Source organism: Lynx rufus, unplaced genomic scaffold (genome assembly GCF_022079265.1).
Source record: "Lynx rufus isolate CCGP_SWC_20201006 ecotype Redwood Valley unplaced genomic scaffold, mLynRuf1.p SCAF_15, whole genome shotgun sequence".
Taxonomy (NCBI): domain Eukaryota; kingdom Metazoa; phylum Chordata; class Mammalia; order Carnivora; family Felidae; genus Lynx; species Lynx rufus.
In genome coordinates, this window is record NW_025814829.1 from 15,759,888 (window position 1) to 16,037,002 (window position 277,115).

Genomic DNA, 277,115 nt, shown 5'->3' on the forward strand with positions numbered 1-277,115 from the left:
ATATTTTTTCATGTAGAAATTTAATGTAGTTATGGGGCGCCTGGGTGGCGCAGTCGGTTAAGCGTCCGACTTCAGCCAGGTCACGATCTCACGGTCCGTGAGTTCGAGCCCCGCGTCGGGCTCTGGGCTGATGGCTCAGAGCCTGGAGCCTGTTTCCGATTCTGTGTCTCTCTCTCTCTCTGCCCCTCCCCCGTTCATGCTCTGTCTCTGTCCCAAAAATAAAATAAACGTTGAAAAAAAAAAAAATTTAAAAAAAAAAAAAAGAAATTTAATGTAGTTAAGCATACTGTTTGAATAAAATTATAATGTGACACGTTTTCCTAAACCCTGAAAGTGTCAAATTATATTGGAAATTGGTAGAAAAATAAACTGAAGGAGTTAAATTGCAACATCCTATTACTACAATTAAGGCATTTATTTTCAATGATTATGAATTTTGTAAATACAATGGAAATACACAAAAGCTGTTTCTGAGCCTAAAGAGATTAAGAGATTTTTCCCTTTTCTTCTATTTAATTTAGCACCACCATGTATCATATTAACTTTATGAACACAATTGATACTTAATTTTAAAATATATTTAGATTTCTGTACTTTTAGAAGTTCAGTAAGAAAACTGAACAAAACAAATGGTAAGTTAACTACATTTCTGCTGGTTTCACTTAATGAACACTTGGATGGTTGAGGTAGTAAATGAGGTAAAACCTTGCTATTTTATGTATTATTACCACATAAAATTGATGAATATTGAAACTTATGTTTAAAATACTTATTAGGCTTTATTTGCAATGTAAGCTTTAGAATCTATATACAGCCAAATTAAGTTTAAAATATTATACAATGAATAGTAATCAAAAATGTTTCTGTTGCTCTATTATTTTAAATATGGACTATACGTAATGTGTCTTGGTATGACTAAACAAAGCTTTTGTAATGCATTTGAGTTACATTTTCTAACTTTATTGCCAGCTTCTGATAATGAAGAAATTCCCCAAAGGGATTGAAATCCTCTTTTTAAAAAAAATTGGTTGGGGGAAGGGTGTTATAATCTAGTTCGAAACTGTCCATTTGCTTTATATAAAGGCTTTGATTTCCATAAATGACCACTTACTATTTAAATTACACAGAATAATGCCTGCATAGAATAACATTTAAGTATGTAAGAGCCTTAAAGTGAAAAAAATGAATCTTCTGACTGCCTTAAAATATGACTAGCTCTCCAACAGGCATATTAGTTACTTTCCATAGGGTCTGTTCATTAAGTAATGCCTTAATAGTGTTAGTGTTTCTGAAGTACAGGAACTCTGAGGGTCTTTAGAGCTTTCATTGCATAATGAATGGAAATTTAACGGTTGAGTTTCATAACCTGATTGTACATTAGTAGTTTAAGCACCTATTAATAGGATAATCTGGGTACACTGATAAGTTCTACATACATGACTGTTAACATCACTAATATTTTGTGGTAGTTTAAGGGTTTTTTATTGTTTGGTATAACAAACTATCCAAGAAGCTGGACTTTATGTAACATAATCTCCAAGGACCAAGCTGCATATTTAAACACCATGAGTGAAAAATACAGGTGTACAGTTTCAAAAATGATTAATTTTTTGAGGGAATTTTTGAAAACAAAAGGCAAATACTGTTTCAAGCCTATAAGCAAATTCATTCAAAGAAGTGAATACAGTTGTAAAACATTGCAATTGTTGCAATAAAGAGTATCCGGGCCAGTGATTTGTTTAATTACATTCACATTTTTACATTCACTTTGCCTTTCAAAGCAGGAATATTTTATAAAATTGAAAGAAAACTTTAAATTGTCAAGCTGGTGCTTAAGGATACAAAGTTTGATTTATACAAGTTTCATTTCAAAGGAAGGGACCCTGGAAAGGGGGGTGGGAGGGTTCTTAGCTCTGTTGATAAACTTACTGATGCTTTGTTGAGTCTTCCAAGTTTTCACTGTAAATGATATACCTAACAATGTAATTTTGCTGTTTTTCTGATAGAAAATGGATGAAATACTAAAGAATTAAATTTATTTCATGATAAAAGTTTTCACCAATACTGTGAAATTTTGACTTTCTCTCCTTTTCTAGCCTTGCAAAATGCCATACTGAATACATCATTTTAGACATGGGGTACAGACACACACTGCGGGAACGGTTTCTAGTCAACTGTATTGTAGAAATTGATAGACACACCAAATAAACTCTATGCACATCAAATAATTGTCTTTATTTCTTCAACGAACTAAGAATTTTAAGGTTATATAATATGTCTTATAAAAGCTAAGGCACTTAGTAATGTTATAATACTTGAATAAGATGAAATTAAAGTTTGATAATTAACACTGGCTTTATAATGCCTCTCATTGTATATAATTATATTTAAAATACATGTGGTTGAGGATTCTTTTGTAGATCTCTGGATTTAACCAAAATGCACATTCTAAAGGAGTTTTAAAATAGTTTTCTTTTGTGAAAAAATTACTCAGAGTTACCTTTGGGAAAAGTGATGTTAACACCAAAAATCAATTATGCCAGCAAAAAGTTTGTTTTAGTGCCAATGCAGACATTTATTTTTTCTCTGAATTCTCATAACACTTCTGCTAAGATCTGAGCTGTAGGTTATGCAAAGAGTAAGTTACATCAGAATGCACCTATGAAGAATTTGGACATTTTTGTTGACTTTATAGTTCTCTATTTCAAGATGACTGTCATTATATGAAGAAAGATCACAAGTTATACATGTCTTCACAGATGAGAAAACTAGACTTAAGAAGTAATTAACAATATTAAACCTTATCAAGAAGACGTGACTTTAAAAATATTGTTCAAATGCTAATTTTTATATTAGTAAACAATCCAGATATATTAAGACAAAATACCCCTTTTTTTCTTAACAGCTTTCCAGCTTCCCTGGTAGCTATGTTGTTGATTCAAGTATAAATTGATCAGTGATAAAATGAGAAACAAATGGCCCATGTTTTTAATATTGGTAGGCTACAGCAAACAGTGTATTTTTCATATTGTAACATGAAAAATTAAATAGACGGGTGCCTGGGTGGCTCAGTCAGTTAAACGTCTGATTTCAACTCAGGTCATGATCTCACGGTTTACAGGTTCAAGCCCTGTGTCGGGTTCTGTGCTGACAGCTAAGAGCCTGGAGCCTGCTTCAGATTCTGTCTCCATCTCTCTCTGCCCCTCCCCCACTCGTGCTCTGTCTCTCTCTCTCTCTCTCTCTCTCTCAAAAATAAACACTTAAAAAAATTCTTAAATAATAATGTTCTCTGAAAAGAGAAGGTATAATCACTGTTAACTGCTAGTTAACAGTTAACTAGCCCATTTCAGTTAAAACTAAAAGTCTTGGAGGGGGGTGGAGGGAGGGGGGGGAGCGGAGCCTGGGTGGCTCAGTTGGTTAAACGTCCTGCTCTTGGTTTTGGCTCAGGTTGTGATCTTGCAGTTTCAAAGGTTTGAGCCCCTCGTCAGGCTCCACACTGACACTTAAGAGCCTGCTTGGGATTCTCTGTCCCCATGCTCTCTGCCCCTCACTCACTCATGCTGTCTCTGTCTCCCTTGAAAAAAATAAACTAGAAAAAAAACTAAAAGTCTTGGTCAAACAGGATTGGCACGTCAGGGCAGCTGCTCAGTCCCCAAGGCTGCCCCTCAAACCCCCACTTCAGATACCAATCTGCCTGACATTGGTTGTCATCTGTTATTCTGACTGACCAGCTATAGATGGGGGTTCCAAGAACCCAGTCCCTGGGACAACTGATTTGCTAGAAAGTTCACAACTCAGAGAAACATTTTACTTACTAGATTACTGGTGTGGCTTTTTGTTTATTTGGGAGAGAGCGTGCTAGCAGGGAAGTGGTAGAGAGAGGGGGAGAGAGAATCCCAAGCAGGCTCTGCACTGGCAGCACAGAGCCCAACTCGGGGTTCAATCTCATGAACAGTGAGATCATGACCTGAGCTGAAACCAAGAGTTGGACATTTAACTAACTGAGCCAGCCAGGTGCCCCATTTACTGGTCTATTTTAAAAGGACATAGCAAGGGGGGCGCCTGGGTGGCTCAGTCAGTTGAGCGTCCGATTTTGGCTCACGTCACGATCTCACAGTTCATGAGTCGAAGCCTCACTACAGGCTCTCTGCTGTCAACATGGAGCCCACTTCAGATCCTCTGTCCCCTTTTGTGCACCTCTCCCACTCACTCTTCTCAAAAATAAACATTTAAAAAATAATAATAAGTAAAAGCACACAGCAAGAACAGCCAGGTGAAAGAGATACAGTGCAAGGTACTGGGAAAGGGTGGGAGCTTCTGTCCTCTTTCTGGGCACGTTACTCTCCCTGAATGTCCGCGTGCTCACCAACCTGGAAGTTCTGCAAACCCTGTCCTTTGAGTTTTTTATAGAGGCTTCATCGCATAGTCATGACTGGTTAAATCACTGGCCAATGAGGGCAATCAACGTCCAGTCCCTCTCCCTCTCCTACAGTGTAGGCAAGTACACTGTAATCACAGGGTTGGTTCTCCTGGCAACCAGACCCCATCCTTACGGGCGTTCCCAAAAGTCTTCTCATTAACATAACACCTTTATGGCTCTCAGCACAGCAAATTCCAAGGGTTTTAGGGGCTGTATGCCAGGAATGGGATTAAGACCAAATACATATTTCCTATTATAAATTACAATAACACACAGGTAACAAGTATATTTTCTCTACTCTCTAACAAAAATACAACATAGCAAATGTAAAATTTCTCATGACGTAACGCAGAATAAAGGACTAAAGGACATTCCATTCTCTGTTCCATTCCAGCGTTGTAATTTACCATATGAGAATGAAATAGTCCAAATTCTTGTTTTATCAAGGTCTCCTAATGGCAATTTAATAAGTCCATGGAGGAAGCATCATTGATGACTTATAGCCAAAAAAGCTATCAGCTGTCTTCTGCAGAACTATCCCAGATTCCTTGGTCCAGCTAGACCAGAAAGCAAAAGCACTCTTCTCTTACAGTGCATTGTCCTCCCACCTTTGAGAAGTTTTCTCTTCCCAACATCTGGCAATCTGCCCTGGTGACTCTGTGGGATCAGCCAGGAAAATGCTTCCTAGGAAGTGCACTTAAAAAATTCTTGTTGAGGGGCGCCTGAGTGCCTCAGTCAGTTAAGCATCCGACTTCAGCTCAGGTCATGATCTCATGGTTCTTGAGTTTGAGACCCGTGTCAGGCACTGTGCTGACAGCTCAGAGCCTGAAACCTGCTTCAGATTCTGTGTCTCCCACTCTCTTTGCCCCTCTCCTGCTCGTGCTCTCTTTCAAAAATAAATAAACTTTTAAAAAAAAATTTTTTAACTCTTGTTGATAAGCTTGAAACAGGGATGTGATTAATAAAGTATCCAAAATATTTTTAATTATTCTAAAATAAGACTTCCAAAAGATATATCTTATTAGTAAGATATAGTTTGAATCAGTCACAGAATCGAAGACTATCTACATCAAAAATTACTAGAGGGACAGTCTAACCTCCTACCCAATACTTTGATCTCTTATGGAACATTTCCAACACCCTTTCGACACAGTTTGGAAAGCAGAACTTTCCACCTTACAATAAATCTCAAGTACATTTCTGAACTATTTCAAAAGTTCATTTTCATAAAATGCTGAAATCTTCCTCCTTATAATTTCTTCCCCTTAGATACAGTTCTGTTCCCTGGAACAACTAAGTCATTAAAGGAGTAATTTGGTTTCTCTGAAATAAACCTCATTCCATCTGACAAATTTAATATATTTCTCTTACCCTAGAAGTACAAAGTGTGAAGGTTTGTCTCAATATAGTACAAGGATATCCCTACTGAGCTGACAACCATAACTGGGAGAACCTTACATTTTACACTTGATCTTAGCCAAAAGGCCGAGAAGCGATAAGAACCTTACATTTTAAAGAGAAAAATTACAAAGCAGTCCTCACCACTGAAAGCCATAAAAGGTAAGGAATTAACTCCTTCTGAATACTACACAGAATAAAGAATCCCAAATGCTTAGCTTCTAGCTCTTGGTTGTAAAATTCATATATAAATTCCTAAAGGCTTTTTTTTTTTTAAGTAGGCTCCACATCTGGAGTGGAGCCTAACACGGGGCTTGAACCCATGACCCTGACATAAAGACCTGAGCTGACATCAAGAGTCAGACACTTAACCAACTGAGCCACCCAGGTGCCCCCATATTTAAATTCCTAATAAAATACATTCTCTCCTCATCTTTTGATACAACTCCCTTTAGTTTTAAATATCATCCCCTTTGCTCAAGAATTGGCAAGTAGGAAGAAGAGATTTCCACAGCAATTTATTGCTCATTAGTTTTAGAACTTTCCCATAAAGATAATTTACATTTTTAAAACATCCTCAAACATTTAAAAGGCATTATCAGGCATGATCATTTTAAATCACTAACATTTTACTAGCAACATTATGAGCACCTACATCACTGAAATTCTTTCCTCTTACTTTTTTTTAAATAACACTGATGAACTAGTGGAAGCAGTTTCCCTTCTTTGTGAAGCCTATGAGTGTCAGTTGCACCTCCAATAAAAGTTCCATTGACAAATATTCTTGGTACCTGTTGGATAAACAAAAGATTAGGTCATCACTCTCTTGTTAGAAGTATAAGACCATTTCACATAATAATAGACCCTCACACTCTGGGTAGTTTTATACGCCAGATGTCAGACTACCCTCTTTCACAAAGTATGTACTTAAATCTTCACAACCCTTGAGGTAGGTACTATTTTTAGCCTTATTTTGGAGGGAAATGAGGCACAGGAACTTGTCCAAAGTCACAATGATAGTAAATGACAGAGCTAAGATTTAAATCTAGGGCAATCTGACACTTAAGCCCCTCCTTCTAATTGCTATGGCATATAAAAGGTAAAATAATAGTCTATAGTTATTGTTTATACGTTTAGGTGGTTCTTTCGTAGGTGGTTCTTTGTTTACTAAAAGGGAAGATATGCTATTAAACATCTTCCATACAAACAGAAATAAAAATGGAAATGGCGACATTGTATATTTTCCTGACAATGCATTTCACTGAAAAAAATGCATATTACTGGACAAATTTCAGGAATCTAAAAACATGAAGAACTAAAGCACTCCTATTAGCACAGTACCTGAAGACTGACCCCTGGTCTGTACTGTTCAAGTAAAGGGAGGAAGGATTTCATCTTAGGAGCTCCAGGAGGACCTTAAGGATTCACAAACACTGATGACAACACTATCACCCCACTCTTCCAGTCAAAACACACACACTCTCACACACACACACACACACACACACACCACGCCAAGAATAAAAATAAAATGAATGAACTCTGCTGTATCCAGTCTCTGAATCTTGTTCCCAGATCTGCCATTTCTTTATCAACACAAAATTCTTAGAGGATGAGTGAACACCTGGCCCACTTTTCCTCACACGACAGTCCAGGCTCTAGGTGACCCAAGTCACCACCTATCTGGGGGAAAAGCACCACCAAAGATATACTCACGGTTCTTTCACCGGTCATTTTGTAGAGAGCATCTTGAAATTGACTTCCATGTTCAAGCATGTCCAATTCCACCACTTTATAGTTAACATTCACGTCATGGAAAAGTTTTTTCGCCATCGTACAGTAAGAACAAGATGTTTTTGAGAAAATCACCACACAATTATCAGAAATTGTTTCCTGAAGTCAAACAAACAACAAAATAATTATTTTAATTCTAGGCATTAACTCCTGGAAAGAAATCATGATGATAGTGGAAAGGGTATGGATTCTGGAGTCTCATGACACAGTGCTCAAACTAAGCCCCATCATCTATTTTCTTATCTCTATATTGAGAATATTATTCATTTCCAAGGGATGTTTTTAGGTCAAAAGGATGTAACAGATGGAAAGCTGGCATGGAGTGATAACCACAGCACATTCATATCCAGCAAACATGTCTGTGTGCCAGACACAATTCTTAACACCTAACCTTTACTAGCTCATTTAAGCCTCATTATAATCCTGAGATAAGGTCCAGTTATTATCTCTACTTTACGGATGGGGAAAGTGAGACACAGAGGAAACTAAGTGACTTACTCATAGTCCTCATCTAATAAGAGTTGGAAAGCTGGGATTTGAATCCAGGGAAGTATAATTCTACAGTCCAGGCACTTAAACTCTGTTACCTTGCCTCTTAAATACTCAGTAGGTATTCAGAAGTTAACTCCTTACCGTCTTTAACTTTTAATGGTGAGGACTGACACATGATTTCTCTTTAAAATGTAAGGCTTTGGGGCACCTGGGTGGCTCAGTCAGTTAAGCAGCTGACTCTTGATCTTGGCTCAGGTCATGATCTCACAGTTTATGACTTCAAGCCCAGCATCAGGCTCTGCACTGTTGGTGCTTGGGATTCTGTCTCTCCTTCCTTCTCTGTCCCTCCTCTGCTTGTGTTCTCTCTCAAAATAAGTAAATAAGCTTAAAAAACAAACAAACAAAAAAAACAGCCTACCCCTCAACTTCCACTACTTCCTGTGTATCTTTATAGTAAAAAACAAAAACAAAAAGACAAAACAAAAAAAAAATCTTATTACAGTATTGATAAGGCCTTCTTACACTGTTGTTCCTGGAAAACCCACTACCAGAAATGCTGATTCAACGGGTTTCATGCAGAAGTCAGAAACTACTTTTAAAAGGGGCGCCTGGGTGGTTCTTGATTTCGGCTCAAGTCATGATCTCAAGGTTCGTGAGTTCACGCTCCACATCATTCTCTGCACTGACCATGCGGAGTCTGCTTGGGATTCTCTCCCCTGCTTGTGCATGTGTGCTCTCTCTTGCTCACTCTCTCTCAAAATAAATAAACAAACTTTAGAAAATAAATTTTAAAAAAAGAAACTATTAAAAAAAAAAATGTCCCAGATGATTCTAAGATCAGCCTGGTCTGGAAACAACTCTCCAGGCCTTTATCACAAAGACCATGAGACTTTGCTATGCATTTGTGTCACCTGTGAAATTTGTTTTCTTTTTTGTCTCTAAATATTTGAATGCCCAGGTCCTTCAAGAGATTCTGAACAGACAGGTCTAGCACCCAAGCATCTGTCTAACTTGTTCTTATGTGGGTCATAAGCAACACCTTCCAGATGAAAGCCAAAAATCAAAGGGTAGAGTACCCAGGCAAAGTAATTCTAAAGGTACATCCATCCTTTGGTGTCAGAAGGATTTTAAGGCACAGTCTAGCTCTCTGCAAATGGGTCTACTTTTTTGCTTTCTCTTCTGCTTATTCATAATATTTAGTATAGAAGTCTGTCTCGGGGAAAGCCAGTCACACTGGAAATGTATTAATGAATCTATGTTATAGGTGAGAAAATTGAGGCTGACAAGTTAACAATACTAGGATTTTACCCAACCTGTCCCAACACCAAACCCTGTGTGCTCTTTCCTCCACCATGCTGCCTGAGGTTATAGGCACACTGAAACCATCATTTAGAGAGAGCTGAGCATCCCGGGTGCTGACACGCAGTAAAAACAGTGAAGAGATTCCAAAGTGAGTTGAAACTCAAGATGACGGTGACAGTTCCTCGAGTGATCCTTCTCACCTTCTCTCAAGCTCAACCTTGCTAAGTTTTCATGATTTTGTATTCTTTTCAAAGAGGCAATTCCCTCACAATAGGTTTCCAACATTGCTGTTACATTCATCAGCTGTTTTTTAGCCAAATAAATTAAAGGCAGAAATGTTTATATGTGGTGGTGGTTGGTGGTGAAGAACAGAGAAAGATAAACATGAGTATGTGTTGTAGACTACAAGGGAAGAAAAACATACACACAAGAGAAGTTTTCTGAGGCAAAATTAACTGGGGCTTGCAGTGAAAGAGAGGAAAATAGTACACAGCAGCACACAGTGTTCCTGAGGGGATCATTTATAGAGTAACTACAGCGTACAAAGTTCTGTGTTAGGGAAGAAAGCTGTTAAACAGCTTCCCAGGCCAAAATCAAACACGATCCCTAGCTAAAAACAGCTTGACTGCTATCAAAAGTAGACCTGAGTTAGGTCTGATGGAAAGGAGGAGCTAACTTCACAGATCCAACTTAGAGGGAGTAAAGGCTCTATTAATAATAAATCTCGTAAATTGTGACTACCAAAATGATCTAGAACTTTCCTGCCACATGGATTATTTTGAGAGCAGATTTTAAAATATATACTTAGTAATTCATTTGCTGAACTATGTCAGTTCAGATACTGAAAAAGCACATTAAATGTATAAGACATAATTCTTTTTCCACATAGGAAAGTTTTTTCCTACATCTCCCACATCACTCACTTGAATCTGATTCACAGGAGCAGTTGCTGACTTCCCCAAAGATGATGATGTGCTGTTCCCCATCCTAAAAAGAATTTTAAAAGGCAATGTAGCTTTAAACATTAAAGATAACATATCATTAAAGACAATATATCAGACAAGATCCATTTGAATAAAACCTGATATGCAGATATAGATCCAAATCTATGAAACAGAAAAAATAATTTTACTTATTATTAGTACAAAATATCAGTTTACAAAGTATTTGTTTACTAAAACCAAAAGGGACTGTGTGCTTCTCTAACTAGCCTCCTAATGTCCTTAATTATTTGGGTAAGTCGCATTTACTGTGTTTAAAGCCTGGTGCACTCTTATTTCCGACACCAAATTTCAAATAGACTGTCCTAAAGACTGATCTTATGACCTGACCATTAGTTTAAAAATACAGTTCCCATTTTCTTATTAAAACATGCTAAATCTCCATGCACACCCTGTGAAACATTCTACAAAGATTCAAAGATTTTAAGGAAACTAAGGTATCTCAACCACAACATCCATAGCTACAAGTTTCCCAACCCGTAAAATGGGAATAATAGTCACTCCTGCATCAAAGGGTTTTATGAAGATTAAATGAATTGATAAAAAGTAGAACAATGCCTTGATCACAGTAAATGTTCAATAATGTTTAACATTACTAATATTATTCCCTAATTACAGGGATCCTCTAGATATTTATTATCCAAAACCTAGCTGCTGGGAGCTTGTAAAAGGGGCATTCATTGTAACAGGAATATAGTCACTAAAAATTGACTAGTTTTGTATCACCAAATCTCTATGCCTATGCCTAAAACCTTTACCCATCCACCTATCTTTCATCATCAGCCAGGCCTTACTGCATTGTCCAAACCATATCCAGCATCCGGATGCAAACTAATTAGAGTAAAATTACAAATCTTACAAAAGAATCATAAAATAATCCAGGTTTCAAAAGAGAATTACTCAAATTATATAAAGATTAAGAGAGTAAGATAAAGAATTGAAGCTTCAAATATTTCAAAAAATATTTTCCTTACCATTATGTTGCAAAACTCAAGTTTTGATAGAAAAAAAGTCTCCCTCTAAACATTTCATTCATTCACTGTGAGTGTTAAAATTTAAATGTTGGGGGCATCTAGCTGGCTCAGTCGGTAGAGCATGTGATTCTTGATCTTGGGGTTGTGAGTTTCAGCCCCACATCAAGGCATAGAACTTACTTTATTTTTTTTTTTTTTTTTTTAATTTTTTTTTTTTTTTCAACGTTTATTTATTTTTTTGGGACAGAGAGAGACAGAGCATGAACGGGGGAGAGGCAGAGAGAGAGGGAGACACAGAATCGGAAACAGGCTCCAGGCTCTGAGCCGTCAGCCCAGAGCCCGACGCGGGGCTCGAACTCACGGACCGCGAGATCGTGACCTGGCTGAAGTCGGACGCTTAACCGACTGCGCCACCCAGGCGCCCCAAAACTTACTTTAAAAAAAAATAGATTTTTATATGTTATCCTTGGAGGATGAGTAACTGATCTATATAGCCATGCCTATGCACTTAGAATAAGGATGCTATAGCAAACATCACCTTCAGTAATTACAAAAAGTTAGAGGCAGAGACCACTCCAAGGGAACATTATAACATTAGAACTCCCCAATGTTTACAATCTATTATTCCTTGCTTCCCAATGGTTGGCAAGGAAATATTTAAAACAAAAAGGGCCTGTGCACTTATCTCAGGAAAGGGTTAGGAGTAGCAAACTAGGGAGACTGCAGCCAACTTAGGAAGACAGCAGAGGGTGCAAATCAAGAAAAAAGCAGGCTGAGTTCCTGGAGCCTAAACCAGGGGGGAAAAGGGGGGCAGGGGCAGTAAGTAGCACTGACCTGGACCTAAGAAGGTGCTTTAATGTAATAAATCAGCAACCTGTCTGGTTTATCAACTAAGAAAACAAGTTCCATTCATCTCCAGTCCCACATCTAATTGTCATCCCCAAAACATCTATTACAATATTTACTATTGAAGCAGTTTCAACAGAACCTTCACAGGAATGTTTCCTTGGGGAGTGAGAGGAGTTAGGAGATGCATCTGAAATATCACCCTCTACCCACCCAAATAAAAGAATAAGTTTCTGGAAAGCAACTTTCTCCTCCAATTCTGGTTAAGCTTGGCAAAAGTTATTACCCAATAAAGAAAAGGACATCAACTGAGAAGCGCACAAGCAACTTTTCACTTCAGTACTCATGTACCCACTCGCCAGAACACATTTATGGAGCACCTACTAGATACTAAGTAGGCAAAATGCTAAATGCTCCAGGAATACATATCATTGGAAAAAAACACCCAAGGACCTGTCAGTCAAATAATTAATACCACGTGATTAGTGATTAGCACCTTCCCAAGTGGGTCACCAACTTAGCCAATAAAGTTAATCAAAAGTTCCTGGAGTCTTGGGGCGCCCGGGTGGCTCTGTCAGTTAAGCGTAGGACTCTTGATTTTGGCTCAAGTCATGATCTCAGAGTTCATGGGATGGAGACCCACCTGGGACTCTGTATTGACCACATGGAGCCTGCTTGGGATTCATTCTCTCTCTCTCCCTCTCTCTCTCTCTCAAAATAAATAAACATTAAAAATAAGAAGTCTGGGGCGCCTGGGTGGCTCAGTTGAGCGTCCGACTTCAGCTCGGGTCATGATCTCACAGTCTGTGAGTTTGAGCCCCGCGTGGGGCTCTGTGCTGACAGCTCAGAGCCCGGAGCCTGTGTCTCCCTCTCTCTCTGACCCTCCCCTGTTCATGCTCTGTCTCTCTCTGTCTCAAAAATAAATAAACGTCAAAAAAAATTAAAAAAAAAAAATAAGTTTGTGGAGTCTTGCAGAACTGGTCGGAGTTACCACACCAAGTAAGCAGAAAGAGACTCCAAGACAGAAGGATGGATGCATGGTGGCAGGCACAGATATGCCAGCTGGCAGAACCACCTTGGAGCAGCGGCGGGGGCCTGTGGGTGACACAGCATCAGCCCAGGCAGTGGATCCTCCACAGCACTGGGGAAGTACAAGGAAAGCAATCCTCGGTCTAGCCAGAGGCGACATCAGCCTAAGTCACAATCCCCATCCTCAAACACTTGGCCATTTAGCAAGGAAGCGGCTCCTTCACTTCCTGCAGCAGCCTTGCCAGGTTTAGTTAGCAAATAAAAATGCAGAACGCTCGATTATATTAGAACTTCATATAAAGAGCAAGTGACTGTTTAGTCCAAGTATGATTCGTGCAACGTTTGGGATACACTAAGACTAAACAAATATTCTCTGTTTATCTGAAATCCCAATTTATTATGCGGGGAGGGCGGGGGGGGGGGGGGGGAGGGCAAGTGACCACGACTCGGGTATTTCCATCCTAAGAGTCACAGGAGCCGTCAGTCTACACAACCGCTTAGGGCACCATTCTCCCCCCACCCTTCCTGAGCTCCCGCCACTTTCGAGGGCCCCCCTCCCCGGCGCCAGGGGAAGAGGCCCCCGCGCCCACCGCTTGGTCCAGACCCCCGCGAGGCCTCCGCGCCACGCCGACCCCGTACCCGGAGGCCGCAGCTCCGGCCGCCCGGCCGAGCTGGCGCGCGGAGCCGCTCCCGCGCCGGATCAGCCGCGTCCCCGGCAGCGCCGCGCGCCACCAGGACATGATCGGAGCGCCGGCCCGCGGCGAGCGGAGAGCGCGTCGACCGCGGCCGCGGAGAGCCCGCCTCCGCCGGCGGGTCCTACCTCCGCACGCCCGGCCCCTGCTCCGCCGGGCCCGCCTCGCCCCGCCCCGCCGGGCTGCCCGCGCCGCCGCCGGTCTCATCGGCGGGGCCGCGCGCGTGCTCCCAAGCCCCGCGGCCCCAGAGCGCAGAGTCCGGGTCAGCGCGGCCCACGCGTAGTTAAACAGCCGTGCAGGCCCACCGACGCCTCCCCTGCTGGCCTCGAGGGTTCGGCCCTGCCCCACACCTGTTTCTTTAGGGGGTTAGGGACGCTCATAGAGACTCACTGGCCGGTGGAAACAGCGCGTCGGGACTGTAGCCACCATCGTGACGAAACGGAGAAGAAAAAAAGACTGTCTGAAAGAGAATCGAAGTGCTTGGGATGTTTACATAAAGATGGTAGCGTCATCGCAACTTCCGGTCGGACAGGTGTGCCTCTCTCCGTGAAGTGAGGGCCTAACTATGTCCTCTTAAAATTAGGCTACTGATCAGGAACCCACATGAATCGTGTGACTGGGAGGTTTACATCCAGAATTGAAAGAAAAAAGGAACCGAACGCAGAACGTTCATTCCAAAGAAAACAAGAATTGTGTTTATAAAAAAAGTGAAAGAACATAAAACTTGAAATAGTTCGGAGGTGTTTTGCCGTGGCTTTGAAAATAGGGAAGTGCTGTTAATGACAACATTGTGCCGCTCGTGGTAATAATAGCCCTTTATGCGTCGCTATGTAAGTTGAAGGGGTCAGGCCTTTATATTTATTTACTGAGGACATTGAGATCTATTTGTTAAGGGCAAAGGGCAAATACGGTATTTTTAAAAATCGAAGCAATAATTGGAACAACGCAGACCTTTTTGGATCCTTCATATTCAACTAGCTAAGTGTCAAATTTGTGTTACCAAGTTACAAGATTAGAACGTCTGTTTCTGACGTTTTTTTTCCTATTTTCAAATGAGTTGTTTCATTACCTCATAAAAGGATGAAAGTTAGTTGCAAAAACAAATACCGCAAAAGCTGTGAAGTCATTCTTCATAAACCCAAAATTAACTTTAAAATTTAGGATATGGTATCTATAGTGTTGTGGGTTTTGATTTATTTTGAATCAAAGAAAGCTATTTAGGAAATTTACTTTTTTATTTTCGTTTTGAAGTAGAATTTTACCTTATTGTTTCAAATTGTTTTACAAAATAAAGGTCATTATGAAGTGAAACAATCATGTCACCATTCAATTTTAATATAGTACAGCCTATGGTAAGCACAGAATTCACTGGACAGGTTTTTTAACGGGAATCCTCAAATGAAAGTACTTCAGACAAAAGTATTATGGCTGAATTAAGTGTAATCATAATCTTCCAACTTCATTATGCTTCATTGCTTAGTTACAGAAGTGATGATTTTGGTCCTAATTGTGATGTCTATGATAGTACCTTAACAAGTATGCCTGCTGCCTGTTCACTGAAATGTATGGCGTGAACATAATGGGGGATGGCCAGTATAGGTAGATCAAGAATACATGGGTAAAGGGGCACCTGAGTGGCTCAGTCAGTTAAGCATCCAAATTCGGCTCAGGTCATGATCTCCCCATTGGTGAGTTTTAGCCTGGAGTTGGGCTCTGTGCTGACAACGCAGAGCCTGGAGCCTGCTTGGGATTCTGTGTCTCCCTCTCTCTCCCTGCCCCTCCCCCACTGGTGCTCTGTCTCTCAAAAATAAATAAAAACATTTACAAAAATTTTTAAGAATATATGGGTAAATGCAGCCTTACAAGTTCTATACTTTTTTTCATGACTCAATATGATATCAATTAAAATAATTGACATACCTTTAGGTATTCTTTCAAACTTTTTTTTTTTGAGAGAGAGAGTGGGGGAGAAGGATAGAGAGGGGGAGAGAGAGGGAGAGAAAGAGAAACAGAGAGGGAGAAAGAATCTTAAGCAGGCTCCATACTCAGCACGGAGCCTGACATAGGGCTCCATCCCACAACCCTGGGATCATGACCTGAGCCAAAATCTAAGAGTTGGCATCTTTGACAAAGCAGGAAAGAACATCCAATGGAAAAAAGACAGCCTCTTTAACAAATGGTGCTGGGAGAACTGGACAGCAACATGCAGAAGGTTGAAACTAGACCACTTTCTCACACCATTTACAAAAATAAACTCAAAATGGATAAAGGACCTAAATGTGAGACAGGAAACCATCAGAACCTTAGAGGAGAAAGCAGGAAAAGACCTCTCTGACCTCAGCCGTAGCAATCTCTTACTCGACACATCCCCAAAGGCAAGGGAATTAAAAGCAAAAGTGAATTACTGGGACCTTATGAAGATAAAAAGCTTCTGCACAGCAAAGGAAACAACCAACAAAACTAAAAGGCAACCAACGGAATGGGAAAAGATATTTGCAAATGACATATCGGACAAAGGGCTAGTATCTAAAATCTATAAAGAGCTTACCAAACTCCACACCCGAAAAACAAATAACCCAGTGAAGAAATGGGCAGAAAACATGACTAGACACTTCTCTAAAGAAGACATCCAGATGGCCAACAGGCACATGAAAAGATGTTCAACGTCGCTCCTTATCAGGGAAATACAAATCAAAACCACACTCAGGTATCACCTCACGCCAGTCAGAGTGGCCAAAATGAACAAATCAGGAGACTATAGATGCTGGAGAGGATGTGGAGAAACAGGAACCCTCTTGCACTGTTGGTGGGAATGCAAATTGGTGCAGCCGCTCTGGAAAGCAGTGTGGAGGTTCCTCAGAAAATTAAAAATAGACCTACCCTATGACCCAGCAATAGCACTGCTAGGAATCTACCCAAGGGATACAGGAGTACTGATGCATAGGGGCACTTGTACCCCAATGTTCATAGCAGCACTGTCAACAATAGCCAAATTATGGAAAGAGCCTAAATGTCCATCAACTGATGAATGGATAAAGAAATTGTGGTTTATATACACAATGGAATACTACGTGGCAATGAGAAAAAATGAAATATGGCCTTTTGTAGCAACGTGGATGGAACTGGAGAGTGTGATGCTAAGTGAAATAAGCCATACAGAGAAAGACAGATACCATATGGTTTCATTCTTATGTGGATCCTGAGAAACTTAACAGGAACCCATGAGGGAGGGGAAGGAAAAAAAAAAAAAAAAAAAGGACGTTAGAGTGGGAGAGAGCCAAAGCATAAGAGACTGTTAAAAACTGAGAACAAACTGAGGGTTGATGGGGGGTGGGAGGGAGGGGCGGGTGGGTGATGGGTATTGAGGAGGGCACCTTTTGGGATGAGCACTGGGTGTTGTATGGAAACCAATTTGTCAATAAACTTCATATAAAAAAAAAAAAAATCTAAGAGTTGGGACGCTCAACTGACTGAGTCACCCAGGCACCCCAAACTTGTTTTTTGTTGCTTAAATTGTCAAGTAAATCTCATACCTTTTCTTTTTGACTTCAAAACAAGTCTATCCCTTGCCTAAGGTTGAAAGCTACTGTTGAAAAACAAAATTCAGCTGCACAGATTTGAAGATTTAACTGGCTTTATTCAACAATTCATAAATTGGGCAACATCTCATCTGGCAAATAGAAAGGAACTCTAAGATACCGTACAAATGGAAGGCTTTAAAAGGCACAAAGGAGGTGGGACAAGGAAGTCATAAACCTCTCTCTGGGGAAGGGGGTCTTTCAGCCAGATTACCTCACTAGTGCTAACCAGGAAATTCCTGATTGACCTACCACGATTATATTCCTGGGAAAGGCTGAAACTGCAATTAGGTTAGATAGTAAGTCTCCGTTTGGTGATGTGGACTTAGCACCAGTGACTCCATTGGGACATGTTATTTCTTTTTTAACACTAAGATCAGTAAATTATGAGATCTTCTACATGAGAGGGCCCCTATGGGAGGTCCTCTATACTGGGTCCAGCCTGTGAGTCTTAGCCATGTGGAAAACTTCAAAAATTCTTCTTGCAAAGAAACTTTTTAAAGAAAAAAAAAAAAACATGATTATGAACCCACAAAGATCAGCTATTGTATTTGTATCCTAAGGCTGCTGTAACAAATTACCACAAATATGAAAGAACAAAAGTATATTTTCTTACAGTTCTGGAAACCAGAAATCCAAAGTCGGACAGCACCATGTTTATTCTAGAGGCTACTGTAAAGGAGAGTTCATTTCCTTTATCTTCTACCTTCTAGTACCTCCAGGTGTTCCTTGGCTTCTTTGACTTGCAGCCACAATACCTCAGTCTTTTTTTTAATATTTTTTTTTGGGGGGGGGGGTTGGACAGAGGGAGAAAGGGGGACAGAAGATCCACAGCAGGCTCTGTGCTGACAGCAGAGAGCCTGATGGCAGGGCTTGAACTCAAGATCTGTGAGATCATGACCCAAGCCAAAGTTGGACACTTAACCAACTGAGCCACTCAGGAACCCCATATATCACTTCAGTCTTTGCCCATATCTTCACGTTGCCTTCTCATCTGTCTATGATAATGACACTTGTGATTAGATTTAGGCCATCCCTGAATAATCCAGGATAATCTCATCTCAAGGTCCTTAACTAAATTGTACCTGCAAAGAGTTAGTTTTCCAAATAAGGTAACATTCACAAGTTCCAGGGATTTGACCTGGATATATAGGATCATTTTTTTAGCGTACCACAATGACAATACTCAAACAGCCTGGATAAAGCCTGGTATTTCATTATTGTCTTATGTAATTTGTTAAACTTCTGTGAATTTTATGTTATACTCATTTTCTGTTTTGGTTTTACTGCATTCATTCATCCTTTACTATGTCAGTCACTGGTCTAGGTAACAGGATACAGACAAGGTCCCTGCCCATAAGAGATAAAATTCTATCTTTTCTCCAATTTTTTGAACATGGTATAAAACTCATGATTTATAAAGGTGTGTCATGTTTTTACTTTGGTATCACTGTTAGATATCCCCATTTGCACAGGTCAAAACAAATTTCTGTATGCCCATGCATTGTTTTAGACTAAACAACGTCTCCCCCTTATGTTTTTCCCCAAATATATTACAGCTGTATTTAAAATCACGTTAGTTTAGGGGCGCCTGGGTGGCGTAGTCGGTTAAGCGTCCGACTTCAGCCAGGTCACGATCTCGCGGTCCGGGAGTTCGAGCCCCGCGTCAGGCTCTGGGCTCATGGCTCAGAGCCTGGAGCCTGTTTCCGATTCTGTGTCTCCCTCTCTCTCTGCCCCTCCCCTGTTCATGCTCTGTCTCTCTCTGTCCCAAAAATAAATAAACGTTGAAAAAAAAATTTTTTTTAAATAAAAAAAAAATCACGTTAGTTTAAAACCATTACTGAAATTTGTTATAACCTTTTTTAGCATTATAGAGTTTCTCATTCTACGAGTACAAAAATTACAGCATATTATTATTTCACAAGAAGGCTTAAGAAGGACCATTTGTTTTTCCAAACCACAACTGATTTTCCAATGCTCTCATATCAACTGGGTATTCTACAATTCAGTTCAACTCTGACAAGAACTACCTGGAGTTAGTATAGACCCCACAGGTTAAGGGCTCAGTCCTACAAGACTGCCTCTACTTCAGACAACAGCCTGCACTTCTGCCCTGCCAACTACAAAATTTGGTGTTATCATGACCTTCCCTCAAGTTCAAAAATTTGCTAGAAAAACTCATTAAACTCAGGAAAATACTGTACTTACAATTACAGCTTTATTATGAAGGATACAACTCAGGAACAGGCAAATGAAAGAGATGCATGGGGTAGGTTGGGACAAGGTTAGGCCAGACCTTCCATACTCTCTTCAGGTGCACCACCATCCCAGAAAATCAATGTTCACCAACTCAGAAGCTCCCCCAAAAACTTGTCATTCAGGAATTTTCATGAAAGTGTCATTGCTAGGCATGATTGATCAACGGCATGATTTGCCATTGGTGGTAAAGTCAATACCAGCCCCCTCCCTTCCCCTGAGGAGTGGAGGGTAGTGGATGGGGGGGGGGGGAATTGGAAAGTTCCTTGAGTACAGCCAGCCCCCCCTCAAACGAAGGGCCCACCAACAACCACTTAATTACCATAAACTCAGGTATAAGGGAAAGAGCCTTGTTATGAATAACAAAAGACACTTCAGTCCCTCCAGAAATTCCAAGGGTTTTATGGGAGCCAAGGACCAAACTCAGGGCAAAAACCAATCATAGGGGTGCCTGGCTGGCTCATTTGGTGGAGGATACAACTCAGGATCTCAAGGTTGTGAATTCAAGCCCCACATTGGGTGTAGAGATTACTTAAAAAATAAAAACCTTGGGGCGCCTGGGTGGCGCAGTCGGTTAAGCGTCCGACTTCAGCCAGGTCACGATCTCGCGGTCCGTGAGTTCGAGCCCTGCGTCAGGCTCTGGGCTGATGGCTCAGAGCCTGGAGCCTGTTTCCGATTCTGTGTCTCCCTCTCTCTCTGCCCCTCCCCCGTTCATGCTCTGTCTCTCTCTGTCCCCCAAAAAATAAATAAACGTTGGGAAAAAAAATGTTTAAAAAAAAATAAATAAAAACCTTAAAAATATTTTGAAAACCCAAATATATATATTTTTATTATACCACAAAGATCTATCTTGGTTTTTTATAGAAACCCAGGGATAAAAAGCCATAATAAATGGAGGTGTCAGATGTTATTTGAAGTTCTTATATTCAGAAAGCATGTAGTTCAGATTCCTAATTCAAGAATGAAATGAATAATAATAATAAAAAATACCTTTGTTTGATAGAATATCCACCAGAAGAGTAAGAATGGAAATGATTATTTAAGGATTTACTCAGAATTTTTAAGTGTCAAATTGAAAGATATTTAAATTCTTTGAGCCAAAGGAACAGGGGAAGGAAAACCAGATAGTGAGTCATTATATGGAGTTATATGGAAGAATTAGGAACAGGACATTCCTGAACCAAGTATGCCTCGGATGCATTTATGAAGGCAATGAAAGATATATCACGGATTAGGGGGATTTCTGTTAAAGAATGTGGTAACTTCACTACTTCAATTCATTGAAGAATTAGCATCCAGTATGCTATAACAAAAATATTTATCTAAAAAGCTTTTTGTTTTTTGCCAAGCACTATTTCCTTCCCTCTGTATCATTTCTATGTCCATAAAATATGTGTTTTTAAGTCTCTGGGTCAATAGACTTGGAATGATAAGACCAGAAAATATGTTTTCTTTTGAAGTGTGAGCAAATTACTTCTTTAAAGATCTCTATAAGCCTTGCACTAGACAAATTTATAACTAACTCAGAGTGCCATCTGGTGTTGAACAAATAGCATTATGTGATAGATGTTTCCTAACCTTTGCATTATGAAGTTTTGTCTTTCCTATCTCTATGGAGAAGTCAATGTCCCTTTGCCCAGTCTTATTTTCTTTTTGTCAGAAGGAGGCTAACCGTGTGTTTTTATTCTTACTTTTCTTATAAATTCAAAGAGAGAGAATGAGTGGGGGAACTATGTTTTCAACTTTACTGATGAATATAATCATATTTGAGACTAAAAATTTACTTAATAGTATGGAAAGGTTTTTTTTTTAATTTTTTTACAGATTTATTTTTGAGAGACAGAGAGACAGAGCATGAGCTGCGGAGGGGCAGAGACAGAGTGAGAGAGAGAGAGAGAGAGAGACCATCTGAAGCAGGCTCCAGGCTCTGAGTTGTCAGCACAGAGCCTGATGCAGGTCGAACTCACAGACAGGATCGTGGGATCATGACCTGAGCTGAAGTCTGCTGCCCAACGGGCTGAGCCACCTAGGTGCCCCAATAGTATAGAAAGTTTTATCCATTGGTGCAGATGAATAAAAGATGTGTCTTGCAAAATTTATGAGAGGCACATGGTAAGGAAATAAATTCATGTTCATAATATAGTAACATTATTTGGTTCAGACTAAAGACTAAGAAATTTCACTGATGTGTCAAAAAAAAAAAAGCTATAGTAGTAGCTGTGTTCCACAGAATGTCTAACTCTTTATGATCTAATGATCGATACAAAAGTGTGAGGGAACAATGCAATAGGAGTGCATCTAATCCAAATCTCTTAAACTTAATTCAATTCCCCTTTAATCTTAGAGGTCTTTCCTCATCAATCTATCTAAAATAGTACCTTTACTCTGCTTTGTTTTTCTCCAGGACAATTTATCACCAACTGACTTTGTACATAGGTATATATGTATGAATTGTCTTCTTCTCTGTGAGAACGAAGCACCAAAGGGCAGAAAATTTGTTTTGTTCACTAGCAGATCCTACAAAAATTTCCTTAAGAAACTAGACTTTTGGGGGCCCCTGGCTGGCTTGGTCAGAAGAGCATGCAACTCTTGATCTTGGGATCATGAGTTTGAGCCCCACGACAGGTATAGAGATTACTAAAAAATAAATAAACTTAAAAAAAAGTGTAGAGTTTTCACTATAGTTGCAGAAATAAACAAATATTTGTACGTTTTAAAATTAATAAATGTGGGGAACCTGGGTGGCTCAGTTGGTTAGGCTTCCGACTCTTGATTTCAGCTCAGATCATGAGAGATTTGAGATTGAGATTTGAGATTTGAGATTTGAGATTGAGATTTTGAGATTTGAGATCATGAGAGATTTGTGAGATTGAGCCCTGCTGTGGACTCTGCTCTGACAGTGCGGACAGAGCCCGCTTAGGACTCCCTCTCTCTGTCCCTCCCCTGCACATGATCTCTCTCTCTCAAAATAAATAGATACATTAAAAAAAAAAAAAAAGGTAGGCTGATAATTTACAGGGAAAAAGGAAACCTATGATGATCTTGTTACTCATACTGAATTTTAACTTAAAATTAAATGGTTTCTACAATATAAATATGTAGAAAAAGTAAATATGGTAGAAAAAATAAATATGGGAGAGGAGAGGGCAATGCAATAGGAGTATATATTTTTTAATGTTTATTTATTATTGAGACACAGTGTGAGCAGGGAAGGGGCAAAGAGAGAGGGAGACACAGAATCTGAAGCAGGCTCCAGGCTCTGAGCTGTCAGCAGAGTCTGACGCGGGGCTTGAACTCACGAACTGTGAGGTCATGACCTGAGCTGAAGTCTGACGCTCAACCGACTGAGCAACTCAGGCGCCCCTACAATAAGGAGATATTTAATCAAACTCCTTTTAATCCATTCTAGCTCCTTTTTATTTCTTTCTTTCTTTCTTTCCTTTTTTTTTTTTTTTTTTTTTTGAGAGAGAGAGCAGTGGAGGGGCACAGGAGGGAGAGAGAGAATCTTTTTTTTTTTTTTTAATGTTTATTTATATTTGAAAGAGAGAGGGGGGGAGGGGCAGTGAGAGAGGGAGACACAGAATCCGAAGCAGGCTCCAGGCTCTGAGCTGTCAGCACAGACCCCGACAGGGCTCAAACTCACCAACTGAGAGGTCATGACCTGAGCCGAAAGTTGGGCACTCAACTGACTGAACCACCCAGGTGCTCCAGGAGAGAGAGAGAATCTTAAGCAGGCTCCTCGCCCAGCCCAATCTCGGGGGCTCAGTTTCATGACCAAGATCAAAACCTGAGCTGAAATCAAGAGTTAGATGCTTAACCGACTGAGCCACCCAGGCACCACTATGCTTTTTTTGTACATGAAGCAGCTTGTCATAATATTATATGAAATTGCTAACACATCCTTTTTTCCCTATAGCACTTACTGCTTTATTTTCCTTCAGAACATTTATCACCTGACATTGTACGTCTGTTTGTCTTCATTATTTGTGTTCCCTCAAAGAATGTAAGCTCCATGAATGCAGGGCCTTGACTATTTGCCTCACACCAGGTTCCCAGATTTTAGAACTGGATGTAGGATGCTGTAGATGCTCAAAATATAAGTGATAAATGCGTGAATTATTTCACTACATTTGAGCACAGAATATCTTAATTTAGCAGTCATTGAAACAAGTTCATAGCAGTCTTTTGAAAATAATTTTTATTACAATATCTCATATGGTGTAATTATCTCATAATTAATCCAATATTTCTATTCTGTTTCTAATTTGCAAGTTGTAGAAAAGAAGGTATTTGACTCTAGCATTTTAAAAAAGAAAGTATTTTTATCATTTGCTCTTCCAAACTGGAACCTCTAGCAATTCCTATTTCAGAAAGTGCAAAATGTTTTAAAGCCATTCATAGCTGGCTGATCTCCTTTCAAATTGCAAAAAAATAATATTAAGAGTACACACTTGCAATATATATATATCAAATTATTGCATTGTACACTTAAAACAAATGTTATAGCAATGTTATATGTCAATTATGTCTCAGACATAGCAACCTATGAAGCAGGTACGTTCTTTTTTTTTTTTAATTTTTTTAATGTTTATTTATTTTTGAGAGAGAGAGACAGAGTGCAAGCAGGGGAGGGGCAGAGAGAGCGGGAGACACAGAATCCGAAGCAGGCTCCAGGCTCTGAGATGTCATCACAGAGCCCAATGCAGGGCTCAAACCTACAAACCGCGAGATCATGACTTGAGCTGCAGTCGGACGCTTAACCAACTGAGCCACCCAGGCGCCCCTGAAGCAGGTACATTCTTACTTCCGTTTTATCTATAAAGAATCCAGAGCACGAAAGGTTGAGTAACTTGCCTAAAGTTACTCAGTTAATAGATGGGGTTTTTAACCCAAATAGTCTGACTCCAGAGCCCAGGCTCTCAATAACCATACTATATTGCCTCCTGCCATGAAATATTTTTATCTCTAATTAGTGGTGAAAATGGAAAGGCAATAAATAAATAAATAAATAAATAAATAGCAATAAAAGGCAAATAACACAAACAAGTCTACATTTACTAATGATAGAATTGGGATTTGACATGAGTCTAATTCCAATGTCACCAACTTTTCACTGTGCTAGGAGGGCAAAACACAGAACAGAGACCTGTTAAACTGCTTGCTGTAAAGTGTATCTAATAGAGCATCTAAGATGGGCAGTCAGAACAATAGTAATGAGAGAAGTCAGTACAGCCTTCTCCCTATGGACAGATAAAGAGCAAAACTGTTTTTGACATTCAAGATCTGGATTGGCACTAATAGCTAGACCATTATGTTCTTCTGTTAACTGTAAATATTTTGACAGAGTGTCAACTTCAGATGCATCTGACTGTGATGAATGAAGACAAAACAAGGCCAATCAGTAGTCGCATTTGAACACATACCCCGGATGACCACCGTGATTGACTGCTGCTCCTTTGCCAGTTACAGCTTTAACTCCACTTCATTCTTCCCATCTTCTAGATAAGGCAAACTACAGACCTGCCAGCCAAATCTAGGCCTTGACTGTTCCTGTATGGACTTTGAGCTAAGAATGGTTTTAACGTTTTTAAAAGTTTTTTTTTTTTTCTAAACGAAAACAAAGACAAATATGTGAGAGAGACCATATGTAGTCTGCAAGGCCTAAAATATTTTCCATCTGGCCATTTACAGAAAGTTTGTCAGTCTCTGTTGTAGAGAAAATTAAGATACCCAGTCATAAAATTACCTTTGCTTCCTGACAGGATCCAATACAAAGTAAAGCTCCACGTCCTTGAATGCTCTCCAAAATTACCTAACACAAACCCAAAATCCCATAATAAGTCTTGTCTAACACCATGTTACAGAGATACTGCACAGATACCAATGATGTATGGTCTTCCTTATAACAAACAGTCAATAAGCCCAACTTTGACTAATAAATGTGTCAAGAACAATAGTTAGCAAGCCCAGAGTTGGCCAAATCCCATCTATAGCCTGTTTTTGTACGACCTAAAAGGTAAGATTGGTTTTTATAAGTAAAAAAGTCGTTTTAAAACAAACAAATGAAGAATATGTGACAGAGACCATCTGTGGCCCACAAACACTAAGGTATTTACTATTCAGCCCTTTACAGAAAATTTGCTCAGTCCTGGTCAAGAACTGTGAAAGGTCTGAGATTTTATTGTATTTGCAAACTGACAAGTTTATCTGTAACAATTTCATGGATGATGACCAAATACATGAGATTTCTGGATCAGAGATGAAGGGCTTTATGAAAGCAGTAGCCGAAGTATCAGCATATTTACACTGGTTTCCTGAGCCCCAATTCCCAAAGGGAGATGTGGAGGGCTACACGACACAGCATAATCAGTGGGGTGCTTTATAGGAGAAGAACCCAAGGCTAAGGGTGCAGCACTGTCTGAGCAAGCAGCAACATAATAGCATGATGCAATTGAACCAGTTCCCCTCACCTGGGGAGCGAGCAGTCCAGCAGTCATCATGTTGCAGTTACTTTGTTGCCTTTGTGACTTTCTACAACAACTGTTCAGGGTCAAGAGATGGATAGATAAACCTTATAGTCTGACAGCCTTAGTGAAACCACTCAGGGAAGCTCAGGGCACTCAGGGAAGCTCAGGGCCGGCCCATAGCGGACTGCCTCTTCCCACAGTGTGCTCTTGGTGGTCTCTGTTTGAAGGTCATGACAAAAGTGAAGTTTCCACTAAGATTCAGCAGAGACCTTCACTGCCACAGACTGAAACGCTTGATTTTCTAGTTTGGACATCTGAAGTCTCTTGTGTCTCCTACTGGTTAAGGCCATCATGCCTTGAGTGGGTGGCTAAATTTATGCTTAACTGAGCTCTGACATTTTTGTTGAAGTCCTTCACATTGGGTTTTCTTGCCTTGTCTTTTGTTTCATTTTGTTTCTTAGGAATAAAGTCTCCTGGGATCCTTCTGTTATCTGACAGATTAGAATTGTTCCTTAGTGAAGCTGTTCTCTAGCCTTCTAGCATTTTCTCCTGTGGTCTGTCTGCCTGACTAATAGCGGTCTATCAGAGAACAAGTCTATAGGAAGAGGACAGGCAAAGATCTGTCTGCCCTTGAGCTGGCCCCAGGGGCACAGAAGTTCAGGATTTTAAGTCAACTTTGCCTTGAGTCACGTTTTAAAAATTATATAAAACCTTCCTCCATAGCCTTGTCTTTGTGCCCCTGGTTTGTTAAATTTCATCTGCTTGGAAGCAGGAGGTTTGTCCAACCTGTGCTTGGTGACAGTCTTCGGCCAACTTTCAAAGATATGAGGTTGCACAAGTACCATCTTTAGGGAACATTGCAGTTCTTTTTCTTTTTCTTTTTTACATTTATTTTTGAGAGAGAGAGAGAGAGAGAGAGAGAGCAAGCAGGGGAGGGGCAGAGAGAAAGAGGGAGACACAGAATCCAAAGCAGGCTCCAAGCTCTGAGCTGTCATACAGAGCCCCACATGGGCCTTGAACGCGTGAACTGCGAGATCATGACCTGAGCCAAAGAAAGACACTCAACCAGGCACCCCTGGAACTCTGCAGTTGCTATAGGGTCTTCTCAAGTGAAAATTGCCACTTCCATGCCACAAACCTGCTTCCTTAATGTTTTCACACTATAACATTAACTTGTATGTTTCTCTCTTTAACTGGTACAATTATACCAGGAAAAAAATTGGGATTATACTAGCCACTTCAGCTACTTTTGACAAGAACAAGATTGTTCATTTAGGAGGTACTGTGGAACAAAAAAGGGAAGAAACCCTGATGAAGAAATTGTCTTGTTTGTGTACGAGAAAGATAATTTTTTATTTAAGGTAAGAAATACCCCTTCCTTTGTATCCATACTATGAAAATTAATAAAGGCTGGCTTTTTAAATTGTAGGGCTAAATAAAACTGTCAAGGGCACAAGTTATCCTTTAAGTCAACTGTAATAAAATTCTTTTGCGTGTGTGCATGTTAAAATGAGTATTTTTTTTTTTTTAGTTTATTTATTTGTGCACACACACATGCGTGAGTGGGAGAGGGGCAGAGACAGAGGCAGACAGAGAATCCCAAGCAGGCTCCACACTGTTAACACACAGACCAATGCGGGGCTCAAACTCATGAACCGTGAAATCATGACCTGAGCAAAAACCAAGAGTTGGAAGTTTAACCGATTGATCTACCCAGGCACCTCAAATTAGTATTTCTATATAAAATTCTCTCTTCTCTCTTTGCATAGAAAATATAAATTAGTCTTTTACAGTGGTGACTTCATATGTGACAAGCTGACTCCTTGTCATTGTGTTCTGTATTTCTAGGAAAATTTAAAGATTAACTGATGGTTCAAACAGACAAAAACATTTAGTTTTTATGTGCTCATTCTAGAAATATCAAGTCCAGAAAATGTAAAAGATCTAAAAGAAAAACAAGTTGTCAAATTCTTAGTGTTTACTTTGTGAACCCTGAAAATCGTATTTACTGAATAGCCCTTATTATAGTTACAAGACAAAATGACAAAGCTTTGATTAGTTCCAAAATAAAAGAAGAGCTTTTGGTATGATTCAGAGTTTTTATATTTTAATTTACCATATAAATATAGTGTCAATGCAATATTTTGTTTGAATAGAACTAAGGTTAAATTTTCATGATATAAACTTCCTAACTTTCCTATGTTGGTTTTATAAGTTAAATGAATTGTCATTGTTTCTATAATATGACTAAAATTTTGTATGTATATCTGTATACATACATATAAATATATATAAATGAAATGTATGTGATCATACTCAACTAAATGAAATGATGATAACAGATATCTTTGCAAGGGTTACTTTTAAGGAAATTCTCACAATGCTACAAATAATAAGGCTTTAATATGTTAGCTAAGATTTTTAATTCCAGATCCCTAACTAATTTTAAGACTTTAAACAAATGGTTAACTATGAAGTAATCTTTTGATGCCTGGACAATTTCTTAGTAAAATGTAGATTTAAAAAATTGGTTACTGGGACACCTGGGTGGCTCAGTCAGTTGAGCATCTGTCTCTTGATTTAGGCTCAGATCATGATCCCAGGATAGTGGGATGGAACCCTGTGTTAGGCTCCATGCTGTGCATGCAGCCCGCTTAAGATTCTCTCTCTCTCTCTCTCTCTCTCTCTCTCTCTCTCTCTCTCTCTCTGGTGCTGGGGTGGCTCAGTTGATTAAACATCTGACTCTTGATTTCAGCTCAGGTCATGATCCCAGAACCCTGGGATCGAGACCCACATCCGGCTCCATACTGAGCATGGAGCCTCCTTGAGATTCTCTCTACCTCTCCCCGCTTTCCCCTTCTCCTCTCCCTCATTCGTGCTCTCTTTCTCTCAAAAATTTAAAACAAGATTGTCTCCTTCTGCCCCTCCCATGAACTCTCTCTCTTTCTCTTTCTCAAATAAACTTTTAAAAATCGGTTACTAAACATAATTTTATTTTATTCTTCTTAGAATGTCAATACTTTAAAAAAATACACAAATGTCTCTGGGTGACATTATATATGTATCTGTGTGCTTATCTTTACTACCTTAAAATTGTTAAAATGATATAAAATGCACATTCATGCAGAAGAAAATAGCTAAGCAACTGTTCATAGTTTTTTGTCCTCTGATATTCCCTTTTGTTTGGAGAAAAGGAAGATGATTACTTTCCTGAAACTAATGTGGCATTTTGTATCAACTGTATTCAAATTTAAAAAGTTTTTTGGGGGGCACCTGGGTGGCTCAGTTGGTTAGGTGTCTGACTTTGGCTCAGGTCATGATCTCATTGTCTGTGGGTTCAAGCCTCGCGTTGGGCTCTGTGCTGACAGCTCAGAGCCTGGAGCCTGCTTTGGATTCTGTGTCTCCTTCTGTCTCTGCTTCTGCACCTCTCTCTCTCTCTCTCTCATTTTCTCTCTCAAAAATAAATAAACATTAAAAAATTGTTTAAACCTTTTTTTTAAATTTATATGATCATATAAAGGTTTTTAAAATGTCATAAATCCTCATGCATTTTCCTAGTGCCATTGTTTTCTTTCTCAGGTTACTATGGACTTAATTTAGAACTACAAAATTATTAAAAGACTAGTTTTAAAAATTAAAAAAAAGAAGATAGTTACTTTGCGTTTATTATTTTATTAATGTTTATTATTTTTTTTTTTTAAGAGAGGGAGAGATAGGGAGAGAGCGTGAGTTGGGGAGGAGCAGAGACAGAGGGAGACACAGAATCCGAAGCAGGCTCCAGGCTCTGAGCTGTCAGCACAGAGCCCGACGCGGGGCTCAAACTCACAAACCAGGAGATCATGACCCGAGCCGAAGTCGGAGGCTTAACTGACTGAGCCACCCAGGTGCCCCAGGTAAGTATGATAATTAATATGTACACCTAATGTACATTAGGTGACAATAATTACACAGAAATACAAGAATGTATGGTAGACAATGCATATGATTACTGTTTATCGAGAGGTAGTACTGCTTATCAAGATGTTAAATTTAATATGACATATACTTTGTTTCATTTAATATACATATATTAAGGCTATTGTTAGAAACTTCAAATATGTTATTTATATATTTATATATTCATTTGTGCCTAAATACACATGTATGTAAAGGTATACTTCTAAATCTCATATTGCCAAAGTTATGTGAATAATGTAGAAAAATAGTAAGGCTAGAATATGGGTGTTTTTTTTCTGTAAAATGATTCAGTTATTCAGTGCCCAAATTAGTAGAGGTTCCTTTCTGTCATCAAAATAATTGTTAATTCTTAGTGCTTTAGCACATATTCTTAAACCATTTTGAAAAGACTTCCCCCCCTTTTTTTAAAATACAGTTTTATTTACTAAATGATCTCTACACCCAATGTGGGGCTTGAACTCATGACCCAGAGATCAAGAGTTGCATGCTCTTCCAACTGAGCCAGACAGGCACCCCAAAAAGACTCCTCTTTAATTTTGAAACATTCTGTTTCTAATACCATTGTTGTCTATTGCTATGTTTTTACAATATTGCCCATAAATATTTCTTGTCTTTATTATTATTATTATTTTTATTTTAGAGAGAGAGAGTGTGTGTGTGCACAAGCGGGGAGAGGGGCAGAGGGAAAGAGAATCTTTTTTTTTTTATTTTTTTTTAACGTTTTTATTTATTTTTGAGACAGAGAGAGACAGAGCATGAATGGGGGAGGGTCAGAGGGAGGGAGACACAGAATCCGAAACAGGCTCCAGGCTCTGAGCTGTCAGCACAGAGCCCGACGCGGGGCTCGAACTCACGGACCGCGAGATCGTGACTTGAGCTGAAGTCGGCCGCTTAACCGACTGAGCCACCCAGGCGCCCCAAGAGAATCTTTTTTTAATTAAAACAATTTTTAATGTTAATTTGTTTTGAGAGAGAGAGAGAGAGCGAGAATGAGCGGGATAGGGGCAAAGAGAGGAAGAAAGAGAGAATCCCAAGCAGGCTCCATGCTGTCAGCACAGAGCCTGATGCAGGCCTTGATATCACAAACCATGGAATAATGATCTGAGCTGAAATCAAGAGTTGGATACTCAACTGACTGAGCTACCCAGGTACCCCTGTTGTCTTTAGACACTTAGAAAATTCTTGTTTACTTTAATAACTATTCTTAATTTTTCTTTTTCTCAATTTAGGCCCCAGATTCAGAATAATGCCAAAACTCTCATTAGGTCTCCCAAAATGGCCATTAGGAAACAAAAATAATTGCTCCTTTACCCTAAACCTGAAAGGACAAGAAACATAATTAGGTATTCTAGAATTCTTCAAGTTTGAAAAGATTATTATGAGAAATTGTTGTTTACAAAAGTTAGGGAAAACTGAGAACAAAAAATGAGATTCATCTTCTTAGGCTAATTATATGTAAACAAAATGTGTTAATAAAAGTATTTTTGTATGATTGTATACTTTCAAAGTTAAAAGAAGCCTATCAAAATATTTTGTTTCCAGGATCTTAGATTAAAAAAATCTTTTTTTTTCTTTTTGTTCATGAAAAGTCTGAAACAGCACTAGGGGTGCTGAGTCTTTGTAAATTTATTACTTATTTCAGACTTCCTTTAGATCCAGTAGCCAAAGTACACTCATCTTGTCTGAGAGCTGTAAGAAATGGTGGTAAAACATGGGAAAACTTCAATTAATTGTTCTAGGGTCTCCACTAAACCTATTGTTCTGTAAGTCACATAGCCTTTTCCACCCACACTTCTCAGGTAGTTGCCTAACCTCCTATAAAACACCCTTGTGTCCCTCACATACCACTATCACAACTAATCCAGTTGCGGATTACTTTACAAAAGGTAAGAGTATATATGTATGTGTGTTAATGTAAGTATATATATGTATAAATGTATATATTATGTGTGTGTGAGTGTTTTCTATATTTCAATAATGATAAGCTTAAATACTATGCGGTCTTCATCATAATAAAATCCTAATCTTCAAGTATTAATGTATATGTGTGTGTGTGTGTGTGTGTGTGTGTGTGTGTGTGTGTATGAAGTGTGATAAGACATAAATTATCCCATGACCTTGGAATGCTTTGAAAACAAAGAGAATCCCTAACTTCTACAGTAACCTGTTAAAATGGACAAGTTAAACACATTTAGATGCTTTATTTACTATTACCTAAGGAAAATGTAATTTAAAAGGTGAATTTTAACCAGAATGCCCCGTGATATCAAACAAAATAGCAGAGATAAACTAACAACAATATGGAACCAACATTAGTGGAGTAATTGTAAAGGGATTACTGAGAATGTTTCTAATGTGCATTTTATGAATCAAGGACATAATCCATGCAAGACTGTAAACATAGGAAATGGACGGAAGCCAAAGCCTTGAGGCTCCTTTGAACATTGCAAAATGGATTTTACACAAACTCTTCTAGTAATAAGCTATGAATATGTTCAGGTTATTTGTCAACTCTTAGGATTGGGCAGACGTTTTTCCTTGCTGGGAAAGTATAGCTCCATATCTCTATCTTCCACAAACTTTAGGAAAATGAAAAAGAATTAATGGAATCCTAAAATTAAAATTAGCAAAGCTCTCAGAAAATTTTGAATTTTGATGGCCTTAATTTTGCTGTTGGTCTCAGTGTCAATAAGATTTACCCTCTCTGAAACCCATGGATTATCTCCTCATGAATTAACAATTTACCCCCGTCCCTTGCATTTGAAATGTTTACTTTTTAAAAAATGTTTATTTTTTTATTTTGAGAGAGAGAGAGCATGAGAGGGGAGGGGTAGAGATAGAGAGGGAGAGAGAGAATCCCAAGCAGGCTCCACACTACTAGCACAGAGCCTGACACGGGGCTCAAACTCATGAACCATGAGATCATGCCCTGAGCAGAAATCAAGAGTCAGACGCTTAACTGAGCCACCCAAGCACCCCATTTCCCTTTCCTTTCCTCTCCTCTCCTCTCCTCTCCTCTCCTCTCCTCTCCTCTCCTCTCCTCTCCTCTTCTCCCCTCTCCTCTCCTTTCCTTTCCTTTTACTGTTTAATTATTTGAGTGAGTGAGCAAGCTGGGGAGGAGCAGAGAGAGAGGGAATTAGAGAATCCCAAGCAGGCCTTGAGCTTTCAGCGCAGAGATCATAACGAGGCAAAATCAAGAGTTGACGCTTAACCAACTGAGTCACCCAGGCGCCCTTGAAACATTTACTCCTAATCCTAGATTCTATTTATTACAGACTAATATGAATAAATACTACAAGTGATTTGTGATCCCTCCAGAATTATCACTAGAAAGTTCAAGCTGCATTTTCAAAATACGTACTTTAACAAACCCTTCCTAATTTAAAACCTGGATATTTAGTCATCTGGTAAAGGTATCAGAATACAACCATTCTTGGACATTGATGGAAAGGATCTTATCAGGTATTGTTAACAATGGACATAGCAGCAAAACTCTAAGGTAATGAGCTCTCATCCATGGTTTTCAACTAAAAAGATGTACCACTTTATCCCAATTGCTAGACATTTATTCTCAGGAGAATTCAAACTGAGAATTGTTAGGAATTTTTCAGATGCTGATGACTGGAGAAGTGGGAAGCTTTCACCCAAGACAAAGAAACAAGACTGATTTTCTAATTTTTTTTCTAGTTAATTTTCTAAGTTTTCGGATCTAGTACTAATCTTTTCTTCTACGATACAAAATTTTTAAATGTTTATTTATTTTTGAGAGAGACAAAGTGTGAGCAGGGGAGGGGCAGAGAGAGAGGGAGACAAAGAATCTGAAGCAGGCTCCAGGCTCTGAGCTGTCAGCACAGTGCCCGACTTGGAGCTCAACACACAAGCTGTGAGATCATGGCCTGAGCCAAAGTCGGATGCTTAACTGACTGAACCCCCCAGGTGCCCCTAATCTTGTCTTTTATTGATTGTATTTTGGCACGAACATTACTGAACCAATATTACTGGGGTAATGACACAGGGTTTAAATAAAAACAAAATGATCCATGCATTTCTTTAACTGTTATAAGCAACAAATTACTAATGCCATATCTCATTACAGAGTTTAAGAATCACTATCTTCAGAACCACAATTTTTCCTAAAAGAAAGACTGTCTGGTCATTGCTATAGATTGAATGTTTGTGGTCACCCACCCCATCCCCCTTCATATGTTGAAATCCTAAACCCAAGGTGATGGTGTTAGGATGAGGCCTCTGGAAGGGGATTAGGACATTATAAAAAAGACTCCAGAAAGCTCCTTTTTTCTTTCCACCATGTGAGTATGCAATGTGAAGTCAGAGGTCTATGAACCAGAAAGCAGGCTTTTACCAGACAATGAATCTTCTGGCATCTTGACCTTGGATTTCCTAGCCTCTAGAACCATGAGAATGAATTTCTGTTGTTTATAAGCCACCCAGCCTACGGTATTCTCTTATAGCAGTCTGAATGGACTCATACAGTCATTATTTGTGTATGAAATAAAATTAAGAGTCATTTGAGTAGACTATTATTGGCTCTTCTACCCATTAAATACTGAGTTTGTTGAACTCATCTATCCATTTATTAACATTTTCTAAGAGCCAATAATGTGCTAGACACTAGGATATGATGATACAGGTCTATTGCCCTTTAGTTTTGCAGGATGAGGCAAGCAAGGAAACTAATGTGGGCTCTCAAGTAATACTGGGTGCTCTCATACAAGTATGAATAGACACTATGGGAGATTAGAGAGTAGTAACTGCTTCATTGTGTCTGTTTTTGTGGTGAGATTCAGGAATCTACCACAGGGATGGAACATTTGCAGAATAGACAAAATTTCTCAAATTCATTTGGAAACTCGCTATAGATAGTATAGGAAATAAACCATACACTTCTATATCTCTCTGTAGTGCACATAATAAAAATGGATCCCTTTCAAAGCAGATCAAAGTATTTGGTTATGTCAGTCAAGAAATAGCCTCCCTCCCTCCCCTTTCCACTATAGTAAAAGGGATAAAAAAAATTATGGCCCCCCCGGAATATGTTCAGTTTAAGGTATACAGGCCACAGTATATTGAACTTATTTCATTGTTTCCAGCACAGCAAGGACACCCTTTAGACTTCTGAGTGCCAATAAAAAATCAAGTAATCCGAAAGTGTTCTGACAGCTTGGAGTTTGTGTTCTCCTTTTCATTAGCATCTTTGAATAGAGCTATTTAAGGGTACCGCTTTGGGCCTGGCAGGAAGAAGGGGCCAGGATGGAAAAAGTCATCATCCAAGGAACTGAAGTGGAAGATCAACATTTATGATATTTTGTTGATTTGCTAGATGCTTTCTTTCATCTTATTCTCAAAATAAGTTCTTTTTTCCACTAGCCAATTAATGCTGTAAGAAGGTATGTATCTTGTCCAAGGTCAAGCAACACGTAACAAATACAGGTACCCGGGATTGGTCTCCTCCGGACTAGGTCTTTACCACTACGTGAATACACTAAAAACAAAAAACAACCCCCAAATCGTACCCCGCCTCCAAAACCTCACCCTTCTAAAGGGGCTTAATCGGGTCACTAAGACCTACAGGCCATTTAATGGGTCCCCTTTAGTTGGGAAGGTAATCTTAGCGTTCTGGAAACCTTTTGCCAAGCTCCACTCTCGCCCAAGGAACGGCCCGAGAGCCCTTGGCCGCAGTCAAGGTGGGTGGGCGGTCACCCAGTGCGTAGTCTGGGGACAGAATTCCCGGGCTTCCTTGCAGGTGCGCGCGCACCTGTCGCTAGTCGCGTGCGCGCTGCGAGGGACGACGGATGAGGTACGTGTCCGCGCGCGTGCGCCCGGCAGTATTCCCCGTACGTGCTCCGTACGTGGGCGCGGTGTCCCTGCGCTCCGAGTTTCGGGCCGGGATTCGGCCCGGTGCCGAGTGGGAGTCTGGGAGGGGCGTGTTCCTGGTCGGTCGTGGCTCCCCCTGGCGGCGGCCTGGCTGGAGGCGCGCAGTCAGGCGTTCTCCGCGGGCAGCCGGCGGCGGGGCCTTGCCTTATAGCGCGGGGTCCTCGGCGGCCTGGGTGTCTACTGCCCCTGCTGCTGTCGTAGGCGAGGACGGCTGCTAGTGCGGCTGCTGTTGGTTCGCGGCGGCGGCGGCGGCGGCGGAGGAGGAGGAGGAAGAGGGCGAGGCGACAGGGGAAGAAGGAGGCAGGCGCGGCGGCGGCGGCTTCGCCCGGGGCCGGCGGCGGCGGCGGCGGCGGCGAGGGGGGGGAAGATGGCGGACGTGCTCAGCGTCCTGCGACAGTACAACATCCAGAAGAAGGAGATTGTGGTGAAGGGAGACGAGGTGATCTTCGGGGAGTTCTCCTGGCCCAAGAATGTGAAAACCAACTATGTAGTTTGGGGGTAAGTCTGGCATGGCTGTGGCCTGGGGTTGGCCGGGCAGAGTTGGGCGCCCCCAGGCGACCTCTTTCCTAACCCCTCCCCCCGATTCCCTTTGGGGATGGAGAAAAAACGGGTCTCTGGGTAAAAGTTTTTCTCAAGAAAAGAAGTTACACTTTTAGGTGAGGAGGAAATAGGAGGAGGTGCATCTCCGTTTCTTTAAGTCTTTGGGACGCCAAAGGGAAAGGTACCACAGGAGTTTCTGACTTTCCTAGTTCGTTTTTACCGACGTATGTAGGTGCAGAAAGGGGCGTACCGTCCGGTCCTAGAGACGTCTTTTTGTGTTTAGTTTTTTCTTTCTCTTCGAGGCTACCATGTGTTGTCACTATCCCACCTGCCCCTTGCAGCTCCTGGTCTGTTTCTTTTTCCTTTCGTAATTCCCTGAGGTAGAGAGAAGGGAGCTAACTCTGTGAGATTAGAACGGGAAAAAGATTTGGTCACTTTGGAAGAGTCCTCAAAACCCGTGTTAGAGGTGAAGGCAGGAATTTCTTCAGGGAGAAAGTTATTGGTAAAATGGAGTGAGCTTTACAGATCTAAGTAAGATATTGATGATGGTGTGTGCTTGTAGGAAATGGGTTTTAACAAGAAATATTTGGGAACGTTGATCTGCGCGGGGCTTTTTGAATTGAAGGCATTAAGGAAAATATCTAGAGATAGGTCTGATAATGGTTTGGGGCCTTTTTAAAGGTGATATCTCTCTCTTTGGTATTTCATCTGGATGATTAGAACCTTGGGCTAGAACTTCCATACTCATTTTGCTTGATTGAGTGGAAGCACTGGGTTTTGTGAAGAGTTGATGAAAAGCTGGGGAAAATTTAGTTTGTTGGTTTCTAGCTTTTTGGCCCTGAGGACTTATGATTTGATCAGCTTTATGAAATGTTCATGCAATGACATCATTCTGAGTTTCTTGCGTTTTGTCCTGTCAAAAAAAATTTGCACAGAATTACATTTGATTGGAATTTTAACGGATTTATTTTTTTTCTTTAAAAAATGGTTTAGAAGTACTCAGGATGTAGGGTGGTTCAATTTGAGAAATAGAAAATTCTTAGCACCTTGGTTCCTGACTCAGGGGAGGTTAACTTAATCAGAGTAGGTGAAATAAAACATAACTTGGTAAGAATTGCATTCTGGCTCTTGAGAGTAATCACTTGTAGCTTGGGGTAGTAGGAAGGGTTTCATAGAAATATGTTTGGCGTGTAGACAGGCTACAAATTTTCTTGAACAAGTGAACGAACAGATGAGTAAGCCTTAAAGAGTGAGTTACGAACTTTGAGGGTGACATGATGGGTTAGGTCTTAAAGGACAGGGAACTGTATGCTTAAAGCCATGAGAGCTGGAAAGGGAATATTTTGATAGCATTTCAGTGAAGCTAGTAGTGAAAAAGGGGTGCTTAGAATAATTTCAAACTTTAACAATAGTGAATTACACCACTAAACATTTTTGTTTTGTTATTCATTTCTTTATGCACATGTACATATGTCCAACTTCGGAACTTTAAGCAATACTTATCCTTATTGCATGTAGTACGTTCTATTACTTTGCTTTTCTGTATTGTTAAAAAAAAACCCTGATTACCTGGATATTACGTGTTATTGTACAGTAACTGGTAGTGATGTATGGTTTGAAATAATGTCCGTTCATAGGAAAAGTGGAAATGAAGGCTAGAGAAATGTAGATGAGGGTTGACTATATTGTACTGTATTCAGATGAGGTCAAATAATATGCTGACGTTTTTTAGATGGGAATGTAGTAGGAAGAGTGAGATTGGACACAAATATTGTTGAGGCAATAGTATTATGCAGTTTTGTTAAAGAGCTTGCACCTCTAGACTGCATTGGGGTGCCTGGGTGGCCCAGTCGGTAAGGCGTCCGGCTCTTGAGTTGGTTCTGGTCATGATTTCACGGTTCGTGAGTCTGGGCCGCATATTGGGCTATGTACTGACAGCACAGAGTCTGTTTGGGATTCTCTCTCCCTCTCTCCCTCTCTCCCTCTCTCCCTGCCCCCGCTTGTGTTCTCCCTCCCCGTCTTTCTCTCTCAAATAAACATTAAAAAAAAATAAACCTTTATACAGCATTGCTTTACCACAAGTAGAATTATGATTTTTGTTGCATCATTGGTTTAATTTAAGGGATGTCATAAGAATTATACCTCTGAAATTTATTATTGTGTTTGCTGTAAGAATGTTAAGGATGTTCTTTAGCAGTATCTTATTTAGGAGACAAAGAATAAATTTCTAGTAAGTTTAGAGTTGTGCTTCTTCTAATCAGTTTTTCTCTTGTGGATTCTCTCCACTCTGTAACTGACTAGGTTTCTCTCTTTATTGGCAAAGAGCAGAATGAAGTTTGGGCCAAATTCTAAAAAGTGTGTAGTACCTTAGAATATGAATATGGTGTGCTTTCTTTTTTTTTCATTTTCTACCTTTGTGTTCTTTTACTTTAATGACAGTTCCGCTTACTAGATTTCATACTTTATGTGTATTTTTGTTAACCATGTTAAATCCATTCTTGAGTAGCAAAGTGAATATAGATAAATTCATACATACAAATCTAAGGAGTTGAATTAAAATTGAGTAAAAATCTTAATTATTTCAGGACTGGAAAGGAAGGCCAGCCCAGAGAGTACTACACATTGGATTCTATCTTGTTTCTACTTAATAATGTGCACCTTTCTCATCCTGTTTATGTCCGACGTGCCGCCGTAAGTAAAATTCATTTTAAAACTTAATTTTTTTTTTTTTTTTTTGGTTAATAGGTATTATTTGGCATGGATCACTTCCCTCATGGGTTTCAAATCAAAAAAATAAAAGGTTCATCTGTATGAAAGCCCACTAGAAGTTCAAAATTAGATCTTTGCATGTTTTTAGATATGTGACTTTCGTGTAAAATGTGGGCGCTGTTTACAAGAACAGAAGTTTTAAAGATATTTATAGGAATATTAAAAAAATATATATATAAGCCTGTAGAAGGACCCTGATATTCAGAACTCTGATCTCAAGAATACTTTTTTGGGGTGTGCCTGGGTGGCTCAGTTGGTTAAGCGTCTGATTCTTGATTTTGGCTCAGGTCATGATACCACAGTTTGTGAGTTTGAGTTTGTAAGCTGTGCTGACAGCTTAGAGCCTGTTTGGGATTCTCTCTTTCTCTGCCCCTCCCCCATTCATTCTCCTCTCTCTCAAAATAAATAAACTTAAAAAAAACTTTTTTTGGGTTTCAGAATCAAGATTAACAGACAACTTTATTATTATTATTAGAGGGAGAGAGTGTGTGTGTGTGTGTGTTCACATGAGCAGGGGAAGAGCAGAGAGAGAGAGAGAGAGAGCGAGTGAAGAGAATGAGAATCCCAAGTAGGCTTCACGCTGATGGGGGGCTCAATCTCACAACCATGAGTCACGACCTGAGCCAAAATCAAGTGCCAGAGACCTAACCAAACCCAAGTGCCCCTAACAGACCACTTTAAAATTAATTTTTAATCTGTTTAATCTGTTTAATCTTGAACTTTATTGATAAATTCATTTGTTTCCAGTTTTTCTTGCCTTCAGCATCTCAGTATTTGAACTCTGCTTTTCTGAATGGGAAATATTCAGCGTTTAATACATATAGAAAAAAATACGTAGGGTGAAACTACGTATTGAGATTTGGGAAATAGTGGGATAAAAATAACCATCTTTATGAAGTTATGTTACTTCATCTTAAATCTTTAAAATCTGAATTAGGCAGTAGTTAGAATGTATTGTTGGCTATATCCATTCATTTTGTGGTAATAAAGATGATCCAGATGCTTGGTTTATATATAGAGATTATGTTCTTGGCAAATAGTTATAACTATAACTGATGGCTGTAATTGTTACTGTGGACCTTGGGACCCTTGCTCACATAAGATTTAAGTCTTTTGTTTTTCTTAAATACTTGGCAGATTGAAAGGGCAGAATTCTACAGTTCTAGGGTTCTACAAATTTTTTTTCCTCCACTGTGCTACTTGCTCTTTCTTGTGAGCAGACCATGTCTGATGCAAGTTTTCTGGACCCATAGCTCCTATTTTAGTGTGAGTAGACTTATATCTTTTTCAGTTGGCTGTATTATGTCCATAATTCATTATTAACCAAATAATGAAGTATGTTATCAGACTTAGAAACAGTAACTTAACAAAATTAATTCAAATCTTTTAGCTATTTATGATACTTCATGTAGACTAGTTTTTAAAAACAAGCACACAAAAACCTGTGGGCTCTTAAATGTTTATACTCCTAGCAGAAATTAAAATTTAGCCTACCCTTTAAAAAAAAGGTTAATTTTAAATGATTAAATATAGTTAAACTCTATCATCAGGGAGTGTGTGCAGAATGTTTGAAATGAAATGTAATTAGTACACAATATAAGATAAATAGCCGAAGTTACTAAGGATTCTGGTTATTTATCATTGTGTATATAAAGTGACAAAGGGATTTTAATTATATAATCTCGCAGCCACCAGGCTTTCTTAGTTTTTTTTGTTTTTTTTTTAATTTTTTTTTTTTTAATGTTTATTGTTGAGAGAGCATGAACGGGAGGGACAGAAAGAGAGGGAGTTACAGAATCTGAAGCAGGCTCCAGGCTCTGAGCCGTCAGCACAGAGCTCAATGTGGGGCTTGAACCCACGAACCATGAGATCATGACCTGAGCTGAAGCCAGATGCTTAACTGACTGAGCCACTCAGGTGCCCCTTAGTTGTTTGTTTACATTATAAAAATGATATTGAAAATTGTGGTAATTACAGGATTCATTGAATTCATGGCCTCAAGATGACCTGGTGACTAAAGTATACAGCTCTATTTGTCAGTACACCTCTTTACAATGACTAACGTAGGAGATTTAAGGAAAATTATCCATTTTACCAAAATAGGTACATTTTCCAGATTTAATTTTTTAGTCTTTTCCCCTTCCTTACAGAATTTGTGTGCATTCAAAGATAAAAAAGAAATATGTAGCATGGAAAGTAAGCAACTGACATTAATGTTTTGCTGTATAATGTCCTAAATTTTTTCCCACGCTTAAACAGTATACCTGTTGTTTTGAAAATTTAGTTTTTATGGCTAAGTTAGTGTATTTCAGAATTCAAGTAGAATATTTTGAGAAGTCTGTTTTGTGTTTGAGAAAAGAAAGCACTTTGGAAACATTGCATGTAATGATCAAGCAATGGGACTAAAAAGATAATTACCTCAAATATGCATGCAAAGTATCATGAATAAAATAAAAAAATACTTAAAGTAAGCCAAGGGAACAAAAAAGACTGGAATTGATATTTTGAAGAGGGATTGGTCATTGTTTCTAATGATTATCTTTTAGGTATCTTAATTGAATTTCAAGAATGAAGTTATTAAAAATTAATATCCTTAAAATTTTTGAAGACTTGGGTTAGATTTTTTTAGCCTAGTAGTTCTTTAAAGGTAAGATTCTGAATAAATATTACCAAGATCTGTTGGAATAAAATTCAGATATTACACAATGTTTGTTTTTATTATATTTCTTGTAATTGTTGTTGATTTGATAACTAATTAAAAATTTTGATTTCAGACTGAAAATATTCCTGTGGTTAGAAGACCTGACCGAAAAGATCTGCTTGGATATCTCAATGGTGAAGCATGTGAGTAATTTTTAAATTGCTCTCACTCTTAAATAGCCATTGTTTCTTTCTTTCTCCTGTGAAATAAGAAGCAATGGGAAGAGAATTTGTATTTCCACTAAAAAATTAACCTTCCAGCGGCTATGTGCATATGCTCTCCTTTTTTTTTTTCTGTTATGGTGAATACACTACCTTCATTCCTAAGACCGGTCACCATTTCTCTGTCTGTAGATTCCATTTCCTTTCACACTCTCAAAGACTCTGCTTTTGTAAATTATTGCTTCTGCCTTGCGTCATCATCTTCCTCTTTTCCTCTGCATCATTCCCTTTAAAGTGCATACAGCAAGATCTCATTTAAAAATGGTTTTTTGACCCCCCCCATTCCTACTATCTACTGTACTGTTTGTTTTTTCCTTTTTATTGCAAAATTCTTTGTAACAGTTGTGTGATATCACTGCTTCCCTCTTGAATCCATTCCGGTTTGGCTTTCCTGTTCATGTCCCACTTATATCACTGTTGTGTGGTTAACACTGACTTAAGGGTTACTCATTACTTTGGTCTCTCTTATCTGTATCTTGCTTGATCTCTCAACAGCATTAGATACTGTTGACTGCTTCCTTTTGGAAACCCTTTCTTAGCTTGGCATTTGGGGCACCTGATTCTTTTGGTTCTCTTTCTATTCATTGTCCATCTCTCATTTTCTTTTGCTTACTTCCTTATATTCATCCTATTTCTAAGCTTTAAATTATAAATCCACTCCACATCTTTCCTTGGATATTTAATAGGTATCTGAAATTCAATGTATCTGAAATAGAATGCCAATTTCCTCTTTTCCTTCTCCCCTCAAACAAAATAGGTCTGGTCTCCCACTGTTCCCATCTCGGTAAATGGCATACCATTCATGTAGTTGCTGAGGCCAGAAACCCTGGGGAAATCTTTGATTACTTTTTTCTCACATCTCATTTTGTGAGCAGGTCCTTTTCTTTAAAAGGATGAGTTTCTTAACCATTCTACTCCCACTATGTTCCATCCTTCCCCTTTAGAGTTGTATAGCCTTTTCACAGTACCCTACTCTGTATTTTCTAGTATAGTCTTTTCCTTCCCACTAGAGTGACCTGTTTTGAAAAACACATATAAGCTTGATTCACTTACCTGCTCAAGTCCATCCTGTGGCTTCCCGTCACATGTAGGATAAAGCTCATACTCCTTATCCTGACCTATGTGATTTTGCTTCTGCCTAAATATCTGTGGCCTCATCTTCTTCCAACTTTCATTTGCTCACAGCGGTCCAGTCTTATTGATTCTTTTAACTATCCTGACTTTTCAAGCCTTTGTACTTGCTATTTTTTGTGTTCAGTTCTGTTTCTCTACATTGTCACATGTCTTACTTTTTACCACCTCAATCTGTGCTTTAATAATCTGTCAGAAAGAATTTATCACTAAAAAAGGAAATAATGTTGTTTTTCCACATACATCCATCTGTGTATAGTATCTTCCTAATTTATATTTTGTCAAATCCTTTACATTGACTTGAAATTATATATTGGTTTACTTATATATTATTTGTCTGCCCCACTAGAGGGTAAACTCTAAGGGGGCAGGTAGTTAAATACACAGTATTTAGAACAGTGGTTAATAGTAGGTGCTTACCTGTATGAGTGAGTAATCATTAATTTGCTGTCTTAAAGAATATGAATAAAACTATAAGTTGGTACAATTAATAGAATATAAATTGGTGAGTATGAATAAATTGATATAATCATATGATAGTATGAATAAATCAATATGAGACTGTTTGGTCGTAACCTTTCTTGGAGTGTTTACTACCTTTAAGTCGTTAATAGCTGTCTTGTTACATATTGAGTTCCATGACTTTAACAGTAATACTGATTTGCATGGAGTCTTTTGCATAATGGAAAGACCATGCTCAAGAGTATTATCTTTCTGTACTGTCCTCAGAACATTCAGCAAGTACTTATTGAGTGGTTATTCTTAAAGTAGTGCAATTACTGGGTCATAGAGTGGTTCTATTTTTAACTTTTTGAGGAACTTCCACACTTTTCCAGAGTGGTTGCACCAGTTTGCATTCCCACCGATAGTGCAAGAGGGTTCCCCTTTCTCTGTGTCTTCTCCAATACCTGCTGTTTCCTGAGTTGTTAATTTTTGCCATTCTGACAGGTGTGAAATGGTATCTCACTGTGGTTTTCATTTGTATTTCCCTGATGATAAGTGATGTTGAGCATTTTTTCATGTGTCTGTTTCCCATTTGTATGTCTTCTTTGGAGAAAAGTCTGTTCATGTCTTCTGCCCATTTCTTAACTGGATTATTTATTTTTTGGGTGTTGAGTTTTATAAGTTCTTTATAGATTTTGGATACTAGCACTTCATCCAATATTTCATTTGCAAATGTCTTCTCCCATTCTGTAGGCTGCCTTTTAGTTTTGTTGATTGTTTCCTTCGCTGTGCAGAAGTTTTTTATCTTGATGAAATCCCAATAGTTCACGTTTGGTTTTGTTGCCCTAGCCTCCAGAGACGTGTCTAGTAAGAAGTTGCTATGGCCAAGGTCAAAGAAATTGCTGCCTGTGTTCTCTAGCATTTTGGTGGTTTCCTGTCTCATGTTTAGGTCTTTCATCCATTTTGAGTTTATTTTTCTGTATGGTGTAAGAAAGTGGTCCAGTTTCATCATGGTCCAGTTTTCCCAACACCATTTGTTGGAGACTTTTTTCCATTGAATATTCTTTCCTGCTTTGTTGAAGATTAGTTGACCATAGAGTTGTGGGTCCATTTCTGGGGTCTCTATTCTGTTCATTGATCTATGTGTGTGTTTTTGTGCTGGTACCGTACTGTCTTGATGAATACAGCTTTGTAATACAGCTGAAGTCTGGAATTGTGATGCCTCCCACTTTGCTTTTTTTTTTTTTTTCTTCAACATTAGTTTGGCTATTTGGGATATTTTCTGGTTCCATATAAATTTTAGGATTGTTTGTTCTAGCTCAGTGAAAAATTCTGGTGGTATTTTGATAGGGATTGTATTGAATTTGTAGATTGCTTTGGGTGGTGTAGACATTATAACAGTGTCTGTTTTTCAATCCATGAGCATGCGATATTTTTCATTTCTTTGTGTTTTCTTCAGTTTCTTTCATAATAAGTGTTCTATATTTTTCAGAGTACCGATCTTTTCCTTCTTTGGTTAGGTTTATTCCTAGATATTTTACGGGTTTTGGTGCAATTGTAAATGGGATCGATTCCTTGATTTCTCTTTCTTATGATTCATTATTGATATATAGAAATGCAACAGATAGCTGTACATTGATTTTATATCCTGTGACTTTGCTGAATTCATCTATCAGTTCTAGCAAATTTTTGATGGAGTCTGAGTCTTTCGGGTTTTCCATATAGAGTATCCTGTCTTCTGTGAACTGTGAAAGTTTGACTTTTTCCTTGCTGGTTTGGGTGCCTTTATTTCTTTTTGTTGTCTGATTGCTGAGGCTAGGACTTCTAGTACTGTACTGAACAACAGTTGTAGGAGTGGACATCCCTGTCATGTTTCTGACCTTAGGGGAAAAGCTCTCAGTTTTTCCCCATTGAGAATGATATTAACTGTGGTTCTTTTTTGTATATGGCCTTTATAATATTGAGGTGTGTTCCTTCTATCCCTACTTTCTTGAGGGTTTTTATCAAGAAAGGATGCTGTATTTTGTCAAATGCTTTTTCTACATCTGTTGAGAGGATCATGTTGTTCTTATTGTTTCTTTTATTAATGTGGTGTATCATGTTGAGTTATTGGTGGATATTGAACCAGCCCTGCAGCCCAGTAATAAATCCCACTTGATTACGGTGAATAATTGTTTTAATGTACTGTTGGATTTGATTTGGTGGTATCTTGTTGAGAATGTTCGCATCCATGTTCATCAGGAATAGTGGTCTGTCATTCTTTTAGTGAGGTCTTTGGTTTTGGAATCAAGATGATGGTGGTCTCATAGAATGAGTTTGGAGATTTTCCTTCCATTTCAATTTTTTGAAAGAATAGGTACTAACTCTTCTTTAAATGTTTGGTAGAATTCCCCTGGGAAGCCATCCTGTCTTGGACTGTTTGTTGAGAGATTTTTTTTACTGATTCAGTTTCTTTGCTGGTTATGGGTCTGTTCAGATTTTTTTTTTTTAATTAAAAAAAATTTGTATTTATTATTGAGAGAGTGCCAGCGGGGGGAGGGACCAAGGGGGGGGGGGCAGAAGATCTGAAGTGGACTCTGTGCTTAGAGCAGAGAGCCCCAAACTAGGGCTTGAACTCACGACCCGTGAGATCATGACCTGAGCTGAAGTCGGACACGCAACCAAATGAGCCACCCAGGCACCTTGTTTGTTCAAATTTTCTATTTCTTTTTCAGTTTTGGTAGTTTATATGTTTCTAAGAATTTATCCATTTCTTCCAGATTGCCCTATTTGTTGGCATGTAATTGTTCATAATATTCTCTTATAATTGTATTTCTGCAGTTGTGATTGTGATGTTTCCTTTGTTTCTTGATTTCATTTATTTGAGGCCTCTCCTTTTTTGTTAAGTTTGGCTAGGAGTTTTCAATTTTATTAATTCTTTGAAAGAACCGGTTCCTCATTATATCGATAATGCTATGTAGCTTTAAAAAGAAAGAATGCTCCACATATCAGTATGCTAGAGCTCTTTTGTTAGGATAGAAAAAAAAAAGGTTCAGGACAGTGTATATAGTATGCTATCTTTTATGTGAAAAAGGGGAAAGGGACATGTAGGTGGCTCAGTCAGTTAAGCATCTAACTCATGGTTTTGGCTAAGATCATGATCTCACAGTTTTGGGGATTTTGTCTCTCCTTTCTCTCTTGTGCTCCTCCCCACCCCCCATAAACATTAAAAAAATTTAAAAGTGGGGGGGAATAAAGGTATAAGTTTGTATTTCTTGTATCTACAGAAAGAACCTCTAGAAAGATACACTCAAGACTTAAATAGTCATGTAGGGTGGTGGGAACTAGGTGGATGGGACTAGTTTCATTATTTTCAACCTTTCCCAATTTAAATGACTTAATTTAAAAAGTAATTGCGGGGCGCCTGGGTGGCTTAGTTGGTTAAGTGTCTGACTTTGGTTCAGGTCATGATCTCACAGTTCGTGAGTTTAAGCCCCATGTCGGGTTCTGTGTTGACAGCTTGAAGCCTGGAGCCTGCTTTGGATTTCGTGTCTCCCTCTCTGTCTGCCACTTCTCTGCTCACACTTTGTCTCTCTTCTCTCAAAAATAAATAAACGTTAATAAAAAATTTTAATAAAAAAAATAAAAAGTAATTGCAGTGTTTTTTCTACCAATTGTGAATAACTAAAATTTGCATTTTTGAAGTGAATGCTAACTTAAAAAAAAACCTTTTCCTATGGATATGTATTTATGTATTTATGTTTAGATACATTTTATGTGCATGTGTGGTAACGGAGTATACGTTCTTTGAAGTGACCAGTTAATTTCAGTCATCGCAGTAGTTTGTAAGCTAAATTGTTAAAAATAATTTGTCCTTTAAAGACTTTTAAATATAAATTAGTCTTTTATAATAAACTGTTTTACAAAGCTGCTTTAAAACTTTTCCCCCCTCAGGAAATTATACATATAAAGTAAGAAATTACAAATATTGAGCATTTTACTTGTAATAATGTCTAGTATATGTGTTCAAATATTGAGCTTCTCACCTAAATCTTTTTAAATCTTCAGCAACATCAGCAAGCATAGACAGAAGTGCCCCTCTAGAAATAGGTCTTCAGCGATCTACCCAAGGTATGTTTTGCTGTGTATTTATAATGAACTTTTAAAAACTTAGTCCAAAACCATATATTTACTTTTCTTTTTTTTCTTAAAGTCAAAAGAGCTGCAGACGAAGTTTTAGCAGAAGCAAAGAAACCACGAATTGAGGTAATGGAATTTTATTTTAAATATGAATCGTAGTGTTACAAAATTGAGATTGTATATGAATACAAATTCTTTTTCATAGTAGTCCTAGGAGTTTTTTTCTGGAAAAATTGTCGTAGTATTATGAGTGTTTGATTAATAGCAGTTGAGGTATAATTTAAGATCTTTTACAGGGGCGCCTGGGTGGCTCAGTCGGTTGAACGTCCAGCTTCAGCTCAGGTCATGATCTCACAGCTTGTGAGTTCGAGCCCCGTGTCAGGCTCTGTGCTGACAGCTCAGAGCCTGGAGCCTGCTTCGGGTTCTGTGCCTCCCCCTCTCTCTGCCCCAACCCACTCGCATTCTGTCTCTCTCAAAAATAAACAAACATTTAAAAAAAAAAAGATCTTTTATGTACAAACTGTGTGGTGGACATAGCACTTTATTTTTCTTTGCCTCTTCGATGAAAATGTTGGGCTTCATCAGGAGTTGGGAAATTTCTTCTGTAAAAGTCCAGATAGTAAATATTTTAGGCTTTTTGGGCCATTTAGTTTCTGTTCAGCTATTCCACCCTGCTATCATAGTGTGAAAGCAGGCATAAGCAATACGTAAATGAACTGACAGGACTGTATTTCAGTAAAATTTTATAAAACAGATGGTGAACCTACCTTTGGGTTGTAGTTTGCCTATCTGTGGAATAACATGGTATGAGAATTTGCTGTACTCTTTTTTTTTTTTTTTAATGTTTATTTTTGAGAGGGAGAGAGAACAAGCGTGAGCGGGGGAAGGCGGAGAGAGGGAGACACGGAATCTGAGGCCGGCTCCAGGCTCTGAGCTGTCATCAGAGAGCCGGATGCAGGGCTCGAGCTCATGAACCATGAGATCATGACCTGAGTTAAAGTCAGATGCTTAGCAGTGGAATACTAATATTGGTAAATAAGGATAGTTCACATGAAATAGAAGCTGTATGAGAAATGCAGTTAACTTTAGAAAGAAGCATAAGACAGTTAAGCCTTGGAAATTTTAATTATATGAGTATAAGACTCTTTATTTAAAATTTTTAACAAGTCTCAGATCAGTTACATATAAAACCCAGTGCAAATGGAAGATTAGGTACTAGAGATACACTTAAAATCTGAGAAATAAGTACCAATGAACAGTATAGGAAATAACACTTGTAGTCATCATTAATTTAACGTTACTAGAAACCATAACTCTTCTTTTTACACTTGTATAAAAATCAAACAGTTGTACCTTTGGCCTACTACATAAACAGCAGAACATCCACAATTAAGGATAAAAAGGTAACTGTTAAAGGGACAGAGTTGTCGACGTGTAATCTTTATATATTCATTGACAAAATTTGATGCTGAAACAGTGTAATTTTAATTAATTTTAAAACAACGTAATTTTCATTAAGCAAACTCTGAGACATGGACATGGTATTTTAGTTAAGGATAGTAATGATAGTTACCTCATTGTTGCTACTCTGTTCTGGGTGACGTTTTATACACTTTATATTAGCTTGTGTAATCCTAAGCCACAACCTTCTGAAGTTGGCAGTCTTGTGCATGCCATCAATGAGCAAACACCTCAGACGGAACAAGTTACTTGCTGAGGTTCACAGAACCAGGAATAGAGCCTAGACGGTCTGGCTCCTAGCCATTCCACTATATATACTGATTACAAATTTTTCAGCAGTAAAATGAGTTTCCACCTGTTCTGTCTGTATGAAGGAAGATTGGGACCCACTGTGAACAAAATGAGTGAATTTAAAGATACTAATTACTTGGAAAACCCGAAATTTACAGTTTTAATTATTTGGAAAACAATTGAACGTGTCAGAAATGCTGATTTGCCTGGATACCATTAACTTGAAAATCAACAAGAAATAGCATAATAAAATCCTTTCCAGAGTATTTATAGAGTTAAAAGAGTTACATAAACAGTTATGTTACATTAACAGTTTTTAGTTCACCGTGTGTATGTTGGGAACCTGCAAGGCACTAGGCTCAGAGAGAGAAACCTTGAGGGCAAAGATTCTGAACTTATTAAAGTCTAGGCTGCAGTTGTCTTTAAAATCAGTAGTTTCCTAAGGAACTTGAGTTCCTTGTGCTGTACCTTCATTACAGATGTCTAAAATTTAATGCAGTTTGCTAAAATACTTTGTGTTCATGTCAGCAGTATGTCTGTTTTAAATGATAGGTTAATAATAGAGCATGAATCGGAGCAGAGCATCTTTTTAGATCTCTTGAGTATACTGATGGCGTTTTATACAATATCATATTTTGTTAGCCATAAACACTGACTCATTTCCTCAGTTGTCTCATTTGTTGAATGTGGGCATTGAACTAGATCAAGTTTTGTTGTTTTTTTTTAATGTTTTTATTTTTGAGAGCAAGTGAGCTTGAGTGGGGGAGGGGCAGCGAGAGGGGGAGACACAGAATCTGAAGCAGGCTCCAGACTCTGAGCTGTCAGCACAGAGCCAGATGCAGGGCTCGAACTCATGAACCGTGAGATCATGACCTGAGCCAAAGTTGGACGCTTAACCGACTGAGCCGTGCAAGTGCCCCAATCAAGTTTTGGTTTTAAATGAACATATTTCAGAGTAAATTTTACCTGAAATTCTAACATGCAGGTTAGAAAAAAGCTGAGCTACCAAGATTGAATTCAGAGCAGTGTCCCATGGGTCACTTTGTAGGAAAAGCCTAATGTTCCGAGGAACATGCTTTGAAAACCATTAAAGTTACGCTTCCTGTCATCAGAAATGCTGATGGATTTACGACCTGGGGCAACAGATGCAAAAAACTAGCTCCAAAATGAAATTTTTGACTGTGGTGAGGGCTTTTCATAAAATTTACTAATCAACTTTTCTGAAGAGAAGGAATTTATTTGTGGTGTATTTTTATGAATAAAAGTAGCTGTGTTACATTATGGGAAGAAAAAAGCTGCTGTGGAACACCTGGGTGTCTCAGTCGGTTAAGCATCTGACTCTTTAAATTTAAAGTTTATTTTTGAGAGAGAACACAACCAGGGAAGGGATAGATAGAGGGGGCAAGGCAGAATCCCCAGCAGGCCCCACATCAGCAGCACACAAAGGAGCCTGACTCGGGGCTCAAACTCCTGAGCCAAAATCAAGAGTCTGCTGCTTAAGTGACTGGGGCACCCAGGCACCCTTTAAGCGTCTGACTCTTAATTTTGACTCAGGTCGTGATCTCAATCTTGGTGAGATTGAGCCCTACCCTGCGTTGGGCTCCATCTGACAGGCTGACAGTGTGGAGCCTGTTTGGGATTCTCTCTCATCTCTCTCTCCGCCCCTCTCCCCACTTGCCCTCTCTGTGTGTCTCTTTCCTTCAAAATAAGTAAATAAACATTAAAAAAAGTTGCTGAAGTTCTTTGGTAAGCTTTTAATCAGTTCTACAGTTTAATCAGTGATCAGTTTAATCAGTCATCTAATATTTACTTATTTATCATTATTTTTTCATTAATTTTAGTTGAGAGAGGGAGAGAGAGAACTTGCAAACAGGGAAGAGGGGCAGTGGGAGAGAGACTGGGAATCTTAAGTAGGCCTTCACACTCAGCACAGAGCCTGGTGCAGGGCTTGATCCCACCACCTTGGGATCATGACCTGTTGAGCCAAAATCAGTAGGTTGCTTGACCAACTGAGCCACCCAGGCGCCCCCCAACTTGTATTTATGTAACTAAAAGTAATCTTAAAGTTGAGTTGATTTAAGGCCAGTGATGCCTAGAAAGTTATAGGCAGGAACTTATGTAAAGAAAAGTTACATGTAGTTTTTTTTGTTGTTGTTCTAAAAGTTAAATAAAGGGCCACCTGGGTTCCTCAGTCAGTTGAACATCCAACTTCAGCTCAGGTCATGATCTCACAGAGAGTTCGAGCCCCACATCGGGTTCACTGCTGTCAGCCTGTCAACACAGAGCCTGCTTCATATCCTCTGTCCCCCTCGCTCTCTGCCCCTCCCCCACTTGCACGCACTATCTCTCAAAATAAATAAAAGTTAAATAAAAATTTAGAATATTCACTAACCAGCGATTATTTTCAGGATGAAGAGTGTGTGCGTCTTGATAAAGAAAGATTGGCTGCTCGTTTGGAGGGTCACAAAGAAGGGATTGTACAGACTGAGCAGATCAGGTAAGATTTTCTTTAGTAGAAAGTGTTGTATAAGTGTATATGGAAAAAGAGATATTAATATGCCATCTACGTTAATTTTACCTTTTGCATTTATTACGTGCTTCTGTGCCCTAAGTTTAAAAGATGATGTGTGAGCCTATTTTATGGTAGGGGAGATTGAAAGCTAATGATGCTTTCTGGAAAGCCTTGTTCTTGGTACTATTACCACATTGATCTTTCCTGTTTAAAATTACTCCATAACCAAGCCACTCATTTATTTTGTGATCTCTTGTTGATTTATAGCAGAGGTCAACAAACTTTTTTGTACAGTGACACGTATTAAATACTTTCGGCTTTGAAGGTTGTGTGGGGTTTTTTTTGCAGCTATTTAATGCTTGTGGTAGGGAAAGCAGTCTGTGATTGCTCTAATTCATAAGAGAATTAGCATGGCTAGATTTGGCTTGTGGTATTATTTTGTTTATCTCTGAATTTTACTATAATTAGAATCCCTTCATAATTTTTCCTTGGCACAATATAGTGCTTTGGGAAATTGTATCCAAACTAAAAAATTCAATGCGGATATTTAAAAGCTTTATTAAAGATGATTAACATAGCAGGAAGCTGCACATATTTAAAGCATATTTGTTGATAAGCTTTCACATATGTATACATCTGTGAAACCATCATCATAATCCAGAACATGAATGTAACATCACTACTATAAATTTTTTCTGTACCTTTATGATTCCACACTTCTACCTGTCCCTACATCCTTCCCTCTCCAGGAAACCAATGATCTGTTGATTAATTTTTTTCTGGAGTTAAGTATAAATGGAGTTATGTAGTATATACTTCTTTGGTGGTCTGGCCTCTTATTTAGTATAATTATTTTGAGATTCATCCATGTTGCTGAATGTGTCAATAGTTCATTCTTTATTATTGGTGAGTAGTTTATTCTTTTCCATTGTATAGGTGTAACAATGTTTTCCTAGGCAACTGTTCATGGACATTTTACTTGTTGCTGTTTTTTGGTTATTACAGCTAAAGCTGTGATCATTTGTATACAAGTTTTTTATGGACATAAGTTTTCATTTTTACTGAGTAAATACCTAGAGGAGGAATGATTGAATCATGTAGTGTTTTGTTTTAGATTTACCTTTTTAAGACATCACCAGACTTTTCAAAGTGATTATACCATTTCACATTTCTACCATGAATATATGAGTCCTACTTTCTTCACAGCCTTGCCAACACTTGGTGTGATCAGTGTTTTTAATTTTAGCCATGCTAAAAGGTATGAGATGATATCTCATTATGATTTTGTCTTGCACTTACCTCATGATTAATGAAATTACGAGCATCTTTTTGTGTGCTTAATTTGCCATCTTATGTTTAGTGAAGGTTCAAATTTTTGTCCTTTTTTTTTTATTGGATTGGATTGTTTTCTTATTATTGGGTTTTGTAAGTTTGTTGTATGTTCTGGATAGAAGTCCTTTTTCAGACATTGGCTTTGCAGGTATTTTTCCCAGTCTGTGACTTATCTTTACATTCTCTAGCTGCCTTTTGAAAAGCAGCTTGTTTTAATTTTTGTGATGTCTCATTTATCAGTGCATTCTTTTGTAAATTATCTTTTGGTGTTGTAATTAAGGAATCTTTGCTTGAACAAAGTCACCTAAGACTGTCTTGTATTTTCTTGTAGAAATTTTTTTAATTTTAGGGTTTACATTTATGTATTTATTATTATTATTACTTTATTTTTTAAAATTATTTTTGAGAGAGAGCACGACAAATGGGGGCGGGGCAGAGAGAGAGAGGGAGACACAGGATCTGAAGCAGTCTCCAGGCTCTGATCTGTCAGCACAGAGCCTGATGCAGGGCCTGAACTCCCAAAACGCGAGATCATGACCTGAGCTGAAGTCAGACACTTGACTGAGCTACCTAGGCACCTCTAGGTTTTACATTTAAGTCTGTGATCTACTTTTAGTTAAAATTTTTGCATGGGGTGCACAGTATGGCTCAAAATTCATTCATTTTTTATGATGTAGGTATTGAAGTTCAGTTTTGTGCCGGTTGTGCCCAATAGTTTCAGTGTTACTGGTGTCCAATTAATTCTTTGCACTTGTGTAAAAAATCAGTTGTGTCTGGATCCATTCTATACTGTTCATCTGTTTGTCTTTTTGCCAGTGCCAAACTGTTTCATTAGTTTTAAAATCAGATAGTGTTAGCTTTCCAACTTTGTTTTTCTGTTTCAAGGATGTTTTTGCTCTTTTAGGTTCTTTGCATTTCCGCCTCAGTTTTGGAATTAACGTGTCAGTTCCTACAAAAAGCTTACTGGGATTTGATTGGGATTGCATTAAATCTATAGACCAGTTTGAGAATTGCTATCTTAAAAATTTGAGTCTTCTGACTTATGAATAAGATGTACTTATTTTCCCTTCTAGTAATGGAGAGGTATTTAGATCTTTAATTTCTTTTAATGTTTCATGGTTTTCAGTGTATAGGTCTTATACATCTTTTTGTTGTATTTCATACTTTTTGGTGCTATTGTAAGTGATATTTTAAAAATATATCAATTCTTGATTTACTGCTAGTATAGAAATACAGTTGATTTTTGGGTATGGATCTTGTATCCTGCAGTCATGTTAAACTCATTGATAAGTTCTTGTAACTTTTTTGTAGCTATCATTAATTTTTCTACATAGATAATTATGTTGTCTACATATAAAATACATTTTTTTCTTTTTTCTCTTTTTCTTTCTAAACTGGATGCCTTATATTTCTTGTCTTATTGCACTGGCTAGACTCACTAATTGCTTATTAATCTGATGTTGAAGAAGCAGTGAGATTAGACATTCTTACCTCATTCCTCATCTTAGGGGAAAGCAGTCTTTCACCATTAAGCATGTTAGCTTAGGTTTTTTTGTTAGATAGCCTTCAGCAGGTTGAGGAAGTATCTTTTTGTTCCTAGTTTGCTGATAGTGTATCAGAAAGGAATGTTAGCTATTGTCACATGCTTTTTCTGATTCTACTGAATTGATCATGTAGTTTTTCTTTTTTGTTAATATGGTAAATTAATGTTTTGATGTTTGCATTTTCATGGATTAATTCTACTTCATTTTTTAAAAAAATTTTTTTTAAGTTTATATATTTTGAGAGAGGGAACAAGTGGAGGAGGGGCAGAGAGAAGGAGAGACAGAATCACAAGCAGGCACTGCGCCATCAGCATAGAGCCCAGTTTGGGGCTTGAACTCACGAACTGAGATCATTACCTGAGCTGAGATCTAGAGTCACTTAACCGGCTGTGCCACCCAGGCACCCCTTTACTTCATTATTTTATTGTCTTGCTGCATAACAAATTAACCTGAAACTTAGTGGCTTAAACAGCACATGTTTATTTATTTTTAAAGTTTATTTTGAGAGTGAGCAAGGGTGGGACACAGAGAGAGGGAGGGAGAGAGAGAATCCCAAGCAGGCCCTGCGCTGTCAGCGTGGAGCCTGATGTGGGACTCTGACCCACAAACCATGAGATCATGACCTGAGCTGAAAACAAGAGTCACATGCTTAACTGACTGAGCTACCCAAGTGCCCCAGAAAGTATGTTGATTGTCTTACAGTTTTCTGTGGGTCAGGAGTCTTGGAGTGACTCTGCTTTAGGGCCTCTCACAGTGTTTCAATTAAGGTGTGGACCAGGATTGTGTTCTCATGTGTAGGCTTGATAGGAGAAGGATCTACTTCCAAGCACACTCATGTGCTTGTTGGCATAATTTAGTTCCTTACTGGTTGTTAGACTAATACTTCAGTTCCTCAGATGTTATCTAGAGGACTCTCTTCGTTCTTTGCCACATTTGGTCTCTCCATAGAATATTTCACGGTATTATATTTTGCTTCATCAGAGTGAGCAAGTAAGAGCGGAAGAGAGCTGTCAAGCAAGATAGAAGTTTTTTATAGCCAAATCTTCAGAGTGACACCCTGTCACTTGTACAGCATTTTAATTTTTAGAAGCAAGGTTTAGCCCACACATACACATAGGAAGAGGATTACACGAGTGTGAATGCCAAGAGGTGGATGTTGTTAATAATCATTCCACTAGTTGCTTACCATGATCATGATGTATTTTTGTTATATGTCATTGAACTATACTTTAAAAATTTATATAGAAATTTTGTACCTATGTTCATGAGGTCTGTAGTTTTCTTAGGATGTCTTGGTCTTGTTTCTTATCAAGATAATTCCTATCAAGATAATCCAGCTCAGAATGAGTTGGAAAGTATTTCCGTTTCTTCAATTTTCTGGAAAACTTTGTTTAGAATTAGTATTATTTCTTCCTGCATTTGGAAAAATTTATTAGTAAAATTGTACTATAGTTTTCTTTATTTTTATGTATTTCACATAAAATTTTCAACTACATCTTCAGTTTAATAGTTATATGTTTATTCTGGTCCTCTCTTTTCTCTTTCTGTCCTTTGAATGTTTCTTTGAAAGAGTTTGTCCGTTTCATCTATACTGTTCAATTTATTGTCGTAATGTTGTTCATAATTTCCTTTTATGGTGTCTAGGATCTATAATGATGTCCCCACTTTCATTCTTTGATATTAGCAATTGTGTGTTTTCTGTTTCTTTATTGTCCAACCAAAATTGATCAATTTTATTGATCTTTTCAAAGAATCAGATTGGGATTTTCCTCTTTAGTTTTTTTTTTTTTCCTCTTTGTTTTTGATTCTTCAATTTCTGTTCTGATCTTTATGATTTACTTTGCTTACTCTGGGTTTAATGTGCTCTATTTTTTATAGTTTCTTAGAGGAAAATCAATAACTTCAGCTTCCACTGTAAGTACTGCCTTCATGGCATCTCATATTTTGGTATGTTGTGTTTTCATTTTCATTCAGTTCAAAATTTCTAATTTCCCTTGTGATTTCTTCTTTGACTCATGGATTGTTTGCAAATGAGGTGTTTAGTTTCCAAATATTTGGGGTTTTCTAGAGATCTTTGTTACTTATTTCCAGTCTGTTACAAAGTATGGTTATATTTAGATGACTTTGAATCCTTTGATAAGTATTAAAACTTGTTTTTGGGCCCCAAATATGGTCTTTTCTGTAGGCACTTGAAAAGAATGTTTATTTTGCTGTTATTTTGCAGTGTCTTGCAATGGGCAGGAAGGTCAACTTTGTTGATAGTGTTAATCAAGTCTTCTATATCCTTATTTTCTGTCTTACTTGTATTATCAAGATAGAATTATTGAACTCTCTGGCTGTGGACTTGTCTATTTTTCCTTGCATTTCTATCAGATTTTGTTCTCTGACTACTTTGAAGCTCTGTTATTAGGTGTAAATGTTTAGCATTCTGTTCTCTTGATGAACGAATCTTCTTATTGTTATAAAATGACCTTTATCCCTAGCAATATTTTTTGTTGAAAAAATTTACTTTCTCTTATAATTCACCTAGACGCTCCTCCAGCTTTTTTTTGGCTTATGATACCTCTTTATTCTTTTACTTTCTGAAACAAATTGTGGTAAAAAAACACATAAAATTTATCATTGTAACTTATTTTTTTATTTTTATTATTTTAAAAATTTTAAGTTTATTTATTTTGAGAGAGAGAGCAAGCAGGATAAAGGCAGAGAGAGAGAGGGGAGAGAGAGAACCTCTGTGCTCACAGTGCAGAGCCCAAGGTAGGTAGGGCTTCAACTCATGAATAGTGAGATCATGACCTGAGCTAAAATCAGGAGTTGGACACTTATCTGACTCAGCCACCCAGGCACCCGTATCATTGCAACTGTTTTAAAGTGTGCAGTTCATAGTCTTGAGTACTTTCATATTGTTGTGCAACCATGTCCAGAACTCTCATCCTGAAAACTGGAATCCTTTTACTTTTAACCTGTCTATAGTTTAAGTGCCTTGTTTGTGTGTTTAGATCTTTTATACTTAGTGTGATTATTGATATGGTTAATTTTAGTTCATTTTGCTTATTTTTTATTGGTCTCTTCTTTGTCCTGTTTTTGGCATAAATGAATATTTGTTATAATTCTGTTTTTTCTTATATCTGTTGACTTACTAGTTACGTTTTGTTATTAGTGTTTGCTTTTGGACTTTTTCTATGTGTGGTTTATAGCATCACAGTCTACCTGCAAGTGTTAGGCTACTTCATATATCATATGGGTACCTTAAAATACTTAGACGTATGCATGTTCTTGTTTAAAGAGTTCTTTTTTTAAAGAGATTTAAGTAAGAAAAAAATATTATGTATTTATAGATACCATTTCCATTGTTCTTCATTTTTTTGTGCAGATCCTCTTAACCTGTTTTTTTCTATTCTTGAAAGACTCCTTTTCACATTTCTTCTTATGTAGACCTGCTGGTGATTAATTCTTTCAACCTTTTTTAAAATAAGTTTATATGTTTTTGAGAGAGTGTGCATGTGCACAAGTGGGGGAGGGGCAGAGAGAGAGGGCACAGAGGATCTGAAGAGGATTTGTGTGTCAGCACAGAGCCCCAGGCAGGGGCTTGAACTCACAGATCGTGAGATCATGACCTGAGCTGAAGTTGGACACTTAACCGAGCCACCCAGGTGCCCCTCAACTTTTTTATTGCTAAAAAAGTTTTTATTTTGCCTTTTTTTTTTTTTAAGGATTTTGACTGGATATAAAATTCTTAAGTTATATCCTCTTAAGGACAAATCTTTGACTATGATGAGTTACATCCTCAGTCATAAGCCCAAAATGCGTTTAATACACCTTACCTACCAAACGTCATTGCTTAACCTAGGCTACTTTAAATATGCTTAGAGCACTTTCATTAGCCTGCAGTTGGGCAAAGTCATCTAATATAAAGCCTATTTTATAATAAAGTGTCGAATATTTCATGTAATTTATTGAATACTGTACTGAAAGTATAAAACAGAATAGATGGATGGGTACAGAATGATTTTAAGTATCAGTTATTTATCATGGTGATCGCACGGCTGACTGAGAGCTGTGGCTTGCTGCCATTGCACGTATCATGAGAGAGCGTCATACCACTAGCCTGCGAAAAAGTGATAATTTGGATCACGGTTTCTACTGAATGCATATCTCTTTTGCATCACATAAAGTTGAAAAATTGTAAGTCAGGACCATTTCTACTTTAAAGATGTACCACTGTCTCCTTGATTACATTGTTGTTGATGAGAAGTCTATCATCAGTGTTTTTTAAATTTTTAAATTTTTTTTTTTTTAAATTTTTTTTTCAACGTTTATTTATTTTTGGGACAGAGAGAGACAGAGCATGAACGGGGGAGGGGCAGAGAGAGCTGGAGACACAGAATCGGAAACAGGCTCCAGGCTCCGAGCCATCAGCCCAGAGCCTGACGCGGGGCTTGAACTCACGGACCGCGAGATCGTGACCTGGCTGAAGTCGGACGCTTAACCGACTGCGCCACCCAGGCGCCCCTAAATTTTTAAATTTTTTAATGAAATGTGTCTTTTTTTCCTCTGGCTACTTTAAAAGTTTTCTCTGTTACGGGTTTTGAGCTGTTTAATTGTCCCATAACTTGGTGTTTTCTTAATAGTTTTTGTGCTTGAGGCCCATTGAGCTTTTTCAGGGAATGTTTTGTTCATAATTTTTATTGAATTGAGAACATTTCTGTTTTTTCACATATTTGGGTTCTTTTTTTCTATTCACTTGGATAGTTTAATAACTTTCTTCTGTGATTATATTTGTGATATATTTGTATCCATCGTATTTTTTTTAATCTCTATAAGTTGGTTAAATATATACTCCATGTCTCTTTTTAATTTGTTGAATGTGTAGAATCGAGTTACAATAATTATTTTAATGTCTTTGCTAATCCTGCATCTGTGTCAATTTATAATTGTTTTTGAATTTTCCTAAATTTTCTTTAGTTTTGTTTTGGGATATAGTAAAATCACTTGGAAATAGTTTGTTCCTTTTGTGTCTGGTTTTAAGATTTGTTATGTGAGCAGCTTTCACTTAAGATAATTATTCCCCACCCATTGCCTGTACAAGATCATTCAGAGTACCTACTGCCCCAGGGGTGTGAGGTTTTCATTCTGCTTGTGGGAACAGGAACTAACCTTTACCCTCTGTGAGCTCTGGGCATTGTTCCCTTTAATCCTTTTGGCTGGTTTCTATACCCAATTTTTATTTCCTCATATTCCTGTGCTAATCAGTATTCTGGAATATTATATACTTCAGTGTAGCTCTTTCTTCTCCAGTACTTAGGCCTCTGAATTCCAGCCACTTTGGTTTTGTTGGACTCTCAGCTCCATTTCTCAGCTCAGGTAATCCACTTAGTTTTGCCTGGATTATCCTCCCTGTGCCATTTCTGGAAACTTTCAAGGGTGTAAACTGCAGCATTCATAGGGCTCACTTATTCTGGTTTTCATTTGTCATAGATCATGGTCTCTTACTGCTTGATACCAGGTATTTAGTAAGTTACTCTTTAATGTATTTTTGATTGGTTGTTTCGAAGCAGGAGGGTTAATCAAGTCTTTGCTCCTTGATTTTAGGTGGAAGTAAAACTCCAGTGATTGAAAGTTCAATTCACTTTAATTATAATTTAGGAAAGTATTTGCATTTGATTCCAGATATACTGGTATGCTTTAGATCATAAGGAAAAATTGCATAGCATTATATAAAATGAGTCAAATACTAGATGCATGTTGAGCATCTGCTATAAAGTACCTTCATATTTTATATAAACTAACTAGTGTACTATATAATACTACCATATTTAAAACTGCAGGAATTCCTGTCCTTTTTCCAGATGTTGTTTAAATGTATTTCAAGACTGTCATCTTGTGATTAGAATAATAATTTTGTCAACTGTTAAGGTACCCAAACCCTTTTTAACTCTTTTTCTCATTTTACATTGTAAAAAAAGACACTGAACTTATCATCTTAATGAAATTTATACTTTGTGTTAAGTCTTTTTCTTATGGTCTCCAAACATAGCCCCTGTTTGCTGTTTTGCCTGTTACTTGAAAATCAAGTAAAGGAAGGAAAAAGAAAACTGCAAAATACGGTTTAATCTTTCAGATAGTATAAGGAGTATATGTTTATGTGGCATATAAAAACCTCCATCACCTGTAAAATGGGTATGTTATACATTATGACATGTAAGTTTGAAACCTTGAAATGAATTTCAGGGAAAAGCTAAGCTTTGAATTCTTTACAGAATGAAATTTTCTCTCACCACCCCCCCCCCACCCCCGCCCCAGCATGGTGGCATGTGTTTGTGTATGTGTGTATAGTTTCTGTGGATGGAGAGGCATTGGCAAATAAAAGTCTGAGAAAATGTTAAGCACCTATATTAATGGGTTCTACCGTTTCTGGGGGGAAGAGCTAAACACATGAGAAGATTTCTTCTGCATTGATCCTTCTAAGAAATTACTGATTTACTCATTGAGTAATATTTCTACATGGACTTTTTATAGATCTTAACGTGATTATTAAGTACCAAGTATGTAAGTTTTAGATAAGATCTTAATTATTGCCACTTAAGGCATTTTTACCAGGAACTTATAAGTGTAACAAAATATATTTATGACGTGTTCAAAAGATCCTGCTGTAAAATTTTAAAAGAAAAAATTGCTTTCAGGTCTTTGTCTGAAGCTATGTCAGTGGAAAAAATTGCTGCAATCAAAGCCAAAATTATGGCTAAGAAAAGATCTACTATCAAGACTGATTTAGATGATGATATAACTGCCCTCAAACAGAGGAGTTTTGTGGACGCTGAGGTGGATGTGACACGAGATATTGTCAGCAGAGAGAGAGTATGGAGGACACGAACAACTATCTTACAGAGCACAGGAAAGGTAATTAAAGTATTTCACTCATTCATTAGAGTGAGTGTGTGTGTATCTAATCTGTGATTGGTTATACAATTGGCTAAAATTTGCTATTAGGAGCAATTTTCAAGTTTTATCTTTGAAAGGTCAGTAATAATACAGGTTTCTAAGTGGCCATATTTACTATTCCATCGTAGTATATAAGAAAGTGATGAAATGTCTGAATCACAGTGCAAGTTGTTGATTTACTCCTCTATTGTAAATCCAAAGAATAGCCCAGTTTTCTTGTTGATCAGGTTTTTGGTTTACTCTAATGAACAGGGAATATTGATGGCCAGCTGTGTGGTCATTAAAATAATTATTGTTTTTCCCCACAAAGTAGAAACTTATGAGAATCAGCAGTCATTTATTTGTGTATTTTATACATATTTTGTTGTGTGGTGTAGCGATATTTTTCTTTATTAATGGTTTTAGGTGGTTTTATTTTGGTTTTTTGGTTCTAGGATTGTGGGATTCCCCCCGCCCCCCTTCTCCTTTCCTCTTTGTCTCCTTCCATCTCATTTCATGATTACACATAATACATTAAAAAAATCCTCGTACATATACCTTTATGCATTTATTTGTATACAGCAAAAGGATTAATTCCTAGAAGCAAATTTCTGGTTAACAGAGATGTATACTTTAAATTTTGAAAGATAAAAATTTGAGCGGCGCCTGGGTGGCTCAGTCGGTTGAGTGTCCGACTTCAGCTCAGGTCATGATCTCGCGGTCCGTGAGTTCGAGCCCCGCGTCAGGCTCTGTGCTGACCGCTCAGAGCCTGGAGCCTGCTTCGGATTCTGTCTCCCTCTCTCTCTGCCCCTCCCCCACTCATGCTCTGTCTCTCCCTCTCTGTCAAAAATAAATAAACATTAAAAAAAAAAAGGAAAGATAAAAATTTGAAAGATACTGGATATTTGGTATCTTTTTTTTTTAATGTTTTTTTATTTTTGAGAGAGAGAGAGAGGGAGAGCAAGAGCGAGAGAGCATGAGACTCACACACACACACACACACACACACACACACACACACACACACACGCATGCACGCACGCATCAACACATGAGTGGGGGAGGTGCGGAGAGAGGGAGACAGGATCCAAAGTGGGCTCTGCGCTGACAGCAGAGAGCATGATGCAGGGCTCAAGCTCATGGACTGCGAGATCATGACCTAAGCTGAAACCAAGAGTCCTAGTCACTTAATTGACTGAGCCACCCAGGCGGCCCTGGATGTTTGGTATCTTAATGGATCTCCATAAAGAGTGCATTGGTTCTGTTTGATTTACATATTTCCATCTGTCTTTCTCTCCCTCACCTCCCAATTTGCTCTTAAATATTAGTTCTCCACTGATGTGCAGTTGTTAATGGTGATTTAGTAAGGGAGTTTGCAGGAGTGTGTGAGATTGCCAATGCAAGCAAACTTTAACATTGCTTTAGGTGGATTGGTTTTATTTGCAGATTTTGGATTCTGGCCTTATAAGTTTACTGTGCCTTGTTACTATGAATCAGATTACTTGAAAAGAGTATATGAAGGAAGGAATTTTTGTCCTTTTGTATTTTGACATGTTTTACAAAGTACTTGGGGTCAAGATTAGGAATCATTTTCCAGAGCTTAGAATTATATAGAGAAATCTGAGAATATAAATAAACTTCAGTTTTGTATTTGTAAAGTGATCTGCCGATACTAATTTTCATTGCCTAATGTGATTAAAATTTGAATATCACAACCTCCTAATGTTCTACCAATGTTCATTATAGTAGCCAAAATTTTTGAATCTCCTAGCAAAGGAATAAAACTTAGGTGCTATGCTCCATCTTACTTTTAGAATTGAATTTTCAAGAAACTGAGATGAACAATTTTCTTTGAGCTCTAGGTGGCAGGGTTTTCCCATCATTTCAAAACTTAGTGTTCTAATTTCATTTAGTGTTATTGCCACCAGAGTATAATTTAAGAAATAATGGTTTACGAATTGTTTGGTAGCTAAGTTTGTTTCTATGAGTGTTAACATTTTTAGAAACCAGAAACAATGTTTTGACTAATAGTCTTTCTGTATCCCATTTTTATCTTCTAAACACTAAAAAATCTTTTAGGTACTCTGTCTGAAAGGCCCTGTGATTTGATTTGATTTGATTTGATTTTACTTCATTTTATTCTGTTATTTTTTGATGTTTATTTGGAGAGGGAGAGAGAGTGTGAGCAGGGGAGAGGCAGAGAGAGAGGAAGAGAAAGAGTGCAAGCAGGGGAGAGGCAGAGAGGGAGAGAGAGAATCCCAAGCAGGCTCTGCACTGTTAGTGCCGAACCCAACGCAGGGCTTGAACTCACAAACCATAAGATCATGACCCGAGCTGAAATCAAGAGTCAGACGCTTAACCAGCTGAGCCACCCAGATACCCCCAGGCCCTATGATTTTAGATAGACCTTCATTATTCCAGGGATTAGTGCCTTCTTACTTTCTGAGTTTGTGGAATAAAATGTTCTAGGTACCATGAGAAAAATAAGTATGTTACTTTATAGTTATATCATTATTGCAAGCACCCCAAATAAAGCAACCTGATTTTATAATGCCATTAAAAACATAACTTCTAAACTTAAAAATTAGTAGTGTTCCTTGTTGAAAAATTGATTGGAAGAGATCATTAAAAGGAAGATAATAATCACTTATAATTCTGCTACACAAAAATAACTGATAATATGGATTCTTCTGGAATAAGTGTTCCTCACACAATACTTGATTATTTTTAAAGTAATGAGATTTGATTTTCAAGTATTTTCAGTGATTTTCATAGTAGGATTAAGAATTTATTTGCGGGGCGCCTGGGTGGCGCAGTCGGTTGAGCCTCCGACTTCAGCCAGGTCACGATCTCGCGGTCCGTGGGTTCGGGCCCCGCGTCGGGCTCTGGGCTGATGGCTCGGAGCCTGGAGCCTGTTTCCGATTCTGTGTCTCCCTCTCTCTCTGCCCCTCCCCCGTTCATGCTCTCTCTCTGTCCCAAAAATAAATTAAAAACGTTGAAAGAAAAAAAAAAAAAAAAAGAATTTATTTGCATTTGTCCCTGTGTTGGCCTTTGTACTGCTGGTAAAAAGCAGTGGTTGGTTAAGTGCTGGCATCTTTGCATGAGTCAAGTTTTTACAGATCTTTTAGGGGCGCCTATGTGGCTCAGTTGAGCAGCTGACTCTTGATGTCGGCTCAGGTCATGATCCCAGGATTGTGGGATCGAGCCCTGCGTTGGGCTCCAGGTTGAGCATGGCATCTGTTTAAGATTCTTTCTTTCTCTTCCTCTGCCTCTCTCCTCTGCTCGTGTTTGGTGTCTTTCTCCCTCTTAAAAAAAAAAGAAAAAAAATCTTGGAAAAGTGTGCATTGACTCCTAACAAACAGTATTTCAAAACTTTCCACATCTCATATAAATTGTAGCAACATCTCATATAAATTAGTACTGGAGTTTATCATATCTAGAAGAAGAGATAGTAGTTGATTTCTTTAAGAATTAAGAAGCCTCTTTTGATAACATATCTATCATTTTTACTTCAGTGTTAACTTTTTTCCTGGCTACATATTTCAAGAGAGGCAGAATATGAATATATTTATAGCCAATTAAACAGTTTAAGTAAAATAAAAATAATAAGCTGTGTTTATAGTATTTGGTTTTTGGATCAGTTTTTTAGTAGTAGTAGTAGTTTGATTTTTATTTATGTATATACTAAAAAACACTTCAGAATGATGTAGTAGGGAAGAACTGATAGGAAGAAAACAGTCTGAAGTTATTTATTAAATAAACTTACTCTCTTTGACTATTTAATTTTAAGTGGGCTAATTAAAATCCATTTATATTTTAGAATTTTTCCAAGAATATTTTTGCAATTCTTCAGTCTGTAAAAGCCAGAGAAGAAGGACGTGCTCCTGAACAGCGACCAGCTCCAAATGCGGCACCTGTGGTAAGAATGTTTTCTTGCTTATATATTAGTTAATTAATTAATTAATTTTGATGAAAATGACTCTTGTTTTTCAGTATTGTAATTTTGATTTAAAAAAAATTTTTTTAATTTATTTTTGAGAGACAATGTGAGCAAGGGAGGGGCAGAGAGGGAGAGGGAGAGGGAGAGGGAGAGGGAGAGAGAGAGAGAGAGAGAGAGAGAGAGAGAGAGAGAGAGAGAAAATCCCATGGGCTCCACACTATCAGCACAGAGCCTGATGCGGGGCTTGAACCCATGGAACTGTGAGATCACGATCTGAGGCGAAACCAAGAGTTAGACTCTTAACTGATTGGACCACCCAGGTGCCCCTCAGTATTGTAATTTGAAAACAAAGTTTTTAAATCAGTAACTTTTAATTCTTTCGCTGCTTTAACAGTCCTGAAGGATTTGAAAATCTTCCCCACTGTTAAAACTTACACAATGAGATCTTACCACTTACACAATGAGATTCACCACACACAAGTTAAAATGGCTTTTATCAAAAAGACAGAAAGTGTGGGCAAGGATGTGGAGCAAAAGGAACCTTTATGCATCCTTGGTGGGAATGTAATTGATGTCACCACTAGGGAAAACAGCATGGAAGTTCCTCAAAAAATTAAAAATAGAACTACTGTATGAACTAGCAGTCCTACTTCCAGCTATTTATTGAAGAAAATGAAAACAGTAACTTGAAAAGATATATGCATTCTCATGTTCATTGAAGCATTACTTACAATAGCCAAGATATGCAAACAACCTGAGTGTTGATTGATGGATGAATGGATAAAGAAATTGTGGTATATACAAACAATGGAATATTTTTCAGCCATAAAATAGATTGTAATCTTGACTTTTGTGACAGCATAGATAGACCTTGAGGGTATTATGCTTAAGTGAGGTAAGTTAGAGACACATAGCTTATTCTCTCTTTTATATGTGGAATCTTAATACCAAAACCAGCTTCTAGATACAGAGGACAAATTAGTGGTTGCTAGAGGTGGGGGTGGGTGGGAGTGTGAGAAATAGATAAAGGGGGTCAAAAGATAAACCAACAACAATAATTAAAAAAACCCCAAGCAACCAAAACAAAAAAAAGTTACTTCAGCAATAATTCTTAACTAGAGACATACTTGGGTTAGAATCTGAAAGTGGTAAATCTGTTGTATAAAGTAATGTACCTACCTGGGGCGCCTGGGTGGCTTGGTCGTTTAAGCGTTCGACTTGGGCTCAGGTCATGATCTCACGGTCCGTGAGTTCGAGCCCCGCGTCGGGCTCTGTGCTGGCAGCTCAGAGCCTGGAGCCTGTTTCCGATTCTGTGTCTCCCTCTCTCTCTGCCCCTCCCCTGTTCCTGCTCTGTCTCTCTCTGTCTCAAAAATAAATAAACGTTAAAAAAAAAATAAAGTAATGTACCTATTCATTTTTGCTTGGGAGAGTCATTACCATTGTTAGAGATATAAACCCTATGGACAGTCCACCCTGGGAGCTTTTTCTGAATCATTCATATCTGTGACTTCTTGGTGAATGTATTGTGTTTCTCTTGATCACAGATCATTTGGTTCTTTCATTGTACCTTAGTTTTAGCCACTTGGGGGGTTGACTGCCTCATTGAGTTGCCACTTAGGACTTTTCCAAAGTAAATTTCATGTATGACCTATAGCCTATATTTAAACCCAGATATACCCTCCAGTTTTGTTGAAACTCCTTCGAGCTAGTCATATGATTCAACAAAAGATAAAAAATACAAATAAGATTGTTTTTATTTTATATAGTTTTCAGAAGCATATTAAAATTTGAAAGAGCACTAATACAGTCTGCAAGATCTAGTAGTTTTGCTTGTTCATGAAATCATTGGTATTTAATTTTTTAGAGGTAGGGGACTTTTGTTGGTATTTAGGTTACTTTGAGTTGACTTTCCAGCAAGTACTTAAGTGCCTACTGTTTGTCAGACAGTGTGCTAACAAAAATAGAAGAGATAGCTGCCGTCTTGGAGCTTAAAGTCTAGTAGGACATAGAGATGAGTAAAAAAACTAGTGGAACAACTTACGGTGATAAAATAAGGGTACTTATAATTGTGAATTGGTTAATGTTTTGAATAGCGATTGGTAGGAAACTTATGTAAAATCTTAAAACAGTTAAACCATTATCCTTGTGATTTAGTTATCTCTGTATTTCCATAATCATTAAGATATATAAAAATTTTAAATTTGGCATTTAACTACAGAAGTATATACTTAGTGACAGTCTTGAATGAATTATCTTTTATCTGGATTAATACTTAAGGTAGTATCCTATTGTAACAAAATGAAGAGTATTTTTTTGTCTTTTGGAATACCATGAATTTCCCAAGCAATTTTGGTAATATTCCTTAAATATGCTTTTTTAGGTTATTATAGGCTGAATTTCAGATAAAGTATTTGTGAATTAAGTTTATATCATTAAATTGGCAACTTATTCTAAGTATTTTAACTAAATAATACCGTAACTTCAGTCTTATCTCGTACATTTATATGGGTTTATTGTCATAGTTGTCATATTTATTTAATTTAGGGATTAACAGCAGAATAATTTAGGTAGAAGGTTCTAAAATGTCAGTTCAGTAAACTGAATTAAATTTTTTTTTGTTAAAAACAATTCATAATTGGAAGAAGTTCATTTTTTCATAAAGAAATTGAAGTAATCACAGTGAAATTATTAAGCACACCCATTTTCTTTCTACAGTTTCTAAGAGGTTTGCATTTTGCCTTGATACAAGTTTACTTGGAGTCCTTTGCTCTTGTCCCTTATAGGATTGGTAATTTTTTAGCAGTAAGCATTATCTTGAAAATAAGATTCATATGACTCCCCACGTTTGTCTTATTGGCTCTTGTAAGAAAAAAAGCTTAGAAAATAATATGTTTATTGTGTTTTTTATTCTGAGTTTTAAGTAAGAAGTTAAAATATTAACATGTACCTCCTGATTTTTCTACAGGATCCTACGTTGCGTACCAAACAGCCTATCCCAGCTGCCTACAATAGATATGACCAGGAAAGATTCAAAGGAAAAGAAGGCAAGTTATTTAATTTTTATTTCTCCCTTACTGTGGTGATGATGAACTTGAGAGGTAGTGTGGCCTGATGTTTATGAGCAGGTGTTGGCAAACATCTGCAGGCCAAATCTGGCCCAACACGTATTATTATAAATAAACTTTTGCTAAAACATGGTGACGTTTATGTATTATATGTGGTTCCTTGGTGTTGTGACAGAGATTGTGTAGCCTGCAGAGCCTTAAAATACGATCTGGTCTTTTACAGAATAAATTTGCCAACCCCTGGTTAACAGCCTGGATTCTGGATCTGGATTGCCTGTGTCACAGTTACTTTTTGTGTGAATTTTGATAAATTACTTTAACTGCATTCTTGTTTCAGTTTCTTCTTGTGTTACATTGCAATACTAATAGTAGTAGTAGTATCTATCTCTTAGCTTTATTGTGGGGTGAAACTGGTTAATAAAGCCCCTAGAATAGGGACTGGTATATAATAAACTGTCTGTAAATATTTGCTGTTATTAATATTCTGCTTTTCAGAAGTTTAGATTGGAGGTTCTGTATACCAAATCATATTTCCCAAATTGTAAATGTATACATTGAGAACTTGGGAAGCATAGATTGTAGTAACTATATAAGGACTTATTTTGTGGTAGCCTACATGGTATGCTGGCTAATGTGGTAGTGAACCATTTCCATGTTAGTGTGGTGGTTAGTGAAGTGGCACCAATGTCCTTGTAATTTCATTTGGCACCATCATTTATCTTGACTTAATTTGTGAAAAAAATTAGAAGCAACTGTAAGTTTACGTTTATGATTTTTCTCTGCAAAATCTGAAATCTCCATTTAAGTTTTAGTAAAGGATATACTGCTTCTATATAGTGAATTTTGGGTGCTGACTTAATATACTGGATAAAGGTGTGTTCTGTGAATACATGCTGTAGAAGTATAGTGGTTCATTCTTTTATTCACTGCAGTGTTTTTCTTGTGGAATGAATTATGTAAAGTAGGGTTTGGCCAATTACAGCCCAGAGACCAAATCTGATCCTCTTTGGGCCAAATCAGGCTGTGCCCATTTGTTTACATATATTGTTTATCTTGCTTTTGCACTATAACTGCAAAATTCAGCAGCTGTGATATAGACAGATAGCTTGCAACGTGTAAAATATTTAATGTATGACCTTGTATGGAAAGGTGTATTGAGACTGTCCTGGAACCTTTATCACACTGTTTATGGCATTGCTTTTCTACAAATTATATAATATATGCATATGATTATAATTTTGAAACCCAACTTTTTATAATTTAAGGTCTTCTCATGATATTAGAAGCTTTTAGTGCTACTGTAATTGAGTATTAGGAGTATATACTTTGGACGTTATATTTTATTCAGTCCAATTTTTTATATTCCCACCTAACTGTATGACTGTTGAGCACAGTTGTATAGTCTTAACCAGCTTCTACACAAAGGGCTTGCTGGTGTGTATTAAATATCTTTTTGAGACTAGTATCCCTTTTAAAGTTTTTGTCTTCACAGGTATGTAATTTAACTTTATATGTATAGTACATTGGATGTTTTGTTACACTATTTAACTTTCAGATTATAATGCAGATGATTACTACAGATTTGTTATCGATCATAAGATACATAAAGTGTAACCCCCTTTCGCAAACCCCCTTTTTTTATAGAAACGGAAGGCTTCAAAATCGACACTATGGGTACCTACCATGGTATGACGCTGAAATCTGTAACGGTAAGTCATTTTGACTGCAGGGGTTCTTTTGTCCCAGGCATTTAATGTGAGTAGCAAATGTCGAGGAAAATCTTTGTTCTCCATTATTTTCTATTTCAGACATTTATCTTTAATGACTAATTGTGCCGATAGATCTGTATGGTGATTATTTGATTTGCGGATATCCTCTCTTTGGTTTAACTGAGTAGTGTGTATAAATAAAAGCTGTTTTGATTAACTTGCAAGTAGGGTGGATGCTACCTGGTTAGAGTATTTAATGCCACTGAGGAGTTACAAGGTCCAATCTGGGAGAGTTATTTTCCATAATATCTTATGTTCTTTAAAACGTAATACCTTTTGCTCTTTAAAAAGACAGATTGTAATGATGGTTGATGTAATACTTACAAAATGTATACTTGTCAGAACCACGGTCTTAGGTGTACACAATTATAAGCCTTTGGGTCACCTTTAACAGACTTTCTTTTATATATATTTAACCGCCTAAAAATGGTTATTCCTGGATGTTCTGACTAGGCTGTATTTAACACCTAATTTTTATTTAGTCAGTGATAGGAGTTGGTGATGTAGAGCAGGAATTCTGCTAACCCTATTTTGCATATTTATATTATAGATTATTATGCCTTTTATATTTTAAAATACTATGTGTATATATTTTAGAGTACCTATATATTTTAAAGCTAATACCAAACTTTGTCTTTGTTTACAAATCATCAGATCTTTGAGGACTCAGTATGACATGGAATCATCATATATATTTGCTGTGATTTCTCAGAATTAAGATATATCTTGTCATGCTTTTCCAGAACAGATAGCAAATAAATGTGGAGAATGTGATATTAAAAGTTGACCTTTCTTATTTTCTTTTTTTCTTCCTTTCTTTTTTTCTGGACAAATTGGAATTGAGTATTAGATATTTTGCTGATACGTTTGTTTTTAAGTTGTTACCAGATTTGTTTTTGTATTATTGAAATTGTCTGTGAACTCAATGATTCATTTAACAAGTACTTAGCACGTGTGTCACACCCTGTTCTAGTTGTTAGGACTATAGCTATGAATTAGACAGGGCTTCTGTAGAGAGAGTAGTCAGAGAGACCTCTCTGAGCAGGTGACTGTTGAGCAGAGATCTTGCAGAAAAGCATTCTATGAAAGACAGCTCAAGGGTCAAGATTGAGGCCAGTAGAGCAACAGCATGAAGGCCAGTGTCTCCATGACCTAGTGAATGAGGTGAAGGTGGTAAAAGATAAGGTACACTCATCTTACGAGATCTGCCTAGTTCTTCCTACTTCAAAATGTAACTCACGGCTGTAAAATTTAGCTTAAAAAAAATTTTTTTTTAAGTTTATTTATTTATCTTGAAAGAAAGAGGGGGCACAAGCAGGTGAGGGGCAGAGCGAAGGGGAGACAGAAACCCACGTAGGCTGTGCGCTGATGCAGGTCCTGAACTCACAAACCCTGAGGTCATGACCTGAGCCGAGATCAAGAGTCAGACGCTCAACCGACTGAGCCACTCAGGCACCCCTTAACTTAAATTTTTAAAAGATTAATTTACTGACATTTTCTTGGGAATTGAACTTGCCTACTGGCCATTCCCTAAGTGAATTATTGTGAACTGCAGTTGTTATCCTGAGGTAAACATCAGGGTAAGTTTTTTATGGTGGTTGTCATTGTTGTTTTAACTTTTGTCTCACCTGAAATGTCATGAAATTGGTTTCATTACTGAGCTTCTGTGGAAATAGTAAAATCAGTGACAATTTTTATAGCGATGCTTTTTACAGAACAGTTTTTCTGAAATTCAAGGACAGCATCTTAATTAAACAGTTTGAGAATGATATAGCTCTTTTTCCTCATTAGATTTTGCTTCTAAATATACTTAAAAGAGAGGTGAATTTAAACAAATTTATGGTGTCTGTTTTTACAGAAATAATCACATAAAAGACATTGTGTAGGAATGCAACAGAAAGACAAAAAATGGTCAGATTGCTGGTACTTTTCATAATTTAATACCCCGTTGAATCTCTACTGTTTGTGACTTGATTTATTTTAGCAGTTGTTAGAGAATATATGGAGAGGTTTGAACGTGAAAGCTCTGAAGTTGCTCTGATAATTATTTCTTTTATTTGAATCTCAGTCTTAATGCTTCCAATATAATGTTTTTTCCTTGTCTTTTTTCTTTTGGAATTATTACCTATTTATGAGCTTGTGAGTTTGACCAACTTTCTTATTCTCCAGTTAAGAAGATTTCTCTTGGGATATCCACCCAGATACACAAAGCAGTTAAATGTATGTTAAAGGGTTTGTTGCACAGGTATGACTTCCTTTCTAGTTTACGTATGAGCTCATTTTAGCTACCGCTCTTTTTCAGGGTTTTGACACATTTAGTTGATCTACATAGTTACTAAGATTAAGATAATTCTACATTACAATTGGTCTGCGTATCTTTTAAATGTAAGACACTAGAGTTCTGTTAGATACAAGGCTAAATAAATTAATCAGGTTATCAAATGGCTAGAAAATTTTTATACAGTTGATTTTTTTTTTCTTCATTTGTTACAGAGAAAGGAGTATGTGTTTGGACAATAAAATTTCATAAGAATCAAAGGTATTGAGAGTTATAAAAATTAAGGGTCTGGCAGGGTATTTGCTAATATTAATATTTTATGAAGATAGTAATTTAGAGAAATTCATTATAGGAATGGAAGCCCAGGTATATTTAAAGTTACAAGGTTGTATAGTTGAGTCTGGTTAACTTTTGAGTCAGGTCAAGAAATACAGAGGCATAAGACATGGATGTTGGAATTGCTAAGGGATTTTTCCAAGTTGGGAGACTTTCCCCAAAATGTGTTAGTTGGGTTGTATAATGTTTAAGAAATACTAGATTAAACATTCTTTGGTATAAGAATCTCATCATTTTTAATATATAAATATATAAATTGGAAGACAAGAATATGCACTCATTCCGAGGCTTGTTTGCCCCTTTCCTCGCTCCTGTTGAGAATACTGGGAAGAACTAGAGTTGTGTAGGATCAGTTAAGTGAAACTATCTTAGTAGTTTTCGACTGGGAGTAGAAACCATTGGGTTGGGAGTAGGGAACACTGGAATGTGTTTACATGGGTTCCTTTTTTGAAAGGAGCCATCTTAGACTAAGAAAGTGCCACTTGACAGTGCTTTTCATTATGTAGAAAATAAGAGGAAATGATGAAGACCCTTCTTTTTGGGTAGTAGTCAGGAACTCATCTGTGGTTCCCCTGGAGAAGGAGTAAAAAGATAGAATCACACGTCACTCTTTTTATTTGTGAGATTTGGTAATTGAATTGGGAACTACTTCATTTTAGCCTCCCATTCTAGCTTGTTAATGTTTAGGTAGGAAGGTCACATACTCTTTTCCTTGCTTATTCTTTATTCTTTTCTTAGTTCATATTGAATATCATTGACTCTCAATTACCTTGCTTTCTTCATTTTTGAGGAAACATTTTGCACTCTGAAGTTGTGCAGATCCAATGCTTTCCTTTAAGACTGTTTGAATGGACTCCAACAGATGATATACTTAAAACATTTTAAGCCTTTTTTTTGGGAACCATTTTCCGGCTAGTAAGTGAACTTAGATGGGTATTCAGTACCTACATTAGAGATGTAATATCACCATCAACTTTCATTATTTAGAAAAATCCAGAATCGCAATCTCTCTATAGAGTTATATTCTTGTTTTTAAGTTTATTTATTCATTTTGAGAGAGACAAAGACAGTACCAATGGGGGAGGAGCTGAGAGAGAGGGAGGGAGGGAGGAGGGAGGGAGAGAGAGAGCGAGAGCGAGAGCGAGAGCGAGAGAGAGAGAGAGAGAGAGAGAGAATCCCAAGCAGGCTCCGCACTGACAGCACAGAACCATGTGATCATGACCTAAGCTGAAATCAAGAGTCAGACACTAACCGACTGAACCACCCAGGTGCCCTTATAAAGTTATATTCTTAAGCAGGAATGCATATATTAGTAACCTGCCAGCTCCCCTGTTTTATAAAATTTCCTTCATTCTCATTTGATTGTTAATTGTTCATCTCTGCTTGAAGTGTTATGGGAGTATTATATTAGCAGTAATGCTCTAGAGTTATGTCTAGAGTCTAGGCCAGCAGAAGATAGAGACCGCTGATTAAGACTTTCTTACTGAACACTCTTCTTTCCTTCCCTTCTTTTCTTTAGCAAATAATTTTCGAGTGCTTATGTAATGTTATCGTGTAGATTTTAAGGGTGCCAATGGGAAAATTTCTTCCTAGAGTTAGATGCATCCTGTTTATACATGCTAGTGCACTGACATCATATGCCTCTCTTAGCATACTTTCGGGATCATTCATTGTGCCAATCTAAACATGGCCCCGCATGTTTTATTAGACATCAGTGTCATTTAAAATTTTATTTTATGCACTAATATTTAAAAATAAAAGTATGTCGCGAAGTCTGGATTTTCAGCTTCTTTTGAAAAGTCATCTGGCATGACTGGGTACTGGGTCCACATCTAGAGTAGCAAGAGTCACACGGATACAAAGCAGTGACTACCTTCTTTAAATGGGAATGTTTTCTTTAGGTTGCACATAGGCCTCACTACTCTGTTGTTTTTGATCTAGTGGTCTTGACTTATTTATACAGTTGACCCTTGAGCAACACTGGGATTAGGAGCGCTGAGACCCCCCCATCCCCTTCATGCAGTTGAAATTTTGCATATAGGGGCGCCTGGGTGGCGCAGTCGGTTAAGCGTCCGACTTCAGCCAGGTCACGATCTCGCGGTCCGTGAGTTCGAGCCCCGCATCAGGCTCTGGGCTGATGGCTCGGAGCCTGGAGCCTGTTTCCGATGCTGTGTCTCCCTCTCTCTCTGCCCCTCCCCCGTTCATGCTCTGTTTCTCTCTGTCTTAAAAATAAAAAAAAAAAAAAAAAAAAAAAAAAGAAATTTTGCATATAGCTTCTGACTCACCCAAACCTAACTACTAATAGCCTACTGTTGACTGGAAGCCTTAACTGATAACAGCCTATTAACATATTTTGTGTATTGTATGTATTATAACTGTATCTTATAATAAAGTAAGCTAGAGAAAAGAAAATGTTTAGAAATAGAGAAGAGAAAATATATGAATTTATTTACTGTACAAATTTATTTACTATAAAAAACCTACATACAAGTGCATTCATGCAGCTCAAACCCATGTTGTTCAAGGGCCAACTGTACCACCTGCTTAGACCTCACTGGCCTTTCAGTTTGAAATTCTTGATCTAAATAAAGGCAGTGTTATCTTGTTAAAAGAGAAGGTAGTAAGTTGAAAGCACATATGAAAGAACATATTTGTTTGAAGTCAGTCCTGACTGAGTCCCAACTTTTCCACTCACTGTGCCACTAATGAAGGAGAGATTGTTTAACTTTTCTATGAGGGGTCTTGTTTTTATTTCATAATAAAGATAATAGGACTTACATGATAGTACTGTGAGGATTAAAAGAGAGTGTGTAAAATGCTTAGCACAAAGAGGACTCAAAAAAGAAATGATGGTTACTTTTATTATGAATTTATAATTTTGTATATAATTTCAGTTTGACATAGGTGTAAATTTGGCAACTGTAGCTTCATTGGTGTATTTACTATTATGTGTTTAATGATAACGTGTTCATTCAAAGTTATGAAGACTAGTTTATTTAAATATGAGAACTCTTTTCCTCTCTAGTTATTGGGATATTTTTACTGTGTCTTGTGTAAGTTTATTTTAGCATTGTTTATCATGTGAGAGAAAATTGCTGCAAAGAAGTTATCATATAGAGGGAGATAACTTAGGTAGATTAGTTAGGCTTTTCTGTCTACCCATTGAGGCTCATATAAAGAAATGAGGGACACCTGGTTGGCTTAAGGTGGCAGAGTATGCGACTCTTGATCTCAGGGTCATGAGATCAAGCCCCACATTGGACATAGAGCTTACTTAAAAAATATTTTAAAAAATAAATGAAATTTATTTAAATTTAAATTATTTAATTTGTTCAAAAAGTATATTTGGGGAATGGGCAAGATGGGTGAAGGAGATTAAGAGGTAAAAACTTGCAGTTATAAAATAAGTCACAGGGATGAAAAGTATAGTTAGGGAATAGAGTCAGTATTGTAATATACTTATCATGGTGAGCATTTAGTAATATATATAATTATTGAATCACTTTTTTTATATTGAAAATGCTTTAATATATGTTAACTATACTTCAATTAAAATTTAAAAAATTAAACAAAAAACATAATAAGTATTGGGATTTTAATACATGGTCACAGAATTGTAAGTAAGAATATTAGTTTTATAATCCCTAATTGTTTGCATTCTAATTTAGATAGCATTCTGATTTAGATTATTCTGCTTAGATATTACATTGCACTTGAAATAATTTTCAGAACTTGTTGACTGTCTTAATATTTCAGGGAACAGGGTGATTCTGTCCTGTCATCATGAGCAATATAAAGTGTACCCCCTAAACGAAACAAAACATTTAGTTTCTGCCAGTAACTCATTATATGTCTTAAGCTTTTGAAAGTTAATTTTATGTGTTTACTACCTGTTACATGAAGTAATGCTTAAATGTTAACGTATTAATACTTTATACAGTTTATTTAGATGTCTTTTTATAGACTTTTCTAAGAGTTCATCACTAAATTTTCTGTACTCCCTCCTATCCCTTTTATAGTAGCTTTGCCCTAGTGTTTTCCCCAACATTTTTTCTTTTCTTTTTTTTTTTTTTAACATGCTCATTATAGATCTGGACTGTGTCTGTGTACATGGGAGATAAAGTATAAGAGAGATCTGTTATTATTTGTTGGCCTGTTTGTTTGAGCAAATTAGGCTTCAGTTTTCTCATCTGAGAAATGGTGTTATAACTTTCTCTGGGATTTGTTTTGAGGTTTACATGTGTACAGGTATACCTTGTTCACATTGTTTCAGTGCTGTTTGCTTGTGGCACTGAATTCATTGTAGTTATTGTGGAAATATTTTTATATTAGACATACGTAACATTTGTAAACTCTTTATACTGAATGATACAGAAAACAGTCTTCCCTTTTTTAAGTTGGATAGTATTTAGACTGAACACTTATTTAGATGGGTTGGGTATTAGTCTCCTTACGCTGATACCTTCTTGAGATATTAAAGTCTCATTTTATCTTAGGTTGTGTCAGCATAATTGACATTTGATGCTAATATAACTCGAGAAATGAATTATAAGAACATTAATAGGTGTCAGGAACGTTTCATGCATATAAAGTATGTTATTTTTATAATATTGCTCTTTATGTTTTTTGGTTTGTGTGTTTTATTGAGCTTTATTGAAAAACCCATTGCACAGTAGATAGTACTTTTGGTATAAGCCAATTCAATTAAACTGCATTAATATAGCTTTTCATTTCTTTAAAGACTAATTATTGGTTTATCCAAAGTGTCTTAGAGATTTTAATGTATCTATAAGAATATCTTTAAAATTAATCTACCCATGACCATGTAGTTAATATCATGGTCACAGAACTTCTGAGACTTATTTTTGAAAGACGCATAGACCAAGTTAATGTTGGCACATGTGTCAGAAGTAATCTAGAAACTGTTGGGTCATTTTTAATAAAAGTATTAATGTCACCTTTTTCAGTGTTTTAATACTGATTAATGTAAGAACAGGAGAAAATAGAAACCAGTTTAGAAATAACAATATTTCATTAACAGCATGATAAAAATTTGTACTATGAAGTCTCAGTTTAATTATATAAATCTTTTAATTGTAATTCCATGTGTAATGTTTCAGTTATTTATGACTCATGTGCACAAAAGCAAACCTTAACTTGTTTTTAATATTCTGTCTTGGACATGCTATAGTATAGCTTTTTATTCTGATTTCTAGTTACCTTAATCAATACAACTTCAATCCATTGGACATACTTCACTTTTAAATTCTAACTCCTTCTCAAGTATAGTTTTAGACTAATCACCATTGTTGTTTAACACAGACGTGATTTATTTTATGTATTACATATTTCTCTTCATTATTTTGAGGAACAAAGGTTAATATTTAATGTTTCATTTAATTTCATAACAAATTATTTGAATCTGTTTATTCATACAAAAAAGCCCTAGTATATTTAATAACATTATATAATTGGGTGTTTAGATATTTTCTTGATGGGTAGGTACTTTTCTGTTGGCTGTTGTTGGCTGCGTTTTAGTTTGCTGTATCAATTTCCAGGTCTTCATAAATTGATTTAAGTCTTCAGTGAATTTCCAATCTTTTATATAAATACATTCAGATTTTATTTTCTTTGTCGTCTTAGTATATTTGTCTTTATATTCATTGCATTTCTAGTTAGTTCATCCCCTTCCCTTCCCTCTCCCCAATCCTGCCAAACCTCATTTGATCTTTAATTCTAAGTTTTGATTTCTTTTCCAGGTCTTTTTCTTGATGGATGTTTCTTTTAGTGTTGTTCTTCTTGTCTTTCCTGCTTCTCATGTTCCTCTGTGAGTGACTGTTCCCACATTTATTTTAAGTATCTGTTTTTAAACTCTTATTTACTTCTGGTCTGGACAAATCTTACTATTTCAAAACTACATTCTTTGAAATTTCAGAATGGTGCTTTGTTGTGAATAAGTTGAAGACATTTATTTGAAATGCTAAGGAATTAAAACTTTTTTAAGATTTTTATTTTTTGTTTCATTGGAGATGAAAATCATACCATAGAACTCAGGTAATTTTTTTCACTATTGAAGTTGTCATATTTTATGTTGTTATTGAAAAAACATTTGTTCTTTGCATTTAGAGTTTTGCAGTAGTATATAAGATCAAACAGTTATTTTGAAATCAAGTCAATTTAGTATTTACAAATTTTTAAGTCAGAAATAACTGATTTAATACCATCATCTACAGACAATGAATTCTGGACACTGTCAATCTAATGATTTACCTTCCTAAATTTGATAGATGCATCAGACATGCAGCGTCTTTTTGTCATTTCTATCTTGTGTATGTGCTGCTATAGACCTTCTGCAATTGAATTCCTTATCTATTTTAATATCAAATTTGAGAACTAAAATTAAGCACCTCTTTTACCTTTCAGAAGAATTTGAAGGCTTCTAGTTTCCTTTATTAAAAAAACCCAAAATTCAGATTCTGATATGATTAAAATATAATTTGTCTTAAAGGGTTATATAAAATATTTCATTGTACTCAGGAATTGTTGAGTTTTAACATGCAGCTACGTCATAATAACCATTCTGGTGGTAAATTTGTGGGTACATTATAATTCATCAAGAACCTTAATATATATTGTCTTTTTTTCCTCTACAAAAGTTATTTTAACAGGAAAGATAAACATTAAAAGCTTAACTTATTTAAAAAAATTTATTTTGGTAACATTTTTCCATTATCTTAATTAAATGTAAGTGATATAATTGATCTAGTATCATCCAATAAATTGGTAGATACCAAATTCTGGGAGATCCATGGTACACATTTGATTTCTTTTTGAACATTCTGAGTCATTATTAATATTTTTGAAAAATTTGTGTAATTTATTTTTTAAAGCTTTAAACATCAGCATGAAGGTCATAGTATGGTAGATTTTACAAAAACATGCTTCATTATGGCATACTGGTAGGATTACATTTATATTTTATATTGGAACCCTCATGTGGATTACTAAAGACCCAATCCATGGTCATATAGTCTGGTTCTTACTGCCGTAAGAATTTTTGCCAACAACTTTGTTATATAACAGATCAAAGCAAAAATAACTGCCGATGATGAACAGTGACACAAAAGGTTATGGCCCCCCTGGAAGATTAGTTGGATCTCAGGTTGCCTAATAGGGTGACATTTCCTTATTAATTTGCTATGGCCCAGAGAAAGGCTGAGAAACTGGGTAATAATAGTGTACCATGAGAGATTGATTTGTTATTCAAGCTTATGAGAGTAGCATTTGAAATGCTAAATGCTGATTTATTAATTTACACTGAGAAGTATATATTGCACTGGACACACAACTTTTTTTAAAATTTTTTTAAATTTTTTTTTTTTTTTTTTTTTTTTTTTCCAACGTTTATTTATTTTTGGGACAGAGAGAGACAGAGCATGAACAGGGGAGGGGCAGAGAGAGAGGGAGACACAGAATCGGAAACAGGCTCCAGGCTCCGAGCCATCAGCCCAGAGCCTGACGCGGGGCTCGAACTCACGGACCGCGAGATCGTGACCTGGCTGAAGTCGGACGCTTAACCGACTGCGCCACCCAGGCGCCCCTAAAATTTTTTTAAATGTTTATTTATTTTTGAGAGACACAGAGACAGAATGCAAGTGGGTTGGGGCAGAGAGAGAGGGAGACACAGAATCCCAAGCAGGCTCTAGGCTCTGAGCTGTCAGCACAGAGCCCGACGTGGGGCTCGAACTCATGAGCTGCGAGATCATGACCTGAGCCGAAGTCGGACGCTCAACTGACTGAGCCACCCAGGCGCCCCTGGACACACAACTTTTATATTTAGCATATGCATATTCTCCATGTAGAGAAACTCATGGGAGATCATGGTATAATGACAAGTTTGCACTATGAACACATATTACATTATAGCCTTTAAACATTGAATAGTATTAGAGTAAAACTGCTTGATATTTGCATCTCTTTTAATAAAGACAGACCTGTTGCAAGGTCAGAGAACCTTTCTCCCTGGCATCGTCATTTTTCATTTTAACTTTTGTTCTTACTGGTGTGTCTGACTAATTCCAAATGAATATGATGTATTTTTTTTCTTTTTAATGTTTATGTTTGAGAGAGAGAGAGAGAGAGAGTGTGTGTGTGTGTGTGTGTGTGTGTGAGAACAGGGGAGGGGCAGAGAGAGAGGGAGACACAGAATCTAAAGCAGGCTCCAGGCTCTGAGCTGTCAGCACAGAGCCCCATACAGGACTCAAACTCATTAGCTATGAGATCATGACCTGAGCCGAAGTCGGACGCTTAACTGATTGAGCCACACAGGCCCCCCCCAATGTATTTTTTTTAGATGTATTTTTTTAGGTTACTCCTTCAGGTTTAGGACTGATATCTCATTCTGTTCTGTTTGATTTATTAAAAAGTGTTGGTTAGAGACTAGGTGTTTTGAATTTAAAATTCATGATAGAGATGTCCAAAAGTTCTGATTTGTCACTAGCGAGAGTAGGCAATGCTAGATGGCCTGGCTAGAAATCTGAGCTGTAGATCTAGGATTAGTCCTATTTAGTTTTGTTGATTTGGAAGGGGATATCAGGAGCAAGGATTTCCTATAGGATTCTGAAAATCACTTATTTCTATCTTCCACTTATTCTCAGAGTGATAAATTAATATAACTTAAATCCCATTCTGCCGATTAACTCAATTTCAGTGCTACAAAGACATTAAAATTGAAGTGTTTTCTTAGCATTATATAAAAGTATTTAAGACTTAGAATGCAGTCAGAATGAGTACAGAAACAAATGTGATTAAAGTACAAATGAAGAAGTACTAATATGAGTAGTGTTGTAGAATTTATGTATAATTATGTAGTCATGCTGTCTTGGGATAAACATTTTACCCAGTTTAATGCTTCTTTGGCATATTTATTTGGAAGATGTACGTATGTAAGATGTACGTATGTACGTAGTGTAACGCCAAGTACTAAGGATTTAAAAAAATAATGTTTTAAAGTGTATTTATTTTGAGAGAGAGACAGAGGAGAGCACAAGCAGGAATAGGGCAGAGAGGAGAGACAATCCCAAACAGGCTCTGCGCTGATGGCCTGTAGCCTGAAGTTGGGCTCGAACTGTGAGATCATAACCTGAGCCAAGATCAGGAGTCTCACGCTTAACTGATTGTGCCATCTATGTGCCCCTAAGGATTTTTTAAAAATAAATATAAATCGTATAGAAAATTTTCCTGATTTTAGTTCACAATTTACGTGGTTATACTTCTTATTTATTTATTTAGTGAGTGCGGGTTATACTTCTTATTTATTTATTTAGTGAGCAGAGAGAGAGGGACAGAGAGAAACCCTAACAGGCTCTGTGCTATGAGCGTGGAGCCCGACGTGGGGCTCAGTCTCCCCAACTGTGAGATCATGACCTGAGCTGAAATCAAGAGTTGGAGGCTTAACTGACTGAGCCACCCAGACGCCCCTTTTGGTTATATTTCTTATGTAAAATTCAGTTAGACAAATTACCGGAACTATTTTCAGTAATAGAAGAAAGGTAATTTTCTTATATGCATATAAATGTACACAACATGCCACATGCTCCCCTGGCCCCTGTAAATGCATGAATAATTCTGATAAAAATGTGCTTGAAGTCTTCATTGGTACATTTAAACTAAGTTTGCTAACATTTGTATCTGGCCTACCGTGAAAAACTTTTATTTAGGCTTTCATTTTTTTATGCTGTATTAATTTTTGGTGCTCAGCTATAAAAAAATAAGCAAGCCTTCTATTACTACAATATGAGTTTCACATATAAGCTCAGTTTTGCCTCGTAATTTTGGTTGAATTCATTAAGAAACAATTATCAAGTCTGTAGGGAAAGCTAATTTCTAAAATACTCAGTGTTTGTTATCTAAGCTGAACTCTTAAAACTTTACTGTGAAATTGTTTTTAATGAGTGCAGAGAAATGTAGAGTTTGGTATGAACAAAAGTAATTAATGTAAAGGAATTTTTATGGTTTAAGTATGTTTTCATTATTGCCTTACATTTTCTAGTGTGTATGATTTAAAAGGTTTGAATGTAATGATTAAAATTGGGGGTTGGCAGACGTTTTCTATGAAGGGCCAGATAGTAAATATTTTAGACTTACAGGTAAAATCAAAGACTTTAGAGTAGGTACTTACGTAACAGGAGATAAAATCTACACAAGTTTTCGATGACAAATATAGTAATAGTACATTTTTGTGTGATACTGATCTGCTAATGAGAAGATTGGAATTTCTTTTGGTGGCATGAAAACATTTTGTGGTTCAAAGTTGGTGTTCTCTATCACCAAAATTGTTTGTAAATGTCCATCTGTTAAAGATTGATCTGTAATGAAAGTTTATGTATTGTGTCTCTGAAATGTCTTTTTATACAGATAGATACTGGCAAATACTTGTATCAGTCCATGAACATATGATATTAACTGAGCATATTTGTCATTTGGAAGGCATTTCTTGAACTCTGTTAGATTATTTTCTTTATAATTGCCTTTTTAGCACATCATTACATTTCAGATTTATTATTGTCAATTGAAGGTTAGGTAGAAGTTCCAAAATTGCAGTTGAAGCTCAGATGTTGCTATATGGACAAATATGGGATACGCAGTGTTTCTTTTCATTTTTTCAACCAATATTTGTTGTGTTGATTTGTGCCTGCCATATGCTGGGCAGTAGTATACGTTCTGGGGATGCAGTGATAAATAGAGGAAGACAAAATATCAGTGATTCATTTTTAGAAAATTAAAATAGAATGAGATGATATAATTGAGTTCATGCAGTGTTCCAGTCAGCAGTGCTCAATCACGAGAGGTCTCTGTCTCAAGTACATAAGTGCTGTTGTAGTGCAAAGGCAGTTATAGACAGTATATAGTGAGGTAGTGTGATTACATTCCAATAGATGTAAAATTTCCTTTATGGATACTGAAATTTAAATTTCATGATTTTTACATATCACTAAATAGTATTACTATCATCTGGATTTTTTTTTCTCAACTTTAAAAATACAAAAACCAGGGGCACCTAGGTGGCTCAGTCAGTTAAGCATCTGACTTCGGCTTGGATCATGATCTCATGGTTCGTGGTTCAAGCCCCACTTTGGATTCTGTGCTGTCAGCTTGGAACCTGGAGCCTGCTTCAGATTCTGTGTCTCCCTCTCTTTCTGTTCCTCCCCCTCCTGTGCTCTGTCTCTTTGTCTCTCAAAAATAAATAAACATTAAAAAAATTTTTGTTTTAAATGTAAAAACCAGGGGTGCCTGGGTGGCTTGGTCGGTTAAGCTTCCGACTCTTGGTTTTAGCTCAGGTCATGATCTCATGGTTCTCAAGTTTAAGCCCTGTGTCAGGCTCTGTGGTAAGAATGCAGAGCCTGTTTGGGATTCTCTCTCGCCGCCTCTCTCTGTTCCTTCCCCGCTTGTACACGCATATGTGGTTTCTTTGTTTCTCTCAAATAAGCTTCTTTAAAAATTGTAAAAGCCAGTCATGGCCCATGAGACATACAAAAATAGGCAATGTCCATATTTGGTCCACAGCTATAGGTTGCTAACTTTTGGATAATATTTTTTTTCTTTGTTTATAACAATTTATTTTCTCAGCTCTGGAGGCCAGAAGTCTGAATCAGGATGTGAGCAGGGCCATGCTCCCTCTGAATCCTATTGGGGAATTCTTGCCTTGACTAAAATTTTTATGAACTGATGTAAGATAGTAATTTTTAAATACTGAATCAAGCAGTCAATACTTGACTTGGATTTTATGGCCTTAGGAATTGATATTTAAATGAATTTTAGGAAGTATCCTATTTAAATACACACCTGGCATAGTCATTAAGAACACTAACTTCTGACATTAAATTTATAAGAGCCATTGTTTACATAATGGCTATTGGCCTATGTACTGTAGTTAAAACTATTATTTCTATTTGTCTTAGGAAACTCACAAATATTAAATGACAATTGTTAATGATGGACTTGGCTTTTAGACTAACAACAGTGTGAAACTATTTCCTAGTACTGAACAAATTAAAATTTTATTAATTTTTTACAGTAAGGAATTTTTTATTGCTTAAAGCCAAATAAAATGGATTTTTGGTCGCTTTTTAAAAGAAAATTTCTCATAAAGAATGTATTGAGTTTTGCTAAGACATTTTTCCTGATTTGTGAGAATATGATATTTGGGGAACAAAGTTATAAGGCTTTTTGGTCTGTCAGCCAGACTGGGAAAACATTTATGCAAAAATAGAGGAGCAGTTGATAGTCTGTTCAGGTAGATGAGGAGTGAGGAGAACAGGATAGTGTAACAGGCATGGGCAAGAAGAGAGCATTGACGAGCCCACCTTCCTGCAGGTTGCAGGGCCTCCTTAGTGTTCCTGCCTTAAATACACTAAGCTGGAGAGGTGTCTACAGCCTGTTCCAGTTACACAGGTGGAAAGGGTTCCTGTTCAGTTAGTCATTATTTGACATCCTGAGAACCATCTTGTATGGTCCAGTTGCCTAAGTATAGCATTCCCTCACCCCCATCCAGATTTTTTGTTTTCTAGCAGTCATGAAGATTCCAGTGACCTGGCACACTGCATTGTTATATAATGCATTAGTAAAGAAGCACAAATTACCTAGCTACTCCTCTCTCTCCTACCCTGTTCTTCCAAAAGGCTAAACTAAATCAGTATTTGTTAGCTTAAGATGATAACTTATTCTTTTTCTTAAACCATTACTATTTCTAATACCAAGATATGCTAGTTTGATCAAAGACTAATTTTCTAGGCCCAGGCTGCTGATGATAATGGGAATTTATTTTTTTCTCTGAAATGAGTGCTGTTAGACAAGAAGTACATACTCGTAAGATATGAATAATACCAAAGCAATTTTTACTACTGTCTTCCCTGAACATTTTGAGGGAAGAAAGAGGAAAATCCTAGTTAGCTTGCACCCTCTTAAGTCAGACAACCTAGTCTGGGATATCATCAAACTGGAGAAAGGGGCATCTTTCTTAATTTGTTCTTCAAAAGACAGTGCTTTGTAAGTTTTTTTTTGCTTCTAGGGACTTCTTTTTGCAGAACAACTAATGAATCCACCCCCCCCCTTAATTATGAAAAACTATAAATATAATTAGAGAGAATAGCGTATGATTTTCTTTCTGCCCATCACACAGATTACTATAATTATCATTATAACAAGATCTAGTGACAGATCTAATAAAATGCCAGAATTTTAAAGTGTGAACATACATATTTCAAGATCCCTGTAACAGTTGTAATGTGATATCAAAATACCTGCTTTCTGTTAGTGACAGAGTCATGCCAGTGTTAGTAGTGCTGTGGTTTGTTGCCTACATTCATGAAGGAGGGAAATGTTAATTTCTGTTACAGGTTGGTGAAAATAAAATTATAATTTTATTTTAAAATTATTTTTATTTCAGAATTATAATTTTATTTTTTCTCCCATCCAGATTAGGGATCCACAACTCTTTGCGCTATGGTAAAGGTTTTTTTGTTTTTGGTTTTTTTTTTTTGGTAAAGGTTTTAAGGAAGGTCCCGGCTGTAGTTCTGTTTTAGTGTTTATTTTCTGTTTTTCTGCAAACTTGTCAAATTTTTCTCAACCTTTTGGCCTTTCTTTGTCTTTGCAGTTCTGTTTGTCTTGATCATTCTTCCTCTTGCTCTTAATAAGACTGGCTCCTCCTGATTCAGACCTTTGTTCAAAGGTCACTTTCTCAGGAACACTGCCCTGTTTTTTCTTCTAGTAATCTTGGTTTTATTTGTTTATTATGATGATTTTCTTTGAATATGTGGATCTGAAGGTAGGAACCCCATCTTTCTTGCTCTCTAGTATATCTCTAGTTCTGGTTACAGAGTACCTGGCAGAGAGGTGTTGCTTAAAAAATATCTATTAAATTAATGAATTTGTCCTAAGCTCATAATATACATTGTATTTTTACTTTCCATTCTTTTATGAGTACAGAGTAGTAGTTACAGTTTGCTATCGTTATTGATGTTTTAGTAATACATTGACCCTCAGTGCCACTTCACAATCCTTTTATATATTTCTTGATGGCCCTTTATTATGCCTTCCTTGGTCAATTAGGATCTCATACAGTGTTTCTCTCTGTAAACATGGCATCATAATTTCCTCAGTGCCCAGGCCAGGATTTTGGGCATCATCCTTGTCACTTCCTTCTCCCTCACCTCCAATATCTAGCATCATGAAGACCTGTTAACCTTCTAACATCTCTGGAATTCTTTATTTCACTACCATGCTTCTGCTCCAGATTATTTTTATATCTTCCAGGATTATGCAGTAGTCTCATAATTGCTCTTCTCATATCACTCATATGTTTTGCCAATATGTTCTTCCTGTTATAGCCAGTGTGCTTCAGAAGGAGTTAAGACAGAGGCCCTTAGACATGAACTAGCCTCAGCTTTTTTTCTGTTGTCCAAATATTGCTGTGTCTTCAGTGGTTTTCCATTACTCTTAGGATTAAAAACCATAGTTCTTTTTTTTTTTTTTTAATGTTTGTTTTTGAGAGAGAGAGCGCACGAGCAAGTGGGGGAAGGGGAGAGAGGGAGACAGGATCTGAAGCCGTCAGCGCAGAGCCCTATGCAGAGCTCGAACTCACAAACTGCGTGATCATTACTTGAGCCAAAGTTAGAGTCTTAACAGACTGAGTTATCCAGGTGCCCCAAACCATAATTCTTAATACGTGCTATAAGTGTTCATATGGTTTTATCTGTCTCCCCCCTCCCCCTCTGCCTTTTTTAACCTTTCTAGCATCAGCTTTTAATAATCTTTCTCTATATTTTTGTGCCTTGGTTTGTTTTTTCATCCTTAGGGCCATTGTAGCTGTTGTTCCTTCTTCCTGGAATTATTCCCCCTTTGCCTGAATCCCATCTAATTATCTCTTAGACATTAGCTTTAACGTTTCCTCACAAGGCTTTCTGACCCTAGGTGACACAGATTAGGTTAGATCTCCTGTTAAATGCTTGCGAGGCATTGTGTTTTTTTTCTACATGACAGATAATCACATTTGTCCTTTCATTCATTAAAAAAGTGGGTTTTTTTTTTAATGTTTGTTTGTTTTTGAGAGGAAGAGAGACAGAGCACAAGCAGGGCAGGGGCAGAGAGAGAAGGAGACACAGAATCTGAAGCAGTCTCCGGGCTCTGAGCTGTCAGCAGAGAGCTGGAAGCGGGGCTCGATCTCAGGAGCCGAGAGATCATGACCTGAGCCGAAGTCGGATGCTTAACCGACAGAGCCACCCAGGTTCTCCTGTCCTTTCACTCATTTTTATGAAGATTTGATAAATGGTCAAAGGAGTATTATCTCAACAATACAGTGATTGTTTTTGTTCATTGTTGTATCTACAGATCATGACTCAGTGCCTAGACTGTCAGTAAATATTTATCAAGTAAGGAACAGACTTCTGAATGTTTCTTCAACTCTAAAGAGGACTGGGCTCAAGAATTGTTTAGCCTAATGTTGGAGTTCTAGAATTTTAGTATGGTAAAACTGGTTTAGGGAATCATGCCCAGTGGTTTCATGTGTATTGAATTTATATTGAGGAAAGCTAATGTTTCTCCTCTTGATCTTCGTAGGCATAATAATCCCTGGTTAGAAATGCACTGATATGCAGGCTCTTAAAACATGTGGCTTTTGGTAAGCTTGATCATTAGCACTTTCACCATTGCTTCTCTGTTTATGATTGAGTTCTAATAGGCAGTTTGTAAATCCATTTCTGTATAGTCCCAAGATGACTGAGAGGAATTTAAAGTTTGTGTAACCAATTATAGTTACTATTTCCAGGATACTGATACTTTTTTTTGGTCAACATATATTTTCTTAAATATTGCTTTATTATTTGCAGTATAGGTGAGCCAGTATCCAAATCAGTGGGTGAGTTTTATCACTGTAGAGAAAAATAGATTCGATACCTTAGAAAGGTTTCCTTTCAAATAAGATAAAAATACTTTGAAGCCAGAAACTGAAGTTGTTTTATTGAGTCAGATTTCAACTCAGGTTCTAGTCTAGGATTTGTTGTTGTTGTTTATTGCCTTGAAAATTAATCTTAAGGAAGACAGGTAGTTTACAGAACAAAGGACAAGGCACAGATAACGATGAGAAGATTGGGCAGAGATTATTAGCAAGGAAGAGGCCCATTTATGGATCTTGTCACTAGCCAATGTTCTTGTCCCAAGAACACTGGGAAGCATTTAAGCACTGGAGTAATGTGAACAGCTTTGTGTTTTGAAAGTGCCATTCTGGCTGTAGTACGGGAAACAGATTGCATGAATATGAGGAAACCAATTGTGAAGTTATTGCAGGTTCATGTGAGAGATACTCATTTGAACTACCAGAGGAGTAGGATGAAGAAAAGTAGATGGATTCCATTCAGAATCCAGATTTTGGGGATAGAAAGATATGGTGATAACAAGAGAAGGAAGTGGCAGGGATGACTGTTGGTGTTCTCATGTGGCCACTGACTGGAGATGGCCATTCACCATCTGACGTGAAATGATGAAAAAGTATTAAATTTCAAGATGAGAGAGGATAACTTCAGTTTAAACATATTGTTAATTGTAGGTATACATATAGACACTCAGACATATAAATAGTTTAAATTTGGGGTTATTGCTTATGAAGTTTCTCTAAAAATTCATTTTATTTTTGTAAAAATTATCTTGTTTTTGCCCAGCTGTTAGTTTTCTCTCTTAAGCGTAGAGGAGTCATTTATTCTCTTTTCTCTCTTAAATAAACCTACTAGGAAGAAGGTTGTAACTGTTTCTTTTTCTTTTTTTTTTTTTTTTTGCTTTTGTTTATTTTTTACCTTGTCAGACAGATTTCTGATAAAGGAATACAGATTTTTTTTTAAATCTTTTATTTATTTTTGAGAAAGAGCCCATAAGCGTGAGCAGGGGAGGGGCAGAGAGAGAGGGAGAGGAGGATCCGAAGCAGGCTCTGTGCTGACAGCAGAGAGCCTGATGTGGGGCTCAACCTCACGAACTGTGAGATTATAACCTGAACCAAAGTTGGACACTTAACTGACTGAGCCACCCAGGCACCCCCAGGAATACAGTTTTAAGTAGCAAATGTGAAATGGTATAGTCCAGTCCTCCCTTCCCTGTTCATTACTTTTTAAGCTCAGACAACATTTTACAGTGTATCAAGCTCAGGCAGTCAGTTTTTGTTGTGACTTTCCAGATGTGTTGGCTCTCCCTCATAGTAGTATGACTTCAGGAAGTGAGGTCCCAGACTCTGTTTCCCTGATCTCTCCTCAGCAATAAGGTATTTATAGCAACATGGTCTCAGTTGTGTTATTTTGTATGCTGAAAACAACTTTGTTGCTCTTTTGAGGGTTGGACCATGGATATGGATGATGAACAGGTCTGAAATTTTCAGTGTGTTTTCTTTAGCAGAGAAGTTCCTGGATCCCTTTGCACTCTTGATTTCAGGTATCAGAACACAGGGCATGGTCTTATGGAGCATTCATCATAGGAGCTAGGGATCATTTTATTACTTCAAAATTTCCTGGTGGTAGGTTTTCTGTCAGGATTCTTTGGTAACTAGCAAAAATTGAGTCTAACTGTAGCAAAGAAAAAAAGTACTGAAAAATTATATGTAGGTGAGCTTAGAAAATCAGAACCCAGTGGCAGAAGGGACAGGAACCATAAGCAGCTTTGAGGATCTAGGTAGCAAGAATTAATGGATAATTTCTTCAGGGTACTGAAGTTCAAGTGAGTTAGCTCTAATCATTTTTTCTGTGTGTGTGTGTGTGTGTGTGTGTGTGTGTGTGTGTGTGTGTGTGTGTTTCCCTTAGGGTTCAGCTTACTAGAAGAGAGGGTCTTGGATTATTTTAGCTTGAGCAGTGCAAGGCAGGCTACCTTGATTGAAAGTCTTCCTAGAGCTTTCTAAATTGAGGGTGGAGTAGGTTTCCAAGGAAAATCTGCCAGTGTTGGGAATTTTCTAGAAGTTTTTAAAGATTATGATGGATTTTTATAGGAGTATAGTTTAAGAATACATAGTTTTAACTCAAATCTGGTGTTCTCAGTTTTAACCTTTTTCTTTTTTTAATGCTTAATAAGCAACTCCTCTTTAGTCTATGCTCTGTATTCTTACATCCATCCTAAACCACAGCATTTTGTACTTTGGAAAGAAGAGGGTTCTGTACTTTTCCCTTGTTGAGGCACAGTGGTTATCCAGATCTGAGTCTGTTGTTTTTCCTTTTCTGATGCTCAGAGTTCCCCTTAATTCTCTCAGTCATCCTCTTATCCCCCCTCCTCCTGCCAAATACATAATGAGTGTGTGTATATAAAACCAGTCAACCTGTATTCATTATTTTCTTTTACCCTTTTTATGATGGTATCCTTAAGAATAAGTAATACCTATTCTTTTTCAATAAATTTGCTTTTCCACACCTATTCTATTGAAGATGTATGTAAGGACAGGCTTATATGGATAATCAGTAGAAAGAAAGAATTTTCTTAAACAGTTCATAGCATTTCCTAATCATACTAGCATAATTTCTTGTGTGCTCTGTTTTTCAGTAAAAATTTCAAAATAACAATGCTGATATTATTGTTTACTATAAGGTAGTCGGATATAATTTTTTCCTTAGACTATATCCCACTATGAATATATAGTCCAGTATGTTGTAGTGTGCCTTGGTTTATTTAACCAGGCCTATATGGATGGACATTTAGGTTGTTTTCTGTCCTCTGCTATTACTAATCATGTCCTAATGATTAGTGTTATGCCTACGGAATATCATATTGCTATCAAGTGTTTTGGGAAGAGATTCCTAGATGGACAATTGATAAGTAAAGGGTAAATGCTTCTGTACTTTTGCAGGATGTTATCAAATTCCCCCCCCCCCCCATTAGGAGTTGTACCATTCCCACCAGTATGTCTTAGTGTGCCTATTTTCCTACAGGTCTATCAAGGGTATGATATCAGGCTTAACTTTCTGTTAATTTGATAGGTGAGTAATGGTTTCTTAGTGGTTTTTATTTGCATTCTCATCAAGGTTGATTATGATTAAGGGTCTTATCATTTCTTTCTCTGTAAACTAATGTTTTCCCCCATTTTTCTGTCAGAATGTTGGTCTCTTCCTCTTCCTTTTTTCTTTTGTATCATTTCAGTGTATTGGGGATATTAAACTTTTATAGGTTGTAAGTATTCTCTCAGATTGTCATTTGTCTTCTGATTTTGTTGATTTTTTATTGCCATGCCAGAGTTTCTTTCAAAGTATTTTGTAATCACATTTATAAATCTCTTCTGTGGAAAGTAGTTTTGTCGTAATTAGGAAAGTTAACTCTTCTCCCAAGTTATAAAGAAATGCACTCCCCCCCCCCATTGAACTGGTTTATTATTTACATTTAGATCTTTTATCTGGTTGGAAATTTTTCTAATACATGGTTGAAGAACAAATCTATTTTTTTTTTCTTATGGCTGTCCAAGTAACCAAACATCATTTATTAGATAGACCATCTTAACTGGTTATCATCATAGTGTCTGTACCCAACATATTGTAGTCTCTCAAAAGATGTTTGAATGATTGAAAAAAGTACCTCAAAGGTCTTCTAATCCTGTCATTTTATTAAAATTTTGATTATCATATATACTTCTAGAAAGTTCTTTAAAAATATTTAAAATTTATTAAATCTTAGAACAGCTTTAGTGAACATGTGCTAATAATGCGAGATATAGTACAAACTTTGATATGATAGCCATTAGCTTGTTAATGAGAGAGACAGAGACAGCACAAGTGGGGGAGCGGCACAGAGAGAGGGGGAGAGAGAAAATCCCAAGTAGGCTCCACACTGCCAGCACAGAGCCTGATGTGCTCCAACTCACAAACTGTGAGACATGACCTGAACCAAAACAAAGGGTCAGATGCTTAGCCAACTGAGCCACCCAGGTGCCCCAGCTTTATAGTACATTCTTTAAGATCACTTTCAGTATTTTCTTAGCTACTGATACCTTTTTTCCATATTAATTTTATAATCATTTTGTGATTTCCATCCATACACGCTAAAAACTTTAAAAAATATTCATTAAGATTTGACTGGGCTTACTACAACAGTTTTTTCCCTATTTGGAAAATACAGATGAAGAAAACATGCTGATTGGGGAAGAATGTCCATTTTTAAAAGGTATTCTTGTTAACTAAAAAAAAATGGTGTGTTCTTACTTGTCAGAATTTTTATACCTCTTGGTAAAAGTTTAGTTTTCACCAGAGTTTCCTCTTACTTGTGATTATCCCTTATTTTTAAAATGTTGCCTTTGTGAATTTTTTTTCACTATTTGTATTGTATAATGGCTCGTGTCTAAGACTCTTGTTTTAGTATTTTAATCTTTTTTTTGACTGATTATCTGAGTTCCTTTTATTCTTTAAGTTGATATGTTGGATGTTATATGATGAGTAAATATATGTATTTTTATCTTTTCTGTAGTTGTATTTCAGTTCAAGAATCACTGAGGTAGTTTTCAGTAAACAAACAAAAAGCAAATAAACATTGGTCACTCTTTTCAAATGAACTTTGACATGGAAACTTTTCATTTAAACATAAAATTGCAGTTGTACTAAAGTGAGGGCAGGACTCTAAAACACAGCTCTCCTGGTTTTACTAATTATAGTAACTGAGACATATGAGGAAATTAGTTTGAAAACTGTTGTTAAACCATAACACATCTCATTATGGGCTTACTGAACATTTTTATTTCTCTTCTTAATTTTATCTGATAATCAAGTAGATTTTGGCTGGGGCTTATGGTAATTTCTTCTAGTTCTAATTTTCTGATAGTATTTATTTTTCAAATCATAACTGGAAACAGTTTTATGAAATTACGTTAAATAACTGTTTTGTGGTTTTAATGTGATTTTTATTGTTTCAAACCTTCAGTATGTTAGAAGATTCTCATCGCTGTCAGAATGTCATGTTAATTCCGTTATCTATATTCTAATGTTTTAATAGCATTTTAGTTATGGCATACACCCTTATTTTATTCTATTGTATAAATTTGTGATTTTAAACATTTACTTAAAAATTCATAAAAACATGAATTCAAGATTTTTCATATAATATTATATAGTTTTCTGTTATTCAGTATTTTTATGATCTATTAGATCTGTCGATCTATTTTTTTCAGTGTTTAGGATACTGTCAACAGTGAGATTCAAATTTAGAATCTGTCACATTCAGTTGGAAGTTGAAATGATTAGATTAATAGACAGACTGAGACAATTACGTTAGCTCCAGTTGTCTTTTAGCACAGATATTTGCTCAGCACAGATATTTGCTCTGGTAAAGAGAGAAGAAACAATTCCTGTAGATACAGAAACATTTTTCTTCCTCTTTTGACATATTGTATCTTGAAATAGTAAGATTTATAGTTATATCGTGCTTAGAGGAAGGTTGTGCGTGTGTGTTGATGTAGTGTGTGACAGGTGTCTTCCTGAAACTCAGAACGTCACTGTTTAGTATTTGTGTACATTCTCTGTTTTTTGAGAGTACTGTTTAAGTGATAAACTGATATTCTGTGAGGTCTATTAGAAATGTATGCATAGTGGGGATATTCTTTTTTGTCTTCTTAAAGCTATGTTAATTTAATAGATTTTGTAGTCGAGCAGTAAAAACTGAAAAGGAAAAAAAAAAACCCTGAAATCAGTTGGGTAAAAGGATTTTACCACCTCATCCCAAAACAGTAGGTGACTGACTAGTAGAGTGAGTAAATGCAGTGCTACTTGTGTCTGTTACTAATGATCTAATGTGCTTCCAAGTAGGCACCTTTTGTAATTTCTAACTGCGACATATGTCTGTTGTTTACAGATGTATCTCAGAGCCCAAAGAAGCAAGAGATAGGCAGTAAACTTAGGGTTTTCTAAGGTTTTGGCCACCAGATGTAAACGGTTGAAAAGAAGAAGAAGAAAAAAAGAGGGATCAGATTTCCTTTCTTTTCCCTTTCTCTTTATTTGCACCTAATATCAGGTGCCCCTCCAGTGTGAGAAAATGGTTATGAAGCCTTCCCTGGCAAAAGATGAAGAATAAGCAGATAATAGTAGAATTAGAGGACAGGCCATTTTTGCTTAGCTCTTTAGATCTTACTGCAGGTGTCATATGTGAAATATACAGCAGAATAACATACTGGTTGAGAACATGGTCTTTAAGATGGAGCTTTGCTGCTTTTATTAGCTGTGTGATCTTAGGTATGTAACTTCTTGCATGAGTCTTTCTTTCCTGTCTCTTAGTGTCGTTTGTAAGGATTCTGTGAGATCATGTGTGTAAAGTGGTGTAACACAGAACTAGGCATATAGTGTATGCTCTATCAGTAAATAGTTCCTGCTGCCATTGTTGCTATTATTGTCATAGGGGTTTTGGTAATAGATATCAGTAAGATTCCAGTTGAGGTTATATGTGATTCTGCTGTGTACTAAAAGGTGAGAAATTTAAATTATTTACTTGAATTAGACTTTCACTACCTATAATCTTGATCAAAACTAGTGTAACTATCAAAAGTTTTGGTATTTTTATCTTCTAAAATATTTATTAACACTTTGAGCATAAAGATTACATAGTTGTTCCTGATTTTTTTCTTTGACCAAATGTAGTGCAAATAGAATTTAACATTATATTTTCATGTGTAATCATAACCACATAGTACTGGGCATGAATAAGGCACAGCTACTATTGGTGAGATGTTGAGATATTATAATATAAAAATTCATGTTTTCTGAAGAATTACTCTTGCATATTGAGAGTGGAAGGTCAAGAATAAATTAATAGAATATTTATTTTAAAATACAGATTTTCAGCAGCATTAGGAAACTTTATTATTTGATCGAGTTTTCTTTGAGAACTCTATGTTACCAGATTACTGTCACTTCTCAAGATAGTATTCTCAGGGATATTGAAATGATTTTAAATTGATGTGTAAGATAGGAGGAATTTAGTTGTCTGTTAAGAATTCTGTTTTTCAAAGTCAACTTTTTAAACTTGAATTTTTCCGGAAGAAAAATACTATCTTTTAAAGATCCTGCACTATAATCATAATTTAGGCAGATAGTGCTTGGGTTCTGTTTCTGGGTACATAATTGCACATGCATACATGTACACACATATACCCTTTTTAAAAAAAGCTTCTGAAGTAGAAATGAGAGAATTACTCTACATTGAAGGAAAGATTACTTTTGTCTTTCCTGAAACTTACTTACCTAATTTGGTATTATCCTCTTATGTGTGACTTTTATTTAATGAGTTTGGCATTTAGTAACTTTAGTGTTTTTATAATCATATAGAATAAATTAAGTGAGAAATGGACTTAACCAAGAGCTGGGATGTTATATAGCTTGGCTTTCAAAATTACTCTATGTAGAATAGAATACTTAAGACTACTGAATTGAAAATGGGAGATATATTCAGCATAAATAGAATGTAACATATTAAATAATAAGTACTTAAACAGTTTCTGTGATTCTGAACTTTAACAATTATTACAGTTCTGTTTTGGTACAGTATCTCTTCAGAATAGAATCAAGGATAAAAATGATTGTCATTACAATTAGGATAAGTAACATCTTCATTAGATTTAGATCGTTAAATTTTACATACTTTTATGAATTAAAAACACTTTCAAACTTAGTGGGTTACTATTTCTTGATTTTAAACTTTGTAATGGAACCAAACAGAATTACTGTGAAAATATTTGTACTGTAACACTCAGTAAAGATTTTTTTGTTTACTTTTTTTTTTATTAAAAACTCGGTAAAAGTGCGTTGTATACATTGTCATCCTAGAATCAAGTGTTCATCAAACATGTGTTTTCCCCCATCCCTCTCAAAAAAGGTTTTAAATTGGTGACATGGAATAGTTGTCGTCTACCAAATTAAAAACTGCAGGTTTGTAAACTTGGCACTCAGAGAAAGAAGTAGGTGCCATAAAATGATTAAGTATTGGCATGTGTACACCTGCTGTCAGGAAATAAACTTCCCATATGTTGCAGTTTGGCAGACATGCATCTTAAAAATGTATTGAATGAAACTGCTGCTGCACTCTTTATCCTGTATCTTTTTTCAACAGTACATTCTCTTTGTGCCTGTAATTACTTTTGCTTCAGTTGGAGGAACCTGTTGTATTTTTACAGATATCCTTGAAGTTAAGTGGTAGTACTCCTTAAGAGTGCAATAACTGATCTAATAGAATAACTCATTTAAATACTAGCTTGGCCCTTAACACCAACAAGGAAACAAATTGTCTATTTTGAAACATTTACTTTTTTTTTCTTATAAAAACTTGAGCCTGAGACACATTGATTTTTCACATTTTATCACATGTCAAAATAATTTTCCCCCAATATATGTATTAATAAAAGAAAATGAGTATCTCAATTGTTATTAAAAGGTAAATACTTAAATGAGAATTGCATTGATGAAACATCTGAACTTTATAAATGTGTTTATGGAGTAATTCAACTAAATCTTATTGCATGGAATATAGTTTTAGAAACCTAGAATAGTCAGGTCAGAAAATTTGTCCTTTGCACAATTACAAATTTTCCTTAAGATTGACAATAATGTTTTATATACATTTAATTATATGTAAAATGAAAAACAATCTAAAATGAGAAGGGTCTTTTGACTGTCTCCATTTCTTAAATTAAAATTTATGTGGAAAATATATGCAAATACATCTTATTGGCCCTTAATATAAGCCTTGAACCATTGATGTGTGCATGCTTTTTATTGCATGTTAATACACAGAATCCCCTTATACAGTTTTTTTTTTTTAATAGTTTCTTTTGGGATACCTTTTTTGTTATATAATGGTATTTTTAGGAATTACTTTCAGAAATTAAAAAAATATTTTTTGAATTTCTGTATGTGATGAATTTTAACTAAAACTTGCCCTATGGATGTAATCAGTTTTAACTATACATGCTTTTAGCAATATTTTACAGATTGCACATTTGAAAAAAAAAATTGTCTTTTCTAGTGTAATTTACGATGGCGATACCTGCCTGCCTTTTCTTTTGCTGCGTTGGCACAAGCGTTGTGCTTATTTTGTTGTAAATGGTTCCAGTATTTTATCAGTTCACTAGGCTGGAACTGATGAGAGGTAATTAGGTGGCTGTATTTACAGCTTGAATAAGAAACTCGCCAGTGATTGAACACAAACTCGTTGGGAGGGGGCACAGGATCAATTCTCAACTTGGCAAGACAGATCCCTACATATACATCTTCCAAGTGCAAACGACGGATACTTAAAGAAACTTTAAAGATCTTCTCTGCCAGATCTCCAGAAAAAACATAACCAGTCCCAGAACAGAAGACAGGGTAGCGTTCACTTGGGTAGAGGTCTGGTGGCATGTACCACTTGCTCTCTTTGTTTCGATTGGGTGCGTATCCTCTCATTAGGTAACCAGTGAAGTAGTTATGTCTGGGAGGCAGGTCTGGCTTCAGTAACTTATGTATTAAATATTCAGTGTTGACAAACATGTCACTGTCAGTTTTCATAACATACGGAATATGTGGACAGTACGTTGCAACCCAGTTCATGCCCATTAGTGTTTTAATTGTCAAATTGTAGTATGTATCTAAATATTCCTGTTGGACTATATCATGATATTGTCTGCTTTCTTCCAGTATTGCACGTTGAAGGTAGCCATTTAACTTAATACTTACGCCCAGCAAAAAAATTCTTGTGATTTGGATACCAGGTGCTAGACTTTCATTGCCCCAAGTTTGCCGAATAGCTCTTCTAGCTTCTATTTGTCCAGGTTCTGCAGCTATTAGCAGTATTAAAAAAGGGCTCTTCTCTTGGCATTTTTCAGGTTCATTGATAATATATTTGAAATGGTATGAATTCGGATGTCCGATACCTTTTTCATTGTAAATACTTCCATTGGCACTAAGTGTATTCTCTAGCCCTGTAACTCCCTGTGGCGACAGGTCTGTGTTATTGGAGTTAGTTGCTGTTTGAGGCCTCAGAGTTTGAGGGACTGTTTCTTTCCAAATGTTCCGGAGGGAGCTGTGGTTTGTCTCACTTTTTGTAGAACGAAATCCTCGGAAAGTGTATGTTACAGGGTTTTCTTTAAATCCAGCTCTGCCTGGCAGCCAGTCATGATGATTGAAAAACAAAAACATAGCAAAAATAAACACTAGAGAAAGTACACCAATAAGATGGGTACGGAACAGAGACCTCTTGGCATTCCAGCTCATCTTTGCAAAGCAGCAGTGTCTTCTCCTCCACTGAAGCATGTTGTAAATATCCAGTAATGGGATATGAGATACTGGAGGCTGAAAATGTTGTTTCCTTCTCCTGAATCAATACTTTTCTTTGGTAATCATTTTTTAATTCGGTCACGTTGTCTCCCATGCAGTCATTCTATAAAGATGAAGCATAAAATTTACAAAATGCAAAATATTATAGAACTGCCTGAAAAGAGACTTTGGATGTTAATAATATTAAGGCAAATAGGAGTTTTTAAGTTGTGAAAATATGATAACCCAGGGATAAAATTTATAGTTTGTTTATCCTTGGTAACATACAGTCACTGGGAATAGGATGAGCACTTTAAAGAGAAAAGTGATGGATTAATTTTCTTCCACTTATTTCATTGTCTGAGTAGTTCTGGTCATTTGTGCTTTTGACCTGAGTTAAAGATTTAAAAGTTGTATGCATGTAGAAGAGAACAATGTTCCTAGATTCCTGAGAGAGGCCATGTAAGAAGGCCTGAGAGCAGATGGAAAATTTATTGGCATTAATTAAAATTGATTTGACATACCATTGGTGGTATGGTGCACAGTCAGCGGCCTTTTTTGTAAAACGGTCATGTATCAGTTGTGGGACAGACGGTGCAAGGTTGATTATGGCAGAGTTCTGTTAGTCACAGTACACTGCTTGGCATGTTTCCATTGGCCCCTACTGTGTTGAGAAAGTCAATGAGAAGATGCACCTGTCAAAATTAATTTTCAGGGTCCAGTAACTTCAGTACAGGATTTTAAGACTAATAAATGATGAACATTTTCAAATACTCTTTCTAATTTTAACCTTCCACTTCAAAGATGAGGTATTCAGGAGATCATGATCCTTACTTAGACTTAAGACTGAGTTTTAAAATATAGTAACTAATTATCTTTAATTATCTTTGGCCTTGGCAGAACACTCTCACATATCTCAGTTGAGTCTCCATGTTAGAATTAAACAAAGAACTACTTTGAACAATCCTTTCAGGTTTGTTACAAAATACAGGCACTAGGTACTATCATATCCAGCTGTTTAAAATTTTGAATTTTACAAAATGCATTTTAAAAGATTCTTGAGTTTTGCTGTGTTCTACATTTGTGTGTAGAGAATTTGTTACATTTTTAGGACTTCTGGTGGTGTGACACTCATTAAAGCCCTAGATTATTTTTCACTACTATTATTATTATTTTAATGTTTATTTGTTTTTGAGAGAGAGAGAGAGAGAGCGCTTAAGCAGGAGAGGGGCAGAGAGAGAGAGAGATTGAGAGAGAGACGTGGAATCCGAAGCATTAAAGCCCTAGATTTTAAGATGTCAGTATGGGAGGTTCATTATTCTCCATATTAAAAACTTCTGGTGTTATCTTTTAGCAAGGTTTTCCGGTTCACAGCACAGATTTTTCATGGTTTTCAGTTTGTTCTTAGTTTTTTCTAGATCAAGGAGTGGAGGTAGAGGTGGGTAAGAGGCTGTAGCTTGAATTGTTTTTAAAGAGAAAACCCTTCTCGAGAAGGGGATTAATAATTTCAATTTCTTCAACTTTTTCTTATGAAAATTATTTCTTTAAGCAAAAGAAACTAGCCAATTTAAAAATTTAATTTAGAAGCATTTTGTTTATTTACAATTCTGTACATACAAACCTATGTATGTACATAGGTTTAGCCTGTGATATTAAGAGATTCGTGCTTAATGCCAAATTTGTTTAACTTTGACATGAAACTTAATGGTAGTTACATGGAAGCCTTCATATAATTGAATAATTATAGTAAAACTCACGTATCAGGTGTATGAAGTACTTTGAAAATATTGATTGAAAGTGTTAAACATATATGAATGAAAGTACTATTCTAGTAAAAGCCACTAGGAGGAGCAAGTGGGTGGGAATTTGAACAAATTTCTAAAGTATAATACTAAAGGCGCCAGCTTTTGATAATTTTTAGTATCTGAAATTATGTAGTACTTTTAGAAGTTATGGTTCTCAAATGTAAAAAAAAATGTTTAATCATCCTGTGAGATACGGAAAAGTGATTCTTTTTTAAGTATGGAGGTTTAAAAACATAGAATCTATTTTGCTATTTATTAGAGTTTATTTACATGAATTTTAATTTCACATTGCTACAATAAAGACCAAGGCTGTTCACTGTACCAGCAAAACATAGCTGCTGTGAGCTAAACTGAAAATAGGCTGAGTGTTCTGATTTAGAAACTCAGTTTTTTCCTTCCTGTACTTGTTAATAGTTTGCCATTCTATTTAGACCAGGAAACTCTTTCTAATCTTTTATTTTCAAATGAAATATTTTATAAATAGCAATGATTCTTCCTCCACTCCGCATAGAAGCCAGTAGATACAAGGGTTAGGTGTATAAATTTAAAAGAAACAAAGTTGCTTTTTAAATTTACTTAGAAATCCATTTTAAACATTCCAAAGCTAAGTTAAATATGTCAACTTTTTGTTGATATGTGCTTGATATCTGGTTGAAGTCCAATCATTTACATCTTTTAAAAGTATAAATTTGATGGTTTGAGAAGCAATACATACAAGGTCAGATTTTTGAATAAACGACTGAAGAAATGAATGAAGATAAATATCATGCTAATAAACTAATATTTTTATGAAAGCAACATACCTGAAGTGATATCTCTGAAATATTTCCATGTTACAGAAAACAGCATATTGTTATATAGTATAATCTAGCATAAATACATAGTTTATGGTCCTATATGATTTTGTAGCAATAAGTGATAGAGATGCATCTTAAGTTAAATTCATGACTTAATATTTGTAAATATTAAGCTTCCCAGGCTTAAAATCCGTATATACTCATTTGGTAATCTCCCATTGATAAATAAAGTATATGTGTCTAGCTTTAAAAATTTCTTTATTGAAAGTTTCTCAGGCATTCATCATAATTTCTCTGTTAAAACGAAAGATTAAAGTAACTGTACCTCCTTTTTATTAAATGTCTAAATTACTCTCCAGTTATTGCCTGTTATATATTAATTCTTAAAAAGTGGGAACATGACAAGAAAGTTAAAATATTTTTGTCAATCTAAATAGTTTCGCACTTCTGCATTTTCAGCATAGAAGTACCTTTGATTTAGCTCTTAGGGTTTTTTATGATAATTTTTTCAAGTTACTAATGTATACTTACATATTATGAATTATAGTACATGGAGAGAATGTTGCTGTGAAATGTTCAGTTACTTCTCACATGCTTGCACTCTCTCTTACACACACACACACACACACACACACACACACACTTTTTATCGTTTGTCTTTAAAAAGTGTTGATATCTAGTCTATTGGAACAGTCCTAGATTAAGTGGTGCTTGAATAAAAAAATTCTATACTTTTGTTTTGAGATCTGGTTTATAAAAGTGTTTAATTGGTGTTGTTAACATTAACAGAAAAAGCACTAAGAGAGACTTGAGATTTTTACAGCTGTATTTTTTTAATACCATCTGATTTCATTCTATAGTGGAATAAAAATTCATGGTATGACAGAGTTGATGTTGAGATGTAATAATAATAGGGCTTGATAAACTTGTTTAATCTTAATTTTAGAATAGAATGCTTACATATGTCTTTAAAATATTTGCCTTTTGTGATTATTAAATAATAGGTTATTGAGTTGTATTGTGAGATTGAGCAAATATCAGGTTCTCTAGTAGATTGTAAAAAATATTTGAAATATATTTGAGCTCCTGACCCATGAGTTGCTCTTCTGTGATTGTTGTTTAAATAGTTTATTAGATTTATTTCTGCCCTGCACATACATACCATGATGGTAGTTCATTAGCACATATTAATAGCCTAGAAGCACAGTAGCTACATTTATATTTAATTTTTTGTCCTTGTATTGCTGTTCATGAATATTTTTATATCAGGTTATTTTCACGTTATGTTTTGAATTTCACTGAAAAATTATCACCAAGGACAATCTTATATTTGATCATTTAGAATGAGTTGCTTAAAATGAAAGTTCACTGTTTCAAGTGGGGGAATTTTTAGCAACTATTGCTGTTTCTTTGTTTAAAGTTGTATTCATGGACACGGTAATAACATGCAGATCTGCTGTGGTGGTGTTCTGTGCATAAAACTCACACTGCCTTGTGTGATCCTGTGCAAATGCTTTCCTTTTAATATTCTTACAGCTCGAGAGTAAGATTTGTTGATACTCTCTTAGATTGTGTTTGTTGTCTTTATTTAGGGAGATGGATCTGGGATAATTTTGTTAGTAAAAGCTGTTATATGTTAATAATTTGTTTGAAAAGGACTTTGGAAAAAAGCTCCTAATATTAAGATCATCTTTGATACTATTTAATGTAATTTCACTGCATTGTCTCTTTGATAGCCATTTTTAAGAGATCACTTTATTTTACTAGATAAGAATTCATTTTGACCTAATTTGGTAGAGGCTTGCTATGTTTTCTTTAGAGGGCTAGTTTTTTTCTTTTTAAGTTTAATTTTTCAGAGAATCCTTTAAGCACATCTTGATACTATTTGCCTGTTCTCTTTTATACATCCATAATCTGTAATTACTCCAAGCTACATAATTACTTGAATATAGCAATGACAGTTTTAACAATGACAGATTTTAAAATCATATATCTAGAAACCCTTTCATAGTTTTCAAGGACGGTGAACAGGATGAACTTGTTTATCAGATATTAGTGCCTCCAGGGCTATAAAAAGGTAGCAGACATTTAAATGAATATTACACACAAGATATCGACATACCTTCCTTGGTCAGGCCATTTATGTGGAGAGGATTATGCCCACTGAAAATACTTTTGGCACGCCATCACTTCAGCAAAAAAGATGCTATCGAACATGCGCACATCCCCCAATAGTCTGCCTCCTGCGATTGCTTTTCACAGTATCCAAAGTGTCCATCTGTCTGCTTGTCTTCGAGTTACCCTCCTTGTTCATATGGGTCCTAGTCTTCTGAGATTTTTCCTTTCTTTCATTTTCTTTCTCTTTCTTTAAACAAAAGAGCTGTAGTTGTCCGGTCTATTCGGAGCACTGTTGACTCTTGCCGACAGTTGATGCATTGAAGCTTTTTACATCTGCTGTTTTCCTGGCCGGACAATGCAGTGCTGTATTCTCTTCTCAGTATCCATATTTCTAGTAATAACACTGAGCTGCAATGTAAAGCAGCCGGAGCTAGAATGTAGTGCTCCGATTGTATTGGAATAGAATAGGATTTAACTCTCTTTCGTTGTTGCCTGGCAGCTGCAGAAAGGATTTTGAGCAGTTTTACTGGGGTTTTAGTCTATAATATGAAATCCACAGTTCCTCAGCTGCTGCACAGGCAGGCAGCAGTTTAAATGTGGGCTTGACAGATGCTCTCTCTGACAGAGCAGAATTTAACGTCACTGCTTGGCTGAATCCCACGTGATTGTTTGCATTCATTTTGACTAAAAACCTAAGGTAGGGAGAAGCTTAGAGATTTTGCTTCTGTGAGATAAATTATATATATTCAGTGTAAGTATAGTGGTGAGTGCATAATATGAAAATGGGATGATTATGAAATGGTTATAATTTTATTTTTTCCTTTTTTTTTAACTTTATGCTTAAGCACAGGCTTTCTAAATGTTTTCAGTGTTAGATGTTGGTTTTCATGTTTCTTACATGATTTTATAGGACATAAGCAATATAAGCTTTCATAAAATGTAACTTGGTGCAATTTAACCCCTTCAGTGCACTTCTTCCTTTGAAGTTTATTTTCTCAAATTATTCCAATTTTACTAATATCTCGAAAAGACTTAGACCATTTATTTTTTATACCGCTACCCCCAGTTTTCTGGAGTTTATAAATCAGCTGGAGTGGATTGCTTTAATGATGCATGATGTGACATAGTCCACTTCTTTTTTGCTATTATGTGGTTTCCAGTGTTCTTGAAGGCAGCAAAACTTTATTTTTAATTACTTTTTAATGTCAGCATTTATTTTTTTATTTTTTATTTTCTTTAAAATTACATGTATGATAGAATTCAATAAAATGATGCAGTGGATACAGCACACTTGTACAGGATCTTGGTGGATAATGAGGTTTAACTAATCATATTTACTTGTCCAAATATTTCAAGATTGTTTAGTAACTTGCCTCCAAGAAGATTTTTTAGTAAGCACTAGATACTTATTCTGAAATATTTCTTTGTATGGTTAGTCTCCTGGGCACCTTGCTTTTTTTCTGCAAAATACTGGGGCATGGTCTTTTTTTTTTTTTTTTTAAATAGCCTGAATTACCAGTTTTTCCTATGAGACTTGAGGGACATTAACTCCTAAAAATTTATCGTTTTAGAACCTAAGCTATATATTTGTAGTCATAAATATGCTTTATCCCACTTGTCTTCCCCAGTTAAGTCTGTTACCTTTCTTTATTATTTTTGCCCTATTTTTTTTTTTTTCTTGGAAGGCAGGAGGTTTATTTTATACGGCTGGGCTCAGAGGAGATACTTCTCCAGAGATCTGAGATGCAAGCACAAGTATGGGGGACAATTTACAGTCCGTTGCCTCTGCATTCTGCATTCTGCATTAGTAGTAATTTGGTGCACACAGCAAGCAGGGCAGGAAGAAGAACCTGGAAGAGGAGTCTCTAAGCTAGGAACTAGAGCTTATATCAGTCCCGTAGGCCATGTTACGGTGCATAACTTTACTTGTTTTCTCAATATTACCCTCTTTGATGCCTCTTTCAAAAATCTTTTTTAGTAGGCATCACCCTTTGGCTCTAGGGGTTGGTACTCTTGGATGGCTAAGATGGGTGTTGCAGTTTGGCGAGCAGTGGTGTTTGCAGTGAAGCATACCAGGGTGTTTAGAATATAGGGGCCGGTGGTCACAAGTAAAATTTTGGAAAGGAGGACTCCTGCCAGGGCAGGGAGCCAGGATGTCCAGTTTGTGGGGCAGCCTCTATTAGTCCAATGTAAGGAGCAAGGTCAGGGTTATGACCCTGGTAAGGAGCAAGGGTTGGCAGAGTTGCATCTGAGCACCTGGACTTGGTTCACACACTGATTCCTCAAGCTTCTGCTGTGTGCAGGCCAGCCAGCTTCTGGGGTAGGGCTGGAGTAGGGCTGAAGATCCCAGGGGCCAGCATCTTTTTGAGGGTCAGCTTGAGCGGGTTGACTAGGTCTGAGTCACTTCACCAGGTTGAGGACTCTTCCGAGTTGGCCGCCTTACTTCTGGAGTGATGGACCCATGGGGTCTTATTATTATCCCCACAGAATAATGACCATAGAAGATTGTCTATACATGAAATACTGTGACAATTTTTCTGTAGTTTACCTCAAGTTGTCTAGTTTAGGCAAACAACAAACATTTAAAGACAGAACTAGAATTTAAATCTATAATGGTGCATTGTTGAAACACAGTTTTTTCTCTCTAAAATCCCCCATTTCCAGAGATAGCCAAATCAAGACCAATGCGTTTGTAGAACAAGTCCAGTCTTAACAAAACCTGGCCTAATTATTTACATAAGCTCAGCAAGAATAGCTATTGATCGTGAGGATCTTTTAAAGTTTGCTTTGCTAGAACCTTTTATAAGGAATCTCCAGATTGAACTTTTAGTAGTCTCTCCAGGCCAGAAGCCAAGCCAAATACTTGTCATCAGACAGGCCTGCAGTACCTGTAGAATTGGGTGAATTCCTCTTCACGAGGTCCCCAAGATATCTTGAGGTTCTTGAACCTTCCAGGAAGTGACCTTCTTTACTCACCTGGTGTGGCTGCTGGGAACTCTGTAAGCGAGGTATTCAGCCAACATTTCCAAGGGGCTTTATGACTCCCCGTTTCATAAAGCCAGTCTTAGTTCCTTAAAGCTGTCTGGTCACATCTGAGTCTATGAATGTCACTGACAAATATGACATTCCAGTCAAGGCCTTGGTAAAATAACCAGTATTTCCAATGGTGACCTGTTACAAGATGAACAGATTCTTATTGAACTTACGCAAACAATTGTAATTGCCATGAAAGAAAGAATACTCACTGAGAGTTTTTGTATTTCAGAGGGTTTAGGTAGAGAGAAAAGATAAATGCTTCAGTTTACAAATGAATACTTTATGACATTTCTGTGTATCATCTTAAGAGAAAGTTTCCTTAATCTGGAAGAGCAAACATTTTCATTTAGTCCCATGTTCCTAATTCTTGTTCAGTTTGAACGCAGCTTTTTAGTTCTGGAAATCTTTCAAATACCTGTATTTGTCCTCAAAGTCCTTTTTACAAATCTAAATGACAAAAATCTCAGAAATAGACATTGGTCATTATGATGCAGTTGACAAAGAAATTTGGTTATTTCTGTGACACATAACACTTCAAGTAATTAGTTAACAGCATTTACCAGTGCAGTACAACCTAAGGTTTGTTACCATTGTGCGACAGTGCTTTTCCAAGCAACTTAGCATCCCAAATAAAAGGGCCTAATTGGTCAAAAAGACTTCATTTAAAACTGTATTTATTATAGCATTATATAGTTGTTAGCAAAATCTAGCTCCTTTAACACTGAGAAGTTTTAACTAAGCAAAGACCTGATACAAATGAAACCTAAAGCTTTGGTTTTCCTGGCAGTCAAAAGAGAAGAAAACCTTTGTTTACACTGTCTTCAACAGTCGAAGAAAACTTTGTCTTTTGAAGAGAGAGAAAAGCTGAATTTCAGCCTTATACGAGTGTACTTTTAAAATTTTTTTTTTTTTCAGCGTTTATTTATTTTTGGGACAGAGAGAGACAGAGCATGAACGGGGGAGGGGCAGAGAGAGAGGGAGACACAGACTCGGAAACAGGCTCCAGGCTCCGAGCCATCAGCCCAGAGCCCGACGCGGGGCTCGAACTCACGGACCGCGAGATCGTGACCTGGCTGAAGTCGGACGCTTAACCGACTGCGCCACCCAGGCGCCCCACGAGTGTACTTTTAAAATTCCATGCATCTCAACCTTAGTCCATCCTGAGCACACATAAAATTACTTTCCAAAGATTTTCCTGCACGAACCTTCTACAACTTTCCTTTGCCTTCAAACTTTGTCCCCAAACCATTTCTCTCCAAATAGCCAGTCTCAATTAGGACAAAATTATTTTCTTTTACCCTCAATAAAAGATGTATCTTGCATACCTCCTACTTTCCTACATACAGGGTTGGTACACTTCAGATGGTAAATTCACGAACCAGTTAAGCACAATGCATGTTTTCCAATAGGTCCAAATAGCCTTAGTTTCTCTGCAATAAGAAGTTAAAAACACAAACCTATGTTCAGTAATCAAAGCTTTAGCACTGCATCATGCAATCAAAACTTTAACGTTTCAGGTTACCAATTTGAAAGATATCTTAGCAATTACCCATGAAAAGTTTGGGATAGACAAAATTAACTATCATTTTAAGTCATCTTTTTGCTAACAAATTGCAGCAGAGATAACGTGAGCTTATTTGATCTTTAGTCAACCTTGGTAGAATGGAAGTTTCATATTTAATGCTGATAACTTTAAAGACAGAGCCAACAAACTTAAATTAGTTTCACTTGCGTCCACTTAAAAGTCAATCAGTCTTTCCCCATTGTCAATTTTCACCTGGGACACCAGTGGAGGTTTCTGAAGTGGGTGGTCCAAGGGAGTGTACTTTGCTCCGTGACCTCGAGGGTGGGAGGAGGAGCCAGTGGTACCTGAGGCACTGAGGATGGTATAGGAACCAGTTATGTGGACTGCACTCAAGTTGGCACAGAAACAGGAGGGGAGGGGAAGGCAGAAGAGGCAAGGTGCCAGCAGAAGGCAGAGAAGGAAAACCCGATTGAAAACCTTAGCTCAGACAGAGGAGCAGACACCATGTTTTTTTCACCAAAGTGGAAATACGGAGTCCACATCAGGCCAGTGAAGACCTGGAATTTCCCCAAAACAAATAGAGTTTCAGCACTGCTTGAGAATATTCCTTAAAGTCCCCATCCCGAGGTAGACTAACCAAAGTTGGCTCCAATTATAGCTGTTAACCCGGGAAATGAATGAGGGAGAAGCCCTCACATCTTAGGCAGAGGAACAGAGAGAGAGAGTCAATGTCCTCTTCAATCTGATTCTATCTCGGCCAAACCAATAAGGCCCCCTTCTCAAGGTTCCTTCTGATAACGGCTGGGTTTTGGAGACCCCTTCCGATTCGGGCACTCATTCTTTTCCCTTTTCCTTGTAGTAGACACATTGGTATTTTGCTAAGGGGGGGCTCTGGGCTTCCCCCCTTTTGGCAGCTGGACCTTCCCCATCCCGATGCCGCCATAGACTGTATGCTGTTCACCACCGAATCACCCACGGGCCCACTCAGGCACCGTGGGCTTTTGGAAACCTTAAGGGTGCCTGTCTGTGGAGCCACAAATCGAACTTGGCAGGCGAGCCAGACAGAGTCACACATTGACACTCACACACACACCAGAGGTTATTACATTCCCTCCCACAGAATTCCTGTAAGACATCTGAGGTCTGTCTCCGGGGAGTGATCAGGTTCCTCTTCCACTCTTGCCAGTGGCCTCACTAGATTGGGGCCCCAGCCTTACCGGTTCTGACGTCGGGTCCAGGTCCTCACTTGCCAAGTCTCCTTGAGTCCAGAGGGGACAGCGGAATGGGGCCGGCCCTAGGCAACCGAGCAGGAGACTGCCGAAATTCAGGCAGGGCGCGCCTTCTCCCTTGCAATTCCTCATTCTGTCACCCCTCGCCCCTCTCCCAAACCGGTGGCAACAGTGGGCCAGGGCAGTTGGGTTTCCCAGTCAGGGAACCAAATATGTTATGGAACCAGGCTGGAACGCTGGTGGAAAAACCAAGCGGCGCTCAGAGATCTTGGAAGCCCACTGGTGGGCTCAGAGGAGATCCTTCTCCAGAGATCTGAGCCTGTCCTATTTTTTAGTGTAGCTGATGACATGTGTTTGGTACTTGTAGGAATCTCCTCTGACTTTTTTAAGGAGTATTTGCAACTTTGCCAGAAATGCTAGAAGGAATGTTAAAGAGTTTTATAAATGGGAAGCCTAAGGCCTAGAGCTTTGGCTTTTCCTAGTTAAATATGAAGGAGAAAATTGAAAGCCAGGCTTTTATTTTAGTTCCTATGTCCACTCATTACATGCTCACTACTTTTTATTTATTTATTTTTTTACTTAAATGTAGGTAGCAGAATAAGGCTTAAGTGCCTACTTAAAATAATGTATTTTACACGAGTGGAAGTGGATTTTAGAAGATCAGTATTGTATTTATCAGTAATTCCTTACATAGGATTTGACTATGCAGCTAGCAGCAGTGACTATTATTTACCCAAAATCAGATCACATGCTAAGCCTACCTAAATTGTTAGGTAAAAGAATTTTTTTTCCTCATAATAGTTTTAGTATCAAAATACCCATTTTAAAGATGACGAGCCAGTGCTTAGAGTTGTAAAATAATTATCCCAGATATCAGCTAATTAGTGATAAGAGAGTCCAGCTGGGAATTAAAGCAAGATTATGTAAGTCTTTATGCACTGTTCTTAACCATTATACTGTATAACATTGGAGAAATTGTGGGGAGTTTTTTATAGGAGTGGCACAGCATACCCAGAAATCATTCATAGAATTGTAAATGGATGTTGGTTTATATTTTCACTTACCAAATACATATTGATAAAACTACTTTTTGTCAATATATGTAGTTAGGCACAGTTTATTAAATATTAGGGAGACAGAGTCTTAGACATATTCCCTATCCTTTCTCCAGGAAGGATAAGACAATTATTTTTGCTACTTCTTTTGATTTGACTCTTTTTTGGTGTCCCATTGGATTTATTATAGATCTTGATTATTAAGAGAGCGTTATTAGATAACCTACTGGTTAATGGTTCTCCCAGTACTGATTGGAGCCCCTGAATTCCCAGCAGACTGTTGTTTCAGTTATGCTTGCTAAGGGTTAATGTAGCAAAAGAGACTCCTAGAAACTAATAAAAAGGTGCCTGTGTACTTAATCAGAATGTACTTTAAACTTTAGGTACACCTGCCATCAGTTTCTTAAGTTTAAATTAAACTAGCTAAGCACTTTACATAAAGTACAGAAAAACAGCAGACATGAGATAAAAGTTCCTTTAGTGACTTTTTCTAGCAACCTGCATGTTTCCAGCCAAGAGAAACTGTAAAAATCTTATGACAGGCAAGCTTGTAGAAGTTCTTCCTTTAGTCTAGTTTCTTTTAACATCTGAATTCTATGGTTAAACTTTCTCAGTAAATGTGACATGTTCTTTGTCACACTCAGCAAACTGGCAGCTATTTTATTAAGTTTTATAGTCATAAATGCCTTGTAATTTTTACTTCCATAGGTCTACTTTTTAATCTTATAACACATCCCTGATGGAAGAAGTAGGCTGTTATTACTCTGTTTTGGCCAGAACTGTCCAGGTTTTTTTTGTTGTTTTGTTTTTTGTTTTGTTTTTTTGGATTTTCCTGGGCATGTCTACAGTAGTTCTCTAGGAGACAGAATTTAAAGACAGGATTTGCAGTGCCTCCTGACTCTTAATTTCTATTGAGTACAGAAGTAATTGTTACTTTATTCATGTGGTTAGTAGCTTTTGAGTTATTATTACATGATAAAATAGGTATAGATTTGCTCACTGAGAGTAAAGATAAGTCATTTCATGGAATTCTACTTTCTGTATAAATTCAACTAAATGTCCTTGGTAAAAAGAATGAGGGAGAGGGGTGCTGGGGTGGCTCAATCGGTAAGCATCCAACTCTTGGTTTTGGCTCAGGTCATGATCTCACGGTTTTTGTGAGTTCAAGCCCTGCATTGAGCTCTGGGCTGGCAGCAGGGAGCCTGCATGGGATTCTCTGTCTCCTCTCTGTCTGCCCTTGCCCTACTTGTGCTCTCTCTCTCAAAATAAATAAACTTAAAAAAAAAAAATGAAGAAAAGGGAGTGGGGGGTAACAATTCAACCATGGCAAGGTGATTCACTGAGAATGAGCAAATATCCTTGAATCATTTGAGAAGAGGAGACATGAATCTGGTTTTCCCTACATTGGTCTTCATTCCTGTTTGTGCTTTAGCATGAGGAATTGGCCCCTAAATGCCAGCGAGTTTTTTATTTTCAGCCAGTGCTCACATGAAGAACTAGTTCTTTTTTTCCAATGTTGGAGAAAAATCTTAATGTTTTGGATTATGTGTAATTTCCACCATAGTACTCTGAAAAATGCCATTTGACATAGTTATTTAGAGACCAGTTTTAGTTTTAATTGAGATCAGTCAACAGTTCTGCACAGTAATGTTTGCTTGAGGTTTATATCTTTTGACTTAAAGTCAGTTGAAATCTTTTTCATTATATATAAGATATGGACAAATGGCATATTTTTGGATTTTTTTATTAGTAAGTAGTTTTCTCTTTTTGAAGAAAAATTAACTGTGTTCATTAAGAGTTTATAATTTTCCTTTGAAGTCAATAGATGATTTATGAACCAGTTTTACTTTTCTTTGAACCTACAAAGCAGGAATTAGCCTGATTGTAAATTAGCAATCTCAGAATGACCACAAGTGTCAGTGTTTGCCTGCCTTATTCTTCTTCAGTTTTCACTAACTTGTGCAGCAAATATTCATACTGCCTAAGAATTTCTTTTGACTTGAAAGCAGAGCCAAATTTAAGGGTCACTTTTAGAACTAATTATCAATATCCTTATAGTTTTAATTCATACAAACTGTTAATGATCCTAAGGGAAAAGATAAGCATGAAAATCAGTAGTAGTTTATATTATGCTTGTATATTCTTCAGTTTCTTAGTAGTATAGCTATTTCAGTTAAGCATAAATCAGCTGGCTTCTTACAATTGTTATTTGACGCACGGGAGATGCTCTTGTTTAGAGCTTTGGTTCTCAATGGAGAAATAATACTTCCTAGGTGGTATTCTAGAAATATTTTTGGTTGACAAAATAATTGAAGTGCATTTAGTGAGTGAGGCCAGGGAAGGAGGTCTGTAGTGGGTGGTACAATTTTAAATGAACCTAGAACATAATTGAAATGCAAAGTATATTTTGTAAAGTTTTAACATGCACTGAATTTCCCTAAGTATACAGCCACAGTGTATATTGAAGATTGTATTCAACTTTGTTCTGAACTTGGCCATTTTGAAAAATCCTGTTGCCTGTGGCTGTGATGCTTATAGTAGTTGACTTAACCAGTAGAGTATACCAGTTGTGGACATGTGTGATTGTTACATTCACTGTGATTTTTTGAATGGGTACTAGTATTTGATTAATTCATAATGTCTTCTGGTGTAATTTCTGAGATTCACATTGAAATGCTTGTGCTTATCATAAATTTCTTATAAAATTTCATTTTTGTATTAGGATATTGATTTTCATTACATTACATACATAGGTTGCTTATATTGTGCATTTCATTTCAGATTGTTAGAGGGATCAATGTGTAATATTTCTCACACAAAGGAGACATATTGAGTTTGATAGGGGTGTGAAGCTCACTAGGTCAGCATCTTTGAATAAGTTATTTCAAGCATCTTACTCCTTACAACTGAATACATGGATAGTATTTAAAAATTTAAACACTATTAATTCATTACAAAGTATAACAAACAATTTGTAAGTTCAAGTAGATGTAGTATGTTGAAACTTAAAACTGCTTAAACTTCACAAAGAAGCATAATTATTCACATATGAATTATTAGTATCAGAAAATACTTTTTATTTAATAGCTTCAGTAGTTAAGGAAAGAAAGCAAAAAGTTACAAGTAAGTAAATAGAATGTTTTTCCCAAAGGGCTTTTTTGAGAAGAGCTGGGAGCGTAAATATACTTAATTCTAAATTCATGGAGCTCTCTTCAGAGTGATTGTTTATGATATGATTGGAAATAGGAACTTTAGTATAAAGAAACTTTGCAAAGCCGAAAAGAGGCAGGCAAAGGTTATAGGATTAGGAAGGGTAATGTTTAACTTTAGGGTTTGATTTTCTTCCCCTTCTTCAGGTTCTTAGAAGATACCTAAAGGATTCACTTATATTCAGTAAATACTTCGAGAATTTTTTATATGCAAGCTACAGGGGGGGATATAAGATATGTCATTAGGTTCCTTTTATTGAAGGAATTGATAGAGCTAATGGATACGTAGATTATTATATAGATAACAAAATAACTGAAAGAAAATATTATATAGTTAAGTTTTTTTCAAAAACCATTTGAAATTGTTTTATGCAATTCATTGTGGCATCCCTCAGTTTCACTCTTTTGATACTTTTGATCTTCCCAGTTGTGGTTGGTTTGCATTACATTTTTATCTTCTTAATTTTTCATGCTTTTCTAGTATTTTTATTCCCTTCAGATAAATAACATGATGTCTCACAAATAATACAGTTGCTGCGTTTTAGTGAACCAAACGTGAAAAATGAAAATTTTTGTTTCTGTTGTACCGTCCATTTTTTACCATCTCCCTGATCATTTACTAACATACTGAGTCTCTTTCTTTTCCATATTCTCATAGTTAGCTGACTTTGGATTTTTTCTATATTTTCTCTGTAATTTTTCACAGATTTTATATTTATTAAAATTTCTGGCATTTGTAATGTTGCAGAACATTTCAGTTGACTCTGTGTTGGGAATGTGGGGGTCAAATAGTTAAATATATACACGTCTATGTTTTATTTTGGCTTCTTCAGTCAGTTTATTGAATTATATTAAATGGTGAAATGTTGAATGGTTTCTTTCAAAGCTTAAAATATTGTTATTTTCTTTTCTACCTCTATTCCCAGTATCTATAATTATGTGATTCTCAAAAAAACAAGTTTAGCTAATTCCAAACATGTACCCTTTGATAGAGGGAGCTGGGCAGGAGAATATTATGTTTTTATTCACATGGAACAAAAGAAGAGCACATGTTTATGGCTATACCAAGAAGCCCATGTTGAATTATGTCTTTAAACTTAATCATTTAACTGGACATTGAGGTTGTACTGCAGTGTCATAGTTCCTAGTGACAGGGTATTACTTATATTAGAATAATGGAATTTTAGAGCAGAATTAGGCCTTTTTAATCATTAGAAATCTAGTTTCCTCATTTTAGAGGCAAGTTCATGAAGACCCTGAGATGTCATTTTCTCAGAGCTCCCCACTTTAGTATGTCATAGCCAGAACTAGAACCTGGGATATAAGATTTCTTTCTTTTTTTTTTTTTTTTTTAACATTTATTTATTTTTGAGAGAGAGAGCAGAAGCGAGGGGGTGGGCAGAGAGAGAGGGGGGGGACATAGAGTCTGGAGCAGGCGCCAGGCTCTGAGCTGTCAGCACAGAGCCCAACGTGAGGCTTGAACTCATTGACTGCGAGATCATTACCTGAGCTAAAGTCAGACGCTTTAACCAACTGAACCACTGGGTGCCCCTGGAATATAAGACTTCTAAGTCAAGTTTTTTTGCACTGATTTACACTGCCTCTGATTACATCAGTTTTTAGTCCATGGACCCATTAAGTTATGCAGATGATCCCTTACCCAGTCCCTCTGCCACTATAAAAACAAGCCCACCAGTTTTAAATGAGAACATTGTGCATTAAACCTTAGTGACACATATAAAAGAATTGCTCATTTGTGCTAGAAAGGTATGTGACCATTATTGATTTTGATATTAAAGGAGATCAATTCCCATACTTCTGTTTGTTTCTGATTTGCAGTTTTATAATTAAACATTTCATTGACATTTATGTGGATATAAGTTTTTAATCTGTAGATAAATAAATGAAAAAAATTTTGACATTTTCCCATTATATAAGAATGCCCCTTTAAAGATTTTGTGTTTTGTCTCACTCTCTTTTCCTCTCTTTTGATCCAAATTTCAGTTACTGTATTTGTAATAGTCTGGATTCTCCAGAGAAACAACCTATTGGATGGATTAGATGGATTGGGTGGATGGGTGGATGAATGGATGAGGAGGAATTGACACATGTGGTTGTGGAAACTGAAAAGTCCCAGGATTTGTAGTCAGCAAGCTGGAGACCCAGGAGAGTTGATGGTACAGCTCAAGTCTGAGGCTGAGTCCTGATGTTCCACCTTGACAACAGCCAGGCAGAGAGTGAATTCTTTTTTATTCAGCCTTTTTGTTCTGTTCATTTCTTCAGTGGATTAAATGAGGCCAACCCACATTGGGGAGAACAATCTGCTTTACTCAGTCTACTGATTCCAGTGTTATTTAATCTTATCCAGAAATATTCTCACAGACACATCCAGAATGATGTTTTAACTAGATTATCTGCACACCCCATTGCCCAGTTGACACATAAAATTAACCTTCACAGTTATCCTCTGAAAGCATTCTAGAGAATGATGAATGGAAAACTGGTATTTAGTTTTTTTTAATCAATGAATATCTTCTTATGTTATTCATTAACACTTGTATTTCAGTTTTGTCTGTGACTATAAAGAAGATGTATATTCCCAGGTCAAAGTTTTAATTCTATGAGTGGATTTGGATAGGGATAAAATTTTTCTTTTTTCTTCATTGAGATTAAAATATTTACTTTATGCTCCTTTGATTTCACATAGCAGAAACTTGCTCAAGTCAGCCAAAGGAAGAAAAGGAAATACATGATAATGGTATAAGAATATTCTGCAGAACCCAAGACTGAGAAATATAAATTGGCCTTTCTTAAAGAACACAGTGAGAAATTGGAAAACTTCCAGGAATCAAAGAAGCTTTTCTGTTTTTGTGTGGTGCCATATGATTATTTGTCACTTTTTCTGCATCTGCACCCCAGCTCTCTGGTCCTTTGTATACACAGTCCTCCTTAAAACCAGTCTAGCTACAGGCTACAGCTACAGATAACTGTAGCTCACATTGCTGGGCATATCTCAGTATGGATTTCATAATTCCAAAGAAGAGAAGATTTGATAGGGTCACTGTAGTTCATGAGTTTATCCCTTGTGGGTATAGTCCAGCTCTGAAAAGGGGAAATTGGGTGTTGTCTCAGTAGACATCCCTTGAAAAGTCTGCCATCATTTGTAATTGGACTGTGTTTATTTTTATTTAAAAAGTTTTTTCCCCTAATGTTTATTTATTTTTGAGACAGAGAGAGACAGAACATGATCACGGGAGGGGCAGAGAGAGAGGGAGACACAGAATCCGAAGCAGGCTCCAGGCTCTGAGCTGTCAGCACAGAGCCTGACGTGGGGCTCAAACTCATCAACTGTGAGATCATGACCTGAGTCGAAGTTGGACACTCAGCCGACTGAGCCACTCAAGCGTCCCGACTATGTTTATTTTTAAAGCATATTTTATACTTTTTTAAGAAGACTTTTTTATTGTTGAATTATATATATGTATTTATATAAATATGTGTGTATATAAACATATATGTTTATAAATGTTTTAAGGGTACACAGTTCAGTGGCATTAAGTATATCCATAATGTTAGGCAACCATCACCACTCTGTGTCTCCAGAACATTTTCATCATCCCTAATTGAAACTGTACACATTTAAATAATTTCCTATTGCCCTCTCCTCAGCTCCTGTAGCCACTATTCTACTTTTTATTTCTGTGAATTTAACTCTTCTAGGTACTTCATGTAATTGCAGTCATACAGTATTTGTCTTTTTGTGTGTAGCTTACTTCATTTAGCATAGTATTTTTAAGATTCATCCATGTTATAGCATGTATCAACTTCATTCTGTTTTTAAGGCTGATTTATATTCCATTGTACATGTAAACTGTAGTTTGTTTATCCATGCATTTGTCAGTGGATATTTGGGTTTTCACCCTTTGGCTATTGTGAATAATGTTGTTATGAACATCAGTATACAAATACCTGTGCAAGTCTCTGATTTGAATTCTTTAGGTTCTGTACCAAGAGTTGGAGTTGCTGAATCACATGGTGATTCTATGTTTAATTTTTTGAGGTTCCATCGTACTGTTTTCCACAGCAGCTGCTTATTTTACATTCCTACCAGCCATGCACAAGGGTTCTAATTTCTCCACATCCTTATCAGTTTGTTTTTTTGTGTGTGCTTGTTTGACATTAGCTGTCCTAACAGGTAGAAGTGGTACCTCATTGTGGTTTTCATGTACATTTCCTGAATGATTAGTGATATTTGAGCATATTTTCATGTGCTTACTGAGAATTGTCACTTTCTCTGGGGAGATGTCTATTCAAGTTTTTTTGCCCATTTTTGAATTGGAATGTTTGTCTTGTGGTTTTGAGTTGTAGGAGTTCTTTATATATTTTGGATATTGGCCCCTTATCAGATAATTTGCAAATATTTTCTCCCATTTTGTGGGTTGATTTCTCACTGTGCTGATAGCACCCTTTGATACAGTCCAATTTTGATGAAGTCCAGTTAATCTGTTTTTTTTCTTTCTTTGTTACCTGTACTTTTTTGTATCATAGCCACAAAATCAAGGCCAAATTTAATCTCATGAAACTTTTACTGTGTATTTTTCCTAAGAGTTTTACAGTTTTAGCTCTTGAATTTACACCTTTTGATCTATTTTGAATTAATTTTTGCCTATAATGTAAGATAATGATTCAACTTGGTTTTTTTGCAGGTGGATATCCAGTTTTCCCAGTACCATTTGTTGAAAAGACTTTCCTTCCCCATTGCATGGTCTTGTACCTTTGTCAAAAATCAGTTGACCATATATGTTGAGAGTTTTCTGTATTTTCCATTGGTCTATATGTCTGTCTTTATGCCCATACTACACTGTTTTGATTACTGTAGCTTTGAGTTAGTTTTGGAATCTGGAAGAGTATGTGAGTCCTCCAACTTTATTCTTCTTTTTTTAAGATTAGTTTGGGGTCCCTTGAGATTCCATATGAAATCTAGCATGGATTTTTCTTTCTGCAAAAATACCATTGGGTTTTTGGTAGGGATTGCATTGAATCTGTAGATTGCATTGAATCTGTAGAATTGAAATCTTAACATTATTAATTCTTCAGTCCATGAACATAGATCTCTTTCCACTTATTTATGGCTTTAATTTCCTAACAGTAATATTTTATAGCTTTCAGACTTTAATTCTTTTGCTTCCTAGATTAAATTTATTTCTAAATATTTTCTTTTTAATGCTATTAAACATGGAATTGTTTCATAATTCCTTTTACAGATTGTTTGTTGTTAGTGTATAGACATGCAGCTGATTTTTATGTTTTTGTTTTGTATCCTGCAGTTTTTTTGAATTCATTTATTAGTTGTAACAGGTTTTGTGGAATATTTAGGTTTTCTACATACAAATCTTGTCATCTGCAAAAAGATAAGTTTATCACTTCCTTTTGAATTTGGATGCCTTTTACTCCCTTCTTCCTCCCTCCTTTCCTTCCTTCCTTCCTTCCTTCCTTCCTTCCTTCCTTCCTTCCTTCCTTCCTTCATCTTAATTGCTCTGGCTAGAATTTCAGATGCTATGTTGAATAGAAGTGGTCAAAGTGGACATATTGTTCCTGATCTTAAGGGAAAAGGTGTCCATCTTTCACCACTGAGTATGATGTTAGGTGCTTGGATGTTTCATGCTTAAGTTTTTATTATATTGAAGTTTACTTTCTCTCCTAGTTTGTTAAGGTGGGTATGTATTGTTTTTAAATCATGAAAGGGTATTAAATTGTCAAATGCTCTTTCTGCATCAGTTGAAGTGATCATGTATTTTCCCTTCATTCTGTTAATGTGATATATTGTATCTGTTGAGTTTCATGTTGAACCATCCTTGCATTCCAGGAATCTGTGCCACTTGGTCATGGTATATAATCTTTTTAATATGCTACTGAATTTAGTATGCTGCTGAATTTGGTTTGCCACTTCTTTTCTTATAAAGAATGTTTCTTTATGGAAAGAAGTTGGTTTAATAATTATTAGTTGCTCTTTATTTTGGGAACTGAGCTGAACATACACATACAGATATATACACATACACATTAATAGAAAATACACATATATATTACAAGTAAGTAAATGTATATGTAATTATATTTATAATTTTTGAACTTTCATTCCTTCACTGGTCTCTTCCATTAGATTGCAAAACTTCATGAAGGCAGGAAGAAATACTTCTTTTGTTTATACTGATGCATTCCCAGTTTTTTATTTGGTACTCAGTGCTCTTGATAAATGTGTATGGAATGACAATGTGTATGGAATGAATAAACAATATTGTTTAATTCTCTCAATAATCCTTTATGATATTTCTACCACTTTTATTTAACAGATTAAAACAGTTTAATAGTTGTGAGTCAGTAGTTCTAAGGCAAATGGAATTGTTTTAATTAGTTGATGTATAGTTTTAAGGATGTACCATGCACCAGGCAACCTGGAATAGGCATTGGAGGCATAATAGACAGTCCCTGACCTAAGATAGCTTACATTCTGGTTGAGAGAAATAGACAAGTAAGTAAAGAATTCTAGAGCAAAATGAAGAATTGATAATAGGTATCAAATCTATATGTTTTGTAGATATAATATATTTTAGGAATGTGTTTTCTATTTTCCACGTTGGCATACATTGTATGCATATACTTCTGGGTTATAGTAGGATTTAGAAAGAGAATTGTGTTTATAATTTGTGTTTTGTTCTTGAAATCTTTTATGTTTTCAGCCTCATTGTCATTTGTCTATAGAGATACAGTTTTCTTTTTGTACATAGCTTTTCCAAAATACTTTTTTTTAAAGGACTCACTCAGTGTACTTTTGCCATCATAAATACAGTAGTCAGGAGGGTAGATTATAAACTTGTAGAGTCTGCGTATATATTCTGTGTGTATTCTTCGTTTAGAATTTCAGTATTTCATGAAGTTGCATGTAAATAGCATTTTCCCAAATTGAGTAAATATAATGCATTCTTTTTCATACTGACAATTGTTACACATATTTTTCTTATGATAGTACATATTATATTATTTCCTACTTGTTTAAGCAGCAACCAATATTCTGTCTCCCAGTAACGGAAGATTTTTAGATTTTTCTCACTTGCTAAAATAAGGCAAGTAAGGATTATAAACAGTATACTCTGTTTTGTCTTGTTGTGTTTTGCAAAAATGATTCTATCACTTCTCTGTCACCCCACTCCATTCTTTATCAGTTATTTCTTTTCTGGAATGCCTCAAGTCTGAGTAGAAATTGTAATGGTTCTGACTTTTCAAGAGAAAGCAAGTTTTCCTCTCCAGTTAGCGTAATTTGTCAGCTCTTTTAGTTGTTTTTTTTTGCTGATACTTTATTTTCCCAGATGGGTATTATTTTTTCCCCCAATCCAAATATCTTTAAAAATGTAGAAGTGTCAGTCTCTTGCATATTACTGCCAAATTATTATTCCTGTTTCTTAATGTATGCCAGATATACCACTTTGTAGTCTTTGGAAAACTTCACCTCTGTCTCTTCATCTTTAGAGTAAAGGGTGGTGGTTTTTATATGGTTTATGAGGTTCTTAATGCAATGAGTTCTATAATTTTATTTCAAAAGAGTGCAGATCAGAGTGGAATGAACTTTTAGCTCTTAGTGTTGGCTAGGGAGCCCTAAAACAGCCATAAACTAATGACATGATTAGCAAAGATTTCTTCCCTCTTTTCTTTCATGGAGCCCATAGTCTCCTATTTAGTAGGTTTATAGCTGTGTATACACAGTGGGTGTGAGAGAGAAAATGTGTGAATGTGTGCTTGCACTTATGCTTACACTTATTTGTGTTTTTAACTCCAAAATTAAGCAGTGTTATAATGATTTTGGCAACTCAAAATTTTCAGTACATCTGAGAAGACAAAATTGGATAAAACTCTTTTCAGTTGCAACTAACAAACTGCTCAACTAACTGAGGTAAGATGTGTGTAGAATTGCATAGAGTGGTGAGATGAAGAATTGTAAAGGTTCACATAATCGAGAAGAGGTAGGGGGAGAATAGGCCTTGCAGGCTATTTTAACTAGATAGGTTTTATAAGGGATGTCATATTCCACCTTTTTTTTTTTTTTTGCATACTAGTGTCATTCTGTCCCTCATAGATGGGTGTTCCCCCATGAGTCAAAAGGTAGGATCATCTGTAATTTTTAGTTTACTGCCTTGTAGCCTTGTATACAACTAGAGGTATAACTTGCTAGTTCTAATTTGTAAAACAGATCCTGAGGGAGAACTCTTGATTGACTTGGCGTAGGACATATGCCTCCCCCAGTAACCTAAAAGGCTTATTGCCAAAAAGGAGTAATTTGGAGAAGGAGAAGGTCATCAAACAATGATAGCTTACTTTGCAAACAGAAAATACCCATTTTTGTCATTTAAAGGGGTCCCAGTTTTAAGTTTCCTCAAAAGTAGATAAAAATACTTAGGGGTTATGATTTGTAATGGATAATACTTTTTTTCCCATAGTACTCATATCTGCTTGTACTTTTTGCTGACCCATGTTATAATAGCCATAGCTGGTCATATAGTATAAGTATATTTTAGTAGTCAGTTGAATTAGTTTTGGTTTGGATAGTTCTCAGTTTGCACCTAGTGCTGTGTTCTAGTGATTCTGAACTTCATCTACTCTGTTCAAAAAAAAAGAGAGCTTTGATTTGGATCCAGCCAGCCTTATAGTCAAATGTAGACAGAAAGATGTCTGCATATGTGTGTGCTCATTATCTTTCTTCCCGTCTCATTTATTTTTTCTCTGTTTCTGTGGGTATTCAAACCTCACTCCATGAATCAGCATTTTCATATAAGGGTTTCTAAGTAATATGGATAATATTTATTTTACTTTCATGTTTATTATATAATATCTAGTTTATTCCTCTTTATGCAGGAACAATGGTATGGAAAGCTAAAATCTCTTTAATTGATTTAGCTTATTAAAAAAAAACCCTGTGATAATAGTCTACCATTCCAAATGATTTTACTATGTAAAATCTTTAAGTTTTGAAGAGAATGTATTATGGTTAAAATTAATATTAATTAGGAGCATTTCTTTAGAAATACTTCTGTGATTCTAAAACTGCTTTCTATTATGGATTTATGTAAATTCCCTGCTAGTTATCAAATTTCATTCGGTTTGAGTACAACTAGAGTAAGATTTCCATAAATTACTAATGTTTTGAAATTTACATTTGTAGCTTTCTATTAAAAATGTTATAGGGGCACTTGGGTGGCTCCGTCGGTTAAGTGTCCAACTTCGGCTCAGGTCATGATCTCACAGTTCGTGGGTTCGAGCCCTGTGTCAGGCTTTGTGCTGACAGCTCAGAGCCTGGAGCCTGCTTTGGATTCTGTGTCTCCCTCTCTTGGCCTCTCCTCGCTCAACCCTGTCTCTCTCAAAAATAAGTAAACATTAAAAATTTTTTTTTTAAATGTTACAATGAAGGGTTGGCTGGGTGGCTCATTTGGTTAAGCGTCCAACTCTTGATCTCAGCTCAGATCTTCATCTCAGGGTTGTGAGTTTGGGCCCCATGTTGTGATCTGCACTGAGCGTGAAGCTTACTTAAGAGAGAGAGAAAAGGAAAAAAATGTTATAATGAAAAGTTTGGTGTGAATATGATTGAAACTGTAAAGATAGTAAACTGTACAGTATAGATAGCTTTTTAAGATCTTAAACATTTCAGAGGCATTTGTTCCTGAGTATATAAACATAACAGATCTTAAATGTAACAAATCTCATCTTTATAAATGTGATTGTTTTCCCTAATATTTTAAAGGCATTTAATTTGAAATGTTTGTGGGTTTTTTTAATGTGTTCCAAAGTAACATTACTTACATCTTTCTAGTGTGAGATTATGTATCATTTATTTATTTTGAAATTGTTCAATGGAAAAAAGATTGACTTGATTTTAAAATGGATAATGATACTTCTGAGAATATTAAAATTGTCAACAATTAAGCAAATCATTGAATATTAGAAAAATATTACATGCTTATGGTAACTACTGTGTGGTAATGAACAGTTTAAATTTATTTTCTACCAAGATTCCTATTACTGCTTCAAGACCAATAACATAAAAGATAAATGAGGGGTTTTTTTTGGTTTTGTTTTGTTTTTTAATGCTTGGGATCATAGCATGGTCAGTAGAGGGGCTGACTGAATGAGAGCTAAATATGGAATTTCTTTGCAGTAATTAAATGAAAGTGTTTATTATGTAAAGGAACTCTGGCATCATGTATCAATTTTTATTCTTTTAAAGGAGGGTGCATCAGCCCGTAAGACCCAGACTCCTGCAGCACAGCCAGTACCAAGACCAGGTAAAAATATAAAACTTTGGCTTTGTTTTCTTTTTTTGTTGTTTGTTTGTTTTTTAATGATGGTGAAATTTTTTGATAAGTATAATGCTGTGCAGGAATTGAATTTTTAATTAAAGTATTTATAAAGTAATATAAGAACATTTATTTGAAAACAATAGGTATAGTTGAAGAGATAAAGAAAAGTTTTTTTTAAATGTTTTTAAATTCTTAGAAAAATATTGTTTGTTTTTTTTTAAGTTTGAGAGAACGTGAGTGGGAGAGGGGCAGAGAGAGAATCCCAAGCAGGCTCTGCACCCTGATGCACAGCTCGAATCCATGTACCATGAGATCATGACCTGAGCTGAAATCAAGAGTCGATTGCTTAACTGACTGAGCCACCCAGGAGTCCCTTTAAAAAGCTATCTATATGTACCCATCCCCTCACCAATTCCTTGTTTGAGTTCCCTGAGAGTACATGTGGATGTGATTTTTCAGCCCCCCGTTAGAAGCACAGCACCATAATTTTAATAGACTCTTCTGTAGCTTTGATTCTTGGACTATCAGATGTCTGTGTTATTGATCATATAAGTTTCTGTAACCAGGTTTTGTAAGGTAAACAAAGGCATTATTGAAGTTATGTTAGAAATATTTTTCTTCCCTCTTCCTGGTTCCTGAAAAGATTGATGTTTATAAATGCATGTAGATACCAACATTATATCCATTTTAGGTGCTTTGGGCTTGACTTTGGTGTGTGCTTTATTTTTATATTTAGCGTAATTACAGTGTTAGGCTATACCACATGTCTTTTTTTTACTTCATTAGTGCTGTTGAAAATGCTGTGAAAAAAATTAAAAGGATCAGAAAGGCACAGGCAAGAATTTAGGCGATGTTCCTTTTAAATTTGGCAGTATCAGTAGTGTGGATTTGGATGTGTTTTTATTCATAGTACATTTACAAGCTAACCCTAAAATTATGTAGGTTATATATACTAAATATTTCTGGAAACACTTTAGAAGTATGGTGTGAAGATTATATGTGGCTCATGTTGGAATAATTTTGTAGGCTGTCTCACTGTGTCCTGGATCTGTACATTTGGATCTTGACACGACTAATATTTGCTTTTTTTTTTTTTTTTTTTTAATGACAGTGAGTTTGTTTGAAATCTTTCTCATTCCTGTTTTTGAGAAGGAGTAGGGAAGAAGAATGTTCCATTAGTCACATGTTGAATTTGGAGAACATTGGATAAATTTATTTTAGATGACAGGACTGTCAGACTGTTTTTAAATCGAGAGGACCATAGAGGTGCCTGGGTGGCTCAGTTGGTTAAGCATCAGACATTGGCTCAGGTCATGATCTTACAGTTCATGGGTTCAAGCCCCACGTTGGGCTGTGTGCTGACAGCTCTGAGCCTGGAGCCTGCTTTGGATTCTGGGTCTCCCTCTTTCTCTGCCCCTCCCCTGCTCATGTGTGTCTGCTCTTTCTCTCTCTCAAAAATAAATAAACAATAAAAAACTAATAGTAAGTAGAGAACCTTACCAAAAGCCATTATAAGAGTATAAGGAAGCGGGGTAACTGGGTGGCTCAGTCAGTTAAGTGTCTGACTTTGGCTCAGGTCATGATCTAGCGGTTGATGGGTTTGAGCCCTGCATCAGTCTATGTGTTGACAGCTCGGAGCCTGGAGCCTGCTTCGGATTCTGCGTCTCCCTCTCTGCCCCTTTCCTGCTTGCACTCTTTCTCTCTCTCAAAAATGAATAAACATTAAACAAAAAATTTAAAGAGTATAAGGAAGAGCAATTAAATTCAATAAATATTAGTCGAATGCCTTCCATGTACTCAGTGCCAGAAACCAGGAAAAGCTAAGAAGGATCTCTCTTTAGGAAGGAAGAAAGTGAAGGAACTGAGTTGGGCCCAAAAAATATAACATCTGAAGTAGAAAGATATTGTAGAGGTAGTTGAATGATTGATACAGAATTGTTTTTCTTTGGAAAGGAGGGATGGGAGGTTATAGTTGGTCATTCTAAAGAAGATTGCCTTAGAAATTCAGAAAGAGTTTAAGAGAGTAAATACCACCACCTAAGTGAGGATTTTAACCCAGTTTTGTGTTGTGTAATGTAAAATTGTCTCTCATTTCTCTAAATCATTGTCTCAAAATCATTTGGCAGACAAAGGAAAGGGGTAGGGAGAGGCACTAATACCTAAATCAGGGTGTTCAAATATATCATGTGATAAAATGAAGTTAAGGGAGCTGGATTCTACCAGCCAGTTTTGTGACCTTGGGGAAGATCATATGTAAATAAAGGAGCTCTGAGTCTTTTCAACTCTTAATATTCTAACATTCTTTTTCAGTTGTTCTACCGAGGTGCACTGGCAATTAAACTGATTGAAATTAATGTGAACTAATGTCTCATAACAGATATTCTGCTGCTCATCCATGTGAGGTCTTCTCTTACTGCTTGACTCCCATAGGTTCTCAGTCCCTACACACCATTTTATTTTTATTTATTTTATTTTATTTTTGAAAAGTTTATTTTTTTAAATTTATTTATTTTGTTAATGTTTATTTATTTTTTGAGAGAGAGAGAGAGACAGAGTGCTAGTGGGGGAGGGTCAGAGAGATAGGGGGACACAGAATCCGAAGCAGGCTCCAGGCTCTGAGCTGTCAGCACAGAGCCTGACATGGGGCATGAATCCTCAAACCATGAGACCATGACCTGAGCTGAAGTCAGCCGCCCAACCGACTAAGCTACCCAGGCGCCTCTATATTTGAAAAAATTTTAAATTTATTTATTTATTTTGAGAGAGTACGCGTGAGTGAGGAAGGGGCAGAGAGAGAGAGAGAGAGAGAGAGAGAGAGAGAGAGAGAGAGAGAGAGTGTGTATGAGTAAACAGGGGAAGGGCAGAGAGGGAGAGGGAGAGAGAGAGAAAATCCCAAGCAGGCTCTGTGCTGTCAATGCAGAGCCTGATGTGGGGCTCAAACTCATAAATGGTGAGATCATGACCTCAGCCGAAATCAAAGTGTCCGAAATTTAACAGACTGAGCTACCCAGGCACCCGCCTGTACACCATTTTAAAAGCAAAAATTGGGGCACCTGGTTGGGTTAGTCAGTTAAGCATCAGACTCTTGATTTTGGCTCAGGTCATGATCACACAGTTGTTAGACTGAGCCCCATGTTGGGCTCCACACTGGGCGGGCTCCATGCTGGGAATGGAGCCTGCTTAAGACTGTCTGTCTGTCTGTCTCTCTCTCTCTGTAGCTTAGTCACTTGAGTGTCCAACTTTTGGTTTGGTATGGAGTCATTGTCCCAGGGTTGTGGGATTGAGCACCGCGTTGGGCTCCTCGCTGAGTGTGGAGCCTGCTTGAGATTATCTCTCTTTCCCTCTACCCCTCTCCACTGCATGCACGCGCACTCTCTCACTCTCTCTCTCTCTCAAAAAAAAAAAAATATATATATATTCTCTCCCTCTCCTTATGCTCTTCCCTGTCCTCTCTCTCAAAAAATAAAGTAAATAAAAATAAAAGAAAAAAATTTTTATAAGTTTTTAGCATCAATAAAACCTGGTTTGAGTGGATGCTAAGCAGTTTGTCGTGTTTGTCTAGATTAGTGAATTTTTCTTCTGTAGAAATGTTTATTGTGTTTGCTTATGGAATGCTGCCTAATTTTTTTTACTAAAGATTTTTTTAAGTTTGTTTTGAGAGAGAGAGAGACAGAAAGAGAGAGAGAGAGAAAGCACGAGTAGGGGAGGAGCAGAGAGGGAGGGAGAGAGAGAATCCCAAGCAGGTTCCACACTGTCAGCGCAGAACCTGACTTGGGGCTTGAGGTTAGGAGCTCTGAGATCATGACCTAGCCAAAATTGAGAGTCAGATGTTTAACCAACTGAGCCACCCAGGTGCTCTGATGCTACCCAATTTTGAAGGGATATTGTGTCATATATGACATGTTCATTATATTATCTTTTTAAAATTGAAAAAATAAGAATGCTCAAAATATATCTGACAGTGTAGTAGGCTACAGACAGCAATTATGCAGTTATAATAACTGTTACTTGTAGGTAGAATTCGAATCATTTATTTTTTCCCTCTCCAGTGTGGTAGCTCAAGTATAAAATTCCATTGTTGATTATTGTTTCCTTTTTATTATTCTTTCACCATGTATTTATTGGGCACTAATTGTGCCAGGCAAGTCCCTGGGTAAATTTAATATTCAAAAGTGTCTAAAGTTATTCCCAACTTCTAAACATTTCTTTAGAGAACATAACTAACAAAAAGTACATGTTTTTCAGTGGATTAGAGAGGAGAAGCCTTTGATGAGCCATAGTTCTGTACCTGACTGTCATTTTCTTTTTAACGATCTTTTTTTAATGCTTATTTATTTTTGAGAGAGCGACTTTGACTTTGAGAGAGCGAAAGAGCATAAATGGGTGAGGGGTGGAGAGAGAGGGGAAGAGAGGATCTGAAGCGGGCTCTGAGCTGACAGCAGAGAGCTGATGTGGGCCTCAAATTCACAAACTATGAGACTGTGACCTGAGCCAAAGTCAGACACTTAACTGAACGAGCCACCCAGATGCCCCTGTCATTTTCTTTTTAGATTAAATCTTTTGCACATATCCCTGCTTCCTGCCTCTTTCTAATGCATTTACATTGCATACTTCACTTCTCCAGCTTTAATTTTTTACTTTTATTTCATAGATTTCCTGAAATGGATAGGTGGCCCGTAGCTCTGGTTTGTCTTCTTACATGTGATTTTGAGAGAGAGAATTAGCCTCTCGTGTAATTTCAACAGATTGTGCTGATTGTACTATCTCATTCCATAGTTTTAATCTATGTGCCGATGATTTTCAAATTTGTATTCCCAATTCAGACATCTCTTCTTACCTTTGGTATCTTATACAAACTGTCTCTTTAATATTTGGATATGCCATAGGCATCTTAAAACTGGTGTAAAATCTCTGTTCTCGGATATCTTCTTCATGAATACGTGGTACCACCATCATCTATGTTTCTTAAGCCAAAAATTCAGTAGTTATTCTTCATCCTTCACTCTTCACATTCGCTTATTGCTCTTATCTAATATGTCACTGACTTCTGTCAAATTTACTTTTTCTGTGTTTCAAATTTGTCTCTTTATCTTCTCCCACAACTCATTTGTTTACATGAATTACATTTCTCTATACCAGTACATCATGAAGTCCATGACCTATTTCTGGTTCCCAACAAGATACATATAGAAATTGGTAGTATGATACTGTCACAACATCCACGTGCATGATCATTTTCTAGCAATTCATTGTTACTGCATTTTATTCACTTGACCTTGGATTGGAAATTAAAAAAGCAAACAAAAAAACCCCCTTACCATTACACCTAATTTGAGTAGCACCTTTGTAGACTGTTGTTACGAGTCCTGACTGAGCTTTCTGCTTTCATGCGTGTCCCCTTTTGATCTCTTACCTAAATCTATTGTTTTTCTTTTACAGAAGATGTGACATGAAAATCAAACTATGTCACATGCTGCCTTAAAAGCTACAGAGTTCTTCAGTGGCACTTGAATACAAACCTAACATTACCTAGAGGCCTTATATAAATTGGTTCCTGCGTGTATTTTTAACCTCATCTCCCGCCACTCTTTCTTTTGTCCCTGTAGTGTGCACATGTGCAGTTCCCTATGCACAGCAGTTTCTTCCTGTCTTTGGCATTTGCTCACATTCCTACCTCTTGTCTGGACCATTCGGACACTTGTTCTTTGCAAGTTGGCTCCTTTTCATTCTTGAAATCTTAGTTTAAATGCCACTTCCTTTGAGAGGCTTTCTGTAAGCATTCTAGCCAAAGGATACTTTTCTGTCAGGATATGTTCCTTTTGCTCTTTAATATCACATGTTCAAATTTGTTTATGTGTGTTTGTGTGCTTGCTTGTTCATGCTCTGGCTCCCCTACTTCACTGGAGAGTCTTTGAGGGCAGGGATTATTTCTGTTTTATTTATAGTAATAAGAGTGCCTTGTACATAAGGCTCTGAATATTTAAGTGAAGACTGTAATTATATTTGAAATCAAACATAACAATAATTACTTACTCTCAGCTCGTACATTTTCAGTCATGGCATTTGCTAAAGTGCAGTGGTAGTGTTAGTCGTACCAGGAGCGGTAGCATTAAACATTTAGCTGTAGCCACAGGGTTCACTAAATATTGAATATGCATGCGCCAAGACCTGATTAAGGAGTTAAGGTGCATTGTTGTCTTTAAGATTCTCACAGCAGTTTCAGGATATAGAAACTATTATTACTGTTTTATAGTTGAGGACAACCGAGACTGAGCAGTCTCTCAATTCGACTTGCTAGGGTAATTTGCCTAGGAAGTGGCAAAATGGGGATAGGAATTGAGATCATCTGAGTACAGATTCTTGCTCTTAATCACTTTGCCATATGGACTGGTGTTATTCTACACTTTCCTCCCCCTCTCACTTTGAATTATGTCTATCATAGTGGTACCTGGGTGGCTCAGTCGGTTAAGTGTCTGACATCCAGTCAGGTCATGATCTCACCTTTGGTGAGTTTGAGCCCTGCATCGGGCTCCGTGGCTGGCAGTGTGGAGTCTGCTTGGGATTATTGCTCACTCCTCTCTCCTGCCCCTCTCCTGCTTGTGCTTTCTCTCTCTCTCTCTCTTTCAAAAAAAAAAAAAAAAATCAAGTTTGTCACAGTGTCTGTACCTTGGTCCTTACTTTACTAGGGAACCTATTTATATTTTTTTGTAGCTTTTTTTTAATCAAATCTTTAGACTTTATTTTTAAAATGTGAGCTTTTATATTTTGTCTTTTTCTTACATCACATCTTCTCAGCCTTGATTTTAGTGAATTTTTTCCTAAATTCAGGAGTCCATCGTGAGCTTCTTTACCAAACCAATGTTGTTTCAAAGATTTCTTTTTTGTTGTTCCCCCTTAGTCATTCTCCTAGCAACTCTTGTCTCCTGTTTATCCATGTTTTCTATCCATCCTGTCATTGCTTTATTCCTCTAACAAATACCAGATATTTACTGAGACTGTATTATATTCCAAATGATGCTATCTAGCTAATCAAGTGTGTCTATGAATCCTAGTTCTAAAAATGATTTAAGAAAGTTTTAGGGTTTTTTTTCTCAGCAAGAAGAGATGAGGACACTATAATAAATATATATGTGTGTGGACTTCTATTTATATATATCTTTCTCTGCTTTATGTGACTGGAAGAATCCTACTGCTGGACTCCATAGAAGTTTACCACAATAAATAGCTATTAGAAAGTATTAAATTAAAATGTAAAATTTTACTGCTTTTAAAATAGAACATATTCCAAAAATGCATGTATCCCTTTAAAAATGGTAATCTGTTTTTAACAACTGATGTTGAGTTAGAATTTTAAATCTCCTAAATTTTTATTTATTTTTATGATTTTAAAAAATGGAATTTCTAACACAGTACATGACACATAGAAAGCAGTCAGTATGTTTTTATTATATATGTAAATACTGAAAATTGAATGTACAGCATTTTCAAATTCTAAAATATATTAATCTTGAACCAGTCTGATACTACTCTTATTATACCAACAAATGTTTCTGTGCATTATAAAGTCTATTACATATACAAATAATGAGAAGATGAATATTTGTGTTTTTATAACACATTCACAATTATTAATAAATATAGGCAGTTCAAAATAATATAGGCCTTCACATGACTCATTGCCTATAATGTTTTCTTCTAATAAACAAAAAACAAATGTAACAAAAATGTAAGAAATATTTTAGGTCTTAGTTCCCATTAATACCTTTTTCCTCCCAAATGTTTAAGCACATTTTCCCCTCCCAGTCCTTCCCACAGTGTTTCGTGTTCTTGTAATATTCTGTTTTTGCATTTATTACATTGGTTATCAGTTATTTAAACTTTTTGCTTCCTTTGCTAGACTTTAAAATCCATTAATGTAGATACTCAGTGTCCAGCAATGTAGTATATCCACTTTCATTGTTACTACAGAATGTTGAGTATTGGTAGGACATTTTAATGTTTTTGTGAAACAGAGAAGTAAATTATTTGAGAAGATTGAGGTTATTTGAGAAGATTCCAGTATGTTTTAAAATTTTATAACTGGTCATATGTAAATACAAATAAGTTTTAGGCCATATCTGTATTTTTATTTTTTACTTTATTTACTTATTTTATTTGTATTTTGAAAATAAAAATGCGATGTTTCTAACACTCAGTTTTTTCCCCCTCTTAACAGTTTCTCAAGCAAGACCTCCCCCAAATCAGAAGAAAGGTGAGGTTGTGCCTATTGATTCTAAATTTATTTTAAAAAGTAAAAGTAAATAAGCTAGATTACAAAATGAAAGCTGAGACTCTGAAGTTACACCAAATGTTTGTGCTTGGTAGCCAGTGCTCAGGTCATACTCATTACCAAATATTTTGAATAGTACTGCTGACTTAAAATATTTTTTTAGGTCAAAGGAACTAAGATTATAAATTTACAAACTTTAAAGTTTTAATTGGGCAAGTCTGTGTCTTTTAATGATATTAACAGCATATTTGGTACCTTTAAAATTTTGTCTTTACAGGATCTCGAACACCCATTATCATAATTCCTGCAGCTACCACCTCTTTAATAACCATGCTTAATGCAAAGGACCTTCTACAGGACCTGAAGTAAGTAATTTGTTAGGATATAGAGATAATGTTGAGAATTAGTAGTTAAGAATTTGGTATTCCTTATTTGGAGAAAACAGAATTTCAGTGTCTGTACTATCGACTTTACAGATAGTCTGAAATATTATTTTCAAAACAAAGTACAGTTGACTCTTGAACAATCCAGGGGTTTGAGGTGCCGACCCCTGCACAGTTGAAAATTTATGTACTACTTTTGACTCCTGCAAAAACTTAACTACTAGTAGCCTAATGTTGACTGGATGCCTTACTGATAACATAATTAATATATAACATAACAGTCAAATAGCAAGTATTTTGTATTTTATATGTGTTATATACTCTATCCTTATAATAACATAAGCTAGAGAAAAAATTTCATTAGAAGAATCACAAGGAAGAGAAAATACATATATAGTACTGTATTGTATTTATATAAAAAAAAAATCCATGGATAAGTGGACCCATGCAGTTTAAACCAATGTGGTTCAAAGATCTGCTGTGTATTCTTTTCACTCTGGATCCTTTAGGGAAAATTACAGAAATTTTTGGCTAAAGTTCTTAATAAAAAGGGTACTATTATAGTAAATTTTAATATGAATTATTTTCTTTTGACTTTTACCTGAAGAGCTTGAGGAAGTTCTAAAACAAATTCGGTTTCTCTCCCTCTGCCCTTCTCCCAAGTTCTAGTTGAAGAATGGGAAAAGTGATACCAACTTCTGTATATATTAGGTATATACCTTGTGAGGTGGATGGAGGTTGGGAACGTAGTTTTTTAACCCAGACCTTGGGAAAAGTTAGTTGAATGAAGCTCATATCTTATATTAAAATTTCCAGATACTTAGCTTTCTGAAAAAAAGTTTTTAAAGTATTATTGACCTTTATTAGTTCCAGGTGAATAGGGTAAAGATTTAATATTTGTATATATTGCAAAATGATCACCACAGAAATCTAGTTAACATCCATCACCGTACATAGTTACAAAATTTTTTTTGTTTTTTTTAACTTTGATAAAATAATTTTATTTATTTATTTTTAATTTTAAATCCAAGTTAGTTAACATATAGTGTAATAATGGTTTCAGGAGTACAATTTAGTGATTCATCACTTACATACAACACTCAGTGCTCATCCCAGCAGGTGTCCTCCTTAATGCCTCTCACCCCATAGTCCTTCTTCCCACCCAACACCCCACCAGCACCCTTCAGTTTGGTCTATGTATCTAAGTCTCTTATGGTTTGTCTCCCTCTCTGTTTTTATATTATTTTTGCTTCCCTTCCCTTATATTCATCTCTTTTGTATCTTAAATTGCACATATGAGTGAAAACATATCATATTTGTCTTTCTCTTTTTTAGTTTGCTTAGCCTAATGCACTCTAGTTCCATCCACATTGTTGTGAATGGCAAGATTTCATTCTTTTGGATTGCTGAGTAATATTCCATTGTGTATGTATATAGCACATATACCACATCTTCTTTATCCATTCGTCAGTCAGTGGACATTTGGGCTCTTTCCATATGTTGGCTATTGTTGATAGTGCGGCTGTAAACATTGGGGTACATGTGCCCCTTTGGATCAGCACTCTTGTATCCTTGGATAAATACCTAGTAGTGTAATTGCTGGGTCGTAGAAACTCCATACTGTTTTCCAGAGTGGCTGCACCAGTTTGCATTCTCACCAGCAGTGCAAAACAGTTCCCGTTTCTCTGCATCGTTGCCAACATCTAATGTTGCCTGAATTGTTCATTTTAGCCATTCTGACAGGTGTGAGGTGGCATCTCATTGTGGTTTTGATCTCTCTTTCCCTGATGATGAGTGATGTTGAGCATTTTTTTATGTGTCTGTTAGCCATCTGGATGTCTTTGTTGGAAAAGTATTCGTGTCTTTTACACACATCTTCACTGGATTATTTGTTTTTTGGGTATTGAGTTTGGTAAGTTCTTCATAGATTTTGGATACTAACCCTTTATCTGATATGTCATTTGCAAATACCTTCTCCCATTCCATCAGTTGCCTTTTAGTTTTGCTGATTGTTTCCATCTTTATGCAGAGGTTTTTTATCTTGATGAGCTCTCAATAGGTCATTTTTGCTTTTGTTTCCCTTGCCTCTGGAGACGTGTCAAGTAAGAAGTGGCTAAGGTCAAAGAGGCTGCTGCCTGTTTTCTCCTCTAGGATTTTGATGGCTCCCTGTCTTAGGTTTAGGTCTTTCATCCATTTTTAGTTTATTTTTGTATATGGTGTAAGCAGGTGCTCCAGGTTCATTCTTCTGCATGTCACTGTCCAGTTTTCCCAGCACCATTTGCTGATGTCTTTTTTCCACTGGATATTCTTTCCTGCTTTGTCAGAGATTAGTTGGCCATACTTTTGTGGGTTCATTTCTGGGTTCTCTATTCAGTTCCAGTGATCTGTGTGTCTGTTCTTGTGCCAATACTATACTGTCTTGATGATTACAGCTTTGTAATACAGCTTGAAGTCTGGAATTGTGATCCCTCCAGCTATGTGGTTTTGTTTCTCAGGATTGCTTTGGCTATTTGGGGTCTTTTCTGGTTCCATACAAATTTTAGGATTGTTTGTTCTAGCTCTGTGAAGAATGCTGATGTTATTATTTTGTTAGGGATTGCATTGAATATGTAGATTACTTTGGGTACTGTCAACATTTGAACAATATTCTTCCAGTCCATAAGCATGTAATGTTTTTCCAACTCTTTGTGTCTTCTTCAATTTCTTTCATAAGCTGTCTATAGTTTTCAGTGTATAGATTGTTCACCTCTTTGGTTAAGTTTATTCCTAGGTATTTTATGGGTTTTGGTGCAATTGTAAATGGGATTCATTCCTTAATTTCTCTGTTGCTTCATTATTGATGTATAGAAATGCAGCTGCTTTGTTCATTGATTTTATATCCTGCGACTTTGCTGAATTTCATGTATTATCAGTTCTTTAGTGGAGATTAGCAGTTTTTAAGTTTTTAAAGTGGAGTCTTTTGGTTTTTCCACATAGAGTATCATATTGTCTGCAAAGAATGAAAGTTTGACTTTCTTCTTGCCGATTTGGATGCCTTTTATTTCTTTGTGTTGTCTGATTGCTGAGGCTAGGACTTCTGACACTATATTGAATAACAGTAGTGAGAGTGGACATCCTTGTCGTTTTCCTGACTATAGAGGGATAGCTCTTTTTTTCCCACTGAGGATGATGTTAGCAGTGGGTCTTTCATATATGGCCTTTATGATCTTGAGGTGTGATCCTTCTAACTCTCCTTTCTTGAGGGTTTTTATCAAGAAAGGATGCTATATGTTGTCAAATGCGTTTTCTGCATCTATTGAGAGAATCATGTGGTTCTTATCTTTATTAATGTGATGTATCACATTGATTGATTTGCAGATATTCAACAGCCTTGCATCTCAGGAATAAATCCCACTTGATTATGTCAAATAATTCTTTTAATGTATTGTTGGATCCGGTTTGCTAGGATCTTGTTGAGAATTTTTACATCCGTGTTCATCAGGGAAATTGGTCTGTACTTCTCCATTTTAGTGGGGTCTTTGGTTTTGGAATCAAAACCTTGTAGAATGAGTTTGGAAGTTTTCCTTCCATTTCTATTTTTTGGAACAGCTTCAAAAGAATGGATGTTAACTCTTCTTTAAATGTTTGGTAGAATTTCCCTGGAAAGCCATCTGGCCCTGGAATCTTGTCTATTGGGAGATTTTTGATTACAGATTCAATTTCTTTATCGGTTATGGGTCTGTTCAAATTTTTTATTTCTTCCTGTTTCAGTTTTGGTAGTTTATATGTTTCTAGGAATTTGTCCATTTCTTGCAGATTGCCCAATTTGTTGGCATATAATTGCTCATAATATTCTCTTATGATTGTATTTCTGTGGTGGTTGTGATCTCTCCTCTTTCATTTGTGATTTTATTTGGGCCCTTTTTTTCCCTTTTTGATCAGTCTGGCTAGGGGGTTATCAATTTTGTTCATTCTTTGAAAGAACCAGCTCCTGGTTTCATTGATCTGTTCTGCTGTTTTTTTGATTTCAGTATCATTGATTTCTGCTCTGATCTTTATTATTTAACAGCTTCTGCTGATTTGGGGGTTTATTTGCTGTTCTCTTTGTAGCTCTTTTAGGTGTAAGGTTAGGTTGTGTATTTGAGACTTTTCTTCCTTCTTTAGGAAGGTGTGGATTGCTATATACTTCCCTCTTACAACTGCTTTTGCTGCATCCCAGAGGTCTTGGGCTGTTGTGTTTTCATCTTCATTTGCTTCTGTGTACTTTTTAATTTCCTCTTTAATTTCTTGGTTAACCCATTTATTCTTTAGTAGGGTGTTTTTTATATCCAAGTATTCATGGTCTTTCCAAATTTTTTCTTGTGGTTGATTTCAAGTTTCATAGTATTGTTTAAAAATATGCAAGGTATGATCTTGATCTTTTTGTGCTTGTTGAGGGCTGACTTGTGACCCAGTATGTGATCTATTCTGGAGAATGTTCCATGTGCATTTGAGAAGAATGTGTATTCTGCTGCTTTAGGATGAAATGTTCTGAATATGTCTGTTAAGTCCATCTGGTCCAGTGTGTCTTTCAAAGCCATTGTTTCCTTCTTGATTTTCTGCTTAGATGATCTTTCCACTGCTGTAAGTGGAGTGTTGAAGTCCCCTACTATTATGGTATTATCATCAGTGAGTATCTTTATGTTTGTGATTCATAGAATTATATATTTGGGTGCTCCCATGTTGGCATAAATATTTACAGTGTTAGATCTTCCTGGTGGATAGACCCCTTAATTATGATACAGTGTCCCTCTTCATCTCTTGTTTCAGTCTTGGGTTCAAAATCTAGTTTATCTAATATAAATATGGCTGTTCTGGCTTTCTTTTGATGACCATTATAATGATAGATGGCTCTCCATCTCCTTACTTTCAATCTGCAGGTGTCTTTAGGTCTAAAATGAATTTCTTGTAAACAGCATATAGATGGGTATTGTTTTCTTATCCATTCTGATACCTGATGTCTTTTGGTTAGAGCGTTTAGTCCATTGACATTTAGAGTGAGTACAGAAAGATACGAATTTTGTCTCATTGTATTGCCTACAGGCATGTAGAGTTGGTGTTTCTGGTGATGTTCTTGGTCCTTTCTAGTCTTTGTTGCTTTTTGTCTTTTTGTTTTGTTTTGTCTTTTCCCCGCTCAATGAGCCCCCTATGATTTCTGGCCAGGCTGGTTTAGTAGTCACAAATTCCTTTAGTTTTTGTTTGTCTGGGAAACTCTTGATTTCTCCTTCTATTTTGAATGACAGCCTTGCTGGATAAAGAATTCTTGGTTGCATATTTTTCCGATTTAGCACATTGAATATATCCTACCACTCTTTTCTGGCCTGCCAAGTCTCTGTGGATAGGTCTGCTACAGCCTGATCTGTCTTAACTTATAGGTTAAGGACTTTTTTCCCCTGGCTGTTTTCATAATTCTTTCCTTTTCTGTGTATTTTGTGAATTTGACTATGATATGCCTTAGTGATGTTTGGTTTTTGTTGAATCTAATGGGATTTCTCTGTGCTTCTTGGATTTTTATGTCTGTGTCCTTCCTCAGATTAGGAAAGTTTTCCAGTGTTATTACTCACATAAACCTTCTGCCCCTTTTTCTCTCTCTTCATCTTCTTCTGGGATTCCTGTGATTCAGATGTCATTCTTTTTTAATAAGTCACTGAGTTCTCTAAGTCTTGTATCGTGATCTTTTCCCTTTATTTCCCTCTTTTTCTGCTTCATTGTTCTCCATAATTTTATCTTCTGTATCACTGATTCACTGGATGCTGTCGTGGCATCCATTCGAGTTTGCATCTCGGTTACAGCATTTTTAATTTTGTCCTGACTACATTTTATTTCTTTATCTCCAGAGAAACCCATTCTATGCTTTTTTCAGCCTCAGTATTCTCATTATCATGGTTCTAAATTCTCGTTTAGATGTCTTGCTTATATTTGTGTTGATTAAGCCCCTGACTGTCATTTCTTCCCCTTCTTTCTTTTGGAGTGAATTCCTTTATTTTGTCATTTTGGTGGAAGGAAAAAAATTAATAAAATAAAAAAGAAAAATTAAAAAATTAAAACCAAAAAAAATCAAGTAAAGGAAGCTAGATTCTAGATGTGTTTTGGTCTGCTTGTACAAAGAAGCTTGATAGAATAGAGAAAAGGGGGAAAGAAAAATGGTAAGAAAATTAAAAATTAAAAAGAAATTTATATAATAAAATAGAATAAAATTAAAGAAAATGAAATAGAACAAAAAGTTTAAAAAATTAAAAATGAAGTAAAAAAAATAAAAAATTTCTCTTTCTATAGCCAAGAAAGAGGAAGAAAGGAAAGAATGAGAAAAAAAAAAAAAAGAAAACAATTTAAGCAAAGAAAATGAGTAAATGAATCAGCAAACAGAATGAAATCCAAATAAAGTTACATCCAGTTTGCCCTAGAACTGAAACTGTGAAGCCTTCTATAGTTTGTAGGCTAAGCAGGTGGAATGACTTGTGCTGGTCTTTTAGGGGATGTGCTTGGAGGGCACAGTTGGGTTGGGCTTGGTGTAACAGCTCCATTCTCCACGAGTTGGCATTGCTTAGCTTACTGGGGTGGATCATTGTGACACGCATCTGTCTTTACAGGAGATGTGGAAATGGCTTCACTCAGCTCCCTAGTCTTCTGGCACAGAAACTTTGTGCTCTCACCAACTTGCCATCAAGCACCCCTCCTTTGTCTCAGGCCTCTGTCCACTACCCTTTCCATGTCCAAGCTGTCTACCTTCCAGGTGGCACTTCCTTCCAGAGTTTTATCTCAGATGGGATTGTGTTTCTTTTTTTTTTTTTTTTTTTTTTTTTTAATGTTTTTTTTTTTTTTTTCAACGTTTATTTATTTTTGGGACAGAGAGAGACAGAGCATGAACGGGGGAGGGGCAGAGAGAGAGGGAGACACAGAATCAGAAACAGGCTCCAGGCTCTGAGCCATCAGCCCAGAGCCTGACGCGGGGCTCGAACTCACGGACCGCGAGATCGTGACCTGGCTGAAGTCGGACGCTTAACCGACTGCGCCACCCAGGCGCCCCAATGGGATTGTGTTTCAAAACCGCACATTTCAGAGACCCCTGTGGCTTGGACCTGCTCCAGCTCTCTGGGGGAGGGTCTTGCTGAGCAATGGTTGGGTGCAGGCTTGCTCCAGAAAACCTTTGTGCAATCACACAGTGTCAGAGGTTCAGAGATTATGGCAAATCACAGCACACAGCCGGTGCTAGGTTTCACCACACTCTGGGGTCTTTGTCCCAATACTAGCAAACGTGTCTGCTCTTCAGGGTCCTCTGGGACCTTTGCCTGTGGGGAGACCATATGGCTTCTACCAAATGCACTCCAAGCAGAGGAACCGCTTCTTCCCGTGTGGCCCGCAGACCCCGCAGACCCCTCTGCCTTGCTTCTGGGGATTTGCCCTACTTCCTCACCAGAGCACCGCCAGGCACTGAACTCAGAAACTACAGACTTTGTTCCACTGTTTATAGAATTTTGGTGGTATTGAAACCCTCTCTTTTCTTCCTGTCAGTGGTTTTGGGGAACAGATTTCTTGTTCAGTGCCCTGTGAGTGTTTTCACTCTTTCTCTCTCTTTCTCTCTAGCTACTCTCGGTGGAGTGCTTTTCTTGCATGATCCTGATGTACCGTACTCTCCCCCTTTCTCTCTCTTTCTGTCCTTTTTCCGCTAAAACAGCTCCCTACTCTCCATGGCTTTTCTCTTCCACAGTTCACCTCTCCGCACTGTGTACCTGCTGAGTTCTCTGGCTCAAGTTACGCAGGTTGTTGTGTTAATCCTCAGATCAAGCTCCTAGGTGTTCAAAACCGTTTGGTGCTGATCTAGCTGTATTTCAGGGATAAGTCAAGCTCAGGGTCTCCATGCTGCTCCGCCACCTTAACTACCCCCCTCCCCCCAATGTTTTTCTTGTGATTACAGCTTTAAATATCCATTCCCTTAAGTACTGTCAAATATGCAATGCAGTATTATAGCTATAGTCGATATGTTGTACATTACCTGTGATTTATTTATTTGGTAGCTAGAAATGTGTACCATTTTATTTGTAACTGGAATTTTGTATCTGAAATTTTTAGTCTCCTCCTTCCTCATTTCTTGTTTAAAATGAGTATAGTCACAGTAGTATCACTTTGCTATAGTAAACACAGATCATGATAATGTGTACAAAGTTAATCTCTCCCTTACCTAGCTAGCTTCTCTAGAAGTATTTATCTTCATGTTAATTAATATGAATAGGTGTGCCACTTTTAGGATCATGATTATTATTTTTTAATCTTTATGCTACTTGTAGTGGTTGTCATTTACAGAAGAAAAATGGTGATGCTAAAATTGTTTTAAATAATTTGCAATGATATATACATTAGTAAGATTTAAAATGGGCGATAGGTAAGTGATTTTCGGAATGCTGTCAAGTTTATGAACATTATTATTAGCATGGCAGATAATGAGTGGTTGCTAGTGATTTCTGGATGTCTACTTTTGCTTTTGACGGGAGGATATCCACTATGTTTTCCTCTCATTTTAAATTTCATATACCAGATTCTCATGATTTATTTGTGCTCTTGGCCTTTTGCTGTTTGCATTTGTGAATTGTTAGTGGACTTTATTCTAAGGCATTGCACTTTTATGTAGTGTACGTTAACCTAAATTAACTATCTTCTTTCATTAAAAACTGAAAGGGGTGTGTGTGAACGTGAGCTTGTGTGCATGTATGTCTGCATGGCGGGGCGCGGGCGCAAGTGTTCTCAGCCTCCTTGCTCAGGTAGGCGATATTTGTGTCCTTTTTTTTTTTAATTTTTTTTTTTTTAACGTTTATTTATTTTTGAGACAGAGACAGAGCATGAACAGGGGAGGGTCAGAGAGAGGGAGACACAGAATATGAAGCAGGCTCCAGGCTCTGAGCTGTCAGCACAGAGCCCGACGCGGGGCTAGAACTCACGGACCGCAAGATCATGACCTGAGCCGAAGTCGGCCACCCAACCGACTGAGCCACCCAGGCGCCCCTTGTGTCCTTTTTAACACAGTTAAAAACATAGTTGCTTACGTAGTACTAGGCGTAATAAGTTAAATAAAATCATTTTAATAAAATATTTTCAAGGGGAAAAATTTGTTTTTTCCTGTTCCCACATAGAGGCTCATGAGTTAAGACAGAATAATTTATAAACATTTATTGCAGAGTTCATATAGCTTGAGTGTAGTAAAATGCTATTCTGAGGAAACAGTGATCACACTATCCTGTGGTGTTTGTCAATTAAATTTTTTCCCATCATGCTGATAATTAAAATGGGTGAATATATATTGAACATTCGTGGGTACTTAGGGTTTTGTTTTAAGGTAGTTCATTCTGTTTTTTATTGGGTAAGTGAAAGAAAATGGAAGAACCCAGCATAGTGTTTTGGAGGCTAAGAGTGGTGGTGTGGTCATTAGTTGGAGAGAAGGGGGTTAAATGTATTCTGCAGCAATACTTTTCTAGTGTTTTGTACTCTGTTATGGTACTTCTTATTAAATAGAGGTTGTCAAATTGTCCAGTTATCTTATACACATGGCGATTAAATCTTGGCATTTGTTATGAATTTGGACTTTTGCTCACTAAGCTTTTTTAACCTTAATTAATTATTTGAAGAAGTTCTGGATCGAAGACACGCCCTTACATAATTATTTTATAAACTTGTTTTTGTTGGGTGCTGCAGGAATGTAATACATCTAAAGTTGTTTTTTTATGTTAAATTCTCAATTCAAGGGGTTGGCCCTTGGCTGACAAATTATCTGGGACTCCTTTCTTCCTCCCCTACTCTTGAACCAGATCAAGATGGATACACGTCTTTAAAACTTGGAGAGGCGCCCAGGTGGCTCAGTTGGCTGAGCCTTTGACTCTTGATTTTAGCTCAGGTCATGATCTCACGGTTCATGGGATCTAGCCCATGGGGCTTGGGATTCTCTCTCTTCCTCTCCTTCTGGCCCTCCCCTGCTTGCTCGCACTTGCACTCTCTCAAATGAATAAACTTTAAAAAAAAGAAAACTTGATTAGAATTTTTTCTCCAAGTTCATCCTTTTGTTGTTTGTTTATTTACCTCTTCTAAGATTACAGTTCTAGCTTCTTTGTGCCCTTCCTTTCTGTGGGTGGTAAAAACCAAGTCTCAAGCAGGTATTCCTGTCTTCCACTCTCATCCACTGCAGCATCAGTTGATTTCTGACTCATGACTATTTTCTTTCCAGTTCACCTATGCATTTCAGGTATTTGTTATATTTTATCTGACATTTCTTGGAAGGATTTTTATAATTACTGGAACACTGTATTATTGGAACTGGAATTTTATAAGGTGTATTTAATTCTTCTATATTGAGTTTATTTATTCAACACTCATAGAACAACAGTAACTAACAATCAAAGTGCTATGTAGATAAATGTTCTGCGAGCTCAGCCTTTTTGGAGCTTACATGATAGTGGTGTTAGTGTACTAGGAGTCACCTATTGCAACTGATGAGAAATAAAGTATGTTCCAGCATTTGGGATAAAACTGAATCTTAATGCCTTATTATTGAGAGTATAATGAAAAGTATAATTTTCTTTGACACCAGTTTATAAACTTAAATCGCATCTTGAAGATAAGTTCAAAATCAGATTAGACCTCAGCAATAATATATCAGCCATGAAAACCTTTACCTACCTCCTCTCATAAATTATGTGGTATTAGTGAGAAGGTATGTAACTCTAGTGATTTTTTTATAATCTAAAAAAATACTTGAAAATTACTATTTTCTAGATTTTGAGACCTAAAAAGGAATCTCAGAATATACTCTTATTCTCAATGAAAATGCTGAGAGATAACCCTAAAACCTACTCTGGTAGTTGCAGAGCAGAAAATACAACCAGGTCTCCCAATGTCCAGTTTAGTTATTCTAACTTTTGGATAATGGGGATTCTTTTTTTTTTTTTTTTTTTTTTAACGTTTATTTATTTTTGGGACAGAGAGAGACAGAGCATGAACGGGGAGGGGCAGAGAGAGAGGGAGACACAGAATCGGAAATAGGCTCCAGGCTCTGAGCCATCAGCCCAGAGCCTGACGCGGGGCTCGAACTCACGGACCGCGAGATCGTGACCTGGCTGAAGTCGGACGCTTAACCGACTGCGCCACCTAGGCGCCCCTGGATAATGGGGATTCTTAACCAACATTCTGATTAAGAAATTGGGTTTTATTCTGGAACAAAATACTCTTTTGCAGTATTCAAGGTCTTACATTCACTATTAATTACAATAACAATATTTTGTAATTTGGTTTAACAATGAAAATTCTTATTAAATATTTTTAGTGGTAACTAGGAAAGTATTTTTGGTCATTAACATAATTTGTAGCCAAAGGAAGAATGTGAATGCTCTGCCTTCTCTCTTGGTGAAATAACAGTGATAATTCTTGAAGAAAGAAAACAAAAGCAACTTTACTGCCAAACAGAAAATCATACTGCTTCTAAACTTAGGACTAATTATAAATGAGACACAAAATGAGTTGTAAAACTTGCTAATTTCAGGTTTTACCAAGCGCAGAATTGGATATAAGTGCCTGTGTCTTAAAATAGCTGTATAAAAATCCATGTAATATGACACATACCAATATATCCGTACAGTCTTGTTTAGTACTTTTGAAGAAAATTTTCACCGAACTTTTTTCCATTAACAGTAGGGAAAGAAGAAATTTTTGTTTTTATCATTTAGTGTTCTTACAGTGTTGTGGATTACTCAAGTAATTCCTCATGTCATCTACAATCGGGTGAATAAGAGATATTATTTTGGTCTTCTTTGAAATAGATTTGATAATGTGACTGAGACTGTGCCAGACCCATGCAAAAAATGGATTTGCTTAACTGCTTTAACTTTTTTTTTTTTTTTTTTTAGTTTGAGGATTCATGTGTTTTCTTTCCACCTAATGAATATACAAGAGTTGTTTTTTCATTGTTTATATTCTGTGAAATATGTATCTATTTTTTTGTTTTGTGATGGCTTCTGTGTTTTGCATCTGGCACCCAGTTGGAATTCACAATTCCAACTAAATTGTGAATTCCTTAGAGAAAAGGGCTTGTTACTCTGTTGTCATTTGTATCTCCATTGTTGAAAAACAGTGTTTGCCCAATAAAGGATATTAAGTAAATGTCTAGGAAAATGAGAAGCAGAAAGGATCACACTGAGAAAATTGGACAGGGGTAGATTTGTATATCTGAAATTCATGGTTTGTTTTGTGTGTGTGTTTGTGCAAGCTGTGAACTCATTCAGTGCATTTATTTCAAATTTCAGAATTCTTTTTTTTTTTTTTTTACATTTGTTTATTTTTGAGAGATGAGAGAGACAGAGCATGAGCAGGGGGCGGGGCAGAGAGAGGGGGAGACACAGAATCCAAAGCAGGCTCCAGGCTCAGAGCTGTCAGCACCGAGCCGGACGCAGGGCTTGAACCCACAAACCATGAGATCATGACCTGAGCCAAAGTTGGACCCTTAACTGACTGAGCCACCCAGGCGCCCCTCTAATTTCAGATTTCTTTTTTGATATATGATAGTTGTATCTGTACCTGGGACTTGATTTTAGTTCCTGTGAAGTGTCATTATACTTGTTGGTATTGCATTTTGTGCACTTACTGTATTTGGATCAGGTGATTTTTAAGGTCATTTTTAGCTCTTTGATTTTTATGATTTGTGAATTTGGTATTTCCAACTCTCACAATTTTTAATAATTGACAGCTATTTGTAATTTTTATAAATATCTTAATGGTTACAGAAAATTCACAGTAAGATTTTGAAGTGTTTAAAAAGAAATTCTATCTTTACTTTTTCATTCTCCAGAACCTTTGCAGTGCTCATCTGAATGCATTACAAATCTAAATCTTAAATATTGTTTATAATGGTAGATAGTAAACAGTGCAAAGAAATCACAAAGTAAATTTTAGTGGTTTTTTTTTTTTCCCCCTCTTTAGGCTTACAACAGAGAAACCAAACAATTAAATAGACCACATTCTTAGGGTAGACCAAGCCTAATTTTTCTTCTAAGTATAAAACACTCCCTTCATTGTTTAACACCTCATTGCAACTGACATCTCCCCTACAGTTTGAGTCAGCTGGAGGCTTTGCTATGTAATTAATGCATAATTGAAACCTCCTCCACACAATTACAGTACTGGCTGTACCCCATAGCTCATTTTGGCATAGATTCTATTTGGTTTCATGTAAAATTAAGGATTCTTCCTTTTTTTTTTTTTTTTTTTTTGGCCCTTCAATAAAAAAATCACACAAAAACAAAACCCTTAACCTTTAACATCTGTAAATAACAAAATTAAGGTTGTGTTATGAAAGTATTAAAAAATATATTTTACATTTATAAATGTGATCCTGAGAGAAGTTTTAGTAGGACTGTAAGTTTATTTAAAATAAAATGATTGGATGACACTCGTGATTCTGGCCATTATGGTAGCCTCACAGGACCAAGGTTCCAAAGGGGAGAGATTGCACATAGAGAGTGCCTCAAAGATATGCGGAGGATTCTCTTTGCAGTAGTCAAATACTGTGGAGTACATTCATGTGAGAAAACTGCTTGATGCCTGGGGAAGAAGCAAGCAGAACAAATACTGGAGTTTACACCGGACCATGAATAATTCATGTTCCAAACAACCACAGGTAATGCAAAAAGATTCAACCACTTTGGAAAACAATATAGAAGTTTTTCCTTTTAAAAAAAATTTTTTTTTTTTAACATTTATTTATTTTTGAGAGACAGAGAGAGAGCACAAGCAGGATAGGAGCAGAGTTAGAAGGAGACACAGAATCCAAAGCAGACTCCAGGCCCCGAGCTGTCAGCACAGAGCCCGATGTGGGGCTCGTACTCACGGACCGCGAGATCATGACCTGAGCCGAAGTCGGCCACTCAACCAACTGAGCCACCCAGACGCCCCTACAATATAGAAGTTTTTAATTTTTTTCTCTTTACATTGAAGATATTATTGCACTATCTTCTAGCTTCCTTTGTTGATGATAGGTCAGCTGTTAGTGTGATAATCCTATGAAGGAAGTCTGCTTTACCTGGTTATTTTAAAGACCGTTTTAAATTTATCTGCTCTGCCTAAATGTAGATTTCTTATATATCCCATTTTGGGATTCATTAAAATTGAATGTATGGATTTGTGTTTTTCATCAATTCTGAGTCTTGGCCCTTATTGCTTTAGATAATACCTCTGTGTTGCCTCCCCCCACCCCCCCCTTTTCCCTTCTCTTTTTTGGGACTTTTTCAATTTCAGTGGTTTTATTTAGTTCTTTTTCAAATCTTTGGTCTCTTTCAAAATAAATTTTTCTCCTGTACATATTTGCAAGCTTGTTTTGTAAGCTTTGATCTTTGATATTTGCATTTGAAGTCCTTAGTTACCTTTTCTTTTGACTGTTTTGACTGTTGTTTCATTCATGATACCTCTCATTTCCCTGCATGTTTAGTTTTTTAGTACATTTAATATTTTTGATTGTCTTCATTTACTCATTTACGGTTCATTTTCCTTGGAGTTTTTTTCTGTGGAAATTCTTTGAGTTCCAAATTGAAGGTGGGTGGATGGCAGGGGTGGAGGGGACTCCAGGAAAGGTTTACATTTGTGTTTGCAAAGTACCTAGGAGCGTTGCCAATATTACATCACTTTAAATGAAATTTTCAGTTTGAGGGTTTTTAACATTCAGACATTGTTGCTTTTTCTTGTCTTTTCTCTACTTTTCAAATTTCAACTTCTTTTATTTAGGAAAAAGGAAAACTGTATTTTTAACCTGCTGAGAAATATTCATAAACTTGCTCTGTTTTAAAAATAACATACAGTTTGGAACTTAACTTGGCTATATCAACTATTTGCATTTTATTCTTTGACAATACTAACATAGTTATTTCACTAGAACTGTACCAGTTTAGATAGTAGTGACTTTAGTCCTATCACCCATACTCCTTCACTCATGGAATGTAAAATAGAATAAATAAATTGCAAATATTGGATGAGTCAGTGGACATCATAATATTTCTCCAAATTACATATATTCATCTACCATATCACATGTGCATTTCTGGTTGTATTTGTTAGAACACTTTAAATTGGAAGTGATAAATACCAATTTGTAGTAGCTTTACCAAAAAATAACTTATTTGGCTCAACATGACTGAACAGTCCTGGCTTCTGACACAGTGCTAAAATGATATCATCAGGGGTTGGTCTTTCCATCTCTTGGGTTCTCCCCCTTCAGGGTTGAAGATGACTATCAAAAACTCCAGGTTATCTAGCACAGTAGAAGGACAGTGCCTGTTTTCCAATAATTCCAGCAAAAATCCAGGATTAAGTCTCATTGGCCTGGCTTGGATAATGTGTTTATTTCTCAATTAGTTATTGTGGTCAGGGTGGTTAATTCCTGCTTTAGATTCAAGCAAGGGCCAATTTACAATTCAGAGATTTGATTTTCCTTGCAGTTGCCAGGGCGTTGATAAGAGCTAGGGGACAGGAAAAAGAGTGGGCAGTGGGTTTATTTCTAGTTTACCATTATACTGAACTTAACCCCTGAGAGTCCTACCTTTATGAAAGAAGGAACTTATGTTAGATCCCCTCCCTTGAGCAGAATTTGACCTTTATTTCCTATTCCAGGAACTGAGTGAAATAAAATAGCTTGAGCTTAATTAGTTTGCCAGCGCATTCCATGGATGGAAAAGTCTGCATTGTTATTCTAACTTTAAGTTTAGGAGAGTAGGTTAGAAGATCTATCCTTGTGTTAATACATGAGATCAAAGCTGAAAAGCATTTTGAAATACACACATTTTACTCTACAGAAGGCTGCTATCCTAAAGAAAGACCTAGATATATTCAGAAATTAAAAATACTAGCGCATGTAAAAATTGTAGGGCATTAGTTGTAGGATGTTAAAGAACCATGTTAATACTTTGAACCTCAATAAAACTTTCATCAGCAAATAAGTGAACCTGCAAATGCTATGTAACTCCTTCCTTACGCTTTAGAAGTTGAATTAGGTGTTTAATAGACATTAAAGTTGGATATTATAAATCACTCGTGTGTGTGTGTATAGTAATTTATTAAAGTTTATAAGTAATTGTATACTTTTATAACATTTACAATTTCAAAAGCTAGAAAATAGATTCAGTATTATATTTAAAAATGTAAACATTTTAATCCCATCTGGATAGAGAGGATTGAAATAAAGCATCTTTCACTTGCCAGTGAGACAACTTTGTTCTTTGTATCTGGAGCATAAGCTTCAAGAGGGCAGGGACGGTGTTTTGTACAACTATGTATATTGTGTAACTTAGCACAGTGTATTACTGTTCACTTAATACATTTTGTTGTAGCTTTATATTAAAACTGTTTCCAACAGTGCATGTATATTAATTTTAACATGTTTAATGAGTCAGAGTGTTAGTATTTGGCACTTCCTTTTTTGTTTTTTTAAAGATGTTTATTTTTGAGTACACACTCGAGTGGGGAAGGAGCAGAGAGAAGGGGATAGAGGATCCAAAAGCGGGCTCTGCACTGATAGCAGTTAGCCCAATGTGGGGCCCTAACTCATGAACCACAAGATCATGAACTGAGACAAAGTCACCACCTGAGCCACCCAGGCGCTCCTATATTTGGCATTTTCTAAGTAGGCTTGATTTATAAATAAACTGAATCCATAGGGAGCAAAATGATTATCTGGAGGAAATTTTTAAATTTATGGAAATCTTAACTTTTCCATTAGATTTGGACATGGATATGAAAATAGCTCAGAAATGAAGTTTAGTTTATCACAGTCACCATCTACTAAAGACCTTCATGAGTATGAGACTAGTTTTACTAATGATGAATCCAGCATGTGATATTCAAAATTTTCAAAGGACTTTAATAAAATATGCTAATAGACTGTATTAGGAGTATGCAGCTAAAAAAAAAACAAAAACGACTGTTTTGAAATGCTTTGTGAACACCAACAATCTAGAGGTGGCAACAGCTCTGCAGATTGCTAAATTATATTTGAAGATAATCTGTTGATGGTACAGTGGAGAATTGAATCACATGGTAGAGTTGGTAATTTACTAAATTACTAGCAGTATTTACTAAGACAATTAGCATACACTTATTTAATTTCCTCCTTAAAAATTTGCAAAGCAACCGTGAAATTAGATGGCATTTTTCTAATTTTGCTTAGTCATAATCCATGAAAAGGGGTATTTTGTGAAGCTCTTGGATATACTAAGTCATGTATCTAGCTAGGAAGAAGCCACATCATCTTATTTCAAGTGACCTTTTGATTTATAATAGGATATCCTTCTAATAGCATTTGAAAAACCAAGGATTAGTATGGTCTTTTATGTAACTTTGGAGAATGCTAAGTGCTAGATGAAAGAACATAAATTGTGTGTGTCTCTGTGTGAGCCAACTTATGGACTAAGTGAGGTGAGTATTTGGCATGGGAAGAAAGATTATACTCTCTACACATTGTAATCTGTACATGCAGAAGCAGGTTCATTTACAAAAAAAAAAAGAAAGAAAAAAGGTTTGGTTTAAAACTATCAGTATTTTAAAAATAATTTCTAACTTATTTTCCCATTTGTGTCCCACTGAATCATTTGACCTTTTTTCATCTCTGTTTTTTCAAAGATTTGTCCCATCAGATGAAAAGAAGAAACAAGGCTGCCAACGAGAAAATGAAACTTTAATACAGAGAAGAAAAGATCAGATGCAACCAGGGGGCACTGCAATTAGTGTCACAGTTCCTTATAGAGTAGTAGACCAGCCGCTTAAACTTATGCCTCAAGACTGGTAAGATTATTTCTATTTTATGTAGTCATTAATTTTTTGGTATAATTAAAAAGTATCAAGTTTTGTCTTGAGTTCTAGATAGAAACTATCCCTGAAGACATTGTTAGTGTCTAACTTGGTCATTAATAATGTCCATGTTTTAGTAATACCTAAATAAATTTGTATTCTGGATAGCTAAACATTATTTTACTTATAAGAAACACTGACTTCTGGAAAATTTAGTAAAAATTCTTAACACTGTTTATTTGTTCTGGATCAGCTTTTAGAACAAAACTTCCAAATAGACTAATGTTTTGAGAACCTATTGTTTTGGTTTTTTGTTTTGGAGAATTCACATTTTGGAGTAAGAAATGATAAGTGAAGAAATTGTTACTTTTATTATGAGGACTAATTTATTAATACAAACAACATGATCACCCTACCCTGGTTTAGCTCTTTAATTGCATTAAAATGTTCTTTAAGGGGCACCTGGGTGGCTCAGTCAGTTAAGCATCCGACTTCGGCTCAGGTCATGATCTCGCGGTCCGTGAGTTCAAGCCCCGCATCAGGCTCTGTGCTGACAGCTCAGAGCCTGGAGCCGGTTTCAAATGCTGTGTCTCCCTCTCTCTCTGACCCTCCCCCATTCATGCTGTCTCTCCCTGTCTCAAAAATAAATCAACGTTAAAAAATAAAAAAATAAATAAAAAAAATTCAAAAAAATTCAAAAAAATTCAAAAAAATAAAACTAAAAAAAATAAATGTTCTTTAATAAAATATTAAGGTATTTTTAACAGTGTCTATTAGCTCAGTTCATGAATTATCTTACATTTTATTAATATAAGGTAGAGTAAAAACAGTCTTGAGAGTGCATCTCTGTGTGACGTAAGAGAATGCAACACATTGATGCATTAACTGAAATTTACCTTTGAGGTACTTACCAGTCTTCACACATTAGGAAGTCAGGGCATTGAGAATATAAGTATGTTAAAAATGTATTATATGAAGTAAAATGAGAATGTCAGTTATCAAGTTTAAAACTTGTAAGAAAGTTATTCCATATTAGTATTACATGTTTGCAGTTATTTGCAGAAAATGATAATACAGTGTGTACAAGTGCCATCTCACCGTGCTACAGAATAATGCTTGTATATATTAGCTAGGTCCCTAGTCATTGGTATCTTAACTTAGGAATATTTTCCTTACCTTTCTTCTTTCCTTCTCTGTTAATCCTTTCAAGAATTCACCAAGAGTAGTATTTATATTATCCTGCTTACATGCTAACCCTGTGAAGCCCAGTAGGATCTAGGTGATGTCTCTCCAGCAAATTTCCTTTAGTTTGGGAGGTACCTTCTGCTTTCAACTATTGTATGGCTAAAGCTAGGTCATGAAATTAAGAGGTCATTTAATAGTGAGCTCTATTACCAAAGATCATTTGGCAGTATGGGACATGTATTCCATGAAAGGAGGAGATTTTTAATTTAAGATTTCATTTTAGCCTTAGAGATTTTGAGCAGGTTAGAATTTTAAGCTGTGGTTTTTCACAGTAACTTGAATTGTTGCTGTAGATCTTTTATCTGAATAGAAGGTAGCCCTGGTTTAATTCTTTGTTGGATGTGTAGAGTCTTCATCTAATGCAATGGTTATTAAAAATGTGATCTTGCACCTCTGGGCATTCCTAAGACCATTTCAGGGAGTTGTAAGGTTAAAATGATTTCCGTAATACTACTAAAATGGCTGTTCTCATGATTTATCAGTCCTCACCCAGGAACAGTAGCATAACCGGGGCACAGGATCAGCCATTCCCTCCCTTTCTTCTTCTCACTCCTCCTCTTCTTCCTTTCATTTCTCTTCTGCAAATGGACTGTCCATGCCCTTCTGTTTCCTCATCTGTAAAATAGGGTAATAATAGCACTCACCTCATTGGATTTTTTGGAAGATTCAGTGTATTAACATAGGTACTGTGTAAGGTGCTTAGAACAGCACCGGCACATAGTGAATGTTCATAATAAGTCTTATTAATGTTAACTGTTACTGTTTATTATGGTTTTGTTTCCACCTCTTTAGTTCTAGGCATAAGCTGCTTATGACTGTTACACTTATTATAATTTCTCAATTTAATTAAATATTTTGTGAACTAATGAAATACGAGGGCCTAGAAAAAGATTTGTTCTTTTCAGAAAAATAAAGTCTAACAGTTGGAAAAACAAGGTTTTAGAAAAACTTGCGTTTTTAGAAAAACGCTTATAGACTGGGCGCCTGGGTGGCTCAGTCGGTTGAGCATCCGACTACGGCTCAGGTCATAATCTCAGGGTTTGTGAGTTTGAGCCCCGTGTCAGGCTCTGTGCTGACAGCTCAGAGCCTGGATCCTGCTTCGGACTCTGTGTCTCCCTTTCTCTCTGCTCCTCCCCTGCTCACACTCTGTCTCTTTCTCCTACAAAAATAAAAAAAATAAAAAAATTAAAAAAAAAATTAGGGTGAGTGAAACAGTTGTAAAACAATTGGAAAAATTTTTAAGAAGTCTGATAGTTTCTATACTCAAATTACTTTCCAAATACTCAGAAGAACTCAAAAATAAGGCCTTGGGGCTTCATAAAATGATTGGTGAGTTATTTATAATGTTTTTAATTTAAAATATTTAAGATCTACTTGAATTAAATGATTTCCTTTTAAAACCAACTTTTTCAATTAATACATCCACCAGTGTTCCCTATTGCATTGGAAGAGTGGGCCTGTTAGTCTAGGAGAAGGGCAAATTAAAAGGTTAAAAAGATTGGATATAAGGATTGTGTATGTAATTATGTTTAAAAGACCCAGGTGCAGTGCATGAGACGTATAGCAATCATTAATGTATTTTAATGGTAACGTAATGAAGAGTTGTGGTAATGGACTTTGTTTGCCTCACAGATGTGTTGACAGGAGACTATATCACATGAATCATTGAGTCCTTTTCCTAAGGATTTACAGTAACCAAAGTTCATCTATGAGATACTGTCTCTCTATTCTAATCCTCCCCCGTTTCTATTTATAGGGATCGGGTTGTAGCAGTTTTTGTGCAGGGTCCTGCATGGCAGTTCAAAGGCTGGCCATGGCTTTTGCCTGATGGATCACCAGTTGACATATTTGCTAAAAGTAAGATTCTCTTTATTTTTACTTTTACTTTAAATATTCCTACATTTACCAATATAGAAATGCTCTTGCTTTATGTAAGAGAAAGCCATCTATGGCTGTACATATACGATGTGTGTATCAAAGGATTCCTATTAATATATTTTAATTTTTAAGCACCTGTGAACTACTTTTTTTTTTTTTTGGACATTATTATATTTTGTGTACTTATATCTAAAAGTGAATTATCCCCTGAGTTAAATAGAATTACTTTAGGCCTTAAACTTCAAAAGCATTAATATTTTTGCACGTCCATATATTTTTATTAAAACTGATGACTAGTTTTAAAATGGGTTGACTTTTGCTAACAGTAGTGTATAGCTGTAATTTGAAGTGCCATATGATTTTTTACCAGCTGTTTCCACTGTCTTGAATGATTGTAGCATGATTGACTTTTTCTTTTCATTCAACTCTAAATTCAAATATTCTTTCCTTTAGAGAATCCTTCTCTGGCCATCCTGGAAAGCCATTACCTCCTCCCAGTTACTCATTAAGCCCTTTTATTTTCATGATAGTACTTGCTGCTGTTTGGTATTATCTTGTTTTTATGTCTTTATTTTCAGTCTTCCTGGTTATAATGGCAAGTTGCTTAATGGGAGGAGCCTTTTCTGCCTTGTTTGCTCTTGTATTGTCAGCACAGAAGAGGGTGTGGCATAAAGGAAGCATTCAATAGATACCTGTTAAATTAATGGATTTCATGTGGCTTCTGTCTTTTGGTATATTAATATATCAGTATATACCAAATGTAGATTAATCTGGTCTGTTTTTTTTGCTGGTAGAGATACTCCAATTATTATTTAATTCAAGTACCCAATTAAGTTAGTAACCACAGTAAAATTGTTTTTAAAAAACCATTCTAATGAAACAAGTATGTTTATTAGAAGTAACAGCTTCAGTTATTATGAACGTAGAGTGTGCTACTGTAAAATCCAGCCTCTTTTAAAGCAGCCTCAGTTTTTGTTAGTGGTATCACCATTCTTCCAAGATAGAAACTACCCAAGCTTGAAAGCTTTACTCATTTATTCTGTTCTGCCTTCATTCATTTTAATTAATTATTCTAATATTACTAATATTATGATAGCTTTTTATGTTATTTCTGAAGCTACAGAGTTGATAAATAGAAGGTTAAAGATAGAGAATGGGGATTTCAATGAAAGTAAAGTATCCATGAACACGAATATTTTACTTACTTGCTTGCCTGTTGAATAGTGTTTTAATAAAAAGAATGATTATGCCTTTGTAAATGCTGTCTAAATTTCATTTAGAATATAATGATGTTGTAATAGTTTCGTTCGTATTGGTAGTCTTCTGAAATTTAGATAACTTGGGTCTTTTTTTTTTTTTAACAAAGTTACGATTTTCTTCCATGAATTATTCTCTTTTTAATCTTCCTTCTTTACTGAATCCTTTCTGTCAGCATTTACAGTGAAAGTAAATCCGACTCTTGATTTTGGCTCAGGTCATGATCCCAGGGTTGTGGAATCAAGCCCCATGTTAGGCTCCACACTGCACGTGGAACCTGCTTGGAATATATTCTCTTTCTCCCCCACCCCCACCCGTGTGAGTGCGTGCGTGCGTTTTCTCTCTCTCTCTCTCTCTCTCTCTCTCTCTCAAATAAAAAGAAAATGAAAGTACTCTTGCCTCTTCCCTCTTAAAATAAAATCCTTTCTCCTGATAAAATAAAACCCTTTCTCCTGACTTCAAAGCTCCTTTTCTTTTTCCTTTTATGAAATTTTGAAAGAAATGTCTCTACTAACTCATTTTCTATTCAGTTCTCAGTCCTCTCTGTTCAGCTTTCTTGCTCTCCACTAAACTGTTGTCACCAAACTTACCAGTGACCCAGATATTAGATCCCTTTGACCTCCTTATCAGACTTAAAACCTTCTTTTCCAAGGCTTATTACTCTTTTTTCAGACTCTAGCTACTTTCCCTCTGGCTTTCAACTACCTGTTAATATTTTGTTTCTCTTTTCCTTTAAGTATAGATACTCTCTCAAGGAGATCTGATAGCTTTCAATTATCATCTATATCCCTCCCCTTATTCTAAGGTTTCTAGCTTATATTCTGGGCTTGTATATCTCAGTAATTACCAGATAACTCCTCTGTGAGGTTCTGTTGGTATGTCAGACTCAGCTTGTTCCATATGGAATCGTCTTGTTCTCTCCCTCATTCCCAAACTGTTTCTTTTCCTCATTTAGTTTTCTTTAGTAATTTGCCTAAGCTAGAAACTTAGGAGTATTATTATCTCTTAGCTTTTAGTTGATCTCCTTGTTTTTACTCTTGCCTTTTCTAGGTTTTCACCCTTTGCCCCATAACACACTTAGAAAATGGTAACATCTATATAGCATAGCGGAAAACTGAGGGTTTTAACAGGAGGATCTATATGGGCCATGGTAAAAGCTTGTACTATTTTTCTTCATATTGCATAATAGTAAAATCCAAAATTTTTCAGAAGATATTAAGTATTGACTTGTATAAAATGGGCAAATAAAATCTTTTAAACGTTACAAGAAATTTGAGCTTACAACTGCATATAGCTTTTTAAAAATATTTTTAGGGGCGCCTGGGTGGCTCAGTCGGTTGAGCGTCCGACTTCAGCTCAGGTCACGATCTCACAGACCGTGAGTTCGAGCCCCGCGTCGGGCTCTGGGCTGATGGCTCAGAGCCTGGAGCCTGCTTCCAGTTCTGTGTCTCCCTCTCTCTCTGCTCCTCCCCCGTTCATGCTCTGTCTCTCTCTGTCTCAAAAATAAATAAACGTTAAAAAAAAATTTTTTTTTTTTTAATATTTTTATGTTTGAGGTAGCTACATGTATTTGTTGATCAAGATTTTTAAATGATGATTTCTTCAAATTTTTGCTGGTTATCATTGAGAAAAAGTTTTCATTAATCTTCTAGATTATGTTACCCCTTTGTCATCTGATGTGCCATCTTTGTACCTACTGAATATTATTCAAGAGCATTTTGTCTATTTCTTTTGCTTCTTTGTTCCTGTAAAATAATGTTGACAAGATTCATGCGGTTTGTAAAAAATGAACAATTCTGAATTGTGTGAAATACTTTGCTTCAGTACTCATTGTGCTACCAGTTAGAAGACTGGCTTTCTTATAAAAGAACTTCATTTGTTCTATTTTTTGCTGAGGTTTGTAAACTAAAAGTCTTTTTCTGAATCAGAAAGATGTTTTGTATAATGTCTTGGTGTAAGTTTGCTTGCCTTCACAGCTTCATGCCAATAAAATTTTTGTATAATGAGAGAAGCCTTATGCTTTCTTATTTGTGACTTAGACTTTTTAGACGCTAATGTTTCACCATTAATTTTAAAAGTTGTCTATTCTGGTGGAATAAATACTGTATAAACTAAATCTATTGAAAGTAGGGAGTGGAGTACTGTATGCTTTTATAGATTTAGATAAATCATTTTTAAAAATATAATATATTTTTAAGAATGATTTAAGGTAGGGGCGCTTGGGTGGCTTGGTCAGTTAACTGTCCAACTCTTGATCTCTAGCTCAGGTCATGATCTCACAGTTCGTGAGATCGAGCCCTGCACCAGGTTCTGTGCCTCCCTTCTCTCTCTTTCTCTCTCTCTCTCTCAAAAAAAAAAAAAAAAAAAAAAAGAATGATTTAAAACAAATCATACTGAGAAAATTAGAAAAGTGAACCATGTAGTAAGGAAAATAGGAAGTATTGAAACTGTTGACTTCATTTAATTTAAAAATTTTCTAAATTAAAAAATGTTTACGCATATAAATATTTTGAAAATGGGTTTTTTGAAGCTATAATGTGTAGCCCCTTTAATGAATCAGTTTAATTCATTAAATTGAATTAAACTCAAAATGAATGATGTGTTTGGTGAGGGGACCTTTAATTGGAAAAGCAAATAGTTTAGAAGTAATGTTTAAGTGTTTCTGTTTGTGAGCACAAATGATTCGTTTTGGATTTGCATCAAGAATTAAACTTCGATTCATTGTTAACATCCAAAGCCAGTAGGCTAGCAAGCAATGTGGAATAAACAGTCCATAACGTAGCTATCAAAAAAATGAACGAAGTCAATCATTTTTCTCTTTAGAGACCCCTAATACTAGATGATGATGATGGTAACAATCATATCTTATATACAAAAAAAAATTAATGGAAAGAAAAGCTAACTCTTACGTGTGTACCTGTAAAACAGAAGCTTCACTGATGGTAAACTGATTGCAGATACAAAAGTAAGATTCAACTGGATGATCAGGGAGAGAGATTCAAAGTCAGTATTTTATGGTCCATTTGTTAACCTTTTGTAGGATACACCAGCTGGGAGGATTTGCCCGCTAGAGTCTTTTATTCACCCGACACTAGAATTAACTGTTAACAATGAAAATCAGATAATTTCATCTTCTTGCTTTAATCACTTTCTAGTGGTTTACTATCACATTTGGAACAAATTCAGATTTTTTTTTTACCATAGCCAAATTTTACAGTATAGGACATTGTCTACAGAAGAAGTTATTCTTGTTTATAGGGTGTGTGCCAAGCTTGCTTTCATTTCAGAGCCCTTTACCACTGTTCTTATGCCTGAAATCCTCTTCTTGATCTTTGCTAGACTCGCTTTTTATATCATTTAATTATCTCCTTCTAGGTAACTTTCCAAATTTTTCTTTTTCCCTTTTCATCATTTCTTACCAAGTCCCATTCGTTCTCTCTCCCTAATTATTTCTTGAATCTTTCTCTTGCCAGGCACGTACCTTCTCCCTAGTTGAGCAAATCTCTTTCTTCTCTAGATTGTTAAATTGTATCAATAGTCGCTGCTAAACACTTTGCAGTGATTCTCCATATCTCTTAGATGAAAATCCAAACTCTTTAATATGGCCTACAAGGCCAGCATTGTTCTGAATCTGGGGTCTTACCTTTTGCTCATTCTTTACATTACTTTGTATGATGCAGTTCCATTAAATTTCTTTAGTTCCTAGATGAAACTGTTTTCTCTTTGAGCATGTTCATGCTAAACAAAAGTCATTTTCTGTGTTTGCTTAATTCTTACTCAGCCTTTAGGTCTTACGTTAGATATCATTACCTACGCAAGACTTTCTGAACTCCATGGTCTGGGTAAGATACTCTTTTATGTTTCTGTGGTACACTCCTAACTTTATCATACTGTATTTGAATAGTTTTTTTCTTATTATTATCCTTCACAAGACCATATGCATTTTATTAGCCTCATAATATGCATTATTCCTCATTTCAGTCCCAGTGACCCAACCCTTGGTAGGTATTTGTTGAATGTTTTTGAGGATACCACAGTACTTAGTAGAATCTATTTCAAAAGTCTCTTTGGTTATAATGTAGCTTCATCTGGTTGAAGAAAGATTGTTTTTTTTTTTAAAGTTTTTGTTTTCTTTTGAAAAAAGTTTTTTTTTCTTAATGTCTATATTGGGGTGTTTTTATTCTTTTATAAAATATTTTTATAATTTTGATCGCAGTTTGAATTAAAAATATTATTTCCCCCCATACAGTTAAAGCCTTCCATCTCAAATATGATGAAGTTCGTCTAGATCCAAACGTTCAGAAATGGGATGTAACAGTATTAGAACTCAGCTATCACAAACGTCATTTGGATAGACCAGTTTTCTTACGGTTCTGGGAAACATTGGATAGGTAATTCTGATCCTAAAATTCATTTACTTCTGCTTTATTATAGTAATTTTCCTTTCTCCTCAGTTAGATTTTAAGCTCTTTAAAATTGTATACATATCCCCCAGTTTCCTTTTTTGAACATTGTATGATGCTGATCTCTAGTAGATATTAATAAATACCTTTGTTGTACTGATTTTAGAAATAGATGGAGAAAGGGCTTATAAGCTTGTTAGAAAGAACAGTAAACTCTGAGTCAGAAGACCTAGATTTTAGTCCTGATTTTATGATCTGGCTGTAATGATCTGTGTGACCTTTTTGAACCTTGTGTTCTATCTATCCCAGGGGATTGGATTTATATGATTCCCTGCAGGGTTTTTTGTTGTTTGTTTGTTTGTTTGTTTGTTTTGGTTTTTTGCCAGCATCAAAAGGTCTCTGACTGGATTTGAGTTAAGGGTAGCCTGTGAAAGGAATTCAGGTTTTGAATTTATTTTAATTACTGTTATAAACAGAATTCTTAAAGTCCTTTTACAGTAATATCAGTTTTGTAATTGGAAAATTTAAGAACAGCCTTATGATCACAGTACCACTGAATTTATTCTCATGGTGCTCTTTAAAATCTGTCACTTTCTTGGTGTCAGTCTCTTCTGAATATTAAGGGTTTTCTAAAGTCAGAGGTTACTGAGGTAACCCAGTGATTATAATTGATAATATATTAAAGAAAAACATTTATTATTCTAGCCAGAAGCTCTGATTATAGAATTTAATAAGAGGAGTGTTTCTTCTGGCTTCAGAAGTTCTTATTCTGTATTCCCAAAGTATAGTATCAGGCTTCCAGTTTTTTAGAAAACAAAGCATCCTGTTCACTTTTGAATTTTAAGTTTAAAAAAAAAAAGTCAACTTATTTTTACATTTCTAAAAATTCTAAAATTCCTATAATCATTATAACCTATTATAATATTATTTTCCAGGTACATGGTAAAGCATAAATCCCACTTGAGATTCTGAATTTTACTTGGTTTCCCATTTTCTGGAGATCTGGATTAAGAAGCATGGATATACCTTGACCTAAAGACTGAGACTCAAGCTTTATGAATTTATCAAGAACTTACAAATGAAGAAGGTCACAGATCCATCTTTTATAAGACCTTATTTGATGCTTTATGCTTCAAAGGGATGATGCTTGTCATCCATATAAGCAAACTTTTTGGCTTACAACTATTTTTTTAATATTAGCCTTCTAGTCTGTAACGGAAATTGTATATTTTGATAGAAGTTTTTTCTCCATTGGTTAAATTAGCATTACTTAAAATTTGTTTCTTTAGAAAATAAATGCAGGTTATAAATGTGTGTATATTTAGAGGTTATAAGGCTCTCTAAGCCATCTTCTGATTTTTCATTGCTCTATAATTCCTTTTATTGAAAATAGTATGCTATGAATGGTATCAAATTTTAGTCTCTGGAACTTCCAAAACTAGCAAAGGGATGTGACTATTTTGAATGAATCAGAATGTCAACCTGTATGTATACTATACCTATACTTATTCTTTATTTAAAAAAGAATAATGAAAAATCAAGAACAACTCTTCAGCTTTGGTTGAACTGTTCGGCCTTTTCAAGACTTCTTTACTTACAATGAATACATTGAATGAATGTACATTCTTCTTCCTCACTGACTTTGGTGATTTTAAAACTTAGAATGATATATTTCTATCTGTGCTATCTTTCCACTTGAAAAATCTCAGAAGACAGATTAAAAACATGATAGGCTGTAGTACTTTTTGTTTTGGGAGCCAGAGTATGTTTGGGGGAAAGAAATGTATTAGTCCTACTACAATGTAACTTTAACTTTCTTATCTTTCTCATAAGTTCACCTTTGAATCTTACTTTGTATGTATGGTATAGGTTTTGAGTCTTCTGTTTCTAGGCATGTTGATCTTGGAGTTCTTATCTTCCATTATCCCTAAATATTGATAACTCTCCCAGACACCAAAGAACACATTTGCTTAATTAAGTGTCTGAACAGAAACAAGATAAAAACACTGGTATTTTTATGTGCGTATTCAATATCGTATAAAATATAAAACCTATATTTTAACTTAGTAAAATATTTTACTACTTCTCTAGAGTGTTGCATCCAAGGTACAATGAATGAGCATTTTCCTTGAGTCTTGATTTCACCTTTTATTACTTAAAAGCAACTGGAACCTCTACTCCCCTAAAGAGTTTTCGCCATTAGGATTGTTGCTGATTGTTCATCTTGTGTCATTTTTTTCTCCATTTTTTCCCCAGTGATCTCTCTTAGGTGAACATTTTTTTAGTAAACATTTAGCTCCTTCTTATGTTATGCTGACATTACCTAGCTTCATTTTGAAATTTAATGCTATCATAAGAATGAGAAGCACTTATTTATTTTTAAAGTAATCACAAAAGTCCATACCAATAGTGGATAGAAAAAAGTATTTATTCATGTGGAATTCACTATGTTCTTAAGAAAAGCAGTCAGCATTTTAAATTATTAGATTATAGGATATTTATAAGATTTGAACAGATTCTACCCCCTTCCTTTCTGTGAACCTCTCTTCTTGAAAACAAAAGAACTCAAATTTGTTCACTTTAGACTTTCTCATCATATAAACTGTTTTCAAAATGAATTAATGTATTGTATAAACTTTCTCCATGATGAAATCGTCAAAGACTAGAATCTGTACTATTTTAATGTAAGATTACTTGTTAAGACTACTACAAGTGGACAAGAACTACCTTTCTATAAAAATTTTTAGTATTTATACTTATGTCATATATGAAATTTACTTGATACAGAGTGTGGTTAAAATTGGGAACATCTACTTTAAACAGGGTTTATTTTTCTATCTTGAATTTGCCTTATGTATATTCAAAGGCTTCTGGAAATACTGTAAAGGAACATTAGGAAAAGTACAAATATGCTATGCTGTATGTATTTTAAAATCAAACCCTTAGTATGTACTTAATTTTCTTTTTCTTTTTTCAGCAGTTCAGTCCCTCATTTAGGTCCATGTAATTAATGTAATAGTCATTAATTCCAAAACAATTTTTTTTCAGCCAGTCATTATTCGTTATCTCATGACTCCCAAGTCCTACAGCAGCACCTATCACTGTGCCTTGCACATAGTAGGCATTCAGTAAATATTTATATGCATGAATTAATGAACTTTTCAGTGTGACTGATTTATTACAAAAAGTACTTTGACTAGGTCTTGGAGTTTGAAAATACAGAAATACAGGGAATGAAGAGGTACACATAGATGTTTAATGGAAATGAGGTATACATTAATGACCTTGACTTACCATAAGTTACTGTTAACTGGAGACACCCTTGCTTGTCCTATTGGTAAAAGAAAACTCCCATTTCTTTATTCATAGGACACTTTTCTGAGTCAGGTAACATTAAGAAACTTGTAGGTTTCAGTCAGTTAATTGTTCAACCTTGACTGCACGTTAGAATCACTTGGGGGACCTTTTAAATATTTATTGCCTGATTCCTGATTCTGATTTAATTTGTGCTGAGACCTGATCATCAGTATCTTTAAAAAGTTGTTTAGGTAGTTTCATGTTCAGAAAGGATTGAGAATCACTGATTTAATTTGTTGTTGAAAACAATGCCAGTATTAAATGTCGTATTTCCTCATCTCCCGCCTTCCCTCCCTCCCTCCCTTCCATCCTTCCTTCTCTCCATTCTGCCCTCCCTCCTTCTCTCCCTTCTTTCCTTCTCCCTGCTTTCCTTCTTTCGTTCTTTCTTTCCTGCTTTTACTTTTCCTCTTGGTGGCCACCCTTTCCACTAGACTGACCCCCTTATTGATGGTATTGGCCTGTAGTTCCACATAACAAATTCAAGTCTTATTTATTTAATATAGGAGTATTTTGCTGTTTAATATTTAAACAATGTTTAATATATTGCATTATAAACTAGTATTATAGTTTATGATTTGTTTCCCATGTGTCCTTATCCTTATTTTTTTTTTAACAGCAGCATGATAACAATCCATACAGAAATAACTAGTTCATAATGAGGAAAATTTCATAATAATTTTTAAGGTAGAAGAACGTAAAGGATTAATTTCTTATCTGCCATGCAGAATTAGTTTGCTTATGAAAGGAAAGAGGCATCCTTTTTAATTGGTCTGCACAGAAAAGTAAATTATTCATTTAAATAAAATTCATTATCAAACATTGAAGGAAATATTTTTCCAAAATAAAAACTTTTGTGACTCCTAACAAAGTTAAAGTGATACATTGTTCTTTTTTGGAGGGTGGGGAGGGAGTATTTAGTTTCCTTATTTCTTACTATATAACAATTCCATTTTATTGGTATTAACAGTAGAAAATGATGATAGGATACACATTATGTGGCCAGAAATAAAATGCCACTTTGTCAGATAACAATTATCTGAGTCTTAGTTGTTGAACTAATTAGTTTATGAAACTTTTTGAGACCAACAGTGTATTTTATAAATATTATAAAAGCTGACCAAAATTAAAACATGAAAAATAAATTTGATTACATGAGCCTTAAATATTACTTGACTGAATTTTTATTCACTTGGATTTGATAGTCAACTGGTTACCCTAACCATAGTAAATTAACTTTAGAAATAAAAAAGTAAAAATCACTGAATTTGACTTAAGAACTGGATTAGGAATTTTGAAATGTCATGTCCTGTATGTTCTGGCCTATCCATTGCCACATTTGGCTGTATAGTGATGCCAGCATGGTTTCTATCTGTATATGTTGGAATGATAACCAAGGAAAAATTGGAAATGTATAATAGGTGTATAAAAATTATATTTAGTAAATGCATAATATGCAGTAATACTTTCAGGTCATTCATCTTTTGGGGCTTATATGTATTATTTTAGGTAGTGTTTATTAGACTGATCTTGAGAGTTATATATAAATGTATGCCATTTAAATGAGTAAAGCTAAGGAGATTAATTTTATTGCCAAAATTCAAAAAGTGAAGTGATGCTATGTCAAATTTAGGTAGGTGATGTATCTCTCTGAGAGTTTTGTTTGCTACTGAATTCCATTTCTATCCAGTTTAAGTTTGCTAAAAGCTACTTAACCTCCAAGTTTGGTTATATAGTGCTTTATATATAATGTAGTTCATTTACATGGTATAGGCACTATAAATGATTGTTTACCCCCCAGTTTGTATATTTCTCATGCAAAATGGGTTCTTTAGTGGAACTTAAATTTAGGCCCTGTGACCTGATTAAATGTTCTACTCATTCTTACTCCATTTCAGTGGATTTTTAAGTTTCAACTTGTAAATAAGTTTTGGGTATATTCCCACCCCCACTTTTGCCCTAGTCTTCTTCCTTCCAACCAAAAACACATTCAACCAAGAATACAGAAACTGTATTGTGGTGTAGGATATGGACGATGACAGTCTTTTCAAAAAGGGATTTATGAGATTTTTCAGGCATTGTATTTGTTTTGAAAATAAACGTAATGGAAGTTTTCACTTTGAAAACTAAAGAGTTAAGTACATTTACAGTCTTCTGTTAATGTGTTAAATACTGGAGAGAATCACAATTCTTCCTAAAAGTAACAAGCTACATGCTCTAATGAGCTTAGTTTGGTTATTGTCCAACTTACCAAGTCCTTATTGTTAGAATGTTATTTACCAGCATACACTCTTAATTCTATTATCTTTCAGCAGTTTGGGCACCCGGATTTTAACATTTTGTAGTTTGAAAACAAACTGCACTCCGCATATAATCAAATCATTAACAACATCATGGTATTATTGGTGGTGCCAGTAATAATGTTTAACTCTTTTGCAACAAAATTCCTTTAATGAAGTGTTTAATGGGCCCTATTCAAATTTAATTTCCATTCAGTTCATAAGTGCCTACTAAATATGTATTTTATCCTGCTCTTCTGTTCATTTGATCATCTGCTTTTAGGCAGATGAACATTCACATAACTAAAATAGATACAACAGGAGTTGTAAATGCTGTTGGATTTTTTAAGGCTCAAAGGTGCTAGTATATAAGAGCACATTGCCAAATAAGCTTTTTTTGTTCTCATTTTCTAAAACAGTTTCCATTTATTTTTAATTAATGATCAGTGTTTATAGTGAGTTGGAAAACATCCTCTTAATTTCCTTCAGTGACCATAAAAAAAAAATTAAAAAAGCAGCTCTAGAGAAGGCTATGGTGTTGAGTCTGTCATAATTATTTGTAGATACTTTATCATAGAACTGTAGTTTATAATTCACCGTCATCTAGAGAATATTGATTTATATTACATGACTAATGTAAATAGGGCTCAGGCCACATAAGACCGAAGACATCAGAGGTTTAGTTAATCACATTTGAATATTTTATTGCGCTGTGATTGATTTGCCAAAAAAAATCCAAATGGAAACACATTGGGTTATACAGCAGTGACTATGATAAAATATGATAATGTATACTCACAGAACTTGCCTTCATGGAGTTTAACATGTTAAAAATGTAAATATGGTAATGGCATCAATTTCTCTTTTTAAAATTGTTAAATAATGATGTGTTTTTCTTTAAAATGGAATAGTTTGAAATTTTATCAAGTTGGTGTATGTAATGGTTGGGGAAGATCAAATGGGCTTGCTCATGGCATATTCAATCATGACATAACTAATGTTTATGGTCATTTTGACTGTAAAGCAGTTTTAAAGTATTTGTATTTTTATTTACATGTTTTTATTTCATAATGCACCACTGAGTACAAAAAAGGAAGTGTAAGGGTTACTGATGATGAAATAAAGTGAGGGTGTTAATGTAGATTAAAGCAAGTTGATGTAGGAATTTGAGGAGAAAGAAGAAATTATATGGGAACTCACAACTCCATGGGGAAAAAAATACATAGTAAGAATTGGGCAGTGATGTATCTTTTGGGGGATTGGTCATAAATTTAAATGAAACGAGGCAAACTGGTGTGATTTTTTTTTTTCCCAGCAGCATTTAGGTACTTGATTCCAGGTGTAGAAAAAGCAAATAGATTTTTAACTTTTGATAGAAGTAGAAACAGACCAGGGAGGTGAAGATATTCACAAAGGTGGTGATTATAGTACCAGAACATGGAATCTAAGCTCTTCGAGGGATAAATGATGGAGAGGAAGTGGTGGATTGTATGAAAGTGGTGCTGACCCACGAACTGAAACCTTCAGTGAAATGAAGCTAAAAGTGAGCCTAAAAGACAAGAAGGTGAGAAGATTGGGTGTGTGAAATCAGGATTTCAGATGTGATCTGATATTGATGAGGAAAAGTCAAAACCTTGGAAGTGACTGAGATAGAAGAAGGGCTCTTTGAGGTGGGGAGTCAAAGATCTGAGGCCATGATTACTCATGTGAATGTTGAAATAACTGAGAACTACAAGAAATAAAGGTGGCAGGGAAGATAGCCACAGGCTAGTGACTCAGCTTGATAGCAACAGGAAAATTCTAACTAGATAGCATGAACTTCAAAGGATCCATGCTCAAAACAAAAATCTTTGGCTTTGTTATCAAGAGATGAGTGAACGTACATTTAGATATTTTTAGATTTTTTTTAAAGGTATGGATCATCATTTCAAAGCCCCCCTCTAACATGCTTTTTTAAATAAAATTCTGTACTTGTTCCATTAGGACAGATATGAGGGCTTTTACTATACTAAGTGTAAATCCTCCTTTTTGACAATAATAGCCTTTCTACCTTCTCTGAGTCTCATTTTCTCCAATTTGCTCCCACATCAGGCTAGTTCTTGTATTCTTTGCCTCTTCTGTAGCCCAATAATAACTGGAAGTGGGAAAAAGTCTTTGTTGGAACACCTGAGCACTGCTCTGTTCTGAGGTTTCATAATGAGCCCAAACAGGTCTCTCCTAGTTGTATGTGCATCTTACTACTAAGGGAGAACACCTTGAATGGTTCCCATAGTGGGTTCAGGGTGCTGGAAAAAAGGAATACTTGGAAATATGGGAAATTGAAAAGGGTTTTTCATTGACTTTTCTGTGGACATCTTATTTCCTCAGTTTGTTTTGTTCTAGATTTTGGATGAGAATTCTTAAAATGTTGCGAGCTTTTTCCCCCCTATACTGGGGTGGGCTAGATGTTATTTTGAGCCTAATCTAAATCTTACCTGAATCTCTTTCTTTCTTTGGTTTCCTTGTTAACATGAAGTGGTATATATTTTCTTGTTTGGTGGCTGATGGCTTTATGGCTTTTTCTTTTTTCTCAATCCCCTACCAATTCTTTAGCTGTTAAGTATGATCGAGCTATGATCCCACTTGACTTCACTGTCTTCACCCAGAAGTGACCTTACCTATTTTTGGTGGAGGAAACAGAAGCCATGGACTTCTTAGTACTTTATCTCACAAACTTGTATGCATATAATAAGCATCCTTTCTTTCATTCCTCCTATTACAGTGATTTAAATGTCCTGTCACCCATCAAGGACTTGTCTATTCATATGTTCTCCTACAGCCTTCCCCGCTGTCATGAGTATTGCTCTGTTACAGTTTTCCCTCTAGCTTGTGTCTTCATCCTGTCACCCTCTACTTATACCTTTCCACCCACATTTAAACTGGGTTGCACCTTACATCTTAAACAGGGTTCTACGGAGTATGTGAGTGCCTCCCAAAGATCTGTGGGCTTAGATGTATCACAGGTGTGGTACTAGGAAGACTACCTTCAGAGTACCTGCTGAGCTGCTGCGTGGTAGGCTCTCAGTTCCTGTTTGTATGGGTACTGGCGTCTTTCTGGTTAATATATCCTTAGCCCACAGAAGTAGAGATAACTGGCTTGCTTGTGTTGCTCACAGGTTTATTGCCACTCGTACTGTCCCACAGTTTGACTTGTGCAAAAGGGCAAATGAGTAGACAAAGGAAAATAGTAAAGAAGTCTACAGAAAAATAGGACATTCAGAAGTGGGTGGTGGTGAAAAAGAATTGCTGGTGGAGATGGATAACAGCTTTAATTTTGAGAAAGCACATGAGGAAGTTCAATCAGTGTGAAATAAACTTTCTATAAATTAAAACAACAAAAACCCAATGCATTAAATGTAGTAGAAAAAGAGGGAAATGGCCACTCCTGAGGACCAAATTAGAGGCCTGGATGGGATATGTGCAGTAGTAGTTACCTCTAGAAACGCAAGGCCCAAAGACCTGAAGATTGTAATAAAAATGAAAACACCTTGAAGGAAAGTTTGGATATTTAATGTGAATAAGTAAAGAACCGTAAGGAAGAAAGAAAGGAAACAGACTTAGGAAAACAGTTCATAGATACTAGAGGAAAATTTCCCTGGTATGAAAGAGCTCTCATTCTAGAGGCTCCCTGTAACATGGAGGGAAGGGGGAGGACACTTAGGCAGACATTTCATTCAAATATTTATGGTCTACTTCATGTCAATGATCATACTATTTTAGTCACTGGAAGTCAGGGTAAACAATTTTGAACCATGCCCTCATTGAATAGGAAGAGGTAGATAATAAAATGAATGTGTCAGATGTGAATAAGTGATAGAGAAAAAAGTGAAGTAGAGTGACTAGACAGTGCTGGGATAAGGCAGAGGCAAGATACAGTGTTTTATTGGGTGGTTGGAGGCAAGGTGATATTTGAACAGCAATTTGAAGGAAGTGAGGGAGCCAACCTCGTAAATATCTGTGGCGAAAATAAGGAACAAGAAGTTTAAAAGTCCTAAGATCGTAAGTCCACCTGGGTGGCTCAGTTGGTTAAGTGTCCGACTTAGCTCAGGTCATGATCTCGTGGTTCCTGATTTTGAGCCTGCATCGGGCTCTGTGCTGACAGCTCAGAGCCTGGAGTCTGCTTCCCATTCTGTGTTTTCCTCTGTCTCTGCCCCTCCCGCCTTGAGCTCACACTCTCGCTCTCTCAAAAATAAATAAACATTAAATTTTTTTAAAAAAATCCTAAGGTAGTATCATATCTGCAACTCAGAGACTGGCAAGGAGGCCACTTGGGCAGAGATGAGGCAGCAAGAACAGTTAAGAGGTGAGTGCAGAGTGGGAGCTGGAAACAAGATTATGTAGGACTTTGTAGGCTACTGTAAAGCTCTTAGCTTTTATTCATTGGTACATAGGGGAAGCATTGGAGAGTTTTTGAGCAGAAGAAGAGTGACTTCATCGTGACCTTAGGTTTTAAGAGGCATAATGCTCTTAGAGAATAGACTATGTGGTAGTAAAGGCAGAGGCTGGGAGATCAGATCATTGGATATTACAGTAATTTAGATAAATGATTAGGGCTTGGGCCAGTGTGGTTACTGGGAAGGAGTGACAAATGGTCAGATTCTGGAAATAATTTTGCAAGTAGATGGATTGGGTGTGATGTTTGATAATAGAGCCAACAAAAAGGTTTTTTTTGTTTTGGGTTTTTGCCTAAATAACTGGAAGGATGTAGTTTTCTGCTTACTCTGATAAGAAAGGTTATGTAAAGGTCATATTTGGGGATGGTATTAGCTAAGGGAAACTGGAGTTTTGAGGAATGTTGAGTTTGAGATGCTCATTAGACATGCAGGAAGAGATAATTCAAATTCTTTAATTTCAGGGTAAAGAGAGGACTTCATAAAGGAACAAAAAAAAGAAAAACACATCTCCAGGCTTTAAAGAATGACTACAAATAAATGTTTCCCAAGTGAGACCATTTATCTTGAGGATATGCAAGGATCCAAAGAGTATATCTCCCAAGTAACCTCGGTCGAGGAACAGGGACATTAGAACTTTTAAGAACTTCAAACAAATGACGAATTAAAGATCTGTGTTCTGTGATAGAGTGGGAATTTGAAATGTTAAGTGGTAAGTAAGAGTTCCTCAAGTGGGAAAGACATACTACCTGGAAAATCTCACATCAGTAACTACAGATATTAAGCTATTTCAGCAAAGATGTGGGGGCTGAGCTGAGCAGGGAGTAAAGAGTGAGCACCCTAAATTTCTCATCCCTGATGAGAAAAATGATTTCATGGAAGATGACCAACACTTGTTCTTGCAACTAATCAGAAGTTCTATATTTTTGACATATAGCTTTCTAAAACCCACTTAAAGCACTTTGGAATATTTAGGGGGAAAAAAACAAACTTGTTTTAAGGTTTTGGAGATTTTTAAATAGGTCAGGAAATTATTTGCAAGTTGTGAAATTGTGAAGGTATGACCATTTTGATAGGTATATTTATGTTTTCAACGCAAAAGCACAAAATAAATATCTCCAATAACCATTTTTAAAATGTTCTTTCCATAGCACAATTTTTTTCCAACAGTAATTACTTTCTTGTTCATTCACAGACTTCTGATCATCTGACTTCATAGTAATTTCTAACCTTGTTATTTAGCAAAGAGCTAACTTAGGTTTAAGAGGAAGGTCAACTCTCATTTTCTTGTTCCCACTTGGTTCCATTATTACTGTTATCTTTGTGTTTTTGTTTTGTTTTGTTTTTTCCCTCCCTCAGAGATCTCTTTATGCCACTTTTCCATTTTGTAAAGTATCTATAAAGTGTTGTCTGTTTCATTATGCTGGATGAGGGAATGGGAACTTCATTGTCAGGTCTTTTTCTTCCCTCAGTTCACCTTGTACTGTGTACAGATAAAGTGAAGGCATCTGTGTCAATTCATATATTAACTATTAATAAAGCTTAACTTAAATGCAAATATATATTTATTGTCTTCTTCCTGCACCCAACTGAATCATCTTGCATGCACCCTGGAATGTGTTTGCCCTACTTTGCAGACCAATAGCATGAAGTAAAAATGTTTCATACAGCATTTGTCAAACAGTGTTGTGTGTGGATCAGGAATGTTAGCATTCCAGTGAGGGTGAATTGTGTGACTGTTCAAATGCGAGTTCCTTGACCTTTGTTTCAAATTTACTGAATGGGTTTTTGTGGGATAGAGACAGAGAATCCACATATATAACAAGATTCTCAAGTGATTCATGGATGTACTATTTTGAGAGTCAATGACTGAAAACCTGAAGCCAGATTATATTTTCAACCTCATCAAATGCTTCCCTCCCAAAAATTTAGGTCCAGATATACTGCCTTGCAGTCTTTCAACATGCCATCCATTTTCACAGCTCCATGCCTTAGTAAATGTCCCTTTCTCTGCCTGGAAAATGGGTTCTTACCTTTCAAGACAAATTCACACCTGTGAAATTCACATCTCTACTTATAAAATAACATATTTGTGTTTTTGTGATTTCTTCTGCTCATTACGAGCAGCATGAGGGATTTGCCATTGTTAGTATTATCCCATATGAGAAAAAAATCAGAACAAAGTTTATGTTCTTAAAACCAATTGAACAGGGGCGCCTGGGTGGCGCAGTCGGTTAAGCGTCCGACTTCAGCCAGGTCACGATCTCGCGGTCTGTCGGTTCGAGCCCCGCGTCAGGCTCTGGGCTGATGGCTCAGAGCCTGGAGCCTGTTTCCGATTCTGTGTCTCCCTCTCTCTCTGCCCCTCCCCCGTTCATGCTCTTGTCTCTCTCTGTCCCAAAAATAAATTAAAAAATAATAAAAAAAAAAAACCAATTGAACAGAGATGTGTTTGCATCAGTCATCTATGTACTGATTAGGAATGGACAACCAGATCTTCATTTCCCATATATATGATGCTACAACTCACTTTAAAACCTTAAAGAAATCTACCTATGCAAGGATTATTACAGAGATTGTCTCGAAAGGAATGAAACACAATAATAGAAATCTATGAAAGACTAAGCAAAGTTATACCAGTATCTAGTAAGGAGTAAGTATTCACATTTTTCTTATGTGTATTTATAGTACCAGTGCACTGTAATTAGTCATGTTTTAAGATTTTAGGGTTGACCAGTTATCAAGTTTACTATCTCAGCTCCAAATCCACCCTTCTTTGCCCTGCTTTGTAATGGCTGGAACTGGGCCCTGTACAGGTTTCTCCTGTACAGGCTGAATGTTAGGCTGTCACTGGAGGAATAATGTAAGGTCATAACAGGGGAAAGAGTGTCTTTTAATGATTCTGGTGGACTGTATTCAACTTGGCTGCCAGCAGATTAGCATGCAGAAGGTCAGGGGCACCCATTCAACAGCCTTCATGGGTCATCTGCAGCCTACATCTTCCTGAAAGTTACTCTGCTGGAAGACCCAGCTGTGGCCCACCCATAGTCTCCATGGACCCCACCACTTGGTGAGGTGCTCCAACTAGGCCAACACCACCATCCCCTCCAGCATGTTTCTTCCAAAGTCTATGTTCCTGTGTGAGCTAGGCCCTCTCCAATGAGTTCTGAATCTCACTGGAGTAGGGGTGGGGTGGCTCTTACAAGTTCTTACTTTCTTTTTTATTCTCCCACCACTATAGAGGGAGTAGTTTCTTTCTGCTTCTCTTATTTCTATATCCATTAGAATCTTTTTACACCACCTTTTATTAACAGTCTCTAAATTTTCTGTATCAAAATTACTGATGTGGTGGTTCCTATCTCCTGATTGGATTCTGACTGATACATGGGGTATGCTGCTCAAGAGAGATTACTTTGAGAGTGGGGGATAAACTACTTCCTAAAAGTTGTGTTGAATCAGGGAGAACATGTGTTAGAATTATGGTTTACATAAATATTTGAGGTCTCAAAATAGCAAATGAGAAAAACAATACTGTGATGAAGTAATTGTGTGGAAATGAGAGAACGATTTGGTAGAGTTTTGGTGGCTGACCTGATTGAAACCATGCTGATGGACATGGGAAACTTTAGATCAATAAATATTAATTTATTCACATGTTACAAAGAAAAATACAAAAGGAGGTGATTACTGTGTCCAGATTCCTGGGAACCTTCCAGAGCTATTTTGTACATAAATAGATGAATAAATAACCACATCTCTCAGTCTCTCTCCCCCCCCCTTTTTTTTTTTTAACATATTTGGCATTCTTCTGTATCTTGCTTTGTTCACCTACAATATATCTTGGAAATTGTTGTATGTTTTTTCAGGGTTTTTTTTTTCTGTTTTATTCTTAATTTTTTTTTAAGTGAAGTAAACATCATATAGTGAATATGTTTCCTTTGAACCGGCTACATGCTATTTCACACTATGGCTATGCCAGCACTATGAAGGGACATCTGGGTTGAGTACAGTTCTCATTATACCATTATAAACAATGTTGCAGTAAACATCCATGTACATATTTATTTGTACATGTGTTTGAGTGTGTCTTGGGTAAATTCCTAAAAGTGGCATCACTGGCTCAGAGGTCATGTTATTTTTTTTAACTTTTTATTTTGAAATAATTATAGATTCATGGAAAGTTACAAAACTACTACAGAGAGGTTCCAGGTGTCCCTCTCCCAATTTCTCCCAATGACATCATCTTATATAACTATAGTACAATATTAAAGCCAGGATATTAATACAGTCTACAAATCTTACTTACATTGCATCAGTTTTACATGCCCTCATTTGTGAATGTGTGTGTATGTTCTATGCAATTTTATCACAAGTAGATTTGTGTAACCACCACCAAAGTCAATATGCAAAACTGTTCCATCAGCACAAAAATCTTTTGTGCTACACTTTTATAGCCACACCCACACTCCTCCCTTCACCACCACCCTGTTCCTACTCCTGGCAATCAACTAATCTGCTCTCCAGCTCTATAATTTTGTCATTTTGAGAATACAGTAGACCCTTCTTATCTGTGGTTTCACTTTCTGCAGGTTTCAGTTACCCATGGTCAACAGCTGTCTGGAGGGAGATGATCCTCTTTCTGACCTATTGTCAAGAGGTCAATAGTAGCCTAACGCTATGTCACAGTGCCTGTGTCATTCACTTCACTTCATCTCATCATGTAGACATTTTGTCATCTCCCATCATCACAAGAAAAGGAAGGGTGAGTACACTGCAATAGGATAGTTTGAAAGACTACATTCACATAACTTTTATTACAGTCTGTTGTTATAATTGTCCTATTTTATTATTATACTAACTAAATAATAGGTACCTGCTTTAGTTGTTAATCTTTTACTGTGCCTAATTTATAAATAAACTTGATCATAGGTATGCATGTATAGGGAAAAACAATATATATGTAGGGTTCGGTATTCCTGGTTTCAGGCATCTAACGGGGGTCTTGGACTGTATCCCATGCAGGTAAGGGAGAACTACTATATTCTATAAATGGAATTACACAACATGTAGCCCTTGAGATTGGCTTTTTTCACTTAGCATAATTCCCTTGAGATCCATCCAACATTTGCATGTGTCAGTAGTTGTTCCTTTTTATTTCTGAGTAGCGTTCAATGATACAGACATACCACTATTTGGTTAACCATTCACCAGTTGAAGGGCGTTAGGTTGTTTCCATCGTTTGGCTATGATAAATAAATTTTCTGTGAACACTCATGTACACATTTTCGTGTGTTTTCTTTCTTTGGGATAAGTGCCCAAGAATATGGTTGTTGGGTTGTGTGGTAAGTATATTTTAGTTTTTTAAAGAAACTGTCAAACTATTTTCCAGAATGATGGTACCATTCTCATTCTCACTAGCTGTGTATGAGAGACCCAGTGTCTCCACATCCTTGCCTGCATTCTATATTGTCATTATTTTTTTTAAGAGTTTAGCTGTTTTAATAGGTGTGTAGTGATGTATCTTCATGGTTTTAATTAGAATGTCCCCAGTGGCCAATATTGTTGAACATATCTTCGGGTACTAATTTGCTGTCTGTATATTCTCTTTGGTGAAATGTCAAAATGTCTGCTTATCTCTTGCCCATTTTCTTTCTTTCTTTTTTTTTTTTTTTTTTTTTTTACTTTTGAGTTTTGAGGGTTCTTTATACAGGCAATTCTCACTTTTCAAGTTCTGATATATGTGACTTTTTTTTTCTTTTTTATTTGGAACAGTTCTTTTTTTTTTTTTTTTTTTTTTTTTACTTTTGAGTTTTGAGGGTTCTTTATACAGGCAATTCTCACTTTTCAAGTTCTGATATATGTGACTTTTTTTTTCTTTTTTATTTGGAACAGTTCTTTTTTTTTTTTTTTTTTTTTTTTACCCCACCAGCTTTATTGAGATATAATTGACATATAACAGTGGGTAAGTCTAAAGTATACAGCATGATAATTTGATACATGTATATATTGTCAAATGTTTACTACAATAAGATTAGTTAACACATCCTTCACCTCACATAATTACTTTTTTGTTGTTGTTGTTATGGTGACATTTAAGATCTATAGTCCAAGCAAACTCACCCTACTGTACTAGATCCCCAGAACTTAATCTTCTTGAAGTTTATATGCTTTGACCAACATCTCATAATTTCTCTCACTGGCCAGTCAGTCCCTGGCAACCACCATTCTACTCTCTGCTTCTGTGAATTTGGCATCTTTAGATTCCTCATTTAAGCGAGATCAGATTAGCATAATGCCCTCAAGGTCCAGCCATGTCACAAATGATAGGATTTCTTTTTATTTTATGGCTAAATAATATTCATATACCACATTCTTCGTCATTCATCCATTGATGGAAATGTCAGTTGTTTCTATGTCTTGGCTATTATGAATAATGCTGCAGTGGTAATGAGAGTACAGATGTCTCTTAGGGTTAGCGATTTGGTATCCTTTGGATATATACCCAGAGGTGGAATTCCTGGATCATATGGTAGTTCTATTTTTAACTTCTTGAGGAATCTCCATACTAGTGGATGCACCAATTTACCCTGTTCCCACCAAGAGTACACAAGGATTCCCTTTTCTCCATATTCTTACTCACACTTCATCTCTTGTCTTTTTGATAATAAGCATCCTAACAGGTGACACTGTGGTTTGGGTTTGCATTTTCCTGATGACTAGTAATGTTGAGCACCTGTTCATGTATCTGTTGACCATTTGTATGTTTTCTTTGGAAAAATGTTATTCAGATCTTTTGCCCATTTTTTATTGGATTATTATTTTTTTATACTGGGTCATATGAGTTCTTTATATTTTTTGGATATTGTTGCCCCTTAACAGATTTATTTGGCTTGGATATGTTTTCTCCCATTTGGTAGGTTGCCTGTTCATTTTGTTACACGTTTCTTTTGCTGTGCAGAAGTTTTTTTGGTTTTATGTAGCCCCATTTGTTGATTTTTTTGCTTTTGTTCCTTGTGTTTTTTGGTATTATATCTAAAACAATCATTTCTAAAATCAATGTCAAAGAGCTTTTTTCCTATGTTTTCGTCTAGGTGTTTTAAGGTTTTAGGTCTTACATTTAAGTCCTTAATCCATTTTGAGTTAATTTTTGTGAGTGGTTAAAGATAGGGGTTTATTTTCGTTCTTTTGCATATGGATATCCAGTTTTTCCAGTACCATTTTTTGAAGAGACTATTTTTCCCTCTTGAGTATTCTTAGCTTCATTATCAAATATTAGTTACTTTATAAACATGGGATTATTTCTGGTTCCTGATTCTGTTTCATTGATCTGTGTGTCTGTATTTATGCCAGTACCACTGTTTTGGTTATCATTGTTTTGTAATATAGTTGGAAATCAGGAAATGTGTTGCCCCAGCTTTGTTCTTTGTCAAGATTACTTAGGGTGTTTCAGGTTTTTTTGCAGTTCCATACAAATTTCAGTGTTTTTATTTTTTCTACTTTTGTAAAAAAAAATACCATTGGAATTATGATAGAGGTTGCATTGCATCTATAGATGGCTTTGGGTAGTATGGACATTTTAATAATATTAACTCTGCTGATCCATGAACATTAAATGTCTTTACATTTATTTGTATCTTCTTTAATCTTTTTCATCTATATCTTAAAGTTTTCAGTGTATAGATCTTTTACTTCTTTTTTTTTGTTTGTTTTGTTTTTTTTTTGTTTTTTTTTTTACTTCTATCTTTTACTGGTTAAAATTATTTCTAAGTATTTCATTGTATTTGATGCTATTTTAAATGGGATGGTTTTATTTCTTTTTCAGATAGTTTATTGCTAGTGTATAGAAACACACTGATTTTTTTTTTTAATTCTGGTTAGTTAACAGATGGTGTAATATTAATTTCAGGTGTACAATATAGTGATTCAACACTTCCATACATTACCCCTTGCTCATCACAAGTGTACTCCTTAATCCCCATCACCTATTTAACCCATCTCCTCCCCATCCCCAGCCTCCCCTCTGGTAACCATCAGTTTGTTCTCTATAGTTAAGCATCTGTTTCTTGGTTTGCCTCTTTGTCTCTTTTTCCCTTTTCTCATTTGTTTCTTAAATTCCACACAAGAGTGAAATCATATGGTATTTGTCTTTTTCTGACTGACTCTCTAGCCCCATCCACATCATTGCAAATGGCAAGATTTCATTCTTTTTTTGAGTCTGAGTAATGTCTTTTCCTACCAACATCAGTCCATAAAGTTTGGAAAAGGTGACTGCTTCTTCAAATGTGTGACACCTATGTAAGGCTAAAGGGATCATGAAGAATTAGGGAAACATGACACCACCATAGGAATATAGTAAACTTCCATTAACTGAGTACAAAGAAAAGGAGATACATGAATTGTCTGACAATCGTTCTAAAGATGCTCTGAAAGCTATAAGAGAACACACATAAACAACTCAATGATCAGGAAGACAATAGAAGAACAAGACGTTCAACAAAGAGATAGAAAACATAAAGAACTAAACAAAAATTTTGAGACTGAAGAATGCAATGATTGTAATGAAGAATTCAATAGAGAGCTTCAACAGCAGACTGGACCAAGTGGAAGAAAGAATCTGTAAACCCAAGGACAGATCATCTGAAATTATCCAGCCAGAGGAGCAAAAAGAAAAAGACAGGAAGAGACACAGGATTATTGAAACATCATTAAAAGGAACAACCTATGCATTAGAGTCCCAGAAGAAGATAGGGAAGGGGGGCAGAAAACATATTTAAAGAAATAATGGCTTAGAACTTCCCAAAACTGGTGAAATATTTGCACATCCAAATTCAAGAAGTTAATAGGTTCCCTACAAATTCAACTCAAAGAGATCTTCTCCAAGACACACTATAACAAAACTGTCAGAAACCAAAGACAGAATCTTGAAAGCAGCAAGAAGAAAGAAACTAGTCATTTACAAGGAACACCCATAAGACTGTCAATGCATTTCTCAGCAGAAACCTGACAGGCTGGGAAAAAGTGGGATGATATATTCAAAGTGCTAAAAGAAAAACACTGCCAACAAAGAATACTTTATTTGATAGTTATCCTTTAGAAATGAAAAATAGATTAAAAAAAAAAAGAAGTGAAAACAAGATAAAGACTTTTCCAGAGAAACAAAACTGAGGGAGTTCATCAACACTAGACCTGCCTTATGCCTTACAAAAGATACTGAAAGGAATTCTTTAGGCTGAAATGAAAGGATGGTAACTAGAAACATTAAAATATGAAAATGAAAATGTAAAACACACTGGTAAAGGTAAGCGCAAAGTCAAATTTGGAATACCCTAATACTGTGATGTGGTGATGTGTTAATCACTTAACTGTAGTATAAAAATTAAAAGAAGTATAATATAATATCTTATATAAAATATCATATAATAATATATAAGATATAATATAACTATACATATTATATATTATATAATTATATATAAAATCAATTATATTATATATAGTTAATATAAATTACAATGAATATATGTTAATATAGTGAATATGAGTTAATATATTAAATATAGTTATAATGAATACACAATATAAAAAGATTTAAATTGTGACATCAAAAACAAAATGTGGGGGTGGTATAAAAGGGACAGAGTTTTTTTTTTTTTTTTTTTTTTTTAACGTTTATTTATTTTTGGGACAGAGAGAGACAGAGCATGAACGGGGGAAGGGCAGAGAGAGAGGGAGACACAGAATCGGAAACAGGCTCCAGGCTCTGAGCCATCAGCCCAGAGCCTGACGCGGGGCTCGAACTCACGGACCGCGAGATCGTGACCTGGCTGAAGTCGGACGCTTAACCGACTGCGCCACCCAGGCGCCCCAGGGACAGAGTTTTTAATGCAATCATAGTTAAGATGTTATCAGCTCAAAATTGACTGTTATATCTAAAACATGTTGCATGTGAGCCTTAGGGTAACTGCAAAGCAAAAACTTAGAGTAGATGGACACAAGATAAGGAGAAGGGAATCAAAGTGTATCACTACAGAAAATCATCAATTCACAAAGGAAGACAGCAGGAGAGGAAAAATGGAAAAAACAAAAAAACCTGCAAAACCGCCAGAAAACAATAAACAATATGGCATTATTAAGTCCTTACCTATCAATAATTACTTTAAATGTAAATAGCTCATAATAAATGTTGAACAGGAAAAAGTCATTATATTTCCCTACAATCCTTTGGAAGCTCTTGAAATCTAAGTTTTTACAAAATATGTTTACATGATAGCATCTATAAACTGAGCATGATTAGTGTAATCAATATGTTGAAAAGCTTACCTTGCAATGCTGTCAAATTGTAATTTTTGTGAATGTTAATCTTTTCATTTTCCTCCAGTTGAAATTTTCATCAGGTCTTTTACTTTTGTGCTACCTCTTACATGATAGTATTATAGTTATTTAAGTCATAAATATAGGCTTAATTCAGATATTCATTAAGCAAAACTCAAATTTGATTTAATGCCACATCCCCACACCCGTTCTGGCTGGTTGGAAGCACTGAGTGGGGGGGTTGGGGGTGGTCAGGGTTCGGCAGCTTCTCTATTTCTCCATTTCCTCCTCCCCAGTTTTCTCCCCTCCCAAAGCTGACCTGCCCCTCTACCCCCACTTCAACTCCAAGTCTAGAGTTAGGAGAAAGAAATGATTAGACATGGGAAATTCTTATAGGAATTACTATAGGTATACAGGTATACCTATATAGGTATATATTCTTATAAGTACTCTTGGAAGTTGACTTCATACCCTTTTAGCCTGGCATAGGTTCAAAGCAGACTTTGGCTCTTGTGGGTATATTTTGTGGATTCTCAGAGGTTTCCTGCCAGGAGCCTCTCTTCTGCAGTTCATTGGGCCTGGGAAACTCTTTTCCTGGTGGCTTCTGTATTTTGTTCTTGTTCTGAGAGAGGGTGCAAGTGAGCGAGGGGCATAGAGAGAGTTGAGAGAGAGAAGTGGGGCTCACCCGAAGCAGGACTCAAACTCTCGAACCATGAGATCATGACCTGAGTTGAAGTCAGATCCTTAACGACTGAGCCACCCAGGTGCCCTCCTGGTGGCTTCTTGAAAGAACTTCTTCCAGTCCTAAGAATATAGTGTTCACCTCCAGCTTTTTGTTTTCCAAGGTCACTGTGCTTCTCCAGGAGACAACCCACACCAACTGCGTCTCCTTATGGCCCATGGAAAACATCTGCCCAGCTGTAGCTCAGGCAGCCAGCCCTCTGTGTTAGCTCTCTCTGACATGAGGTAGCACAAATTCTCTAAGATCTCCAACTGCAAGAAACATTGTTCCACTTCTCCCTGGGGTCCTGGTGAGACCCCAGTGAGAAATCACTTCATAATGCTTGAAGTGACTAGTGTCTCCTCTACACCTCTAACCCTGTTATCCCCTCACCCTCTCCCTCAGCTGCAACATGGTCTCCAATTCTCTCTAAAGGTGATCATCTCAAAAATAAGTCTTCTCCTCTGTGTAAGTCCTTTTATATCCTCTTACTGGATGAGTCATTTCAAAACTCCAAGAACAAGAACGTTCTCAATACTGCCTTTGTGAATTATGTTGATGATGATTAGGTTTTAGAATTTTGAATCTGTTGTATCTTGTATCTCAGTCAAAGCTTTAATTTTAACATCCTGTTACATTTCTTTATTACCTGTCTTCCTCAAATGAAAGTCACTAGGATTTCTGAAGTTACCAGTGTGGAAAATAGGAGCCTATCTGAAGTCTCCTAGGCTACAATAAGAGAGCTATATGATACAATCTCTTCTGGACTATAAATGAGAGATGAATGTTCTTTTACTGAAAAGCCCAGGAAGTATTATTAGTGGCTTATATCAGCTTACATTCTACATGGTCACACTCTTATTCTGTACCAAAACATTGGAAAATTACTTTAAATTTATTATTTAGCCTGCCACCTAAGGCGGTGGAAAAAATTTAGTCCTTTGCTTAATCATGTCACTCTTTTAGAACCATTTCTAAGAGAAGAATCTGATTTCCGGTCACTTGAGAAAACTAATCCTGCTTATTCACACAAAACAATATCAGTTTAAAAATATGGAAGTCAGCAATCAGCTTCGTGAAGTTATCAATAATATTGGTCTTTTATGTGCAATATATTTTTTCACAAAGATGTAGTTAATCTTTTTATTAAAAAAAATTTTTTTTTTAACGTTTATTTATTTTTGAGACAGAGAGACAGAGCATGAACGGGGGAGGAGCAGAGAGAGAGGGAGACACAGAATCGGAAGCAGGCTCCAGGCTCTGAGCCATCAGCCCAGAGCCTGACGCGGGGCTCGAACTCACGGACCGCGAGATCGCGAGATCGTGACCTGAGCTGAAGTCGGACGCTTAACCGACTGAGCCACCCAGGCGCCCCAATCTTTTTATTTTTTAAATGTTTACTCATTTGAAAGAAAGAGAGCACCTGTGAGCAGGGGAGGGGGGGGAGAGAGAGAGAGAGAGAGAGAAAGAGAAAGAGAAAGAATTCCATTCAGGCTATTTTGATCAGTCCCTTAAAGAAATTGAAGGCCTTGAACCTAAAATTAAACTTAAGAGTCATAAATCCCACTTTAATTTATTACTGTACTTTTCCAGTTATTTTATTTATAAATTCATCTTAAAAGATTTTTCACGGCCTCAGAATTGATGACACTTTTAGCTCCCTTATTCTCAACAACTACTATTTTAGAGTAAGAATAGCTTTAGAATATAACAAACCACAGAAAAACTTAATGGTTAAAACAATAAACATGGGGCGCCTAGGTGGCTCAGTGGGTTAGGTATCTGACTTTGGATTAGGTCATGATCTCACGGTTCATGGGTTTGAGCCTTGTATCGGGCTCTGTGCTGAAAGATCAGAGCCTGAAGCCTGCTTCAGATTCTGTGTCTCCTCTCTCTGCCCCTTCCCTGCTCATGCTCTGTCTTTCTCTGTCTCTCAAAAATAAATAAATGTTAAAAAAAAAAACAATAAACATTTATTATTTTTCATGATTCTCTGAGTTGGCTGGGCAGTTCTTCTGGTCTGGGCTGGCTTGGCCAGAGCTGAATAGTCTCTGAAGGCATCACTCTCATGACTGGCAATAGTTTTGACTAGTTAATCTTGGTTAAAAGCATCTGTATGACCTTCTTTAGTTGAAAGCTTGGTCTGGATGGGGCTCAGCTGGGACAACTTCTCTCTGTTCTATGCAGTGTCTCATCATCCCACAGGCTATCAGAGGCTTCTTCACAGGTGGTCTCAGGGTTCTAAAAAACAAAACAAACCAAAACAAAAAACAAAGTGAGAGAGCCCTAATGAACAAGCACTTTTCGCACATCTGCTTACGTCATGTATGTTGATGTCTCATTGGCTAAAACAAATTATACAACCAAACATAGATTCAAAGTATAAAGATGTAGACCATATTTTTTTAACAAGAGGAGCTGTGAAGTCATACTGCTATGGGTATGTAATATGTGAACAAAAGCATTTGTAGTCATCTTTATAATCTAACACAGATGTCATAGCTTTTTTTTTTTTCTCTCTCTTAGTTTTATCAGGAGGCTATCATTTAACAAACTAAAACAACAAAAGCAACCTCTTGGTAAAACAAATATACTCAACCTTAGAATTTGTGTTTTGTTATTTTTTGCCTTCTAAATAAAGTCATATAATCCCTTTACGTATTCTGTGCTTTCCTTTATATCCACTCTTATTCAGCATATCTCCCCTTTATAGGGTTAGGAGCCCACAATCCATTATAATTATAATAACTACAGTGCAGCTGTTTATTTTTTTCCCCTCCAAATACTATAGGGTGACAAGAATAAAATTTTGATTTACAGTTGAGTTAGAAAATGAAAGAAAAATTGTAATAGTTGGTAAATTTAAAAACTGTTTTTAAACAGTGTATGCTGAATCTACCCAATTAACAAATATTAGTTCAATTGAGAACAAATATTTATGAAGATTCTCTGTATGCCAGACACTTCTAGATGCTGAGAATACAGTGAGCAAGACAGACAACACCCTGTTTTAACTAAACTTACCTCTGGTGGGGAAGGCAAATAATAAGCAACTAAACAAATAAGTGAATGAAATAATTTTGTATTTTTATTAGTTTTATAAGATAAATCATTAAAACTAATGATGGAGAAAATGTGAGTATCACTACTACGAACATATAATAGGCTAATTAAATTTACTAGTTGAGTACCTGATTCTATATGTTGATGTGTGCAAAAGCCCAGTTTTGAATTTAAACAAGTAAAATAAAATCCAACAAACAGAGGCTCACAGTTCGGAAAATAATTGTTTCTTATTCCTCTATTAGGAGATCTAAGAAAGAAAAGATTACAATTGCATATATCGTAAGCATATTTATGTTGAAAACTTCAAGAAAGCTTGCATTAGTGTTCTTTGGTGGTAAGCAACCAAAATCAGTTTTAATTAACTTAAGGGGAAAGGCCTGGAGGGGCATGGTAGAGTTCCCAGGATTGAAGGGAAGGGTAAAGAACTAGAAGGAAAACAGAGAAGAAGCACGAGAGTTTGAGTGGCTTTGGGTTGGTATACATAACAGATTGCATTTAATGACTGGGATTCTTCATCTCCTCTTGTAGGTACACTCTTTGTCATGTAACTTTGCAATTTTCTTCCACTGTGGATGGGGTTTTCTGCCATACTCCTTAAGTGGGACTTGTTTCAGTCAACAGGGTGTAGTAAATGGACATAGCAGAAGTTTGAAAAAGTGTTTGCACAATAATGTTTGTTTGCTCTTACTGCTGTCATGACCACGAAAACATGCCAGGTTAGCCTACTGGGAATGAGAGGCAAATAGCCCAATGTCTCATCCTCATATTTAGCAGTCAGCTCCCTGCCAGACATGTGGACAAGCTCATCCATGACAAGAAGAACTACTCACTTTCTGATCTGCAGATTTATGAGCCAAATAATGCTCATTCTTTCAAGGAACTGGGACTTAGAGTTGATTAAATAATACTACTATTATGGCAAAACATAACTGACACAATGTAGATCTCAGAAGAGTAGCTGATGGATGCCTATTTTAGGCACAGCTATTTTCAGTTATTTTGTCCTCCTGCTCCCCATTCCAATTCTGTAAATAAACACATAAATTGACCCAACTTGGGTCATGTGTGCACACATTGGCTAGAAGAGAGCAGGTCACCTTGTCATTTCCACCAGTCCTTATCCAATGGAGGATGTGCTAAATCTCCTACAACAGGTAAATGAATATTGATTTGACAAAAATACTTACAAGGGCCCTCACTGAATAACACCGAGTATTTGTTTAAAAAGTGTATTATGATATTGACAAATATTTAAATGTTAGGGTGTTTATTTATTTATTGTTTTCACAAAGATTTTGTGAGATTTATTTATTTATTTTATTAAATATAATGTATTGTCAAATTGGTTTCCATACAACGCCCAGTGCTCATCCCAACAGGTGCCCTCCTCAATGCCCATCACCCACTTTCCCTCTCGCCCACCCGCCATCAACCCTCAGGTTGTTCTCTGTATTTAAGAGTCTCTTATGGTTTGCCTCCCTCCCTCTCTGTAACTGTTTTGTTTTGTTTTTTTAATGTTAGGGTGTTTAAAAAGAAAAAAAGATTATTTAAGAGCCAGCTTGATTAGGAATTCATATATTCATTCATCAAGTACTTACTGACTTGCTACCATGAATAAGGCACTGTGCAAGGGTTAGAGATACAGAAAAAACAAGTGTGTGTGTGTGTGTGTGTGTGTGTGTGTGTGTGTCTGTGTGTGTCTGTGTGTGTGTCTGTGTTTCTTAGATCATCACCATGTGGAAAGACAGGCAATGAATCCCATGATTATATTGCAGTAGAGTGCTTGAGTTCAAATATGTATGGGGTGAGTGAGAGAAGGGGGTAGGTGGGTCCTACCTCAATGTAGGGGTCTCAAAGAGGAATACAAGAGAAAATAATGCTTTAATTGATCTTGAAGGTGGATGAGAAGATTGTTCCAGACAGTTCATGTGCAAAGGAAAGAAGGAATGAGAGAAAATGGTGAATTGAGGGAATTGTATGTGATATAACCAGGGTGGTTTAAACGGATTGAGAATGAAAGACAGACAATGGCCAGATGGTACAAGACAATGCTTGAAGTGTGAAGGACTTTAGACTTTGTCCAAAGGTGATAGAAAACTATTGAGGAATTTTAAATAAAAGAGTTGTGTGCTCATTTAAAAAAATTATGATAAAAACCACATAACATAAAAATTACCATCTTAGCCATTTTTGAAGTATACACTTCAGTAGTATTAAGTATATTCACATTGCTGTGAAACAGATCTCTAGCTCCCCTAAAGTGTTTTCCTGTCAGCTTTGGCTACAAGAAAGAGAAATCAAAGTTATAAAGATAAGAGATCCTTGTCAGAGGTCTTATTTAATGAAAACTTCCCTTGTGCCAAATTATTTGAAGGGTGTTTGTTTAGAATCAGTTCTTCAGAGAGAAATATTTTCTTTGTGTGCTTCATTATTTGTAACTTAGTTCACAGTACCTTGAGTAATTCGCTAACAGCATCAAGATGAACATACAAATAGTATGCTCTACTGAAGCATAGTTTAAAAAATTAATTCAGCAAGTATTATATATTTATCTGATTGCTTTGATTGTTTAGCATGCACTTGGCATTGTGCTGTTTTAGAGGCTTCAAAAAAATTCTTTAATATTCATTCTAATGAAAAGCTTAAGACTTTTGGGAAATGTAAAAAAAATCACAAGATACATTAGATAATAGTACCACTGAGAATTACTAGATTAGATGTTAATGTAGAGCTACTACTCTGATAAGGTTGTGCTTGAAAATCATTCTGAGTATATTTATCTAATGGTGTGTCACAAAGGGTCCTGAAACTTGATGACTTAACACAACAAAAATTATTATCTCATGCAGTCCAAGGTCAGAAATCCTAGAGGGGGTTAGCTAGGTGGCTCTGGCTCAGCATTTCTCTTGAAATACCAGTGAGGGCTGCAGTGAGGGCTGCCAGTGAGGGCTGCAGTGAGGGCTGGACTGCCAGTGAGGGCTGCAGACATCTCAAGGCTTAACTGGGCTGGAGAATCTAGCCAGGCTGACTCATATCAGGATCAGCCAGTCTCCATTATTTTATGGCTGTTGGGGGAGGCTTTAGTTCCTCACCATGTAAACCTCCCCAGAGGGCTGTTCACAACATGGCAGCTTGCTTCCCTCAGAGTCAGCCATCTAAGAGGGAAACAGCATGAATGCCCAAGGTGGAAGTCACAGTCTTTCTATAACCTAACTCGAGAGTGACGTATCAGACTAATTCTGGTAAAATGTGTCCAGGACTACACAAGAGGGTGGGTATCAGGAGGCAAGGTTTATTGGGAGCCATTATGGAGGCTGTGGACTACACAGGCGGGTAGATCAGCTGTGCAGAGGAAGAACGGCTAGTCATCTGAGGCAGCCGCTGGGCTGTCCTGTATAGCTAACGAAAGGCCTCCAAGATTTTGCCTGCTGGCAGCTGGCCTGTTTATAATGGTCTGCTTGGGGCCCACACGGCTTGCTGACTGAGATAGCCTTCATTTCAAGAATCTTGAGGAGATGTGGGCAGCTTACGGTGGCAAGAAGTCAGAAATAGAAGATTTGAACCATCCCTTTGATCTTACCTCTGTCTAGCTACCTACATAGCCTTTAATAAGCCTATTTCATCCCAGCATATGTAGTGAACCCTGGAGATGCAGGGGTGAACAAATAGAAATGATTTTGACCCGTATAAAACTTTCTTTTTTTAATGTTTATTCATTTTTAAGAGACAGAGACAGCGCGCAGGCAGGGGAGGGGCAGAGAGAGAGGGAGACAGAGAATCCGAAGCAGGCTCCAGGCTCTGAGCTGTCAGCACAGAGCCCGATGCGGGGCTAGAACTCACAAACTGCGAGGTCATGACCTGAGCCGAAGTCGGTGCTCAACCGACTGAACCACCCAGGCACCCCGACCGTTATAAAATTTTCAGTATGATAGATGAGATATGTATTAACTAATTTCACAGGTAATCACTTAATTACAACTAGTAATGGCAGCAGTTTTTTTCAATATATGAAGTTTATTGTCATATTGGTTTCCATACAACACCCAGTGCTCATTGCAAAAGGGCCCTCCTCAATACCCATCACCCACCCTCCCCTCCCTCCCACCCCACATCAACCAGCAGTTTTGTTTTAAAGTCCATAGAAAGTGTCAGGGCCTCTTCTAGGCATGGTCACAAAGTCAGCTTCGAACTCATCTTCAGAGGCCTTAGAGTTATGCAACCGTAAAATGAATGGGCAACTGTTACCTTGGGTTTAGAATAAGGTCTTTTTTTGTTGTTTTTTTTTTTAAATTTTGGTAGAGGAGGTAGGTTGCTTGCAAACTGCTGCTTTTGTTGATGTGGTGAGTTCAGAGAAGCCAGCCAGAGTTCTGAGAACAGAACACACGTCATCTCCTATGACCTGATCCTTAGGTTCTCACTATAACTTCAGCATGTTGAACAATAGTGTTTCTGGGAAGACTTACAATTACAGAAATTTGTTTCTTTTTAGGATACATAATATCTGCTGCCGCCATTAGACACATTCAAAAATAAATTAATAATCCATTAAAGGTATCGATGCTTGGGCAATTAGTTTATTTAATATTTGATGTGCCTCATATCCTCTAGTTTATTTATATTAAAAAAAACAAACAGTTGAAATTTTCGTCTTCTTTTAGTGCATTAAGCTTTCATCAAGTCTTTTAGGTTAATTGGTCACAGTTTTTGCTTTGTTTCTGTGGTTGTGTCATGATGGTATCTTAAGTTGTCTTTTGATAGAGACACACTTTTTCCTACAATAAATATATAGGAATATTTTTACATGTTGAAATAAATAGGTTTTCCCCATTTTTCTTGAAACACAAAAATGCTTGGTCTGCCTTCCATTCCCCCACACGTGAAGCAAATATATGTAAGAAATAGTTCATTTCCCTCTGCTCTTGAAAAGAAAAAGTAGCACATCCACACTGATAAATGCAAACTGATATTTGGCCTCGAGTTAAGGCGGCAACATGGAATAGCAGAGACTGTGGCAAACTGGTGAGTGGGCACTGTGTTAAAGGACACAGCTGCTGCTCAGGTTTAGCCCATGTTGCCCTTTGGGAATGTGGGCCCGTTGTTGGAAAAGCTTCCAAATTTTCAAGAGACACTGTCACTCCAAATTTTTGTGTGAAATCGCCTGGCATTTATTTATTTATTTTTTTTATTTTTTATTTTTTAATGTTTATTTATTTTTGAGACAGAGACAGAGTGCAAGTGGGGGAGGGGCAGAGAGAGAGGGAGACACAGAATCCGAAACAGGCTCCAGGATGTCAGCACAGAGCCCGATGCGGGGCTCGAACCCACAAACCGTGAGATCATGACCTGAGCCGAAGTCGGACGCTTAACCAACTGAGCCACCCAGGCGCCCTCGCCTGGCATTTAAAGGTCAATCTTATCAGGGGCGCCTGCGTGGCTCAGTCAGTTAATCCTCTGACTTTGGCTCAGGTCATGATCTCACAGTTTGTGGGTTTGAACCCTGTGTTGGGCTCTGTGCTGACAGCTCAGAGCCTGGAGCCTGCTTCAGATTCTGTGTCTCCCTTTCTCTCTGCCCCTCCTCTGCTTGCACTCTGTCTCTCTGTCTCTCAATAATAAATACATGTTAAAAAAAAAAAGAAGATTTAAAGGTTGGTCTTATCGGATATGTCACTTGCAAATATCTTCTCTCATTCCATAGGTTGCCTCTTAGTTTTGTTGATTGTTTCCTTCACTCTGCAGAAGCATTTTATTTTGATGAAGTCCCAACAGTTCATTTTTGCTTTTGTTTCCCTGGCCTCAGGAGACGTATCTAGAAAGAAGTTGCTGTGGCCGATGTCAAAGATGTTACTGCCTGTGTTCTCCTCTAAGATTTCGATCGTTTCCTGTCTCATATTTAGGTCTTTCATCTATTTTGAATTTAGTTTTGTGTATGCTGTAAGAAGGTGGTCCAGTTTCATTCTTTTACATGTTGTTGTTCAGGTTTCCCAAAACCATCTGTTGAAGACTGTTTTTTCCCATTAGCTAGTCTTTCCTGCTTTGTCAAAGATTAATTGACCATATAGTTGTGGGTTTATTTCTGGGTTTTCTATTCTGTTACTATTGATCTATGTGTCTGTTGTTGTGCCAGTATCATACTGTCTTGATTACTACAGTTTTGTAATATAACTTAGAATGATGATGCCCCCAGCTTTGCTTCTTTTTCAAGACTGCTTTGACTATTCGAGGTCTTTTGTGGTTCCATACACATTTTAGAATTGTTTGTTTTAGTTCTATGAAAAATGCCATTGGTATTAAAATCAAAACTTAAAAAAAGAGTGCCTTCTCTAATAAAAAGTAAACGAATAAAGGTCAGTCTTAGACAAACAATGAAACACCGTTTAGGCCAAACAAAATTGATCGGAGGCTGAGTTTAAGTTGGGAGCTGCCACATGCTGGGGCTTAATGGTATGTGGAACAGACACCCAGGGTTCCAGCACCGTGTGCTGTGTGGGAGAATGAGAGCCACGCCGGCCAAGCAGAACCATACCTGGGGCACTTCCACAGTCTGCCGGACACCACAGAAGCACAGGCAGGCAGTCGACCTTGTGGGCCCAGCCCTCTGTTGAGGGAGAAGTGACACTGTGGCGGGCCACTCGGACTCCACTGTGCTCTGCACTTGGAAGCAAATGCCTTTGGACTGGCTGGATTCCTGCGTGCCTGGATCATGCAGGGAAACCTCAAGAAGGAGATGGCAGGCTTCCTTTTTTAAAATGCTGGTGGGTTCTGGACAGTTCAGTGGAGGGACTGAGAGAGGCCTATGTTTAGATCTGATATTGGTAAAGCAGGCCACAAATGTTACCGGTGCTGAGGAGTGGGGAGAAGGCATAACAGAAGGAGGTGACCTAGTCTAGGGGTCAGGAAAGCCTCCCCAAGAAAATCTGAACAGTGAGTGGTAGTTAGCCAGGCAAAGGGCAGCAAAAGAGATGTCCAGGTAGAGGAACTAGCCTATGAGCTGGCCCTGAGGTGGGAAGGATCATTGTGCTTTTGAGGAAATTGAAAATATGCAGAAAAGGACAGCGATTCTTCTGAAGCTGGAGCCACACTGTAAAGGTGAAATGGTAATGATATTGGGCACCTGGGTGGCTCAGTCGGTGAAGTCTGACTTTGGCTTAGGTCTTAATCTCCTGGTTTGTGGGTTCGAGCCCTGTGTCGGGCTCTGTGCTGACAGCTCAAAGCCTGGAGCCTGCTTCTGATTCTATCTCCCTCTCTCTCTGCCCCTGCCCCACTTGCGCTCTGTCGCTGTCTCTCTCAAAAATAAGAAAAACAAAACATTAACAAAATTTTTTTTAAGTTATAATGTTGTAGGTGTTGTAATAGTTTTGACCTTTAGTTCCAAGACTGATGTCAAATAGGAGGATGGCATGATCAGATCAGTGGGTTTTTTAAAGTAGACTTTTTGTTGAAGTATAACATGTAAAGAAAAGAGTGCAAATCATAAGCACGCGGTGTAATGAAATTTTACAAAGTAAACACTGTCATGAATGAAACTAGTACCCAGATCGAGAAACAGAAGTAGTAGTACCTAGAAATCCTTCTTCCAGTTGTTACCTACCCCAATGCTACTCCCAACATCAGAAATTGGTTTTGCCTAAACATCCTAGACGGATTTTTTCCCCAAAGAAGACATACAGATGGCCAAAAGGTACATGAAAATGTGCTCAACATCACTCATCATCAAGGAAATACAATTCTAAACCACAATGAAATGTCACCTCATACCTGTTAGAATGGCTTTTATCAAAAAGGTAAGGTATCACAAGTGTTGGCGGGATGTGGATTAAAGGAAACCCTGTGTACTGCTTGTGGGAATGTAAACTGGTTTAGTCACCGTGGAACACAGTATGGCGGTTCCTCGTAAAATTAAAAATAGAACTACCATGTGATCCAGAAATTTCACTCCTAGTTATATACCCAAAGGAAATGAAAATAGGATATTGAAGAATTACATGCACTTCCATGTTTATTGCAGCATTATTCAGAATAACCAAAATATGGAAACAACCCAAGTGTCTGTCAACAGATGAATGGATAAAGAAAATGTGATATATATAGAAATCTTGCCATTTGTGAAAACATAGATGGATCTTGAGGGTGTTATGCTAAGTGAAATAAGTTGGAGTAAGATGAATGCTGTATGACCTAACTTATATGTGAAATTAAAAAGAAAAAAAGTCAAACTTATAGAAACAGAGAGTAGAATGGTGGTTACCAGGGGCTTAGGGGTGAGAGATGGGGAGATGCTGTTTAAAGAGTGTAAGCCTTCAATTCTAAGATGAGTAAGTTCTGGGGATCTAATGCACAGCCTGGTGACTATAGTTAGCAATACTGTATTACATACTTGAATTTGCTAAGTATTCTCACCACAGGGGCACCTGGGTGGCTCAGTCAGTTAAGCATCCAACTTCAGCTCAGGTCATGATCTTGCAGTTCATGAGTTTGAGTCCCGCGTCAGGCTTTGTGCTGACAGCTCAGAGCCTGGAGCTTGTTTCAGATTCTGGGTCTCCCTTTCTCTCTGCCCCTCCCCTGCTCATGGTCTCTCCTGCAAAAATAAATAAACATTAAAAATTTTTTAAAAAACCAACATTCTCACCATATACACATACATGCATGCACACACGCATACGCTCACACATACACAATAACTCTGAGGTAATAGATGTGTTAATTGACTTCGTCATGATAATCATTTCACAAAGTATATATGAAATTGTCATATTGTACACTTGAAATCTATACAATTTTATCTGTCGGTTATGCCTCAATAAAGCTGGAGGAAAAGAACAAAGTGGCTTTGCCTAATTTTGAGCTTTACATATGTGGAATTATAAATATGTACATCTTTGTGTCGATTTACTTCAGTCAATATCATGTCTCTGAGATCCATCCATACTGCTGTGTCTACATGTAGCTCATTCTACTTTCTATGCTCTGTAGAATTCCAGTGTACTCTTTCTACTGATACGGACTTTTGGGTTGTATATGGTTTGATACTATTACAAATAATGATGCAAGGAATGATCTTGTACCTGTCTTTTGGTGAACATAGCATATGGATGGATTTCTGTTGATTGATGTTTTAAAGAGAACATTGTCCTTCTGTGGTAGCATGAAATCGAGGGAAGGCAAGAGTAGATGTGGAGAGAAATGGAGAATGTCTTGCAGTGGTCCAAGTACCAAGGTGGGGGTAGCTTGGACAAAGGTGTTGGCAGTGAAGATGACAGATTGATGGGTGACAGATTGATGGATCCTGGAGCTTGTCACAACTTAGTTACTGATCATATATAAAGTATGAAATAAGGGCAAATGTCAGTAGTACCTTCAATGCTTCTGAGTTGTTTAATGTGGAAATTGATATTTGATTTATCATTAAGGCATTCTGGTTTTACTGACTTGGAAGCCATTTATAGAAGTGTATGAGTTATCATTGCCTGAGTTCAAAACTTTGATTTAAAAAAGCAATGATTTTAGAAAGTCATCTAAAACAAAGCATAATTATTTGCATGCAATTTTTACAAAAAAACAAACAAACCCTGATTGCTGTAGTGTTAGGCTTGCAGAATACATACTTATATATTATCCTTAAAGTGGTTTTAAATGTACTCGTTTGCAATATTCCAATTAAAAAATGTTCACCTTTAAAAAGATGTAGATGGGTAGGGAGTAGATTTCCATTCCTAAGAGAATTACTGCACTTTTCACTTCTGTCATGGCTTGATAGAGATTGAATTATATCACTTGATGGCTGGATATTGTGTAAAATGAACCGTTCTCAATTCCATTTCTTATAGGCCAACACCTTCACATCCCTCAATTGCTGTTTCAATAGCTACTTTATTGGTAGTCTTAGCATAGGGGCTAAAGCAGACTGAGCAGAACCCCAACCATTGATTTATTTGGATACAGGCTAAGAAGTTTAAGTAGACAATGGTGTGGGAACTTCCAGCACCTCAATTGTTGAAACGAGGATTTTGTTTTACAGCATCAAACTACATGTGGTGCCTCACTAAAAGTCAGGTTAATAAGAAATGATATGTGTTGCAAAGACTCCTGGAGTCTCATTTAATGATTAATTTGTTTATCTTTCCTTTCCCTTTTTAAATTACAGGACATTGTATGTGGAAAAGGAAAATAGTTCAATATAAGGACAACTGTAACCTTTGCTTTAGGTATCAATGATTTTATTCCTTTATTATGGTACTGTCTTTGGACAAATTCTAGTTTTCCTCATCTATAAGTTCTGCAGATGGTTGTGGCTTAATTTCATGGCATGTGCTATATTTATTCTTTTTCATTAGTGTGTTTTTAATCTGTGACATGTCACTTCTGGCCTTTGCTCTGCCCCTGAGATCCTTCTGTTCTATTCCCTGTGTTTCTTTCCACTGACGGGACTCACTGGGCAAAGCACTGGGTGCCAAGGAAGATATGCGTCATAGAGAACCTGACTTTTGCCCTCATGTTCTCCAGGTTTAAATATGGTTCACATAGAAAGTCGGAGTAGTGTTGTTTTTTTTAACTTTTATTGTCTTCATTTACACAAGGCCTGATCAAATGTGCACTATGCTGTTTTCATGGGTGTGGCCCACGGTTCACTCCACTGCAAGGCATGAGTCACAAACCTAAGCAATAATTCCAGCTGAGTGGCTTTTTTTTTTTTTTTGCCATCTAATCTTTTGACAGGTCTCAAAGACTCTGTAAGCCTTGGTTTCCCCATCTGTAAAATTAGAATAGTAATATCTGTTCTAGTGACCAGATGAAGTTGTTGTGAGGGACAAATGAGACACCAAGAAATACTTGAAAAATTGAGATGTGCTATATGAATGTACCATGAAATTGATATTTTATAATGATCAGTTGTACTTGTTAAATTGTTGTTTTGACTGCTTGCAACAGAGACTCAAATTAACAGCACCTTGAAAAAGATGGAATTTTATGTCTCTCTCATGAAATGATGTGATATGCACAGTCATCAGGGGCTCAATCTTTTTTTATCTTGTTGTTCCACCATCTGTAGATTTGCATTCTCATTTGCAAGGTCCAAGGTGGTTCATCACTTTGTCTAAATTCCAGCTAGCAGTGGGAGTGAAGCAAAAAGAATGGAAGAAGGTATCTTTTCTCTTTAAAAGCCACATACCACTTCCTTTCATATACTATTCACAGTGCAAAGGGGGCCACCCTCAGCTGCACGGGAGGCTGAGAACTTAACCTGCCTAGCTGAAAATTATAGGCACTATCACCAGAAAAGAAGATGGAACAAAAAGATATTGGGATACATCTCTAAATTTCTGCCACATGAATTGAGAAGAACAATAATGGAGTGAACTTTAAAAGGTGTATTATAGAACAACCCTGTCAAATACATAATTTCTAAATCTCTAGTAGCCACATTACAAAGTAAAGTTAATTTTCATAATATGCTATATTCTGTATATTTTCCACTCCACATCCCACCAGAAGTAGCTCTTAGTCAGAATAAGAATTTGAGAACAGTAGATATAAGAATACAAGTGGTTTCACAGAATCATGAGGGAGCTCTGTATTCACACACAAGATCAAGTAAGTCAGGCATAGGTTATTTGGGAAAGAGACATATGGGGATGTGTTTTCAAATGTAGATCCAAAGAGGAGACAGGATGGCTGTGTGGTCCTTATTTAAAACTTCAGAGCATTGGTCCAGTCATTGAGTATTGCTCATCCAAAGAGCAGATAAAAGTCCATGTTGGCAGGTGCTTGGTTTCATAGCATCCAGCTGGGGAGTGGTTGGTTTTTTTAATTGTTATTATTTTTAATATTTATTTATTTATTTATTTATTTACTTACTTATTAAATTTACATCCAAGTTAGTTAGCTTATAGTGCAATAATGATTTCAGGAGTAGAATCCAGTGATTCATCCCCTACATATAACACCCAGTGCTCATCTCAACAAGTGTCCTCCTTAATACCCCTTCCCCATTTAGCCCATCCCCCAACCCACAACCTCTCCAACAACCCTCAGTTTGTTCTCTATATTTAAGAGTCTCTTATGTTTTGTCCCCCTCCCTGTTTTTATATTATTTTTGCTTCCCTTCCCTTGTTCATCTGGTTTGTATCTTAAATTCCACATATGAAAGAAGTTGAAATAATATTTGCCTTTCTCTGAGTAATTTTGCTTAACATAATGCACTCTAGTTCCATCTACGTCGTTGCAAATGGCAAGATTTCATTCTTTTTGAGGGCAGAGTAATACTCCATTGTATATATATGCCACATCTTCATCTATTCATCTGTCGATAGACTTTGGGCTCTTTCCATACTTTGGCTATTGTTTATAGTGTTGCTGTAAGCATTGGGGTGCATGTGCCCCTTTGAAACAGCACACCTGTATCCTTTGGATAAATACAAAGGTGCAATTGGTGCAATAAGGTAGTTTTATTTTTAATTTTTTGATGAATCTCCATACTGTTTTCCAGAGTGGCTGTACCAGTTTGCATTCCCACCAGCAGTGTAAAAGAGTTCCTCTTTCTCTGCATCCTCGCCACATTTATCGTTGCCTGGGTTGTTCATTTTAGCCATTCTAACAGGTGTGAGGTGGTATCTCATTGTGGTTTTGATCTGTATTTCCCTGATGATGAGTGAGGTTGAGCATTTTTTCATATGCCTGTTAACCATCTGGATATTTTCTTTGGAAAAGTTTGTATTCATACCCTTTGCCCATTTCCTCACTGGATTATTTGTTTTTTGGGTGTTGAGTTTAATAAGTTCTTTATAGATTTTGGATACTAGCCCTTTATCTGATACATCGTTTGCAAATATCTCCTCCTATTCTGTCAGTTGCCTTTTAGTTTTGTTGATTGTTTCCTTCACCGTGCAGAAACATGTTATCTTGATGAGGTCCCAATAGTTCATTTTTGTTTTGTTTCCCTTGCCTCTGGAGACATGTTGAGTAAGAAGTTGCTAAGCCAAGGTCAAAGGGGTTTTTGCCTGCTTTCTCCTCTAGGATTTTGATGGCTTTTAGTCTTATGTTTAGGTCTTCCATCCATTTTGAGTTTATTTTTGTGTACGGTGTAAGAAAGTGGTCCAGGGTCATTCTTCTGCATGTTGCTGTCCAGTTTTCCCAACACCATTTGCTGAAGAGACTGTCTTTATTCCATTGGATATTCTTTCCTGCTTTGTCAAAGATTAGTTGGCCATACATTTATGGGTCCATTTCTAGGTTTTCTATTCTGTTCCATTGATCTAAGTGTCTGTTTTTGTGCCAGTACCATACTATCTTGATGATTACAGCATTGTAATACAGCTTAAAGTCTGGAATTGTGATGCCTCCAGTTTGGCTTTATTTTTCAGGATTGCTTTGGCTATTTGGGGTCTTTTCTGGTTCCATACAGATTTTAGGATTGTTTGTTCCAGCTCTGTAAAGAATGCTGGTGTTATTTTGATAGGGATTGCATTGAATATGTAGATTGCCTTGAGTAGTATCGACATTTTAACAATATTTGTTTCAAGAGTGGTGGTTCTAAGAGAAAGTCCAGCTGTTAGGAGTGCTGGGCTACTTTCACTCCAGATTTACCTAGAAGGGAACAAAGAAGGGGTGACTGGGTGGCTCAGTTGGTTGAGAATCTAAATTGATTTCAGCTCAGGTCATGGTCCCAAGATTGTGGGATCAAGCCTTGCATCAGGCTCTGCACTGAGTGTGGAGCCTGCTTAAGATTCCCAGTCTCTCTCCTCTCTTTCTCCCTCTGCCCCTCTCCCCTGCTTGCACATGCTCTCTTTCTCTCTCTCTAAAAAAAGAAGGGAACAAAGCAGAAGCCCTGTTATTAAGTCTCATAATTCAGGGTGGGGACCTAGGAACCAAGGCCAGAACTTAACCAGACACAAGAAAGTTCCAATTGCCAGATGATATTTCCAAGCTTAGGGACAGTAATAGTACCATGGTTTGTTGTGGGGCAGAAATCTGTTGATATGGATTAAGGAGCTTCATTTGGTCAAGTTTGAGGGCATACTGGGACAAAAATCTATCATTCTTACATGAAATCAATGTAAGTAATAAGAACTGAGTAGTAATATTAGAGAACAAATAGCACTAACACATTGTTAAAATCTAAAGAACAGTGTCCTAATAAGGTTCTCCTACCCCAAACTGCCAAAATAAACAGTAGGATCTGGGCTCCTCAAGGTGCAATGTGCAATTAGGTGGAGGTCCTGGGTTCTTGTTAAGGATTTGATTGAGATAAATAGGCCTGATGTACATAAAACATGATCTAGAGCAGTGGTTCTTAACTCTGGCTATGCATTAGAATCATCTAGGGGAGCTTTTAAATTTCCTGATGTACCAGCCTTATCACAGACTAATTAATACCAAAATCTCTGGGGAGTTGGTCCAAGCAGCAGTTGGTTTTTAAGCTCCCAGGTGATTCAAAATATACAACCAAGGTTGTATACCATTCTTCTAGAAGAATTTACCAATTAAGACATGGAGTATCGGGAGCAATGGCCAAATGGAATTAGATCTAGAATGGGGAATAAGGTGGTAGATGATTAAGAATTTGTTATACCACTAAAAGTGAATAGTTCAGATTAAGGGAAGGGGATATTACATCATTAGAAAGTCAGTTTATAGCCAAAAATAGGTAGATACCATGCTTCCCTATTATTCTGGCTTCTTGGAATTTCTTAATGAAATTTCTAGATGCCTTCGCTGTAATGTTTGTTTGCTGTAATGTTTGCCAATAAGACCAACTGTGTTTGTTATATCATTGAGGGAAAGGCATTTTTCTTTCTTTCTTTCTTTCTTTCTTTCTTTCTTTCTTTCTTTCTTTCTTTCCTTTCTTTCCCTCTTTTTTTAATTTTATTTTTTATTTTTTAAAATTTACATAGAAATTAGCATATAGGGCAACAATGATTTCAGGAGTAGATTCCTTAGTGTCCCTTACCCAATTAGCCCATCCCCCCCTCCCACAACCCCTCCAGTAACTCTCAGTTTGTTCACCATATTTATGAGTCTCTTCTGTTTTGTCCCCCTCCCTGTTTTTATATTATTTTTGTTTCCCTTCCCTTATGTTCATCTGTTTTGTCTCTTAAAGTCCTCATATGAATGAAGTCATATGATACTTGTCTTTCTCTGACTGACTAATTTCACTTAGCATAATACCCTCCAGTTCCATCCACGTAGTTGCAAATGGCAAGATTTCATTCTTTTTGATTGTCGAGTAATACTCCATTGTATATATATACCACATTTTCTTAATCCATTCATTCATCAATGGACATTTGGGCTCTTTCCATACTTTGGCTATTGTTGATAGTGCTGCTATAAACATGGGGGTACATGTGTCCCTTTGAAACAGCACACCTGTATCCCGTGGATAAATGCCTAGTAGTGCAATTGCTGGGTCATAGGGTAGTTCTATTTTTAGTTTTTTGAGGAACCTCCAAACTGTTTTCCAGAGTGGCTGCACCAGCTTGCATTGCCATCTTTCTTTCTTTTTTTAAATGTTTATTTATTTATTTATTTTGAGAGAGAGCAAGAGAGCGAAATTGCACACAAGTAGGAGAGGGGCAGAGAGAGAGGAAGAGAAAGAGAGCCCCAAGCAGGCTCTGTGCTGTTGGGGCTCCATCTCATGAACCATGAAATCATAACCTGAGCTAAAATCAAGAGTCTGATACTTAACTGACTGAAACACCTAGGTGCCTGATGGAAAGGTTTCTTGTCTTCTCTTGTTTTGTCTTCTTTTGTCTTCTCTTGTTTTCCCTTCTCTTCTCTCTTCTCTTCATTTCTTTTCTTTTTTAAACATTAAAAAAATGTGTATTTATTTTTTGAGAGAGAGAGAGAGAGAGAGAGCACAAGCAGGGGAGGGGCAGAGAGAGAGGCAACACAGAATCCAAAGCAGGCTCCAGGCTCTGAGCTGTCAGCACAGAGCCTGATGCAGGGCTCGAACTCATGAACCATGAGATCATGACCTGAGCCAAAGTCAGATGCTTAACCAACTGAGACACCTAGGTGCCTCAAAAGATATTTTTTAAATTAGCTTGTTTTGGGGCGCCTGGGTGGCGCAGTCGGTTAAGCGTCCGACTTCAGCCAGGTCACGATCTCACGGTCCGTGAGTTCGAGCCCCACGTCGGGCTCTGGGCTGATGGCTCAGAGCCTGGAGCCTGTTTCCGATTCTGTGTCTCCCTCTCTCTCTGCCCTTCCCCCGTTCATGCTCTGTCTCTCTCTGTCCCAAAAATAAATAAACGTTGAAAAAAAATTTTTTTTAAATTAGCTTGTTTTATGAAATGCTCTTCTTTGTGAGAAGGAAGATTCCTGTGGAATATAAAGATAGATAAAATGAGACAGCTTGGACTAATTTGTTGCTGATCAGTCACAGTTACTTGAATTCTGAATGCTCTTTCACTGACTTCAATGTATTTTGAAGTGAGGGGCTCCTGGGTGGCTCAGTTGATTAAGACTCTGACTCTTGATTTCTGCTCAGGTCACGATCTTAGGATTATAGGATCAAGCCCCACATGGGGCTCTGTGCTGAGCATGGAACCTGCTTAAGATTCTCTCTCCCTGTCTCTGCCCCTACCCCACTTTCTCTCTCTCTCAAAAAAAAAAAAAGAATAGCAAAAATATTTTCAAGTGAGGTATGCAAAGTATGTGAAATGAGATCAATATGGTAAGAAATTGTTGATATTTTGCCTTGACATAACCTTGATTTGCTTCATTCATTCATTCATTCATTCAGTTAGTCAGTTCCTTGACTAACTCATCCTGAATCCCTTAATCCCATCTTAGAGTGCTGTGCTGAGCATTATAAGAATCATGAAGAAGACAAAGATGAGTAAGGCTCTCCTTGCCCTTAAGAAGCTGGTAGAGGAGAGAGAAAATAGAGAATTATTAAACAGTGTAGAAGAATAGTCATAGAGATACACATTAAAAGTGGGGCATGGAATCTATGAAGGCTTCTTGGAAGAAAAGTCAGCTTTAGTATAAAAGGATAGTTAAGATTAACCTTGAAGCTACCAAAGAGAAGGCCATTTCAGAGACAGAGGCAGATTTACCTTTTGAGTCATTCTATTTTAGGTTCAGGAGAAAATTGCTGAGCATTGGTTATATGCACAGAAGAGTAATTTATGACTTCCATCAGTATTGGGATCACATATGAATTTATAATACTGTAGACAAATGGAGTCAGAGAGTTACTGTTCAGAGTTTATATGTTCTGAGATGTGTTTTTTATTAGTATTATATATATACACATATATATACGTATATATGTATATATACGTATATATATGTGTATATATATAATATATATATATAATTTAATGCTTTATGTACAGAATAGAGCTTTCTAGGCAGTTCCAGATACATTTTAATAATAATAATAATAATAATAATAATAATAATAAAAATAAACACTTAATGAGTGCTTACTATATGCAGGCTCTATTCCCAGTACTTTATAAGCATTAATTAATTTAATCCTCACACCCAGCCTATGATATACATGAAACACTTAGAACACAAAGCAGTAATATAGCTTGTTCAAGGTCATCTATTAATGAGAAAATCCAGAATTTGAACCAAGGCAGAATTTTACTGTTGACTCTCATCAACAGTCTTAAAGCTTCCATGAAGAATAATAGAGCATAAATCGGAAAGTATTAAAACATTGAGTTTTAATATTTCTCTGGGTGATAATATTGCCATTCATCTTTTCTGACAATGATAAATTCATGGATAAAGCTTGATTGGGAAGGAAGTCTTTCACTGGAAAAAAAAAACTGAAGAGAAAGCACATTCAAACCAATTTTAAAGTAGCATTTGAGGAGCTGAGAGGAGAGCTGTCTCTTAACACAATGCTCCTCAAACTGCCTGTCACAAGAAACTTCCAAAAGGAATGCGTGGGGGAGGGGGCAGAGGGGACACAGAAAACCTGTGGTCACTCTAACTCCTTTACCAAATAAAAAATGGATTTTGAGAGCTACAGCATATCAGACGCTTGTCAAAATATCAGCCCAGGAGAAAGCTTGCCAAGAAGGAACTTGACAGACTGCACGCTTGGGGGAGCACAGGAAGCAGACGTTGTCACGCACGAGCATGCAGACAATTACAACAGAGACTAAAACAAAGTATTTCACTTGAAGAAATTCTAATAATAATAAAGAAAATTCAGTGTGTGTCAGTACACTACATTATCTCCCAAAGGGAATGATGCTATCAACTATTAGACACATTTACCCATCACAATTAATTTTGAAGGAAAAGATGTTCCAAGTCTGTCTTGTTACAAGTTATGAGGCATAGCATTTAGCCTAAATCCTATTTGTTTGCATCAGTTTCACACTGGTTTCAATTCATTCTGAAAGACTTCACTTTAGTGAGGAAAAAGCATATGGCAGTAAAAATTCACAATCCCTCTTATGTAATTCTGAAATCTAAAATTCTCTGTAGGGACACCTCTGTAGGGGTGCCTGGTTCAGTCAATAGAGGCTATGACTCTTGTTCTTGAGGTTTTGAGTTCAGACCCCACATTGGGTGCAGAGATTACTTAAAAACTAAGAAATTCAAAAATAAAATAAAATTCTCTGTAAAGTGATATTTTTAAAAATAAGTCTGGCATCACAATGCATTTGGATATAGAGGTGCCTGGCTGGCTCAGTCAGTCAAGCTTCTGATTCTTGATTTCCATTCAGGTTATGATCTCAGGGTTTGTGAGTTTGAGCCCCATGCTGGCAGCGCAGTCGGCTTGGGATTCTTTCCCTCTCTCTCTCTGCCCCTCCCCTGCTCTCTCTCTCTCTCTCTCAAAATAATTAAACTAAAAAAAACACATTTGGATATAGAATCTGACCTGACCTGACATGAGATTATGTATGTTCTTATTTATCACATTCAGTGTGAATATTCATATATTTTGTAGCAAAATGAGTTTAATTCTGTGGTCCTTTTCCAAACTCCATTGTGGGTGTTACATAATAAATTGTGTATATACCATATTACTTCTCTAAAATCCAAAAAATTCTGAATTCTTTTGTGCCTCTGGCCCCGTGGCTTTTCAATGAAGTATTGTAGACATGTACTGGCAAACTGAATGAACTGTGAACTTATTTTTAATTTGGATTATATTCATTTTATTCTCCTAGTTGCTTTGAGAAGAAACATTATTTATCAAGAGTTAAGTCTTTATGGAGCAGTCAATATTTAGTCTTTATGAATCATTCTTATTATATTAACAAAGCAAGATAAAGGGCTAACTTTTTTTAACATTGTTTCACAGAAAAATTGAGTTTTTCTTTTCTGAAGGCAGTTGAGTTAAAACTGAGATAGGTCAGGGCACCTGGGTGGCTCAGTCAGTTGAGCGTCCGACTTCGGCTCAGGTCGTGATCTCGCGCAGTCTGTGAGTTTGAGCCCCGTGTCGGGCTCTGGGCTGACAGCTCAGAGCCTGGAGCCTGCTTCGGATTCTGTGTCTCCCTCCCTCTCTCTCTGGCCCTCCCCTGCTCATGCTCTGTCTTTCTCTCTGTCAAAAATAAATAAACATTTAAAAAAAATTTAAACTGAGATAGTTTCAAATCATTAGTGGTTTAGATATGAAAAGATTAGATACTTGTTAAAACAAATTCCTCAAACACATATATTTGCTACTACACAGCACAGTTTAAGTCTTAAAAAGGAAACCAGTAGAAAGACAAAAAGGACTGTTTCAAAGGGTAAAGTATGGGCAGATATACAATGTCCTGGAGAGTTTCAATAAAACTGGTAAATTACATACGCATTTGGTTACTATTTAACAGATCAAATAGGCTATCATACTTTAAAAGTCAATTTTCTTTAAGGTTTTAAAGTTTTATTGCATGTGCCAGATAAGCAGCTATAAAGTGATTGTACACTTAGCAGTTTTAGATTTTTGGCTAAACCTACAAAAGGAGGAACGACTGGTGTGAACTGTGAACTCTGACATGGCACAAAGGACATGCCCAACACTGTGCTGAGAGATTTGACCAAATTTTAACCTGGATTCCACCTGCACTAGACTATGTTCCTAATGATGACCCCAACTCCCGTGCTGAGTTTTGCTTAAGAAAACACAATGCTGCCAAACCACAATGTGCCCATTCTCTCCACCCACCTTGCCAACCATTTTCAGTAGTTCTCCACTTACCCCCCATTCTGTAATTTTCCATCTACCCCCTTGTCCCTCTTTTGTTCCTCCCTTTTCATGACCCTATGTGCCCTTTTTTGTTCCCTCAGGCACCTTTGCCTTAGAGTAGAGCTCAGTTTATATGGAGTCTCCTCTACTGTAGTAGTCTGAATAGCATCTGTTCTGCTGCCTTGAATAAGTGTCCAGCATAGTTTTCCTTTGACACTGGTTTCTGGTCTGGTGTAGAAGGACTTTGGAAGTCATCACTCTATCCTAACAAGTAAAAGTCTGGATAGAATGAAAAATCAGCATCTCTTCTTACATCTGTCAGAAAATTGAGGTCTCAGGACAAACCATTGCCCCCTAAATGGCAGAGGCAGAAAAGTAGATAGTCACACTTATTGAAGCAGAAACCCATGAGCAGAAGCTTTCATGGGAACCAGGGTTGGAATAGGAAATCTGAACTGAAACTGATGAATCCCTGGAGGCTTAGTGTGGACAGGTCTGAGAATTAAAACCTCCAGTCTTAGGAAGACCCCATATTTTTATAAATTTTATTTCCAGGAGCCTGACCAAGTTCTCTCAGTGAAGATTGGAGAAAAGTCCTATTCTGTTTCAGAGGGAGGAGAAAAGTAATCATTTTGAAACATGCATTCTTTTCTTAATAAATCTTGCTGTCAAGAGAAACTATTTTACTGGAGCCTAAGATACTGGTGGGGATGCAAAATAGTACAGCCACTTTGGGAGAGTGTTTGGTGGTTTCTTACAAAACTAAACATACTTTTATCCAGCAACCGTGTTCTCTGTTATTTACGCAGAGAAGTCAAAAATATTTCCACCTGAAAATCTGCACATGGATGTTTATAGTGGCTTTGTTCATAATTGCCCAAACTTGAAAGCAATCTTTATTTATTTCTGCTTCCTTTCTTTATGGAGATTTGAGTTTCCGACCTCCATCCTTTACTTTTTCTCTGAAGAATTTCTTTTACTATTTCTCGCAGGGCGGGTCTACTGGCAACAAGTTCAGTTTTTGTTTTTCTGATATGGTGTAATTATTCACTTTTTTTCCCCCAGCGAACATCCATCTCCAGACATAGTTAACAGAATTTTTTTTCTTATGATTAAGAACGTTTACGATTTTAGCAACTTTCAAATATGCAATGCAGTATTATTAATTCCACTTGCCACGCTGTGCATGGCATCCCCACGACTTACTTATTATATAACTGGAAATTTGTACCTTTTGATCACCTTCACCTGTGTTGTCTACCCTTTGCCTCCACTTCAGCAAGCACCAATCTGTTCTTCGTATCTATGAGCTTGTTTTTTTAAATCTACACATAAGTATGATCAGATGGTATTTGTCTTTCTCTGTCCAACTTATTTCACTTAGCATAATGCCCTCAAGATCCATTCATGTTGTTGCAAATGGCAAGATTTCTTTTCTTTTTTTAAACATTTATTTATTTTTGAGAGACAGAAAGAGACAGAGCATGAGTGGAGGAGGAGCACAGAGAGAGGAAGACACAGAATGGGAAGCAAGTTCCAGGCTCTGAGCTGTCAGCACAGAGCCCGACGTGGGGATCCAACTCACAAACAGTAAGATCATGACCTGAGCTGAAGTCGGATGCTCAACCTAACTGAGCCACCCAGGCACCCCTCTTTTCTTTTTTTCAATGGCTGAATAATACACGATTGTATATATCTTTGCTATATATAAATAATGTTGCAGTGAACATGGGAGTGCAGGTATCTTTTCAAGTTAGTGTTTTTGTTTCTCTTGGTAAGTGGAATTGCTGGATTATACTGTAGTTCTATTTTCAATTTTTTGAGGAACATCCACACTGACTTCCATAATGGCTGCATCAGTTTACATTTCTACCAACAGTGCATGAGGGTTCCCTTTTCTCTGCATCCTCACCAACACTTGTTATTTCTTGTCTTTTTCATGATAGCCATTCCAATTGTTGTGAGGTGATATATCACTGTGGTATTGATTTACACTATCATTCACTTTATGGGGTGCCTGGGTGGCTCAGTCAGTTGGGCGTCTGACTTCGGCTCACGTCATAATATCACAGTGAGTGAGTTCAAGCCCCGCATCAGGCTCTGTGCTGACAGCTCGGGTCCTGGAGCCTGCTTTGGATTCTGTGTCTCCCTCTCTCTGTTCCTTCCCCACTAGCACTCTGTCTCTCCCAAAAATAAACATTAAAAAAATTACATTATCATTTGCTTTTGAAGGATAATTTTGCTGATAAAATTATAGTTTGATGGTTCTCTTCTTTTCCTACTTTAAATATTTCATTCTATTGATTTCATGCTTGCATGATTTCTGAGGAGAAGTTTGATGTAATTCCTATCTTTATACCTTCATAGATAAGGAGTTTTGTTTTACTGGTTTCTTTCAAGATTTTCTCTTTGCTTTGTCGTTCTGTGATTTGAATTTTTATACCCACATGTAGAGTTTTTGCTATTTATCCTGCTTGCTATTCTCCCAGCTTCTTGGATTTGTGGTTTGGTGTTTGTTATTAATATTAGAAAATTTTCAGCTATTATTACTTTAAATATTTCTTCTGACCCATTCTCTTTTTCTTTTCCTTATGATGTTCCCATTACACATATGCTATAACTTTTCTAATTGTCCCACACTATTTGAATATTATATTCTTTTTTTTTTTTTAATTTTTTTTTAACGTTTATTTATTTTTTGAGACAGAGAGAGACAGAGCATGAATGGGGGAGGGTCAGAGAGAGGGAGACACAGAATCTGAAACAGGCTCCAGGCTCTGAGCTGTCAGCACAGAGTCCGACGCGGGGCTCGAACTCACGGACCGCGAGATCATGACCTGAGCCGAAGTCGGCCGCTTAACCGACTGAGCCACCCAGGCGCCCCGAATATTATATTCTTTTTAAAAAAATTCTTTCTCGGGGCGCCTGGGTGGCGCAGTCGGTTAAGCATCCGACTTCAGCCAGGTCACGATCTCGCGGTCCGTGAGTTCGAGCCCCGCGTCGGGCTCTGGGCTGATGGCTCAGAGCCTGGAGCCTGTTTCCGATTCTGTGTCTCCCTCTCTCTCTGCCCCTCCCCCGTTCATGCTCTGTCTCTCTCTGTCCCAAAAATAAAAATTAAAAACGTTGAAAAAAAAAATTTAAAAAAATTCTTTCACTTTGTGTGTCAGTTCAAGTTGAACTGAATAGGAAGTTTCTATTAAACAGATGGAAGTTTCTATTGATATATCTTCAAGTTCACTTATTCTTTCCTTGGCCGTGTCCAGTTTACTGATAAGCCCATCAGCGACATTCTTCATTTCTGTTTCAGGGCTTGTGACTTCTAGAATTTGCTTTTGATTCTTTCTTAGAGTTTCTATCTCTCTCTCTGCTACATTACCATTCTATTTTTGCATTTTGTTTACTTTTTTCCATTAGAGCCCTAACATATTAATCACAGGAAATTATATTGCTGATTATTCAAAAATCTGTGCCATATTCAAATCTTATTTGGATGCTTGTTTTGTCTCTTCATATATATTTTTTAGACTTTTAACATGTGTTGTAATTTTTTGATGAAAGCCACACTTAATGTGTCAGGTTAATAGAAGCTGAGATAAATAGGCCTCACACATGGAGTTTTATGTTACTCTGGCTAGGAGCTGGAGTATATTAGACGTTTGCTATAGCTATAGTTTCTGGTAGTGCCCTTATGGTTTTCTTCCTCTGTTGTCTTTGGGTTTCCCTAAGAACTGTTTCTCAGATAGAGTCTGTCTTGTAGCCATATCAATTGAAATTCACTATTATTATACTAGAGCCCTGCTGATGTGATGATAAGGTGGTTAGGAGGAGAAATGTTTTTTTTTTTTTTTTTTTTAAATTTTTTTTCAACGTTTATTTATTTTTGGGACAGAGAGAGACAGAGCATGAACGGGGAAGGGGCAGAGAGAGAGGGAGACACAGAATCGGAAACAGGCTCCAGGCTCTGAGCCATCAGCCCAGAGCCCGACGCGGGGCTCGAACTCCCGGACCGCGAAATCGTGACCTGGCTGAAGTCGGACGCTTAACCGACTGCGCCACCCAGGCGCCCCAAAATGTTTTTAATCTTATGATTAAATCTCAATCTTTTAGTGTGCCTAAGTTTCTGGGCTGTGACTTTCATAGGTGTTTCTTAGCATTTTTTTTCTCCCTTTAGGTGAAATTGGAAAATAAGGCTCCCAGATAGATGAAGCTCTGATAAAGTAGTTTCTCTTGAATAGAAAGCCTTTGCTATGCAGAATATTCTGGATTTATTAAAATGGATACTTTCCCCCTGCCCCTGCCTGAAATAATAGGATTTTTTCCTTCAGACTTTCACTATGAGAATCTGTCGAGTTCCTGGAAGTAAAACCCGCAAAACACTGGGCCCCCACAAATTTGTCGCTCATAAACCTAATCCACACTCTTCCTCCAGCAATTGGTCAAAATTACCAATTAAGTTTTCTTATCAGTTAATGGCTCCAGTGGCTTTTGTTCCAGGTAAGCTGGTGTTGATTGTTATTCTCTATATTTGCCTGTGTCTTCAGATTTCAGGATGATCATTCCCTGTTACCTCATTTCTTCAATTGATTTAAGAAAAGTGATCTGCAGTTTGTTCAGCTTTTTCTCTTGTAAAGACAGAAGTGATAGTTTCCAAACTCTTTTCATGTTGGAACTGAAATTAGAAGTCCTTTATTGCATTTAAAAATACATCATGCAGAGGCGTCTGGGAGGCTCAGTAGGTTAAACGTCCGACTTCAGTTCAGGTCATGATCTCCCAGTTCGTGGGTTCGAGCCCCGCGTCAGGCTCTGCACTGACAGCTCAGAGCCTGGAGTCTGTTTTGGATCCTGTGTCTCCCTCTCTCTCTGCCCCTCCCCCACTCATGCGCTTGCACTCTCTCTCTCTATCTCTGTCTCAAAAATAAAAAGACATTAAAAAAATTTAAGAATACATTAGGCAAAGGCTTTTTTTCTCCATGGTATAACCATTTTAGTTAAGGTGTATAGTAATGGGAATTATTAAAAGAGCAAATGGGCTGAAGTGATCTTCAGGAATTGTTACTATCTGTTGAGTTAAAGAGTTTACTTAAAAATAAAACTGGAATTCTTTATTTTCATGAAAAGTATTTTTTGGTCTGAACTCTAGCTATATTTTTGAATAAAATAGTGTCAAATTAAGATAAAAATATCAATACAAACAGCTGATAAGTGTTATATTCCTTATAAATTACCTAGGAGATATGTATATATTTATAATATAGTTCTGTGGATTTTTTTTTGGAAGTTTATTTATTTATTTTGAGAGAGGGAAGGGCAGAGAAAAGAAGAAAGGGAATCCCAAGCAGGCTCCGTGCTGTTAGTACAGAGCCGGATGCAGGGCTCAATCCTACGAACTGTGAGATCATGACCTGAACCAAAATCAAGAGTTGAATGCTTAACTGAGTCACCCAGGTGCCCCAGTTCTGTGGATTTTTTTTCTTTAATCAAATGACCCAAGATTTTGAAGTTCATTTGCCTGGCACTGATTTAAGCACTGTGGATGTACCAGCCTTTAAGTACATTATAATCCAATTGGGAAGCTAAAACTAACACAAAACAGTGAGACACCAAGTGCAACAAACTGAACTGAACAAAGAAATGATAGTATCTGTGACTGATTAGAGGTAGGAGATGACGGCTCAAACATGGCTCCAATTTGAAGAGGTATGTGGTTCTGTGAGATATGTTTTATTTGCACCATTGCCCACTGGCAGCTCAAAATAGATTTGCAAGTAATGTGTAGCTGGCAAACACTTACCCTAGTGAAATACAGCTGCTCCCCTGAGTCCCATGTGTGCCCCCACCTCGCAAACCCCGTCCATTCCCAGCCCTCCCCACAGTCTCCTGGAACTTCCCTGTGATCAGGAAACTAACAGATTAACAGCTGGTACAACAGGAAGACTCTAGGACTCTGCTCTGGCACCCAAGGTCTTTTGGTTAGTTGATGTTAAAATTTTTGAGTAGAACTTTGTCTCTCTCTCTCTCTCTCTCTCTCTCAACCTCTCTCTCTCTCTCTATATATATATATGTATATGTATATATATATATATATATATACACACACACACACACAAATCTATATAAATCTATATATATATTTTTTAACTTGTCTAGAAGATGACAATATATACACACAAAAAAAGAAATATTGAGTTTATCATTTAGATGCTGAAGAAATCCAATCAGATGGTTGGAAATTTCCAGTGTCATAGCATAGACAAAGTCTTAAACTAAGTGATAGTGACTGCTAACTTCTCCTTAGAAGGGCACGTCTCAGAATGCCCAGGAGTGTAGTGATAAAAAGGATAATGTAAAATCATCTCTCTTGAGTGATGTATACTTGGACCTTGTTTATCATTAAGATGTTGTACAATGCTAAGAGAGAGCATTGGTTTCAACTGAAGGGAAAAATCTATTGGATTTTATTTTTCTTGTATTGTGTAAATCAGGGGTCAGCAAACTACATTCTATAGACCAAATCTAGCCTGCTGCCTCTTTTTGTAAGTAAAGTTTTCCTGAAACACAGCCATGCCCATTTTTTTTACATATTGTCTGTAACTGTTTTTGAGCTATAAAGGAGGAGTTGTGCAGTTACAACAGAGACCATATGGCCTGCAAAGCAACAAACTATTTACTATCTGGTCTTTTACAGAAAAGTTTGGAAACTCCTGGCTTAAATGATGACAACAAACTTTTTAAAGCATCAGACCAAACATGCAACCTGCCCCAGGAAACCTTTAGTAAACAAGTCTTTTCAATTCTTAAGATATTATTTTTGTGAAAGCAATTACCAAAGGTTTAGTTGTCTGTGTTTTGCATTTTTCTCTTATCAAGAAAAGTTGCTATGCATTGCTTTTTTTTAATTTCATTTTTTTTTCTTTTTATACCCTTGCTGCTTGAAAATTCTCCTCCTAGACTAGTTAAATAAAATATTGGAATTCAATGTCATGTCCACAGTTCCTTTTAAATTTCCACTGACACTAAAATGCATTTTGTGTTATGACATTTCTCATAAGAGCTAAGTGTTGGAATAGAAGATAAAATATCAGAAGACATCTAATAACCAGTTTTATCTAGCAGAATCCTGAAGTATTCTCCTGAGTTCAGGAGGTGAATGGATATTCTAGATAATGGAGCAACACTTCAGAGATTTTTATTTTTTCCTTCTTCCTTCTAAAATAAGTATTCACTTCATGAGTTTAAATAACCCTATAAGATTCTCTTGAAAGAAATATTTTATTTTAAAAGCTAGAAGCTTTCACTCAATTATCCATTAATTTTATTGTTGTCATTTAATAAATGGCGATTTAAAATTAAGAACATTAATACAACTGTGTCCTAGGAAATAATTGAGTTGTAATACAACAGCCCTTTCAAAAAATTAAATTTCCTATCAAATGAGGATCAGTTGGAGTAACCAAATGCATAAGTGCCCTTGATTAATATTTAAGAATCTTTATGAATACATTTGCATTCATATGTATTTTGAAAACACTGTGAAATTAGTTCTGATTTGAAATAAAGATTTGAGGGAGAGTATTTATATGCTTCCACTTTCACCTTATATTACAACAAAAGGTAGGTTTTTCAATCAAATGAGAAACTCAAATTATTAGAACCATGTGATAAGATTTAAATCCACTGATTATTTTGCATATCCACTAAATCTAACTTAATTATAATTTCCTTGAATTTTTAATAAACTGTTATAAGCGCATATCAGATATTTGTTCAATTATTTTAGTGCAGGGAATTCTGGGTGTTATAGAAACAAAACGTGGTTTATGCCACCAAGGAGTTTATAATCTTAGGAAAAAGATTAAAAATATATATGAAAACAATCATTTACTCATTCAACAAATCTTTAGCCTGTACTTGCTGTGTGATTAGCATTGTCTGTGAGCTAGGCCCGAGGAATGCAGCAGTATACAGAATAATCTTGCTTTCATAAGACGTGATACAGAAAAAGCTGAGTGAAAAAAGCCCTAGAAGTAACAAAACATACTAAGAGAGACTAGAGCAGGAAAAAAATAAAGAATTTTGGCTGTTTAGGATAGGAGTTGAGGTAGAAAAGCTTCATGGTAGATGAGGCCAATGAGTTGCATCTAACAGGATGATAGAATTCAACTCTGAAAGGGCATTCTGGGAGCTGAGGGGAGAATGGGTCATGGTGCAGAACTTAGAAATTTGTATGTGGTATGTGTAAAGAATAGCAATTATATTAATCACATTGGCAACTTTGTTTTCCCGTTTCTAATAAAGTTAAATACCTCCTTCACCATGTAGCAATTCCACTTCTAGGTGTTTACCCAAGAAAAAGGAATGCATATGTTCACAAAAAGAGTCACAAGAATATTCATATTAGCTGTGTTACTAATAGTCCAAATTCTCATCAAAAGGAGAATGGATAAACTATGTTATATCTATAATAATAAAAATAAATGAGCTGCTTATACATGCAGCATAAACGTGTGAAATCTTCAGAGATGAATCTCATTAACATGTTGAGCTAAATAAGTCAGACAAAAGAGTATACACTGAATGATTTCATTCAAATGAAGTTCTGGAATAGACAAAATGAATCTATGATGATAGAAATGAGAGTAGTTTTTGCCACAAGGTATGGGAGTAATTTGTCTGGAAAGGGGGCGTGAGAGAACTTCCAGGTGATGGAATTTTTCTAGCTCTTTATCTGGATGATGGTTATATGAGTGTACACATTCATCGAAATTCATGAAACATTTGTACATTTCACTGCATGTAAATTTTACCTCAGTAAAGTACTGCTAGTATGAGAACAGACTAGTTCAACAGTGATGAGAGTACCCAACACATGGCAACCTAGTGATTTTCATATAATAGCAAAAATTTTAATAAAGAGCATGAAAGTAGTTGTTCCAACTGGTCTTGTTTTATACAATCAAAGTAAGAGGCAAGATTAGCTACTGAAAGAAGTGAGGGTTTAAGGAGAGAGAAAAGTTAGGAAGAACTGAATATGGAAGGGAATTATGACACACTGATAAGATCAGCTAGTGTATTTCTTATGGGGTTTTAATGTCATTGCCGACAGTCATGTAGCCTGATACACTCAGTTGATTAGATCGTGGGGAAATGAGCCCATCTCTGCAAAGACTTGAAAAAAACAAATTGAGCAGATTAACAAATAAATAAATCATGGACTATTTGACAACAACTTCTTATGTCCACTTTTAATGTTCTACCTGGATATAAATTAGGTTTCATTGCATCTGGTGCCTCTTCTTAATTAATTATGGTGTGGAGTTGTGTCTTATTTCTACTTATTGTATTTCATTCTGTGTCTCATTTTTCAGCTGGTTTCAAAGAAGAGAGTGGAGCAGAAATGATCCTGCTCCTCCGCTTTTAATTGGAAGTCTCCAGAAATACTTTTTCATATTAGCATTTTCTCAGTGCAGGGTGTAGAAGCATGTTGGAGATATTTGTGATATTAACTCATGCTTAGCGTTGCTTATAAAAGATGTTCCTGATAAGTTCTTTAAAATGCCTAGGAGACACCTGGAATGCAGGTTTTGGAGCTGGCCTGATCTATGTGGCCTTCAGAAAATTCTCTTTGTTTCAACTTCCTTGTATGTAAAATGGATATATCTAATAATTACCTGGAGGGTTGCTTTGAAAATTACAACTGATGTATTTAAGGTGGCTATCAGAGTACCTGGAACAATGGTAGGAACACAGCAAATATCAACTATAATTGTTAATTGGTGAGTTTGTTGAGGTCTTTTTACAACTACAAAGCTTGACTATTATGCCTACACTCTATAGTCCTTCAATTTGATTTGGCTTTGGAGATAACTAAAGAGTTAATTTAGTACTTATTATAATTTTTAACGGTACTAAATACATTGTCCTCTTTTTTGACCAGAGAAAGTTATATAATCTAAATCAAGAGTCAGCAAGCTTTTTCCATATAGGGCCGGGTAGTAAATATTTTTGGCTTCAAGTATCATATAGGTTCTGTGGCATCTACTCATCTCTGTCATTGTAGTGAGAAAGCAGCCACAGAATGTACACAAGAGGGTGGCTACATTCAGTGAGACTTCATTTACTAAAGTAGAAGACAGGCAAGATTTGGGACACAAGTCGCATTTTGATGTTCTGAATTCTGGTAGATTCCATATTACATGGCATTTGTTACTCTTTTGCCTAATAATGATTACTTCCAATGATTTTATTTTATGGAGGAGGCTGCTTATACTTTTTGATGGTGTTTCAAACATGGAGTTATTTTTAATGGTCCTGGAGATGCTGTATATATTCCACCCCCTCCCAGTTTTGTTGAGGTATAATTGACATAATTATAAGATATTTAAAGTATACAATGTGGTGATCAAACATGGAATTTTTAACATTTTGAAAGTGTTTATAAAAATATCCCTTACAGATAATTCACTTAAGTAACTCAAAGAAATAATATACAGGAAAAAATCAGTCATGACATAATAGAGAACAGCTCCTCCTACCTCCATCTAAAATATAACAGTTTGTAAATCATATCCACAGAAAAAAAGTTGTGTATCTGTGTAAAATATTGTTTAAAAGTTTAACATACATGAGGTTTTAGGATTTTTCTCTCGTTAAGGACTATTTTCAAGGAAGTTACTTTTCAAGTAGATTTTGATTCCTAATTGTATTTGGGTCAACCTGAGTCATGAGAATGGAATAAGCCTGGTACCAGACTAGGTGAGGAGAGGCCATTCACAGAGCCCTCTGAACAGTCTTGCCTGGCATCCTTGTGCTTGAACTTGAGAAATTCAAGCAGGAATTCAACAGGGAATACTTATTGAATGTATTACAGGATAGACAATCACCAAGAGATACATTTATATGGTGAAGGAGAAAATCAACATGCAGATACGTAAATGTCTCTCAGGCCATTGCTAGCCTGTTCCCAACCCCTGATTCTCTTAACAATTTATCCCTCAGATAGTGATGCTTGCAATATTGCTTCTGAAGAATTCACCTTGTGTGTTTTCTTTTCATCACAGGAAAATGGAAATGAACCAAGGAGATCTATGTTTGGGTTGGACTGTGTGGATTGTAGATTGTAGGTTTTTATAAAACCTACCACTGTCACTGTACCTTAGAATAGACTGTGGTGTAAAACTGGAATCCGAGAAGAGAGGAAGTCCTGGGTTTCTCAGATTTATTTAGTTGAAGTGTCATTTGTATGTTTTAATATAGAGTTTTACTCTTTGAATAGATGTGTTTTTAAAATTTCTTTTTTTTTTACATTTTATTTATTCAAAAAAAATTTTTTTTACATTTATTTATTTTTGAGAGACAGAGAGAGACAGCGTGAGCAGGGGAGGGGCAGAGAGAGAGAGTGAGACACAGAATCAGAAGCAGGCTCCAGGCTCCGAGCTGTCAGCACAGAGCCCGATGCGGGGCTTGAACCCATGAACCGTGAGATCATGACCTGAGCTGAAGTCAGAAGCTCAACCGACTGAGCCACCCAGGTGCCCCTACATTTTATTTATTTTTGAGAGAAAGAGAGAGACAGAGCACAAGTGGGAGAGAGGCAGAGAGAGAGAGAGAAGGAGACGCAGAATCCAAAGCAGGCTCCAGGCTCTGAGCTGTCAGCACAGACCCCGATGTGGGGCTTAAACTCACAAACCGTGAAATCATGACCTGAGCTGAAGTCAGACGCTTAACCAACTGAGCCACTCAGGCGTCCCTGAATAGATGTGTTTTTGATACTATTTTGGTAACTTCTATAGTGCTGTCCACATAGTAGATTCTCACTAAACACTTAAGAACTTCCCAGCTGAATAATCTGTAGAGTTATACTATTCATATTTCTAGTAGGCCTATGTGGCCTTATGCTTACTCAGAATACTATCACTGTTAGATTTTAACATATGTCAGGAAGAGATCAAAACTACTATATATAACATGGTCCTATATTTTCTTGTTCAAACATATCTGTGTGGCAACAACCATCGAAGTCTTTTGCAAACGTAACATAACAGCCACGAGAACAGTTTTGAGTGTGTGTTCAGCTTTCAAGAAGAACATAGTTTATTTCTATGTCTAATAAAATGACAGTGTCATCACTCAAAATGCAAAGCATCGATGAGGAGAATTTTCATTACTTAATTCTGACAGACAAGAAAATGTGGTTAGTGATTTATAATTAATGGGAATTGAGACAGTGTCTTGTCATCCCTGAGTTAGTATTGGTAGAGTAAGGGAGAGCAGGCACATGTTTCCTAAATGGGATCAGTTCTTTCATTTAATATTTGCGTGGCTTTTTATGTACCAGGAACTACCCGAGTTGCTGGAGATGCTGTTTTGGACAAGATAGAAAAGCGAGCCCCTGGTCCTCATGGAGCCCACATCCTTACAGGTGAGACAGTGGCTACCTGGGCTAGAGGAATCCATGATATCCTGCAATAAGGGACATTTAAGTGAGAACACAAATTTAAAATTTCAGGAAAAAAAAAGGGATCTGATGACATTGTCAGAAATTCATAACGAGAGCATAAATCAAGAGCATTAGGCTTTGTGTATATAAATGCTAAGGGATTCCTACATGCTGGGCACTTTGCTGAGTGTTTTATATTCATTAGCTCATTTACGCTTTACAACAGAGCTCTACAGTATGTCTGGTAATCTATACTTTGCAGATGAAAAAAGGCTGTGAGAGGCTGAGTAATTCACCCAAATAACAGCCAGTAAGTGGAAGAGCCAGGACTGGAAGTGAATCCGTCTGTCCCCAGCTGTGGTCAGGAGCAGTATGCAGACAGGGAGGCATGTAAACAAGTAAATGCCTCCATCTCAGAATTAGTCTGTTGAGCTCAGAATCTGAAGAGGGCACGTATAAAACTAGAAGGGGAAAGAAATTAAGGACCAATATCTAGAAGAGGCAAAGACTTTTAAAGGCATCCTGACCTGAAAATCCTCTAAGAAAGACTAATAAATAGAATAACCTGAAGTTTATGGCAAAGGTTAGAATGTTCAGGTACCACTAGAATGTCACTTCTCTTAGGAGTAGGCTTGATGAGGGCAGGGATTTAATCAGTGCTGTGTCCACCTAGAATGGGGCCAGGGTGCAGCAGGCATGCAGAGTCAGCCGTGCAATCCAGCTTCAACACAGCCCCCAGAACCAGGAGTTCTTTCCTGATGGCCTGTGGACCAGATGGAGAAATGTGATTCGACAACTAAAATGACAGTGATTAGATTAATGCATTTATATAAAAATGGATGAAGTTCTCTAGATTTGTCCCATCAGGACCTCTTAGCCTTCCAATCGTCAATTTTTCACAAGTGTTTTCCATAAAGAAACACAGAAATTCGTGGCAGCTTCTTGCTTACCCTGGAATTTAGTGTATAGAACATAGCTTGAGATGAGAGGTAAAGGGCAGTGTTAGGCTTTGTATATCCCTCCACTCTCCGGCTGCTTATAAAGAATCATTTGCAGGGGCGCCTGTGTGGCTCAGTCGGTTAAGCATCTGACTTCGGCTCAGGTCATGATCTCACGGTTTGTGAGTTTGAGCCCCGCGTCGGGCTCTGTGCTGACAGCTCAGAGCCTGGAGCCTGCTTCGGATTCTGTGTCTCCCTCTCTCTCTCTGGCCCTCCCCCGCTCACGATCTGGCTCTCTCTGTCTCTCAAAAATAAATAAACGTTGGAAAAAAAAAAATTTTTAAAAAGAATCATTTGCTGCAATGGGATAAAAATATAGAAGGCATGCTTATAAAATATGTGGGTGACCCACTCGAGAGACAGATGAACCTGATATTATGTTGAATAAATGAGGAATCAAAACAATCATGATAGCCAAGCAGATTGGCTTGAAACCAACAAAGATTTTTGAAAATAGAAGATGGAGAAAATGTATTTTGATGGTATATTATTATGTAAAATATCTTTGGGATTTAGTTGACTATAAACTGCTTAAGAGCCTATTAATAGGGACTGGCTGTTTAAATTAATATATATGTATATATTTTAACTAAAAAAAGCAAAAGAGATAGATCAGTGTAGGTAATAGACTCATTATACTAGATGCCAGAAGGATCGCATTCTTGGGATTGTTTCCCTGTCAAGGTGTTCTGCTTGAGAGGAACATTTACACACCAAAAGGACATAAACCCTAGCCTGTATGGGAGTCTAGCTGTAGGTTAGGTCTTTGTCCTATCTTACCTGGATTATTCCAATTTTTTTTAAGTTTATTTATTTATTTTGAGAGAGAGCAAGTAGGATAGGGGCAGGGAGGAAGGGGAGAGAGAGAATCCCAAGTAGGCTCTGTACTATCAGCACAGAGTCTGATTCAGGGTTTGAACTCATGAACTGTGAGATCATGACCTGAGCCTAAATCAAGAGTCAGATGCTTAACCGACTGAGCCACCCAGGTGTCCCTAGATTATTCCAGTCTTATTCCCATTTCCCTGTCTAAAGTTTTGCTTTCTTCAATCCATTAAAAAAAAAAAAAAAAAAAAAAGACTTCATTTTGTAGAACAGTTTTAGGTTCACAGCAAAACTGCACAGAAAATATAGAGTTCCCATATACTCCCTTCCCCCACACAAGTACACCCTCTCCCCCTATCGACATCCTCACTAGAGTGGCACATTTGTTACAAATGATGAAGCAATGCTGACACATTCTTTTCATACAAAGTTCGTAGTTTATGTTAGGGTTCGCTCTTGGTGTTGTACATCCTATGGATTTTGACAAATGGATAATGACAGTGTATCCACCATTATAGTATCATACAGAAAGTTTGTCATACTAAAAATCCTCTGTGGTCCATCTATTCATCTCTCCTTCCTCCCAAGTCCTGGCAACCACTGATCTTTTTACCATCTCCATAAGTTTGCCTTTTCCAGAGCCTTCCATTTTTCACGCTGTGGCCAGAGTGTGATCTGAGATGATAACCCTCACTGTCTTCACTGACTTGGCTCTTCATTGTTTTCAGGGTCGAGTATAAACACTATGTTGATCTGGCAGTGAACTAGGTGCTCAGGTTCCTTCCTTCCGTGAAGATTGTTCTGTGTGTGTGTGTAGACTGATCAATAAATTGTGAAACGAACAGATAATAAGAGGAGTTCATGTAGCAGTAAGTGCCACAAAGATGATAAAACAGTAATGGGATAGAGAGTGTGCAACATGGGAGACATCTCTGAGGTGGCCAGAAATGGGCTGAAAGTGAATAATGGGGAGTTAGTCAGGAGAAGATCTTGGGGATGAGCCTTCTGGGCACAGGGAACAGCCAAGTGCAAAAGTTCTAGGGAGGTGTCAGTCTGGGCCAATATTCTGGAGAGTGATCTCTAGGAGGGATAGTTTGATGAGAATCTTGAATAGCATCTATGGACGAGGGAAAAGGGACCAGCATTTACTGAGGCTTTTATCTATGTAATTCATTTTAATTTTGAAGAGATTAGAGATTATCCCTTTTTACCAGATGAGAAGAAAAGAAGTTCCTAGAAGTTAAATAACTTGTCCAGGTTTTCCCAGCCAGTAGCGGTAGAATGGAGTCTGAATTGTTATGTCTGATTTTAGATACACTTCCCACTTTAGGTAATTTTCTTGGTGAAAGAATTCAGGATGTTTATCTCTGCTGAAGAGCTTATCCGTGAATGTCCTTTATTCATTTTTTATTTGCATAGTAGTTATCTCTTTCTATATGTGTGATATCATTCTGCTTAAGAAAGTAAACTACAAGGAGTCATGAACCATTTCAGTCTTACATTCCCCACTGTACTTAGTCATGTTTAAATATAAACCCATCAGGATTGAGTTTCAGTGATAAATAAAGGAGTTAATGTGCCTCTCAGCAGAACCTCCCTTATGATAAGGGCACAGTGTAGGAGTTGAGAGATAATGGCTCATTATATGTAATCCTAGAGTTTATATTCCAGTTTTCCTTGTTGATGATGCCAAGGAATGTAGCAGTATATGCCAAACAGAACAGAGCACTTACATTTGAAAAAAGAGATTTCCATTTTCCTTAGGGAAAATGACCCCACTTACATTTTTTAAATGAAAAAAAGAAACATAGGATATACTGAGATATGGTGGTTCAACTGTAAGATATACAGACATGGTGGTCAGTCAGTTTATCCCAATATAAAAGCACACAAAAAGGATGTGCTAAAGACTACCCCACCTCATAAACTTCTGATATTGCGATCACCGTGGCAAGGGAAGAATTAAAAACCAAAGTTGGGGGGCGCCTGAGTGGCTCAGTCGGTTGAGCAACCGACTTCGGCTCAGGTCATGATCTCACGGTCCATGAGTTCGAGCCCCGTGTCGGGCTCTGTGCTGACAGCTCAGAGCCTGGAGCCTGTTCGGATTCTGTGTCTCCCTCTCTCTCTGCCCCTCCCCTGTTCATGTTCTGTCTCTCTCTGTCTCAAAAATAAATGAACGTTAAAAAAATAATAATTAAAAAAAATAAAAAATAAAAAAATCAAAGTTGGAATCTCCAACATTTCCCTTTCCTCAAGAAAATCCTCTATGGAGCTCCCTCATTTGGTAACAATAATTAATATTACTGTTGAGATCTGTGGCTAGAAAATATACTTGGCGCTTGTATGAAAGCTCCAGGTTTCCATCTCTTTAAGTAAAGAATACAGCATCTCTTTCTGGTGGGCAGGAATAATTTAGAATTGTTCTGTATTACGTTTCATTATGGATGATGAGTTTCTGCCTGAGCAGAAGTATCCTGGCTTCCTGTAAAAGTGTCAAGGTAGACTGGGCAGGGGAGGCCAGAAATTTTGACTGTGCATTGGGGAGGTGAGCTTTCTGCATTGAAAGTTTGGTGGCTAGCTGTGGACTGTGTTATGAGAACATATCATTAAAGGAGCCACAGTAAAAGTACTGTAGGAAAAAAGAGCGGTAAAGATTTAAAAGGTAGCTGAGACAATAGGAAGGCTACAAGGCAAAAGGGCAAGACAGGAAATAGCTCAGGCAGCATGGAGGTGTAGACAGGACAGGGAGGATAAAATATGTAAGCCAAGTGCAAGAAGCCGAGTCAAGGGGGTCAAATAGCTATGGAAACTGGTTAGAATCCCCATCGGGATCCTGAAAACAAAGCCAAGAGCAATGGACAGGGGAGCTGGGAGAGAGGGAGGTGGGAGAGAGACTGAAGTCCTGTCAGCAGATGGGAAGTAATGGAAGCACAGGTCAGAGCGGCCTCCAGGATGGAATTGCAGAGCCGGCAACGGAGGATAAGAGCGAGTTGTGCGACCAATTTCAGATTTCTTGTCTCGGAACCTGTTTTGTTCTTGCAAGCAGATCTAGCAACAGAAGCAAACATTTCAATGTAACAATGTGGTTTCAAAGGGCAAGCCTCAAAAAACAAATGGAAGCTTGGCTGTTTCAAAATAGGTCACCCTGTGAACGGTCAGTTTAGCTCTAGCTTATGACCTACCTTGAATTTTTCTGTTTTTTTGTTTTTTTTTTTTCCCCTTGCCTTTAGCAAGGCCTTTTGCATTTTGTCACATGGTGTATTGTGAGGCTGCAAAGTGCACCGGAGAGCAGACTTTTGATTTGAGTGCTGTAGCTTTTGTTACTTAAAGTAAAGTACCAAGGCATTATTAGTTAGTCAGATTGATAGATCGACTGAATGTTCCAAGAATTGGGAGAGGGGGTGAGGTGGGAAGTGGTTCGCGCTTCGGAGCTGATTGCTCTCAAATAGTTATTTCTTTTCTAGAGGGTTTTTTCCCCCCTCTGTGGTAATAACCACAAAACATGCAATCTGTTGGTATCTCATTTCATTACATTGCAGATTTTAAGTGCTCCTGTACTCTCATCTATAAATCACTTATGCTTTTGTATGACATTTACTGTTTCAAATTCAACATAAGTTGCTGCCTGACAGCGTAATTGACAAGCCCACATTATCCTGGCAAATGACTGCAATAGATACTGGCGGGCCCCGCTCTGCCATTCCCATGCCCGCGTGTTGCCAATCGCTCAGCTGCTTTGACAGGGAGGTTCCACAAACAACGGCAGCAATCACCATTGTTCATATCCAGAAACAAACTTAGGGAGTTTCTCCTGTTTGTTCTCGAATAGGCCAAATGCCAATCTGGTGAAAGTAACTTGGCATCTTATTTAACAAGGGGAAAATGATTGTGTGGGACAGATGGGATTTTATTTCAGCAAGACTGGGTTTCATGCTGTTTCGTGGAGCTTTGGATGCATATATTTTGTTGTGTCCAGATGCACCTTCCCTCTTGTTTTTCCACCTTTCCTTACACATGGCGTCACACCCAGAGGTGTGCCTTCCCCTCCAGAGCTGGATTCTGCGTTGCCGTGATGGTTTGAGGGTCATTCATTGTGACCCCAGGAGGGGCTGGGGTGGAAGGGTAATAAATATTTTTTCTTCCAAAGAATACAACCTTAGGTTTAGAGGATTTCCAAACATTCTCTTCTTTTCCGGCTATGGCAGGATAACAAAATGTTCTTTTAATAACCAGTGCTAGAGTTGCTCTTATGGAGATACTTGCTAAAAGAGAGAGAGAGAGAGAGACTTGTTATGTCTGAGGATAATACCATGGAGGCTGCTTTAGAGGAGGAAGGGAAAGTTTTAAGGTTTGATCTGGAAAGTGTGTAACAACAAAATGGTGAACGATGAAATGGCTCTGCCAGAAGAGGTAAGAGCAACTTGAGGAAGAAGAGGAGGTCAGAGATGAGCAGGAGGGAGGTCACAATATGATGGGCTCTTCTCGGGAAGGAGACCTGAGAGAAAAGTAGGTGGAAAAGCAGTCGAAATGCTCCAAGAATCGAATTTACTATTTGACTTTATTGGCAACGATGTGCTGTAGACTCTTCCCATGACTTGAAATTTATACTTAAAATCTGCTCCATATGCCACCTTCTGTTGGTGGCATTTGGGGGCGCGAACAGATCGGAGGTAATGCCCAACATGAGGTGATACAGTGTGCAAAAAGTGATCCTGGTACTGTGTGGCAAGATGTTCCAAACATGGGATGAATTGAGACAATACAGAAAGTTTGAGCCGGATGTGACTGAGTGAGAAATAAGCATTTCTGTAGAGAGACGGTAGGGCCACGGGCTTTCCTGAAGCAAGAGAAAATAGGTGTTCCAATTATTCCATTTGAACACATAGGCAAAGTTATCTTGGTTGACATCTCTGCTTTTCAACTTTTCTCCTTGACCCATTGTCATCTATTGTGGTTGAGTTCACATTAACAACCCCAGTGCTATTTAATCTTTGTTATGGTTCCAACGCATGTGGGGGCAGAGGATACATGAGCACAGGGGTGGGGGACCTGTTAGTAGGGAGGCCAGGTGAAGAGGAAATCTGGGTGTGCCTGGTAAACTGGGCTGGCAAAGTCTGTTTACCTGAAGGACTAAGCCGCCTCCGGGGGGGTCTGGCTTTCTCCTCATAAAAAAGACTCGGACAGGGGCTCCTGGGTGGCTCAGTCGGTTAAGCATTTGATTTCAGCTCAGGTCATGACCTCACGGCTCCTGGGTGTGAGCCGCGTATTGGGCTCTGTGCTGACAGCTCAGAGCCTGGAGCCTCCTTCGGATTCTGTGTCTTCCTCTCTCTCTGCTCCTCCCCTGCTTATGCTCTCTTTCTCAAAAATAAATAAACATTAGAAAAAAAGAAAAAAGAAAAGACTGAGACAAAGTGAATCCAGCAACAGATCCTTAGAGCTGAGGCAAGAGGGGCATTTCAGTGTGTAGTCACATGCCGTTTCCCGGGAGCTCCTATCTAGTCTCCAGGAAGAGAGAGGCACTTGTGAGTAAACACATACATTCTAAAAGGTATTAGGGATCAAGGCCAGCTGCTTGGGTAACTCGGAAAAGAATGTAGCATTCAAAGTCAGAGAAAGACTTCCTACTGCCTTCACCTGAGAACCCCACACAGAGGCTCTGTGAGGCTTTCAGGGCATTTGTTTTCAGGCACATAATGTTTTTGTATCCTTCTTCCTGTTTCTCCCTAACCAACCTGAGCACCTGTAACATAGAGCTTGGAGCTTGCATAAAGCTTTGCTAAATGCCAGAAGGCAAGGCATAACCTTTCCACACTGACCCTCCTGCTGTAACAACAGTGAAGTTTTCTCTTTTCTCATCTATGTTCTTGGTAGTCCTACTGGTGGAACCTGGGCACGTGGCTGAAGAATTCAGTGCTGTCTTTGAGGAACTTACTACCTATGCCTCCTGAAGTCCACAGGCCTCTCCCTTCTCTCAGACCCAGACGTCGTTATTTTCCTGCTGTACCCACATCTACCACCGGATCTGCACTGAACCTTCTTTTGTGGGTCCTGCCTGACAGCAAGCGTCCCCATTTTAAGCCCTTTGCGGCTACTGTGTCACTGGGCCCTCTGGGTTCTGCTCACCTATCAAACCTCCAATGAGTCTTTCTTCTGGTTTGGGGCTCTGGACAATGGATTTTACTCTCCTACGGAGATCACACTTCTGTTGTGTCTCCTACTCTCCGCGCCCCCCCCCCCCCGCCCCCCGCCTTTCCCATTTTCCCTCTAATGTCCTTTTTGTCTTGCTCTTGATCTTAACATGATTCTGGTAGATGAGTTCTATTTTAATCAAGAAGTATTTGAGTCTTGGTTACCTATTCCGGACGGACTCCTTCTGTGTTTTGTCAAGCCTCATCTTGGAACTCTTAATAGAACTAAAATTAATGTTTAGTTCCCCCAAATCTTGATCTTCGTGTTCTTTTGCCTTCCAAAACAACTGGCCTGATGTTGCCATTTCTCCGTGAGGAGGCTGCAGTAAAAAGCTGGACCCCAGAGAATCCCACCTGCTTTGCTCAAGGACAATAATCCATTTAAGCTCAATACATGTTTGTTGGCAAAGTAATTAAAATCAAGCTATGGAAAAATAATTAATGGCATAAAAATACTCATTATATATTGTTAGATTAAAATAAAGTAGCTTACAAAGGTAGATGTCGAGTATATGCATAAATAGAAAACAAAGGTATACATATACAATACCAAGATTTTAACAGTGGCTCTCTGATTAAGAGAATCATGATCAACTTTTATTTTCTTCTTTTGGCTAATATAGTGTTTAGAGTTCCCATATTGAAGTATTATTTTTATTAAAGGAAGAAAAGCTTTTATATAAGCAGTAACATCCAAACATGCCTAAAACCCCACATTTACATTGTATCACATCTTGCTTTATGTTTCCTTGCTTAACTCACGGTCGCTTCTTGGAGAAAGGCAGTTCTTGTGATGTCAAAATTCAGGCATACCACGTTAAAGGGGCATTGGCCATTTCCCAAATGACTTGTGGGGTGACCTGAACCAGTAGGGTTGGGGAAGTGAGATAAGGGGTTGATGTGATTTTAGAGGGTCAGAACCTAATCTAGGGAGTATGAAACTGACCTAAAAGGGAGAGACATTTGCACAAACCACCAGACTTATTTTTTTCTAAGGAAATGGCACTTATTTTAAGCACCTAACCCACATTGATTAAGCGTGCACTGAGTACTAGGAACTATTCTGGTGTCTGGTCCCTCCCTGTGTTCTGAAACTTACATTTTAGCAGAATAGACAGAATGTGCAAGTACATAGTAATAAGTGCTATGAAGAAAATAGAAGGGATCTCTGAGCTAGGAAGTCAGGAAGAAACTCAGTGAGTGACATTTGAGGAGTGACACAAATGATGTGAAAGAATAAGGCATGTGAAGATCTCAGAGAAGATTGTTTCAGGAAGGAACACTGCAAGTGCAAAGGTCCTGAGGCATGAATTAGTTTCACCTGTTAGAGGGAAAGCAGAAAGGCTGGTCCATTGAGCAGGTGGCAGAATGGTAGGAGGTTAGAGAGGGAAGTAGTCAGGGACTGGCTCAGGAAATGCCTGATAGGTCTTGCCGAGTAGTTTGCTTTTTTTCCCCCTAAACGTGATGGGTAGCAATGGGATGGCTTTATGCAAAGGAGTGATAAACCAACTTACGTCTACAGAAAAAAGGTTAGTCTGACTGCTGTGATTACTATCCTATTTTCTAACTTGCCAAAACTTCCTAGACTTAGGGAAGGGAAGAGCCAAAGAAAGTCTCTATCATTCTGTGGAAACTCTACCTACCTGTACTCAGCTATGAGAAATTTAAATTTTTATCCACCCTGTCTAGGGGTTTTCTTACCCTGAGGTAAGGTGGTTCTACAAAGCTAGGCTCTGCCAGAGCAATTTCAGAAATGGAATCTCTCTCTTTCTCTTTTTTTATTAAAAAAATTTTTTTTAATGTTTATCTTTTTTATTTTTGAGACAGAGAAAGAGCATGAACGGGGGAGGGTCAGAGAGAGGGAGACACAGAATCTGAAACAGGCTTCAGGCTCTGAGCGGTCAGCACAGAGCCGGACATGGGGCTCGAACACACGAACTGTGAGATCATGACCTGAGCCGAAGCCGGACGCTCAACCGACTGAGCCACCCAGGTGCCCCATCTCTCCGCCCCCCCCGCCCCGAGTGGTATGTGACAGTCAGTGTGTAAAAGTACCTCTGAGGATGCTCTATGGATTTTCTCCCACTTGATCATAGTTTAAGACTCAGTATATAACAATATCATCGTAAGAGAAAAAAACAGATCTATTGGGAGGAAGTTATTATTGCAAAACTATACGACACTTGTGCCTGGGTGGTTCAGTTGGTTAAGCATCTTATTCCAGATTTCAGCTCAGGTCTTGATCTCAGGGTCGTGAGTTCAAGCCCGTTGAACCAGGCTCCACACAGGCTGTGAAGCCTACTTGAAAAGAAAAAAGAAAGAAAAGAAAAGAAAAAAGAAAAGAAAAGAAAAGAACTATACCACAGAGTTGGGTAATAAAACAGTCTCTATTTTCATAAATTCATTAGTGAGTTTCAGGCTTCTCAGAAAGAAAGTACACAGATTTGAGGGGAACTAGATTCTAGGAAGTATACTGTTATTATCTCTATTTTATTATTTTTTTAAGTTTATTTATGTTGAGAGAGACAGAGATAGTGTGAGTGGAAGAGGGGCAGAGAGAGGGGCGGGAGATAGAGAATTTCTAGCAGGTTCTGAACTGTCAGCATGGAGCTCAACTCGGAGTTCAGACTCAGGAAACTGTGAGATCATGACCTGAGGCGATACCAAGAGTTGGACGCTCAACCCACTGAGCCATGTAGGCGCCCTTGCCTGAATTTTTCAATTTGTTTTCCTTATGAATAAGATCAAGTATTCATAATTGAGCTATTAGCATCTTATATTAGCTAGTTACCTTAGTAAACTAGTCTTGTGGTGAGCCTGAGTAGCTCAGTTGGTTGGGTGTCTGACTGCAGCTCAGGTCATGATCTCACAGGGTTCAAGCCCCACGTCAGGCTCTGTGCTGACAGCTCAGAGCCTGGAGCCCGCTTCAGATTCTGTGTCTCCCTCGCTCTCTGCCCCTCCCCCATTTGTGCTCTGTCTCTCAAGAATAAGTTAACAAATTAAGAAAAATAAAAATAAAAATAAACTAGTCTTGTAATACCTTTACCCTGGTGTCTAATCCTTAGACATTAAGGAAAAAGGTTTAATATATATATATAAATATTTATATATATAGAAAAGATGCTAGCTTAAGCAGGCTATGCTGCAATTTGGGGTTGCTCTTTTTGCATAAAGAATAAAATGAGTCTAGGGAATATTATTCCACTGCCCTTAGAGGTTTATTAAATACCAATTTGAAGATCTGTGACATCTTTAGGAAGTTAAATCTGGTTGTAAAACTTCCCACTCCCACTTTGCTGTGTGAGGTTTAGAACAAAAGCAGCTGACTCTTCTCATCCTTTATATATCAGGGTTTACTCGTCTAGATCAGGATGGGCAAATAGATTTCATTTCATGTTCCAGCCCTTATCCACAGGTTGTGGTTGCTGCAAATGATATATTGCAGAGGACTCTGTGTCTTTGTCCCTGATCCATGGGAGAGAGTACAGGGCTGTGTGAATAACATCCCCCAGCGGCTGAGGAGTCAAGTGGGAGGTGTGGTGCTATGCATTTGCTAGCCCTGACTTAGATCTTACTGAAAATGTGTGTTCTCAGGTTGTGTGCAACTGTGAGTAGATTGTTATTAGGACCATTGCTTGCATTTTAGAAACTAGCCATGGCAATGTGGTGTAGTCCGAGAAACATTGCAGTGACAAATTGAAAACCTTTATTCCAATGTTGAACTAAAGCAGTGATTATAGGCATTCTTTGTCCTGATTTAAAAATTTTTTTTTTTTTTTTTTTTTACATCTGCTGTGGGCTTTTTAAGGTGCTGTAGTAGGCAGAATAATGTCCGATCCTGCCCTCCTCCCTCCTTCCTCCAAGATGTCTACATCCTAATTCCTGGAACCTGTGAATATGTTAGGTTACATGGGAAGGGAAATTAAGTTTGATAGTCAGATGACCTTGAGATGAGGAAATTATCCTGGATTATCTGGATAGGCTCACTAAAATCACAGGATCCTTGTCAGAAGAGGGAGGCAGGGAGACAACAAGAAAGAAGGCAGCATAAGAAAGACTCCTAGGCTCTGTTGCTGGATTTGAAAATGGAGGAAGGGGCCAGAAGCAAGGAATGTGGGTGGCCTCAAAAAGCTGAAAAAGGCAAGGAAAGAAAGTCTCCCCTAGAGCATCCAGAAGGAGCAGATCTGCTGACATCTTGAATCTAACCCAGTGAGACCCATAGCAGACTTCCGACTGTAAGGTAATAAATTTCTGTTGTTCATGCCACTAGATTAGTGGTAATTTGTTACAGTAGCAAAAGGAAATGGACACAGGCACCCTTTTACAGATTAAGGAAGCTACTTTCAAGTCTTAGTGCATTAATTTAAAAACTGGGTTGGTAGTGACTTTTGTCAGGTGTATTTTATTCTTCATGTATTTTGTGCCTTCTAATCGAATGTGAAAGGCAGGCCCTGGTGCTATCAGCTAGGTCTTTGTGTTTCCTTGGGCTGCTCAAGAATTCCCAGCTTGACCTTGGTGTTCTTTGGGTCTGTTTCAAAATTTCACAGAATATCAAAATTAGACAGAGTCAGTCTGTGACCATGATGGATCAAGGCAGGAACGAGCCCACCCACAACGATGTCTGAATAAAAAACATGAACATCGTCCATACCACAAGAAAAGTCACGTCCTGGCTGAGTGAGTGACCACAGCTTTTGTTTTTCCCTCTCTTTCTTTTCTTCTTCTCTCTCTTTTTAATATCAGTTGCATCATTAGCCTCAGTATAGTCTTTCCTCATACTAGATAAAATTTAAGGTATCCATTCATAGAAATACCCCTGCTTACTGACCCCATCCAATCTAAAACAAAGCATGGCTGCCGTAAATTCTCCTCAAAATCACCTAACATAAACCTAAATCCTGTTAGTTCTTTCTAATATCTTCTGACTGAGATGCCCATCAATTTCCCATTGGTGGTTTTATTTATTGCTGCAATGAGTAATAAACCCAATCTGTCCAGTTAGATGTGTGTTCCTGGTAGTCTTTAGCTGGAGGGCATTGACAAAGGTTAGGTTTTGTATTTCATAGGTATACTGTCATTGTTTTAAAAATTAAGGAGGAAGAGTTATGATGGCAGAGAAGTAGGGGGACCAGGATTTCCCTCAACCCACAACACGGCAGTATTGAGGTCAACCCACAACACAAAGTCAGTCTGCAGAGTGACAGAAAAATGTCCACAGGTGGAGGGAGACAGCTTGGAGGGACTGAGGTGCGTGTATGCAAATTGGGGGAGACCAAACAGTGTGGGCACGGAGGGGAGGGAACCCCTTCTGCCAGAGACAAAAGGGAGAGAAAGAGAAGCTGTGGATTGCAGTATTGTTCGTACAAGAGAAAAACCTCTCCGGACCCTGGACAGGGGGATGAGAAATACAGAGTGTGCCAGTTTCTACTTTGTGAACGGCCTTAGGAGCTGAAGGCTGGAGTTCTCAAAAGTGCGGGACTTTTCTCCTGACCGAGGCCTCTGCCTGGCCTGGGGAGGTGGGGAGCCAGCCCTGGGGCATGGTAGCCATCTCAGGGGTGCACTGTGAGCAAATGGTCTCCTGCCTTCAGTACTGTGGGAAGAGGGTATATTGCCCCCAACAAGGACGAAAGACCCTGCGGGCGGCACCAGCCATATGGGCAGGGCAGAGTGGCACTACCCCGGAACCTGGTCCATGTGGTGTGGGATCCTTTAAGACATCAGGTTCTGAATCCCGGCTGAGGGCCCAGGAGGCGCAGGGGACGGTGCCGCAGGACAAGCCACCTGCCGGTGCCACTCTGTGAGGGCTGCCTCGAGAGTGTGGTGTGAGACACGTGGTCCGGGGAGGAGAGATTGGGGTGTGGCCGCCTTTCTCCCCATCACCAACAGGGTGTGGCTTCAGGGAACGGACAGCGGCGCCCAGAGGAGGTGGGACCCGCTTACACCATCCCTGCCTCTCCGTGCCTGGTAGCTGCTTATCTCCTGGACTGGGACTGACACTGATCTAACGGGACAGCCTCTCTTCCAGACGTGTGCAGCCACTGGTCCCAGGCACCAACAGATAACTGTCCACAGGTTTAGTATGTTAGTCTCTTTTTAATAATTTTATTATTATTATTAATATTATTTTCGCTTTTCTTTCCTTCTCCCTTCTTTTTCTTTCTACCCTCCTCTTTTTTTTCCTTCCCTTTGGAATGAGGCTCATAGTTTTTGATTTGATTTGATTTTTAGTCAATTATAAATATATATATAATATATATTTATATATATTTATATACATTTATATAAATTATATATTTTTTATATATATTTACTTCTTTCTTTCTTTCTTTCTTTCTTTCTTTCTCTCTCTCTCTGCTCTGGTTGTTTGTTTAATCAGGCATCTTTATTCTTTTGATACCTTTTCTGTATCCCCTTCTTCTTTATTTTCCTCTCTCTCTCTGGATTAAGCCCTTATACTTTCTTTGATTCTCTGCCTGGTCTTTTTTTTTTTTTTCACCTCTTTCATTTTTCTCTTTGTATGAGATAAGGCCCCCCCTCCTTTTCCTTTTTTCCAGGGTTACTTTAATGAACAAATCAAAGCACACCTGCTGGACGGTCCAAACAGTCCACCACTACAAGCAGTGGGATAGCACAGCCAAATACGCAACAACAGAGGGCATGCAACACACTGCAAAAACTCCTCCTGAAGGGCCAGGCCCTGGACAGTGTGTGACCGCTTTTTAATATAGTAGTGCTCACAGGTGCAGGACACATAACAAGCTATTAAAACACGTAAAAGGGGCGCCTGGGTGGCTCAGTCAGTTAAGCATCTGACTTCAGCTCAGGTCATGATCTCATGGATCATGAGTTCCATCCCTGCATCGGGCTCTGTGATGACAGTGAGGAGGCTGGAGCCTGCTTCGGATTCTGTGTCTCTCCTTCTCTCTGCCCCTCCCCCCTCTGCTCACACTCTGATCTCTCTTTCTCAAAAAATAAATAAACAATGAAAGAAACATCAGCAACAACATGTAAAAGGCAGAAACCTAGTCAAAATGACGAAATGGAAGAATTCTCCTCAAAAGAAATTCCAGGAAGAAATGACAGCCAGAGAATTGCTCAAAACAGATATAAACAATATATCTGAACAAGAATTTAGTTTTTTTTTTTTAATGTTTATTTACTTTTGAGAGAGAGAGAGAGAGAGAACAGAGAGAGAGACAGAGGGAGACACAGAATCTGAAACAGGCTCCAGGCTCTAACCTGTCAGCACAAGGCCCAATGTGGAACTCAAACTCATGAACTGTGAGATCATGACTTGAGCCGAAGTCAGGTACTTAACCAACTGAGCCAGCGAGGCGCCCCCGCACAAGATTTTAGAATAACACCCATATCTAATAACTGGGCCTGAAAAAAGCATAGAAGACAGCAGAGAATCTATTACTGCCCAGATCAAAGACCTAAGAAATAGTCATAATGAATGAAGAAATGTTGTAAATGAGACACAAAATAAACTAGATTCAGTGACAGCAAGGATTGGAGAAGCAGAGGAGAGAATAGGTGAAACAGAAGATAAAATTATGGAAAATGGTGAAGCTGAGAAAAAGAGGGAAACACAATTACTAGACCATGAATGGAGAATTAGACACCTAAGTGATTCAATGAAATGAAGCAATATCCATATCATAGGAGTTCCAGAAGAAGAAGAGAGAAAGGGGAAGAAGGTTTATCTGAACAGATTATAGCTGAGAACTTCCCTAATCTGGGGAAGGAAACAGCCATCCAAGTCCAATAGGCACAGAGAACTCTCTTCAAAACCCACAAAAACAGGCCAACACCATGACATACCGTAGTGAAACTGGCAAAATACAAAGAAATACAAAATTAGAAATGACAGGAAAGCTTCCAGACTCATTCTCTGGAGCCAGCATTACATGGATTCCCAAACCAGACAAAGACCCCACTAAAAAGGAGAATTATAGGCCAATATCCCTGATGAGCATGGATGCAAAAATTCTCAACAAGATACTAGCAAATCGAATTCAGCAGTATATTAAAAGAATTATTCACCATGATCAAGTGGGATTCATTCCTGGGCTGCAGGCCTGGTTCAATATTTGCAAATCAATCAACGTGATACATCACATTAATAGAAGAAAGGATAAGAAACATATGATCCTGTCAATAGAAGCAGAAAAAGCATTTGACAAAATGCAACTTCCTTTCTTAATAAAAACCCTCAGGAAAGTCAGGATAGAAGGAACATACCTAACATCATAAAAGCCGTATATGAAAGGCCCACAGCTAATACCAGCCTCAATGGGGAAAATATGAGAGCTTTCCCCCTGAGATCAGGAACACGACAGGGATGTCCACTTTCATCACTGTTGTTTAACATAGTGTTTGAAGTGCTAGCCTCAGGAATCAGACAACAGATTGAAACAAAAGGCATCCAAATTGGCAAGGAAGAAGTCAAACTTTCACTTTTCTCAGATGACATGATACTCTACGTGGAAAACCTGAAAGATGCCACCAAAAAACTGCTAGAACTGATACATGAATTCAGCCAAGTCACAGGATATAGAATCAATGTACAAAAATCAGTTGCATTTCTATACACCAATAATGAAGCAATAGAAATAGATATTAAGGGATCAATCCCATTTACAATTGCACCAACAACCATAAGATACCTAGGAATAAACCTAATGAAAGAGGTAAAAGATCTGTATGCTGAAAACTATACGAAGCTTATGAAAGAAATTGAAGAAGACACAAAGAAATGGAAAAACATTCCATGCTCATGGATAGGAAGAACAAATATTGTTAAAATGTTGATACTACCCCAAGCAATCTATATATTCAATGCGATCCCTATTAAAATAACACCAGCTTTCTTCACAGAACAAACAATTCTAAAGTTTGTATGGAACCAAAAAGACCCCAACTAGCCAAAGTAACATTGAAAAAGAAAACCAAAACTGGAGGTATCACAATCCCAATCTTTAGCCTGTATTACAGAGCTGTAATTAAGACTGCATGGTATTGGCACAAAAACGGGCATTTAGACCACTGGAATACACCGGAAATGGACCCACAAATATATGGCCAACTAATATTCAACAAAGTGGGAAAGAATACCCAATGGAAAAAAGACAGTCTCTTTAGCAAGCAGTGCTGGGATAACTGGACATTGACACGTGGAAGAATGAAACTAGACCACTTTCTTACACCATACACAAAAATAATCTCAAAATGGATGAATGTGTGACAGGAAACCATCAAAATCCTAGAAGAGAAAACAGGCAACAACCTCTTTGAACTCTGCTACAGCAACTTCTTAATTGACATGTCTCTGAAGGCAAGGAAAATAAAAGCAAAAATGAACTATTGGGACCTCATCAAGATAAAAAGCTTCTGCACAGCAAAGGAAACAATCAACAAAATGAAAAGGCAACCAATGGAATGGGAGAAGATATTTGCAAATGACATATTGGATAAAGGGCTAGTATCAAAAATCTATAAAGAACTTACCAAACTCAACACCTGAAAAAAAATAATCTAGTGAAGAAATGGGCAGAAGACATGAACAGACATTTTTGCAAAGAAGACATCCAGATGGCAAATAGACACATGAAAAGATGCTCAACATTGCTCATCATCAGGGAAATACAAATCAAAACCACAATGAGATACCACCTCACACCAGTCAGAGTGCCTAAAATTAACAACTCAGGAAACAACACTGTTGGCAAGGATGTGGAGAAAGGTGAACTCTCTTGCACTGTTGGTGGGAATGCAAACTGGTGCAGCCACTCTGGGAAACAGTGTGGAGGTTCTTCAAATACTTAAAAACAGAATTAACCTATGACCCAGCAATAGCACTACCAGGAATTTATCCAAAGGTTACAGTAGTCCTGATTCATAGGGGCACAAGCACCCCAATGTTTGTAACAGCACTATCAACAATAGCCCACTTATGGAAAGAGCCCAAATATGTATCAACTGATGAATAGATAAAGAAGATGTGGTGTATACACACACACACACACACACACACACACACACACACACACAATGGAATACTACTTGGTGATGAAAAAGAATGAAATCTTGCCATTTGCAACAACAATGTGGATGGAACTGGAGTGTATTATGCTAAGTGAAATGTGTCAGTCAGAGACGGACAGATATCAAATGATTTCACTCGTATGTGGAGTTTGAGAAACTTAACAGATGACCACAGGGGAAGGGAAGGAAAAATAAGATAAAAACAGAGAGGGAGGCAAACCATAAGAGACTCTTAAATATAGAGAACAAACTGAGGGTTGATGGGGGTGGGGATCTTGGGAGATGGGGAAAATGGGTGATGGGCATTGAGGAGGGCACTTGTTGAGATGAGCAGTGGGTGTTTATGTAAGTGATGAATCATGGGAATCCACCCCTAAAGCCAAGACCACTCTGCATGTTAGCTAACTTGACAATTAAAAAAAAAAAAAAAAAAGTAAACATAGAGTTACCATAGGACCCAGAATTTCCATAGCTAAATATATATCCAAGAGAATTGAAAACACACTTCCATACAAAAATTTGTGCACTAATTACTATTTTTTTAAAAATTTTTTAACGTTTATTCATTTTTGAGAGACAGAGACAGAGTGTGAGTGGGGGAGTGGCAGAGAGAGAGGGAGACACAGAATCTGAAGCAGGATCCAGGCTCTGAGCTGTCAGCACAGAGCTGGATATGGGACTTGAACCCATGAACTGTGAGATCATGACCTGAACTGAAGTGGAATGCTCAGTTAACTGAGCCACCCAGGCACCCCGCTAATTAATATTAATACATATAATAGCCTTAAAGTGAAAATGACACAAATGTCCACCAACTGATAACTGGGTAAGCAAAATGTGATATATCCATACGATGGAATATTATTTAACCATAAAAAGGAATAAGGTACTGATACCTGCCACAAGGTGGAAGAACCTAGAAAACATTATGCTCAGTGAAAGAAGCTAGACACAGAAGGCTACATATTGTGTAATTCTATTTATATGAAATGTCCAGAACAGGTAAATCCATAGAGACAGAAAGCAGATTAATCATTGCCAGGGGCTGAGTAGTACGGTGGGAAGAATGGAAGTGACTGCTAACGAGCACAGGGTTTATTTTAGGGGTGATGAAAGTGTCCTGGAATTAGTGGTGATGGTTGAACAGCTTTGTGCGTATGCTAAAGGACCTAACAACCATTGAATTACACTTTAAGTGGGTGAATTGTTTTGTATGTGAGTTATATTTTAATAACATTACTAAGATCATGAAAAAAAAAGTTAAGATGAATTTTGCATACCATAAAATTTGCCCTTAAAAATTAGTGTGAATTAGTATATTCACAATGTTGTACAACCATTACCACTATCTAAATCTCGAGCATTTCCATCATCCCCAAAGGAAACTTCATATTCATTAGAAGTCACACCTCAGCTAGCACCTGAATGACTCAGTCAGTTAAGCGTCCAACTCTTGGTTTCTGCTCATGATCTCACTGTTTCATGGTTTCAAGCCCTGCATTGGGCTCTGCACTGTTAGAGGAGAGCCTGCTTGGGACTCTCTCTCTCCCTCTCTCTCTGCCCCTCCCCCACTCGCACTGTCTCTGTCTCTCTCAAAATAAACTTAAAAAAAAAATGCTGTTCACTTACTTATAAAAAAAAAAAGTCATACCCTAGTCCCTCTCCACTCCAACCCTTGGCAACCACTGATCTATTTTCTGACTGCATGGATTTGCATGCATTGGATATTTCATATGAATGGAATGATAGGATATGTAGCTTTTTGTGTCTGGCTTCTTTCACTCAGCCTAATATTTCAAGGTTCATCCATGCTGTAGTATGAATCAGTACCTCATTCTTTTCGTGAGTGCATAATATTCCATTGTATAGATTTTATTTGTTCACTCATCAGTTGATGAACATTTGGCTTGTTTCCTCACTGTTTGCTGTTATGAAGAATGCAGCTCTGAACATTTTATACAGGTTCTTGTACGTACCGATGTTTTTGGTTCTCTTGGGTATATACCTAGAGTGGAATTGCTAGGTCATATGGTAACTCTATCTTATTCATTTGAGGAACTGCTAAACCATTTTCCAAAGTAGTTGTATCATTTTCTGTTCTCACTGACAATGTATGAAGTTTTTATTTCTCCATGTTATTACCAACACTTTTTAAAATAATTTTTTTAACGTTTTTTTTATTTTTGAGACAGAGAGAGACAGAGCATGAACAGGGGAGGGGCAGAGAGAGAGGGAGACACAGAATCTGAAACAGGCTCCAGGCTCTGAGATGTCAGCACAGACCCCGACGTGGGGCTTGAACTCACGGACCATGAGATCATGACCTGAGCCGAGGTCGGACGCTTAACCGACCAAGCCACCCAGGCACCCCTTAAATAATTTTTTTAAATGTTTATTTATTTTTGAGAGAGAAAAACATACAGAGTATGAGCAGGGGAGGGTCAGAGAGAGGGAGACAGAATTTGAAGCAGGCTCCAGGCTCTGAGCTGTCAGAACAGAGCCCCACGCAGGGCTTGAGTTCACTAACTGCAAGATCGTGACCTAAGCTGATGTTGGACGCTTAAGTGACTGAGCCACCCAAGTACCCCACCAACACTTGCTATTGTCTTTTTTTCTTTAACTTTTTTAAATCTTTATTTATTTTTGAAAGACAGAATGTGAGCAGGAGAGAAGCAGAGAGAGAGGGAGACATAGAATGCAAAGCAGGCTCCAGGCTCTGAGCTGTCAGCACAGAGCCGGGTGGGGAGTGAGCTCACGAACTGTGAGATCATGACCTGAGCCCAAGTTGGATGCTCAACCGACTGAGCCACCCAGGCGCCCCTTGTTGCTGTCTTTTTTAATTTAGGCAAACTACTAGGTATGAGGTGGTACCTCATTGTGGTTTTGATTTGTGTCTCTTTGATACCTAATAATATTGAGTGGCTTTTCATGGTTTTTTGTTTGTTTGTTTGTTTGTTTTTTGGTCACTTGTATATCTTTTTTTATCTTATTTATTCAAAATGTCTAATAGGTCCTTTGCCCATTTTTCAAATTAGTGTATTTGGGTTTTTTTGTGTTATAATTGTTCTTGATGTATTTTGGATACTGAACTATTATCAGATATGTGATTTGCAAATAGTTTCTCTCATTCTACAGGTTGTCCTTTTACTTTCTTTGAAGCACAAAAGTCTTTAGTTTTGATAAAGTCCAGTTTATCTTTTCCTTTTGTTTCTTGTGATTTTGCTGTCATATCTAAGAATTCATTGCCAAATCTAAAATCAGGAAGATTTACACTTACATATTTTTGAAAGTGTTCTATAGGTTTCACTCTTATTTTGAGTTACTATTTTATCTATTTTGAGTTGCTTTTTGTATATGGTGTGAGTTAGGGGTCCAATTTCATTATTTTGCACATAGATTTCCAGTTGTTCTAGCCCCATTTGTTCAAAAGACTAATCGTTGCTCATTTAATGGTCTTGGCACCCTTGTCAAAAATCAACTGGTCATAGATATGTGGATTTATTTCTAGACACCCAGGTCTATTCCACTGACCTACATGTTCATCCTTTTTTTCAGTACCACACAACAGATTACTGTTCTTCAGTAGTAAGATCTGAAGTCAGGAAGGTAAGTCTTCCTATTTTATTCTTTTTTCAAGATTGTTTTTGGCTATTCAGGGTCCTTTTAGTTTCCATATGAATTTTAGGGTCAGTTTATTAATTTCTACAAAGAAGCAGCTGGGATTCTTACAGGAATTGTTTTGAATTTGTAGGCCAATTTGGGGATCATTGCCATTTTAACAATATTGTCTTTCTGTCCACAAACATGGGTGTCTTTCCTTTATTTCGATCTTTTTTTTTCTTTCAACAATATTGTGTAGTGTTCTTAGTATAGGTAGTGCACTTTAAAAAATTTATTCATGAGTAATTTATTATTTGCAGTGCTGTTATAAATTAAATTATTTTCTTATATAGTTGATTAAAATTTTTTTTTTTTTTTATTTTCAGGGGACCTGGGTGGCTCAGTCGGTTAAGTGTTTGACTTTGGCTCATGATCTCATAGTTGGTGAATTCAAGCTCACATCAAGCTCTGCACTGTCAGTGCCCAGCCTGCTTGGGATTCTCTCTCTTGGCTTCTCTCTTTTCCCCTCCCCTACTTGTGCTCTCTCAAAATAAATTAATAAACTTTAAGAAAAAAAGAAAAAAAAGTTTTAGAGACAGAGAGACAGACAGACAGACTGAATATTAAGCAGGCTCCATGCTCAGTGCATAGCCCAGCACGGGGCTGGATCCCATAACCATGGGATCATGACATGAGCTGAAATCAGGAGTCCAATGTTCAACCAACTGAGCCACCCAGGCACCCCCATAGTTGATTTTTCAATATTGATTTTGTATTTTGAAACCTTACTAAAGTCTTTTATTAATATTTTTCCCATTTTGGAAAAAAATCTAAAAATTCAATTTTTGAATGGATTTCCTGGGATTTTCTACATAAAAGATCATATTATTCACAAATAAAGATAATTTTATTTCTACTTTTCCAATCTGGATGTCCTTTATTTCACTTTTTTGCCTAGCTGCCCTCTACTCCAATGTTATAAGAAGTGTGTGAGGGGATATCCTTGTTCCTGAACTTGGGTGGATATTTTTAGTTTTTCACCTTTAAGTATGATGTTAGCTTGATTTTTGTAGATACTTTATATTAGGTTAAGGTGGTTTCCTTTTATTCATAGTTTGTTGAACATTTTTATCATTCAGGAGTGTTGTATTTTGTCAAATGCTTCTGCATCTATTGAGATCATCATGTAATTTTTGTTCTTTATTCTATTAGTATGGCTTAATATGGTAACTTTTCTGAGATAAATCTCATTTAGATATAGTGTATAAACTTCTCATATGTAGCTCCATGTTTTTAAAGCTTACTTATTTATTTTGAGAGAGAGAGAGATAGAGAGACAGCACGAGAAAGAGAGAGAATCCCAAGCAGGTTCCATGTGGAGTCTGATGTGGAGTTTGATCTCATGACCCTGAGATCATGACCTAAGCCAAAATCAAGAGGCTTAACCGACTGAGCCACCCAGGTGCCCCTCAATTTTTTAAAAATGTACTTTGTTGAGGAGATGAGCATCTATATTTATAGAGGGATATAAATATAGCATCTATATTTATAGGGGATTTTGGTCTGTAGTGATTTTCTTTTAATTTTCTTTTGATTTTTTTTTTTCTGATTTTGGTATCAGAACACTAGCTTCACTGAATGAATGGAGAAGTGTTCCTTTATCTTCTACTCTTTTGAAAGAATTTAAGAAAGATTGATATTATTCTTCTTTAAACGTTTGATAGAATTCACCAGCAAAATCATCTCATCCTTTACTTTTATTTGTGGGAAGTTTTTGTTTATTAATTCAATCCCTTTACTTTTTTTAGGCATATTCAGACTTTCTGTATCTTCTGTTTTGGTAATTTGTCTATTTCTATGAATTTGTCCATTTCATCTCAGTTATCAAATTTGTTGGTGTAAAACTATTAATAGTACATTTTTTTATTTCTGTAAAATCAGTAGTAAATGACTCCTTTTTCATTCTTGATTTTAGTAATTTGAATCTTTGTTTCTTTTTCTTGGTCATTCTAGCTACATATTTGTCAATTTTCTTTATCTTTTCGAATAGCCAACTTTTTGTTTTATTAATTTTCTGTATTATATCCCATTCTCTATTTTGTTAATTTCTGCTATAATCATTATTATCTTCTCCTTTCTCCTTGCTTTGGATTTAATTTGTTCTTCTTTTTTAGTTTTGTATGGTGGAAGTTTAGGTTATTTTCTGAGATCTTTCTTACTATTTAATATAGGACTTTACCACTACAAAATTCTTCCAACACTGCTTCAGCTCCATCCTGTATGTTTTAGGATGTTATATTTTCATTTTTTTAAATCTGTATCAAAGTAGTTTCTAATTTGTTTCCTAATTTCTTCTTTAGTTTATCTTCTTAAAGAAGTGTGTTTAATTTCCACATAATGTGAATTTTTCAAATGTCCTTCTCTTATTGATTCCTAATTTTATTGACTGTGGTCAGAGAATATACCTGTATGATTTTAATCCCCATACATCTATTGAGACTTGTTTTATGGCCTAACATATGATCCAAAACGTTGGAGAATGTTTTATGTGTACTTGAGAAGAATGTCTATTCTGCTGTTGCTAGGTGGTATTATATAGGTGTCTATCAGATTTTGTTGGTTTATAGTGTTATTCAAGTCTTCTACTTCCTTATTGGTCTTCTATTTAGTTGTATATTATCTTTTATAAGCACTTAATGGATTTAGTTTGCTAAACTTTGTTTAGAATTTTTGTATTTATTTCAGTCTAAAAATATGTGGTCCTGTGGATTTAAGTTGGTGACTGTATATGCAATGCTTTAGAGAGAAATTACTCATTATTCATGCTGGAAACTCAGGAGATGCCACTGACCTGGAACTATTTCATTTTCTTTTGAGGGTCTGCTCAGTATGTGAATCTTACAATTTACCATTCTTCCCCTGACACAAGACTTATTTTTCAATAGCAGTGGTGAAAGAAACATCAACTTCAGGCAACCTTGCTGCATGGGCTGTGACTCAGACTCTTCTACTTCCTCTTCTGGACTTCCTCTGGACTGTAGTACAGGTTTTTGTTTTTGTAAAATGATGTCATTTGATACACTTCCCAGTGATATCTCAAAACAGTGTGTCCTTTCCAAGGTTTAGTTACTCTTTATGGAGGATTTTTCAGAGCACCTAGTCAGCCTAGGCCAAAAGTAGAAGATCTCATTTACTCTTTACCTGACTGAAATATAGATGTTGCCCTTCCCATCGAGAGGGTGACTTTCTCTGCTATCTACTCTTAATTATTCTTATTGAAGACTAACTCCATTACTTATGTTCTTGATTTTATAACCTTGAGTCTCTTCTCTACTTTTTTCTATTTGTTATCCTTTCTCTTCAGTGTCTTCAATTTCTCCCCAACTGGTGGCTCCTTCCCCTCAGTTTATGAACATTCTTAGTGACTACCAATACCAGAAAACCAGGTAACACATTTCCCTTGACTTGTCTTTCTGTGCCACATCCTTTTCTTACCCTTCTGAGCCAATATTTTCATTAACCACTATGCTATCACTCTGTCTTCATGTCTCCCTTTGAATTTAAACTTCTTTAAAAAGTCAACACTGAGAACCTTCACTTCTCTACCTCCCATTCACTTCTTAACTCATGGCAGTTTGGCATCTGCTCCCAACTGCCTTCACTAGGTGTTTCCAATGTAACCAATTGCTTTCTAGTTTCTATAGTGAAAAATTACTAGTTTTTATCTCACTTGATCTTTCTGTAGCACTTACCATTGCTGGTCACTCCTTCCTGAAAGCTTGGACTTCTCTTGGATTTGGTGATACCACTTTCTACTGGTTTTCCTGGATTTTCTCTGATCTCTTCTACTTGGTAGCTTCTTTTGCCCACCTCTTGAAATATTGATTTTCCCCAATTTTTTGACCTTGGTGCTCTTTCATCCATAAATACTTATACACTGATGATCCTAAATCTATTTTGTCATATCATCTTCCTTTCCTTAACTCGAAGACCAGCATATCCAACTCTGCCAACCATAGTCTCTTGGTGATTCCATGAGTATCTCTTTCCAAACTTGCCCCAAACTAAACTTATTTGTTCAGTAAATAGTATCCACTAGGTTCCCAAGATATATATATATTCCTACATTCATGGAGCTTATGGTCATCACCTGGTTACACAAAGAAGCTTTCTCTTTGTTCTGTCTTTCTTTTGTCAGAGAGATGAGTCACTATTATCCCTCCGTTCAATTAAACCATAACCTAGGCATTTCCTTAGACCACATATTCTGTCTAAACTCCTAATTCTAATTTGACTGAAGTCCTGTCATTTCTACTTCCTCTTGGATTTCCCCCCCGCTCCTATTCACTATATCATTGCTGTGATTCAGATCCTTAGAGATTCTTACTGCAATGAAAATAGCACCTCCTAATTAGTTTTCCTTTTTTTCTCACCCCTCCTTTGCAATACTTTGCATTACTATAATTCTAACACTATGACTTACTTCAAACTCTTTAGAGGTTTATTGTTGCTTTTGATTGGTACACAATTTTCATTCCTTTCTTGGTTGCTATTGTCTTCCTCCAGTCTTATCTTTCACTTTCCTAGCATATTGCCTCTTGTGTAGGAAACAAGTTTATTGAGGAATTAAAACTTGTTGAAGTATATATATGAATTCTTAGATTTTTTCTTACAACCCACCCTGTCAGGTTACCTTTTTCCATTGGATAATCATTCTTCTAAAGTTTTATTATCGTTCCACAACTTTCTGGTCATCTTTATTAGAGCAGCCCAACCCTTCAGTACCTAAGAATAGGTCTGGCCTATTTAAAATTCTTTTGCCTCAAAATCAGTTCAGAGTTTGCTGCAAACTCTCACTTCATGTCAGCTGGAGAAAGGTGTGGTCTGGCTCTGAGATATCTCATTTTTATATCTCTTCTAAGCACTAGTGTGAAAGTAGGAGTTTGGAGTAGGGAAGAGGGATGGAGAAGCAGAGGGTAATCTGATTTAGTTCGCTGTTGACCTTTGCTGATATGGTTTCCATATAGATTTTGCATGGCCCCTCTATCTCTGAGGAACTCCCCTAGAGGAGCAGCCGTGTCTTATTCTGATACTCCCAACATTACTTTCTCTAGGTTGGGAATACCATTGCTTGGTCTTATGCCTGCCTGAGTGGTTTATGGCTCTGTCCATACATTAATTTCTACATTTCTTCATGTGGAGTTACCAAATTCCCAAAGTCCTCTTTCATACCCTCCCAATTTTGTAAAGTGTTGCTCCCTGAATCCTCAGAGACATATTATAATACTGTTCCTTCAGGCTCTCCCAACATGGACTACTCCAGCAAACCTACTGCCTCCAGAAAAATCTAAACCAGAATTCAGCATTCATCTTTGCCAAATTTGAGAGAACTTATGGCAAGCAGTGCTTTCTTCCTTTCAGTGGTATACAGCGGCTGAATAGGGCATCAGTACCTAGACTCATAGGACCCTCTCCCAAGATCTGTCTCACAATGTGAGTGATGTTACCTGAGTGATCCAGAAATGGAGGAATACATTTAAATATGACTGGAGATGGACGGTGGTGATGGTTGCAGAACAGTATGAATGTACTTAATGCCCCAGAACTGTACTTTCTACATTCTAACTTCGGTTAGAATGTAAGTTCTATATTATGTATATTTTGCTACATGAAAGAAAAAATATTTACATATGAAACACCAAAGTGATTGGTGGGAGAGGAAGTTCAGCAGGCTTCTACTTGATGAGGGAGATGCCAGTTTTCATTTTTTACAGGTGCTCTGATTGGGTTCTCTTGGAGCTCTCTTAGCTTGGTGTAAGAGAATGCATCTCCCTTCCCTCTCCAGTTGAGAAGGAAGGAAAGAGTAGCCTTTCTCAACAGGCACTGCATGCCCTAAAAGGCTGTTGACTAATTTTTCCCCAGGCTTACTTTTATATTGCTGGGAATTAAGAATGTTTGTTTTTTGGTTGGGGCTGTTATCCGATGCTTCTCAGTAATTCCTGCAGGAATACGAGTAGCCCATCTACTAGGGCTGGGGTCTATATAGAATGTGAAGTAGTTAGTATTTGCTTTGGACATTAACCTCAATTCCAAAAGAAGATAACCTCACTTGACATTCTCTTACACAAATTTGTACTGATATGTCAAAGTATAAAATGAAAAATGCTATAACAGAAGTTAAGAGAGAATAGACAGAAATTTAAGGATTTCTCATATTGCTTTGCCCTTTTAGATAAACATTTCATGTCTTTATTTAGAAATGAGAAGGATAGAGAAGATGTACCCCCACAAAAGACATGTTTGGGGTTCTGATTATGTATGTTTGTTTCCCTTTCATATCTGCCTGCATTCCATATGTAATTGACCTAAGGTCCCAGGAGGCAGAGTAGGGATCTAACCCCAGTAAGTGAGGCTCAGCTTCAGATGTTGGAAGTAGGGCAGAGATTCTACTATGACATTCGTGGATGTGCCCCCTCTTTCATTATGCCTTGGTGCCTTTGCTCTTACAAATGTAGGGTTCCAAGATAGACCACTTAGACTGAAATCAAAGTAATTCTATAGTAAATGGATAGAGCAGGTAAGGTCCTAGGACACCTAACTTTGGTCCCCATGGATGTTCAACTGACTCTCAATCTTTATTTATCAATTTGGGGAAGTGGCCAGGATCCTGTTTGAATCTTAGGTGGTTCAATAGCATATGGATGCTCTCCTCTACAGCTTTAGATTAGGGATGTTCTTGATTGTGAAAAATGAAAAGACAAGCAATAGACATGAAGAATTCCATGGATCATGATGAGGAGCTGTAAGTGCAGCCATTGCCTTAAAGCACCATGAACTTCTTAAGCCTCACTGTGCTTCATTCTGCTGAAACTCCAGCATGACTCAAGTTTGACCATTTGGAAAACGTAGCTATTAAGAATTTTGCATGTGCTATGCCAGCTGTATGTCATTTTTAGAATATGGCTTTAGTTCTCTATTTTGAGCAAGCATTTTATTCAGTTTCCAGTTGGTCAGCATTACTAAGAGACACTCAATTCATCAGAGGTTACTTACAGGGCAAGCTCAGTGGGAAAGGGAGATGCAGTGATTCTAAAGCATTATGAATGCAGTCCTTTCAAAGGGAAGTGGCTTAGTTTTAACTTGAGATGCTGCTACCATGTTCTGCTAGACAGCAGCTGCCATTCCATAGTTCAGTTTGCTTTTTTCATTTTACTAAGGAATTCTCAAAGTCTTGTGAGTTATTTCAGAGATGTTTGGAATGATATTCTTTATTATTCTAGGAACTTGTTTGATAAAAACAGTTGTGTATTCTAATGAAAGATACTAGGTCCAAAGTGGATAAACCTTTCAGCAAGGGCAACATAACTTATAGCAAAAGCAACATTTTTCTCCTGTTATCTCAGATGCTCGTTTTTAACTCTCAGAATGATCTATACTCACACTTTTAGCCTAAAGCTGAATTTGATAAAAATGAGTTTCTTTTTTATGCTCCTTTTTTTTGACATAAAGTTTTCATAGAGTGAAAATGCATATATCTTAAGCATATGAAAAATTTAATGAGTTCTGCTTAATGTACATTCCTGTTGAGCCATCATTGCAATCAAGATATAGACTATTTCCATCACCCTGGAAAGTTTCCTTACTTTTACTTCTATTCTCTTGATCCCCTATAGGCAAACATTGTTCTTTTTGTCAACATAGATTAGTTTTGCCTGTTCTAGAACATCATGTAAATAAAGTCATGTATGTGTATTTTCTATGTCTGGCTTTTTTTTCACCTACTATAATATTTTTGAGGTTTGTCCTTATTGTTACATGTATCAGTAGTTCTCTGAACTTGTGTACCTGTAGGTTAATTTTTTCACCCAAGTGGGAAATTTCAGCCATTATTCTTTGAGTGTTTTTGTTTGTTTGTTTGTTTTCCATCTCATTCTTTGTCCTCTCTTTTTGGGACTTGGATTCTGTGATTAGACTGTTTGATATTGTCATTAATGTCACAGAAGTTTTGCTCAGTTTTTCCAATTCTCTTTTTCTCTTTTCCTCAGAAGAGATTTCTATTGATATTTCCTCAAGTTCACTAACTTATATACTTTAATCTGCTCTTACATTCATCCAGTAAAATTTTATTTCAGGTATTATAATTTTCAGTTCTAGAATTTTTATTTGGCTTTTTTTTCATTGTTTCTATTTCTCTGTGGGATTATTATGATCTAGTTTTTACTTTAAGCCCTTAAACACATGATGATGATAGGAAAATATAGGATAAAACAGGGAGAGAAGGAAGGATTAGGGCCTGATGTCCCTGGGTGGGGAAAAATACCTATTTTGGAACAATGTTGGGAGTGTCTGACCACAGCAAACCCCCTCAGGTGTAAGGTTCCTCTTAAGAATGTAACAGACCCCACTTATGCTCCCTCAGGTTTCCCTCATGAATTTGACAAAAGACCTAAGTATGGCCATAGGCCACCCCTCATACAATGGAAACGAGCCGATCAAGAATGGACAACCCAGCACCTAGAGTTATCAAGCCAATAAGGGTAGAACCCAAGAAGGGACAAGGGGGAAGAGGAGGGGAAGGGCTGACCAGAACCTTATAAAACAAGGACCCTTGCCAATAGTCCTCAGGCATTCATTTTTGAATGTCCCCTCTGTAAAGAGAACTTTCCTACTATTCTTCCTTTCTAATCTTATACTCTAATAAACTTTGCCTGTTGCTCATTTGTGTCCACTTCTTCATTCTTCAAAGTGGTGAGACAACGAATCCCCAGTATTGAAGTCAAAAAAATCCTGCAACATTATCATAACCTCTTTAAAGTATTACTATGCTAATTCTAATACATGAGCTACCTCAGGGACTGTTTCTATTGATGATGTGGGTTTTTTTCTTGATTATGGGTCACCTTTACCCATTTTTTAAAATGTATGGTAATTTTTTATTATATTTTGTATATATATATATACATTTTGTATATATTTTATTTATATATATATAAAATATATTTTGTATATATATATACACAATACTCTACATAATGCATATTTATACATATATGTAAAATATATATTTATATATTTTACATATATATTTACATATATATATTTATATTATAATATAAATATATACATATTTATATTATAATATAAATATATATTTACATATATATAATATAAATATATATTTATATATTTTACATATATATATTTTAAATATATATTTACATATATATATTTACATACATATATATTTTACATATATATATATAAAACACTCTACATAATGCACTATAGAGACATTAGACGCTATTATCTTCCTCTCATGAGTGTTGGTTGTTTGGTCTAGTGGTTCAGTTGCTGGTTTGTCACCTTGATCTTAGGTATGCTTGGTTTGTTATAACATATCTCTGGTGTTAAAAACAAACAAAAATTCAACCGAGTAAACTTAAAGATCTAATTGGTTTTATTTAAGAATTCATCAATTAGGCAGCATCCTATCTGGCAAATACAAGGGAGTTCCAAGGAGTTGTACAAAATCAAAGGCTTTTGTAGGCAGAAACAGGGCAGGACTAGTAACTTATTAGCTAAAGAAAAGAAAGTATTGTTATGGGCAAGGTCCCTTGGGGGGGGGGGAAGCAGGGGGTTCTTATCATGCAGATTATCTCATACTTGCTGATCAGGAAATTCCAGACTGATTAGTTTAAAATTCCACCCTTAGGAGGGGCTAAAACTACAATTAGGTTAGGTATTAAGTCTTGGTGGGGCTTAACATGTAGGTGACTCCATTTTGAAGCTGTTCTTTTTAACACTGAAAAGCCTTAATTTCTCTTAAGGCCCTCTAATTTTGTAAGATTGGACTCTAAACTTTGTTTCCCCAAGAGGTGTGCAGTGAATAATTTTTTTGCAATTTCAGACTTCTAGCAGTTCTGATCTCTTCGAATTGTTCTTGATTATTGGTTCAGAGTTAGCCAAGAATTTTAAGAGAATTTATATGTAGATTTTAGGGGCTTTTGCCTTGTTTTTTTTGGATCTCCCCCCCCCCCCCCCCCCCGTCAAATACCAACTACTTTGGGATCCATGAATGCTACTAACTGACTTATTATACTGTCTTTTTGCTTGAGTTTTCTCCACCCTGCATCAAATGTGGACTGGAAGTGCCCCCAGGGGAAAAGCCATGAAAATGTGCACCTCACCCAATGAATGTGGTTTAATTGCTCTTAAAGGTCTAAAATCTACAGTTTCTGCCTGCTTATGATTGCTCTCTTGTGTCTTCAATAGGTGTTTTATTTTATTTTATTTTTTAAAATTTATTTTGTTTAGAGTTAAAAAAATTTTGTTTTTGAATATTTATTTATTTAAAAAAATTTTTTTAATGTTTATTTTACTTTTGAGAGAGAGAGAGGGAGAGAGACAGAGTGTGAGCAGGAGAGGGTCACAGAGAGAGAGAGAGAGAGGGAGACACAGAATCTGAAGCGGGTTCCAGGCTCTGAGCTATCAGCACAGAGCCTGATGTGGGGCTTGAACTCATGAACAGTGAGATCAGACCTGAGCCGAAGTCGGATGCTTAACTGACTGAGCCACCCAGGCGCCCCTTGAACATTTATTTTTGAGAGAGAGAGACAGAGTGTGAGCAGGGGAGAGGCATATTGAGAGGGAGACACAGACCTCCAGGCTTTGAGCTGTCAGCACAGAGCCTGATGTGGGGCTCAAACCCACGGACTGTGAGATCATGACCTGATCCAAAGTTGGACCCTTAACCAACTGAGTCACCCAGGCGCCCCATATTTTGTTGAGAGTTATGATTATTATCTTTCAGGGGCTTAGTCAAAATAAACTACTTCTCCATTACTAAAACTTGACTTCAGAATGAGTTTCAAACTAAATGTTTTGTATTGTAAACATAACAAAGTATGAAATTTGAGAAGTGATTAGATAAATATTTACAAATATGTTTTCCTTTCTCTCTGGTCTCATTTTGTTTTCTTTCCCTGGAGATTATGTTTAATACTTGTTTTTCTGCAAGCCTCAGCATTTTGAGCCTGAAGCATTTTCTTCCTCTCTCCTTCCCAACCTTTACTTAGTACTTTTCCTGATCACAGTACTACGTTGTGATAATTAACTTATTTGTTTATATACCCCTTTGGCTATGGCGGGCATGAGGGCTTTACCTTGTCTATATCTGGCTCATTAGTTGGCACTTAGTAAGCACTGAACATACAAATATATTGATAAATGAATAAATGAATGGAAGAATTAAACAAAATGGATATACTTGAAATGGAAATTTGAAACTGAGATTTTCAAGAAACTTTCATTTTTACAGAGATCTTTGATTTTCCTATACTGAATTTTGTCACAAGTGATCAGTATTTTGGGTTTAGTCATTTTAACACTAATAAAATATTTACATTGAAAAATATTTGTAATTTTATGCAATTGAAAGGCAGAAGAAGGCTCTAGGTCACTGATTCCAGCAGCCACAAGGTCAGAGGCAGGTCAATAGGGAAGAGGAAGATTAAATCTTGAACTCATCTGCTCTAATTTCTCACAAACCATAACTCAGGATAAGACTCCAGAAGTATTAATGCACTAACGCATTTCAGAAGAGTGAGTGACAGTGGTTTTATGTCACTTTATGTCACATAGGTTAAACTTTAATGTATGATGAAAGCTCCATTTTGCCAAGTAAGAGAACCTGGACCAATTTATAAAGAACATTCTAGTAAAATAACATAAAAAGCTAATGTTAATAAATGGTCTGCTTTTTCTTTTTGAAATAAAGGTGACTGAGATAGTGAAAAGAAATTTTAGGACAAGCTCTGGAACTTTCTGCTCATCCATAGACTGAATGGGATTGAATTTAATTGTTTTGCATTCTTAAATTTTCTTGTAACATTAACTAATAAACCTATTTATTCCTTCATTTATTCCTTTATGCACATTTTTTATATATATACTACATGCTAAGTGTGGTGTTAAGTGTTAGTTACATACACGTGAATAAGACAGTCCCTGCCAGGGTGGCTGGATGGCTCAGTCAGTAAAGCAACTGACTCTTGATATTGGCTCAGGTTGTGGTCTTGCTGTCCTGAAATTGAGCCCCACATCTGGCTCCTTGCTGAGCATGGATCCTGCTTGAGATTCTCTCTCCCTCTCTTCCTGCCCCTCCCCTGCTCACTCTCTCTCAAAATTAACAAATAAACATTAAAAAAAAAAAGAAATAGTCCCACCCACAAAGCGTCACAGAAATCTGTAATTCGCTCTGAAAGATGTAAGTATTGACATATAAACTATAAAAATCCTAGGGAAGAATGTTTAAGTTTGCTCGAAAAATAATAGGGAGTGTACCTGGGAGGAAGTGACTTGTCAATTAGAACATAGAAACAAGGTCAAAGACTTAAAAAAAAAAAATCAGATAATGAAGTTGCAGCTATAAAAAAGAAATGGAGAGAAGAGTAGAAGGAAAAGAACACAGCTAATGTCTTAGAAGATAAGACGGTGATAAGGCAAATGTAAATATAAATCAACTTCCTGAAATTAAAGTCCTTCGGTGATTATTGCTGTCTAGTGCAATGTATGGCTTTGGGCAATTGTGTATCAATTTATGGTAGTGCTATTTAACTCTTTCTTAGTACCAACCGCTTAAAGATTAGTATTAACCAACCTATGCTATGCAGCTATGCTTCTGGATACAACTACAAATTTAAAGAATTTCGTTGTGGACATGTTTTACTTGGCCAGCACAACCATTTAAAAAATTCTTTTTAAGTTTGAATGTACTTACCAGTTTGCAACAACTTCCACATGTCTTTATTGCTCTGTGTGTGTACTTCACACACTTAGGTTTTCTTGCTGCCCCTAAAGGTATTTTAGTGTGCAATCCTCAGTCTGGAGACTGGTTTTATGGTCATTTGAAAACTCTTCCCAGCATAAGACACAGTATGAATAAACAATTGGATTAAAGTTGATTTCAGAAGTTGTGCTGTTTTGTGTTATTATGTTTGAGTCTGAGAAAATTCTGTTACTTTGGACAGTATAATAAACAGTATTTGTTTTAATGGATGGATTATTGGGCATTAGTCCAATTATCCAGCAGCAGAAGGGTTTAAATTACAGGGGCCTAGAAATTAGCTGGGACACATGCCTCAGCAGTGACTTCAGGAATGCAGTTACTGAAGTCGGCAAAGAAATTGTTGTATTGCACAGTATCACGCTTGTAGAAGGGAAAACAGTGATAATAAAACAACAATAGCACAACAGAGTTGTTTCAGGGAAGCTGTTATCCTTGATAGAAGCAGAACAAAAAGCCCTCTGAGATTTAAGTAAGGGAGATCTAGGAACAGAATCTCCAGAGGGGCAGTGGTTGTGATTCCAATAGACCCCAGTGCTCTTTCCCAGAATTGTACCACTCCCTTGATTTCTGTCATTTTGTCTTTTGCACTGAGGACCAACCTGAGCCCCTATGGCTGTGCTTCTCTCTCCCTAGGAAACTCTAGCCCCCATTTATATGGAAATCCTTTGTGTTTTTTCCTTCAACACACGGGAGACACAAAGAAGCATTAACAAATATGTCTTTTACATGGTAAGATATATATATATATATATATATATATATATATATATATTTATAAAACTTAAACAGAGAAGACTTTATTTTATTTTTTTGAGGTTGTATGTTTTTTCCTATTTATTATTTATTTATTTATTTAATTTTATTTATTTATTTTTAAATTTACATCCAAGTTAGTTAGCATATAGTATAATAATGATTTCGGGAATAGATTCCAGTGATTCATCCCCTATGTATAATACCCAGTGCTCATCTCAACAAGTGTCCTTCTTAATTCCCCTTATCCATTTAGCCCATCCCCCCACCCACAACCCCTCCAGTAACTCTGTTCTCTGTATTTAAGAGTCTCTTATGTTTTGTCCCCCTCCTTTCTTTTATATTATTTTTGCTTCCCATCTGTTTGTATCTTAAATTCCTCATATGAGCAAAGTCATATGATATCTTTCTCTGACTAATTTCGCTTAGCATAATACCCTCTAGTTCTATCCACATAGTTGCAAATGGCAATATTTCATTCTTTTTGATTGCCGAGTAATACTCCAGTGTGTGTGTGTGTGTGTGTGTGTGTGTGTGTGTGTGTGTATGTGTGTGTACACACCATATCTTCTTTATTCATTCACCTGTTGATGGACATTTGGGCTCTTTCCATACTTTGGCTATTGTTGATAGCATTGCTATAAACATTGGGGTACATGTGCTCCTTTGAAACAGCACACATGTATCCCTTGGATAAATACCTGGTAGTGCAATTGTTGGGTCGTAGAGTAGATTTATTTTTAACTTTTGAGGAGCCTCCATACTGTTTTCCAGAGTGGCTGTACTCTGCATTCCCAATAGGGAAGACTTTAAAAATATTTTTTATTTAAAAATTTTCAGCATAGTTCTTGATTCTCAGATAGCTACACTGTTGCCTCCAAGGTCTCATGCACTCCTCTTGGTGCCTTCTATGGCTCCCCTCTTTACCTACACCTTTATCAGACACCAGTCTCTGCCCTAGTAGGGCACTTCCTGAGGACCAGTCACTTGGTTGTACTGACACCCAAGAGCTATTCTAATGACCCATCTGCTTGTGATCTAGACTATTGCAAAAGACTTCGTTTTAAATCATGAAGTCTATTTCCTTGTAACCTTGGGACCATTCACTCTATTTTGACATATGAGAGACAGCCTTCTCTTTCAGTAGATTTGCAGCCCTATTGATAATTGATTCTTCTATCTCTTGATGATGGAGCTTCCTAGGCTTGGATGATCAGCCACACCTATTTGTGAAGCGTTCTAAGATTTACTCATAGAATACGAGACGGATAGGATTTTACTTATTTCAATCCTACTGTGGTTCCTAATCATACATTAGAGTCTGGTACAGTTGCCTGTGTTGTGTTGTCATTACTGTAGTCCATTTGATAGTGGTTGGTCTGCCAAAATGGTAGTGCCCATATAAAAAAAGGTCTGGATTGGTCATATGAAATTACCACCAAAGCAATGGAAGGGAGGTATTCCACCTATAAACCATTTTTGAAACTGTTAGCACCTGATGGACTTTCTTATTCCTCCAGATGCTGCTGGTGACCCCAACCACTGATATGTTAATGTTGTGTGTGTGTATACCCATTGTGTGTATTCAGGGAACAACTAGTAGCTAAATAAATTGTTATACTGAAAACTGATGAACAGTATTTGTTAGTATCCTTGCCTACCGCATGTCCCATTATAAATGTGGCCAATAAACTACATAACATCTGTTTCTAATGAGACTTATTTTTTAGTAAATATAACATGAAATTTACATTCAAATAAATATTGTATTCACTGAAAAAGAATTCTGATGTTGCTGCCTTTACTTAAAATGTCTTAAAATCTTCTTTATAGAAATTACCTTTAGAGGTTTTAGCAAATTCTTTTGCATATTCTCAATAGTGACAATTTTTTTTTTTTATCATTGCTTGGTGAGTTTGATTTTTGGAACTAGCCAAGAGTTATTTGTTGTGAACTATGGTAAATAAAGTGGCTGATAATGTTAGGTATTATAGTTTTGCAGAAGGAAATAAAACTGAATGTGATGATAAATAATGAGGTTTTTGTTTTGTTTTGTTTCCTGGCTCAAGCTGACTTCCTCAGATCTTCCTCGTCTCATCTACATAGCTGAAGAAGGAATGGTTGTGTGAATATCAATATGGTATTGATAAATGCCTGAAAAGCCTCTGACAATGTGTTTTCCAACCAGAAGGTTTGAACTTGAAACTCTCTCACAAAAAGTGAGTAAAACCTCTTTTCTCTCCAAGAGACTTTACTGTAACTACTACCATGAGACATTTTGTGAAAAGGGGTATAATGTTTTTTTCCCTCACTTTTGTATTTTCCACATCTCGTATTCTGCATGGCACATAGTGGTGTATTCAGTAAATATTTGTTGAATTAACAAAATGTAAACATGTTAACTTTTCTCTCCAATAAGCATTAGCACTACTGTTGGTGAAAGCAGTATTAACAAGATAACTTTTAGATAATTATAAATTGTAAATGACATGTGACTAAGTTTCTACTGTCAAATATAGATTATTTTTGCTTATATTAATATATTTTAAAAGATAATAAAAGTTGTCTCATAGTGGTCACCTAAGTAAGATATTTAGATTGTGTTATGATCTAGTGATATAGGGCAAGTATTCATAGGAACTATGATTTCTAACAATACTCTTGTTTCTCTACTGAGTAAGCAGGATGATCCTGCCAAAAGTTAGTTAGAACTGGTCATTCTTGACATGGTATATATACACAATGGAATATTACCCAGCCAAAAAAAAAAATGAAATTTTGCCATTTGCAACAATGTGGATAGAGCAAGAGTCTATTACGTTAAGTGAAATAAGTCAGTCAGAGAAAGACAAATACCATACGTGGAAATTAAGAAACACAAATCAGATGAACATATGGGAGTGGGGGAAAAAGAGAGAGAGAGAGAAACAAGCCATAAGAGACTCTAAAAGATAGAGAACAAATTGGGGTACCTGAATGGCTCAGTCAGTTAAACGTCTGACTCTTGATTTCCGCTCTGGGCATGATCTTGCAGTTTGTGGGTACGTGGGATCAAGCCCTGTGTAAGGATCCACACTGAGTGTGGAGCCTGCTTAAGATTCTCTCTCTTTTTCAGTCTCTCAAAATAAATAAATAAATAAACAACAGCAACAACAACAAAGAGAACAAACTGAGGGTAGATGGAGGGAGATGGTTGGGGGGGGTGGGCTAGATGCTTAATGGGTATTAGGGAGGGCACTTGTTATGATGAAGACTGGTGTTGTATATAAATGATGATACACTGAATTCTACTCCTGAAACCAATATTGCACTGTGTGTTAACCAACTCGAATTTAAATAAGAATTTGAAAAGAAAAGAAAAAAAAAGGAACCGGTTGTTCTTTGCCCCAAAGCCTCTACTGGCTCCACATATGCTAAGATGGGCTCCCTTCAAGGAACCTTGGCCTGGCATTTCCCATTGCCCACATCCACTTTTGCAGATATCGGCACAACCAGGTTGTTTTTGTCTGCCAGTTTTAACTATAAACTATGGATTCTGGAAAATAGTTTTTCTAATTGTCTCATTGATTTTATGAGTTTTTCAGGAAAAATTAGGCTCAATATTGCAGTAAAATTATTTGAAACAAAATTAAGGTAAATAAAAAAGCAAAAACTCAGAAATGGTATTAACAGGTAGATAATTCTATTAGAAGTCATCATAGGTAGATTGAAAAGCCTGTCTTCACTGTAGGATTTTACCTCTTTTCAAGTAAAGGGAAGTAGTTGCAGAAACATGATTTTCTAATCTATTTAGTGTTGGTTGATTATTGAACATCTTGGCTTCTAAGTATGCTAATATTATGAAGTGACAGATTAATGATACTTCAATTTTATTGCCACATCTCTTTACCTTGTTATCAATTAGGTTTGTATTCTATTTCATATTCCTACAGCCACATTTGACTAATAAAATGTCTTCTAAGAGTGATGATTTGGTGTTATTTTAAGGCTGGTATACTTAGCCCAGAAGTAAATAAAAGAACATTGCCATTTTAGGAGATATACCTGAAAAACGAGAAATACAGAGATGTTTGTCAAAGGACAAATATTTAGTAGAACGAAAATTTTTATTTTCTCATTGCATCTGGGAGTATTAAAGAATATATTAGAGGATATATTGTAGAGACTATATCTTGCCTGTTTTTAACGGAAATATAATCTTGAAAATGAAAATACTGGTGTGTACCCTTAAGTGTAAATTTTACTTTAAGAAGATACATGATGTTAGTTAAGTGGGATATTATTAGAGTTTTATAAACTCTTTTGTTATCATTCCATTTCCATCAAGTTATGCAAAGAGTTTCTATTATAATGATCAAAATCTGATTCTGATTTTTTTAATCCATGTCTCTAATTTGGATTATCTATGGGAAACCTGTTCCCAAGAGGGGATGTGTTGCAATGAAGTTTTATAAAGGAATATTTAGTGCTGGAAATTGGAATAGGAGCTGTATCACTACCCTTTAATTTTTGACCATAAAGATCATTTTCAGTAACTTTGTTTTGAGAGTTAAACTGTATTTCGTATTTTAGGTAGACTGGTGATTTGTTGCTGGTGTTTTATCAGGAGTGAGATTTGTAGAGGATTAGTAAGGTTAGAGGAGTTTTATTTTTTAATTCATTGCATAGAATACATAGCACTGAGATAAAAGGTGGTTTGCAACTGCACTTTGGAAGACAATAGTCATTTATTAGGCTTTTTTTTTTATTTGAACTTTTTTGTTATAACATTATTGCCACAAATCAAATAGGAAATCTCACAGTAAAGCTTTCTTTGTTATAGTCTTCAGAATATTACTCTTCTATTTTAAGCTTATACTAAAAATGTGATTTCAGAGTCCCAATATTCCAATACTTGACTATATCGTTCTTTCTGAGGTAGATAAAATGTTAGGATCAGATTTGTATCAGCTTCCATGTTATTACTTTTCCTCTCACTTTCTTCTTTGGCTTTGGAAAAACAGCTGCCAAAGTTGGTTTGAGACCTTTTATGACTTCTCTCACTCAACAGATTCAACTATTTTAGTGTTGACCTTTGTCCTTCTCTCAGGGATAGAGATAACTTGATATCACTAGTCACGGAGAAGGAAATTGAACATCAAGGATCAAGAGAAGTAAACTAGAGAGAAGCAATATCAGTGACTTTTAAGGCAAAAAAGAATGGAAATTCCCTCTGGGTATTTTCACATAGAATCAGGTTATAGAAGCAGATAAAAATATTTTATTATTTTCGTAGTTTTTTTTTTTTTTTTTGTCTAGAAGTGTAAAAGGAGCTGAAGAGATGGATAGTCATAAAGTCTTACTTGAAAAAAAGAACTCTGATAATCTTGTTAGGCTGAATTTAGATTGTTACCAAATGTCTTTTTTCGTTTTACCTCTTCTACTTGTGAATATATTTCTAATTTCTTTCTGAATTTTGAGCATCTGTGTTTCACCTGAAAGCCCATGCCAGATAACTGAACAGATTGCTGGTTCTTTTATGGCCAAAACATTAATCCTTCTTCCACCACCCCCCCCAATATATATGCCAATAATTAACGTATATTCACATAAAAGGAACATAATTATAATAAAATCATCGCATCCCATGTGTTACCACTGAGATTTATTTTTACATGACATTTATCACTATCTGGTATGTTCTTGTTTATTTGTTTGCTTATTGTTTATGTTTTCCCATTAGATGGTAACTTTTATGAGAGGGAACATTCATTTTATAAACCTATATTCCTGTTACCTAGAGAGTGACAGACACACAGCAGATGTTAAATGTTGGTTGAATAAATGGATAAATGAATCACCCAACGCAGATATCGTCCATAGTGAAAGAGTGCCCTATCTTGACTTTGCAGAAAATTCTGACCACTGTTTGGAGATACTGAATGTCCAACTGCCTACTTGACTTTTCCACTTGGCTGACAGGAATCTGACATTTAGCATGTCCACAATATACCTCCTAATTTCGCAAACCAAATCCATTCTAAGTCAAATCCATGTTTTAATTATCTCAAGTAAATGGCTACTTGATTTCTTTTTTTCCTTCCTTCTCTGTATACAATCTGTCAGTAAGTTCAGACAGCTATACCTTCAAAATTTTTTTTTCAAATCTGTCTACTTTTCTTCACCTTTCCATTTTTCATGTGGACAAGCTACGACTGTCTTTCATGTGGACATCTGCAGTGGCCTCTAAATGGTTTCTCTGAATGCCCCTCTATCATCTGTTCTCCACAGTACCAAAAGTGCTATTTAAAATTCCTAAACCACTTCAGAATGCTTTCCCTCTACTATTAGAATAAATTCTGAACTCTTTATTGTGGTTTTAAGAACTTCTGTACTCTAAGTTCCTCCTCTTCCTCTGCCTGACCTTGTTCTACATTTCTCACTACCCTCCAGCCACAATGATGTTCTTCCTGTTCATCAACCAGGCTGTGGTCACTCCTGAACTTAGGGCCTGTTGAACTTACCATACCCTCTGTGTACATACAATGTTTTGCTCCCAATCTTGTCATTTCTAGCTCATTTTGTCATTCAAATGTCAGCTCCAGTCTACAAAAGTGGCCCAAATCATGTTCCATCACATTCCCTGATTTATTTTCTTTATAGAACTTAAACTACATAAAGTGATTGTGAAGTTTCCTTCTGGAACAGAAACTCCATGAGAGCTGAGAACAAGGACTTTGTCTTTCTTATTCCATATTATATCCCAGGGTCTAGAACAGTGCCTGACATACAGTGTGCAGGTGCTCAGTAAACTACAATGAGTGGATATACATATGAACTTGCAGAGCACAAGACTTAGAAAGCTGAAATATCCTTACCCCTCTTTCCTTAGATATGGAAAAGTTTCAGACTTGCTAAAACTACCAACTGACACAGAGATAAGGTAGGAAGCAAAAGACAAATAGGTTTGTGAGCTCTAAGCTTATTGGGAGAAAGGCAGAGATAGGGAAAAGCCTGTGTGTTCAAGACACCAGAGAAGTCAAGTGCCAGTGTGAGTGGTTCTGTTATTAGTATGAACGTGCAAGTCTCCATATTACTGTGCCTTCCTGCCAGCTGCCATTTCTCTGACACATTAGGGTGTCATCTTGAAAAGGCTACTTTCTGTAAATCTTACTTAAGCAACAGTGCTCTTTCTCTAAAAAAGGGAAAATTTCAATTAAGTTTTAGAAAGTAAGGTTATCTTGGAGATGTAAGTAATATGTTAACATTGTACTCATCTCTAAAAAGCTAAGTACATTAACTTGGAATGTGCTGAGCTGGTGGTAAATTGATATCCAGCCTGTAGCTGCCAGAGTATTTTTCTCTTGTTTCTTTTGCACAGGAGAGAAAATGCAAGGGAGCCCGGGTCAATTAATTGCCTGCTGGGGTACTGCCCTATCTGTTTCGGGCAGGGAAAACTGGAGAGGGCTGACTGGTTTATTCTCTAAGTAGCTTCTTGCCGAGAGAGCTCAGTTTCAAAATCCTAGAAACCATATGTGTTAGTTTAATCAGAGTTTGGCCCTGAGGAGAATTAAAACGAAAGGAAATTCCACAATTAGAAGGTGTGGAAGTGGAAAGCCGACTAAATCAAGCCCTTAGAGAGGCAGTGTGGGTTGGTGAGATTACATTCTTAGGGCGTATAATAGGCCAAGGTTTTAATTTCCAGATTCTTTCACTTAAGAGCTTCTGTGTCTGAATTCTAGTGGAATGGAGGCCTTTCCAGTCTTTTCTCCACTCCATTATAAGGGCCTCACCTTTGTAGTTCTTACCTACAAATGAAAAGGGGGAAAGCCCCAAGTTTACAAGAGGTCTCAATAGAGGTTTGTAGCAAAATCCTGAACAAAAAGCCTGACTTTGAAATGGGCTTTTTTCTCCTTCTTTCCCAGGACTTATTTCCTATTCTGTCAGGTTGGTTGGCTTTTTACTAAAAAATCAGAATAATGAAGAGAAGAAGGCTTCATGGAAGATCATAGGAGCCACTGTTTGTATTTATTTGGGACCCCTGAGGGAAACCTCTGCTAAAATAACTTGGTTATGAGTTATGAATTATGCATCGTTAATTAACACTGACATGTATCTGTGCACAGGGAAGTGGCCCAATCAGATGGAATGGGACAGGGACCAAGCCTGGCTGCATTCCCAGTAAGGATGGAAAGATTGAAACTGAGTTTAGAAGTTTTGAGGGATAAATGGATGTCTAGTCTTAAACCCAATACTAACATAAAAAAGTTCTATTTTAAATTTTTTGAGGACTCTTTATATTGTTTTCCATAGAAGCTACACCAGTTTACATTCTCATCAACGGTGTATGGAAGTGCTCTTTTCTCCACATCTTTGCCAGCACTTTTTATCTTTTGTCTTTTTCATAAAAGTGACTCAAGCAGGTGTGAGGTGATATCTCATTGTGGTTTTGATTTGCATTTCCCTGATGGTAAGTGATGCTGAGCACCTTTTCATGTGTCTGTTGGTCATTTGTATGCCTTCTTTTGAGAAATGTCTGTTTGGATACTTTGCCCATTTTTCAATCAGGTTATTTGTTTTTCTGTTATGGAGTCTGAATTCCTTATATATTTTGATACCAAACCCTTACCAGATATGTGGTTTGCAAATATTTTCTCCCATTCTAAGGTTGCTTTTTCACTCTATTTATTGTTTCTTTTGCTAAGTAGACGTATTTAGTTTGATGTGATCCTATTTGCCTGTTTTTGCTTTTGTTGCCCATTCTTTTGATGGTATAGCCAAGACCAATGTCAAGTTTGGGCTGTACATTTAGAGGTTTTTTTCCATTTCTTTCTTTTTTTTTTTTTTTTACATTTAAGTTTTGAATCCATTTTCAGTTGATTTTTGTATATGTGTAAGGGTCCAATTTCATTATTCTGCCTGTGGTTATCCAGTTTTCCCAACACCATTGATAGGACTATCTTTTCCCTATTGTTTGTTCTTGGCACCCTTATCAAAGTTCAGTTGACCCTAAATGGTTGAATTCATTTGTAGTTTTCTTATTCTGTTGTATTGGTCTATATGTCTGTTTTTATGCCAGGACCACACTGTTTTTATCCTACTTCTGAATATATAGTCAAAAGGAAATGAAAATCAGGATCTTGAAGTGATATCTACACTCCTGGGTTCACTGCAGCATTATTCACAATAGCCAAGCTATGGAAACAACCTAAATGTCTGTCAAGCTAATAAATGGATAAAGAAAATGGCATATTTATATATTCATATACATATACACCATGTATTAGCTTTTGGAATATTAGTTTTTGTTAATAGTTAATTGTGGACACTTCATAGTACATACATACATTAAGACATCAAATTGTATACCTTAAATATATACAACTTTGAATTGTCATTTATACCTGAATAAAGCTGGGGGGAAGAAACAACTAAAAAAAAAAAAGAAAAGAAAAAAAGAAACCCAGCATTAACGTTAATGTGGGAGGAGCATGTAATAAAAAAAAAATAAGAACAGCTCAAAGACAATAACCCACTAATAAGCAAGTAGTAGAGGTCTAGAAATGCTCTTTTTTATGATTTACATATACATTGGTTACCTCTACGTTCCTCAGGACCTTTATTGCAGTGTTCCTTTCCTCTAACACTCCTTCCCCCCCTTCCCCAAATCTGTGAATAGCTCTTCAATTCAATTCAATTCAATTCAATTCAATTTTGAGCCTATGATTTGCTATGTACTAGGGAGAAAGTGATGAACAAACTAATCTGTACTTCAAGGTATTTAAATATCTAGGTAAATAAATATACATGTACACAAATTTAATTTTATATAGTATTTTACATATAATAATATAAGTATGTTCAAGGCGCACAGATAAGCACTGATGCAAAAAAAAAAAAATGTTTAAGCCCATGTGAGGTGTTCGAGGTGTTAAGAATAAGATGTTTAAATATATTTAGAAAGAGGACTGTGGAGGTGCTAACCAGCTGATTGATCACTGTATTACTGTGGGCATGATTTTCTTTTTCAGAGGGTAGAAAGACTATTTTAGTCTAGCTCTGTTTTATTCATTTCTTAGATCTAGAGTTGTTAATAGAAAATTTGAAATCAGTGATAATGTTATATTTATGTAACTCCAGTATAATTAATTAGAACATGAACTTTTAAATAAGAATGTCAGTGACATAAAACAGGTTCTTTTTGACACAATAAAGAAAAATGATAGTCTATTGGTTTTTTTTGCATGGTTTGTCAGGTTTAATTCTTGTTTGTACTTAGATCTTTTTTTTTTTTTAAAGCTAGAATCAGAATGTGTTTTAGAAAAAAATGCACCAATGTATGATAAAACTCATTTTATAAATGGACTTAAACCAGGACTCGGCTTAGATTAGTTTGTTCAAGCTAAGCTCCTTTGAATTCTAACTTCCGTGCAACACTTTGGCTGCTGCATAAGCAGGGATTTATCTGAGACTGGTGCAATAAACTAAAATGGTTATTAGATTATCTTAAATTGAAACGATATGATAATCCATGTTGAAATTAGAGGAATTTGGAGTTCCTCTTTTTCCCTTTACTCAGTAACGACTTCATTTTAAATTATGTTATTCAAAGGCTACTGGAGCTTTTATAAATTATTCATTTGCAAAGATCTAGCTATTTCAAGCCACATCCCCTGAAACAGAAGGGGTTGGGTAAGATGGTTTCATTTTGCCGAAGCATTCATAAATATCCCTTTGCCATACTTCCGAAACAAATTTGGATGTCTGTTAGCTTACAGGACACTTATATGCCACTACCAGGTTATCTCATCTAATAGTTCCCCTTTCTAGAACAACCTGAGAGTGAGCTTTTTCTCATTCTGATTATGTCACTAACTTCTAAACTGAGAGAAAAATTAACTGTATCTCTGGGAATTTCAGCAATTCTTGCATCTTCCTAGGCAAGCCAGCCTTTTCCTTAACATTTGTGATCTGTCTTGTAGGAGAAGCAAGAGCTGTTTTCTTTTTGTGTTTTCCTATTTATGTCTATTTCAATAGTAATATACTTAATCTCTGAGATCCTCTTGTTTGTGTATTTTTGTTACAGTTAAGATGACTATATTAATTAGGAATCTTTTCTTTTCTTTTTTAAAGATTTCATTTTTAAGTAATCTCTACGCCTAGCATGGGGTTCCAATTGACAACCCCGAGAGCAAGAGTCATGTACTCCATTGACTGAGCCAGTCAGGCACCGCAGGAATATTTCTTCTTTTTCCTTTTTCTTTTTCTTTTTCTTTTTCTCTTTGTTTCTTTCTTTCTGTTTTGTTTTTTTTTTTTTTTTTTCTGTAGCCCAGGATTATTTCTAAGCAAGGTATTTTCTGGGTAGATTTCTGTTAGTCTGAATCAACCCTCTCCATTATTGGACACAGATGCAGCTGGTAATCAATCATCTATAATTATGCTTTGGAAAAACCTCATATGCAGAGATACTCAACTTGTCATAGATATAATTTATAAGTAATTCTACAAAATTTATATTCTGTAATCTCTTTGAAAGACTTACTCAGTGACTGAAAAGATTGCTTCTCTTCCTGATAACCAGTATTATTTAGTAAAAATGGTGCTATTTAGTATAATATTATCAAACTTTGTTAGGTTTCGAGTTCTGAGTCATTTATCCTTTTCCTATCCTTCCCCTTCAGTGCAGAAAGTCCCTTGCGTGACCTTGTGGTGAGACTCGGAGACAGGTGGGGGTGGAGAATCAGAACCTAGAATTGCATTTCCCTAAGAATGGCCTGAGAGCAGCCTAAACGGAAGAGGTAGCAGATTCAAAAGGTCATGGGAATGAAGCCAGAAAGCCTCAAGTAAGGAGGAATGAGTCAGTGATAAGTAAAAGCAACAAATGCAGATCGACTAATTCTGTAAGAAATTTGATCATGAAGTTAAGGAGATCAAAGAATGGATTGGAATGAGGAAAGTTTCTTTAAAGGTAGAATAGATTTGAGCATATTTACCTAGAAGAAGAGCCAGTGCAAATGGAGAGACTGTTAAAAATTCTTGGAGGAAGATAGAAGGAAAAAGTTCAGGAGCTCATGTGGAGGGGTTAGCAATTGCAAGGAAGCAGAATACCTGTTGAGAGAGTAAAATGAGGGGAGAAAGAATTGTGGAGATACAGAATGTGATGGTTAATTTTATGTGTCAACTTGGTTAGGCTATGATACACAATTGTTTGGTCAAAAAACAGTCTGGGCTTTGCTGTGAACGTATTCTTTTAGATGTGATTAACATTTAAATGTAGTGGACTTTGGGCAAAACAGATTGTTTTCCATAAAGTGGGTAGGCCTCATCTAATCAGTTGCAGGCCCTAAGAGCAAAGTCTGAGGTTCCTGTGAAAAAAGGAATTCTGCCTACTGATGGCTTTTTGACTTGAGCTGCAATATCAACTCTTCCCGTAGTCTCCAGCCTAATACATTTGCCAGTCCCACATTTGTGTGAACCAATTCATTAAAATAAATCTCTGTTTCTGCATATATGTTGGTTCACAATCTTAGGAATCTTCTGGGTGAAATATGAAACTGGCTCCTGTCTGTACATGGAGGACAAGGAGAGACCTAAGAAAGAGACCACTCCAGATTGGTAGGTAGCAGTCTTATTAGGCAAGGGGACTTAGATATGAGATTTATCTTGGTAGGCCATGACAAGTCGATTTCACCTACCTGCCAGAATCATAAGAATCTATACAGAAAGCTTAGAAGGTTCAGTCACGTATTAAGTCCATATAGTCTTAATAACACATACTCTCTCAAGGCTGCATCCTTGAAGCGGCTCCTAGTGCAAGAATAGTGAGTGGAAGGTACATTCCAAGAACGAGGGGAGTATTTAAGGAGACTTGGATTGCTCAGGTTCAGCTTGAGGGTCAAGCAGCAGTCATGTCCTTTCAGTGACCTTCAACAATGTGTATATATCCTGCTGGTTCTGTTTCTCTGAAGAACCCTGACCAATACATAGATTCAGGAAGAAATGGAAAGGTTTTGAAGATGCTCAGGTTAGTGATGTCAATATTTTTGGTAAGCTGGGGACTGTGATATGTAATGGAAATGAGGAGGAGGCTTGAAAGTAGAAGAGTTTTCAAAGAAGTTTTAGGTGGGTATATGAAACTATGAATTCTTCCACAGGAGGAAGCTTATCTTATTCATTTTGTATCCTAAAATCATAGCACAATAGTTGGCATTATGAAAGTACTCAACAAATGCTTGTTGTTTGTCAAATAAGCTGAAGAAAAAGATGATGAAGGGCTCAGCTAAGATTTGCTGCTACAAACTCATGATGAATAAATTGTGACAGCTTTGTAATTTTTTATAATAACATTAGTTCTCTGGAAGTTTCATCAGAAAAAGTGAACTATGGGAATCAGCACATGGAGACCTACTGAGGGTCAAGAGATCAAGGACAACCAGTATGGCAGTAAATGAACTATGTATTGTGAAAATGGCACAATGAGAACCAGGCTGGGTAAAAAAGTAAAAGAAGACATATTGGGATGATTGGTCTGAGAGAACTGGAAGGAGCCAAAGGATTAAATGCCTTAATGGAGATAGGGAGGATGTTTAATGGGAGAAGTAATCTGGAGAGATGGGAGTATTTGTCTATCAGCTTCATAATTTTCAGGATCATTGTGGTCAAGTGGGCAAAGTAGGGGTAACATAAAGACTGGTATTACTGAGGGGTGCCTGGGTGGCTCAGTCATCTAACTCTTGATATCGGCTCAGGTCATGATCTCATGATTATGAGATCAAGCCCTGTGTCAGTCTCCATGCTGAGCATGTAGACTGCTTGGGATTCTGTCTCTCCCTCTCTCTCTCTGCCCCTCTGCCACTTGCATGTGTGCTTTCTCTCTCTCTCAAAATAAGTAAATAAACAAACCTAAAAAAGAAGATTGGAATTCTTCAAAGAATATACTGTTATTTTGCTATTTATACATATTGGAATTGCTTAATGTATAATATATACTTTATTATTGCTATTTTAATTTTGCTATTTATACATATTTTAATTACTTAGTATATAATTTAAGAAGGTTCTGACAAACAGAAAATATAGTCAGTAATTGCATAGCATTACCTACTTTGATTATGAAACATTATCTAGAGTAACAAAATACTTCATTAAGTGTGGGATCTTTCTAGACTCCAGTCAGGGTGTTGAGTATTAAGAGCACTGAACTTGGAATTAGAAGACCTTGGAATGAGGCTTTTCCATTTGCTAGATGAGTGAACTTGGGCAATTCATGTAATCTCATTAAGTTTTCATTTTACCAAAGATGAATGATAATGGTTAGGATTATTGTAAAAATTTGATGAAATATACAGGAGCCCCTTTCAACTGTGAAGTTTAAATATTTGTAACAAATATTAATTAAACACGATATTTTCCTTCAAGGAACATTTTACTTGAAAAAGATGCTTAAGGGTTCATTTTTAGTATGACAATGGCATAATGAGGTTAAAACATCTTAATTATGTTTATTAATTTTATTATATTTAGCAATTACAAATATTTGAGAGATAATTATATATAGTTTAATCTAATGTAAACCAAAACCAAAACACAGATTTAAAAAGCCCCTGAATGTACTTTAAGTTTTGTGATTTCCCTTGTTTTCGGAAGAATAATTCTTATGGTTCTTCCTGCTAACAGCAGTGATGGAGTAGATTTGTGTGTGTATGTGTTTAATTAACTTTCAATAAAATAAAATCCTAGACATGGAAGAGTAACTATAAATTGTATATACTCTGAATACAGCTAAAGTTAACCAAAAGGATTCATTTCATGTTAGACTGTAAGCCAGAAATACTGGAAAAGTAAGTGCAATATACAAGTGGAAAATAATACACTTAAAATTTTTTTTAATGTTTTATTTATTTTTTTTAAGACAGAGAGAGAGCATGAGTGGGGATGGGGCAGAGAGAGAGGGAGACACAGAATCTGAAGCAGGCTCCAGGATCTGAGCTGTCAGCACAGAGCCCGTTGCGGGGCTCGAACTCCTGAACTGTGAGATCATGACCTGAGCTGAAGTCGGACACTCAACCGACTGAGCCATCCAGGTGCCCCGGAAAATAATACACTTTATATAATATCATTTCACTAAATGTTAATTTAATTTTTTATAGTTAATGTTGTAAGTTCAGAGATTCAGTCTCCTAATAGAATTCCTAGGCAGATGTTAAATATCTACCCCTAATTAACAATTAACTTGAATGTTAAGCCCCTGTGTAATCAACATGATACTTAGTATTAAATATTTGAACAGTTAACAATCATAATTTTCTGCACCTGAGGTGACACTTAATGTATTGTACAAGACCTGTCATGACACTGTGCAACAGGAAATCCTTTTCACTTTAGAATCTGTGGAAGAAGGAATTCTTTCCATTAACATAGCTTCAAATGATCCCCGATGCTCCGGCCCACGTTATCCAAGAGAACAGAACCCAGGTCTTGGCAGGAATCAAGAAAGAGAGCACATGCGCAGAGAACATTCAGATTAGAAATAAAGAGAATTTGGAATTCTTGCAGCATTTCTGAGGGCATTAGGGTATAAACAGGTGTACTGCAACCAAAACTAAAGTGTGGGGGTTAAGTGAGGTAGGATCTTACTTCTCTCTCAGGTAACAGAGAGTAAAGTATGCAGGTAGTCCAGGGAAGGTAGCATGACCTGATCAGTGAGACTATCCAACCAAATATGCTGGATGGTAGTGACTTTTTTTCAGTAGATTTAGGGCAGCTCCTTTAAGTGTCCCATTTCCCAGCCACCGAGGAGCGTGAAAGGGGAAATGAAAGGTGAGCCTCTCTTTTTGTGGATGTGACCCAGAGATTGCTCATACTGCTACCATTCACATCTCCTGTCTAGAATTTACAAGGTCACACTTAACTGCAAGAAAGGCTGGGTGACGTACTTTCTAGCTGGGAAAGTTTATGCCCTATAATTGGTGGTGTCTTCCTTTCCTCTTCTGTCTGCCACCACCGGCATGTAATCTGTAAGTGAGTCTGATAGTTTGACTTCCAAATGATTTCCATTATTTTCCATATTCCTAACAATACTCTACATCCCTTGCCTGGCCTACTGTGATAACCTAACTGGTTTGCTTGCTTCCACTCTTGCCTCATTAAGTCATTTCTCACAGAGTAGTCACTGAATTTTAAATATATAAACCAAAGCTCATCACTCTTCTTTTTAATCCCTTTGGTGTCTACTCATTTCTAGAGAGTAAAGTATAAACTCTCCATCATGACCCATATGACCCAGCAACGTCCAGGCTCTAGTCTATCCAGCCCCATTCTTGTACTATGCTTTTGCCTGGTCAGCATGTTCTGGCCACTCTGGCTTCTACCTTTTTCTAGAGCACATTCCCAGCCTCAGACCTTTAAACCCACTATTCCTTGTCTAAGAAATTTTTTTGCAAGGATCTCTGTGTGGCTGGCTTACCCTCATCTCTTGACATTCAGCACAAATGTCATCTCTTCTGAGGACCTTTCCTGACTGCTTTAAGCAGATGTCTTGTTTCCAGTTACTCCTTATCAGCCACCTTGTTTATTCCCTTCATAGCACTTATTAAATAATATAACAAGCCTATTTGTTTACCTATAGATTAATCAATTGTCTCTTGATTAGAAAGTGATCCTTAAGAGGAAAGTCTGATTTACCTCTGATTCTTGACACTGGAACATAAATAGAGCTTAACAAATGTCTGTCGAATGAATGACTAAATGATTTGGTGAATTTCATATGCTTCTTAAAGATAGGATGAGGTTTTGAAGATTATGCCTGCCCATGGTGGGAAAATCAGGTACAAAGAACCTTATACAAATTTACCTCTATTAGTTTCATTTCTGACTTGGGTGTACTGCATGTTATACCTGAGCCATCAATTTATCAACCTCAGATGGTATTTGGAGTCTTAGCCATTTTCCTCTGTAGCAGGTTGAATGGTAGACCTCCAGAAGTTATGTTCATGTCTTAATGCCTGGATCCTGTGAATGCTCAGTTACTTGAAAATGGGTCTTTGCAGATGTGGTTAAGGTTCTTGAGATGAGATCATCTTAGATTAGCTGAGTGGGCCCTAAATCCAATGACTAATGTCTGGTAAATGTAGAAGGAGATTTGAAAAACTAGACAACATGATGGGAAAAGAGAGGCAGAGATTGGAGTTATGCAGCTATATGCCAAAGGATGCCTGAGCCACCAGAACCTGGAAGAAGCAAGGAAGGTTTCTCTTCCAGAGCCTTTGGGGTGATTGTGGCCATGCTGTCAACCTGATTCAGAGCTCTGGCTTCCAGAAGACAAAAGATTTCTGTTGTTTCAAGTCACCTGAATGATTTCTTAGTATAAGTATGACACAAATATTGCCTGGAACATCCTTATACTAAAAAATTATTTGTTATTTATATGAAATTCTAATTTAACTTGGAATTCTGCATTTTTATTTGCTAAATCTGGCAATTTTACTCTAATCCCAAGAATTTGTGAAAAATGAAGAATTGGCTGGGAATGATATATAGATTCTGCCAAGTAAGAATTGGCATCAAAAAAAATTTTTTTTAAGTCTATTAAGTAACTAAAAGAAAATGAAATTAGTGTCATGGGAGTTTTAAATATGCTACAAAATCCTGAAATTTTGCCCAGAAAATTAACTAAGCAAAATGCTTGGAAATATAAACGATTTCTGATGCTCTAAATTTGATCTAAAACTATCTCAGGAGTGGCTAATTTGTTTCTTATGATTATAAAAAGTAAGAACTAAATTCCATCTGATCCTGGCTTATTTTTTTTTATATCTCAGGGGAATTAAGATTGAATTAATGACGGTCTCTTATTTCTACTACCAACAGTTTATTAGATTCAGCTTGAAAATAGGTAGATTAAAGCACAGAAATTAAAAAAAAAACTTAGACTGAAAATAGCCTTCAATGGTGCACATTGAGAGGTGGTCTTCCCTGGGGGTGTGCAGGTGTTTCCAGCAATGAGTGAGGAACCTCTACAAGACCATTATTTCTTCTGATGCCTCAGGAGCAACTAATACCACTCATGAGGCAAAATTCTGGTTTCCTCTGTTTACGTTTTGTATTCTTTTTTTTAAAAAAAATTTTTTTTTTCAACGTTTATTTATTTTTGGGACAGAGAGAGACAGAGCATGAACGGGGGAGGGGCAGAGAGAGAGGGAGACACAGAATCGGAAACAGGCTCCAGGCTCCGAGCCATCAGCCCAGAGCCTGATGCGGGGCTCGAACCCACGGACCGCGAGATCGTGACCTGGCTGAAGTCGGACGCTTAACCGACTGCGCCACCCAGGTGCCCCTACATTTTGTATTCTTAATGTTAAATGTTTGTAGTCACTTCTTTTTTCCCTTGTGAGTTTTTAAGCACAAATACCATGCAAGCTATTAAATAAGTAATTAAACCTATTTCAGGATCCGTGGAATAGGCAAATGGGGTGGGGGACAGCAGTGGGGGGAGAGAGAAAGAGAATAAGAACAGAGCACTGAAATGGCCCACATCTCAGTTTTATTTAATGAAAGACGAAGTGAACTGGGTGGATTTCATATGTCTCTTACATTTGCCCATGGTGAGCAAATTAGGTAAAAAGAACCTTATGTAAAGGTTTTCTTCTATCAGCTTTATTTCTGACTAAAGTGTGCTGAATGATATACGCAAGCAAGACAACTTCACCTCCTCTGTTACAATTGAACAATTAAGAGTCTTTAGGCAGGCAAGGATAGAGAGAGAGAGAAGGAAAACTGAGAAACACCAAATAGTGGATGATTCTTGGTGCTGCTGGAGGTCCCAGAGTCTCTAGGGAGGTCCTGGTGGGAGGCTGTGCTGGCTTCTAGAGGCTTCCGTGGTAGCATCTGGAACTAGGGCTGAGGTCACAGAGCTCTTAGAGTCCAGGCTGAGGACAAGGAGTGCATCCCCCTCACCAGACTGGGCTGCCTGGTTAAGACATGAAGATCAAGTCTGTGGAGGAGATTTGTCTCTTCTCCCTGCACATCAAGGAATTTGAGATCATTGACTTTTTCCTGGGGCATCCTTGTAGGATAAGGTTTTGAAGATTATGCCCGTTGTAAAAGCAGACCTGTGTTGGCCAGTGGACCAGGATAAAGGCATTTGTCACCAACAGGGATTACAATGGACATGTCGGTCTGGGTGTTAGGTGCTCCCAGGAGGTAGCTCTTCCACCCATAATGCCAACTCTTCATCATCCTGTATAGCAAGGCTACTGGGAGAACAAGATCAGCAAACCCCATACCATCCCTTGCAAGGAGACCTGCCACTGTGGCTCTGTGCTGGCACCCTGCACCCCACCACCGAGAGGCACTGTCATCATCGAGACCAGTGTGCTATACCCTGGCCAGGGGCTATACTACTGTCCTGTGTGACCCCACCAAGGCCACCTTTGATGCCATAGCCAAGACCTACAGCAAAAATAAATAGAAATTATATTTATATTTGAAAAAACTCCTAAAACTAGAACTGCCCTGTGAGTCAATAGTTATACTTCTGGGTATGTATTTATTTGAAGAAAACAAAATATTCCCTTGAAAAGGTATCTACACCCCCATGTTCACTGCAGCATTATTTACAACAGCTAAGATATGGAAACAATCTAACTGTCCATACATGGTAAAGAAAATACGGTATATGTTTATAACGGAATATTATTCAGCCCTAAAGAAATGAAATATCACCATTTGCAAAAACATGGATGGATCTAGAGGGTATAGTGCTAAGTGAAAGAAGTCAGACAGAGAGAGACAAATACCACATGATCTCATTTATATGTGCAATTTAAACCATACCAAACCAAACCAAAGAAACACTAAGCTTAGAGATACAAAGAACAGATTGGTGGTTACCAGGGGTCAGGGGTGTGGTTGTGAAATGAGTAAAGGGAGTCTAAAGTTACAAACTTAGACAGTTTGTAAACAGTTATAAACTGGCTCAGTCAGAAGACCATGTGATTTTTGATCTTGGGGTCATGAGTGCAAGCCCCATAATGGGTGTAGAGATTACTTAAAAACAAATAAAAAACTAAAATAATTCATCAGGATATAATATACAGCATGGCAACTATAGTTAATACTGTATTGCATATTTGAAAGTTGATGAGAGAAGAAATCTTAAAAGTTCTCATTACAAGAAAAAATTCTGGGAGCAGCTGGGTGGCTCAGTGGGTTTAGTGTCTGGTTCCTGATTTTGGCACAGGTCATGACCTGAGGACTGTGGGATTGAGCCCCATACTGGGTTCTGTGCTGAGCATGGGGGCTGCTTAAAATTCTCTCTCTTTCTTCCTCTTCCCCCCTCCCCCACTTGTGCTCTTTCTCTCTCTCTCTCAAATTAAAAAAAAAATAAATAAATAAGAACTCTGTAACTATGTATGGTGAGAGATGTTAGCTAGATTTGTTGTGATGATCATTTTACAATATATACAAATATTGAATCATTATGTTTTACACCCAAAACTAATGTTTTATGTCAGTTGTACCTCAATTAAAGAAGGGGGGAGGCCTGTATGTGTAGGGGGTAGGGTGGGGGTGGGAAAAGGGGCAGGGACTGTAGGTGAAGAAGGTAGAGACTTTGCAAAGAGGGTATCGCAGGAGAAAAGCCAAGAATTTGGTAATGACTTTTTTTTGAAAAATTTTTAACGTTTATTTATTTTTGAGAGAGAGAGAGAGAGACAGAGTGTGAACAGGGCAGAGGCAGAGAGAGAGAGGGAGACACAGAATCTGAAGCAGGCTCCAGGCTCTGAGCTGTTAGCACAGAGCCCCACACAGAGCTCTAACTCATGAACTGTGATATGATGACCTGAGCCGAAGTTGGCTGCTTAACTGACCGAGCCACCCAGGCACCCCGGTAATGATTTTCTACCAAAGACAGAGCAATAGGGAGTTAATGATCATCAGTAAAGGAAGTTTCTGAAGGGTTTGGTGTTTATTCATTAACTTATTCCTCAATCATTTATTGACTACTCAGTGTATGTCAGGAATTGTGTTAGGTGTGGGGGTTTCTCCAGAGAAAAAGTGTTAAGCTCCTGGCTTTAGAAAATGGACAGTATGGAGAGAGGAGAAAGATGTGCTACAAAAAAAAAAAAAAAAAAAAAAAAAAAAAAAAAAAAAAAAAAGTACAATACCAGTGAAGTGCTATCACGATGGAAATGTTTATAGGGTATAGTGGACATACCAAAAAAATGGGCATGGAAGGGAGGGAGGAGGATGTGGGTATCAAAATATTTACAGTGTTCGTGCCCAGGTTAAACTTCTGTGTTTTATTAGATTAATCTGTTTTCTGAGATTAGGCACATGTTTTAAAGGAGCTAGTGAAGATTCTGAGAATCATATTTATGAGAAGCTACCCTATATCAAGTGCTTCTTATGTGCAGGCACTATATATTTACGTTAACCCTCACCATAACCTTAGGAAGTAGAGAGTCTTGTGTCCATTTTACAGGTGAGGACGTTTAGGATCAGAGATCTGTAAAAATTATCTGGGTTAGCACAGTGATGGAACCAAAAACGAACTTTTGATTGCCATGTTTTCCATTTTGCCTTGCTGTCCGTGTATTAGAAGACACATATACCAGTAGTTGCTTTGTTCTTCAGTGTGTCCTACTTAATGTACTGATGATTTCATAGTTAACTTTCAGCTGTTTTAATGGAGAGAAATCGCTTTCCTTGATGAAAGCAAAACTTCACATCACCGATTTAACCAGCTGTGCTTTCTGCTAGAGCCACATAGTCTATGTGACGTCTGAGGCCAGATTTCATCGAAAATCCCCAAACTAAAGTGTAGTTATCAGAGAATGTGGTGTTTTGACTCACCAAATATAGATAAGGGTTTGTCTGTCTCTCTCTCTAAAAAAAAATAACTTTCGTATGCATTTTTCTGGGGATAGTGATTCTGAAGTTTTATGATATGTTACCCTGAAAAGTTTAAGAACCAGCAGGGTGGAGTGTGATGAGAGGTCAGGATGGAACCTGAGACACCGCAGAAAAAGCTGCGTGAAAGAGAAGAATCAAAGTCTCAGAACAGAACCCTGGGGGATGCCAACACAAGGGAAATCTCATCAGCCGTTCCTGGGCTCTGAAGCTTCAACTGCTTTTTTAAAACAAAATATTTATGTACATATGCATGCATGTATGTATGTACGTAGGTATTTAGAGAGAGGGGGGTGGGAGAAGGGCAGAGGGGGAGAGAGAGAGAGACTCTTAAGCAGGATCTCCTCTCAGCGCAGAGCCCAACACAGGGCCCGGTCCTGTAACGCTGGGATCATGACTTGAGCCGAAATCAAGAGTCAGGTGCTCAACCGACTAAGCCACCCAGGCTCCCCTTCAACTGCTTTTTTATTCTGCTGCATTTTTCCTAGTGTGGATTCTGGGAAAAGAAAGGCCTGGCATCTGGAAGACTGGCCCACAGACACTGATAAGGTTTGGGAGTAGAAATAACAAATTAAAAGGGAGAGGACTAATGAGCATTTAGTTGGACTTCAGGCCTAGGGGTTTTTGGAAACACTATTCTCAGACTTTTCTGAAACCTAGAAATGTGCAATTACACCTTCAGTAAAGAAAATTAATAAATATAATCCTTTCAGTGTAAAGAATTCTTGTCCATGGAACATGTAATTGCTTTTTATTCATCAGGCTACACGGGATAAGACGAAATCCAAGTCCAGCATTGGCTTCACCTGGTGAAATGAAGATAAAGGACAAAATGTCTTTTGAAGTACAAATAGAGTATTCATTTTTAATTCATGCTTTCTGCAAATACATTATATTTTGAAAGGTTTTCACGCCAGTTGGACTAAGAACAATTCAAGTTTGATCCTGTATCTGTTTTTTGTTTTTTTTTAATACTTACACTAGCAACACTTTGACTTTGTCCTCACAGTTTGTTTTGCTACTTTTCTTTACAGTCTTTTTAGGGGAGAAATTCAGGAATTTTGTTACAGAGTGATACAAAATGAATGATACCAATAATCAGGAAAGAGAAGGCATAGGACTCTCTATCACCAATAATTTTCTGAGTATTTACTCATTGGTCAAATATTACATTTCTCTATCTCTCAAAATAAAAATATAAAAATAGTTTAAAAAAGGCACCTGCCTGGGTGGCTCAGTCCATTTATGTCTGGCTCTTGATGTCTGATCTCACGGTTTGTGGGATTAAACCCTGTGTTGGGCTCTGCACTGACAGTGTGGAGCCTGCTTGGGATTCTCTCTCTCCCTCTCTCTCTGCCCCTCCCTGGCTCGCTTTCTCTCTATTTCTCAAAATAAATTAAAAAATTAAAAAATAGTTTAAGTATTGTATTTATACCCTGATCAGTTATCTTTGTGTTGGTAACTGTATTAGCTTTCTACCACTGTATAACAAATAGCCCCAGGCCTCGTGTTTTATTTATTTATTTATTTAAAAAAAATTTTTTTTAACATTTATTTATTTTTGAGACAGAGAGAGACAGAGCATGAACGGGGGAGGGGCAGAGAGAGAGGGAGACACAGAATCGGAAGCAGGCTCCAGGCTCTGAGCCATCAGCCCAGAGCTTGACACGGGGCTTGAACTCACGGACCGTGAGATCGTGACCTGAGCCGAAGTCGGACGCTTAACCGACTGAGCCACCCAGGCGTCCCCCCCAGGCCTCGTGTTTTAAAAGAAATAGTTATCTCACAGTTTTCCTTTGATCAGGAGTGGCTTAGCTAGGTGATTCTGGCTTGAGGTTTCTTGTGAGGTTGCAGTTAATATGGAGGTTGGGGCTGCAGACATCTGAAGGCTTTGCAGGGCCTAGAGAGCTGATTCTAAGATAGCTGATTTGCATGGCTATTGGCAGGAGGCCTTAGTTTCTTGTCAAGTGAATTTCTTTATAGGATTTCTTGAGTATCTTCATGACACAGCTGCTAGCTTCCTCCAAACTGAGTGACCAAGGAAAGCAAGGTGGAGGTCTTAACGTCTTCTATGACCTAGCTTGGGGGTCCCATTCTGTCATTGCTGCAACATTCTATCGGTTACCAATGTCTGTTCTGTGCAAAATGTGGGAAACTATATAAGAGTGTGAACACTAGGAAACAGAGACTGTTGGGGGCCCTTATGGAGGCTGGTCATCACAATAATGAAAACTATTTCTTAAATGTCCTCCTGGAGTTTGTAAATTCCATTAAAACTGTCATCACCACCACTATCACCACCAAGCATGCTGCTTTATTTTTCCCCAGTTTTATTGAGATATAATTGCCATTTAACATTGTATAACTTTAATATATACAACATAATGATTTGATATACGCACATACTGTGAAATGATTACCACATGAAGTTTACTTAGTATCAGTCACCCTAGCATGCTACTTTAGAGGTTTGCCAAAGATCTGCTCAATCGCTAATCAAGATTGAGACACAGTTAGGTCTTAGAGTACAGTTGTTGTCAATAACATCACTTTAGCCACGAAGAGGAAGAGTACCTATGAGCTTTTGCTTCCATATGTAACATAGTGACCTCTAAATCATGAACCTTAGGTCTCATCATGAGTCAGCATTAATGGATGGTAGGACCAGGTAAAGTTGGGGTTCAGCAGAATAGTTAATGGATATTATTTTCAGTAGATTGAATTTGGCAAGGTATCAGTTGCTTTTAGTCAAGAATTTCTCCCCATGAGGATTAAGCCTTTGGTTCACGAAAAATAATCACTCCATACAATCTATAAAAGGCTAGTCTACGAAAAGTATTTATGTACAAAGAGCGTCATAACCCTTTCAAAAGTCTTCCATTTCCCTTCCTTATTTTTGAGGGCTTCCAAAAAAGCCATTCCTTATTCAAACATGACTCAATTATAAGACAAGTTGTACCAAATTGTAAGCTTAGAATTAATGTAGGTTGTGAACTTAACAAGATGCCTTTTGAATGTCCCACTAATGGCTAATAAAGACATGAAGTACATAGAGGAAATTCAAAATAGAATGTGGTGTAGGTCAGTGTTAGACCTCATTCTCTAG

General features: G+C 37.0%; 3 protein-coding genes and 1 pseudogene across 6 annotated transcripts; 2 read left to right on the plus strand and 2 right to left on the minus strand.

Moving 5' to 3' along the window:
* Positions 1-6,319: 6,319 nt before the first annotated feature.
* GLRX2 (glutaredoxin 2) lies at positions 6,320-14,419 on the minus strand. 3 transcript variants are annotated; one of them, XM_047076569.1, is made up of 4 exons: positions 14,339-14,419; positions 10,330-10,393; positions 7,535-7,711; positions 6,320-6,609 (listed from the first exon to the last, which is right to left on the minus strand). In XM_047076569.1, the coding sequence occupies exons 2-4, from the start codon at positions 10,390-10,392 to the stop codon at positions 6,475-6,477; spliced, it is 375 nt and encodes a 124-aa protein (XP_046932525.1). In that variant the 5' UTR covers position 10,393; positions 14,339-14,419; the 3' UTR covers positions 6,320-6,474. The 3 variants fall into 3 exon arrangements, with proteins under 3 accessions (XP_046932525.1, XP_046932526.1, XP_046932524.1); XM_047076570.1 differs by having other exon boundaries at positions 14,299-14,384; XM_047076568.1 differs by lacking the exon at positions 14,339-14,419 and adding an exon at positions 13,896-14,011.
* A 22,019-nt stretch (positions 14,420-36,438) lies between these two features.
* CDC73 (cell division cycle 73) lies at positions 36,439-171,747 on the plus strand. Of its 2 annotated transcripts, XM_047076571.1 has the most exons (18): positions 36,441-36,599; positions 39,227-39,332; positions 42,185-42,254; positions 47,955-48,017; positions 48,100-48,152; positions 52,187-52,275; positions 61,850-62,066; positions 65,908-66,006; positions 68,993-69,071; positions 70,737-70,801; positions 124,796-124,853; positions 133,084-133,119; positions 133,415-133,502; positions 151,176-151,337; positions 154,345-154,445; positions 159,973-160,114; positions 161,062-167,323; positions 170,654-171,747. In XM_047076571.1, the coding sequence occupies exons 1-17, from the start codon at positions 36,469-36,471 to the stop codon at positions 161,096-161,098; spliced, it is 1,596 nt and encodes a 531-aa protein (XP_046932527.1). In that variant the 5' UTR covers positions 36,441-36,468; the 3' UTR covers positions 161,099-167,323; positions 170,654-171,747. The 2 variants fall into 2 exon arrangements, with proteins under 2 accessions (XP_046932528.1, XP_046932527.1); XM_047076572.1 differs by lacking the exons at positions 159,973-160,114; positions 161,062-167,323; positions 170,654-171,747 and adding an exon at positions 159,505-159,892 and having other exon boundaries at positions 36,439-36,599.
* Positions 98,320-104,945, minus strand: B3GALT2 (beta-1,3-galactosyltransferase 2). Its single transcript, XM_047076573.1, has 2 exons — positions 104,473-104,945; positions 98,320-99,872 (listed from the first exon to the last, which is right to left on the minus strand). The coding sequence occupies exon 2, from the start codon at positions 99,743-99,745 to the stop codon at positions 98,477-98,479; it is 1,269 nt and encodes a 422-aa protein (XP_046932529.1). The 5' UTR covers positions 99,746-99,872; positions 104,473-104,945; the 3' UTR covers positions 98,320-98,476.
* Positions 171,748-271,063: 99,316 nt separating the features above from the next.
* On the plus strand, positions 271,064-271,816 carry LOC124510386 (40S ribosomal protein S2-like; annotated as a pseudogene).
* Positions 271,817-277,115: the final 5,299 nt, after the last annotated feature.

What these genes read in the sequence shown, in the direction of transcription:
- B3GALT2 (XM_047076573.1), bottom strand. Translation starts at nt 99,745, where the DNA reads ATGCTTCAGTGGAGGAGAAGACACTGCTGCTTTGCAAAGATGAGCTGG.
- GLRX2 (XM_047076568.1), bottom strand. Translation starts at nt 13,996, where the DNA reads ATGTCCTGGTGGCGCGCGGCGCTGCCGGGGACGCGGCTGATCCGGCGC. An exon ending in CTCCTGTGAATCAGATTCAA is followed by an intron (nt 7,712 to 10,329) that starts GTGAGTGATGTG and finishes GTTTGACTTCAG; the next exon opens with GAAACAATTTCTGATAATTG. An exon ending in AAATGACCGGTGAAAGAACC is followed by an intron (nt 6,610 to 7,534) that starts GTGAGTATATCT and finishes TTTATCCAACAG; the next exon opens with GTACCAAGAATATTTGTCAA.
- CDC73 (XM_047076571.1), top strand. Translation starts at nt 36,469, where the DNA reads ATGGCGGACGTGCTCAGCGTCCTGCGACAGTACAACATCCAGAAGAAG. An exon ending in ACCAACTATGTAGTTTGGGG is followed by an intron (nt 36,600 to 39,226) that starts GTAAGTCTGGCA and finishes TAATTATTTCAG; the next exon opens with GACTGGAAAGGAAGGCCAGC. An exon ending in TCTTACAGAGCACAGGAAAG is followed by an intron (nt 62,067 to 65,907) that starts GTAATTAAAGTA and finishes TTTATATTTTAG; the next exon opens with AATTTTTCCAAGAATATTTT.